Raw genomic sequence first — 242,942 nt, 5'->3', positions numbered from 1 at the left:
TAGACTGAAAACTGAGCGACACGTATTTTTTTTCATCTGTCATTGGACACTTTAAAGGGATGAAATCACAATGCAAAGTAAAGCAACATGTGAAGGAGCGATTTAGCAAGTTTCTTTTTTAAATTGAAAAAATAACATTTTTCATTTCTTGTCGTGAGAAAACTTGTTCACTTGGATTGGTTAAAAATGTCACGTTCTTGTGAGTGAAAGTGGCAAATCACCCCTAATTAGTATGCCTTAGTTTGGTTGAGGTTGGTTTCACCCCTTTAACCCTTTCAGCCACAAATTAATCGTGTGGACCGATGTTGATAAAAATTGGTGTCTGAAAGTTTTTAAGCTTGCTAATTACGAATCCAGCATTGGAATGTAACAAAGTAATGAATTTCTTACCGTTTCGAAAGTGAAAATTAATGTTTACCAGAAAACAAGCATTTTTCGGATGATTGTTTATTGATAACAAATAAATGCTTACATATTTCGAATGAAATAAAATTTTCAAGCAAAAAGGTGGAGGTATATTAAACTTGAAGACTGTAAAAAACCTTATTACAAATGGTTGGAAAGATGTTTTAACACCAAAGAACTGATAAAATCAAGATGGGTCACTGGGTGACCCACCATGACGAAAAGTGTTAAAGTGTTCAATGGAAGATGAAAAGAAATACGTGTCTCTTAGTTTTTATTCTACTATAACATATGAGAAAAGAATTCAAATCGGAAATACATACCTTCCTTGTCAGACGCCGATGCGACCAATTAATAGCGTCCTTCGCGCTGCCCCCTGAACCGTAGAAGCGATTAATAAAAGGGGGAAGCGAGTATTCGAGTGATAGGCGTCATCGAGTAGAAGGGATCGAGAAACGAGAATGAGGAAGGGGAGGTGGAGAGGGGCAGGGATTGATTAAGAGCTTCGCAGTCCTCGGCTGCGGTGGATTGAGGAAACGATACTGTCTCCATTCATACGGCAAACCCATGCCATTTCGAAAGGCTCGCACAAAGAGACCTCTTAATGCCTGTGCAGTGCACGGTTGGATCTATAAGACGTTGATCGTTCCATCCTTCCTCCTTCCTATTCAAAAGCGCAGGAGAGAAGAAGGGGGTCTGAAGTCCCCTGTGTGCGGCAGGTTACATCCTTTGCCTGACACGGAAGGAAGAGAAGCGGAGAAATAGTCGGGAGACTAAAATGATAGGGAGACGGAAAAAAGGCCCGAGTTCATAAGTTAAGCCTCTTATATAGGCGCGATGCTGCAAGGAATAGAATGATACATGCAGCTAGCTTCAGTTACGATATAAATACGATATAAATTGTGGGAACGCATTATTATATAATATTATTATATTATGCAGTGTCAATTTTCGCTTGAAATTAAGATTGATTGGAAATAATCGATTATATTTTATCGATTAACCGAGTATGATCGATTATTTTTACTCCAATGAACGACGAGGCGATGCGATATCAACTTATGTAATTAAAGTATCAATTATTATAATCGTCTAATTAACGAAATTTTGGTTTCAAATGCACGATTTAAAAATAATCGATTAATTTTTACCGATTCAATCGCGTCGTGTTCGACTATTCTTTTCAACTCTATTAATCGATGTATCGATTATTCTAAACTTCGTGGCCATCGCTGCTTAAAATTCTTTCTGCCTTCGCTCGTACCCACTGTATCTTGCGTTAAGTTTTAACCTGACGCGTTTTATCTATAAACATAAAAGATAAAAACCTAGTCAAGATACCGTAATATAAATATTGTTTTGAAAGGGTAAAAATATTTCTGGAACAACGCAGTAGCGTTGCAGCAAAGGAAGAAGAAGCAGCACCAGCAGCATTAATTCAGCTCGTTCCTTCATCGTTCGCGTTTTACATCACTTGTTACATACATATATATATATATATATATATATATATATATATATGTATATACACTGGATCAGGGGTATATTGCAGGGGTGAAGTTTTTCTTGTGTTATTGATTTGGTTATAGGTCTACCTCAGAAGCTCATTGATATTCTTCCCCGAGGCGTTTGATCTTTATAAATAATGATGATGCACCAGGTGCCGGTTGCAGGCCGGCCGAATGGACCCCGAACCGCTCGCAGCATCCCTCTATCGAAAACACAATGCGCCACAATTGCATGCATGTGCACGTTTACACTTCCACAACGATACGTCCGCGATACCGTTGTAGATCCCCATTATGAACTTGCGTGCGAGTCTTTAGGTTGTTTTCTCGCTCCCCGTAACACAATCAAGAAGGAAGACCGTCTTCCCTCTCACTTCAGAATACATACGGTAGGTATGTATAATATAAAAATCTTATATAGTTAAACTCGAGTCAAATCCGCAATATTTCCAAAATTCTACACATCGAGTTTGCAAGCAGTTTGTGCGAAGAAGAAAGCAAGAAAAGCCTTTTTGCGCGCGTGTATGAATGCCGGCATGCATCGAACACCCTTCGCTGCAAAAAAGAGCGTGCAATTTTACTCCACGACCGGCACGCGTTGTCGCGGTTTGGAATTTTTTCCTCTCCTTTTGTTACAAGGATGATGCGAGAGGCGCAGCGGCATGGAAGAGGAGCTTGTAGTAGGACCTGGAGACCGGAAGGATATTGCGTAAGCGGAAGTGCGTGAGGATCTCTTTGTATCTTAGGCCGATGCTTTGAGGGATTCACCTGTGAAAAGGAGGACAATGAAATGAACGAAGAGAGGAGGAAGAGGGTGGGAGGGAGGGGAGAATAGAAAGGATGTGGAAAATTACAAGGACCGCTGACTGACCAATCCTGGGATCAACCGAAGGTCCGGCTATTATATTATCATATCGTAATAACTACACGTGTACACCAATACATATTATTGCAGTAACGCGATATTACGAAGACGAAGACGAAGACTATTTTCAACAATTATAATCGAACATGTTGAGCCGACTTTCATGGGTAGTTTCATTCCCCTTTAACATATTGCTGACAATTAAGCGAAGTATGTACAGTATATAAATTATACGAGGTGAATTTGACGATTCGCGTGTCTGAATTTTTTTCCAAGGCCGTACGGACGATCCCGACGTTATACCTGGATAGTTTATACTTTCTTAATTATCGCGTCGATATTAATTTAGCGTTTATCGTGTTCACCCTCGTCGGTATATATACTTTATGGTATTTCGATTAGTCCGGATGGCAGGTAGACAGGTAGACAGCTACACACGCGTGTACATCCACATATGCATATTTATTATACTGAGAATATTGCGCAAAAGGTTTATTACGCCGAGGCGGCGTGGCTCGGTGTGAAAAATAAAATGTCGAAAATGTTAACACAGCGAGCGAAGAGTGGCGCGCGGTTTGACGAGCGTTGAATAGCGACGCTATAACATATATATATATATATATATATATCCGATCTGCGTGCGTACGGAAGCCAACAACGAACGAACATGTGTAATTCGGGTTCGCACCTCGTCTCACCCGAGGTGAAAATCTGCCGGAAATCCAAACATGCAATAATAATCTTTCGAGTGATGCAATTTAAGAAATGCCCGTACGTATGTGCTTATACGCATATACACACATATGTGCGTGTATATATAAATAAATATTAAATATAGGCATATACAGGTACTTGCGTACACATACGGATATTATATCGAGAGGCATAAAAATCCTCGGGCAACGCGAGTGGATACCTACTTTGATCAGCGGCGATGTGAGGCCAATTTTACTTTAATGAGTCGCCATTTGTACCAGTCAGCAACAAAGAATAATTTATTCCTATACAAGCATTGCATAACGATTAAGCTGAGTGTTTAAAGTGAGAGTAGTCACCGTTATAACGCCGCATCACCCCATGTACGCAGGTATAATATAATATAACGATATTATTTACACGCCTACATGTGTGTACGTAGGTACACACTATACATATAGGTATGTATCTGCAGCAGCACAGCAGCACAGCATCCGCGACTCGGCCGACAATGAGAGGAACTCCCCTCATGCGGGGAATAATTCGACATCGCGAACGCCGTTGCAGCAGCGCTGCAATTCCCATTTATTTTTCATTTTTTTCATTTTTTCCATTTTGCGTAGGCAGGCAGAAAGAAGGCTGCGGGCGGATTTATGTATGGAGCGTTCCACGTCAAATTAGCAATTCGTGTAGGACCTCATGCTCTTCGGTTTTAATCGATTTTAGTACGATGTTCGTAACCGACCCAAAAAGGTCTCGGAATTATTTTATTTTTTATTTTTTTAACCACCGGTGAAATTTGAGAAATAAAAAAAATAAAAAATCGAAAAATATAATAAAAATTCACACAGATTCCATGATTACAAATGTGATTTTTAAGCATCACGCGATAATGATATTTCAATATTTACTATTTTTTTTAAGCGAGTTTTTACTTTTTCCATGTCGTAATTGAGATTTTTTTTTTCTTTTCCCCGGCATTCCGCTATCTATTTAGATCAAGACATATAAAAGAAAAAAATTGACAAAAACAATTCCGCAATGAGGAAACTAAAAACTTGCGAAATAAAATAGTAAATATTGAGATACAATTATCGCGTGCTAAATCATAGAATCAGCGTGGATTTATCAAGTTTTTTAAAAACGGCGTTTTCGTAATTGATTTTGCGATTTTATATAAATTTCACCACTGGCTAAATAAAACCTAACAAAAAACCCCGAGACTCTTTTCGGTTGGTGAGAAAATCATACAAAAAAAAATGATAAAAATCGAAGAGGGTGAGATACATGAGCTGCTAATTTGACATGGAATGCCCCATGTATATATATATGTATATCGCTTAACATACACTACACACGCGATACACCCGTAGGTGTACAATATTCAAATGCGTAGTAATTCAAAATTATCACGTCGCCCGAAGACAGAAGCATCATCATCAGCATCATCATTATCGTCAAAGCAAAATCGGCAGACCAGTAATGGCGTCGAATTGTAGCCTCAGAAATGGCGATTCGAAATCCCTGACTTTTGTCATAATGAATCAAAATCCAGAAGCGCAGCTGGCGTCAACATCCGATTCGATTAGTTTTTCTTTGAATGGAGAAAGAAACCATGCCGATTCCCATCCGCATGCCGAGTCACACAATCAGGCTAAACTGAACGCAACACGACGTCGCAAGGCCGAAGAGCTATTTCCAAAAAATCTCAAAGTGTTCATCTATTGTCAAATAAAATGGTACTTAATTCGTTCGCCATTTGTCGGGAACAGAAGGTGGTCCCTTGTGCTCCGTCAAAGGGGTGCGGGTCGAAATTAATTCCGAATGGTCAAAACGTCGGATGATGAAAATTTCGAACGGTCAAAAGTGAAACGATGGAAACTATAAATGGTCAGAGACAACGGAACGTTCCCTGCACCCTTGGCGGATGCGGTAAACGCTTTCATTCGGTGTGTAGATGGTCTGTCCGAAGTTGGATCATGCGAACTCGAAGCGAATCGCTGATCCAACTGAAATAGGATCGATAGGACATAAAATGTCCGCGTAGATAAGCAGATAGCCGCACTTTGCAAGGACCACACACAGAGGGTGCCGGGATCGCGAACAAAGCTCGAATCCTCGAAGGCTAGAACGGACTGACTTCACAATACGAGAAGAGCAAGTCACGAGGCCCTCGATCAAAATCGCCTAATAAAGATATTTCACGCAAAATCGGTTCTCGCTATTCTCTCCTTTATTTCTCCCTCGTCGTCAGTTCATTTAACGATTTTTCTCCAACTTTTTTCCCTTCCGCTTCTCCTTGTTCTTATTCATCTCTCATCTTTTCACCCCCCTTTTTAAGAACCCGAGCACCGAACCCATTTATTAATAAGCTACAATGCCAAAGGATTTTCGAAAGGTTGGACGAACAACGCGGTCAGGAGCGAGCTCCAGGTTTTGTTTGGCGTCGTTTAATTGAGGTTAAAAGGATTCTAAACGGTCCTAAAGCCCGGATAATTTGCCAGGCCTGCCACCCACGTTGGAAACTCAATAACCTGGCCAACGCGGGAAAATTTCTCATGTCGAAATATAGAACATCGAATATTCCTCCAACATTTTTTACACCACATTTGTGAACACTAGATACGCGTTAAGCTCGAAAACCTGTAATTGAATAGTTTAATTGTCAGTAATTTGCTTTTCGCTGGTTGTCATGCCTTCGAAGTGACAAAAGCTGTACAATCTTGAACGTGAACGATCGTCAGGTGAAAAAACACATCGTTGAATTGACCAAATATGGCGAAAGAAACCTTCTGTAAATTCAAAAAAGAATCTTTTTGCTTGATCGGAAAAATTATTCTTCTCGGCGTTTTTTTCTCTAACGATATAAAATTCAACAAAGAAAAAAAACAACAGAAACAACAAAGACATTGCAAAAAATTGATCAGCATGGGGTTTTATGATCGCTAAAAAGTGTCAACTCCAACTGCAGTAGTTTCACTTTGCAACAAGGCGAATTCGCCAAATACTTAATCGTCGCGGCTACCCTCGGCGTTTAATTACCTCCTGCGAGTTCGGAGCTCGTTTCAGCGCACTTATCGGATTTAAGTGGATTCGCAGCTTACGCGTTTCGTTGAGTGTGGTGGTCAGTCCGAGGCTCGACCAACGAGTGGAGCCGGATGCCTGCAAGTACGTACGACGCATTGTTGTCCCACGATATTCCGACATAATCGCAGAGAAATTATGCCTCGCGTGTCATTTTTCCCTCTAAATTTTGTCGCACTATCTCTTTCCCTGTTTTTCCGAAAAATTAATTTTCGGATTTTTGTTTTCTCGAACCGATTTCATGTCAGCTGCAGTCCGAAAACATCCGTGATCAAAAGTCCGTTGAAAAGATAAAGGGAAAAGAATCTGGTTAGGTATATATATATATATATGTAGGTACGTATGTATAACGTTGCGTCAAGTATTTGAATGATATACGTCTTCGACCACGCCCTCTAATTTTCACTTATACGTATTTGAACAGCGAGCAATTAGCAGTCGACTCCTCAATTATAATTACTTTCAAGGGTTAATTGTTGCAAGGAGATTTAAGAGAGGTTGAGATCTAGATTAAGCTTTCAGGATGGTTTCGCTGCTCTGCAAATATTGCCCAGGCAGCTGTATCGAAACTCGACGATCGCAACACCGAACAACTTGACATTGAAGAAAAAAAATTTATAATTTACTTCTACCGCGTAGATCGTTTTAATTCATTTAAAAAAAGATGAAAGTAAATTTTCGAAAAATTTATAATAAAGAAGGAAATTTACTCGCGCGAGGAGAAAAACAAAAGCATTAAAAGCCAGATAAAGAAGGAACGGAAATTAAGAATGAACGTGTGACTCGCGCCCGTTTTTCAAGCGAGTGGGATTGTGCGGCAGAAGGCCTCGAAGGCTACCCGCAGTGACACAGAATAGAAACGGTACCCCAGGCCATCCACTCCTGTCTTCATTCTCCCGGGACGTTTCTTCAATCTTACGGATTTATTGTTGGCTAATGCGATTTTCCAACGCCGAGAACCCGTGGGTGGTCAAATTGAAGGAACAAGATGACGCGCGGCGCAACTTCACACAGCACACGTGACCCGGTCCGACGTGTAGCGAAAAGATAGAGAGATAGGTAATGTAGATAATGTAGAGAGACAGAGAAATAGATAAATAGATAGATAGCCAGATAGATTTATCATGTTCATACCGATGATGGACAAATTCATAGCGACAGAAAAATAATTGAAAATAGGTAAAATGAATAAAAAAAAAGAAAAAATTCAAGTACACTACGTTGGAAAATACAAAGGGAAATCAAAACTAGTGATGATATGAAAAAATGACGATGAAATATTAGAGAGAGATAAATAGAGTTCATTCGTGTGCATTACGTTGTACAAAGTAAAAAAACAAGAGAGAGAGAGAAGCACCTTCACAAATTGTAAAAAACATATAATGACCATTAACTAAAATGCCGTTATCGTTAGACTATAATAACACAATACATCGTCATCGCCACATAGAAACCTCCTGCACGGCTTCATGCACGATGGTAAAGGACGCGCATTAAATTATGAGGAGTTATTATTGGTTTACCGTAAGTACTTGCGTGGGCAGCTTCGCAATACGTTAAATAGAAAACTGGCAATGCGTCGAGACGCGGTGTATTGATTGGCTGTAAGAAAACGGCGCTTAAATTAGTCTCTAACTTATAAGACGGTGCGGTGCTACTGCGGCAAGTTGACTACCGTTTCGACTAATCACGCCGCGCCGCAGCGTCGACTGGCAATCAATTCCGTACAACAAATACTTGAAGACTCGGTGACGGTGGGAAAAATTTCTTGAATTCAAATCAATGTTAATATTTTAAAGTTCAAGAAAAGTGTAGGTATAAGAATTTTGTCTACGAGTTACTGTGCGAACGGTTTTCTCAATATCGGGATGAAGAAAAATAAAACGGAAACCCTGCACAATCATCGCGATGTTATATTATATACCTTATACATCTCGTCGAAGAATTGTCTAGAGAAAACGAATTCGAAAATTCTCGACATTCAACGCCAGGCAATGACAATGGCTGCCAACAACGGTAGCTTGAGGAGTTTATTTTTGAAATCAAAAGAATCTCGGAGTCTGTGGTATTAATTTCGACGTGGGAGGCAGCGTGCGGAGCCGGCAGTTCTAGTTTACTTCTTCTTTTTCTTCTTCTTCTTCTTCTTCTTTTTTCGTGTCGAGAAAATTATAATAAGGTTAAGGAAAACTGGGGGAAAGAAGATGAAACCACGCGCTTGCGACAATGGCACTGCGGCCTAGCCTGGGGTTCGAAATAATGGCGAGGAACTACCGAATGTCATTCAGGAGTTTCTCGTCGAACAAGCTCCGAGGGAAATGGAAGCGACGCCTCAATTATACCTTGGACAGGTCGTCTGCCATCCCCGACCAATTTCGCAACTCATCCGGAGCTTCCTTTGGAATAACTGCAACTATATTCAATATATATATATATATATATATATATGGGTGTTTCAAGAGAAATATTTTTTTTTCCCAAATGCACATCAAAACTTCAGTAGAGCATCTCAAATAAAGTATCTCAGCCAAATATAAGCTCGTTTAGAAGTGCCTATTTTATTTTTTCCATTTTCCATTTAAATAAGAGGTAAAAAAAAATCGGAAAATTTTTCAATTACTTTTTCTCGTAAATGGCTTGACCTATAAACTATCTAAATACCGATTCTTGTGAAAAATTTTATTCTCTATAAACAAAAATAACGAGATAGAATTTTCCTAACTCTAACCGATTAAGAGATATTCAAGATGCCTCGATGTTCATAGGCGAATATCTCATGATCGGTTAGAATTATCAAAATTCTATATCACTACTTTTTTTATAGAGCGTGAAATTTCTGATAAAAGTCTGTATTTGGATAGTTTATAAGTCAAGTCGTTGACGAGAAGGAATAAAAAAAATTCCAAAATTTTCCGCTTCTCTTTACGGGTTATTTAAACGAAAAAAAAAGGAAAAAATAAAATAGAACATCCAAGTATCAATATTAAGAGCTCACATTTGGCTGAAATATTCTATTTGAGATGCTATATCGAAATTTTGATTTCTTTTTTTTTTTTTTTTTTTTTTTTTTTTTTTTTTTTTTTTTTTTTTTTTTTTTTTTTTTTTTTTTTTTTTTTTTTTTTTTTTTTGGAACACCCTAATATATATAATATCTTACATTCGAATTCGAGGATAAAATCCAAGAACTGTGCAGTATGAAAAACTTCGATTTACGCTTATTTTCGTTGAACAGAAACGGAGAAAAATCAACCAGTGATTTATGTATGTATATAATATATATATATACATGATAGTGCAGAACAAGGGCCGGAAATCATCCACATATACTCTGCTATTAATGAAACGAAGATCCGAGTATAATCGTGGAAAAAGCGTTTCGTGTATACATATATCTGCGAGTGTGCGTAAGCGGAGTCGGGTGAAAGGAGGGATAAACACCCCTTTTCTACGTAATATTCAATATTCGAAAATTAATAGATCCGCCGCACCTGTTGCTCAGCAGCAACGACCGAGGACGAGGTCCTCCGATGTTCCCGGACTGACATATGGACCGCTAGAACCGCTCCGTTTCCAACATTTTTTTGCCTACGCACACACGCATATGACCGACGCTTTTTTCTCCTAACCGACTCCCCGATCGTCGTTATACGTATAATACCCAGACACCCCTTCTCCCCGTTGATCGCGCCGGTTCATTGATGGACTAGAAGTTGAAGAGAAGACGACGACGCCCCGTCGTAGTATTACTACGCGCCAGTTCCCACACCTCTTTCCTCCATTCATCAGCTATCACGGTTTCCTTCCCGGGCCTTTTATAGATCGATTATTTCGCCTCCGCGAGCCTGAGATAAATTTTTCTCAGGCCAGACGAAGCCGCGTGTTTATGATTTCCTTGTTTTCCTTTTTCTCGGATCCTTCACGGCTGCGACTCTGTCTACTAATTTTTTTTTTTTTTTTACGCATTTATCTATTTATTTATGTATTTTGTTTGATTTTTTTGCTGTTTTTCAATTTCCGTACATTCTACGCGTTAACTTTTTGTTCACCTCGTAAAGTCTCTGCGACTAATTAGGTAAGGTTGATCGACATTTCACCGCATCGGTGGAGTAATTAAGCGCATCGAGACGGTCGGTTACGAGGTGATAAAAATTTATCCGGATGTTGCGTTTGGGCAGAGATGCAATAGCGACCGTTTAACTATCGCTAAATCAACTAGGTTATAATATGCCCTAAGTTCAGTACCTACGTACCTACGGCGGTAACTCTAACAGAGGCAAATGGACGTGAAAAAAAAGGAAGAAATAAAGAACAAACACATTACATGAAATATATGACGCTGTTGCTAGGATTGAAAGTAATTACCACCCAGAAGCAGTCGGGTAGCTGGTTTTACTAGCTACTGACCATAATGTATTCCGTGGTCTGTAGAAATTGAATAAAACCACGAAACAGAAACGTATTATCTTGTTCCAAAAATTAAATACCGCTGGAGTAACTTAATTTCAGAACAAAAAAAAGAATTAGCAAAGACCGGTAGAAGTACCGAAGTTTTATATTTGGCAGAGATTTTTCAAGAATTAAACCGAATGTCGGTATGTCATAAGTGCGTATAACCCAATAGCCGAATCTATGAGTTTGGCGAAGAATCAGGATAGCGTAATATGCTTAATAATGAAAGTGAACACCTGTATCGTTCGCCTCGCCTTATTCCATTCTACTTTTCACCATGTTTTTTCGACGCTCAATGCTTATTAATATATTAAGACAAACCCACGCGTTAGAGGATGAAGAAGAAGAAGAAGAAGAGTAAGAGTAAGAAGAAGATGTCGTAAGTCAATTTCACGGTTAACGTGTTCCCGTTCGTCGTTATAGACTTTCGTTCTAACGAAACGGGAGTTCTGAGCTACTGTGAATTTATTCAAAGCATATTCGAGCTGGTCGATTTGTTATACCTATGATGGGTAGGCAGGACATCTAATGGTGCGGTGAATTGAGAAGGCGTAGATGTAAATGTCGAGAGATAGGCTGCAAAGAAGCTCGACTCGTCTCGTCTTCCTAAACAGCTTAGAATGATATTCAACCTTGACCAGCGCCACATAATTTTATTTTTTTTATTTCATTTTCTTTTTAACAATTTTAAACCATAGGCACAGGCACCACCGCCACATTCAATGGCCAATGCCCAACGCCTGAACAAACAACGAACCAAGGCGTTGTCTGCAATAAATTACACACTCTACGCTACCTGCCTAACCCCTTATGCTTCTTCTTTTGCAGAGTCCCGCGTGTCTACCTCGCATTCGCGTACCAGCACCTACATGTAGATCTATATATGTATACCTCGATACCGCAGTACCTACTCGTTGCATTCTATATGATATAGCTACTCTTCTCTGCACGGAGCGCCGCCCTGTTTGTCTGCGAGCAATTAATTACTCTGACGAGCCGAATCGTAAGTGCAGGAAAGAGGACATTGTCCTACTGCAACGGCGTACCTGATATAAATTTTACTAAAATTTATTCGTTACTGTGTATGTACGCGTATGTAGGTACATAGATACAATGTCGTTTTAAAATTGTGAATTCACAAAAAATCCCAATCATTCCAAAGTTTAAGTACTTTTTTTACTTAGAAATGCAAAACAAAAAAAAAAAAAATCAGAATTTCGCATGGAATGTAAAAAAAATAAAAGAAAACGGTGCCGGTACAGTGGCTTCTGTGACTGGAAGGGTTTAAACTGTGGTAACGAAAAGGGCTAGGAAAAAAATAATAATGAATGATGTATAGACCGTAACAATATAGTTATAGTCCCTATACATATAAACGTAGACAAATGGCTTCTAAATCGATTTCCGTATAATTATCTGGATTGAAAATTCGAGATTCACTAGCCAGCGCGAGAATTATTAATGATCTCATTAAGGGACGACACGCGTTATTAAAACTGCAGTTCAGCACCGATTTCAACTCGATATCAAACTGGATTCCAACAATTCTTTAACCGCTGATCAATTTCATCTCGGCTGCCGTACCAACTCGCATGCCTGTCCCACATACGGGCTATGACCAGAGTGCAAACGAACCGAGGATCGCAGGTACGCACCTCGACTATACACGTGGGCACGTTATACTTATATTTTTATAAATACCAGTGACATTATAGAATGTGGAAAGAGGAATGATAATTACTTGGACACTGTTATACCACATTTGTATAACAGCTATGCTATCACGGGAGGAATAATTCTCGGCAGGTATAGTTATAACAACGAGTTGTATAGATCGATAAGAGCCAAGTTTCGACGATGGATCAAGGAATTGTTTCAAGTTGATTACCGGTTTTTGGGTAAAACGATCAGCCTTCTAATTCCTTTTATACAACAGTAAGTAACTATTCGGAAGATGCGGAAAGAAGAACGTTTCCATCGTCAAAATGATTCCATTTTTTTCTACAAGTGAATTATCACGACAAATATCCACGTAAAAAATAATAACGAAAAATGAAGCTGAAGAGTCCTCGCGGAATATTTGAATATACCCTAAAAAGCTGGGAAAAATTAAGACTGAATTAAGTATATATATATATATATATATAAACAAGTGTCCGCGCCCCGGATTTTTTCTTATCTTTTTCTCTCTCTTCTTTTTTCCCCTGCAAACTTTTCTCGTATAATACATAAAGACGATCAATCCTTACTGACGGAACGAATTGCACCCGAGTCGTAGGGCGAGAGTCGCTTATAACGCAGAGCAATTGAGCGATTCTCACTTTTAAAAAAAGCTGAGCATAGCGCCGGCGCGCATGCATAGCCAGCTGAAAGAATTTAAAGGATATCCGCAGGACGCAGGCACGGAAGAAAACGCCGCGTTTCGATACGAGCGATCTCTTCCCGATAGCCGCGGCTTTCCGCGATTCGCTGCCGCAGCCGCGGCCGCAGCAAAACGCAGCAGCCACGAGGGCGTGTTCGTCGCTCGACTCGAGCAAGGCGAGGAACTCGAGTCGCGGTAACGAGTCGAGATGAGCCGGAGCACCGCGGCGAGGATGCTGCAGCCTCGGTGGACCAGGAGCCGAGATCGGGCGGCGACGGATCAAAGCGGGAATCTCGCGCAATCAGCCCCACCGAGTGAAAAACGAAGCGCCCCTGCAATCCGCGCGGAAACGGCACTGCAAACCAAGCTCCCGCGGACTTGTTGATCTTTCGCATTCCCCGGGGAATTATCACGGGCACCCGAGATTCGGGGTGAGATTCGCCCAATCGAGGGAGGAAGGGAGGGAGAAATTGCTCGGGGACATTTTCCAAACTTGCATGGCGCGACCACCGATTAAGACGATGCTGTAGTCACCCCTTAGGTATAAGGGAAGTGTAGAAGCTCAAGACTTTGAAACGTTTCGTGACTTTGATTGCTCGTAACAACGGTACAAACGAATAGATATAATCGACTCATATTTTCAGAGATATTTATTGGCATATTTATGAATAATACGGACAAGCCAACGCAATTAATCCAACGAGTTAAAATTGAATTTTACCACGATTCCGAGCGTGTGGATCCCCTCGGAAAAATTGAGGATCAGATGAAAATTAAATAAATCGCGACAGAAGAAAAAAAAACTGGGATATTTGTTATCATAAAAGTGCGACAAAATTTTCTAGGAATTACCTTATATATATGATCTGATACGATTTGTTAACTATTAACAAATTTCTATCTCACATTATTTGGCTCGACTAAAATTTGATATTAATAATAGGTTTCGAAAGGTTTGTTTCGCCATGTCCAAATATATCCGTTTGTCAACAGTAAAACGAACTCTTTTCTCAGTCTGCTATTTATTGACAGCGAATCGCGGCTTGACTTACAACCGGTGGCTCCAGCGTCGAGCGCAATTAGCCACGCGGGCACGTCGACGCGACGGAATTGTATACGCAGCAGAAGCAGAGTTTGCACCGACTGGCGAATTTCGCGCGCGGATATTACACAGGCCTGCGAAATATAACTTCCAATTTTCCCTTAAAATAATAACGCGGAGATTTATTTTCATGCAAGATATTTATATTTAAATATTTTTTAACAATTTTTATGAAAAAATGAAATATAATTATTATAAAACTGAATGTTTAGCTACCTAATGCCCACCGAAATTACTATCTATATTACTCACAATCAGTTTTGTCAGGGGAAAAGCATCGCAAGCCTGTGTTATCGTACCTACCTCTACTGTGCAAAAAAACAGTCTCTGGGTTGAACTTATACTACGACTGAAAAATTAATTGCGTACCTAAACGGGCAAGAAACGCCAAAATACGTGGCTCTCGCCGAGCGCTACGTCCAGAGATGTGGTTCGCTTTTTCCCTCCCTCGGTCCTTATATCTCGTCTCGACACACGATCGGCTTCGATTCTTCCTACGTATAATTCCGCTCCAAATTTTTTTACCATCTTTTTTCTACTCTAGTATTCGCACCAATGATTCGCGGATAAGAAATTGAAAAGTGGAAAGAACTCTTGCGTTGTACTAATTGTTAGCAATTTTTCATTCCCTTCACTCGTTGCCAACATATTCTGAACTTGTTGATTTACACGATCAACGATAATTAGACGAATTTTTAATTTTTGGGGTGTTAATTGGCGCATAATGATTATACGCTATGAAAAGTGTATTCAAAAAAAATCTTCATTTATTGCATTTAGATAATTCAAGGCAACGGCCCGGTGTCAAATAAATATTTTATCTCTCAATGAAGAAGGAATCGTGGATTTGTAACTATAATTAAATGAATAACTATCCGGTCCATTTCTGAGCAATTGTAAGAAATTTTTCTCGATTCAACTGAATAATTGGTTATATCGTATAGAGTAACGAGAAAAGATTCCATGAGGTAAAAATCTTAATCTAATTAAACGTTAAATTACTTATTATAATTTCTTTAATTCTATCAATTTCTTTTTCTCCAAAATTTCTCACATGCAGATTATATCGCTATCAAGTCTCGTTCGTGTGTATAATCAGTCCAGGAACCATTAGAGTATACATACTTCAAGTAATCTCACGAACAAGAAGAAGAAGAAGAAGAAGAAGAAGAAGAAGAGGGTAAAGGAATTCAACATGCCTACAATGTTTATCGGAGGATATGTTACACTCGAAGAGGAAAGAATCGGACAAACCACGCTGCAGGTTCGAACGAATCTTGACGAGGAGCGATGTCGCATCCGAATGAGAGGCTGCGCCTCCGCGGGCAAGAAGAAGAGGAGAAACAATGTCTCGCAGGCCGAAGGATTCGGGATTCCGAATGGCTGGTGAAGCCGCGGATCGCCTATAACGCCGCGGTCCGATCGGGAGTCCGCATCAGGCTGCAGGTTGCAGGTTGCAGGTTGCAGGTTGTCGGTCGGGTTCCTTGACTCTCCCGGATAATTATGTCCCCCGCGCCGACGACGAAGCGGTGACCAAAGCAACAACTTCGGCGGGACTCCGGGACTCCTCTTCGCCGTAAACGTCGTGCGGAGGAATCGTGGCGTTGAACGTGACACTTCGGACGCCGAGGGACCGGCCGGCACGTTCCGATTACAACTCGGCCGAGTGCCGACGCTTCCGAATTCAGCCGTCGCATTACGTAACCCGAGTATAGGTATGGCTGGAGGACAAAATGCAGCAAAAGGCAGCAAAATCAGGAACTTCAAGGGTGACGATATCGAATTTTCAAAAATGTAAACGTATAATACCGACATGGAATTTGAAGATATAAAAAATGTGACGAATAAAAAAGCTATACTGTAAAAAAGTCGAGATATAGATACCGAGTCAAAATGTAGAATCGTCAGGATGAGTAAGAATATAGCAAGTAAAAAACATAGAATCGTCAGCATTCTAACGATTCTATGCTCTGGCTTTCCATGATTTTACCTTTCGCCATTTTGGCATTCCTATAATAAGATTTTTTACATTTTGACAATCTGTGAATTATGTTTTTACGTCTTTGAAAATTCGACGATGTGACTCTTCTATTTTCCGAATTTTCTGCTGTTTTGCCACCGACCGACCCCTTCCCCCAAATTATTTCTTTCGAACTATGGCAAAAGCCGAAAGGTACCATTTTTGCCATCTCGACGAAATTTCAGGGTTAATATACGTCCGACCAAACATTATTTTCACACAACCAAAAAGTTCAATTAATTTTATAGTGCGCAACAAAGAAAAAATGGAGGATTGAATGGGGGTCAAAACTTGAAAGTGTCAATATATAGGTATTTCGAATGGCCGGTATGTTGAAAATTCAAATATGCCAAAATGAAATAACGAAGGATGAATTGTTGGAATCTTAATTTTTGAAAATGTCACTGTTTCTAATCAGTGTCATGTTCGAAGATCAAAATTTCGACCAATTTATTTTTCGTCATTTTATTCTTACATGTTTGAAATTTCGATATATTGGTCATTCGAAATATTGATCCTTCTAAATTTGGACCCCCACCCGGCGAGAAAGTGGAAAAGGTGCGATAAGTAGGAACCTCCGAGGCGTTTATCAGCGTGTAAAACATTGCCGCAGAATTCCCGAGGAGGAGTAGTAGGTAACTGCAGCTACCACAACCACGCCCCGCACACCGATAGTTCAAAGGTTAAATCCAACAAGCGCTTCTTGCATGCAATTACGTATTTTTACCGATTCACACGAGGTTCTAAGGGATAAATAAGATCGGTGCGCTACTAAGCCTCAAAAATTAGATTCCTAGATTCTGCTGCTGTGATCGTGAAGATCATCAGCGTATAATAAATGTACGAAAAGAAAAAAAAAATCTACTGCAAAAACGAGTGTCAGAGAAGCGAGAATGAACATTTAATTTAAAAAATAGTACATCGAAAATTGTGTTGAATTTTGCAGCCAGGTTTGTGCTACGTTCTGCCGTGTAAATCTCGCGTCCCAATGTAATTAAAAACTCAGAGAGCCTCAGTTTAAGAAAAACAGTTTTCTGCACTGTCATAAATTTCAGAAGCTGTCGCGCTGTGACGAAGGTAATAATTTTATTACAGTTAATCGAAGACTGGGGGGGAAAATTCATTTTTCATCCTTATCGAAAGAATTTTTTAGAGATATTATAAATTCAATTTGGATTGATCCATATCAGTTTGAAAAACCCGAAATAACCGCGCCTGAATGCAAAGTTCTAAACTTGTATTGTTTTTTGTGTTTTTTGTTTGTTTTTTAGAGAGAATTGGCGCTCCGTTTTGAAACTTCAAGACATCGGATTTACGGCACTGTTGCACGTGCTCGTATAGTATAGTAAGCAGAAACCTCGCGCAACTTCTCCAGAATCGAAGACGGTGCATATTGCGGGGATTGATTTATCGCGAAACATCGGTGTCAGCAGACCCATGAGCCACCACAGGCATCGCGAGTCGCGGAAACCCAGGAAGGACGTCGTCCAGGCTCAAGTCTCGTCAGCAAGGTTAGAACTTACGGTCGAGGGTCGCACTTTGCGTTAGTAATAGGCGGAATGCGCGCCTTTACGACTCTACGTTTATCGTGGGCTATCGCAAGGAGTAACTGTGCCCGCCTCCTACACACCCGCCTTATTTATCCGATCTTAGTGGCCGACAGCCTGCGGGTCTGACGATTAACTTCCCAAGAGCTAATTCTGCAGCATTGCAAAGATGCGCAGCACGCGTGTCGCGTGCCGCCTAGACCAGAGCCTCCTGACGGGGCCGAAGTTCCGAATTTTGGAAGTGCCGAAAACGCCTAATTCCGAATAATTTTCTGGCGAAACTTGAAGTGAAGAAATCAATCTTTCAAGAAACGGCAAAGTTTCGAAAATTAAATGTAAAATCGCACAGCGTAGTTTACTCAACGAGTGGGTGTGAAAAATCAGAATGTCCGGGATTCCGAACGTAAAAATAATCCACAAAACAGAAGAATATGAAAGTGGTGAAATTTCACCAAGCCAGAAATTTACGGAACTCATAAATTAGCGATCGATCGGAATTTCGATGTTTAAGATTTCAAAATTTTCTCATTTTCACACTTTCGGAACTTTCGACTTGTCGGGTTTTGAATCATTCGAAACTGTGATATTCCGTCAAGGTTTGATATCTTTATTTCAAGTTTCACCACAAAAAAATGCACAATTTGACGCTTTCGGACTTTTGGAATTCGGAATTTTAACCCCGTCCTCAGCCTCCCTCTCTTCCTAGTCCCCAAATTGTATATGCTTCAGAAACTCGCTATCTTCCGTCGTCGTATTCACTCAATGTTTCATCAATTAACCATCCTGCTATAAAAGAAGAAATCGTAATTCGATTCACATCGTCGAGGATCACGGGAAAAGTTCGAAGAGTGTAGTTCGGCGTCTGGAGGCTTGATCATTGAACCGGCAAGAAGGGCCGAGGCGAGAGAAAGGTAAACAAAGTGGAGAGGGAGAAGCAACAAATCAAGCGAACACCTTAAACCGGCAATTTGCTAATTCTCGATAACAACTTAATTCAGGGTTTCGTTGCCGATCAAACAAAGCGTAACTACTTAATTCCTCTAATAACTCGGGAGGGGGGCGAGTTTCTGTATGTATATAACGCGATGCGGAGGTGCGAATCGTTCGGGGGTCAAAGGTAAGACCAAACGCTTTATCCTCCCCTGATTACACGATAATTACGAGCTGCGTGCTGCAGGGCAGGAACCCCGTATCTTGTTAACGCGGATGAGAGTTTATACCTACGCAGAGAGAGAGAGCGCGGGTGTGCGAGAAGCCGATTTAAACGACGTGCTTTCCGTGTCTTTTTTTAAAGGCCAACAACGCGCGATCCCCACGTACTTTTATTACAAATATTAAATTATTCCCCCCGCAGAATGGAAGGATAAAAAAATTGAAGCAAAAATTGCAAATCGACTCTTTTTCGCACCTAATTTCATAAAGTGTATAATAATTCGCGTTTGCATTATCCCCAGATAATTTAATTCATTTCATTTTCCTTTCACGCAGGCATAATTTGCCAGACGATGAACGCATGCGTATTACCTCGTTATAATTTTTGTAATTTGGAAGGTAAAAACGAGAAGTTAACACGAAGACCGAACAACAAGCAAGCCTCTCCGGGGCTAATTCGTTCAGAAATTTGAATATAATCTTGAAATCTCAATGCTTTTATACAATTATGAGAATAAATTTGAAACGTATTTTTCTCATTCCAAAAAAGTTAGACACCTTTGGCTGCTAGCTTCAGTTTCATCGAAATCGCATGCAGGTTGTAACTTTTTCTCGAAAAAAGAAGTTGGACCCGGAGCTTAACGCGCAGCTTGCGACGAGGAAACACGGGGTGTAGGTAGGCACTATAAAGTAGGTAGGTACCTACATACGCAAGTCGCGAGGCGACTAGGCGACTGACTGACGACGAGCGTGGCACCAACAACCCGCGAGTAGGTATACCTACCAGGCTATGAAATATGGCTCTGTGAACCCGGACGTATGCCAATGCCGGCTAACTACTCCTGCCCAACGTATACCCACCATTCGCAGTTAACGAACAAAAAATATTGCTAATTATCTATACCTGACTAGGTATGATACGTAGCGCGGACCGATCGCGCGGATGATGAGGAAGAAAAAAAGATTTAGAGAGCTCTAAAGTTGCAAGAGTGTTATAGGTAATACCTATACATATATATACGTGTATGCATCCTGAACTCCGCGTTGAATCTCGCGCGCTGTTATAACAAGAAATTGAATTTCGACTTACCCATCGCCAAGCTGCCGCTGTACTCTGCCCGCCGAAATCCGCTTGACTAAAACCGGAAACACTGTAGATTCGGACATCGTGATGAAGGTGAAGCGTCTTTACGATATTTCGCGGATGCGGTAAGATTTGAGAACTGACGACGAGTCGGACCTCGTTTGAACGAGAATTATTTCACGGCAACACTGTATGTTCTTGTGATCGTTGCAGATCGCGACATTGGAGCGTTAAAACCACACAGAACACGTACACGAGGTTAAAAGTTCACTGCACTGCACTGGTATTGAAGAAAGTAATTACAGGACGATTGCCTCTAAGCCTTTGGCGTTCGTCTTCGATTGCCCTTAAGTTGACCTGCAAGAAAATTCAATTCTCGTAAGATGATTAGTATTTGCACAGAAATACTAGATATTCTTGGCAATATGTACCCTTTGATCGTCATTGCGGAACTTCGTCTGCGAATGCTGGTCCTCCTTCTCCTTCTTCTTCTTCTTTTTCTTCAACGTCTTCGCCTTGTATTCGTTTTCTTATACTCCGTGAGTGAAAGATTGGTCCGCGTTGACGCAGGAGCTGACCTGTAACAAATTCTCACCAAATGATTAGTCATTATTTCGAAAGATTAGATATTCCCGGCAAAGTAACACAAAATCGCAGCTTCGGAACTTTGTCATCTTTTGCTTCTCCGTCTTCGTCAACCCCTCCGCTTCTTATACATCTTCCTCTCCGTAAGAATTCGTCATCCCTCGTTAATGTTGAAGTTGACCTGCAACAAACTCTTGCAGTATGATTAATAGTTATCCGGACAAACTTAAACGTTCCTAACAAAATAACAGGAATCCACAGTTCCGGAACTTGATCATCTTATTTTTCCTCTTCTTCTTCTTCTTCTTCCTCGCTCTCTCCGCTTGTTCGTCGCCTTCTACCCGTCGAGCACTCGTTTTCGTTAGCGCTGACTTGTACCTGTAACAAATTCTTGTAACATGATTAATAAGTATTCAAAAAGCAAGATATCTTTGGCAAAATATCTCGAAATTGCAGTTACGCTACTTCGTCTTCTACGTCTTCTTCGTCTTCTTCTTCTTCTTCTTTTTCTTCTTTTTCTTCAACGTCTCCGGTTTTTATTCGTTTTCTTATACTCCGTGAGTGAAAGATTGGTCCGCGTTAATGCAGGAGCTGATCTGTAACAAATTCTCACCAAATGATCAGTAATTATTTCTAAAGATTAGATATTCCTAGCAAAGTAACACAAAATCGCAGCTTCGGAACTTTGTCATCTTTTACTTCTCCGTCTTCGTCAACCCCTCCGCTTCTTATACATCTTCCTCTCCGTAAGAATTCGTCATCCCTCGTTAATGTTGAAGTTGACCTGCAACAAACTCTTGCAGTATGATTAATAGTTATTCGGACAAACTTAAACGTTCCTAACAAAATAACAAGAATCCACAGTTCCGGAACTTGATCATCTTATTTTTCCTCTTCTTCTTCTTCTTCCTCGCTATCTCCGCTTGTTCGTCGCCTTCTACTCGTCGAGCACTCGTTTTCATTGGCGCTGACTTGTACCTGTAACAAATTCTTGTAACATAATTAATAAGTATTCAAAAAGCAAGATATCTTTGGCAAAGTATCCCGAAATTACAGTTACGGTACTTCGTCTTCTTCTTCTTCTTCTTCTTCTTTTTCTTCAACTTCTCCGGTTTTTATTCGTTTTCTTATACTCCGTGAGTGAAAGATTGGTCCGCGTTAATGCAGGAGCTGATCTGTAACAAATTCTCGCCAAATGATCAGTAATTATTTCTAAAGATTAGATATTCCTAGCAAAGTAACACAAAATCGCAGCTTCGGAACTTTGTCATCTTTTACTTCTCCGTCTTCGTCAACCCCTCCGCTTCTTATACATCTTCCTCTCCGTAAGAATTCGTCATCCCTCGTTAATGTTGAAGTTGACCTGCAACAAACTCTTGCAGTATGATTAATAGTTATTCGGACAAACTTAACGTTCCTAACAAAACAACAGGGATCCACAGTTGCGGAATGTGATCATCTTATTTTTCTCCTTCTCCTTCTTCTTCTTCTTCCTCTTTCTCGCTCTCTCCGCTTGTTCTTCGTCTTCTACTCGTCGAGCACTCGTTTTCGTTGGCGCTGACTTGTACCTATAACAAATTCTTGTAACATGATTAATAAGTATTCAAAAAGCAAGATATCTTTGGCAAAGCATCCCGAAATCGCAGTTACGGTACTTCGTCGTCTTCTTCTTCTTCTTCTTCTTCTTCTTCTTCTTTTTCTTCGTTTATGTTTGGTTTTAACTCAACTAAATTGTCACTCGCACAATCGTGGTTCACCGACAAATCAATTCCCTTTTTTCACTATCTAGCCAAAAGCAATGGAAATTGTCGAATTCAATGTGAAGAAAATATGTACTGAACCACGTACGCGGCGTCAGAATTACAATCCGTTGCACGAAAACGCTTGCATGATAACCGACGTTCCTCGAAGCAGCGAAAGCGCGACACGAATCCACAGACGCACACTCGAGAAGCAGCGATCTTATTTGCGACGCAATTATATAACAGAAACACAGGATACTCTTGAGGGTATAGTCTCAAACAAAATATAGGTAATATTGCCATACCTGTGATGTGAAGAAGAATCGTGAATCTTGGAGCAATGTTACGAGCTTACCGCACACACGACGACTGCTCGGTGAACACTGATTAACATGAACGATCAGCTCCAAACATCAGACTGGCTTCCGAAATCCAGATCCAGCGAACGTAAACACCACAAATTCGATCGAATCTCCGTTGTAGCGTATTTCCGAATGCGGAGCTCCCGGGACGGTGTAAGCAGCAGACGGAGGCGTTCTTCTTATTGTTCGCAACAAAGTTGAGCTGAAATTCAGAATTCTCGATGTTTATTTTGTCGTGAGAAAAACAGTAGCGTGCGAAATACCGGAATGTTTCACAACAATGAATAGGCGATGCGATTTTTTCCTCGTAAGGATTCTTCTTCTCTTCAGATTGTGTATCGATTGTACGTAACTTTTCGCGCGAGGCAAGAAAATGACTGTCTGAACTACTGAATAACTAAGCTGGCGGTAAATTGTAAAATACATCGCGACAATTCGCATCTCTAGACAACTTCGACACATTCGACAAACACGTTTGCGCCATCTTGGAATGCAACCGCTTCTCACCTCGTACATTCTTCGTTATTATCAATATCGATGAATATGTCAACGAATCGTCTAAACAACATACTTGTAAATCAAAGACTAATGCCAAGATTTTCACTTACGAATGAATCTAGAGGAATTCTGCGTCGCTACTTCTTGATCAGGTCGAGACATTTTTCGCCTTTTCCGTGCTGCGTGCAAAATACAATGACGGTGAACAATTGACGATCGGATCAACGCCATCTTAGGAGAGGGACTACTTTTTTTGTTATTCCGAGCGCGGAGGATTACCGCGGAAGAATCTACGTTAAGTTGCTAATCTCTGACGAAAAAAAACTTCGAAACTGCATAACCTTCTATTTTCAAACTTTTTTCTTCACGATTACACAAACGCGTATCGAAAACGCTGAATAACCGAGCAATCCGCCGAATCGCGGACATAATAAAACATAACCGCGACAAACGAAACTAGGCCCAGAATTCTCAGCGATTCGAGCGTTAGAAAAAAAGGGTGAAATATAATGAAAGTATATAGAGTCGTATGTACAATTGCTTATACCTGTTGCGTGACGAGGATTGACTCGGCCCGCTCATCTCTTGCGGTTCTTGGAGAAGTTCGATATTAATTTCTGCAAGATTTAGATTATTATCGAAACGCACGTGGCGTCTATACGATAGATAGTAAACACGCATATCGGTAGAACGAGAATAATATACCCATCGGTGCTTATGAACAGAGAATTCAACTTTACGCACGAACCGAAGTGCAATTTTTCACCATCCAAATGTTTAGGCATTGTCACGAAATCACGCGACGAGATCCCCTGCTGCACTGTTTTCAACCGGAAATGAGACTCGAAGTAAATTCACGAACACGAATTAAATGCGATTAATCGACGAATAGTAATAATCAATAATATCGCAACACAACACCAATCACAATTAGCGACAATATACGAGCTGCGTCGGTAAAAAAGGCCAACTGCAGGCGTTCAGATTTCTGTAATCGAACGCATAGTACTTTAATTTCACGTTTATTCAACGCGTGTCGCTATACCCGAATTGAAATTTTTCAGAAACCAATCGACGAAATCGTCGATCCCGAATCTACACCGAAATTTCTTCGGAGATCCTTGAAAGGGTGACAATATGCAGTCATTTTCTAGGTTAACCGCGGGCCTAACGTCGAACGATTTGCAACATCCAGAGACCGTCGCATCCCCCCTCCACCCCGCCTATGCCTACATGATACATCAAGTGTCAGCTTGAAAGGATCGAAGAGGTGCGGACTGCTGAACGGGGGGCGTATAGACCACGGTTCGAGTCCCGAGGGCGTCGAGGGAGGCGGGGGAAATAATACCTATGCCAAGGCATTGTTCGAATGACTTATGGAGGGCCGCATTAAACTTTACGAGAGTATCGGCTGTACGCGCTCTTCATTCTTACCCAACTGATTGTGAGAGCCCTGAACTTGACCGTCTTCAAAACGACCGCAAACTACTCGATCTTGTAGAAGCTGTACTAACCGAACCGTAAACGAGGTGTTGTGAACGCTGCAATCGGTGGACGCCCTCTCGATGAAACTCATGGCGCACTGATTGAACAAAAAAATTTATGGGGTCGAAGAAGAGAACTAAAAAGCAACGGACCACTAGTCCAGATGTTTGCTTTGAGCTTGAATTCCGAATTTGAATATAATTCGGTGAGATTGATTGTAATTTTACGATCGCTGCATTATCGAAAGTTTGAGGAACTGCGGGCTACATGTTACACTTTATAATCCATGCACACACAGTACGTATTTACGTATAACACGCGCACGATGCGGTGCAGGCGAGGAAAAACTATAGAAGAAAAAGAATAAAGAGTTAAGATGAGAAAAAATTGGTATCGAACAATAGATAATATAATATTGTGGAAACCGAGGAGCTGCAGCGTATTAGGGGCTGTATTACACTGAAAACACGAAATTCGTCCGAGATCCTATTGAATATTTTTTGTTACTGATCTTTAGCTCGTCTCGGGTGGACAATGGGGCATCGAGCGTTAATTTGGGTGTTTAGGGCAGAGATTTGTGGTTCAACTGCAGGAGAACTTTCTATTGGTTTCCTAGAGGGCTGCCGCAGCAAGCCAATCTTGCGGCTGCTCGTGCAGTCCTCCTGTATCTTGCATACCTATACAGACCTTTGATTTATACAATATGTATTATATCGCGAGCTGCACAGGTGCGGTGATTTCAATTTTAAACTACACCGATGCTCCCTGATATAGTAATTTCCCGAAATGTAATTGTTACTTTTCGTAAAGTAAAAGAGAAATAATAACAAGCAGTAATGTTAGTCGACAGAAAAACATGCGACGCTGGGCGCCAGTCTTGCAAGATCGACCTGAAATATAATCACCGATTTGCATAACTAATTATTATATTACCATACCATAAAGAAATCTTTAGAGCTTTATGAAGTATACGTTCTTGAAGCTATATCACATCATTGCTAAAAGCTTATTTTCAGAGTAGGTAAACAAAATAATTTAAACATTCTTTCCGAAATCGAAGAATCTCTACGTTTCAAAGGTCTTTAAAGCGCTTGCGAAAGAAACAAAAAAATTCTCGATGCGACCATTTACACAATTAATAAATGTTATAAATCCACCAAACATAAGGCCTTTCACCTTTTATTATTTTTTCAACTTATTTTAGTGTACCTAGATATGCGTTTTGAATACTTTTGTAAGGATTGCCACGAAGAATAATATCATATCCCCTTTTGCCACCAAATCACCAAATCCGCCTTCATTGGCGCATATATCTCTATACCCATTAGACGCGCGATATATTCCTGAATCGGTAGTTTGACTTCCGCTAATCGGTACTCACCTCGCTCATAGCAGCACCACGATGTAGGAACAGCAAACACCAGGCCTCGACAACCAGCCGCTGGATTCATCGCGGAGTTTGAACTCACGCAACCCGGTGCAGTTGGCTGCAAAGAACATAGCAAATCTTCCGTCACATGAATCATTTTACTAAGCAGTCAAGTACATACTCCGTTACAAAAGGAGCAGAATTCTTTAACTGCAATCTCCTGCACCGTTACGAGAATATCTCAACTCTCGACTGTTGTGCAGAGTCACAAGTATATTTGCGAATACGTTTATTGTACAATAATATCATGCCTACACGTCCTTCCTTTGGTGCCTTCCCTTCTAATTACCTTTGATTTGCTTATATAGTCGCATATCAACTATTATCGTTCACTTGTGTAAGTTTGTCGAATTATTTATTTCTTTTCACCCACCTTTCACCGCGTCTCAAATGCAAATGAAGCTCAATTCGATCGCGGATCTCGCGATTAATTTGCTTATGAATATTGACCCTTCAACTACTTTGATCAGTGTAATTATAATCAATAAGCACCGGGTCAAGATTAGCTGCAGCGAGATAAAAGGAAGCGTAATGAAAATTGTCTGTATACAAGACAACGTAAGATGCATAAATTATACCTAATACAGCCGAGTTAAGACTGAATCGGTCCTCGTCGTATAGGTATAGGTATATAGATATATCGGTGGAGGTAGAATCAGAAATGGTTGTCGAGTGAAAGACGCGGCCCAATAAATCTCTCAACTTTTTAACCATCAGACTTGTCGTCCGCGTATAAATATATCGTTTTCATAAATATTTATGTTGGGCGACCAATTGGAGCGGAGTCCTCGTCAAGTCCAAGTCCTGCAAGTCCAAGTCCGGGGGTACATATTTGCTGCGCGGACGTCGATTCCAGCTCGCAGACTCACCCCGCCGACGACGCTCGACGATAATAAAGATATCCATTACTCACTTACTCGGTAGAAATACGTCGTTCCTTTTGCTCTTTTCATTGCGATCGAGACGTATAACGCTCCCTGCAGCTTCCCCAAGGATCTGTATTCGGGAGTCGCGTGATGCTCGGTGCTCCGATCCGACTTCCAGGGATCCTACGTACAAGGTTCTCGATCAATTCTGAAATGGTTGTACAGATGAGTGTCGCGTCGTGTCCTTAATCCGCAGGCGATTTCTTTGCTCGAGTATATGATTTGTACGATTCGATAATAGGTGCAATTCAATGCAAGAGGTTTCAACTATCGATAATTCAGATGAATCTATACATATTTTGACGAAAACTATGCACTTGTTTATCGTTAATTGTTTTAGTTTTTAATTTATTCTTTTTCTCTCCATTTTCTGGAAACAAAAAATAATTGTGGCAAGTTTCAAACGGGTATTAATATTTTCGAAGGCAAATGCGAGCGGTGCCGTGGGTTGAATGAGGAACCAGCCAGCGATATCATTGATGGGGCGATTACGATGCAGCCGGTCATCTTCCGAAGAATGTTTTCTTATGGTCGGTTGCCGACAGGCCCTTTATTGGATTTAGTCCCCTAATGATTTTGTCAGTGGAATAAGAACCTGCCAACATTCCGCGAGGCTTGTTCTGCCCTCGTGAAATCTTTGGTAGTCCAACAGTGAGAATAAAATAACCGCCCATCGGTCGTAAATTATAAATGCCCCTGCAGCTCGAATGAATTATTGTAACGTTAAACATTGATTTCCAGCACCTACTACCACCCGAGGAATGCTGATTGACAAACGCGGATTATCCACGCCGTGTTTACTCCCCGTAACGAAGTCGATACTGATCATTCGCAGTCATTAGCCGAGGGAAAAGTTCATCTAGAAACTATGAGCAATACCACAGCGATAACCCTGATTTCTGTACTTTTATGGCACATCAATAATTCGTTACGCTGTTAAGCTACCGCCGACTGCAGCTGCAGCTTGTCTTTCGTAACGTACGACTACTTGAAAAAGATTCCTAAAACCGATCGAATCCTGCGCTCCAAGGAGCCTCGTCATTATACAGATAAGTGCTCGATTTCTCGCGGTCGTGACACCTGCTTGACACACTTAATCTTTAATCATATATACCTATAACATGTAGGTATACAATTTCGTTTCTAATCATTTATTTATCATGGGAAAGTACTAACGACTTAAAGTTTTACAAATCCTTAAAATCAACAAAAAAAAAAAAACACTGCAAGAAAATACGCGACTCTTACAATTAGCGTGATTCAAAAAAGGTTTATCAGACTCCGTATACAAGATTGAGAGATCTGTATAAACTTCGCAGGGTGTAAGACTGTGCTTTATGTGCTATGTTCGCCGCTTGCATGGCTACTGTTATATCACTACCACCTGTCGCTGGCAGTAAGTTTGAGCTGTATAACTGTAACTGCAAGACCAGTACGAGGATCGCCGTATTATGAGTTGGATATTATATTATTGCTATGACAGCATTTGCCGCGTAATTTCTCTCTCTAATTAGCTGTCAATTTCCAATCGCTTATGTTCGTTCTATGTACCAGTATAATCAGCATAGATGGTGTTATCAAAAATTGATAACAAAATTGAAAGCTGTACTGTTGCAGATATTATCACGTGAAAATGATAAATAACTTAACGGATATGGTCCCACGAGAATCAAGTTTTTCTTGAGGAACGTCTCGAGCATTCCGAGAATCGTCCCTTCGATCATGTATTGATACAGCTATATACGTATATACCATTAATTGCAAATACGATACATAATGATTAATTTTTTTTTCCGAATCGAAGAGGGTCCGAAAACGTGTAGCTGGGAAGAGAAGCTCGCTCGTCTACACGTCAGTTGACGTCAACTCTAAATGGAAATGTCTTAATTATCAGCGCACGTAGCCCCCTGCGTGGACTCTTGGACAAAAACGGGCCCTCCGGATGAAGCTCTTAAGGTACTTCTCGATCCTCCCATACTATATAGGTATACCATACACGATCCCTACACGAATATTGACGCAGAGTACCTACACGTTACGGAAGCCTGCGACCGTGTATTTCACGCCGTCTCTTACGACAGAGAATCTGAAGAATTTGAAGACTCACGTCACCCGTTTCCTCGCGACTAATTTAGACCTCATTGCGCTGTAATAAATCAAAATATCGAGAGCAATCTTGTTTCGCTGTGATAGTTAAAATCGTCATAACTATCCTAACCGATTTTACAATTTATCGTTCTTCGCGCAAGATAATGGGTTTTTCTCCTGTTTTATATGCAACCGGGCATACATGAATGTACGTACGGTCAGCGTCAGTAGGGAGCGAGTCCGATTTGTAAGCTCCGAGGGAATTTTATATTGGCCAGAAATTTGACAAAGTCCATTTTGCAGAGAAAATATTTTATTCCCGCACCAAAGTAAGTTCGTAACACAAAGAAACATTATCCGAAACTCCCAAAGACTACGATATTACGTTAGATGGATATCATATAGATTATCTACTGATAAAATTGCATAATTAAGATAACCATTTATTTATATTTAACCGGTACGTGAGTTTTTACACAGTGGCCGCATGCGCAGCTACGAAAGATGCAGTGGAACGAGTTTGGTTTGTGTAGCCGTGCGACGATTGGGGAATGAAAATGGAGTGGATGCCATCTTTAGCGATGACGCGACGTGGACGCAACGAGGCAGTTCGGTACCGTTGATTCGATTATTATTTTCGTCGAGAACCGGGACCCGGAGGGTCGTTGCTCATATCGTTGAGCATAGGCAACCGCAAAATGTGATCGACAAGAGGTGTAAACGGGTCGAAGAGACGGAGACACGCTTAGCGCGTACCAAATGCCCATAAACAAGCTCGCGATCGTCTCGGCGCCATCTTAAAATCAGCTGTCACAAGTGAAGCAGACGATACGCAGGTGGGGGATACTTTTTCCTTCTTTTTTTTTCCTCGTTCCTTCACTTTCGTGATTGACGTTTGATACATCCGTCCTTCGTATTATCTTGTTATTGATCGACGGTGTAATTCTGTGTTTTTCCGATATTCTTCCCACACTCAATCCGCCCGTTAAAAAGTTCCGAAATATCACCTTTTCATGGCCAACGCGTTTCTATTTCTAGCCGAGACACCAGCTTCGCGCAAAAGGTTTGTCGTTAGTACAAAAAATAAGAAAAGCAATAATTTCCATGCCCAAAAATTGCGTGATATTTTTCCACGCTGCCCGATGTTTGTAAAATTTTTCCCTCAATTTCTCACATCTCATTGATGTAACCTAAGTTTTCATTCTTACACTATATTACAGAGGCAGAGATGCATTTTCATTCTGTCAGCTCCATGTTCTGTCAAGCATCCGTAAATATGGTGTCATTTGTGTTGCAGGAATTGTCTGGACTAATTGCGAGGTTGCGGGGAGATGGAAATAAATCAACCCGATGTTCAACTAGACGACGCATCATTGGGCCTCATTTCCGTATGCGTTAAGGTCGAAGATCAAGAATCTGAATCGAACGATATAGATGTGATATGCGAGGCGAATAACCTGTGCGCGATTGAAATAAAAGAAGGACATTCGTTGATTCACGAACTGGAAACTAGTATTTGCAATAACACCGATGATCTAGAGACTTTGAGTTTGACTTTCAATGCTCTGGAGCATAACGTCGTGCGTACCTTGGCTAATAATTTGCCCGAAACAATAACATTAGGAGCTTTGCACCCGGACATAATTAATGAAGAAATTCAAAGACGAATGAGCCAAGCGACCGAAGTCTTTATCGACAACGACGACAGACTGCAAACGATTCCTTACGCCGTTCCTGACTTTTTGGATGGTTTGAGCCTAAATGTTAAAAAAGAGGGGAACGGTATTTATAGCTCGGACTGGTTGTGTATAGACCAGGAGGACACAAGTAGCACCGAACTAGAGTTGAGGGTTTCGAAAGGTGAGAAAAACAGGTCTGAAGAGCCGCTGAACGTCGAGGCTGAGACGGCTCCAGTCTCGAAGAGAAAAGGAAGGACGCGTGTCTTGAACGAACGTTACAGAGGCAACATTCAGGGAAAAGTCAGCAGTTCGGAAAAGGTAAAGAGGAGATTGAGAAGGAAGGGTAAGCCGCGCCAGGATTACAGAGAGAGATTGAGAAGGAAAGCGGAGTGCATGAGAGAGAAGCGGAGAAAACTTTACGAGGAAGAAACGGAGGAGGAACGATTGCAGAGGCTGGCTAAAGAGGCTGCTAAGAGAAGGGAAATGAGAATGTATTACGAGACTCCCGAACAGAGGAGAAAAAGACTGGACGCCGAGGCGGCTAGAAAACGGGAGTACAGAATGTACAACGAGACGCCTGAAGAGAGGCGAAAAAGGTTGGATCGAGAGGCGGAACGGAGAAGGATAAAAAGATTGACTTTGTATGCAAACGAAACTGCGGAACAGAGAAGGGAAAGGTTGAATAGAGAGTCTGCGAAGCGACGAGAAGCTAGATTGAATCAGTATTCGAAGGAGACTGAAGACCAGAGGAGAGAAAGATTGAGAAAGGATGCCCTAAGAGCAAGGGAAATGAGGTTCACCAGGTCTGCAATTGAAACCGAAGAGGAACGCAGACAAAGGTTAGTAAAAGATGCTCTTAGAAAACGGGAATTAAGAACGCATGGTGGGCATTCTGTGAGCAATTTCACTGAACTTCAAACCGTTCGCAGTTTTGAGGAGTTGAACAATGTGCAGATGAGGGACGACCCCGATAACCAATTGGGGAGCCATTATCTCAGCAACTGGATGATGTGGTTTCAGAACACGCTGACCCAGCCAGTTCATATCGGGGAGCAGACCATCGAGCCTCAGTCCCAAAACAATGGATGAACTCGTCGCATTCCTTAGGCCCGACGAATCTAGTATACATATGCACAGCACACGTATATAGAATCCAGAGCTTAGTATGTATCGAGTAAATTATTAACGGTTCATTTCATGTTCCATTAATCAAACGACACAAACGTGAGACGACCATTAATGTTTCCATGTTTCACAAACGAAACACTCGATCTGTAGCCAGCGGCGAACGTCTGGATGGATCTACGAATGAAAATGAAATACGTGCGATAAAACGAACTTTGAAGTTTGCTCTAGACAATTTAGAGCTTAGGGTTTATTCTGCTGGTGACTGGAACAAACTTCCATTCGCTCAACCGGTATATTTTTTATTTCCACAACGACAATTAGTCTTTAACAAATAACGACAGTGATTTATTAATTAGTTAAGCTTGAATTTAGAGCGGCTGGTACCCACATCTAAACTTCTAAGCGTCAATGATAAGACGCGATCGATGTCCACCTAGCTCAGAAGTTTTGCAATAATTTGCACTCTAGCAACGTAGTGAAATCGCGAACGAAAACTAAGCTGTAGATGGGTAGAGAGCTACTGTATACTATAGTTTTTCGATAAAATTTGTACTACCGAAGGAGAATTATAGCTGGAAACAGTTGTACAGTGTGTATAATAATTTTGTTCAAGTTGATGAACTTTGGAACTTTGATTATTATTTTTCGTTGTTACTTCAGTTATACCGTGGTCTTTGACCATTGCATTTAATATTTATATATTATACACATTATATTATATAAAGTATACATATATACATTATACATATATCAATATATACGTATAACGATGAGTTTGTCGCATACATCTGTATTGTTATAATTATACATTGTACATTAGTTGTGACAACGAGTGATTATGTACTTTCGAAAATCATATATTACAAGGAGTTTGCCGATGGTTATTGATTATTATTAGCAACATTTCGAGAGTTCAATTCTTTTTAAATAAATGAGTCAAATCATATGTTGGCGGTGCTGATCATTATTTTTTATTATTTCAATTTCCTTGTTAGGCCTACAGATGTATAAATTTCCCAACAGAAAAAAACAGTAACAACCGAACGCGAGACAGAATTTAATAACGGTATAAGTCTTTAAAATCTTACGAATATGTTCCAAATTTCGAATCTTACTGGTGAGTCAATATTTCAAACAGTTCCCACGGGTTTTTGAAGCAGAACGATTGGTTAAGGATACGCAGCCCTTAAAGAAAGAACAAATCAGAGGAAACGACGTGGCTGTATAAAAGGAGAAAAACAAGGCGGACGATCTAAAGCTGCGTTCATAGTTCTAAGTTCGTTCATGTTTCAGGCGTGGAATCGTGGAATGCAGGATATTGCTTACTTAGAAAAATTTTCGTCACCGACGCGAGATGGTCCGTAAAATTCTGTAATTAAAGGATCTCGTATCGCAGCCGGGATCGAAGATCGAATCCGCACTTTACGCTTGAGATTTAAATAATAAGCGGAGGACGTAGACGAGATTTTCTCGCCGACATATCTGCCGGCTTTTGATTGGATCGCTGGGTGACGCCAGCCGGGATCCCGAACGTTTTCCCTCCTCCCCAGTTCCATTCCAGTAACAAATTGTAGCAGCAGATTGTGGGATCGAGGCGGCTCCTCGTAATAAAAATTTGCTATTTGCTTTTCCCTGGCAATTATTCAATAAATGCCAATTTTTTGACACCCGCGAGTTCGAGAAAAACGGAAGAAAAAAATGGGAGAGGTTCGGTATACCCGCAATTTATTCCTGCGAGGTATATGCATCATTTACCTATTCGCATTTCTCAGCTTCTACATCCAAATCCCAGGTAAGAACGGCTTATTTTTATACCATTAATAGCACCGGTTGATCTCAGACCTCGTTCAAGACAATCTTACAATTATTCACTTGTCAATTGTTTCTGCTAACTCTAACTGAGCTTCCCATATTTTCGCTCCCAAGTATTAACCGCAATCGTCTTTTACCGTAATCAGATCGCGCTTAATTAAACTAGGTTTTTTCCTTACCGCAACGAAGGGTTCCAGTTGGCGGAAAAATTACGCTTTCGTTTTCTCTATTCGTTTCAAATAACCGATAAAAAAAAACACGATCAACGTAATTTATGCTTTTTCAACCAATTTTATTTCAAACCAGGCTCAATTGTTTATTCTTTTACTGAATTAAAAAATAATGTTTTATATCTCCGACTTTGAAATGTCTGTAATTATACTGACTGCGAAGGAACTGCTAGTTTTAATGTTTTAATTGTTGAAACGAAATTTATTCTCCTTATCAGGGTTATATGGCAACAACGGAGTCTTACCAGCCAGGGCGCAGCTCGACTCGAGGGGTGGTAACACTTTGTCGCAAAGAATAAAACAGAAGCCAACCTTGCTTTGGCTTGCACCATACATAAACCTGAACACAGAGTATATGCTCGATGTATTGGCAATACTTGGGATTGTTCTCTCATTTACTGGGTAAAAAAAGACTTTATTGATTTGTGTTGGTCGAAGTAGCAATTCAAGTCTCGTAAAGATTTGCAAAAGCTTAAAGTGCGTCTCTGCTACTTCATAAATGTTGTATTTTCATTTTTCAGATTTGTATCGCAAAGGTTTTGCACTGCTCCAGTTTTTGCTGGATTATGGTCTCTGTACTACTCTCTCTATCAAGTTGGACAAACTTTTATGTCGTTTCAGTGGTGAGATATTTTTCATAAATTATAGCATAAAATGAACATCCCAATCAAGCTTCTTTCACTTCGTAAGGCTTTCTGAATAAAATCCAAGGCAAGTCAGTCAGGTATACTTTCAACTGTCTATTGAAATAAAACCCAATATTGCATAAGTTTAATCGGAGGCCTGAACAGGACAGTCTACATGACATTGTAACTCGAGAACTGTATCGACACTCAACACTTGACCAGAGTATCGAATGATGTGTTTGTCAAGGTTGCTGCGCACCAATAAGCGCAATTACAAATAAAATTTGTATACTTCCGATATCATGTTTATTTTTAACGTGATGAATTTCGACTTGCCAATCCATCAAAAGACGTCATTGCTGTTTTTTTTTCTCGTCTTATACGTCACTTCATTGCCTATATCAGTATTGAAGATTTTATAGTTACTTTCAATAGTAAAAACTGAAGTAACGGAACAATCATATCTCTTCAATTTTCAAGATTATTGAAAATTTAAACATTTTTTTTTTTTTTCTGAAATAACTTTTATGCACAGGGATATTCTTCTGCTCGAAGCTGGATTCTTGTGCATTATTGTTGCACCCTTCTGGTACCCCCGTCGAGGAAAATCCAGTACTCCGTCTACGGCGTTAACATTTTGGGCAGTTCGTTGGCTACTCTTTCGATTGATGTTCTCCAGTGGTGTTGTAAAACTAACTTCTGGCTGTCCGACATGGTGGGGTTTGGAGGGTATGTGATTTTTTCACTTGAACTATCCTATGTGTCATTTTGAGCACAACAAATTAGATTTGCAGCTTTAGCTGGAGCTCATACTTTATTCTTTATTATTTAATATCGTAGCCAACGGGTAAGACCTTAAAAAGAGTCCTTGTGCTGCCAAATAAATTAAACGCAACTCATTTTCTTGTTTTCCAGCCTTGAACGTGCATTTTGAGTCACAATGCATTCCTACTCCCTTGGCTTGGTATGCTCATCATCTACCAGCATGGTTTCTTCGCTTAACTACTGTAGGGGCAAACGTTTTCGAGCTCGTAATACCGTTTCTGTTCTTTTTCCCAAATAGAAAAGTTCGCATCACTTCCTTCTACTTGCAAGTAAGCATACATGCATCAAAATTATTTTCTACTTCACCGAGTTCTATTCGGCATTTCAATTTTTTTCTGAAAATTTAAAGATTAGATATAAAAGAGTCTTTTGCACGCTAGAGTTCGAGCAAACTGATGTATAGCTTGCTCAGGACGACCACAAATGGATAAAGCAGCTTAAGCAGAGTCACTAACATGTACAAATTGTAATAATTGTATTCTAAATTCAGGTATTTCTTCAACTGAATATCATCGCTACGGGAAATTACAATTTCTTCAATCTGTTGACGATCTGCCTGTGTATATCTTTATTGGACGATCAATTCTTCTACAAAAAAAAAGCAAAAAGCAGTCAATCCGACTTCGTTGATTACTTTTCAACAGTTGTTTGTCTTTTCGTATACGCTGCTGTGATATATGGAACGTACGTGTACTACAACTTGAAAATAACCGAAGATTTTACCATCGAGTCTAAGATCGGTAAGCAATGAGATTGACAGAGAATGTAATTTTATAATTTACCACACTCTTGAAGCTCGAATAACATTAATCAACAAAAATATTGTAAAATAAAATGTTGGATTTCAGCCTTTACAAAAGAGCAATTTGATCGTGCTCTAGCCACTGTGGTTCCGATATCTATTTACATGGGTTTAGCATCTCTTGGATTTGCTGTAGCTGAAGCTGTGACGTATTCAATCTTATCTGTACAAGGATTTGGCAGCAAATTACTCAGCACTTTTACTACCATTATTTACACCCTCGCTATTGTGTTCCTGTTTAGCATTAGTGTTGTAAGTAAAACAATTCATACTACACATTATAGTTTTTCAGCTACGTCTGTGTTTGCTTTCTACCCCAAAACGATGTCTGGATTCTCTTTCAACGTTTACGATTAATCTTTTGTCATAGGTGCCGTACGCCACGCTTCATTCTTCACACAATTCTACAATTCCGAGTCAACTGAAACATATTCATTCACACGTAGATCATCTCCATCTGGCTAATAGTTACGGATTGTTCCGACGAATGACGGGAGTGGGAGGAAGACCAGAAGTTATTATAGAAGGAAGCAACAACATAGACGGACCTTGGCGAGAATATGAATTCTTATACAAGCCAGGAAACGTTAATAATTCTTTACCTTTTGTTGGTAAGCGGAAAAACGAATCTGCGGTGGCAGGCATCTCGAGTATTTATAAAGTAAAATGGTACATATTCTTGTCGCTGTGATGATTCAAAAATGTAGATATCTATTCAAGTTTTTAGTTATTTGGCAACATTTAGCGTTGAGAAGTACCGAGAATATTACCACTTTACTTTCAATGTTGAGATCAATAATTAACTGATCATGGCAATTTTTTACAGCGCCACATCAGCCTCGTCTAGATTGGCAAATGTGGTTTGCTGCACTAGGAACGTACCATCAAAACCCATGGTTAATGTCATTAGCCTACAGGCTTTTGTCAGGACAACCGGAAGTCCTGGCGCTAATTAATCAGGATCAGAATCCGTTCCGAGACAGCCCGCCTAAATACATAAAAGCGAGCCTCTATCATTATCATTACACCCTTTGGAGTCAAAGGTATGAGGACGTTATCTTTACTCACGCGTTGCTCACAGAACGTTCCTAACTTCCTAGTAATACTAATTGACGATTCTCGTATGTTAGACACGGTTCGACCTGGTGGACCCGGGAAAAGATTGGTGAATACTTCCCGATCTTCAGCAAAGATCACCCACCACTACTGGAGTATTTATCGAAAATGAAGATTATCCAAGACAAGCCTGATGAGCACAGTGTGAACCCATCTCTGAAATTAATTCTAAACAGCCTGAGAGCTGTCGTGGGAAGAGTGGAAGCTAGTCTCCTTTCATGGAGTGTATTTACCGCGGGATGTGCAATAATTATGAGCGGTTATAATCGAGCGAAACACTAAATCGTGTTGATCAATTGACCCTGTCTAAATGGAAAAGTTGTTGATGCTAATACCGTATATTGGAAAAGTCCCATATGGATTTCAGGTCTGAATACAAGTAAGGAGATTAGACACTATTGAATTGATGTTATACATGACACAACTATCATCACGAAGAAGCTGAAAAAGCTTCCGCATTTGTTAATATCGTATAAACGGATAATTTAGCGTGGTCGCTATTTACTGTACTTGGTCACATAGAATGCATACTTTTTACAAGAAAATGTGAACTACCAAATGGCGTTATGGAAGTGGTGGTTATTTAGTTGAACACCATTTGTTGAGGAGATTATATCCTTCGGTTTAACAATGTAAACTATACAATCATGTGGATGAAGTACCTATTTGTTGAAGTTTGGACGGTGTAGTTATAACGTAAACGGTCTAAAATGTAGGTGAAATATTTTTAGTAATCCCAACTGGGTATAAAGTGTCTGTATCGAGGCTCTCTGAAAAAAGATTCTTAAATTTGTACTGATTTCTACCTAATTATTCATAATTAAATTCTGATTGAAATCAATTTTGGAAAAACTCATTCCACTTATAATTATGTAGTTGAAATTATTTTTCCGGCAGTCCTGTGAATGTCGTTAGAACGTATTTCATTACTTTTAAAATACCAACAAGTAAGATATCTACTGGCGATCCATATAGTTGTGCAGACTTGTCTAGATCCACTAATCATGTTATCTGATTTCTGTATAAAATTAAGTACGAAGTAATTGGACCACAGATCCATTCGTAATTAAAATTGACAAAATTATAAATCTACATGAAAGGATTCAATTAGTTATCAGTGAAACATCCCCTGTCTATTCGGATCTGTATTTTATGAATTTTTGAAAACTCACAGTGATTATTTATAGACTTTGTGAACTAATACTTTGTTATTATTTTAGTGTTTTTGTTTTTTTTCTTTTTAAATGTATTTTTTAAATTGTATTTTACATTGTCTCTCCAATATTTTAGTATATGTACGTGTCCAGAAAAGCCTATGAACGTTTATTCTAGCTCACCCTATTTAATTTACTCTTTGCTATTATCCCATAATCTTTTAAGTAATAGATATATTTATATGGATTTTTTTTTTAAATTAAATATTACTCACGATTATTACTAATCCGTTGTTAACAAAAATAAATGTACATCCAAGGACTTTTTTGATTTTTGTACTATAAAATGATCAATTATAATCTACATTTTTCATTTCAAAATCTGTTCTACAACTTTACTTTATAAAACTGAATGAATAAATAATAAGAAAATAAAATAATCCGAAGTCTTCTATAAGCGTTATGTAAATTCGAAGAAATAAAGAATAAAGAATAAATAAATACCTGTGAAGTACACTACGTTACTTTTTCATGTATAATCATCAAAGATCAGAGATAATTATATTCTTACAAGTTGATTAAAAAACCAGCAACGCTCACCAAAGTTTTTGGAGAACCAGACTCGATACCTCCCGATTCAATTTCTTCGCCAAATCCATTTTCAAAGTGTTATAATTCCGTTCAAGCTGCAACTGAGAGTCGGCTGGGGATTAGAATAAGTTTTTTCAAACGGTTTCGAACACTGCCTACGTCGTTGTGTCACGTGCCTCACGTACAAGCCTGACTTCAAGCTGTACTCGTACCAACTAGAGTCTCGTGTTTCTATGTTGGTAACAATTCAACACGTAATGGATTGTCGAGTTCGATCCACGGATTGAGCACGCAACCCGGTCATTCATTGCAAAATTCGCATCTAATGATCAGGGAGCGGAGTTGCTCTTGTTAATTCGTTGTTAACTATAAGATAATCAAACCCAGACGAAAATGATTGACTTACGTGACATCAAGTCGCAAAATCCAGGTAAATTTGACGTAAGGTTGTGTTGCCATGTATCATGGCAAACTTTGTCATTGTTTCAAACTTCCAGTGAGTGGCATAGGTGCGTGTGTAGAAAATTCTGAAAGCGAGTGAAAATCCTTTGAATTTTCTGCTTATTCGTTATCATATCATATATTGTGCCACTGCTTCTTTAGACGCGTATAAACACTCTGACCATCGCTTACCAGCATCTTAGTATCGTCGCATAACCTCACTTTTCCTCTAACTCTATGGGTCTGAAGTCTACTCCCCACGTGAAACAATTATGCAATAACAAACGCGATATCACTGTCATTTGACTGTCTCAACGAAATCGACAAAATCTAAATTTCGTACAATTCAGCGATGACATTGACGAATATTAGTACACAATCAAAGCTTGGTATATCACCATCCGTATATGAGATTTGCACATAGACTGTAGGTGGTGTACTTTATCGCGTCGACTTGATTCTCACCATGGAAATTGTCATGACATCAATCATCAATGATTTTCATACTAAAATCTTGGGAGATGAGGAAAAGACTGCAGCTTCTGCTATAGAAAATACATTAGTTTCTCAGGGTATTTTGTTTGGTTACCTTGTTAAATTCCTCATATTGCTTACAGTTTGGGATTGTGTTTTATTAATACCAAACTTGTTGCTGTCAATATTTCAGTCACCTCGCAACCAGGATTGGCACCTCTCAGTCCGTATTTGAACTTCGACCCAAGCTACCTGCCTGCCAGCCAGCCGGAATTTATATTCCCTGAAGGAGCTGTGAAACAACGAGGTCGACTTGAATTAGCCTTCAGCCAAATTGGAGCTGCGTGCATAATTGGCGCTGGCCTGGGTGGCACTTCTGGTTTTTACAAAGGAATTAAAGCCACAACCTTAGCTGGACAAACCGGCAATCTTAGGAGAACACAGTGAGTTATTACGTAACAGGATGCTTTACAATAAATCATGTAATATTGTAATATTATCTAAACTCATTAATTAATCGTCATATCTGGTGTCAATGTGTATTGATTATTGTAAATTTTGAAAACGCAGCGACACTTGGACTTCAGTATAGTTTCATTAAGAGAATAATTTTAAACTGCACATTATACATAGGTATATTTAAATTGGATCACTTCCTCTTGTAGGTTAATAAATCATGTAATGAAGCATGGTTCGTCACTGGCAAACACATTAGGAGTCATATCGGTAATGTACAGCGGCTTTGGAGTCATACTTTCTTGGGCTAGAGGAACAGATGACTCGATAAATACTCTCGGAGCTGCAACTGCCACCGGAATGCTATTCAAATCCACATGTGCGTCTAAATTTGCAATTTCCCACAGACTTAGTTTACTGCAATTAAAAAAATTCCCCAACATATTGTGCGATTGATGCACGCTACAAATTATGTCCATTTGAGTTTGTTTAAATATTTGCTGACGATATTTTAAATTATTTATTCATAAACTTTCAATATAATAGCTTTTTATCATACAGCACTGTACATGCTATTTTAAAAATTTTCAGCTGGATTGCGAAAGTGTGCGACGGGAGGAGGAATCGGATTCGCAATAGCTGCAGCCTACTGTTTATGGAATAACCGAGAAACACTTTCACAAATTAGTCATCAACGCATCAATCCGGCGTAAGAGTGTGTGTCTCAAATTCACCTTTAGTCAACCTCGTGTGCTACGAACGATCCTTCTCTTGATTTTTATTATTATTTCAAGGGTACTTGACTAATAGCTTAATACAGAGAAAATTGTACAATTCTGATGTGAAGAAAATAGAATTTTGCAAGTATCATACATACAAACGGTTTTGAAGAATAGGAATTGAATTTTTGCATTATAGTCTGTTTTAAAACATTTTCACGTCATAGTCGCCGTACGATATCAGTTGTCTTATTGAAAATGAGTTGAGTTTTTGTTTGGTTAATAAATTTGAGCAGGAACAGTCGTAGCATGTCCCTAAGTCATTAGGAGCCAATTTTAAAAACGAAATCCCCAATCTCATTAGCTCTTAACTGATAGTAGTAAAAATATATTAGTTACTTAAATACATGTGATTTTATGACATATTGATATACCCATCACCGCATGTATTCATTTTATAATTTACCTCGACCATCAATACTAAACGTAGTTTAATTTAGAAAAATTATAATTACTGCAGTTTAGATATCGAAGCTTATCGATCTTAATGCTTCTAATGGTAATGGGTTTTCTTTCATAAATCCACCTTGGGAAACGAACAATAATCAGTCTGAGGAGTCCATTAAAATGACTACGTTGTTGATTACAGGGTTGTTGTCTAGATAATGATAAAATAATTTACAGTAAAACTCTTCGACTTCTATTGAAATTACTGCAATATCAACGTGATGTGAACATGAGAATAATAGTTGTTATTCCATATGTTAGATGCTGATTTACAATCTCTGGTAGTTCACGTAGCTTGAACTAATTTATAAATACTGTTATTGAATTTCATCGATACTTAGCACAGTAGCTCGCAAATTATATCTCATCATTTGCCACGAAATATGCTTCTCTTTGTAACGAAATGAATCCAATTGCAATGTAATATGCTGTCATAAACATGTACATCTGATTTGGTATTTAAGGAGGCAATGTGGAAGTATCGCTGAGTTAGATTGAAAAGTATTGATTTTATTCAGTTCAGAGAACCCCATGCTTTCTGTTTAATTGACATTGGTTGAAGAGTTTTTATAGTTAAAAAACTTTCCTAGCTAATTTTAACTAGGTCACTTGAATTAAATGTATTTAAGTTGAACATACAAATAAAAAACACGATTTTATATCCGAGATTGGCTTCTACTCTGTATCCCTAATGGGGTTCATCCATATTTTTCGCATTTAATGTAACATAAAAGATAGTGCTACAACTAACAATTGATATATCTGGAATTGCGGTAATTTCTAATTAGCTAAACACTTGGTTGACTTTAAATCTAATTTTCTTTTCATCAATTTTCTCAAGTTTAACATAGGCTGTTATTTTTCTTATAGACGGAAATGATCAATTGGCTACCTGCCCACCTAGAGACTAGCATCGATTTCTCCTTGCCCTGTACATAGAAATTCTTTTTTTCCATGCATTGTAAGACGACAATGTTTTGTTGTCCATTCAGATAAGCTATACCATAATAAAACAAAATAAAGAAATATGTAAATAAAATATAATTGGGGTTGTACTCAAACTGAATATATTTTATTCTGATATTGGATCGAGCCATGCGACATAATGTAACATAACTGTGACGTCGATTACCCATTAATATTGCAATAAGAAAATTTAATTTCAAATTCAAAATCCGCATGTGCATTTTACTTGTATTGTGCTCCCTTGGATCTTTGTTAGAAACAAAATTAAATCTTAAGTCATAATTTTATTATAATCATCAAGCATGGCTCTTAATCTTATCTACGTTTATCTGATCATGTGGGTTGACCTGATACCATGTACCTACAGTATAGAAACCGTATAAAACGTTTTGACATCATTTAACGTATTTAAATTTCCAAGCATTGTGCAGTGTAGAAAGCGGAATAAACAATCTGTGCCAGAATTTCAATCTTATTCATGAGAAATCAAAACTTTTGTGTTGTTTTGGTGCTCGATTATCAATCGAATAATAAATGCCATTGCGTTCCGCGCCAAATAAATTTATCACAACTTGTAGTATGAATATAGAGTATTATATGTGCCCTAAGGTACGCAGTTAATAAATATTAAATAATAATTCATACTATACCATGTACACTCGTATGTATATCACACTTGACAAATAGTTGAATATTTTCAGCTATCTTCGACGCACTAGCCAGTACTATCTCAGTCTGTGGAGTAGTATAGTTTACTCAGCTTTGAACCACACACTTGTTATTCCGAATAGTTCGAAATTTTCCTGCGCTGTGTCACCAAATTTATTATGCAGTCACTCACTCAATGGAAGCTAAGTTGCAGTGTGAAAATTGCAATACTGTCGGAATAATTTCGATTTAAAAGTGTGCATGCGATGTGTTACTGGTACAATCAATAAACTAAAACCTTCGGTAAATTTAATACACCACTTTCCAGAAGCAGAAGTGAATATTAAGTGAAGCGTTTCATGTAGACTATTATTAATTACTAAATATTATTTGAGAATAACATATCTGCAACTTAAAAACTGAAGCTGATGACCATATTTATTATATAATTCGAAAATATTCAAATTATAAGACACAACAAAATTTCCTTTTTCCTGCTCTGGAATTAATCTAAGGTGGTGAATAGTTATTTTGTATTCCATTTCTGACGTGCTGTGTATTTGTGTAGCAAAATTAATTGGTAGTTATCGTGTTCTGCATTTAGCGTCGCAGACACTGGTATGGACTCTGTTTAATATAAACTGTACCCTCAGTTTCTTGGCAACGTTTAGTACGGTTCTCTCCTTTTCAAAGAAAAACATTCAGCTCAGTTTTCGTGGAAATACACGACTTTTGAATTTTCTGAGGAAACCAAAGTTCTGAAAAATAATTACATATAGATAAATAAAAAGTACAGTGTAAAGAAAATAGTGAAAACGATGATTTTGTGATTGCATATTTAATTTCAAATTGTAGGCGATCTATGTACAATGCGAGTCTGAATTCGACTGTACCAACTAATGTTTAGAATACTTGAAACATGGCGAGTGTCGAATTATATGCAAAAAGTGAACAAGCTGAAAGGAAACTTGCAGTTTTGTATTCGGTCTCTGCAATCTTGTCAACAACAGCCATAATTTGTCTTCTCATAGTGTGGCAGCATTGGGCCTGGACTCTGAATGTTTGTATCAACGTGGATTGTGGGTGTATTTTGTATAGTGTCAACACATTTAGTACTTTTATGGGGGGTGATGTTAAACTGTGCCATTTCACATCATATGGTCTAGTTCCGGTACTGATTGTCGGACTGGTTCTTGGGATTTATCATGGTTACAGAACATGCATTAGCAGAAACTTAGGGGATCCTAAGCAGATTCAAACGACAACTTCATCTGGACATAGGTACATGACACGTTAACTCTGCAATAAACATCTGATAAATTAAATTTAGTTTGATACGTTATAAAATGCAGCAAACTCGAAATAAACAAATAATGTGATTCCTCAGGGCACAGCAAGGAAATGTCGTCGTGGTGGGACCGAAACGGAGAACCATTTGTAAGCAATGGTTTTTAGCTGCATTTTTAGGAGTGTTGATCTTTTTTCTCTCGCTATCACATGCTGTATTGTTAACTGATGGGTACTATAAAACCTGCAATCAATATCGAAGGAATATGGTTCAACTTTTGGGATCGAGTGGTCGTGAAGTTCAGGTACTGTGGCCTTCATAGTATTCTGTAAGCAATATAAATCTATTTCAATCGTCAATCAGAACGAAAGAGAAAAGCATAGTAAATGGGTGCCACCTGCACCTCAGTTTTATGAACTGCAAAAGTATTATTACTGACAGAAGCCTCAACTTTTCAGGTGATTCATAATCGCTTATCTTGTGGAGCCGTGTTTGATTATATGGATTATCTACAGCCAGATGCTAATAACTGGAGACGCGGGGATGAAATCAATACTGGTTTATCCTTGCAGTTAGCTATTACAACCAGTTGGTTTAATTTGTTCGCATGGATAGGTATTCTTATTATAAACTTTCGCATGGCTAGGGAGAGGCAGATTGATTTGAATGGGCGAAGTTGTTGTTTCTAGTGACTCAAAATTATATTTTATTACTGAAAATCAAATATTGTTTTGCTAATTGATATCCGTACTAGTCGCCGAGAGAATCAGCAAATACCAGTGATATTGAGTTATATCTATTAAATTTCGAGGAATTACTAATAACGCAAGTTGTCTTGGAACTCCGATATTGATCTTAGGTACACCATAATGCAAACAACATATGAAGACTTAACGTATACATATATCAGACATATGACACCTTATTATGAGTTAAAGTATTCTTTTTAAAGATATAGTATGAAAAAATTATTTAATTCTCTTATCACATGATAATAGACTTTATTTGTAGCTGTCTTCGGGTTTTTTTTTTTTTTTTTTTTTTTTATACATATAGGTACATTTTTATTAATTTCATTTATGTACATCATAGTTATTTTCTGTATTTCAATTGATCACTCAAATAATAAATGTAATAAATAATATTACATTAAAGCCGCCGTATTGGCCAAAATAGTTCGGCACATAAATGAATATTCAAGCCACTGAATATTCCAGTAGGCAAGTATTCAAATTTTCGAATATATTATATCTGTCCTAAGAATAGTAAGAATATGGTTGAATATTGTAGACCGGCACTATATTTGTATCTAATATGTTCGATAAGAAATGTAGACAACTGTATAATAATTTTAATAACAATATAATATAGTAAAACAACAAAACTGTATACATAAATAAATATACGGCTGTAATCTCTCAAAAAAATATTTCGAAAATATCTTTGATCTTTCGACAACATTTGATTTAGAAAACTCATGATTTCAGTTATAAAATGAAGACAAAGCAGGGTAATAGATTCATCGTAGCAACAATTCCTCGCACATTGTGAAGAAATTTCATCATTTAAGAATGTAACTATCGTGGTTCTTAAATTACTGCTAAAGACTTTACAATAACTGTTGGCATATTAACATTTCAACTAAGATGTTGATGTCGACTGAATGCTAACGTTATTTCTCTACTTCAACCTCAGGCACACATCATTAATTCCTGTAGATATATGTATACTACCTTGTACCTTTGTAATGTAAAATACAATTACAAGTTTAAACGAAATTTTTTTAAATCCTAAAAGATTTGCTTTACATGCAGTGAATAAATCAAAGTAAGAGATACAGCTTACAGAAAAAGAAAGATTCATTTATGCATCCCTACGATGAATAGAAAAACGACAAATCAAAAGCAATAAATATGCAGTTACTATAACTAATCAAGGGGCGGAATGTGATCGATGCTGTTTCAACTCACAAAAATTCATGAAAATATAAACATATATTACAACCCTTGCATTTAATAGTTGATAAATACGTAGCAATTTTATGAACAAATTTTTTTTCGAAAATATCCTACTTCCCATTCTCATATTTAATAAATCGGGTAATATGGTAATAGTAGTAATAATTGTAAGTTCATAACAATAATGATAATAATATTAATAACAATGGCGTGAAAATACCTTCAATATTTGGTCCGTATAGATTTGAACTTAAGATGGTAAAGAAAAATTTTACTTATACAAAAGTCGAAAATTGATTTCATAAAGTACGAATCCAAATCTAATTATCAGTAGCTAAGCTTGATCATTATTTTCGTGAGGAACGTTTGAGTGGAACTCGGTGATAAATCTAATTTACTCTGGGTCTCGATTCTCAAAAATACGTATTGGCTTTAAAAATAATCGGTTCTCTGTAGAAAATGACAATAGAGCCAAGCTTTGAAACTGATTTAATAAAAGGAAGGCACCTAACAATTACAGTCAAACTAGTATATCTACAAGTATTATACATAAATATATGTATATACATATATATACATATATATATGTGTGTGTGTGTGTGTCGTTCAATGTGTTTTTTTTTTTTGCTTTAAATATTGTTTATAGTATTGTCTCACTTTTATACTTAAATAAACCTTAGTGCAATGCTCAACAACTTGGTGAAAAGACGTGTGATATATGTGCAGGAAAGTATTGAACTTAGTAAATGCAACATAAAAATCCTATTTTTAATTAATCCATAGATATCAAATAACAATTACGAAATGTTTACGCTTCAGCATCATTTAAGAAAATTTCCAACAATCAAGAACTGCCAGTATCAGTCTTACGCAATGCTGTAATTGTAGTTATTTAAAAAACTACACAGCCAAATTATATAAATCAACGATATTCAACTCATAATGCAAAAAATATAACAATCAAATTCAATGTTGCTTATGTTTCTAGTACGAGCAACTTTACATTACTAAAAAAAGACTAAATCACTTCGAGTTACTAGCTGCACTCTGGAGAACTGCACACCTGCCAATATATATTGGTATATTACCAGATAATTTTTTCATTTATAAGCCTTTTTTAGTATATAATGGTTGTCAACTCGTATGTCACTAATTTTAATTTGCAGCCAGTGTTGAAGGTTAATTGTAGATTTTTCTATAAGTAACGAGAGCATATTCAATGCGAGGAGCACGATTATAACACAAAAAAAATTAGGATCTGTAATACATATGGTAAATCGATGATAAAGGCCTCTACATCGTACAAATTACATTGGTAATTGTACAAGTACAGTTCGAATATCCTTTGAATGTATAAATGTAGTGAAAACGTTTAACTGCAAAAATAGAGACATGTGCGTATTTTTATTTTATTTTTTTTAAGTTTTTTCCCTTGCATTTTTTGGTATTAAGCTGCCAAGTACAACCTGGTTTGACTTGAAAAGAATAAACTAGTTTTACAATATTAAATGGTTTTTTCTTTTCTTCTTTCTACTCGTACATTATTCTTTTCCCACTTATTTATATATATTTTTTTAATGAATTTTTCTGTTTTATTGGAAAGTATAAACGTTCTAGAAACGTTGGATATATTTACCAACTACTGAGTAAGATTTATTACTAACGCTGCCTATTTTCAGATTATTATTTGTATCAATTGATTTTTATACATATATATTTATATATACCTTGCTATGCATTCAAGTAGTTACAATGTGCTTTCTTCTCTATGCTATATCTTTAGCTACCAAATCATTTCCTGAATAATGTTTGAATGACTGTTGAAAATATAAATATTTGATTCATCTAAGCATCGTACAATTCTGCAGCTAGAGTAAAAAGTACTAGATTCAAAATATATGATAATATAGCTTAAAAATCAAATACCTAGATGTAAATACAAATTCATACTGTATATTATGGCAAATAACAAGTGCTTTTCAAGTTATTCGCAAAGTTTACTGGTCTGGATATAAACATCAGCAGTGAACACGTTACATTCATATTCAATTGATCTTTCTAATGTAGGTTTAATATCACATTTTATAGTGATAATGAAATAAGTAACAGTTTCTTTTCGTCACATTAGATGTTCAATCATCCATAAAAGAATGTAGATCAATAAAGAGAATACATTTCTCAAATCGTAATTTGCGTTGAGAAGTTTTAATACATGAAAGCGTTTTATGGAATGTATATTAATTTAGTTTTATTCAAGTCTTTAACGACTTTCCAGTTGACTCATTATGATAATCTTACATACTGGAGAAAAAAATAGGAAAGTTTTTATAACATTATAACAAAACGCCCGAATGTACTTTAGTTTTATTATTCTTTGTTACGAAAGAATAATATGCAATTTTTATCCCAGATTCAAGATTAGATTAATTGACATCGGTGATACTCCTGAGTCACATTTCAGAGGTAATTATGAGATAGATAATAAATAGGTATGTCGACAGGGAAAATATCGCAAGAATAGCGCATCTCCAGGTAAGTGTGTAAGAAACAATAAATAAAAAATGTACAAAGAGCAGGTTTTACTCTGCTCACCTTAGTGTACGTTTATGGACTTGCTGTTAGATACTTTCAACACAGACTTAGGTTTTTAGGTAAATGGATTACTCCTCCTCTTTAAAGAGCCAAATCTTTTTTCCGGCTCTCTTACTACTTCAAAAGGTGCCACTCTTGTCGCTGTTCGTCTCTCTTCGTTTTCGTCACTCGGGAAATCTTCAAAGCTCATATTACTAAAGCCAGCTGTACTTGTAGCATTCTTCTTTGTTTTTGGTGTCTTCTTGTAACTAGAACTTTTAGTTTTGTGTGTCATTTTAACTGGTAAGACGTTCGCTGTTTCAGCAAGGTTTTGATGGATGAGGTGGTATTTCGATTTGTCTTTTTTGAACTTTGAACATGTATCGGTAACTAACGGATCAGGCGACATCGGTGGCATAACTTCAGGTGGAAATTGAGGCATATGAACACTGTTCATTGGATGAACTATAATTCTCGAAGTATGATGAACCGGTTGTATGGTATAGGTCGGCTCAATAGTTTGTGGACCATGGCCAGATGAATGAGTGGGTACCACAGTATTTGATAAAATAGTACTCAAAGCGTCATCGACAAACGTTGGTGAGTGTGATAGAGGTAAAGATGTTGGCCGTTGTTGATTGCTTATGCTCAACGATGCAACTTCGTCAAATGGGACAGATCCAAATAAATCTTTGGGTGAGCTTCTGTCTACGGGTGCTGAGTGCACGGTTACAGTACCAAATTTTGAAGTTGAAACTATAGAAGCTTGAGATACTTGATACTCGTTTGGTGGATGATACGGTTGTGGAGCAAAGTTTACATAGTTAGAGTACAAAGGTTCCCTCAAAGGAGTCGTTGTAGTCATATTTGTAGAATTATCCGTAACTGTATAATTCGTCAAACTGTTGAACGGATTTGTAAAACTACCGCTACTGAATGGCGAAGACCCAAACAGATCTTTGTTCTTCAATTCTACCTCATCCACAACTGATTGTGATTCACCTGAGTTCAAGCTATGCTGTATTGGAGCGAAGTCAAAACTTTCGTAATTGCTCTGTATTTTCTCAGGAACAGCTGTGGAAGCTGGAGGGTGCTGATTGTATTCAAATGTTTCATGCGTCATTTCATCTAAGTCGACTAAAGCCCCTTCAATTATCGGTGAGCTTGATATTGGTGATACCACGTTCGAATTACGAGGAGAACTAGTAATGCTGGATTGTTCAATGATCTTTTGGGCACTTTCATAACTACTATTACTTTTCCTAAAACTATCTGCTCTAGGAAATGGCGCCAGCGCGAAAACGTCTTCTTCGGCTTTCCATACCCCGTTATTAGGTGTTCGCGATGTTTCGACATCATCCGATGAAGAGTCGTCATTAAATAATAAAGGTTTTGACCCATACTGATGCCCGACAAATGGATCCCCATGTAACTGCTCGGGTTTTGCTTCTGGATCTAATTCGTCATCTAGTAACAAGGGTTTTTCTCCATATTGATGTCCAACAACTGGGTCTGCCTGTATTGTCGGTAGTTGTTGTTCTCGATGATGTTTTTTCGGTTTTCTCATTCTGTGATCTTCTTCATGCGTCGCTACCGATTCACACTCAGCATGATACGCAGAGCTTCCACAAGTTCTAACGCTCTCAGATATTGTTTCGTCTATTTTCTCTCGTTCATCATCAAGATCTTGGAGTCCATCTTCGTCGTTCATTGCTTTCAAATCGCTGGCCGATCCAATAGAATCGTCAGATTCACACTCTACTGGAGGATTGCTTGAATCCTGATTGGCTCCTTTTTTTCTCCGCTTTAAAACACCCTTAACTCTCCTTCTCTTCTTCTTTGCTTTCTCTTCGGTTCTCTGACCATCTTCTTCATCACTATCCGAGGATACTTCATCAGCATTGAATGCCAATTTTTCATACTTTGATCGATCTTCAATGGGAGCACGAACAAATGGAGGTGAAGCGGGACTAGATTCTGCCAACAGGGACGCTTCATCGTCGATCCTAGGTAACTCGGTGTCCGGACTCCAATGAGGGACAGGCAGTTTTACTGCTGCTTCACTGCTTGTCCCTGAAAAATATCAAGTTTCAACTGTAAAAGACACATGATTTACGGAAACAAACATATTTGACCAGTTACAACCATTGGTTAGTAATTTTGACGAGTATGAATGAGCTGATAATGCATTGTGTTCGGTGCGTTATGATAATCATTTAATGGGATAACTCAAGTCGGACAGAATTTGCATATCTGATTTGAAAGCATTAGAGGATTCTGGGTAGTATTATTAAAGTGAACTGGTACTACTTACCTACAGGCATTGAATTTAGCAAAATTAATGTAAGGAACACAAAGTATACTCGATTCATGAAAAGTAACTTAGCTTTTCAATAATATTGAGAAAACAGTATTACACAACTCAATATATTTTGGATACTTTCTAATGGTATTAAAGAAATGTGCAATTGTGAAGTTAGAAACTATTATCCAAGTATCACGATTTTTTACAGGGACGGAACAGAAAATCTACGGAAAATTCGTTACAACTATAGATCAAGAACTGTGGGTACTGATAGATATGCGGGAAGCTTCCTCTAAATTTATTAGCAGCAAATAGCGAAACGATATTCACGGACAAAATATTATACTAAGGAAGGAAAATTAGAAGTAGAATGAAGAAGAGTCTGATTAGGCTTGTCGCAGACCAAATATTGTAGAAGTACTTGTGCAGCGTGCAACGTGGCTAGCTTGCTCGTTACAGCAGGTTAACGATGATTTGCAGAGAAAAAAAAAATAAACTCTGGATTTACAACAATTTTAAGATGAAGTAGTAATGTATTTACACCTAATATTAGTATTGCCACCACCTCGTCTGGAACAGTCCTAATCAGATTCTTGAGGATCGAGGGTATTTGTCAAATAGAAGTAATACTTCTGACCAATGCTTTTACAATTTTAAAGTAACAATTTATTGATTTCCTTTATAATTTGTATAACAAATAGAGAAGAAATATTTTGTCCATAAGATCGTCAAAGGTTGAGAGATCTTTAGGATAAAGAAAAAAGAAAACGTGTGAATAGTTCACTGTAACACAACAACATACAGTTTGATGATTTTCACTGTAAATCAATACTAAGATCCTGAAAACTCTGATCGTCAACATTATTGAATTACTGTATTTTAATGTAATAATTATGAAAAATGGAACACTATATACGGTAATGTACATGTTAGTTGTCACAGTATTTTATATCGCAGTACACCAACAATAACAAAAATCCAAAGTTGAGTGTCATCTACAATGACTTTAAGTTTCGTGCAAATAGTAACAAGGGTATGACGACTTCACCCTTGCCTCAACAACGGATTGGTATGCATTAAAATAAAGGTGTACAGTATATTTACAGTAAATTAAAGTCAACCTTCATCACAGACATTTTGATGGACAAGAGATGTGAAAAATGAGTTTCAAAAGTGGCTCATCGGACAGAATAATTTGGATGATTGAAATTCATCCGACTCCAGTCTCCCAAACTTATTAGGGCGTTCCAGACAGTGGGCGTATGATTAAATTTTGAATGACTTAAAAATGATCGACAGTAAGCATACATATTATAAGCTTTTATCGTTCATTAATAATCGTATCCAAGCTCGTTATAAGTTTAGTCATTGTCCATACTTAAATGTATTATTATAGTGTACTTTATTGTATACAGTGCATTTCTCCAATCAGAGACAACTTCGGAAACTAATTAATTAATTTTATGTTTAACGTAAAAATCGAAAATATCGACGTGCGAGAAATATATGATACAGAAGAATTGGCAATCACCTCAACAAAGGTTATAACTAATACTTAGATAACGAACTCTTCTGATAACTATTCAACTATAGACGTTTAACGATTTATTTTTGCAAATGAAGAATGTCTTGAATTCAGCTATACCACGTAAATGTCAAAGAATGAACTACTCGTGAGATGGTGAAGTATATCAACAAGATTGTGGAATACATCTTGCTACGATCTTCATACATTTGCATAAATACAGTGTAAATAATATTGCTAATTATTATTCGTACTAATAACTGGAGATAATTCGTCAAGTTGGCAAATATTGTTTGTCTTAGAGTAAAAAATTGAAATATATATTGAAACAAAAAAGTCTTGCTCATGATTACCTGAAACGAGCATATTTTGTCATAATTGAAAAATAAAAGCTCTGCAGAACGGAGTGATGCATTCAATTTGGTTCTCAATATTACATTTGTAGTATTGAGTAGAGATAACAGGAATATTTCACCATAATTATACTTGATAGTACTTTGAGCAGCAATAAAATTATTTTTAAATAATAAAAAAAACGCATTTACAGGTGCATTCTAGGCAGTTATAAACGACGAGTGAAAAAAAAAATTAAGTATTATCAAAAAAGTGATAATGTTGCCACCATCGCGAATTATCATGCCGTATACAGAATTATTACAACACATATGTATAGCATACGTACAAGTGTATGCAATTTCATAACATAAGTGACAATTTCTTATCTGAATAAATGTATATATGTATGTATGTATATATATTTATATATATATATATATATATATATATATATATATATATATATATATATATCTTTACAGCATATGTATACATACATATAATGTAGTATAGTAATATAAAATGTTGTAGAAAGAACGAGTTTGTACGAAATGCGTTTCTGCAGCAGAAATTCGATGCATTGAGCTAATATATCATACAATATAATTAGACATGTCAATAAGTTGAATTTAATTGTATGTCTCTTTCCTTAGAAATAGCTTTCATTCATTTAATAACTTTATTCATACCGTCTAAGGCCATGTGAACGTGATGCGTTGGTCTTAATCACAGGTAATATGACACAGTATCCAAATCTCTTCTTTCAACAACATAGCTAACTATCTACTGTACAACTTTTGCACGTTTGGAGCAAAAATATTTCGATCGAATAATTTGTGACATTATACTTCTAAGTGAATCACGTTATATTGTTCAGTATACCTAAACCTCGATTTATAGCATGTAAACTGAGCCGACTTTTAGAAGATGATTATGTGCTTCCTCAGAAAAGAATGAGAGGAAAAGATCAGAATTTGCCAAAGCAGAATAATTTTATGCAATGCAAGATTTATAACACCTCCGGTAATAGACTCGGCAGAGAATTTTTAAATTGGCAAACGAATTGATCAATTATCTTAGGTAAACCGATCAAGGACAAGCGAAAATTAGTGAACCAATTTTGAGAATGGAAGTGTAAATCTTTTTGGAACTTATAGAGGTATGATGTAAAAATTGTTAGTACAACGTAAACACCAAGAGAACTCTATGCAAAACTGTAAATTATAACTTTTTAATACGTGCTACATCCAGGTTACAAGTTGAATGTTAGAATGGTATTACTATTACTATAATTAGTATTGTTTATATATACCGGCTACCAGAATAGCGTCAATGCGTTGTTTGTCGCTATGTTAGAAATAATAGTTCGTTGATACATTCAGCCACCGACAAAGAATTATATTACAATGGCCACTTAATCATCGTGCATGTGACAGCCGAGGTAATAATATATGTCTTATTTTTAAATTGTTGATTTCGATGTATATAAAGAGTAATCACATACAAGAGAACTATAGACATATACTGGAATATTAAAAAAAAACTTATATGTATGTATATTTGTGTATGCCTTTTAAATTGAAGAATTGATCACACATTTTCAATACGGTCTTGTATATTCTAAACTAAAGGTAATAAAATTATGTCTGAATGTTAGAAGATAGAAGAAAATTGAGCGCAATTACAGCTAAGCAAGAACTGAGCTATACAGCACCTGATTAGCTACTAGTGGAAATAAATTTTGTCACAGTGAATACATCCTTGCATGTGGGAATAAAAATTTAAGAAAGAAAAATCCATGCAATATTCTCTCACATTATAAAAAATATTTGCAACTAAAGAAAATTCTAGATACAGTTTTTACTTATTTTGCATAAATTTTAATCGACACATAAGTTTAATTGTTCTCGTTTGCTAAACGCAACTATTCAGTCTGTGTAATTGCTAATATTTTATTGCTGGAAAAACCAAATCATATAAACTTTTTGTGCCCAAAATTTTAATGTAGATACGATGAGAGGTACCTGCATACATTCAGTTGCGATATGGAGTATTACAAGAGTTGGCTGACTATAATCATATGCTTCATAAATAGTAAATGAGTTATTGAATTGAAGATATTGAACTACATTTAAAAAGGTGGGTTCTCGCTCAAATATTTTTGCTAATTAAATATAGGTATTTATAATAATATGATTAGATGAGTAAAGTATATTATGTACAAATTATTCAAGCTCAATCAAAAGGCATTTCAAATTTTACATTATTTGCTTAGTGCAATTTCTGTCTTATGAAAAGCAATAAGCCACGTTGCACAATTAACACTTATTGAGAAAAGAAATTCTAGTAGGCATACCTTAAAAGAAAATAAGACAGGGAATTGTATAATTTTCTATCGAACTAGATAGAATTTGATAGGAAATAGAAGTAATTGATGGAATACAGAAGGATTCAGGTATTAGTATAGAAGCATTCATTCCAATTCTAGTCACCGTGATGCTTCTGCAAATTTTTTATATGGTTATATCACACGACTAGTATTTCAATAATTGATAATAGATTCTAGTTTGATTAATCGCTAATCTACCCTGAAGAAACTGCTTTTATTGAGAAAAAAAAAATAGTTGAAAAAACATTACTTAGCATTTCTGTAACTCAGAATAACGTGAATTGCACTTAGAAACTCCAGCGGACTAGAATATTACAATTTTGAGAGTCAAATATTAGGCATTCAAATGGTTTGCCATTTTCATTGAACATTTTTAATGGGGTTTTATGACTATAAAATAATTCTAGTTTCGTTTCTTTGGTGGGTTTCAGTGAATTTCATGAGTAGTGTGCAACTGGGATTCTGCTGTGATGAGAAAATAATAATAATAATAACCATAATATTAGTAGTATTTGTACACCTTTTTCTACTAATCACTCTTCCAGAAAACATTTAATCACTGTCAAGATGTAGAATACTTTCTTTCACAACTGTCGTACTCTCATACCCAGAAAACCAGGTATTACGAGTCATAATAAAAAACTGTACCATGTTCTAGCACCATCTTCACGTACCAAAAATTGTTATGATGGTTAAAAACCTCGATACTAGTGAATAAACTCAAACGAAAAAACAATTTCATAATATACAGCCAATGAGATCACTGGAATGAGGGTTTCATAGTCTGAAATATTTCAAATCACAAAACACAGTACCACCATAAAAATTTATAACGTCAGTTCTAGAAAAGTCATAATGATGCTGCATTGCTAACAATATGTACCTGCTTGCCTTGGACAAATACTGAATATTATCTGTCGATTTTTCCGACGGTTATTAGATAATTGAGAGCTGGTTTTTGTGATTACTATATCAAATTTAGTAATTACAGTAGAAATAAAAAATAATATTTCAAATAAAACATGCTTGCTTTGACTTTGGATAATATTTCAGAATGGGAAACATAACGTAAGTATTATTATTAATTAGTACGTTAGATTGAACGATATTCTTCGTTACCGGAACTTTATGAAAATAATAACATTTATACACGAATGTTTGGAATAATCTATTCATCATTTGATAGTCTCTGCTCTTCTACTGGTCATCTGCAAATCTGTGTAATAAAATCAAGATAGCTCATGCCTATACTGCATTCGCGATCAATGCACGCAAAGTGTTGTTGTTTGTCCTCTTAAGAGGTTTAGATAAGCGAGAAGGATAGTAATTTAAAAGATTCATGCATTACCTCCTGCAACGGCCGCTGCTTTGGCTCCATGTTTATTTTTCTTCCCTGCTGAAATAAATACTGAAGTCAAGACAACAAATTTAAACATAATAGATCTAATCTACAATTCGCTATAAATATTATCATGTATCAGAGAAATGCATAAGTTATGCGCCTACTGGATAAAATCGTGTAAAATTTTGTACAGCAAAGAAATACCATTCCATAAGTAAAATGACTGATATCAAGCTAAAAAATTTAACTACTGCACTTTCAGACAAATTTTACTGAAAAACGTTCGCACTATACTTGGGAAAATCGATACTCACTGGGTAAGCTAAATGGAGCAGATTCGAAAGGATCTTCAGGCAACTCTGAGTAGGTCATAACTAAGCTTTCACGACTCTTCACACCACTGATGCTACTGTTGCTACCTCTTCTAATTTTATCAAATTCAGCCCCAAAAAGGTGATCTTCAGTAAGTTGATTGAACGGTTGCGTATCTTCAAAGGGATTCCACGCAGCTACATCAGCACTCAAGGATCTACCATCTGTGCTGGTAGTTGTGCTTGAAAGTTCACCCTGAAAAAAATAAAACCAAAAAACAATCTGAATAAATGTAAGTCAGGAGTCTGACATTGTATTACGAATGAAAAAATCGTTAGCGTAAAAAGTCTTACTTATTGTACACATATATGTATATATCAGTAATGTATGTGCAGTGCAGAAATTGGAAATTAAAGTACTCAACCGTAAGTCGAAATAAATGTTAAATGAATTTCACAAGATCGAATGTTTTCATTTATGGAGAAATGATCATAGTGTATCAGATCAAAACGCCTATTATCATTTCAAGGTTGGAAAAGAGGTATTTTCATTTCGAGGGAGTTAGTAATTAGTTAACTGAAAAATAAAGGTGTGCGATAGGTACTTACAATACGTACATGAGAGGCACTAATGCCTATGCCTGGTTTTGTATCCATTGACACATCGGGAGGTGTAGAGCCTCCGGATCGGGGTTTAACAGAGGCTTCGTACGGTGCTAGAAACTGAGAAGTTTCATTTGCAAATACTCTGTAAACATTGAAATAGTCAGTGTAATTTATTTAACTAATTCAACTGAGGAGGTTCGAGAAACAATATCTTCCATGTCAATGATAACAATTTCCATCCGATTAGAATTTCAAACTACAAGTTTCTGTTTTGAAAAAAATATAATAAAATTTTGAAACAGACTGCAAATACGGACGTAAAACAGAATGATGGAATAACTTATGAATTATTGATCACATTTGTACAATGAATATTCATATGTAATAAAGAAGTAGGTTGCTAACAAAAGAGCTTACTTGTTGAACGCACTAGTGTCACTGACATTCCTTCTATGTCTAGATGATGTTAGCGTAGGACTATCTGGCGGAGTTCCAGCTGAGCTGATGCTTTGACTCAGACTCTCCATTTTGGGAACAGGCTTTGGCAAGACAGGCGGTGGGACTGAGGATGGTATCTTAGTAGATGTCGTTGCCGTGTGTAATTTTGATGGCAGCTGTGTCGGTGTTGTTAGTTTTGGTGGACCCATATTGGTGGGAGTCGTTAATTTTGGAGGTACCAAAGGTGCCCCAATTTTGACAGTACCTGGCTTAGGAGCAACAGGCGGTGGGATTTTTGCAGGTGCCATCATCACACAAGTGTCATCTTTAAACGGATCTGGGTAACCTGAGCCAAATTGTAGTAATGAAACAAGTTATTAGAGCGTTCAAAATTCGATAATTCAAATTTAATCAACGTATGTTTGAGTAAATGAAAATTTTCAATGGAGTTTCTCAACATTTCCCATTTATGCGGCGACATTTGATAAAAGCGAGAATTTCTAGTGGAATAAAATAATTCGTATCTAAGATATTGTTGAATTTCATATTATTCGGGGATTAACTCACCAGACGAGGGAAATAAGGCATCCAAATTTTCCTCTTTAACGGTTGGGGCGTTCGTTCTTGAATCGAAATAATATGGATTTTTTTCCTGAATAGTAACCGGGGATTGATGAGGGAGAGGAGAATGGCTAATCATCGGACTTTGGGATTGTCCAAATGGCGAGGGAGCCTGCGATTGGCCGAAGGGGATGGCTTGGTTCGGGGATGAGATGTGAGGACTGACCTGAACAAAGGATGATTGTGCAGACAGCTGTAAAGACTGTTGCGGATTTGTTTGAACGCTTTGTCCAAGATACGCCTGTGGAGTATTGATGGGAGGGATCTGTTGACTAACAGAAGTATAGGGAATTGAATTTCCAAGCGTAGGTTGGGATTGTAATTGATTACCCTGCCCCGATATCTGACCTATGATTTGACCACTTAAACTTATGGGGCCTGCCGCCGCACCCTGACCTTTCGGCCTTTGTCTTGGTGCAACCGATGTCCCTTCAACCATTGTAACTTGTGTAGGCTTTTGAATTTTTACCGAGGAACGCTTGATAGCTTCAGACTCCAGAAGAGGACAGGGTAGAGACTCGATTACCGGCAATGGGACTTTCTGCAAATATACAAAAATACACCTTCCAATAATTGTTCAAATCTGATACATTCTCACCTATCGATTACCGAGAACTCTCAGTTGAACAATGAAAAATACTTACGTGAAGATTTTGTACTGGACAATCCTTGCCTTGTAGCTGGAAAGCAACTGCCGAAACTTGGTATATATCTGGTCTCAGGTCAGGATCAGGTTCTAACATGTATCGAATTAAGCAATGAAGTGCTTTGCTATACCTGTAGAAATTGAGAAAAAAGTTAATATAACCAGTCAGGCTGTTAAAATAAAATATTCAACATAAGCCAAAAGTTTACCTCGAATTTTCTGGTATAGTAAAGTTTCCTGATTGAATAGCAAGCGTACTCTCACCAAAAGGTAACGAGAAAAAGCATAATTTATATAATAGACATCCTAGAGCCTGTAATAGAATAAAATTCCTTTAGAAAAGAGGTAACACCGAACAAAATTTGGACTTCTACACCTTCTCAACTTGTATTAACATGTAATTTACATGGTAATTAAAAAATATAACCATCAGAAATTACCCAAATATCTGCTTTTGTTGTGATGGTCTTTCCACAGTACATATCAACCATTTCTGGAGCTCTATAACTAAGAGTTGTATACTTTTTAATTTCTTCTTCTACTATAGAAGCACCTTGAATACTTGGATTCAATACTTTTCCAGTTGCAGATCCAAAATCACACAGTACGTAATGACCAGAGTCTGCAAGCAGTATATTTTCTACCTGTGACAGATAAGAACATCACCACTGAAATTCGCAATATCAACATGTGCAAGAAATAAAAATCGAAGAAAAGTTTTTTTTAGGTTGAGCTACCTTAAGATCTCTGTGCAAAATAGGCGTTTGGCAATGGTGCAAACGAGAGACAGCTTCGCAAACGTCACAAAATATCTGCAAGACTTCAATTTCGCTGAATCCAGTTTGTAGCCTGCATGATTTGAAGGATAAACGTTTTTGTTTTTAGGTTTGAGATGAACAGAGTTATGAGTGTGATTACTATAAATAGGCATTGCTAGTTTTTACAAATGAATATCTAATAAATATCTTCTGTCTACTGGGAAATTGAATTTATTAGTAAAAGTAAAACTAAAAGGTGACTAATATTAATCGTAAGCATTATCCATGTATAACTGACCTGTTATTCATCATTTGAAGAACATGAGACTTGCAATATGGCATTAAAAGGAGCAGTTCATGGACCCCACCTCCAGTGTGAGTGATGCTGCTATCCACATATCCTATAATATTTTTATGACCGCTGAGATTGCTCTGAAAATTGAATTCGTATGCTATATTGTACATCAACGATAATGTAATTGTCTTTGGCTCGGCAGCCATATTCAATATTTTCACTCTAATGTTTGTGTAACTATACAGGCTTGTGCCATGTTATCAGAAGTGTTTACACAAGCTGGAAAAGAAGCAAGCCTTTGTAGAACAAGCAATTACTCTTAATTATATTCTCATTTCCTCGGTTTCCATACACGAGAGTATCACAAGGGCATAATCTCATCATATGAAATTTTCGCTGCAAAATTGTTGCTTGCTTGTACCAGAATTATAAAATGAGTTTGCGATTTTCAAATACTTACAGCAATTTGTATCTCTCTTTTGCATACGTTGAGATCATGTTCGTTATTGACGTACATGCGTTTGAGCGCATAACGCCCACCCGATGCTTTGACCAAGAATACCACAGCAAATCCACCTGGAATTAGGGATGTAATTTGAATATATATTTAATTATTATTTCCAATAATGAGGTGAAATTTATTGCTTTTTTGCATCGTATTCAAATTATTTTTTTCCTTTTTTATTGTGCCATATCATACGTTCTATCAGTGTCATAATAACAAATATGTCAGATTAGGACATGTCAACTTGATATGACGTTAGTGCTGTGAGTATCATGTCTGTAGGCTGAAGCTGAGCTGTGTTAATTCACAAGAGTCTAGATCATATGCCTGTGCCATTTTGATACAGTTCAATAAGTACATGGCATAATTCAGTCTGCTTAATGTAAATCGCCAATTGTTTTATATTAGCGCGTTGCTAGAGTTAATACTTTTAACCTTGGCAGATGAATGTTGAAACTTTCATTTGTATATTGCGTATGATGTGAGAGGTTTTTGGTACGTAATTTTTAGCAGTCTCTTATTATCATTTCAAACTAATACTGATTGAACGTGATTGAAGAAAGAAAATTTTAATGCCGGTCATTTTTATTCCCAGTTTAGCAATAAATGAATCATAAGTATTACATACAGAGTTGTGGAAATGGTTTCTTGGATTAGTGAGAAATTCATAATGAAAGGAATATAAAGAAACTTGAGGAAAGAAGCGAACTGGTCTTATTTGAATTAGGAAAGATAAGAAGAAAAGTTTAATAACGCTCGGTAATCTATCACGGTAACGTTGCTTGTCTTGCGATAAACTTGTAGTCCCGGTAGATAAGATTAAGACATGAGATTAAAAGGCCATAGCACCAGGTAATGATCGTTAGAATGGCCAAGAATGATCGTTGCAGCTGACTGAGAGCACGATACGAGACAATCGTGCATCTTCCTCTGGTTTCTCTCGAGCTTTATGTTTTTCAAACCAGCCCCACATTATGTTTGCACAAGTGAATTGAGGAGAATAATTAGCGTTGAAAAAACAACGAAGCGAATTACGTGCGAGGTTGGAAACGGAAACGAATTAGATCCATTAAGGGAGTTGCAAATGACTGAATGGGGAGTACGTGTGAACGTTTCGAATGACTGATAATATTGAAAATGGTACAGCGTTGCGGGAGGAATCGAAAGAAAGGTGGAATTGTAACAAACACAGCGGCATAGAGCGATAGGAAAGATTTTAGGAAGCGAAACGATCGACGACGAGGGACGAGATACTTATTACACGTCGCGAGCTACGCACCTTCAGCGAGGACATCTTCGACTGTAACGGTGTAACGGCCGACGACAAAGACTTTGCCGACATAGCTGTTTGGCTCCTTGGCCGTGTTGTCAATCTTTGTTTCGATTTTTGAGAAGAGTTTCTTCATTTTGGCACGTCGTTGTCGTCTGCGCTACTTCTTCGTCTATCCACCCAATATTAGACTGGCTTGACATAAGGCCTCCTCACAGAGTGTTTTACGATTAATAGACGAGTCTCGGCCGGCGGAGTTTCTCCTTATTTTATTACAACTATACTTGCGTCGTCGGCCGGCAATCCGCGTGGAAATTGCGCGTAAACTTAACCAACGAAAATCAATTTTATCATGATAACATCCAACGTATTTCACCCAGCCGACATTTTAAGACAGCGCGAGTTGCGCATGCGCGGGAAAAAGTCACGCTGAAACAACTCAAGTGAGGCTGGTGAGGCAAATACACCGGAAACATATGTCCCTGAGTTCCGGTCTAACGTCAAGTCATGAAATACCAAACACCGCAAAACATACAAATCTTTCTTAACCCTACCAACGAATCTACATCAAATTACTGACAATATTACAACACCGTCGATTCGCTGCGACGGCTGCGACACTTGTTGTTAACCTAACAACACGAAAATGAGTGATTTAGAGGACGAAGATGTAATACTCGACGACATAAAAGCTCTTCAAGAAGTTCTTACAAAAAAACCATCCGATCGTCTGAAAACGGAGCTAATTTCCGAAGATCCATTAAGAACAGAACACAGTCAGTGCGAGCCGTCGACGTCTCAAGTGAGCAATCCTCTATCTCCGTCGAGCACGATTCAAGACTGCTGCACTGGCGACCCGCTTGTCTACGGCGAAGAAAGTGACAACGAATGTAACGAGGATATCAACAGCGATTTGGATCTGTCGGATCCTGAGGCTGCGTTGAATTTAAATAAAAAAATAATGAACCTCTTGGTCAATGCTCAAAGAAGGCTACGTCTCCTGCTCAAAGAGTGTCAGATGAAACAGGTGCTAATAGATGAAAAACTTCAAAAAATTAATTCCAACCCATTTTCTAGAACGCTATTAACCATTAGCGGGATTCCATATTTTAAAGATAAGCGACAATTTCCTGCACCCAAGAACGAGGACGCTAAGTTGAAAGCCAGTCGTGGTGAGCTGCAGATCATTGAACTGCCGTTACCTTTGCGGTGGACTCTGAAAGATCGGAACACGCTGTGGGAGGCCATTTTTTGTGAGGCCAAGATTACTGCCCAACAAGTAGCAAGGACACAGCAGCCTCTGAGCTATGCAGAGGATCCTTTGAACCTGGAATTTAAGCTAACAGCTAAGAGAATACCGGAGCAAATAGCTCAGACCTTTAAGAACTTGGTTGGTCCGATAGGTTCGAAAGAATTTGACTGGTTGAAAATAGCAGTGACCGATTTTAATGAGAGACATTCCGCAAGCGAGTGCAGAGCGATGTGGAATGTTTTCTTACACCCCGACATCAATAAGGGTAAATGGAAAAAGGCTGAGGACATGGATCTGAAAACGTTGGCCGAGAAATACAATTTTCAGAACTGGGACCTAGTGGCTGAAAAATTGGGCTCAAACCGTACGGGATATCAATGTTTTATTAGATTCAATACCAATTTCAGAAACAATATGTTGAACAGGAACAGTTCTTGGTCAAAAGAAGAAGACCAGAAACTTATCGACGCTGTAAATGCATTGAGAACTGGGAATTTTATTCCATGGGGAGAGGTGGCTAAGCTTATGGGGCAGAGACGAAAGCAGCAGATATACATGCGCTGGAATTACAGTCTCGCCCCAAATTTGAAGAAGGGCAGGTTCACCGAAGAAGAGGACAGGCTCCTACTTGAAGGTGTTAACAAATTTGGGGCTAATTTTAAAAAAATTTCGGTTTCTCTGCTGCCGCACAGAACTACGGCGCAGTTGAACGATCACTATAGAACACTTTTACATGAGAAAAAAAATGAGTGGACTTACCAAGACGATACCAAACTGATAGATCTCGTTGAAAAATTTGGCAATAATTGGTCTGCCATTAGCAAAGAATTTTCTAACAAGTCTAGAGTCCAAGTTAGACATCGGCATACGTCGTTACTCCGATATTTGAGTCGGGGTTTATCCCTCAGATCTATACCCAGGTGGGGACAAAAACCTGACGAAGCTTGCACCGAAGAATCAAAGATGACTGGTGAACAAAGGCTCCAAGAAATAAGTAGGTGTTTGAGAACTCCGTATGAAAGGGATGGAAAGAGAAGTAATCTATCTGATATTGATACAGAGCTCCAGGATTACTTCAAAGGAATCTATCGAACCACTTCGAAACCTGGAAGAAACAGTAAATTTTATACTATCGAGGAGCTGAGTTATAAAACTCCGAGACTTCACGTTATGTTGCAGCTGCTGAATGCTGATCTTGATATTCCTGGTAATTTGGACCAGGAACAACAGTTGACTGAAAAAGATAAGCAGCTGCTGACTTCCTTAGTAAAGTATTCAAAAGATGAAACCCTGGCATCTGATATGCAGCAAAAATTAGTTGGATATACCAGGCAAAAGATGTTTGGATCATTAATGCCAGTAGAGTTTCAAGATCGTTTTATACCACCGTTTCCATTTGATGGTAAAAAAATTATCTCACGAATTAAAAAGGGAACAGTTGCTGGAATAAATTATGACCCTGATAACCAGACAACCACTGTTGAACTAGATAAAAAGTTTGAAACACCTGAGCTAGTCATATCGCAAATAGGCGGTTTGGAAAGCGAACTTGCATTTGAGAAAATGGCAAAGATATTTATTGGTGAAACAGGGGATTACCCAAAAGATATTGTGTTTTCTAAGGAGACACCTCAACAATCTGGCGAAGTATTGCCGATAAAATTCATTTCTCTACCAAACAGTGTGAAGTTAAACAGTGCAAGCGAGATTATTGATACAAACGTCCCAAGTACATCACGCATAGTTTCGAATGCAGGTAGAAGTGAAACAGAGCAAGGTACGTTAGGTAGACACAAATCATCTTCGAGAATTGCCAGAAGGAAACTCACCAAGTATTGGCCAGAAATGCTGATACCTCCAAATTACACAACTTTACTAGGGTTTCGTGGAATATTATTATCAAAACATATTCTTGAGGCAGATAATTTGGCGGAAGATGAATATGAGGAACCTGAAGATTGTAGGATGACAACAGAAGGTCAACAAGCCTTGGAATTATTTGAGGAACGTTTAGCCAAGCTTTTTAAATTTCCTATAGAATTGTCCGAAGTAGCACCACCTGTATTACACGATATGAGAGAAAAAGATTTGGACTGTGTTAGGAACGATTGTCGAAAAAAAAGAAGGGGCGGCAAGGAATGTGGGGGATCAGAAGCAAAGAGAAAAGTAAGGTCTGCAAAACACAGTGTTGAAGAAATTTCTGAGACATGAATTTGACAAAAAATTAGCTATTTACGTTGTATTTGAATGTGTGAATTCGTGACCTTTGGGGTTTAATGCTTCATTTTTTCGTCGGGGATGGTCAGGGAGGGGACACCAATATTTATATTAATTATACAAATTTATAAGATGAAAAAATGAAGCTTTGTATATAATGTCTTTTCCTTTTATGATGTAAAGAATTGTTAAGTGATACTGCGCAACCTTATATCGTGGCATTTCCTCCAATTATATTAAAATCGTTTCTATGTTCAACACATATCATATCTGTGTTGGTATTCATCATATTTGTAAATTAAAAAAGTTCACAAATTTGATTTCACTTGTAGCTAAACTACATACCTAATACGCATATCCATTACGGGAATACTGTTTAATACCTTTGTTTATATTTCTACAATGTAATCATTTTGTCTCATATTTACTATCTCCATGAGAATTACAGTAATTGAACAATTCTAAGATATTACATAATTTCAAAGCCGTCGTAACAGTAAAAGTACCATGTACCATATGATGTACATACATATTACTTAGAGTGAAAGATGCTGGTCGAAAGGAGCTGCAATGTCTGCTGTTATTTATGTGTTGAATAAAAATATATTTTCTATAAAACCTAGGGAATACTCAATCTGTACGACACCCCTATGAAGCTTGGCCTTAAGTTCCTTCAAAACATAATATGACTTCTTGTTGATATTACTACTCTTAGTACCATAAATGCTTTAAATGTGTTCGCGGGTAATGATGAAAGAATTCTTGATTCGTGAAGAATTTTATTTGTGTACTACATCATAGTTACATAATATATTTAAATGGTGAAACTTCATAATATACAACTTTTATGCATCGACTTGTTTTAATTCTTCACTACTTTTCTCTGTACCATAAGCTCCTAGTTCCATCAAGAGATCGCGTTTCTTGTCAAAGTACTCTTTGAACCACATGATGTGTTCTTTTTTCTCTTTAGCAGTCATAAATGCATTTTTAGAAAGCCCAACACATACTAATTCCATGAAGTGTCTGATGGGTCCTTTCTTTGGGCACCAGCCTTCTAAATACGGTTCCAGGAAGACATGATCGGAAAAGTGTTCCTCTTGATCAATTGTCAAATCTGATAAAATATAAAAATTCAAATTTATTTCAGATACACGAACCATAATATTATTCTTTGATGGATAGATTATATAATTCTTTAATATTAGCTTATTTCAATAAAATTTCATTTCATTGACCCATTAGGAAATGAATGGGAAATGGTGGCAGCAGACTGAGTATCCTATAAAATCTAATCTAATCTAGTTCTGTTCAATTAAAAAAATTGGGAAATTACGCATAACATTTATAAATACCTTGTTCATTATTGATAGGGAATCGCCAGAGTCTTCCCTGTTCGGTCCACTGAATCATCTGGTCAATAAAATGACTGGGAGGATGAGTGACTAAGAGTTTTAACTCCCGCTTGTGTAGCCGGTCCCAAGTCTGGAGAGTGGGAGTGTTAGGATCAACCACAGCTTGAGGGTCCACTTTGAAAATATTCAATGGGTTTCCCGAATCAATATCGACTCTTGCATTACTGAAAATTAGGAAAAGTGTTGGGATTTTTTTGCTGCACTTTTTGAATTTAATTGTATTCAACAGGTATTTTATATTATGCAGTTGAATTGAACAGACACGACTTTTGTTAGCTGACTTGGTCTGCTGAATTCTGTAGGCCTTCTCATATGCTCATCGTTTGGATAATTTTGTGTATTTTTTTTTATTATAGCTTGAACCTGTTCTGCCCGGCTGGTGGATTGATGCTGATACTGTTGGGGTTTTGTGCGATCTATCTTAATTCCTTTCATCAGATCACTGCAATTAAACAATCATACAGTATTATTTTATGTGTGTAGATGTTGCATGTTTTATCAATGTGTTTGGTAAAATTAACTTAAAGGCAAACCTCAAATCGATGGGTTCTTTAGAAGTTTTACTTGGAGACAAGATTTTATTCAACAACTCTGATTCAATTTTGCTTGTATCCCCTTTAAAAGTTGCTGCTACATTTGTCGCTGCTTTGCTCAATTTCTTTTCTGTTAGGAAATTCTATATTAGGCATGATATTTTGTACATACATTTTGCCCTGTTCTCATAGTTTTTTCACTTACCAAATAGATTGATAACTGTTTGTGCATTTTCATTTGAAAGTGGAATTCTGACTTCGCTTGTTCCTTTGGGTTTTACTGCAACATTAACTTTTGATGGGGTATTCATCTTCTGCAAAGGAAACGTATAATAAATATCGTGTAAAGGATGGAAACGATCTTATTTTAATCTGGTTAGTAATTTCAAAAAATTCTGCTTGATTTACCGTTGTCATCGTTTGTAATAATGCATTTAACCTTTCATTGGGTAACTTTGTATTCCCAATGCTTTGCGATGCTGCAGTTTTTCTTTTGCTCTTCTCATCATCCGATGAATCAGAATCAGAAGAATCAGCACTAAATACTATCTTCGACGAATGCAAATGCTGCGTCGATGCTGCTATTTGGGGTGTTATATTTCTGAAAAACGGTTTCGAGTAAAAAAAAATTCTATATCAGCGATACGGGATTGAGATTGAATACAATCCCGTTTCCTGGACATTTATTTATTCAAGAGAAGCACAGCAACAGTAAGAACACTGAAAAACTTGTATTTGTAGGTTAACATTTATGGTTAGGTCAGAAAAGCTGAAACTTCAATGTCCTTATTTTTTACGATAGAATAATCAAATTATAATTTATTTACCTTGTCAAAATGCGTAAAGATAGCATTTTATTTTTGGTATCGTACTACAGACAATATCTTAGTTATGTGCCGTAATTAATTACAAACATAGGCGTGAGCCAACTTAAATTAAAATCCAAGCAATAAGCAGACCAAAGCAGACGACGCTTCTGCATTCCCGATGTGGTAGCTGCGGTAGCTGGTAGCATCTAGCGGCATTTTAACGTACGAGTAATACACTGCAACGGTGATAATGCAATTTATAGTACCGACAGAACTAGGATTTTACTCTTTGATCTTACTTTCGTTGAAAATATATTAAAAAAAGTGCATCGACAATCAAATTTTTGCTCCTTTAGCTCCAGCATTTATTCGCACAGTCGGCACAGTTATACCCAGTTCAACCTTTTTGATGATTAGCGCAAAATTACAAAGCACCTAGAAGTAAGATTCAAGTTTACAAAAAAATAGTTTGTGTCGTGTGCGCATGCGCAAGCTGTCGCGCGACTCTACATGTTAGAACACGCTACGGAATAAGATGTAGAAGCTTGCGGCTCGCGGCATCATTGTAGTTTGGTTAGCGCGTGGGGAGCAATGTGGTGAAGAATTGTGTTCGTTGAATCGCGATTCGCTGTGTGATTAACAATTTAACGGAGTAGCTAATTTTTACCATAATGATATATGCTGTGCAATTAATTAATGTAAATGGAAGCATGGAAGGTTGACCCCACAGAAGCATGATCTTGTAAGCAAAATACCCTGCAAACATTAAAGTTATGCATTAATACACGACGCGATTTCTGTGATCGCGTAATGTTAGTTCTTATATGTGTACAAATTTGTTCAGCTGCGCAACGAATCAAGTTTTCAAGGGATCTTCTGGCACGTAAATTAGTAATTGCGTTAGTTAGGTTGTTTCTGGATTTGTTGGAACCTGTACCCTTGTGCGAACGATATGTCTATCTCATTGAGATGCTTATTGTACGGGCTGTACTATCGTCGTCGATGTTTTTACGTATTGTAAACGCGATTCCTGCGATTCTGAACCGAGTATGTAGTGAAGTTGGTAGAAAGTGGTAAAATCGAAGTGTGTGATTGAAGAATTCTTTATCGAAGCGCTTGCTTCGTTATAGAAACAAAAGAGAAGTAAACAATCGACGATCGCGGGATCTGCAAATTTTTATCATGTTGAAGTTAGTGGTATTATCGTAACGATTTTATACTGAGAAAAAACCGTCATTTCGCGACTTTTGAATTGTTTGATATTCAGTAAACCGTAATAAAACAAAACACACTCACATTTCGAAACCGTAGTTCCTTTCAAAATTATTGTAAGATCACGAAAATAGTGATTTTTTCCTCAATGTTCCGTTCGATATCGTGACTAATTTCAACCTCGTAAATTTTTCACAAAATACCTATCGAATGTGATAATCGTATTATTGGTGCTTTGAAACTTGGTAAAAACAGTCTGAGCAGGTAGTTGTGATGAATGTAAAAATAAAATACGAACAATTGTGTATAATTCGTTCATTGGTCGAAATCCTTCGGATCAGACAGAAAAAAATATTACAGCTAAGGTTTAATGTCTTCTCGATCTAGCCTAAAAGTAAAATATCAAAAGAATATTGTTCTGTCTGGCATCAATACAGTCATAAATCAGTAACATCATTGTTTGTGTTTAAATAAAAGTGTCGATAAAATCTGACTTGGTTAAGTAACCTTGTTAACGATTCAGAAGCTGTAACGATCACGTCATGTAACATTAGGTATGCAAAACGAGATAATTTCTTATCATGCAGTTTTATCATCAATAACAATTGTAAACCTGTAATTGAATCATATTTTTATAACGAGAAAAGCATTATGTGAATGTAAATCTTGTTCCATTTTTCTTGCAGTGTAAGCACATGCGGCGTGGACGGACATTTTGATCATCCCTGGATACTTAACAGAAAGAATGCATTTGGATTGTACAGTCGTGATGAGGAGGTAAGAAATATATTTTTTAAATACAAGACAAGGGATCGATGCATCCATTTCTGTCTGTGTGGAACATATGTGAGGTTCATTGTAATAACGTTGATGTAACGAAACATTCTCAAATAACTCACCTCTCTTGCTATTTCATTCCGACTTTGAAGTAGTTATGTGTTTATAGCATTAATATAATATATCACTTTACCATGATTTACCAAATTCCAAACAATCCTGAAGTTGAGAATTAGCAATTTTTCTTGAACATGCTGCGTTGTAATAACGTTACTAACTTCAACCTCATGAATACATTAGAACACATATGTTAGAACGCAAACTTGTTTTTGCATAAAGCCAGTATTTTTTAACATTCCGTAATTAATTCAAAACATATTAGGTATTTACTTTATTCTAATTTGTTTGTTTGCTTTTCAGCAGCAATTCACATTCAAGTCAATCCAGGACTTGGTAGTGGTATTGGTAAGTTGTATGAAATCAAGTTATTAATTTTGATCCTATTGATATTTGTAACATGAGGCTTGGTGGTAACAATTGGTGCTAGTTATACATTCAAATCCTTTCTCTTTAATCATTTCTTTTTCATGTCAAATGTACATTGTTAGAATTTTGGCTCTTTGCAAAAAGCAATCTGAACAATCTGATATGAACATTGTGGTTGAGGAAAGATTAACGATAATGAATTGTTACATTTGTGGTTGCTGATCATGCTGTTTTAACGGTGAGTTTTCCGGAAATTTAATTCACACAAGTACATATTTTATAAGCTTTTATCAAACAATGAACTGCTGATCACCTCTTTTTAAGAAGGCAAAGCCCTGTATATTTGTGTCACTGCATGTTCAATTAATGTACCAATTCTGAGAATGAAAAGTTTATCAAGTAAATGTAATAATTTACATACTGTAGGTGCATTGTGCTGCTTAAATGTATCAGTATGTAAAAACTAGTCTACAATCATCTAATGTGCATCGGGTTTTCTTTTATCCATGCATTTCATAGGGTGCTTATGGGTAATTACGGTGATTACATCATATGATTAGCTGAGATGAGATCTAGTGCTTGAAGATGTTATATATCGATAAAGACGTTAACCACCACGACACAAAAACCGATACTTATTCCATTATGTTGGCCAGATTGATGTTCTTTCTAGATATGATAATCTGTTGTGCATTGTGTTTTAGACCATGATAATAATTTACATTTACATGTATTTTGCAACTGATAATTATCGTATATTCGCTCATACCCGTTCATTTCACTTCCACATTCACTCTTAGATCTAAAATACGAAACTATCCTAATGAACAATATTTTGACTTCAATAGATTCAATCACTGATAACGAAGCTATATCAATCTGTGCCTTCTGTGCGACTATGAGAATAATTGTGATGCGCACAATTTGAATAGCAATTTATAATCCGCAATTAATATTATAAAATTCCATTTTTAATATGCATTATTTGAAGAGTCGTACCGCACGTTATTACGCGTGGACTTCGGCTCTTTTGATTTTCAGTCCTTTTTCATTGTACGTCTTCAGGCAACCCATACTACCGTAAAGTACCGCAAGTTGCCTGTGCACAAGGCGCTGCTCCCTTTAGGAAGCTACACCTATAATCCATCGCCATTCCCAATGTCTTATCATCCTCATATTTACTCGGTAGCTTATAAATTATCACAAATGTACCATTAGCTTCACTTCTCTCTTCAAAGTCAAACAACTCAATTCGACATCTTACGCAATTTTAAATAGATAATGTCAATTCCGTAATAAGTATTCCACAGGATTCCACGCAGTGCAAGAATGATGCCAATATGAAACATATCGTTGCAGCTTTCTAGGGCTGGTAGGATTGTTGAGTGGACTATTCGCGGGCAATCGAACAGGCCTGGGGGGGGGGGGGGGTCACACGGTCCACAATCTGCCTGAGTGTTATTCTGATTAGCGAAAGTAAATAGTTGAACCACAACTATTGGTTTTCATTATTCGCATGCGCTGCGCGCGCCGGCGTTTCAGCCGTCGCGGCGAGTTGGGTGGTGGGGGGGGGGGGGGGGGGGGGGGGGGGGGGGGTCGTACCGTTTACAGTTGTGCACACAAGTCTGAAGTGATTCGCCTACGGCTCGCGATCAGCTGTTCCTTAATCCCTGCCTGGCGCTCTCGTAGATTTTCTATTTTGCTGCGTTCATTGCAGTGACATGCAGGTTCCGAGTGTTTAACTTACATATGAAGGTTTATTTTTAGTCGTTTAAGAATGCTTTACAGTCATTTAAAACCGTACCGAAGTAACGTGATCGTGTGTTGTACCGCGATTTAACGTCGCTCTAACCCGGATGTGCGGACAATATCGAACCGCCTTACATCGTATACAATATCGTGTAAATGTTTTGTGATAAAAACAATTTTGTGGCTCTTGTGTTTTGATTTTTATCAGTGGGCAAGTTTGCCATTTACTGTTGAAATATGAAGAGAGCTAAACAGAACGTGTTTCGTGACATCTACAATCAGCCTTATGACGATACTACGAGACTCAAACTTTATACAAGTAGCAAAGGTAATTATTTATCAAACCGTTTAAGAAATTATCAAGTCCTTTTTACTTATCTTTCATTTATAATACCTGTCACAACTATTGCCTATGCCTTTGATCAATACAGCTCATACATGCTTCGCGTACAACTTACAATGTTAAATTTCCATTAATTATCATTCCAATTTCGGTAACCATTTCAGCAAGTCTACAACTCATGCAGCGAATGTCGCTATTGAAGAGATTGAAGGTCCACAACGGTTGTGTCAATTCAATTTGCTGGAATAATAGTGGAGAGTTGTTATTATCCGGTAGCGACGATCAACATTTGGTTTTAACCAATGCGTACAATTATCAGGTGAATTTTTAATATTTGTTTACGCTGTTGCACATGTCATTTATTGCTACTATAAAAATTTACAACCAATTAATAAGACCTTCACATTCACGGTGGATGAATGTCAGTAAACGCATTGATTGTCTTATCTGTTTACTTATTGATCTCATATCGGCGTTATCATATTTGAAAATAATCTATTGATTGAAAAAGATCTGACATGTATATTTAACGCACGACTGATCGATTATCAATTCATGCAAACAATGCACCTGTTGGATCAAAAAAATAATCGTGAATAAGCCGACAAACAATTGTTCAAATTGAATTTAAAACTAAAATTGTAACAGATATCAAATTATAATAAGTACAAAAAGAGACCAACAAAATTTATATGTTGGGAAACAGTAATTTGGCATTCTTGTGAAGAACCTGGAAATGTAACTGCATTTATAATTTATATATATATATATATATATATATATTTAGGTTTTTTCAATAGCTTATGTTTGTTGTAATTTTGAAATAGGGTCTAATGGATCAAACATTAATCTTTATATTGAAATTTCCAGCTGAAACCGGACACTATTTTATAATTCTGATAATTCAGTTTCACTGGCATCAAATACCATGTTGTAAATAAGAAATAACTAAAGTAACCATGATTCTCAGTATACAGAAATTGAGCAAATTGTTGATTTTGCCCAGTCAAAAGTTTAGAAAAAATTTAAATAACTGTCTCATAGTAACAAGACTATAGATCAGTGCTCTAAATAATAATTAATCAGAGCATCCTATTAGACCGGGTCTGTCATGTGTTTTAATTTCTGCGTGTTTACTATTTATAAACTTGGCAAACTTCTGCCAAAACTATTCTGACACCATCCTTGAGATACAGGCACGTCGATGTTACTAGTTGTAAAAATACTTACTTGTGCTTTTGGCCTATGTTTTTATAAATCGTACAAAACAGACTTGTCATCCCATGCCGCGACATTCGAGTATCACATTATCTGCAGAGATTTTGTTTTATTTACATGCAGGCGTGCTTACATTTAATTGTTAACAAAGTATTCGTGACAATGATAATGATACTGATGATGATGATATTCATCACTGATTCAGATCTGTAGAGATGCCAGATAGCACAGAACCTTCACCTCTAGAGCGTGATTTGCTATTTTTATAACTGAACGTGAATTCAATATAGAGTAAGGTCAACAGATTGCTTGGATTGCACATGCCTGCACCGGTTATTTGAGTGGTATTTGAAATCTCATTTATTTAATAATACCACTTAAAAATGAGTATTCTTTAGTCAGCATCTGTTTTTTTAACCGAATGTACATGAATAACTCTGTATAAGCAGTTTGTTTGTAAGACTTGATAGCCTACATTCAGTGTACGATGAACTTTGTCAGATCTTTTTCTTAATTAATCATAGCCATTGCCAGCTTTAGATTTGAATTTTCATTAGTGGTTTGTATTGTTCTAACATGTAATACAATGATGGCTTTATGTTTGTCATATTTTAGGTGCTGACAGATTATAAAACAAGTCACAGGGCGAATATTTTCAGTGCAAAATTTTTACCAAACAGTGGCGATCATCGCATTATATCATGCAGTGGCGATGGTATTATTCTTTATACAGGTCAGAATAGTTTCTAATCCTTGGAATACATTCATCCGTATCGGATATAGTTTAATTTTCACATTTAGTATATGTTATAACGCCATTACAAGTAGAGCTGGTGATACTATTAATAGATCTAGATTACCAACTAAATATATGTGCTTATAATTGGCTGTTAGCCAGTCCATTGCACGTACAATCTGAAAGATATGAAACTTAATTTTAACATCAAAGAACATTGTCACCCAGGTGATAACAATATTTATTTTTGTAAATTGCGGTATCGAGTTCCTTTTGCATGTTATCTCAATATTTTCTTGATTTTCAGATCTGATGAGAAGGACGGAGACATTTAATAATCAATTTACATGCCACAGCGGAACAACTTATGAAATTGCTACCATACCCAATGAACCGCACAGTTTCCTCAGTTGCGGGGAAGACGGAACTGTCAGATGGTTCGATCTCAGAGTCAAGGACAAATGTAACGTCTCAAGATGCAAAGATGTATGTGTCACGTCTCCTGCCATATCTTTTCTTTGAAATTTGATTAGCCAACTTTTATAGCCAAGAACAAATTTGTTATCTCAGATGAGGGAACAAAAGACACGTACAGACGGGTTGCGAGCAAACATCGCACAGCTAATGAAGTCGTATAAATGTGTTTTCTTAGGATGTATTGATCTCGTGTCAAAGAGCCGTAACAGCTCTATCCGTCAATCCGCTTATGCCCCATCAACTGGCGATCGGATGTTCTGATAGCACGGTGCGAACTTTTGACAGAAGAATGCTTGGGACCCCAGCCACAGGTACAACTTCATGCATGGCTGCTTTTCTAAAAGTAGTTGATTATTGGAAAAACGTTTGACCAAGTATTTAAACTTTATTTCAGCAATCCTGTTCGCTCACATTTTTCCGTTTCAGGATGGACTGATAATGGTGGGTCAGTGAGACCACTGTGCAGCTTTACTGTCCCCGAATTTGAAGGAAATTCATACAGAATAACATCGTTGAGTTATAGTCCAGACGGACAAGATGTTCTCGTCAGCTACAGCAGCGATCACCTCTACTTATTTAGTGTAAAGGTGAAAACTGCGCTTCTTTTCTTTTCTTTAAAAAACAAATGTAGAACACTTCAGACAATTTCAAAGCCTGGAAATGTATAACTAAATGTAAAATTTCTGCCATAGGATCAAGGCAGTGTACATTTGAAAAAAGACTCTGTCGTCGGTAAGGGCAAAGGGAAAAAACATCCTCTCAGATCCCCTCAGCCAGTAAGAAGATTGAGACTCAGAGGTGATTGGTCTGACACTGGGCCTGATGCACGTCCTGAACGTGAAGGTGGTCGACGTGGTGGGACTGGTAAATAAATTTGTAAACATTGATAGTACATGAATGAATTATAGATGTTACAAATTAATTATTGATAGTTTATAATTCCACAGAAATAGCTCAAGCTCGTCCTGTGCTGCATACATCATTGATGCAAAGAATGACAGATGTTCTCAGTCGCATGTTAAATGACCCGGCTACTCGAGCTGCGCTTAGCGGCGGTGGCGAGGATAGTCTTGAAGGTGTTGGAGATCAACAAGAGGAGAGTAATCAAAATGTAAGTGATAATGTTGAGAACAACAGTGAAGTTAATAACGACATAGCGAGCGATGAAGTCGAATCACCGGAAAGAATAACGGAAACTGGTGAGCAAACACTTTATTCTTTTGAACAATTAGGAAAGTCTAATATGCAGAATCTGTAAGTGTCATGTGAGCTATTATTTCAACTAGTTTTATTGTCAGTCGTTACAGAGCCAAGAGGTAACAGTCAAGTAGAGAGTTCAAATTTGATTGACACCGAAGCTCCAACTACTGACAGCATAATGGTAGATGCAAATGCTGAAGAGTTCGAAAATAATTCAGGTGTTCCTGTTATATCACCATCCGAGTTAGCTGTTCCTCCATTGACTGAGAACAGATCAATTCTCACCAAATCTGATGATGTTCCTATGGAAACTGATTCTAGTCACGCCGATGTATCCAAGGCTTCCATCCAATCACTAAAATCACTCAGTATATCGAGATTAGATAAGGAGAATAAAACCGACGGCGCGGTTCCCAGCACAAGTATTGACGGTAATAAAGAAGATAGTATGATGGAAAATCTGCAAGACAGATTAACGACAATGCGAGACGGATTTCTTGAACGGTATATTATCTCTGCTGGACAAATAAACTTTCACTCGTTACTTTTGTCTGTCGAATCGAAATCTCTTTAATATCTCATAAATTTCAGTCATGGCAGTGAACCAGCTGTAAGTTTAACTTACTCTGACAGAAGTTCAACAGGTGCTACTATTTCTCTAGGTGTGGGAGACGAAGTCACTCGTGACGCTTTTCATCCAGGTATGTTTGTTAATCCACTAAATTAGGCTTCGTAAGGATAAAACTATCGTCTCCTACTTCATACTAGCTTCCCATTCGAATTCAAGGTCCATCCAGTAGCCAAAACGCTAACAGCGCAATAGATGATGCAGGGCCAAGCCGAAGTCGCAACAAACAACCTACTCATAATACAAATGAAGGTAATTGTTAATTACAAACCATTGCTTAGAATTTTACTTTTAAACACGTATAAAATGCTATTACATTTTATACGTGTTCGAATTATTTTCCCCAACTTCGATACTTGTCAGAGAAATACTGTGTTCATTTTATCGACTCAACGATAATTATCTGTTAAAATATTGATATTTGACATACACGTTTCAAAGATTCCGACGAAGATGTGTATAACGACAGTGATGATGAGGACATCAGTCCGAACAGGAGGTGCGTCCCGACTTGTTTCATAACTTTTCTTCCCTTACAATGAACCAAGTTTCATTTGATCTCTTCAATTTCAGAACTGTGAATCCAATTGAAACAGAGATGGATGAGGCTATAGCAAGTGCTCGTGGATCGCAGGGTCATGAAATGTTTGATGAGAGTTGTCTAACAGAATTAAGAGTCAAACAAAAATATATGGGTCATCGTAATGCGAGGTTTGTTTTTCTGTTATCACACATCTGTTGAACTCTTATTTTTTCAGTTTGTAAAAACTGATATGTTATATTGAACACTAGATTGATTTTACAGATAATAATACTTGACTGATACAGTGTGTAAATAAACAGTAACAAAACACTTTGAATAAATTATAAGTCAAGTTCTTATAGAGTTTATTTCAAGTTCTTCACGATCTCATTTTGTGTTTACTAATTGAAATATATTTCTTTCAACAAGAATTCCAGTACATATTTGATAAATTGAAAATGCTTTCGTATTGAAATATAAATGAATCCCAGTACAATTTGATGGAATCTAATTAAAATGAAAGTAACAAGGACTCAAGTTCATAATGAATTTGATTTTTGATAGTAGTGTAAAATAGGAGTACTTCACGTGTGCGAGTTACTGTCTCTAATTCATATTTTCAATTCCAGCAACCCAAATGTGATATAAACCGATAACTGTTAACATTGATCATATCAAAGGGCATAACGGTGTAAGCTAAAGTTTTCTGCACTTAGTTGCATTTGTACTTCCCGAAACAAGCTTGACATATATTAACTGATGAATATTCATATATTTGGTGTCACTGACCGTTTGAGATTATCTAGTCACTATATTGAACTCACATATGTGCCAAAAAAGCCTCCGAGCGGACAGAGCCAATTATAAAATCAACCCAGAAAAATTTCTCATCTCTTGTCCTTCCCTGCTTTGACTTTAGTTTCTTTAGGACCATGATTAAAGAAGCTAACTTTTGGGGTGACGATTACGTCATGTCTGGTAGTGACTGTGGGCATGTCTTCATTTGGGAAAGAAGTACAGCGAATCTGTGTATGCTTCTCGAAGCTGATCAGCACGTAGTTAACTGCCTACAGCCGCACCCCTACCTACCAATGTTAGCCACCTCGGGAATTGATTATGACGTCAAATTATGGGCGCCAATTAACGAGGAAACGAGTTTTGATGACAAATTTGCCGAAGATGTAAGTCTATCATCTTTCATTAAGGCCAAATTATTTTGGTTGAGAAAAACGTTTGGCATATTTTTCAGCTCAAGAAACGTAATGCCGTTATGCTGGAAGAGACCAAAGATACCATCACAGTACCTGCAGTATTTATGATCAGGATGTTGGCATGTCTCAACCAGATACGCAGAGGTAGCGAAAACTTATAATCTTTGAGCTCCGCACTTTGTGTGCGCAGCAAATTCGATACATAATTTATAGAATAGCATTATCTACCTCGTACCCGGCTTAAGAAAATGGTATGACTTATACTATTTTCGGAATGTTCAGGTAAAACTTATTTTTTAAGTGTGGAGAAAAGGATTTAGTTCAGAGTTTCGTATCCTCACACCCATCCATAGAGATTACTGCATAATCGTTGTTTCAAGATGATCGTAAACCTTTTCCCACGTTCATCTATATTAGGTGGAAAAAAAGATGGTAAATTAATTCCATTGACATATCGTGTTTGGCGAAACTCACGTTTTCGTCTTTTATGCAATTCAGTAGGAAGTTGTTTCAACTCGTAGTAAATATTTCTCAAAGCACCTGGTATGTTTGATGTAACAAACAGAAGCCAAACTGTTGATCTGATTTAAAGGTACATACATGTATCTGAGATGCTGATTACGGCTAATTGTAAAATAAAATTACAGGGTAGTAAAAAAAAAAAAAAATAGGGCACAACAGGCTCGTTGCATATCATTCGAGATTTACAAAATTCAGAAGTTCCGTTGATTGAATATCAAATTATAGTATATTGAAGAAAGTTGACTCTTTTTTTTATCTCCTTTTTTTTTTAACAGTAGTAATTTTTATTACACTATATGCGCGTGCGTGTGTGTGTATATATTGTATATTTGGATACCAAAGTGTCGCAGTGATGAATATCATCTATGGATTCTGGACAGATATCCCTATCTATTGAATTCTTAGCCTTACTAAACCTCGATTGTTGAAGATTATATTGACTTCTGGAACATAAGTAGTGGAAGGTACGAGCTACGTGTTATCTTGAAAAAATCTATATCGCGATTAGATTTACTTTGTAGATAAATTAAAACTTACAAATGGTTAGATCAAAAAACACCGTAAGTCCATTGAACGTGGTTGAATATTTCATTTCACCTTGTTGTTATGCATACACACGAATCGTTGATTAGGTAATGATTCAATTTCAATATTGCGGTTCACGATTTTATTGGATATGCACAATTGCACTAAATTGTTCGTTAAATCGATTTGGTCGTAAGCTACTGCTGATCTAGTCAGGTGATATGACAATCAAGATTAAAGTATTTTGAATTTTTTTTATATAGTTGAAAAGATTCTTCTCATTCACTTTTGTCAACAATGAAGTACGTACGACTTCTTACATCACTGCCACCCTATACAGATAGCATAATCAAATGGTATAAACCCTAAAAATGTATCAATTGCAAAGAACAAAGGAAACTGTAAAAGGATAAAATGATGGAAAATTGTATCGATGAAAAATTAATGTCTTCCAAATTTATGGGGCTATATAGTAGTATTAGTAGTATTACTGTTCTTACGAGATTGGTAAACACCGATTTGAGTATCAAAGAAAATTTTCGGAGATGAAAGAGTGAAATAAACGTTCTTACGTGTTATCGGTTTCATCGACCGATAATGCATATTGTATATTAAGTTTGTTCGCTGAAATATATTTTATTCAATCTATATATACACATATATCGAACTTTTACCTCAATTATCCCCGAATTGGTCCATCTCAAAAAATTGTTAAAACATATAACACTAACAATGTTCAATCGAGTGATTATTAATGCCAATTTACATTGTCTTGCAACGGTACGCCATGTATCAAAACGAAAAGAAAACGGAAAGAACTTTCTCAGTATGTACGACTAACACACAATTATTTTCAGTGCTAATAAGTGTTGCTTTCGGCTTAAAACACATAACATGCACAACGTCAATTGCCACATTTGAAAATGTACTTTAAGGATCCTGGGAAAGTAAGTGTGAATGTTATTTGGCTGCTAAAATGATTAATTGGGAATTATTAATCGCTAATGTTTCAGCATTGAATTACATAACAAGATTTTGGGTACAAAATTCCAACAGTTTCACCCTTGATCGCAGGAAGTATAAAAATACATTTTCAATCAATGTCTGTAAATGTCGCATGTTTTTCACCCATCATCGGCGCACACAGCACTAAATTCCCAATACATTTCTAACTCGTATAGTTTATTGTTAATATCGTGCTTTCTATGTGACTTGTTTATTCACTTGATTTTTTCAGTTTGTGATTATTAATCAATTTTTTCAAGTTCCCAACAAAGAAATTCAATAAATTAACTTTTCAATGTTTATGTCTAGTCTATCTTGCATTTAACTTGTGTTGTCTTAACAGTGCACCATCCATCGGACACATATTTCCTCAATGTTTCATACGTACTTGAAATATCCTTGTAATTCTTTTAAATTTCTATTCATCAAATTATCTGTGGGGATTCTATATGTATATGTGTATGTACAATCGGTGAATTTTTATGCGCAAGTGAGTGTTGCTTGGTCAATGATCACTGATAAATTTTCGAAAAAACATATTGTCACTTGCGTGCGTAGGAGTCGATTTAAAATAAATTTGAATACTATGTTTCAGCACAGATTTCATTCATAACAAACTATGCGTCATTAAAATGTTTTCAGACTATCCCAGCTGAATATAAGGCTAATCTTCAAACTTTAATAGACCAGTTTACATAGAAGGATTACGAATTTTTCCACGAGTTCTTTGGCGTGTCATTCACATTCTTTAAATTCTTCCGAATGTAATATATTGACAATAAACTTTCACTGTAACCAGTCGTTTAGATATCAGGATTAGATATATCATACGCGTATATGAAATTTATAATACCGTTAATAATTCTTAAAATTAGTTGATTTGTAATTTGCTCAATTCTCTTTTTTCTTTCTCTGATTTTTCCTATAGAAAATGGTGTGTAATAAAATTGTGTAATTTCTTATAGGGCGTGGACGTAACAGGAGGAGAAGTGGAGATGAAACCGACGAACTGAGAGGTGGATAGAAAACGAACAATCCGCAAAATGTTTTAACATTCAAAGCTTGTATTTTAGATAGTACGTGATCCAATGACGGTTGGTATGCAAGAGCTACGAATGATCGGATACATGTAATAGATAATTTTATCCATATCAGACTATTTTTTTAATTTCACCGTTTGGCTTGCAGACCGATGAGCATTAGTGTGTGGCGAAGGAAAAACAAATTTTCCCAAGTGATCCTTGGGAACTCGTACATGTTTACCGTAAAAGTTTTTTCGCATTGTCCCATCTTGTGTAAATCAAGTCACAGTGTTGTCACATGAAAAATGTTGACTTATTTTTCATACGTTAACTATCAATCAATGGTTCTTAATCCATAAAAAATGATTACCCATTTCAAACTTGTATCACTTCATCGGTACTTTGTATGTTGCCATCACCTCTAGTATTTATTATCTACAAAACTGAGAAAGTCAATCGGCTTTGAAGATCGGTCATGAAAAGTTGAACAATTCTGTTCTTGAGAAGTTTTGCCATAATTTTTATAATTCTTCACTGCAGCTATAAGTACATGTAATCAAACGAATTTCTAATCATTATAACTTTTTATAACATTGTACAGGATACTCACGAGTTACGAGGTGACACTATTATTCATGCTGACATTAATGATATTATTACGAATCTGAATAAATTCATTGGCATCGAGGTACGCATTGAAATTTTACGGATAATCGGAAGGGTGAAAATTCCACTCAACTATTATGCACAGAAGTCTTGAATAATATTTTATCCTGAAGCTTTTAGTATTAAATAAAAGACGTTCTGATTTTCAAGTGAATTGGAGTGATATGAAGAGTAATTAGAAGCTACTAAATAATTATTATGATGATAGCGAGAATGATATTGAATCAAAAACCATTATAGAACTGAACGTGCTTCGTTGATCTGTACTACATGGAATTGAATTTTATTTGATTTTTCTGTTTTTCAATCTTCTACTTTTCTTTTGTGAGAAATATATGTATATTGTACGTGTTTATTTCTAATAATCTAATGTAGAGACGAACCTTGCATTTCTCCTCAGTTACTGTATAATAATACACGTAGTACTATAATCTCTTCGGACTGTTTAATTTTAATTGTTATACGAAAGTGAGAGAAGGATAAAAAAAAAAAAATAATAATAATAAACAAATAAAAAATATTAAATAAGTATTGACAAATATTTTTTGAACTCGAGTGCAATACGATATACACGCCTCAAGGCGATCTTAGGGATTGATAAATATTTGCTTTGTTTACAATATAAAAGTAAGTTTGAAATGTATGTATAATACTCTAATGCAACGTATCCGTCATTAGATTTTACAAAATAATGTATTTATTATATAGCGGATGAATTTACTATATCACAATGTGAAAATTTTCGAGTAAATAAATACATGTACGCGTATTCATGCCAAGAATTGCTCTTTATTTTTTACCGGATCGTTTTTTCAAGTCCCAGTTTTAATTTACTAGCTATGTATACCTCATCCGTTGATAACGAGGGGAAATATTTTCAAAAAAATAAATTGGAACCCGACACAATAAGTAAATGCGCACTATTCTACTGCGAGTAGATTAGCACAAAACTGGCCAAAGTTTTTTACCGAAGTAATTCGTTTTGTAATTATTATAGTAACCTGAGTTATACATAATACATATATTGTGAAAATTAGACGAGAAAGACGGCGTGTAAGTGATGAAGGGTTTCGGAACGGGGAACAAAGGAAACGAAGAAGCAGAAAAACTAAAAGCAATCAACAAGAAAGGTCTAATTTAATAACACAATTTGAACTATGTACCTAATATTAGAGCATTGAATGAACATAAAATATACAAAATATAAAATCTTAAATACAAACAATAAATTCACACTAACAATAATGATTTAACGCAATTCTTGGGTCTTTCTGATCATTCAACTGGTATATTTGATTATATGTATATTGAGCAGGATCAGGAGGGTGTATGTAATGTAATACATGTATACGCATCAGTTTTATGTAAAAAAAACAAAGAAAGCGTTACCGTTTGTATCGTCTATTACAATGGCACATGACATTTTGGCAATATTCAAGTACATAAAATAGCGAAAATGATAATTCTCCGCGTACTTGGATGAAATTTTCAAAGTTTTTTGAAGCAACGTCAACTTCTCGACATTTCTTTCTTCGCTATTCTCATTCGATTGATTTATTCTTTTCTTCTTTTTTTTCTTGCATAAATAAGTAGCCGCTCGAGAAGCATGAATAAAGAGATTGAGGGTAAGAAAGAAATGAAAAAATTAAAATAAAACCACCGGGTGCGGATTACTTATGAATAAATAAGTCAGAAAGATCCATTTCGAGAGACACAAAAATAGCTGTAATGTATACTACAAGTGAAACTGCATGAGAGCTATATTTTATACAGATTTGTATATCTATAAATATTGTTGTTTTCTGTCTTCCTTTTTTTCGTATGTTTTGTTTTCGTTCCTTTTCGAACATTGAAACAAAATAGTAACAAATCGTTATAATTATGTTGTTTTTTTCCTTTCGTTTCATAATAATAACAACAGCAACAATAATAATAATAATAATAACAACAACAACAATAATAATGATAATGATAATGTTACGTTGAATACCAATAACAATTTAGTTGGCAATATCATCTCGCAGCGTGAACATACAGCTACTATTCTCAAATAATGTTGTAAACATATTGTTACACAGATTCGTTTTATCGATATTTAACGAAGAGTTAATCGTACGCACGTATCACATGTATTTATACATATCGTACATCTCTAGTAAATATTCGCACCGTTCGTATATCGATATTATACATATACATATGTGATAAACGCCGGGTTATAAAGTCATCCGGACGTAAAATGAAACTCCACTGCAATCGAAGCGTTGTTCTCTAATCTGGAGGATGGCTGATTGAGAAAAATTTTACATACAGAATGGGGGAAGAGGGGAAATCAAATATATAGAAAAACTTACGAGTTTACCTGTCTATGTGTGTAATAGATCAATGCGAATAGTGAAAAATAAATAGTCAGATTTGTCGTATCTTTAAATCAATACTCGAAACTCTGTATGTAATATACACCAAGATAATATCTTACGATTAATGCAATCGGTATTCTCTGCAGTCGTGTACAGTGGCTAAGTTACATAAACCAAACTTTAATTCTTCTTCGATGCATTTCACATGGTTAGTAATTGACGTGGATTCCTAATTAAACGATACCTGCAGGAGTGCTCGATTCACGCGATATGATTGTTAAATGTGTTATACTATGTATACACCTGTGCATAGTTGATGAAACTCATCCGGACACCTTAAATGCCGATTCATATATTATATTACGATTTATATATACAACGAGACGCGTATAATGATAGAAATAATAATGATGGAATAAATATTCGCAATTCAAGAATAAACAAGAATGAATTGACTTCTTTGGAGGCAAGAAAAAGTAGTGAAAATTAACAACAAATTTCACAATCGTATAACGTCGACAACATCTTCTGTGTTCGAAAGCGTTGTTTTTTTTTTCTTTTTGTTGGTTGGTTTGTTTGTTTGTTTTTTTTTTCACTGTGCAATTACTTCTGATTTTTTTCTTCATTTTTTCAATACAGATTCCAAAATTCAAGCATATATATATATTACATGTATAATAAACTATTAATAAAAGAAAAAAAAAAAAAAAAAAAATTATAGTAACAGCCCTTCCAGAGAGTACTTTCATAACAACAGCAATCGCGTCTTAATATATTATCTGACTAAAGTTACGTATAGCATAGACGATAAATTACACACGGTGAAGATCTGCAGCGTCGAAAAAAAAAACAAAAATAAAAAATGAATACAAAACCAAATTTTCGAGTTTCGGTTTTAACGAAGAAACGAGGTGATTTCTCTGTTATAAATATTGCAACAACAAGATAATGTCGTTATGTTACGTGACCAGTGTAGTATAGTATTATACGTCTTTACTCATAGCTTTAATTAATATACGGGGAGTAAAAAATCTTGAGTAATTTATACTAGGAATCATTGATTTTCAACGTTTAATTTAACGTCATACATTGTATATAATATGGTGAAACTAATTATTCGAAGACGATCGTCGATAATTTATACCTATTACGCGACATATTAATAATAAAAACAATTATCAGGCAATACATATTGTGTTTTCTATAAATTTTCCGATAGCTGCGATTTTTCTTTGTAGGAGGAAAACTTTGATTCATATATTATTATTATTATTATTATTATTATTATTATTTAATTATTATTACTATTATTATTTGTTTCTTTGTTTTTTTTTCCTCTTCTTTCGTTTTCATTTTTCATCAACATTGCAACAAATTGCTTGTAGGGCGGGTAGGGCAAGTTTCGTTTGGTAGAGGGATGATTAACATAGTATCTGTATATGCATAGTATTATCGTGATTAAGATAGTGAATATTTATACTATATACACATATACGCGATATAAATTAATAGATCATATATATAATATATATGTATATGCATATATAGTATAATGTTTATTATAAATATATAACATATTGAATAGACAAACGTGAATTGTAATTAGGCCAAACAATGAGTAATGGGGCGATTGGTGTATGTATAATATAATATAATATAATATAATATATATATTATCGCGTCAGGAATATATTTCAACTGAATAGTTGTTATAATATTATTATCGATCCACCATCATTGAATTCTATAGGACAGCTGCTTTATGATTATTGTAATATGCAATTGTTTTTTTTTACTCTTTCTATTATATATATATATATAGCAACGTTTGGTGGTAGTTCGTTTCTTTTGTTTAAATTTTTTTTATATCATCTATCAATTTACCATCGAACGTTGCTAAACGTACGAGGCTGAATTTTAGAGCGCTCGCCGGTAGCAGCAAATCAGTGCCTCTCTTTTTTTCTTCCTCTCTCTCTCTCTCTCTCTCTCTCTCTCTCTCTCTCTCTCTCTCTCTCTCTTCTCCCTTTATCTATCCAGCCGAAGAAGATCTCCTTGAGTATAATCGTTCGATTGTTAATAACGATGTAACGATAAGGTAAGAAATAATTTTTGAACGTATTGTTCAATAATAATAATAATAATAATCACACGTTTCACGCTTTCAATGCGAGTATAACGAGTGATGGTTTTTATTACTTTCTTCCTCCTATTTTTGACTAGATAGCGAATTTCACGCCGTAAATATCTTCGTATAATACATAGATTATCTCCGTTTTTCTACGGTTCTTTCATTTCGATTTTACGATTGCAAGTGCATTTTACGATTTCTTTTCCTTTTTCCTTTTTCAAACCGAAATTTGAATTTTTAAATCATCGTTATTCCCCTGGATCGCGGACTTCACTCGTTCATCTCGCATCAAGGTATATATCGTACAATGTTGCATCTATGCGTATAAAGAAATTCTCAAGGAATCCTGATTCAGCTGACAATGAGCGAGATGTTATTATATTATATACTCTTGTATACAAATCTTCTATATATTTATAATATACCGGATGAGAAACAACTATTACAGTTTAATTTATATTAATATTACAAGTCAATCGGTAATACTTAAATGTGTATAATATAACGTAATAAACAGCTTGCTTCGATTGCTTTAGGATTCATTAAGAGATTTGTGGGTATGCAATTATAATTATAATTATAATTATAGTTATGAATATACAGTACAAGTAAAATAAAAATCATAATTAAATATTCTCTACATCTACGTCGTCAATTGTTTTGCGATGGCGTTATAATAAGATAGTAGAATATTATTACAGTCATAAGGATGGAAAAAAGAGCAAAGAAATATATACTATACTATATATATATATATATAATATTATATAGTGGTGATATATAATTATGTAATAAATAACGTATAATAATCCCTAATATTACGCGATAATGATTATTACAATAATAACTATATATATGTATATATCATACATATATATATATATATATATATATATATATATATATATATATATATATGTATATGTGTATATGTGTATAGTACATTATAGATAGTATTCATAAAAATGATGATAATCAACCAATCAATCATTATTAATTATTTTATACAACAATCACACGTAGAAGCGATGAATTACAGTAGTAGAAATAACTATTTGTCAATTTAATCTATTTATTTATATTATATATGTGTGTATGTATGTATGCACGCATGTAGTAATTCATACGTTTGGTTGTTGTCGTTATATTATTATTATTATTGTTATTATTATTAATTATTATTAATTATTATTATTATTATTATTATTATTATTACGATGGTAAAAGTGTGCTTCTATTTAATTTCTTTACTTGTGTTTTTTTTCCTTTACTTTTTTTCCAAATTCCATCTTTAAAGTGGGAGATTGGAGACTTTCAATTTATATGTAATGTATACTTCGTATAATACTTGTAGTAATCATACAAATGTATTATATATATATATATTCTCGTGCACATACATGTGTATGCAGATCAATCTCGTACGGGGGATTTACGAACTTGTAGAAAGGGCTCATTTTGATTAAGTAAATTCGATATATTAATTTAATCGCAATTATAATAATCACCTAATACAATTAATTAATGCAATGCACTTTTTTCATCATATATATTCTATGTATATTGTTGTTGTTGTTTTTTTTTTTTTTTTTTTTTTATATTTCTTTCTTTCTTTTTTTCTTGTTCTTGGTATTATAGTTATTATTATTAACGTTAATATTATTTTTTTTTATTATTAATTATGCAAAGAGAGATGCGGCAGAGAGCGTGGAGTGTGGATCGTATATTTCAGACTAAAATATATATATATATATATATGCATAATGTATATATATATACACACATATATATATATTCACAATGATTCAAACATTTTTCCATCGCCATATTTATTTCAATCATTTCTTTACATATTTTTTTTTTTTTAAACATGTTTTACGCCATTACTTTCTAACCGATATAGGTATTTGTCTTTAGTTACCTTGTTCGTAAAAAAATGACTGTCGCAAATGAAGATATTATCGTTATGTCGATTATAGATATATTATAATATTAAAAGATGGGGCGAAAAAAATTTTCACAAAAGATTACAATATTTATCATACGCAAAGAAATCATATGTTTCAAATGAACCCTCTGCGGTAATATTTATTGAAATTATTATCGCATCGAAAGATTTCCGTTCTTGATTTTCCTATCCTCGATTCTTTTCTCTTACTTCAATCACTTCTTATTTTTCGTGATTTCGTTATTATATTTATATTTACGTAGGATTCTTAAGGGTCGAATTTGTATGATTCGAATGCGACTTGTGCAAGAGTTTGCTAATTTAATATATTTATTAGATAAATGACCATCGCGAACCATCATCGTCGTCAGAAATATATAGCGGAGAATAGTATCGCGATATACATATACGTATTAGGGTGATTCAAAATAAAAAAATTGAATTTTTTTTTCGCGGATACAGGCTTAAAAGTTTCATTTAGGTGTCAAAGTAAGCCTATAAAAATTGTACAACGCGTCAGTGGCTAGTTACACAAATCAGATGAAGCAAAAACCATTTTTCCCGTGTTATTCTAATGGAAAATAGAAAAGTACGATGCGGAGCATCTTAATATTAATATTAAGAGCTCAAATTTTTACAGGTTTTATACCAAAATGAAATTTTAAAGCCTGTTTCCGCATGAAAAAAAAATTAATTTTTTTATTTTGAATCACCCTAATACGTATATATGTATATAAATGTATATATATGTGATAATTAGCTATATAATAATAATAATAATAGTAACAACAACACCAATAAAACTAGCGTAATTAATTGTTATTAATTTTTGTTTTTTATAATTTTATTCAAACAACTAAGCAAGTTTTTAAAAGACGTTTTTTTTTCTTTCGTTTTTACTTCACGTTTTATTATTAACTATGCAGTTTCTTCTTTTTTTTTTTCTTTTTCTTTTTTTTTTCTTTTCTTTCTAGTTTTTACTATAAGTATTAGGTATAATGTATAACGCTGTGTAATTCTCGCGCGACTTTCAAATAGAACAAGATTAAAATGGTATCATGTACAGCATTGTAAAATTTTTCGGGTAGAATTTTTTTCTTTTGCTGGTTTTTCTGGTGTTATTGTTGTTATTATTTATTTATTTATTTATTTATTCATTCATTTGTTTATTATTATTATTATTATTATTATTATTATTACCATCATGATTAATATTCATTCCTTTAAGTTTACTGCACTTCATCGATTCGCTGTGCCATGCGTATATCCGTTTATAGTGCTTTTTCTTTCGTTTTATACTTTAATTCCGCTTACACCGGGCCCCTAATTACACATCTGCTGGCTATTTGTTAAACGATAGGTATAATAGAAATGACGATCACATCAAGTAATAACGTAAAAAATTGCAAATACCTAGCATAACAGTTTTCAAACTTTACATCGAATTTTTTTTTTCTTGATTTTTTTTTAATTTTTTTTTTTTGGTTTTTTTTTTCTTTATTCTTTCTCTGTTTTCGCAATTTTTCTATTCAATACGCCCAATTCGCAGATCAGCGTCTTAATTTGTATGATGTAAGTTAAGTTTGAAAAAGAGATTGGGGATGAAAAAAGTTTAATCAACGATTTATTTATTTCTTAAAATTTAAATTCTTTTTATTTTTATTCTTCCTTCCTGCGTCTTCTATCATAAGACCCTGTGATTTCTCCATCTCTTCGAAACCTATCACCTATAACTGCCTTGATCCATACGATTGGAGTAAAAAATTAATAGACAAGTAAATAACAATAAACAAATTGAATAAGATGCCAAATACAAATTTTCCGCCATCAAACTATTTACTCGGTTCTATATATATTCTAATTATCTATTCACTTTTGTGTACGTGAGTAAATTAACTATACAAACGAAATACACAAATTCATCGATCATGAGATGCGTGTAATTGTTTGTACAAATTGATGAAGAATTAAAGAAATTTTTACTCTTTCACTCCCCGCGCATGATGCATGACAATTTATTTACGTAGTTAAAAATTTAATCGTCCTTTTTAGCGCGTAAAGGCTTTCGTTTTTTCTCTCTCGCCATCCTCCCCCCCCCCCCTGCCTTCTTCTTTTGCTTTTCGTTTCACTTGCAATTTCAAATTTCCACTCGCGATGTTTAACTCGATCCTTCTAGTCTCCGGAATTTGTGTGTCGATTTTCATATTGAAAAACGACGATCATCTTAGGGCACATCGGTCGATTGTACGGCTAATTAATTCGCGCATATAATTGGGACCAAAATGTTTCCCTTCAATGAACCTAATTTAAATACAATTCAATGTAATTCAACTTCACACCCTTCCCAACAATATTCCACACCCATAATCGTTTCCTACAACGTATATCATAATATCGTTATAAATTTGAAATATTTAATCGTTTATCTTTTAAAATCGATATCCTATCGTCGATATTCTTCTCCCTTTCTTTATCTCTTTTCCCGCGTGTGATCATCATAATATTGTATAACAATAACCGTACCGCGTGTATACGTATATGTATTATATTATATAATATGTACCTGTAATGAGAAATTTGAAAAAAGTGACAGATACACACGTCATACGCCGAACGCTAGAAATTTGTTACTCTAACTAAGCAGACCTTATTTATATACTATATAATGATGCTATTATATCGAAATTACGCGACGAAAATTAATTAGATAATATTATAGATAGAATCAGTATATAACAATTTATGTTTACGTAGAATATATATGTATATATATATATATATATATATATATATATATATATAAGATAAGTTTCGTTATGCATATTCTTTTCCATCTTTCTCTTATTCTTTCCAACTCATAAAACTTTTCTCGCCTCTCTCTCTCTCTCTCTCTCTCTATATATAAGTATAATACTTCGATATTCTTCAGATTCAATTTTCCCTTTTATATTGAGATTCTTGCTGGGGGGGCCCGGCGTTTACCTTTTCCGCATTGTTTGTCGGACACACGGTGTATCGTATATTCGTAATACCGAAATACGGTTTAAGTTACAGATTATTTCACCGCCATTATCATTCACTTTCCGTTTCCCGCTTCCATTATCTTTATCTCTATTTTACCTCTCTGCCACCTCTACCTCTACCTCTCATCGGCCAACCATTTCTCTACATCCCGAATTATTATATGAAATTTAATTACACAACTCTATTGCACTGACAGATAGACAGACAGACAGACAGAAAGAACAGTCAGACAGAATAGACAGACAGATATCATAGACAGGCAATTTATAAGTTTACTTTTTCACTCAAGATTTTCTCCTCCTTCTCTTTACTTCTGTTTCTCCCTTCGTGCATTCGTTATCGGAAGTTTTTCTTATCCTTTCTCTCTTTCTCGTCAGTTTCAAGTTTTATTTGTTAATTTGATGGATGTTAATATTTTCATTTTTTCTTCTTCAATTAATGACTTTTAAAAAATGTTATTAAAATTATTATATGTATATATATATATATCATAATATTCTGTTGTTGCCTGATTTATACTCCTTCAGCTATATATATTGTATGTCGTAATAATATCGTGTTGACTAATAATTCTTCCCCCCCCCCCGCATCTCGTTGTCACCCCCCCCCCCCTCCCCCCTCCCGAATTCCATCTCACAATCAACCCAATACATACGTAGACCCCTTTCGGCTCTTTACCCGTCTTCCACTTCCCGCCTATTTTTCCCCTCATTTTCCTTCTCGCCTGATCTGTGTGTTATTCCTCGTTTAATATTTTTGTCGATTCGTTTCCTCAGGTAATTTCCTGCACCGTCGCGGATCCAGGATCCTCGGCGCTCGCAACCGTTTATTTCTGGTTGAATGAAAATTGCGGAGACCCCGTCACGGCGCTTCGGTGAAAATGCACGTTCTGCCACTTGTTGTCCCGCTTGTGCCAGACCCGGCTTTCCTCGCTTTGATGAGTGTGGGCCACTCCTTGCCTGCAAGTTATTAGGTATCGTATATTTTTTTTTACTCTCCTGCGCGAACAACGAATCGCGAATTTCGATCACCTGAAGGGACATTTATTAATTACGTAAGGACGATGCTAGCTATTTTTAACCTCCACCTACCCCCATGTAAGAACGCGTAAGATTTCTTGAACTCCCCCCCTTTCACTTCTTACGTTTAAGATTTTACCTATAGTTTTATTAAAAAATAGATCTCATAGCTTGTGGACTGTCTAGATAAAAAAAATTCTGTACTTTTTGAAAATGCCTTTTCAATTTTCCGTGCGATTTTTCTTTCCTGAGACGTTGCTGTACAGATATTTTGTCTCAATTGTCTATTATGCACATTCCGATATGTATAAAATATCACGTAAGAATGATTTTGACCCCCTCCCCCCCCCTACCTGAGGATCTTTACGTAATTAATAAATGGCCCGTAAACTCTAATTAGTCACAATTCTTTAAAATCGCATAACGGTCACACGGGGTATAAAATTTACCCGAAACGTGATATTTCGTTTTAAGTATGAGTTCTAAAAATTTGAAAAAAAATTATCTAGGTATTGTTTAAGGATCGCAGGAAAAGTTCTCTTAATTCTTCCAGCTGAAATGGATCGTTTAAATATTGTAAAAGAAAAAATCGGCAAACCTGAAGAAAGTGTCGAAAATGTCGGAAAAAGCCTTTGTTTGAAAAACGGCACCAAGAGTTTTATTTCCACGTCTTATGAACTCTGAGAGGGGTTCGAAAAATTTTTCTTGTAAATTTCACGCGGCTCGACCAATTAGGGTTAACTGCACGGATTGTTCTACTCACTTGTCCATGTACTGCGTAAGTCTGACGTAAGCGATGCAGGCCGCATCCTCGCCCAAAAGATGCACGTGGGGATTCAGTATTGTTGTATTTACCGCCTTGCAGTTCTTCGCCAAAACTGTGAAGCATGCGCAACAGAAAGAAAATATCTGCTATTAGATTATAGATTGAAAAACTGCAAATCAATCTGCGTATAATATTTGCAGTCTTCGTTTTTTTTTTGCTTTTTTGTATTTTTTTTTTTTTTTTTTTTATTCAACACGTTTTCATTTCGACGCATGCAATGACGAAAGATTTCATAAGAAGCTGCGGTAAATTAGGCAATTATATAACTTGAGATAATAAGATATAGATAGATGAGAAATTGTGCACGTATATGTGTGTGATAATAATAATAATAATAATAATAATAATAGTAATAATATGGAAGAACTATAATCGATCAATGTGATTGGTCTGCGTTCTTTTTTTAGTTTAAAGAAAAGAAAAAAAGAAAAATTCTATGTTTTTTCTTCTTATTTTGAATGTTTAAAAAAAAAAAAAAAAAGATCTTCTTTTTTCTTTTTGTTACTTTTCATTCGTGTCAAGAGATTGATGCAAACGAGGTGTAATTACCGTTGTCAAAGTAAAATTTGTGAAAGTCCATTCCCTCGACCAAATTACCTAAAGCCTCGGGTTCGAACGCCGTCAAATGCGGGTCGCAGATCTTCCTACGGGGAACGGGAGAAACGAGAACGTAGAATAATTAGATCGTTAATTCGTTGCCTCGTTCATTACAAGTATTATAATCATGTTAATTCTTATAATCCTGCAACTAAATAATCATCGGTTTCATTAATTAATTCGCAATTATATTAAGATTGGAAAAAAATTGAAGAAAAAAAAAAAAAAAAAAAAAAAAACCGTAAAAGTTCAAATCTCACTCACGTGTAGGCCTCAAAGTCGCCGGTGTTTATGCTTTCGATCAACTGTTCAGTCATCTTGATTATTTCCTGACGACGAGCTGGAATTGTCAACATATCATCGTCAGTTTTAACCTTACACTCAAATTCCACCATGTCAGAACCTTTTTTCTGACACGTCGTACAGCACAACAGCCACATGCATGAACGTTTAATTATTATGCAGTACCCTATAAAATCGTTGATTCACTAGCTGGGTAAATTATCGTCATATTTGTCTTTCTCTTTGTTTTTTTTTTGTTTTTTTTTTTTTTTTGTTTTTTTTGTCTTTCGTTTCTTATTCGTTCTTACGTCACGCCTCACCTACTTCTAACCCTTATGTCATGTTTCGTGCACTTCCAAATATTTCGTTAGTAAAATATGTATCACATATCGGTTAGTCCGGCAACATTTATGCTTGGTTAACGTACTCCTCGAATTATTTACTGTAGAGGTATAAAGAGTAAACCTTCGCGTTCGTCAGTGACAAGAAATATTCTAATTTCCGACACGATCACAAAGCAGCTTTTTCTTCTACACACGACACACGAGTATTAGGTACACGTGCTTCTATCATTTACGATTTTGAACCGCCCCGATTCCTGGCTTTTCAAACGTAATATTAAGTCACGCATTTACACTGATAATATTCCGAATGAATGCCTCCGAGTCGTTTTCATCTAAGCTTTACATCTAAGCACACCCGTATGGGCATCACGGTGTGTATAACAAGATTTTACGTAAGCTTGAACCAGGTTTTTTATTATATACTTGATAAAGGCAAAGGTGTTGCGTCTACCACCACCACAGTCACGTGTTCAGGGAAACCTCGATCCTATTGGTTATCTCTCCTTGAGAAATTCATTCTTTAATTCTATTGGCTACAGAGGGAGTCTTGATAACGATACCAAGGTCGTGGAGAAGATAGGGATACCCCTTCTCATTTCCTCTCTAGAGGTGTAACAAACCTCTTGCTCCACCTGCGGGCATTATTATTCCCGGCAAAATATCCAGAAAGATTGATAAAAAAATTCACGATCAATAAATAAATGTTCATTTTCGCATATAATTTTCATACTTTTCTATTTTTCCAATTAGGTATCAGTTTGTATTCTGTATTTTCAACTTTGGTTCTTATTTTATTCTTCTTCTTTTTTTTTTTTTTTTTTTTTTTTTTACATCTGATGTTTGTATTCCATTATGTATTCTCGATCAATGAAAATTCTTTTTTACGGTTTGACAATCTGCGAATATCGGAGATACGTGAAATTCTCAACGATACGGAAAAAATTAATATATATCCAACGTAAACGCGTCGATTTTTTTCAAGCTATAGTTTGACAAAAAAAAAAAAAAAAAATTTCTCATTGCATGTAAAGTCGAATGAAAGAAAAATTTCTACAGATATTTCAACCGTAACAAAGAGCTCATCTACAAATGGGTTATTTTTCCGTCGCGATAATAATTTCACGGCTTCGATCATACGTGTGATTCAAAGTCAGTGATATAGTATATGTATATACGCATGTATGCATTTTTTCCTCGGACTTGTTGATATTTACGATAATAAATCTATTTTTACACTACCTATACTTACAAACAGGCCTACAAGCCATTTTTTTCATTGAATTGAATTTAATTTAATTCATGGTTTTGTTCTCGATACGTATAATAATTGGATGTTTTACGATTACCTGAGCACTGCGAATTCGTAGATAGCTGACTGCAGGTCTTGATAGGACAGACGATTCTTATCTCTATAATAACATACCTTTCTTATTAAAAAAAGAAACAACGACACACAATTTGAAAAAAAAACGAATAAACAAATAAATAAATAAATGAATATGCAAAACAACAAAGTGTCGAAGTGACGCGCACAGGCATGATATCAACATAGCTATCGTGTCTATACGCAGCTAATTTATAAACGGCATTTTCATCGCGTGAAAGTAGGGAGGGAGGAAGGGGGAGAGGAGGTTTAAAAAAATTGAGACGATTTGTAATAAGAGTAGAAATAAAACGGGATCATATACTTTTAAAAGATTTCTTTTTTTCGTTTTCATATTCACGTGCAGGTCGGTAAAATTTAAACAAGAGCGATTTAATATTGCTCGTAATACACTGAACTTTTATTTTTGAATCGTCTCAATATTTCGCGATAATAAAATAAAAACGTTTAACGCTTTAAACAATAAACTGCGATGGTTTAACTATTTTTCCGCTTCTTTGTAATAGCACGAGAATTTAGTTAGAAATATTTTTATGCAGAGGTTGCTGTAATATTATACCTTAGATACGTAGATCGATCTGTGGGAAAAACTTGTTTTTTCGCTTTACGCTAATTCGAGATATGTTTTCCTTTCGTTTTCCGTTTATTGAACAAAATATTTGAAAATTTCTGTTGAGTATATTCGTCGTATGAGGTATACTCAACACACATTCTAAAACCGCATACATATTACGGGTAATTGAAATTGCGGTTCAAGTGTCAGATACACTGCAGTTTCCGACTCCACCGCGAATCGTGGGTGTCAAGTGTATAAATTTTAGAAATACACAAGCGTTATTGCGTCTCGCAGAGAATTATAATCACAACGATAATTTAAAATTAGTCATTTATTTCGTTGCTTCAATTATATTTATACTATAACCGGTAGAAATTTTCTTTAACTCGCGTCGCACCATAGCATCGATAGTTAAATTATTCACCTATTCCAAGATGCGAATCGTGCCTCTCCGTGTATCAACATGTTACATTTTCCATGAATTAGTTGTTATTCTCTCGTTTCTTTCGTCTAAACTTTTCCCCTGTATATAATTATAACCTGCACGCAGGGTTTACGAATAATAATAAAGCAGCGTCTATGAACATCGATGTTCACAACTTTACCTTTCGGAAACACCGACGTGTAGTAGTTATTCGATGTGCAAACTATATCCTCTAATTTTTAATTCCTTCCGCAAGTTTAATTCGCTTCAAAAATTTATTTATTTATGTATATATATACATATAGTGTGCATACAATCACATGTAACGTATGCTGTATTCATTTTGGCACGATTTTTTTTTTTCTCTAGATATTAAACAATTTATTAACAATAATAAATCATCCAAATGATTCATGTATGTATGTATATATATACAGACACACACACATACATTTTTAACTAAAACACTATCATACATATTTGTCGATGGTGTATAATGCTTATAACAGTATCCTTCATCTTGTTCTATATTGAAAAAAAAAATAATAACAGATAAACAACAAATCTTCTCACCATCTTTCTATATCCTACTTGATTAGCGAACGATTAATCGTTAGTCAGAATAATTATACGTATCACCCGCATAGCAGGTGATAAGGTGAAGCGATGCGAGAGTCCCGGATTAATAGGTATTAGGGTAACTTGTAACTGTTCGTATATCAGTTTGTTCGTTGAATTTGGTGATTTTATTCCTGGTTTCTCGTCACCCGAGCTCGTGAATGTTACGAAAAACATGGAAAGGAGAAATGTCGACTTCGCCGTAAGGCACGGGGTATATTTAAATATGTAGTATAAAGTTATGACTACAGCAAGCGACATCGCCTGAGCTTCGAGCAGACTTCCTCGTCTTTGTGGCTCTTACTCTTACGGGATGATATATCGTTTATCTCTGATTTGGTGGTTTTCGGCGTTGCCTTTGCGGCCTTACCGCCGTCGTTTTCTCCGCTCTCGCCTAGCTGGCAGTATCCCGCAGTCCCGGATGATGCTCCGGACATCACCTGATTGCCTCGCCCTCCGCCGATACCCTCTGATTGCGAGTCTGAACAGCCCCTCGTCATGCAATTGATGCAAGAAGCGAACACCGAACACCGAACACCAAGCCAGAGCCAATCAGCGGGCAGCAAACACCAATATAAGCATGCACAAATATGTATACATACATGCGTACATGTACACTTATAGATATATGTATATATAGGTATATATAAGGTATGTATAATGTATAATACACGCGTCGAAGTTCATTATATAATACGACACGCAACACGCTACGATTAACTAAAAGATTGGAATTACACGGGGGTGATTGTTCGTTGGTTTGTTTCTTTGTTATATGTAAGAAGGAATGGGAGGAGACGCGTTGTAACCGGCAGCTGGATATTGCAGGAGATAGAAAATGCGAATGTTGATCAGGTAGGATGGATTTGTTGCCGATAAGAGGAAAGAGAGAAAGAAAACAAGGAGCTAGCTTCAGACGGATCAATCAAAGCTACAGAAAGAGTATAAATTTTACGGAAAAGATTCACTTTTCTTCGGATCTTAATTCAAGGAGTTTGGGAGGCAAACGTCCCGTCAGGGAAGTTAAGTGTGGACTTAAGGTTGAAGGGTGGAGACGTTTTTGCAGAGAAATCGAACGTCTATAACGGGTGAAAAAGTATCGTTTCCAAGAGAGAGAGAGAGCGAGTGAGAGAGTGAGAGGATCGGGGCAAGCGGGGGAAGACGGGTCGAAAGGTGAAAAATAAAAGGAAGCTACAGACCAGTGTTCGAGTCATGACGACGAGGCGTGATCCTGCAGGCGTTGAGGTGGATCGTCGACGACGGGGATCCCCCGGTTTGGCTGTTCTGGCTGTTGCTGCTGCTACTGTGGCTGGAGCCACTGCCACTCCCACTGCCAGCTAGTCATGCAACCAACGAACCAACAAAGGTACATTGTGACTCAGCCTCGATATGATACACGCCAAATACGGAAAACGAAACGTGCAACCTCCTCATCGCTGATGCTATTAGGTAGGTACATGTCATGTTCATCGTGGGTATCGTTATTTCTTCCTCATTATTTTCATTCTCAAATACAAAGTCGGCGGACGGTGGCAAAGCGATTGATAATATGGATTGAGAAGGAAACAAGAGAGAGAGAGAGAGAGAGAGAGAGAGAGAGAGAGAGAGAGAGAGAGAGAGAGAGATAATGGGAGATAAAGTTACGGGTAAAAAAACACGAACCCACTTATACGATTTTTCGCGATATTATCATGGATCGATTTTTATTTGAACAGGCTGTAATTGACCTTTCAATCCATTACCGACTTCGCCGTATTGCGGTAATTTATAACAATAACGGTCTCTTTTACTTTGCTACTCCTTTTTTATTTTTTTTCTCTCTCTCTCTCTCTCTCTCTCCTGTTATTCGTGTAAATGGGTTCGCGTGTATAATACATACATACGGATGCAGGCAAGAACAAAGCTTTCGTCGATTCATTCTGCACTAAGAAATTTTTAAATATCAGATTGAAATGTATCTTTATCGCATTAAAGTTGATACGTAATTTCGATCGTTTATTCATTTTTATTTTCTCTATTTTTTAATGTTAATATTATAAAAGCTTTGCAGGCAGTTCTGCTAGAGAGAATTTATGAACAAATGAAACGGGTTAACTGCGGAATCGCTTTGTTCTTACGTCATCGATCGATGAGTTAATAATTTTTCTTAGATTGTTTTTGATTAGCGTTATCATTATTATTATCATTGTTTATCATTTCTCTTTTAAATATATCAAAAATTCTCTTCAAACTAATACACTATTTAACAAAACAGTATTATCCGTGTGGTTATTTATACTAGAAACATTGAAAGAATAATATTTCGATAAAAAAATTGATACGCAAATACATAATATATTCGTGAATTAGCAATTATAATACGTGTACAATAACGAGCGTAAAAAGCAACCAATAGAATGTTTAAATCGATAAAATTAACGATTTAATTTTAAGAAACATTCTTCGCTTCAGTCTAGCGTATTAATTAGTAGGTATGTAATATAATATATTGTTACGAGCGCTAGGTTATCGAAAAATATAAGAAGAAAAAAATCAGACGAACAATTCAAGTGAAGTATATAAGAAGACGAAAATCAAATCATGCTCAACCCTAAAACGTTATAATATCTCAGCAATCAACAATCTTACCAATTTGTCCGGTGATCTGGCCATTCGGTACAATTTGTCGCTATAGATACGTTAATTGTGATATAATTAGTAATCATATAAGGGACGATTTTATCACCCGTCGCTGTTCATTATTATTTAGTTCATTATACTGTAGGTATATATACCTATAAATATATCTACTATTTTCTTAGAATATTTCTTTTTACCTTCTACCCTGAAATTTCGAATATTATTAAAAAATTCCGTAGATGAAAACTTCTTCTTACCATATATTCGATCCTGCGGACCTTTGGAATGTCTATATTTTTTTTAAAATAACATCATTATGCCAACTGGATTCTCTTTTTACTGATCTAGGTACTAGACAGGCTTACGGAATGTACGATATGCACGATGTACGCATATATACTATATACAATATAGGTGTTCCTGGCGTAGGATATAAGCGAACATTACTAGTAAATGTAGCGTGAAAATATTGCAATATTTCTGCGTTTTCACATAAATTAAGCTCGTGCAGCATTCGGGTACTCGCATACTTGCACGCTACCACAATTTCTACGTATGTATAATAAGCTGCATTAAGCTATATACGCCTACTTCTTTGCGCAATCGATTCCCTTTCTTCGTATGTTGTCGCTATTTTTTACATTCACGAATCTTTCAAACTTGTCATCTCTATCAATTGTCTATACCTACGTATACCTATACATATATGTATATAAATCGAAAAGTACGAATAATTTTTTTTAAATTAGTTCAATTTCCACAGCTTGCATTCCACAGGTGCACAAGGTATATATATATATATATATATATTGTATATTTATATTATATATATATATATATATATATATATACCCATATTGGTTAATATACAAAGAAAACTCCACAACGATTAAAAGTCGATAACGGATTAGAGTGTAGAATATAGAAAAGAAAATCAGTAAAATGATATATACAGATTAAGAAAAAGAAAAAAGAAGAGCTTGGGAATTTAAAAATCAGAAATCGATTTCAGCTGAAAAACGAACGAGAAATTTTTTGCGTCATGGCAAAGTTCGATTTATTCGGTGTGTGTGTGTGTGTCTACACAATATTACATTTGTATAACGCGCACATATACCGCATGAATCCGGACAAGGTTGGCGCAAAGAGATGAAGAAAAAAGAATACGGAGAAGAAGTAGATGAGAGAGAAAAAAAGAAAAGAAAATGAAAGGAAAAACTTTTGTCACGTTGCCTTGCCTTGTCTGGCTTCTTGGCGAAGCGATAGGCAGTTAGGCGGTTTACGTTACCTATGTGTGTTGGAATTTCATACCGAGGTGCATAATTCAGCAATATTTTCAATTGTAAAAAGGGGACGACGAAAGGCGAATGAAAAGTTTAATTAATTACAGATAGCTGAACAGTATCGTTATGAAATATCGTTATTGCGCTTAATTATTATTTCCGAAGCAATTCTTGTCACATAATTCGTAAATGAAACGCGGCGAGGAAAGAGAAAGCAATAATGCATATATCGTATAACGAGGAAAAAGTTGAGGGTGCGTATAAAAATAGTGGATGAAATCACACAAAACGATAAACGGGGGAACACGAACAACAGACTTGTACATATAATAACTATAATAAATAATATGTTTATATACGTATGTACAACAAAAGCGCGTTGAAAATAAAATTCTTTGTTACATATTATTAACTGCAGAGATATCGGATGCACGATTTCGAGGTGATCCATTGATCGATTTTTTAGAAAACGGAACGTGAAGAATAGCAATAAAACGAAATCTTGCCAACTTCCGGTGTGAAAACGTTTGATCACAACAGCTCTACGGCATTTTGAAAATTTTATCTGAGGAATTAGGTGCAACAAATTTTTCTAATAAGGGATGCTGGTTGATTATTTCCTTCGTTCCGTTCCACGCTTTAAGATAAATGTATCCGTTATTAACTCTGTACCAATTATTCATCTCTTTTAGTTGCATCTGTTTAATCCTTAGTTCTAAGATCACCAAAGAATAAACTTGTCCCTTGCAACCCTCTATAGGAATCGGTTTTATGCATCGAGAAATTTACAATTCGCGTTATTAATTTATATACAGTATCTGTTTGAAAATAAAAGTGTTAATAATCGCCTCGTTTTTCCTTCGATTATGGAAAAACAAGGACCGACGTCTCGTCTCTCCTTATCTCTGCAGTGAATTCGGTCGAGTCAGTTTATCGAGGTTCGATTTTAGAAGCGGTGGCGTTTTCCTTATAACAATAACCATTTTACCTTGGGCACCCTGGAGCAGGACTGCGGCGATTCCTAGCGTGCTTCCGGCGGATTGGGGTTGCTTTTGGGACGGGGTTTGGCCCACCATCACCCTCGAGAAAACCGAGGCCGCGGCTGGGCTGCTGGGCGGCGTGCCTTGCGAGGCCAAGCCTGAGGGCCAGGGCGAACTTCATGTAGATCGGTTGGAATTCGTCGAGAAGGGGGCCGAGGGTTCGAAGAATGTTGAGGGGGTGCCCGAGGCGCCTTCGACGTGATCGTAAATATCTTCAAATATCTAAATCCACGTGGCTGAACCGCGAAAAAGGGCTTAGCAGCCCGATTTTATACGCAATTCTGACCGAAAACACTCCCGACGAATTTTCATTTGTCGCAGAAACGCAGAAGTAGCACGGATTCTACGAAATCGCAATAGTAAATCCGTAGAATTCGTGCAATTTATCTCTATTTCTGCGTAAAATCAAAATTCATTGGAGTGTTTTTGGTTAGAATTGTCTATAGAATGGGTCTGTTAAACCCTTTTCGCGTTTCAGATAAGTGGATTTCGGTATTTAAAGATGTATCAGGCAACGTCGAAATCGAAGTAGAGCATCCCCTGAAGGACTCGTCAACCGCGATGTAATCGAATTTCAAGGATCTTTGAGTCGGGTCACGAGAAGTGAAAGCTGGCCTTTTATGCACGTGAATTTTCAATTTCAGCCAAAGAATATCAGTCTCGTTATAAAAGATCTGAATCGAAATGTCGGTAAAGCAATAGTTGAAATTTTTATCGATCAACGTCAACTTATTATTCGCGAATAAATTTTTTGAAGATTCTTCGAATAATTTTTTTGATTTCTTTTTTTTTTTTTTTTTTTTTTTTTTTGTATATATTTTGTAATTTTACAATATATATTATACATTTTGACGATTAAAAAAATTTCGCGACGGCTCTAAAATTGTAAAGTAATCAACGGCGTTCGCAGTTAAAGTTTTATAATGAACGAAGAAAAATTCACACATACATGTTTAAAATTATTTTCCACGCCTGATACGCATCGTTATTCGTGTCGTTATTTTTGCGCACTTTGCGCAGCGATTGCAAAGGGTCTGCAAATTCTACAGGAATTTGTGATTTCATTGAAACAGGAATGGCCGTCGCGCTGAAATCTGTGTCACGTTGTCTCCGCGGATCCGCGAATAGCTTGGTCCATGACACAGAGTCGTGGGATTATACGGGGTATGCATTGGGCTGTACACGCAGGGCTGTATCGACGGATGGGAATCGAGGAGGGAAAGAGACGGCGAATCGATGGGAAGTCGGAAGATTGATTTTTCACTTTTGTAAAAAATTTTTTTTTCTTTTTACAACTTTTTTAGTATCGTGAATAGAATTTTTTTTATTGCTTACATCGATCATAATATGAATTTACTTTACAATGAAGACCTGCACGTGTGTAATTTCACTTTTTCATATCGGTTCAATATCGACATAAAATATTTATACTTTAATGTGAACTTTTAATTTAGGAGAATAAGATTCCCGGATGATATATCGTTGCGTTATGGATCGTGATCTTTAGGTTGAATATAAATGTCAAGAAAGAAGTAATAATTGAAGTGTTACAACGAGTTTATTCATAAATTAAAAAATATTCGAAGAGAGTGTGAAAAATCAAATGAACGTGATCTTTCACGTAAACTAGAACGCTCAGCTTTTTACAGAATCTTTCTTTTGACTCAAGCAAACTTTTTACGGGACTCCACGGTGGAAAATCGTAAATTATTGTTTTCTGAAACACCCTCGTGTATACATATACCGTCGATCAACAAAGTTCAGGAATTACTCGAGCCGCGACGTTTTAACCCCGTGATACACGTGATGTGCGAATCGTTTGCACGTTATGTAATTCAGTGATACATACCTACACTTAACGTAGCACTATACGTAGCAATAATAATGAAATTTCGCGTTTCGTATTCGTGACGGTTGGAAATCAGTATCAAAATTTTACCGGGCAAAAAATTGCGCGTCAATCGAGGCATCAAGGAAATGAGAAAAGTAACAATAGGTGGAAAAAATCGATGTAGAAACGACTCACTACTCATCGGCTGCTTTGATGAAACCGCGGAAATTATGCTCGTAACTGCCGACATCGCTTCATTTGTTAAAACTATTAAACAAAATAAAAAAAAAATAAATAAAAGATTTCCGTTCCCTAAACGGAAATGATAGAAGAGCAGATTTTACTAAAAACTGCAGGAACAGGAAGACACATCCGGTTTGTTTATTTAACAAAATATACTTGGTAAAATGCAGCATCTATTATTAAAAATTAAACACTTTGCGCAGACTAAAATCTATTTTAATTTTAGAATATAATTTAGATTTATAGTAAAAATTACAGACGACATCCGTGTTATAATTAACGAAAAACCTTTTCCTACAGTTTTTTTCAATAAAATCTGCACTTTTCTTTTCTTTTCTCCAAGCGCACTGCACAATCGTCGCGAGTTTCCTTCGCCCGCGATGAATTCAATCTCTGCGAGTCTTGAAATCGCGGAATAAAATCAAGGATCGCGTCACTGTGCGATAAACTTTTCGAAAATTTGACGTATAACGGGAACCGGTTTTTTCTTCCCCGGGCCAAGTTCAATTACGAATTCATCCAAGCACCGAATGCGTATCTACTTAGCGCAGAAACGAAGCGAAACTGTCTTCTCTCTATCCGTGTGTCTGTCCGCACGCCTGTGATCTATTCGAGGTTGCTAAGCGGCAAGTTGCAGGTATTTCCGTCCAATCTCGTCCGACTTGAACGACCCTCCGTCTCTTATTCTTCTCCGACCGCGATATTTCAACCCGGGTATCTTATCGTCCTGATTTTATCGTCTTGTTATATTAGGGATGTAATTTTGGAAATGTAATCGAGTATATAAGGGCAAATTTGGGGGCTAAAAAGAGCCTTCATTTTTTTTTTTTTTCAAAGATTCTCGAACGTACATAACAACGTAAAGTTTTCATCTTGCGATTAGTCGACTCCTGCGGGTTAATCTGTTAATTTTTCACGCAACTCTTGTTAATTTTTATATTTATTATACATGTATGTACATACTCGGCACGATTCACATCTTTTTTTTTTTTTTTGTCAAAAATCAATTTTTATCTGATGCCTGCAGTCGTTTAGTCATTCGATCGACGTAAAACGAGGCGTTTCACCGTGTGAAGTAACGTTCATCCGTCAGATAAATCATTCGTTAAGGTATACATATACTGTAGCTATTATACATATATCGTGTATTTCTACCGTTTAAGTAGAATCGTGCTTTCGTGTTGCGATATATGATACATTTCGATGTTAGAAGTCGGAAAATAGTTATTACAAAGTGAGGACGATACGTTTGTTAGAAAAAGCATAAACAAGTTCTACAACATTATATTGTTAATATCGAAAATGCTCGTTATTGAGAAGAAAATCAAATTTCTACGCTATCTCGTGAGAAATTATTGTAACCAACGTAATACGAATATGTATAATATTAACGTGCAATGGTTATTTATTCGTGTTAGAAAAAAAAAAAAATAAATAAATAAATAATAAACTTTGTTAATCAACTTTCATTTTAAATCATTCGCCAGTTAAATTAGAAATAACGAAGAAAAGAAAAAACAATGAAAACCAACAACCTCAACGATCAGATATACATAATTATTGTTGAATTTATGCGATCATACAACGTAAAAATATATTTCATCTCTAAAACGCACTGAAACATGCCCAATTGATGAAACGTTACTTCTTTGCGATTGATAATAATTCTATATGAATATTCCATTAAGTTTGTATACATTTTACAAAACATCTCTGTATAAGAAATTCAAACGCAATTAGTGTTAAATAAATTATTCATTCAACTGCACTTTCGTTATTGTGCAAAGAAAAAAAAAAAAAAAAATTATGTATCACAATTCCGACACGTTTTTGAATTTGAAAGAAAAGAAAAATCGATGCCTAGTGAAAGTATCCCAAGATTTTTGGGATGGAAAATTAACTATAAGTTTTTTCGCGGGGTTTCTCGCTGTCCTCGGTTATTTGTTTAAAGTGAAAATCATATGATTTTATAAAAGTATTCCGTTTACACAAATGACCGAGGACACTAAGAAACCTCCCTTGTATAAAGCAACGGTCGAGAACAACCCTTCAAGAAAATGAACTATACCGGATAAAAAATTGTTAAGTAGAAAATAAATACAAAAAACGAAAAAATTAGCAAAGAATCGTGAAAGATTGTATAACAACGGCAATAAAGCTTTGAGCATGTTCCACGGTTTGTCATTATTAGTGAAAATAAAGGCTACATGTAACTCAAGTGAACAGATAGACATTAATTATGCATATAATAATATGTATACACATACATATGTATACTATGTATGTATATATATATATATATATAAAAATTATAGACGACACGAATGATCGTTTTGTTTATTGTTCGGTTACCTTCGGGCTCTTTTGCTATGACCGTGATGCTCCGGTCGACGCCTCCTTTCTTATCCTCTGTACAACATACACACATACGTCACGTACATAAACATATACATAACTATGTTGATATATAATTTAGGGTATTATGATAATAAAATGCAATATGCAGGCAGGACGTCGCGTCCTTCGTTATACGCGTTTTATGGTGTGCCAGTTGACTATTTTTTTTTTTTTTTTTTTTTTTTTTTTACATACTTTACGGAAGCTTTAATTGAATTATAATTACGATCGAGGCCCGTTGATGAAAAAAATTATTCAATAGATAAATTTATAAGAATTCGGAGCAGGAAAAAAAAACATTGTGGGGAAAATATCGGTTATTTTTCCTTCGTTTTCATATTGCAAGGACCTTGACAATTTTTTTAACCTAATATCGATTGGAAAATTACTTGCTTTTGACGAAAACCGTAGGTACGAAGTGAAAAAAATCTCCGTTCATTTTTAATCAAGTAATTGCATTCGAGCCTACGCGCAACCTCATCCCAAGTGCATTATTATTATATACAGAGCAGGGTATGGAAAAATATGTAGCAAAGAGGGATAGAAATAGAAATATAAATATTGAGAGAGAGAGAGATAGAGAGAGAGAGAGAGAGAAGCGGATAGACCGATGAGGCTAATTTGCATAATAACACATATGCGGGATTGATACGATTATATACATTTATAATTCAATTCCTAGCAATTGGATATTGCGTCGATCGGCATGAAATGATTATTAATATTCCTGATAATCAATGTATATGGATGATTGATTTCTACAATGATATTACACAAAGCTGCGAACGAACGGTTTTCCATTTGCCAAAAATTGATCGACGTTGAAGCGAGGCAAAGATAAACGAATTTTTTAAGTATTCGTGTTGAATCCCGTTGCATCCGATGCTGCAGATTGAAATGCGAATTTTTCTACATCGTGCAATTTTTGGTAGTTCGGGCTAAGTGAGAGAAAAAAAAATAAATAAATAAAAAATAAATGAATAAAAAACGCAGGTGCCCTAAGGTCGATATTAACGTGCGAAAGCGGTTGGTTACAGGGACGCATGCGCCAAGCGGGGGAAATTCTAGTTGTTCAATTCATTTTTTCTTCTTTTTTTCTTCGTTTTAATTTATTTTAGTGAAAAAAATTTATAAAACAGAATGGTGTTCATAAATCCATAACACCAGACTTTGGGTGTGTGAATTGTGGATTGTGGATATCTGGTGAATCCTAATATAAATACATATATGTATATGTATATGTATATACATTATATACAGTATATACATATATATATATATTTATTTATGTATAATGTCGAATCATGTGGTATATATTGAAGAGGGTGTGTCGAAAAATTTTCGAAATTCATTCGCAAACCATTTTTCGTTTACCGTTCTCCGAATTTCTTTACCACAAAATGGTCATATATTGTGATATATTGAAATTTAGATCTTATTTTCGTTACATTTGTAGGCGATTATTTTTCATTATTACGTTAAACATTTTTCAACGGTCGAATAACGTTCGATTCTTTGACAAATGGTTTACGATTTAGTCTATAAATTGAAATTGAAAATGAAAATTACGTGCGGTGCTCAGATTTTTAATATATTATGATGCATATATAATAGTATATATGTATGTATGCATGTGTAATATAAAAAGGAGAATGTGCTTGGAATGATGCAAAAATTTCACCGTTTCATATTGTGCGTTTAATTAAACTGCATTTCTTGACTGTGTGATGTCGAGTTGTTGAATGTCACAGATTTAGATTTTCGTTTTAAACTATGTACAGGGCACACCTATACCTATAAACTACCTCTATGAGGCTAACGAATTTCGCTAAACATACGTACCTATAAATATCGTTATGATATCCTAATTAATGTGTTTATATTTAATTATGATAATGTATGAAAACATCAAAGGCAAAGCTAAAGCATATATGTATAATAATGTTTTGCGCGCGATGTAACCGGCAGGTTGAAAATTATTATTGAAAAATGACAAATTTTCTTTTTTCTCTACTAGTTTTCTGACTTTCCAATCGGTGGCGTAACGCACAGCTATTTGATCTTGTATATCTCGTATAATTAGTAACTTATTGGATTCCCGCGTATTTCGTTCTTTCTTATTATTTTTATTTCATTTTTTCTCTCTTGTATTTTTTTTTTCTTTTTCACGCTTTTCTCATTTTTATCAACACAAACATCAGCAGATTACATTAAATGTGATTAATCTAATCACGGCCGTGCTAAAATTTCTTTAATACGATTTAATAAAAATTTTTACCTAATTATACGAATATAACAATCGAACAGCTGCTATGCATTGTCAATGCATAATCAATTAATATAAAACGTAAAAGTACGATTGGACGATAAATAAACCGATAGCGATACGCATTTATTGAATATTAATAATAATACTGATATATTAATAATAATGTCAACAATAATAATGATATACGCAAACCGTGATATACATGATAACTAAACAAACAACAACAATAATAATAATGATAATAATTCAATCAAAACGAGTATAATGCATACAACAATATAAATGCGTAATCAATTAATTATTGATGATAATATAATTAGGCGTACTTGTGTCGACGACCGTGATAAGCTGCATATAGTTGAAATAGAAACGAAAGTAAGAAGAGAAAAAAAAAAGCCAAAGAAAGAAAATCAAGTCAGAATATTATGGGAATCAATAAAATATTACCTATATCTTTGTATACATATATATATATATAATATACCTATAAATATAACAATATACTACTTGCCAATTAACGAAATGGATCGCGGCGTTGTAGGATATAAAAATAAATTATGAATATGTAGGTAGATAATAATTGACCAATGTTTAAAATTGCCGCATCGCAAGTCAGTGATTCATTCATTCGCGTGTGTTGCAGCAAGTGCTTCGCTATTCGGTATTTGCGAATACCTAAATACATATGCATTTATGTATGTTCTTCGATGATGTATTTACTTTTGATTTCACTTCATCTCAATTCTATCGCATCTATAGAATACACTGTGATGCAAGATATTTAACGTCATAAGTCTCAAATTTTTGATATGGTGACTGTGGTGGTAGTGAATATAAGTGATATGTGGTGGTGGTGGTGGTGGTGTTGGTGGTGGTATGAGTGAATTTAATGCGACTATGACGATGACGATGATGATGATGATGATGATGATGATGATGATGATGATGGTGATTACGATGAAATGGCGGCGGTGGTTGCGCAGTGGATTTTCTCTTTAATCTAAAATGCATTTTTATTTGTTTACATAATTTTTTTTTGTGCTTCTTCTGCTCTCGCTAATTTATAGCGCTGATTTGTCAAGTAATAAAATTATCGTTGAACTATTTTTCACTCTCTATGTGTTATACTGCTCTGTCTAGTTGCTAGATTTCCCCTCTCGGCTCACCGCCATCATGCATGAGGTCAACTGGTGTAGGCCTATAATAAATAGTCATTGCCTGCAGCTGTGTGTTAAAATTCGGAATAATTATTCATTCTTATTTTCTCTTTTTAACGACAATCTACGCGAAGCAGTCTATTCTAACGATCTCGCTATATTTAAAATCTATACCCTATTCCGCGTAAGGAATTTACGATTTCTTTTCTATTCTCCTTCGCGTTTTTCACGGCTGCATCATTCAGACGCGTAATGCAACGTATGAAAAAACAAATTTCGTGTTATTTACGTGAAATAATTTCATACTTGACTATATATTATATGGGAAAGAGATCGATGACGCTGGCTGGATTAATGTTTCTACGTGTTATGGATTTGTGAGCATCGATATTATTGCACAAACGTATATATTCAATGTCAATTCACATAAGCCGTGAATGTACAGTCATAGGTTTTCATATCAAACAGGCAGGAGTTCAAAGGCAAGCGGACAACGGTTTTTCCGATCGATACTTGATTAATTAAAAAAAAACTCCGAAAGAAGTTTCTTTCGTACAATGAACAGCCGGAGGAATTCCCGTGGCTTGATTCGCCAAATTGAAATTGCGTAACGTACGCATGATTGCGTACTTCGAAACATTCATTCGTATCGAATAATTCGGTCTGAACTTCGGCTTCGGCGCTAATTATTATACAACTTCAGAGTCGAGGTTTCCGTAATTTACTGTCGAGTTGGGCCCCGTTGAATTCGGCTTTCAATATTCCGTGAGAAAAAGAAAATCTCGCGAAAAATAAAAGGAAAAGACAAGCCGCGTTTACTCAAAAGGAGACAAAATTAGATAGAAATGGAATTAACCCTTTCAGTCAGAGAATCGACTATAGCGGCGCCCTTATTTTTCCTCTTTTTGTCATATTTTATATATTTCATGCAAAATCTTGAATAGTTTTGCATTTTCAGTTTGAAAAATGCTCAAGCTTTGGAATGATTAGGATTCTTAGAGAGTTCATAATTGTTTATACTTGTTATAAATAAACATTATACGCAACAGGAAGGTTTTCGTGAATGTAATTCGTTAGCGGAGAAATTTCATAATAAACGTATACAAAAAACGCTTCGGATTCATTGGTTGACAAACAGAGATCTCAGAATGGCCATTAGATTTACAAAATTCAACGCATAGGGGTAGTTTTCACCCTCATTAGCCGTGCATATAGATAGTATTGGGGGTTGCGCCTATTCTCGGGCTAAAATCGTATTGTTTGAAAATAACACCTGAAGAACAGTGTCTAAAACAATGATGATAATTCACCCCGTTTTCACCCCGTTACAGGGGTAGTTTTTAGTTTTAATAAATTTTTGATATCAGAATCGCGTTCAGCGTCAAAAAATTCATAGAAACGTATAATTGCACTTAAAAAAAAAAAGAAACTTAATTGCGTGACTGAAAGGGTTAAACAATGAACAAAAGCAATTCTCGTGACCTGAAATTTCTCGCGATTTTCAAAATCTCGGAGGAGAAAAAAAAAAAAAAAAAAACGAAAGAGTTCGCTTGTCGTTGAACGATCCTAGATTTGAAAAAAGGCAGAGAAAGTCATTTATTTGTTACATCACACGATATTATGTTGATATTTGAATGTTATTAACTATATAAACAGAGGTTGTCAGTAGATATATATATATATATAATGCATCGTTCGGAGGTCGGATTATCAACAGGGTGGCGACAGCTGACAGGTAAAAACTGGTGAAATTCTCGGGCAACTTTGATTTCAGCCTGCAATCCAGGCGCGTGGCTGGAATTTGTCGCGACCCTGTCTAAACTAAATTGCAACGAATTTTATGCAACGGTATATTTATACCGTATAAAAAATGTGGCGAGTAATACGCGTGGATAGGAAAGGACATGCATGCAGTGACGCCGAATGCATTCTGTCACGTGTCGCTATCGCATTTCCTTGACAAAATGCACCCGATATTCATCATTATACAATATATATATAATATAGTCAGCAAACAAACAACTTTCTAATTTCTTTTTGCTTGTTTTTTTTTTTTTTTTCTTCAATCCAATTGCGAGCCTCTCGTACTAGTGCCAATAATAATTTTACGAGGTTGTAGTTAGTGACGTTACTTTAACGCACGCGTGTTTAAGAAAATCGTTACTTCGCAACCTAAGGATTGCCTGATATTTAGCTAGTAAATCATAATAACGAAGAAAGTCTGTTGATATTTTGAAAAGCCAACTCGTTGAAAGTCTTCGTGAAATTGTACAACGATTCATTTATTCTACAATGATGTTTCGTTACGTTAACGTTACTAACTAATCAGCCTTGTACAAATTTTCATATCGATCACTAATTTTCGAACACTTATTATTTTATCAATGGGATATAAAGCAAAGAAGTTGGAAATCGTCGATTAATATACGATATCAGAGCTACCCTACAAGTGTCGAAATAACAAGAGTTTGTTATCGATTAGTTTTTGGATCGGAAGCATTTGCTTAAGCTATAAGGATTCGATTATATACTAATCTACTCCGTGTTACAAATATCATATATATATATATATAGGGCACCATAACTAGTATTTAAACATTTTTCTGTACAATGTGAAATTTTTTTTTTTCCTCCTGTTTTTTTTACTCTCACTCTCATAATTTCGGTTCGAAACAATTTCGCAAGGGTTTTTCAATAATGGAAGAAAGAAAACTTGTAGTTAAAGAATTTCAGTAGGTATATTTATAAAATATTATAAATAATATTTTGATAGCAAAAAAAAAAATTTGTACAAAAATCGATAACCTTTCTAACAGTCGCGGGGATGTACGTAGTACTGGGTTTATATTATTATTGTAATATTTATCAAAGAAATTAAGTAAGCATCCTACCTTTGACGTCATCGTCCTCGATGGTGGTGCTGCTGTCAGTGGATTCTTTCACCTGAGAGCCATCTCCCTTTTTCGTGATGGTGTTTCGACCTGCATTGAGTAAATTATTTTAGTACAATTGACGAGTATTTAATGTATACCGTTAATGAGAAAAATTCTTAAAATCTTTTTCAGACTCGTGATTTCAATATAATACAATTCAATATTCTACAATTGAATTTCTATTATATATATATATATGTATAATTATTGTACAATAGTTGAACGAATAAGATCGGTAAAAATTTAGAATAACAACATATCCATATAGACAATATAATATGAAAACGGTATAATAATATAACGTCAAAATTTTTTGTTTACCAATGTCAAGTTATAAACGAACGAGAATAAAAAAAAAAAAGAAAAAAAAAGTAATCAACAAGAACAATTTAATTTGGAAATACATTTACGACCACAACGACATTTACGTGTATTACATTTATGTATAATAATAATACGCGAGAAAGTGATCGTATTAAATGATTCTTCTGTCATTCCGAAACCAACGCGAATTTTAGAATAATGTAAAAAACAGTTTTGTAACGATAACTGGCCGCGGAGTGTCTCATTGCATAAAAGAATTTTCTAAAACTATAACAGTACAGTAAGTACCGGTCAAAATCACGACGTCGACACTTGGATCTGGTTGATATTAATCGGTACAAGTTATGAATATTTTATATCGACCGTTATTAAATGTAAAATAATTTTTATCGAGTTGTATTTTCGTATATATATGTAACAGGGATATTATAGACACGAGGAATTCTCACTGTTATCACCGTCTCCGATCTATTCGTACCTACGATTCGCGATAACTTGAAAGCGTCTTCTTGGGTCGTATTGGCGAGAAATTTTGATTTTATTTTAAAAAATATCAGCAGACGCGATTAACAGCTGGAACTTCTCGTGCTTTTATTTTTTTTTAATTTTGAGGTGTGCAAGAAGAAGAGGTTTAATATATGTAAATACATTAGTTATCACAGAGTGTCGGAACAACATTCGGCATATAAATCTTGGGATAAGATTTCATTTGTTATATATCGTGTTGTTGTTGTTGTTAAGATACACACACAAATATATATAATATGTATATATAAATCGTAAAGAGAGACAAAAACTATAAGCGAGAGGTGTCAGTGTTCGGCATGCTAGAGTGTATACATATTATATATATATTTGTAAAACAGGTATAATAATAAACAAAATCCACTAAACACTTAGGCATCGCACTAATCGTACGTTTCGTATTCACACTAATCGTAAGTAAAGTTTATTTTCATGAATTCGATCAAAGATTTATTTCATTAACAATATTTCGTAGTTCAGAATTTAACAACTAATTATAAATATTACTTCTCATTCGAATAAAAAAAAAAAAAAAAAAAAAAAAAAAAAATGAAAGCTCCATCGAGAACCCACACTATGAGTGATTATAAATTAACCAGTTTTATGGATTCAATATTTTCACACCTCGTGGTCATTCACTCACGCATCTGCAATACGAAACGCATGACGAAGCACATGCAACAAAAATAAATATATGGTATACACAAGTTATTATTTATGTACATACAACGGCCGCAACCCAACATACCAAGCTGAACAATAATGGTTTTTTTTTTCTTCTTCTATATGTATATATTTATATGCATATACATATGCAATATGTATACGTAATTATAAAACGAATTGTAAGAATTGTCGGAGCAATTGATCTATTATGCTTTAATCCGGTACAATTATGTAATAACTATTGGTTTACTTTACTTCTTTTTTCGCTTTAAAAAGTTCAATTATGTAAAAGAAAAAAGTGTAATCAAAATCTGCAAGTCCGCTGAATAAAGTTGTAAAAAGTATATCACATTATAACAATTAGGAATGGAACTGTATATTGATTGAATAATCGTATGATTTTTTTCGGCTCTTTGGAACAGAATAGATTTAACCAATCGTTCACAAGTCTGAATCGGTACTTGAATACATATACATATAATGTATGCATATATATATATAAAATTTGTTAGTGTATTGTGTTTGTAGAGCGCACGTGTTAGATAAAAGTTTTTTGAAAATATCGAAACGATTAATTTTGTAGTTCGGCTTTTTTCGTATTTTTTGTTTTTGTTTGTTTGTTTGTTTGTTTGTTTTTTGGCTGACAATAAAACATGACATGACACTTGTCTTACCAGATTCTTCGGATCACAGCGTACGGCAAGATTTTCATTCGATACGATTCGATTCGATTGGTATGGTTGGTCGTGGTTGGTTTGGTTCATTGACGGGTTGGTTGATAGTAACGGGGGTGAACCAAAGAAAACAGACACAGACATCTCGTTAACATCGCTTGCTTGCTTGTTTGTTTGCTTGCTTGCTTGCTTGCTGCTAGATGCTAGGATTTACACGTACCAAACTAACTACCGTGTTGTGACGTGTGCTTCATTTCTTTTTTTCTCTTTTTTTTTTCCTTCTTATCAATCTTATCATCGAAGTATGAATACATGGGTGATATTGTGATGAATGCATCGGTATTATGCTACTATACTGCAGCAGGTTTGTGTTTGTGATACGTGTGATTTTTAGTGACTCGTGTGGTAAAGTAAGTCGTTTAACATGAATGGAGGAAATGTAGGTGTCGAAAGTGAAAAAAATTCAATATCAATTTCGAAGAAGTTTTCACGTCCCGTCTGTCCGAATTTGGAAAGTTTCTTTTTTTATTTATTTAGTTTTTTTTTTCTACTCGAGCATACGAAGTGCAGAATTTTATTGTGAAATTTCGTTTCGTCTTTCCGTTAGTGTTGAAAACATCCGACGTGTAAAATTGCAGTTTCGCGATGTGTAACTGATGAATTTATCCGCATCAAGTGATATTGATTGATTTGATTCGAAGTGTTGTACGTGTAGCAAAATACGGTATTACGTGTTGTTTTTTTGGTCAATATGGTGATACACTATGTTCTATGATTCTATGGTAATTATGACAGACACTAGCACGTTTACATGACAGATAATATCGTACAATTGCCTTTGCCTCGTCGAAAAATTTATCTTTTCTCTTATTTCTTTCCATCTCCTTACTGCAATCTTACGTTTTTCTTGCATCGAATTTAGACGGTAATCAAAGTTTCGTTTATAAAAGTATAATTTTACTCGACGCTGAAGGCAATTATAGTATATTTTATATTCAATCGTGTCTCGCCGTTCTAAGAAGAATAATGGCAGTTGCGTATAATTTTTTTTCTCTTTTTTTTCTTCTTACTATTGCAAATTATTGTTCTTAGAAATTATTGGCCACGATTTATCAAATGATTTCGTCAAATGCAACTGGTAAAGGAAAACAAAAAAAAAAAAAAAAAAAAGGAGGAACGTTGTTAATCATCGATAAAAATAAAGAAAGAAAGAAAAAAACTTAATTTGCGAAATCGAAAAGAAATATCTATACGATGATTAAGTCACTATATATAATTCTATCAACTTTTTATCATCTATAATCTAATGAACAAGCACTCTATCAAGTTTCAAATGCATCAAAATCACACTGTCTAGATTTATATATTCTAAATTCCGTATTAGAATCAAGCTAGCTTTCCCATTGGAGATATTTTTAGTTCACATACAATAGAGGAAGACAGAGACACAGTCAAGCGATCGTGACATGAATACAATAGCTATAGTTACTCGTTATTGACAATAAACGTGTGTAAAGAAGACGATACAGAAGAATTTGTTTTTTTTTTTCTTTTTAATTTTATATCGTTATTTTTTTTTTAACTCAATTAGAAATTTTTATTATTATCATTTCGTTTTTTTTTCTCTCTCTTTGTTTTCATTATTTAACGTTGATATTTAGGAAATTATTCATATACTATATATATATATATATATATATATTTACTAACTATCTATAAAAAATAGATGTGTAATAGGTACGTATGCAAGGAGACAATGCAATTTTAAACATTTCAACTAGTAGTGCAGTTAGTCTACGGTGAGACTTATACATATGCAATTTTCCTAAGTTTCGGAAAAACCATGTTTCCGGATTGAATATACAGCGTTACTGTACATGGTACAGGAATTAAACTGTGACTTTTCGCGCGTTTGACTTGCTAGTGATTTTTCTGAACGAAAGTCTGGAAACTTGATTAGGTGAATATTTTCAACTATAATCTTAGAAATTGCAATGATTTCAATCTGATTTAATAATTCGTGATATCCAGACAGAAAAAAATATAAAAACAAAACACAACCGCGTAAGTTAAAATACTCGCGTTGCCTCGTAAAAAAAAACAAAAAAATAGAATAAACAATCCACGCGTATTACGGAAAATTATTTAAGTCAAGTGATAAAATTAAAGTCGAATTTTATTCCACCGTCGTAATTTTGATTTGAATTTCAACTTTTGTCATAGGTATAATGCTTTGTCTTGGTACAGGTGGAAATTGTGATAATATATAGTATAAATCTATGACAGTAAAAAAATGAATGAATAGAAACATGCTTTGAGGGGATGAAATTTGTATACGTGTATATTATTATTGTAAAGATGGTTCAATGTTGTATAAATGACGTGTTTAAAAAAGCTATTCAAGACTGAATCACTGCATTGAAATGAAATCTGTTTTACGTTTCACACTATATTGTATATATATACTAGGTACTCGTTTCTCTTTTCTCATTACTTTCGCGACGTAGAAATAATTCTTCGAGCAAAGTTTTTTTTTTTTTTTTTTTTTCAGTTTCTCGTCAGTCTCGAATACGCTTGTTTTATTATAAACTCGCACAATCCGTCCGCGTATTCGTGTTTACGATGATCGTTATATAATGTGAATTTGACGAATTATTTCATATTTTCGAAAAACATAGTGTTAATCGCTTTGACTTCTTTTCACTCATATTTTCATTATCCTTTATTACTTTTGTTTCTTTTTTTTCTTCTTTTTATTTTGCGAGGGATATACCTCCGGCCCAACTTTATGTACTTTACGTATGCAATAGATATTCGTATTATAGGAGGAGAGAAAATATTGTGTACACAACGCACTTCGCATGTAAAACACGTGACACAATCCGGTTGAAATTGTCAAGCATGTAATATATACAAGGAAAATGGAATGTATAGGGAAAAAAAAGAAGATAATAATAAGAAAGAGAAAACGGAAAATCTGAACCAGTTCAGCGAGATCAATGTCATTCGTCCATTTCAGATGTCAATAAATTTTTTTGCAGAAAAATTTCGCCCCAGCGCGCTTTGATTTTTACTGGCAAAAAAATCGTCCGATAATTATCTCAAAATGGTATAAATTTTACCGGGCATAAACGACAACGAAAGAGCGAGTAGTTAATGATTTTCGCATAACACGCCGTGTTTGTTAGCTAGCTGCTTTGTAAAAAGAAGTCGCGAAATCAGGGCGGCTAGTGGGGATAAACGGAATCGCAAGAAGAAAACGCGGAACGCGGTTCTTGTGTAATAAGACGAGGAGGAGAAGAGAAGGAGAGTCAGTGCGTTGTTCATCCTATCGTAAAACTTGTTTATTGTTCTCTGCATTGCTTTAATGGAAGTTTAATTGCCCAAGTTTTGTAGCTTAACAATAAGTGGTGTAAATCTACCGGGCTAACTTCTTCCTCGTCGCAAAAACGTATTCCTGCCTGCTGCTGCTGCTGCTGCTGCTGCTGCTGCTTATCATGAGCACAGCTTCGTGAAATATACAGCCGATTACTAGAATCCTCGGTTTGCAAGTCTGATGCAATTTATAAATCCATTAGAATCGTTTAATCATCGACGCATCTGCGACCCTCTGTTTTGTCTGCTTAAATATTTCACGCTGATTTTCTTTATTTACTTTATTTTTTTTAATTTCATTTCAAGTTTCCTTCGTTTCATTCTGTATGCGCACAATTTACAGTGCGACGTGTGAAAATTTATTGTTAGCGAGATAGTTTGTAAAGGTTCGAGATTACGAGACGTTTCTTCAATAATATAGAGTATAAATTTTCATTTCGTATTGTAACTTAAACGATTCATTATTGTGCAATTATTTAATTAACATATTTAAATTTCAATTCAATAATGAATATATACTGCGTTGATTAGAGGTGCGACGTACACATACCTACAAACACACCAAGCATCCGACAATTGAATTATACATGTCAGGAGTGATACGTGCGTATGCAATACCCGTCGAGTCCGTAATTGCATCTTTCGATGCAATTCGATGAACGCAATAATCATTGACTAGCAATAAAACTGTGAAAAGTGGTCCGAGTGATAGCGTGATATGGTGACGAAAAGACTCAGGATCAAGATGCGTGAAGTATATATAAGAAAGAAAGAAAGAAGAAAAAATCAAATGAAACAATGATCACATATAAATTTCAACTCAAGAAATCACCGAAAATTACTTCAAATTAACCTACAGAGAAATGAAATCTTATAATCACTGGTTTACATGTACAGTATATTAATAACAATAAGTAAACGAGACGAAATTGGAACGTATACATTTCCTTCACAGCGTGAAATTCAAACGTCATGAATTTTCATCCCCATAACGCAGAGAAAAGAATCTAACAGAAATGAAACCCGAAGAGAGAATAGAATAGAATAATGATAGAAATAACTTGGAAAGAGAGAGAGAGAGAGAGTGAGGAGAGAGAATCATTGACTTGAAAAAGCGAATAAAAATTTGCTACACGAAAAGAATACACAATAGCAGCTGCATCACTTTAGGTCCACGTGACTCCTTTCTTTTTTGTGTCTTCACCGATCATGTGAGTAAGTATAAGAACGCGGTATCGACGAGTTTTGCATACACCCACATTCCTCGCACACACACGCACACATATCTACTCGGCTAAACATTCCAAGGGTATAGGTGTAATGGTATATATATATATATATTTATAAAATATATATATAATTTACAAGACGAACAAATCTTTCGGACGATGATGCGTAGTACTAAACATAGTCGATAATACATGTGATGCAGGAAGGAATGTCAATAATAATCTCTTATATATATATATATATATACTATACATATATATATATATATATATATATATATATATATATATATATATATATATATATATATATACTATATATAAATATAGGTAGTATGTGCCTATGATGTACGGTAAAAATGGAACAGTGGGCACAAAAGCGTATTTCGTTTCATCGATGTACATAAGAATCTTTGTTGATCACACGGTTGATGTTAGTAAGGTTATTGCAAAGCAATATTGGGGAAAAAATGGCTATTGTCTTGATTTTTAAGGAAGCAAGATTTCGAAATGTATGAGTGGTCTTCGTTTTATTACGGTTTTAGTACTGAATTTCAGACAGTTCAAAAATCGCAAAATCACGGTTTTTCCTCGGCACGAATCGTTACGATAACGTTAGTAACTTCAAGAGGGTGTCCAGTATTCATGGAAATTATGGAATCAGGAAATTCTCAGGGAGCTTCAAAAACCTGAAGATCTCAGGAAATTTCATGTCGTATCTGGAATATACTAATTTTAATTCATCCTAGGTTTATAAAAATTTAGCCATTTGGTGAGAAAAACAAATTTTTCTTTAAACTTTCAGGCAATGGTCATGGACCAAGTCCTGACTTCTTAAAAATTGTACGTAGAATGATTCTTGTCTGGAAAATCTAGAAATCTCAGGAAATTACGTTTTCACAAATAACTGGACACCCTGTTCAATATAATCTTTGGTCGGTAAAATGAAATCAAAGGCTACATTCGCCGTGAGGAGAATCCGGAAGACATTCCGCGTGTTCATCTGACAATTCGGCAGTTCTTATTAATTAAATCTCGGAATTTGTTTTCACCGCAGCCTGACTATGCAATGTTGTTCCCTGCCATGCACCTTCGACTTTGCTCACAGTTTATTACAGTGGGTACTACGCGTCAAAGCGTACTTTGTTTGCTTGTTTCTTTTATGCACACGTCAATATCTACAAGTATGAATGTGCCGAATGCTCAGTGGCTGTGCAGGTCTGTGTCTGAATCGCATGATTCGAATTCGCAGCGAGAACGTATAAATTTTACAATAAAACTCTGGGGTAATCGGTTGTTCACGATCAATAAAAATTTTTCCGCGCCTTTTTATGTATAATCTAACATTCGTTACGCGGTTGATAAGAGATGATTAGCTATAGTACTGCCGGTTATTCTTTACCGTAGAATATAGGTGTATAAGTGTGTATGCACGTACATTAGGGTGGCGCAAAAAAACCGACTATTTCTTTTTTTTTTGAGTCTTGTGTGACAAAATGTTAGTTTTTGATGTCTTAAGAGCCCACTCCAAAGGACAGCTCAGAAAAAAAAAAATTTTAAGAGGTCGCTCCAAATTTTTAAAAATGTCAAAAATCGTCAAAATATTAAATTAAAAAAATTATGTTTTCAGTATTTTGTTTGATTTTTAATTCATGTCGTGGTGTATTGTTATCGATTCTTTCTTAATAAATAAAAGAAAAAAAATTTATGAAATTTTAATATGAATATTAAAAGGTCGCTTGAAAAGATCTAAAGAAATGCATCAAAAAATTGAAAAAAAATTATGAGCGACCTTGCAAAATTCAAATTTTGAACTGAAACTTTCGGAAATTTTTTTTTTTTTGTCTTGAAAATTATATCGTAACGAGAAAAAAATGTGGAGCGACCTCTTAAAATTTTTTTTTGAACTGTCTTTTGGAGTGGGCTCTTAAAACATCAATAACTAACATTTTGTCACACGAGACTAAAAAAAAAACAACAAATAGTCGGTTTTTTTGCGCCACCCTAATGTACATACATCTGTAGTTTCGAATCTAAACCGCGTATTCAGTGCTCGTCGATTTCCGATTGGCGTATTAGGTACATATTAGATATCCGCCGTTTCCTCGAATAAAGCGGTCCGATATTTCGCGACAGTTTAAATATTCACGTGTCATACTCGTATACTTTTGCATTTTTCCGAATATCATACCTACGTTATCACAACAGTTTGACAAAAACTGGAAAACTGCACCGTTCATTTTCTCATTCAGGATCAGTAACGCGTCACTCTTGTGTAGAGGAATGCAACATCATCATCACACATCTATCAACTACTTGACTCATACCATACTTGACACTTCAACCAGAAGGTGTGGTGCACGTTATAATTCTGCAGGACGAACGTATTACGTATACAGGTTATTGGGGATAAACACATACAGTATATATATGTAACTGGTGTACAGCATCTATTTTTCTTTTTCTTTTTCTATCTGTTTTTTTTTTCTTTTTAATGTATATTACATTTATTCATATATTGTTTTTTTTTTTTATCTTTATTTTTCATCAATTCAACATGATTTTCACAAACGAAACAGGTTCGCTAATTCTTCCGACAAGTTTTTTTTGTTCATATTGTACGACTGTGAAAAAAATATGTTCGACATCGCAGGTCAACCGGTCGAAAGTCCAGCATCGTACTGTCTCGTTTGTCAATTCTGCGACGGGGATGCGACACATTAATTTCCGATTTCTACGGGACAGGGTCACTTGGGCAGGGAGGGAGGGGGGAGTGATTTTCATGTGTACGTATCGGTCGTGAAGATCAAAGGGATCGACTCTTTTTCATTTCTACATCAGCTCGGGTCGTGAAAATTTGCGAAGTTGGCCGGAGGTACTTACCCTGCGTATCATACTTACTGGAAAAGTTCCTTGTGGCCAACATCGTTGTAAGTATGGCGCCCTGTCAACACACGCGTTACGAAAAAAACCGGCATTTAGTATACATGATACGAATGTGGGTCAGTGGCTGACTGAATATTCAAATGAATCTGGCTAATACATGAAAATTAATGAAATTGCATCACGTGATTTGAAAACACGAGTATAATGTGAATGAATGAAAAAACGAATCGACGCAGGCGAAAAGAAAGCTCGAGATTGATCGTAAAAACTCGAAAGATCTTACACGCACACTGAGAAAAGTTTAGCCAAATGATGATCGATAGAATTTTTTTAATAGTTAAATCATATTTGGTTCTAACGAAGTTTAATTATAATAACGAAATATTTATTTCGCCATATCCAAATCGCAATATGCATGTACACGAATAACGCGAAAGAAAATTTTTCTCAGAGTATGATGAAGAATAAAGAAAGAAAAGAAAAATTTCTCGAGTCGTCGAAATTTTTCAATCCCCTTTCGACCCTTGACCGTTGAGCTTGAAATGTCGAATCCTTTGCACAACGAAGCGCGGGAGTTCGCAGCGATAGATCCGAGATTGCGGAATGATTAAATAATAATTAGTTTCGAAACTGAGTGCACGAAGTTATAATTAAACCGGTTAAATCGTTCGCAGCGATGAGCAGGAGTCGAGGAGTTATTAACGAGACGGGAAATCTCGATTCCGGGATTGATCACCTCGGGTATTGTTGTCGCCTGTTGCCTGCACAGCACGAATCTTGATTTCAGGGCCCGCATCCTTCCCAGTCCTTCACGAGTGCACTGATACCGCCACAACAACAACAACAACAACGGAAAAAACAACAACAACAACCAGTCATGTCACATCTGCTCAACAATCCGAACCCAACTGCCTGCCTGCCTCCGCTCCTTCTCTGTTCTCTGTTCTCGTCATCGTCGCCGTTCAGGAGAACCGGCCGCCTCCTCCGGTCGATTACTGGCTCCGACGGAGGCGATCGCCGTCGCCAATATCGCACTACACCTACCGATGCATGCCGACGTATCGCTGCTGACCAGTGAGAGCAGAGTGAGATGAGCTGCGGAGCTCGGATAAAGCGCTTTAAGGTAAGACCTTTTCGAATTACCGTTCATCTCGAGCGGTTGGAATTGAGCGGAAAATATGGACTTTCAGATTTAAATCGTCGAAATTGATTCGGGATTCTAGAATGATTCGTTGTGTAAAATTCGACGGTTTATATTCGATGCCTTTTCTAATTCCGGCGGACTTTTTGAGCCGATAAATACTTGGTCGCTGGGGGGAAACGATCGGATGAAGTTGATCAGAGTTGGGTTTCTTGGGATGAAATAACTGCCGAGTGCATCGAGTGCGGGGAAAAGGAAGCGACGAGTCGACGAGTACCTGGGTAATAAGGTGAAAGGTCGACGGTACAGCTTCGAACGAAACCCGAATGCGGTGGATAATGAGTCGGCGGTGAAGATATCAGGTTTGTCGGAGACGAGGTTTCAAGCCGGTTGGGTCAAGGGTCGATTTTACGAATCGGACTCTCGCGTGAGACCGGCATTGTTGTTAACGGCATTAAGCTCGGAGGAGGTGTCGAGGGAATTTCTCTTATTCTTACCTTCAACTTGCGCCTCGCGTTGAACTTCTTCAAGCAGTCGACGGTCTCTTGCCTGTGTACGACCGATGCTACGCGTTCTCGTTGCTGCAGGACAGAGAAAAGGTGGAAAAGATTAAAGAGATCGGCTTCCGAGGTAAAAAGCATCGCCGATAATCGCAGGTCGAGCTGCGGGAATTGATACGTACGCAGATCCATGGGTGCTTCAGAGCTTCGCTGGCTGTGATCCGTTTGCTTGGGTTAACCGTTAGCATCTGGTTGATCAAATTCTTTGCTTCGGTTGTTACGGTGTCCCATTCCGGGCTTGGGTACTGTGGAATTTAACATCGCGAGATGTGGTCATGGTGGTTTGAAGGGACTGGTTACTCTCAATTTACTTGCACCGAATCGAAGGTTATTACGCGACAAAAGATCGGACGTATCTGATGTTTTTTTAAATTTTGAAATTCGGATTAAAATTCAAACATCTTTTCAAAACCATCGCGGAACGAACGAAGCTTAAAGTTATTATCGCTGGTGCTGTTCCTCGGTCGTCGATGGGTTTTTAAAGAGGCGGTTTCTGTACTCACGCGTCATTTCGAGTTCAGTTTAATCACGACTCTGATTCGAATGCAATTTACTGCAACGAATTATACAAACTCCGGCATGCGGGGAAAATGATGGAAGAGCTGCTGCACGCGCAACGAGAAGGTCACGTGACGCGTGGAAAAGCTTTCTATACTTTACAAATGGGATCGTGCATCAATTAACGCGAGTAATTAACGGTGGCGAGTTCTCGGTGAAATGTCAAATTGATCCTGCCAACCATATATATATCTGTATATACATGCATGTATTCCCGTAAATAATATTATATTGACAAACGTAGAGGCGAAGCGGTTCCCATAATTTTCTTTCCAACATTATACATTTGTAAAAGACGCGCCGCAGACAATTCGAGAAAGTTACAAGGAGACGAGAAGACGCTAGCCAGTTATTCTCATGCAACGCGTGTTACGTAAAGGTATAATTTACCTCGATCAGCTTATAAGAGAGTCGCGATTAATTGAATCGAAAGCTTCGAGTGCGATAGCGATGGTCACTGAGTTGAGAATAATCGATGCATCGATTATTTCGTAATTATTATTTTTCATTTCTTTTCGACATGCTACATTCAAAACCCCAAAATTTTGTAAATTTCAGTATGTAGTCTTAACAGCGGAAAAGTTTTTTGATAATTTGGAGTTTGATTGAAAATATTTTTTCCTAGTCGTTCGTGGGAGTAAAAACAAAAACCGATTGTGAGGAAAAATAATCCAGTTTAACTAAATATTCGATTATTTTTCGTCATCCTTATCCTACATCGCATCGTTTGTTGCAATACACTTAAATAATGAGTTAACTTACGTCGTATGCGCCCGCTTTGATCTGTGCGTATAACCGATGCTGGTCCTCGTCCCAGAAGGGAGGATAACCGACCAGGAGGATGTACAATATCACTCCACACGCCCATATGTCTACCGGTTTCCCGTAGGGCTCCTTTTTCAGCACTTCCGGGCTGAGATATCCAGGCGTTCCGGCGAATCCTTTAATTATTTTTTCACATGTTTTTTTTCTCTCCTTATTCTCATTCCCTTTTCTGTATTTTTTTCTCCCCTCAGACTGGCGAAATTCGACTAAATTGAGGAAGAACGAATTCCTTCCGCAATTTGATATACTAGACACTGGACCGATACAATTCATGAATTGAATTTTATCGCAAACTGTATACCCGTCGCTATGCCTGTTATATTCACCGTCATCGTATCATGCAGAACGCGTTTAACTCTTAACACCGTAACTTTTTGCCATTATTTCGCGGATCCGAAAATTAGCAATTAATGACTTTTGAATATTCAAGTGGCCGTCGGGAGTTTGTAACGGAAAAGACGATTAGAGCCAATATTGCTGATGTAACTTGACTCGCATTGCACACTCACCGAACCATGCCTGTTGTTCTCCCTGCACTTCTATGGCGAGACCGAAATCCGCGAGCTTTACTGCAGCTCCTTTTGCTTTACTGGCTAGTAATAAATTTTCTGGCTGAAAAATTGTAAATACAAAGTTACACATTTCATATGTTTATTATTAGATCTTATACTCTCCGTTGTTTCTCTACATATTCTTCAACTGTTACACGTTGACTGTTTCAACAATTTTCTACTTCCTTTCGAAAGCATTTTTGTCTTGACGGAAAGACGGGAAAAAGAACTTCTGTAGACTCTTATGGCGCACGTCATTTGAGGTGGAATTGTTTAAAATATTCGTTTAACTACCTTGAGATCTCTGTGAACAACGCCGTTGTGATGACAGTGATGAACGCTTTCCAAAATCTGTTGAATACAGTGCGACGCGTCAGCTTCGCTGTAGAACTCTCGTGCAACTATATCTTCGAAGAGTTCGCCGCCGGTTACTCTGCAATGTCATCCAGTGCATGTATGCATCTCACGTTATGCCGGGAAAATTACAAAACACAAGTGAAAAAGCTTGATTCCAGGCGTCGAAATTAATTCAAATGCAGCAGAGGTTGATCGAAAAAATTCCTTGAAAATTTTTGCAAGCCGTGATGAGAAATTATGGTGAATTATCGGACAAGTTCGGACTTTTTTTTCCTCTGGAGAAATTCTTTCCGAGTGGATAATTGTCCACTTTTAGTCCCGATTATTATTTTGAAATGGCGAGATTATCAGCTGACAATTAGAAGCGAGATCACGTAGATTATTTATAGTGAAAAGCTGAATGCCGCTGCATCGTTGAAACTGTAATTATATCGGATCGTCATTCAGTAGCTGTACTTTGTACTTCGCATAAAGGCCCGAGCGATGAAGTTCGATATTGCAGTGAGCGTGAGTTACTATAGAGAGATGTCTTATGCTTCAATCACTTCCTTTCGAACCATTGGATCGTGATAATTATTATATTATTATTTAAAAAAAAAATTTTCTCATTCTTTTCCGTCCCTTTCTTTTCTTTTTCCACGGTGGGCAGTCGTCGGTTGATTGACCACGGATTGAGAAATCTTTTGAGAACAGAATTGGCCCGGTGATCAATTGAACGACGTGTGAACGCGAACAAAGAAAACTCATCGCTGGGCAATAATGAAATTATAATGAAAGACGTCGATCGCGATACGCGCGGCGGGATACGAAACGAACATTCGCCGGGTGTCGAAAGTCCTGCGGGGAGGATCAAATATTGGTATAACTTTTATAACGACAGTTGCATTAGGTATAGTATAGACGGACAATGAAAACTCTACAAATTTAATTATGCGAGTGAAGGGAGAAAAAATAAGACAAATAATGACTCGACTTAGGACCTACTTTCACTTTGGACAATTTTTCATTCCTTGCTCCTCGGCAGCATTTTATACATGTCATGCCTGAGAAATGCTGCGACCATTCGTTTCGGGATACAGTTAGACACTGCAGCAGCAGCAGCTCTTGTAACGTAAAGGACGCAATTTTTAAACTCGATCAAAGACTCGCAGACTCACATCTAACTATCGGTGTAAAGAATAAAAACACATACTTCTGAATGCGGTATAATTGGCGACAATTTTTCGCACCATCTGACGTTGTCCGCAGATATTTTCCTCCTACCGAGTTTTCCAATTAATTTACTCTACGCAAAGAATTTGCATCTCTGTTGAGAGAAAACGAGGTTTCGCACAAACAATATTTACTCATGTGGCATCTCTTTCCTCGAGTACTTATTATTTTTATTTATTTATTTATTTTCGTCAATTCTATCGACGTCGTCAATCAAAAACTCTATACTCTCGAATTCACCGGCAATTTTTTTCCCCCCTCATAGCAGATCAATCTTCCATCCCGGTCGTCTTTTTTCTCTATCATCCTTGTGGGAAAAGTCCGCAGAGTAACCGAACTTGTCAAACGAATTTTTTTTCCTTGATATGCGCTGTTTGGCATGTGTTTTTTTTTTTTTTTTTTTTACTTCTACACTCTCCCTGTGATGGATCTTTTTATTTCAACTACACCGGGTCTATAAGTCGTAACACACGGCTTGCAGAAAATTTCAAAAATGGCGATAGGCAATAACGACAACGACAATGACAATTATAGTCCGAGAAGCCGATAATCAGGCTTCCCACGAATGTAGTAGGTAGGTGTGTGTCCTCTTCATACTCACAAGTCAAAGACCAAGTAGTGAAAGTTTTCTTCTTGTATACTGTCGTGTAATCTTACTGTAACAGAAAATAAAATACAAATTAGGAATCAATTAGTCACAGACGTTACTCATCGATCTCGATCTCGATCTCGATCTCTTGTATTCTTGGAGGTATGTACATGCGATACGTCGGTAATTAGCATGGATCGATACGGTTCGATCGCACGATTGCATCACCCGGTTTACAGGCTAACGACACGTGCTCGCCTTACCGCGGGTGTAACAATCGTGCAATATCGCACAATACATACGTGCGACATGCGTGTTACGCCCGCCTAATTCCACCTGTGTAACTATTTCTTATTTGGACGTTGGTGTGTGTGTACAATGCGAGACGGCCATGAATCCTCCGCTACCGGTTATCGAACAGCATTATTTATCAGGGTGTACATAAATGTTCAATAAATATATACGGAAAGAAGAATATTGCAGATTTTACATCTAATGTGGGGAATGTGAATGAGGACAGCTTGACTTTGGAGTTAAATCTACACCAATTGTGGCAAGAATTAAAAATCCGATAATCAAAGTTGCAGTAGGTTAGGTTAGAAAGATCTACCGTAATTGACGTTGGTAGATCTGACTTCAAAAAAGATGTAAAATCTACGTTACTTATTTCCTGCGTACGTATTGCACAGGTACAGGTATGTGAAATATACGCACGAATTGAAATTCTATTCGCGAATGTGCGCGTTGCTTTGACGTAATGGGATCTCGACGGGAATCTTATCGGGGAAATAAATGTCCCTCAGAAATCCTTTACCCTCGACTGACAGTATCGGCTCAGAGTCTTCGTCCGGAGATAAATAAGACGTAAGAGTGATTCGATTACATCGTCATATTTCCCCTAAGTCTCGGTGTGTTATTGATGCTGTACAAACAGGACTTATAGGTTACACGTGGAGCGGAATAAGAGTGAGAAAAGCGAAACCCTTTCCGCGAAATCTTTCGACGAGATTGCCTATAACGGTCTTTGAAAAATGTAAAATTTGTTTTGCGTAATGCGATCACGTTATTAGGTATATACGATAAAAACGGCGGACTTTTGCGGTCCGAATTATCCATAACACACTTGCGGATGTGGATGGGAAGCCGAGCCGGTACGTTTGGCTGAACTTCTCTGATTGCATAGAACTGCATAGAACTGCATAGAACGGATACATCTGTTTTGTACCAATGGCCGTCACTCAACCGCTGGATAGGAATAGTTGGACGAAGTTGGAGCGTTTCTACGTCAAGTCGTTTACAGTATCAGAGTGTGAAAGTGTAGCTCCGTCGACGGTTTCGACTCCCAATAAGCCCAACAGCCTCCGAGACATTCCGGATGGCAGCTGACGAGGAGCATTTTTATTTCATTACCCGGTATGATGTACCTGCACGTGTTATAGACGAGCCGACGGTGATATGTGTGGTTAATAAGGCGCAGAGGGTGGATGGCGCAGATGGCGTGTGAGATATTGAATATTGAAACGATATTTGGAATAAGAAGAAGAAGAAGAAGAAGAAGAAGAAGAAGAAGGCATCGCTGCGTGACCTCCGCGCCGTTACCTGTGCGAAATTGAATTCTGATCAGACGAACTGACGTACGAGATCCTGCAAATAGACGCTAACGCCGTATCCTAGATTCCGCTGTGAAATTCTTAGAACGCGATTCCCTCCCCCGTAGATTTCCCCAAGGATCAGTATCATATCGTATCTGTCTCGGATGACGCTTAACGTTCACGTTACTCCTTTTCCACAGGGCTCGGTAATTCGCTTCGGGGTGAGAATCGGGGTAATGGCATTTCGTGCAATTATTCTCCCAGCGCCACCTTCGACGATTCACGGTTACATACGCCTCGGAAGGTTTTTACTCGCTGTCAGAATCAGTTATTACAAGTGAGAAAGACTGGAAACTAAATTTTTCTGCATGGTTACACCGATGCTGTTACACATGCTTAGTTGAAAAATCTATCCAGCTTCATTTGATTTTCTGATCCGCCAGTTTGTGTTCCGACTTTATTTATCCCGGATGAACAATCTACATCCGGTAGATCGAACCTCCTTTTTCCGTTAATCTAGGCGAACGTATGACTGATTAACGATGAGACGAAGTTTGAACTTTATCGTCTATGATGGAGCCGCGCTTTAATCGAGCATCGAGGTGATTACTTTTTTAATCCTTTTTTTTTCTTCATTTTTAATCGGCTCGCGTTGATACACGTGAATTTCTGGTAACGAAGTCGTCGTCGCATCATGGTTCAATGTTCCCCTCCCCAACCCACGTCATATTATTAAGTACACGAAGGGATTCGTTTTAATCCCACATTTGATTCTGAATTTAACGAACTAGAAACGCAGGCGTCAAAGGATATTCGATATTCTCGTTGCTGCTGCTGTTAGAGACAGACTCCCTATGGCTTCGTTCCGCTAATTATCGACGAGAATCCCGCACAGGGATATCATCCACGTGACGTCAGGGTGCAGCGTAATCACGGTCCAAAGCGATCCTCTCTAAGAACCACTTTCAACTTGTATAAATCGTAAAAAGCACGTCAGCATCGAAAGTATGCAGACTAGGGTCGTCGTTTAATGGAAGATGAGGTTGGATGGTGATAAACCGGCAACCAAATGTAGAAAGAATTGCTCTCTAATTTTTTGCAGATTTTTATTCTCAGCCCTTAGTCTGCCTGTAGATCGTATATTCCATACGAGTCGTTGGTGTTTTAATTTAACATATTATTTTTCAATCATTGTTCAAGCTATAAAACGTCGTATGTTATACTTTTTTTAATCTACGTTGAATTTCAAATCGTCGTTATTTTCTATTGTATAGGAAAAAGATGTGATGTATGGACAATTCCATTCTAATGCTCAAGAATTAAGTTTATTTATCAAACCAAACAAAAAAGGTCAGCAGGGAGATTCACGGCTCGAAATGAAAATCTGAAAATTTAGAATTGTTTTTTCTCATATTTAAAGCCCATCTACGACCATCCAAGATTGAAATTCCAAAAACAAAAAAACTATCTAACGACCACCTTAACGCAAAAGTTCGAGCAGTGAGTAAAAGTGATCTTTACCACATTATCTTTCACGGTTTACCTCGATGAAGAAACGATTTATCGTACGATTATCTCCGAGCACGCAATAGTTTCATCAGCTTTACGCGATGAACGATATTCGAAAGTTCCTACCCTCACACCCCTCCACCCTGGATTAAAAATTTTCCCGAAAGTTCAAAACCGGGGGTTTAATTTCTGTCCCCGAGTCTCCGGGAGCAGATTACGGACCCCCAACAATGCCAGGACATCTCGTTAGCGAGGTTTTGTCTCGCGATCTTTGATGCGGTTGATTCGCGAAAGCGATCGATGCGATTTCCTTGGAAGTAGGATTAAAAAATGAATAATAACGAGAGGGAGAGAGAGAGAGGATGAGGAAAAAGGGATGTTTCCAATGGCTCTCCTCCGATCCGTCGAAGCTGTTTTGCACATCCCAAGTAACTTCTTCACCCTTTGCGACGGAGCGCAATTTGAGACCGGCCGGTTTCGACGCGTGACGAGCCGTGTAATTTGGATATATTTCTTGCCTCCGTCAGAGCGGCGAGGTACAGAATATTTGACAGTATATATTCGTCGCCGAGCACCGTGCGCGGGTTAATTTATCGTGAAATTGAGCAGGCTTGACGAGTGTCGCGGGGCGCCGCAGCTCTCTGCCATTCACAATCAGATTCGTCTTGCAATTTTTTGTGTTCACTCTATATACGCACGTCAAAACCATTCCACGTCAGTCGCGCGGCGTGTTTCAGACGTTGAACTTGTCGTCCCGCCTGTAACAGGTACACCCAGATCGATTTCATAATTTCGTCAATTTCACCGACGGGACGAGGAAGAGAAAGATGGCGAATGAAAACCTGCGTCCATTATAATTTCCATAAAATTCTAACCGACTTAAATCGGAAATATTTTCACATATTATGGTGTAAAAAATTTACTTCAAACTTTCATACTTCCAAAACTATGTCACCACTTTGCGCGCAGGATATAAAATCCTGTACGTTGCTCAACGCGCGATGTCCTCGCGGCTTGAATTATTTCACATTATATCTATTTCATAAACCCGTTGGCACGTGCGAATTTGTTCGATGATATTTTACGATCGTAAATGTATACCTCTGTGTACTGCTACTAAAAAAAAAAAACGGGTGATAAAAACCTGGTCGCCATACTCGAGTATGTATTTAATTCAGCTATATACGCGTGTTGTACGAGTTGTAAAATAATTACTCAATACATACGACGGACGGCTGTAATAACTTGTATACAAGTAATTTTTACCCCATCGGTATATACACGTAACGTATTTATTTATGGGCCGAGTAAATTATGCAAATTTAATGCTTCTCGACTTCGAGTGTACACCGGATATATATATATCATATATACATATTTATATATATAAACACACGTATTTAAGTGCTCATATTATATACATATATCGTGTATTCTGCAGAGACGGGGAAAAAAGATCTTTCAAATTATTCGTTACAAGGTGGTAGGACTAAATCAATACCCATATAATATACTGGGTACGAGCTATACATGCGCATCGTTTTTTTTCTCTCCTTTTTTTTCAGATATCAGTTTTTCCACTCCACTGTTAGAACGTTTGCCTTACGCTTCACATGAAACTCCAATTAACTGACACTAACTTTTGATCTGCGATTTCTTCTTGTGAGAATAACGAATATCTCAAATCGCGCACATGGAAATACTTTTCGCTAATAAAAATAGGGATATGAAATTTTATTGTCGGTTTTGCCCGTATCGGATTTCTAAAACGGCCAGTCTAGTCCAGAAGTGGATAAATTGTTTCAGCCGTTATATGATATACGGTCGGCAAAAGACTCGATCTAAATTACTAATTGCAATATTGTAAAAGGAGAGATTACATCGTCAAACGCAAGATCTTGTTTATCTCTCGCACCGGATCGGATACGGATTTACAGTATGTGAGAGGGAGAGAGAGAGAGACGGAGAAAATAATACCAATCGAACAGCAGGGCGTGGACCTAATTTGGAAAATGATCATTTGAACGCGCTTTTGTAATGCTTTGGAACGATGATTGAAAGGCCAGACTAGACACTGTGTGGTGATAATATAAGGCGAGTGCTTTAGAGTTTAGAAGTACACAAGGAATCTCGAGTGACACGTGTCTGTCTAACGATAAGTCGTCTCGCTCTTATATGCAGGTCATTTGAATATTCAGATTTGAGCAGATATGCAGATTTGGAGCGGCGAATTCAACCGGCGGATCTAATTAAGCGACGTTCGCGGCAGACCTCGGATACAACATTCTTCAACGCTCCTTCCCACAATCCTTCGTCAGGATCTTACGTAAACACGCCTTGGATCGTCCGTTTAACACATCAGCGCAGAAATGGATTCAATCCGGATTTGAATCGACGGAAGTTTCTCGCAATTTCTGTACCATTTCCGCTACTCGACCCTCGCATTACCGGAGTTTAAAGTGGACACTTGGATGACTCGAGAGCTCTCGATCGCCTAACGATTCCCTTCCAGTTCTCTAAGATCGGTCGCGATCACTCGAGCACGAGTCTTAAAGCAAGGAGAATCGTTTGACACGAATCCCTTCGCGGCTAACTTCGTAAATGGGTTTTAAACTTACTATGGTGGATTAATTCGTTTGAAGTAGTGATTGATGCCACCTGTGTGCGAAAAGAAGATACGAGACTGAAAATAAATTGACCCGAATCGATTCTCTCGACAAGGAGAAAACCCCGGTGAAAAGGGAAGAACGATGGTAAAATCGTTCCGAAGCACCGTCATTTGTCCAAGTCTCACCTTGCGAGGTGAGGTGTCTGCCTTTTTGACACGTCGTCAAAACGATCGATTGTCTCATCGGCGAAAGGAACGAATTATTTACGACCTCGTCGGCGGGGACGAAACGCCCTTCATCCCAACAACTCCCTAAGGCGTCCATTAGCCAGTCAATCTCATCATCATCGGTGTGTTTATGCAATGTATATGCAATTTCATACCGTCCTCTTAGCCCCGGGGTCGAAGATGGATTAAAAATTTAAGCATACCGCCTTGGACTACCTAAGCAATCAGACACGCGATTTTGTCGTAAATAGTATCTTTCAAATTTCGATTTTCGTTTCTCATCGTTTTGCAGAAAATGTTGGAATCCCTGCAAAATTGAACACTGAAAAAAATCTTCAACGCTTTGTATTAGTACTATGTCAATGACAGATGGACGGACAGACGACGAGAAAAATGGATACACAGGAATCTGAGTGATAAAAGTCTCGCTACGTATAAGCGAGAAAGAGAGTGAGAGGGGGAGGGAGAGGAGGAGAAGTTGAACGAGAGAAAGGCCGGGGAGAGAGAGAGGGAGGAGAGAGGGAGGAGAGAATGTACGGGCGAGTATTGATCTGCATTCCGAGCGCTGGGAACCTTTGTCTACCGTTGCTTTAAGATGCTGCTTGCTGCTGCTGCTGCTGCTGCCTGCTTTAAGGGCTTCGGCTACAAGGCGTTGTTCGGCAAACCGAGCCCTCTTAATTCATGATTTCCCTCGGGATTCGGGTAAATATTACACGTTGGAAAACGGACGGGATCTGGGATCCACGATTGTTGTTTTGCCCGTTCGTGGAAAATATATCCAGCTGTGTGGATAAAATGAATGAATTAATTAATCAATCTCCGTCTCAAGGAAACGAACGAACAAAGTGAAATTCTCATAACGTACTTCATCATTCGGATGTAATTAAAAAAGAAAACCCCCGAAATCATTAAAGCGCGTTAATTATTCGTTTCTGGAATGGAAACGAAGCAAGAGGCTGAAAATCTCGCGAGAGGTGTGAAAAGTTCTTGGGGTGGTTGCCGGGTTTGGATGGGAGTCAAGAATATAGTCGTGACTTATGGCCATTCCTTCTTGTTTTCGTAAACCCCGAAAAATGGGACGGTCGATAGCCGTTCTCTCGTTGCCGAGATTGCGAATCTTCCTTTGAATCTCGAGTCTCGTTTGTTATCAGAAATCGTGCGACCTTTTCCGAATGCTTGAACTTTATTGAACGTGCAAAAAGACGAGTAGAGAAATCCTTCCCACTGTGATACATGATGTGTATTGACGAGTAGCCACAAATACACGAAATGCCCCTTTAAGCAGCCGTCGTGATGAACTGGTCCTGATTGGTTGTCGTCTGTCTCCGTGTCTCGTTACGGTTAACAACCGGTCACCGACTAAAAACTAACTAGGCCTTAGAACGAGAATGCAAGGCGCCTGGTGCGAGCTGATTTATTCTCCACCGCACAATATCGCCGATGTCAATTCGCCTTGCTGATCTCTGTAACAAGCGTAGAAACTTGTGCAAGCTCCTTCCGATAACCAATTGGTCCGAAGCTTCTAGCTTGTTTCAATCGGTACTTTTCACCCAGTTAATTGAGTGATAATTATCGCGAAGTACCAACGGAATAGATTCGTCTTTGAGTTCTACTTCCTTGACGTCGAGCAGCGCATGCATCGCCACTACCAAAGACTCTCTACCAGTTGGACTTGGAAGTACATAGTCGACACAGTCCTGAGTAAATACTTCTGTCGCATAGTCGAAGTCGATTAGCTATTCCGTTCAACCGCAATGCGACTAACTTAGCATGATAGTTATAACACCTGCATCCTCCTCCTCGAAAGTGTGCATCCGTGCGCAGTTTACTGAGTTTAACCTTATGAATGCGGACTGATGAAATAGGCGACAGATATTTCCTGGTCCCTTTTTGCAGTGATACTTGAATGAATTTCGTCAAGCTGTTGGAAGTTGAGGGTTAGATGGGCTCTTTAACGTGGCAATTTTCAATTTTCAATTTCAATTTCTCCTGGGACCACCGAAGGGTCAAGTTCCGCTCGAAGAATTTCTCCGGGGGGAATATTCATTTCAATCTACATGCAAGTACCTCGACACTGGGTAACTGGGTATTCAGCCTAGCCTGCAAACAAGACTCTGAAGAGCTAGGACGTAGGGGTGCCTTCTAGGGCTGCCAGCCACGCGGTACCTACGTAATCTCTCTACCATGCCACGCTCTCGCCTGACCGCTTCACTCGATTCTACACATCGTCGCTTTTCCACACGCCTTGCAGGTGTAACCCTGATTTATTTATATAATAATAGGTGTACATCCCACTGCAGCTGTAGTATGAATTGACCTTGTTACACGCAGTGGAAAATGTTCGAAAGAGCCGCAGCACTCGACGCGGACCAACGCTTCTATATCGCCTTTTACAATCTCTCTGTGAGCTTGTTTCATCTCACTCGATCAAGTCTTCCTCCGCCCTTCATAATTTTCGATTAACATTCACAATGAAAATACATGTTCTCCGGTACTGCACAAATATATTTAGTGCATCCTTTTTGCGATTAGATAATTTCACCTAGTTTTTTGTTTATACAGTTCAAGTATTCAATTATATGTATTATGTTCAACCGGAGTAAAGTTCGAAGTGTCAAGTATCGCAGAGACTAAATATTAGTGTAACGAAGAAGGAGAAGAACCATATTGAAGCCTCATGAATTTGCCCTTTGAACGCTCTATCCATAAATGTGTATTGAATTGATACATGAAGAGGAAAGTCTCGGCAGGAAAACTTGTAAATACTCATCTCAACGACGAGTGATGTACGACTAGGTTATTATGCCTTCAGTTGAGTGCCATTCGCGATTCGATCGTGAATAAGAGAGACCCTCTCTGTACGCGCACAGTCCGAAGGCGGAGTAGTAATGGTCGTTGTCTATGCTGCAATTTAGACCAAAGACGTGTAACGACGTTGTCTGGTATATATATACAAGCGCATTTACGTAATATACTATAGACAGACGAGAAGTTACCCCGTAGGTTAAACCGACCGTGCAAAACCATCGCCGTGTGTGCCAGGCTACGTTTACCTTCGTACACAGAAACGTGATGCTTGTATGTATGTATGTATGTATGTATGTATGTATAATATGTATGTATATCTATTTGTCCGAGGTATACGCTGTTTCCACTACCGTGTCGCCCGACAACTTCTTGTGTAGAATAACCTGCAACCGACCCTCCTGTCTTCCTACGCGAGTATATAACCCGAGATGAATATTTCAATTACAAACTACAGAGTCACGCACCCTGCAAGCACGTGATAGCGGATAAACTTTTTGGAAAAGCAACCGTCGCCTAGAGCTGTTTGTTAAACAGTTCTAGCCGTTACCATTAAGCAAGCAAACATAGACGGTCACGTTTAAACGCCTTGAGTTCTTGTCCAGATTAATTATCACTTTTTGATTATTTGTCGATTTCACGGCTACTAGGTATGGTGGTAGTAATTAGTCGAGGGAACTCTTATTAGTAAAATGACTCGAGGGAACAATAGAAGGTAAAACAAAAAAAAAAAAAAAAAAAAAAATACAGTCCATGGTGGAGAAAATTGTTTAAACAGTTTGAGCTGACGTTCGAATTCCTGACGCCGAGAACTCGTTCTCAGTTCTTATACACTTGTTTGGGTCTAATTAACTGCCTCCTCTTATGGCGATGGTATTGGAAAAGAAAGGAGATGAAAAAAGACGTTTTTTCTAGCAATTGAATGCGGTGATTAGTTTAACCGTCGGTCCGATATTGCGTGCCTAGATAATATTCTCTCTTCTTCTCGATAGGCAAGAATTATATCAAAACTCTTTCAAGTATCCAATCAACTACGTGTAACGAGTAAAATCAGTTCCATTTAACCTCATTTATTTCGAAGCACCGTAGTCGAAGAATCGTCCGAGTAATTATGGGCCGTGCGCGGTTTCCGTTATGCCAAACTAGACGCGCAGCTACTGTAATTCGACAAATTGGGGTCAGGATAAGTGCATGCAGGCGTAATAAATCGAGCATAAGTACATAGTAACTTGAAGCAGATAATCGACTCGCAATTGAGGCCGTAACTACTACAATCCCCCCTGCGACTCCGACTTCTTATCTATCCGCCACACTGTGCAGGGAAATCAACGATACCCGAGTCTTCGCGTGGTGAAGGATTCGCCATTATCAAACTGATGGATTTTAGGATGGGGAGGGTAAGAAAGGGGAAGCAGAGAAGGGGAAAAAATTGCGCAAAAAAGCATTTCTTACGTGACGATAATCGCGTGGAAAACCCGGCCTGTAAAAATATCTATACCTATATGTTTACTAATACAGGTGAAAACGATTGATGATGATCGGTGGCTGTATACATACACAATATTGACAAAGATGTAGCGTTAAAATTGATTAAGCCCGGAACTCTTTGCCGGGCTGATAATCTCGTTCACCTTACACAACAGCGTCGAGACGTCTTGTCGTCGTCGTCGTCGTCGTCGTTGTCGTCGTCGTCGTCGTCGTCGTCATAGCCTTGGCATTTTCCTTTTGTATCGAGGATATAGCTCCCATGTAAGAGACGGCTATGTATAATACATGGTCCCGAACTTGTATACATGCTGCACCGACTTGCGGCGTCGTTTACTCACGGTTACGAGAGGCGGGTTCGTATACCCAGTCGAACTTTGGTCCCGTTATGAAATTGACCAACGGAATCGTCTGAATAGTATAGAATTCTCCGAGGGAATAGGGAATAGGTTTAGGAATTGCTGGGATAGGGATGAGGTATGGCGAAGAGGTTCCCCAGGATTTCAGGAGAATCCACTTTCGGCACGGATGAATTCCGCGGGATCACTTTTCCACCTACATCCTCCTCGCACTTCACACCCTTCCTTCGCCGTCTTCCACTACCTTCGTCTCTTTTCGCGGATTTTGTTGATTTGCCGCGGAGCTTATATCCGACGAATTTCAAAAGGCGGTGCGGGAAGACCCTTCCAACATTCTCGCTTATCCTATTATCGTTTCTCATTGTGTCGGATTCACCTGCTGTGCGAACCATCTTCGACGAATATTATACCTCAGGTCCCGTGAAAATCACGCTATATCTGTGACCTTGAAGCTTCTCCAAAGGGTGGAGTATTCCGCCACCTGAAATCCTGCTTATCTTTCGATTTTAACCTCGCGACGACATGTTCAAGATCAAAACTGGTACTTGATGCAAGTCGACGATCAAACATGGCCGAAACCAGCACGTGCAAACGGATAATAAAAAATCAGTAACCAAGTTCTTATCTCCGTGGTGATGGTGATACAAACTTTATTCCTCACATTTGAGCCGCACTTTCGAGAGAAGTTCGACGATGCAATATAACCGTAAACGGGGCAGATTAACGGCTCCAACGTGACATTTCTGGTTCCTTTATCACGCTCCTCAGAGTTGTCAGCTTACGTCCCTCGTCCACATGCAGCGGCATAGTCCTGATGGTTCAGCTCTTCGTGGGATAGGATTCGTGTTTGTGTCAAGGATCGAGAGATCCCGAGAATAAGACGGAAGGAGGGGGAAACTACGTTATACCTGTTGACTGAAAGTCTCTTGATTTATTTCACGCCTCGAGTCATCCGTGAAGAGACGGCCGTGGATCGCGGGTGACGTGGAGCGATTATTACGATGGAAAAAAGAGACATATTCGAAGGGACTTGGCCTCGATTCAATATACACAGCTCTTATTAATCCAACCTTCCGAAAATCCAAAAGAAATTTGTTGACGCAGAAAATACGTTAACGGACGAATTTACAAGAAGGAAGAATAAATCATCATCTACTGGTTATATAAAGTAGGAATTGTAAATCGCACATTTCCAACGAAGCGAAGTTAACCAAATCCGGTGTTACTCGATGCGAGACTGAAATTCTCAGGGATGTTGCGTCATTGCATGGAGAAAACTCGAGCGGGTAAAACTACCCTGAAAAACACGTGACGATTCTCATGCGGATGAACGGACGAGACGCGTGCTGCTGGTAGCTGGGAGAAAATGTGGGCTTATAACAATGGCCCAGATTCCTGGAAACTCCGAGCTCTTTAGCTTACACCGAGGCACTCATGGGGAGAGAATCGAGGTATCTGTATCCTACAGAAATACCACGAAACACGCGAACCTTCTGCGAAATCCGCATCGAGAGAGGAAAAAGGTAAGACAAAAAGTAACCCTCTGTATCCGGAGATGCCTACGCATTCCTTGGACCTTAGACGAGCTCCTGCATATTTCCATTCTAGGTATCCTAGAGGGGTAAAAGTGAAAAGGTCCTAACCTTCGACACGTGCCAAATTATATCCGTGGCTTCGAAGCTCGATATTTTTCGTCACATTACGATAATTCGATAATTCTTCGAGAATTATACGATATGGTGGTCCTGGATGTCTTTGAGGTCCTGGAAATGTCCTTGCAGACCAATATGAAGAGAGAACATTGCGGGACAGTATAGCTGAAGAAGGGTGCGGTGGTTTCCTTCCTAAATTCAGATGTATAACTCCGAGTCGGAAATCATGGGAATCACATGAAAGGGAAGCAGTCGCTTTTCACAAACTTCTCACATCTTGTTTAGTTAAGAAAGCCTGATGGGAAGAATTTTTCTCGTTATCGTCTGATATTTGACGTTGGTATTATCTATGCTATACCTGTAAAGAAAAAATTCCGAGTAAACAGTTCCGACGTAACTTACTATATATCAATTTTCCGTGACGTAAGAAATTCCGTATTTTCGTGAAAGGCGCACGAGCAAACAGAGGTCAAAGTGAACTTGAAAAGTTTCTCTATTGCTCTTGAAACACGTTCGTTTGAACAAAAAGAAGGCAGGAGAGACGATTGCGTGCGCGAATATATTTCATCGAATTCCTATTCATCGATGCAATATTCGTTTTCAGTGGCGAAGAGTTTGGGCAAGCGATACACGTTTTACGCCACAGGTGCTAAGTGAAGAAAGTTGGATAATGGCGTTTTTCACAAAACGCAGCGGCATTGAGCCCTGCGGAAGGGGTGGCAGAAACACGCTGCAACAGATGCTCTCGAGTGCTTTGTTATTCGGTTCGTCTTCTTGTTTTCCCTTTTCTCCGCCTTTTCTATTTTACTACAAAATCCCGTCACGTGTCCACAGTCGCGGTTCAAAGCACGTAAGTATACACATGCAATACAATACGTATTTTCTCGCGGATCTTCTTCGTCTCTGCCTCGTGCTTTGTACCTTATGATTTGCCTCCCGCCTTTTGTCCATCGTTCATATACGAGCCACTTCATTTTGAATCCGTTGCTTCTGTTATTCTGAAGCTTAAAAGAAAAAAAGTCTTTCCAACAAGTTATACTCGTGATTACATTTGAACGTGGCATTACCGTTTACATTTACATTACGTTTACACATTACCAAGTGATTATTAAATCAAACTTTTTTCAATGAGACTTTGGTATGGCGCGACGTACAATTTAATCCAGAGTGAAAAGTGAAGCGAACAATTCAGTTCGTGGACCAAAAAACTTTTCAACGAAAATATTTGCTTTCGTTTATCCCGTGCGATACGAAGATGATAATTACGCTTGTTCTTGTATTTTTTGATGAAAAAAATTTCGTCCGTAGGTTTCCATCGAATGCGAATAGATCCGATCGGGCCTCCAGCCAAACCTGAAGCCAGCCGGCTTAGTCGAAGCCAACTTTGCCCTCTAACTAAGCGAAAGTAATATCAAGTTTCGCATTGCTTCAAGCGATCTTCTTCGTCAACTCTTTGTATTCCTGTTTCTCTCGTATTAGTCGCAGACCGTGTTAATCCCAACAACTTTGCGCACGGTCATCATGTTCCATTACATCCTTTGGAAACTGAGCAGTTCCGTTTCCTCGCTAAATATAAGTAAATATCTCAAATCAAAAAAATATCTCAAGAGCATGCCAACAACTTGTAAAACCTCCAGCGTTACTCGTAAAAGTAAAAAACAAAAAACAAACGATTATTCGTAAGTTCGTTACAAGTGTGAATATCAAGTGTCGATTGCACGTGAGTTACATGTGAGAGTCGTGTTCGAAGCGTGGCGAATTTGTTCTTCCCTCTCTTCGTCTTTTTGGTTCTCCTTTGGCATCTCTCTTCTTCGTCAGGACAGTGAATGGAGGTGAAAATATAGTAGGATGCTCATTGATTCCCTCGGCAAATCCTGGCTAACCGTGACTCTGTCCAATTTGGCGATGTCGGTTGTCAGTCTGGATATATAAGGCTAACAAGCCGCGGATAGAAGACGCGTGTTATAGCAAGTAACACAACGCTGCACGCTGACAAGATCACAATAAAGTGGCGACCGACAAGTTTCGACATTTTTATTGATCAAGACCAGCCCCCTATCTGATTTACCGCTGATCGACGACGCCGCTCTCTGACCGTCAATGTATTCCGATTCGTAAACCGCCATACATATATATATATATATATATATGTATATATGCATGTGTTTGTACATTACAGTCGACGCGCTCAATCGGCCTGGATCGATCGATAGTCCTCGTTTCTTTCAGAATCAGGTTCAGCAATAGAATAATCATTTCTCTAATCGTTTCCCGTCCTCGAACGAAGACCCAAAGTCTCGTCCAATGGATTATAACATATATACATATAGAATAAGGTATACAGGAATAACACATTTCCATAATTGCTCGATTCTTGTCGCTACCTTTCGCGGCAAACATTTTATTATACCGTCTATAAGTTGTGGACCTATATCCGTAAGAAATATCCATAAAACGTCTTTGATTCCGGCTCGAATAAGAAAGAGAAACAGGTGGAGTTAGGATTCTATAGAATTATAACACTAGTATAGGTGATAGTCAGACTTACCGATATTTGGATGCTGTAGTTTTCTGCATATCCGGGCTTCTCGTTCAAGTTTTTGAAAATCTGAAACATACAATTTGTATTTTTAGACCATTTCTTTCCCTCTTCGAAACGGCTCTTCTCAACAGTAGAAGGAAACAATTTTGACGAACGAGAGAGGGTTGAATGTGATGATTACTTTTCACTCTTCACAGGTAAAACGGCAAAAATTAATTCCGCAGAGCAAATAAGTCGCGTTGTAATTCAACTTGTGCAAATTGACAATCAGGACGTCTTTGTCGAGGTCTCGTCTTGCTCCGAAGGTAGCAAGAAGAAGATGGGAGTCGAAGGCATCGGGTTTGCAGCTGTATAACTAACGAGGTTCGATAGAAGCGCTTTTTGCACCCGCAGTCCCGGTACTGAGCTTTCTCGTGTTTCTCCCTTAGACAATTTACGCTTCCACCTCAATCTCCACTTCATTTACCATCTCAATTTCCGTTCATCCATTTCACCAGTCCCATACACAGGATCAAAGCAATCTCTGGCTTCTCAGAAATCGATCCATCAATCGATTCTGCCGAGACGTTAAGCTCAACCAGCTCTAATAAAAACTTTCGAATCTCGTAAGACGACGTTCCGTTGTAATCATATTTTCACGGGCTATATTCTGCGCCCAATTTTTTTACCCGGTTATGAAAATTATCATCGAAACGATCTAACGATCTGCTCCACCAGGGGGGGAAGCTGGTGCGAAGGACGTTTGATCCCAAAGCTGTGCGCATTTTTCCGCAACATTAATTCTCAAAGTAGGCGGTGTTCTTTTTTTCTTCTTTCTCCTTCCTTTTTTCCATTCCGTGGCTTAGCGGGGAGAGAACCATTTGCCGGGTCAGTACCCAGCGACAACCTGCAGGATCATCCAAGGCACCGAGTGGCGAACCCAGCGTTTCTTCGTCGGTTTTAGCTCCGTGAAATTTATCCCGTAGATACCTAGATTCTCTTCTTCTTTTTTCTCTTCTCGTTCCATTTTATATACAAATACCTTATGCCGCAGTTCCTCCCCGAGGTGTACTCCCTTTTTTGTCGCAAATTCTCGTCTCTCTCTCTCTCTCTCTCTCTCTCTCTCCTTCTCTGTCTCATATTCGAGGTAAAGTATATCATTATTATCATTCCGTTTCTCTTCTTATTTTACCTCTCCGTCATTTTCATATACTGTAGCTATATTGTGTCTGTACGTCCCGCCGTTTTCTATTACCTACAGATATATATATGAGTGTAATTTAACTTGCGTATACAGCAGGTGCACACGGTAAATATTATACTTCTCGTGCTCGAGACGCGACGATCGCAATATGTCTGCGTATATTTTCATCGAAACATCCTTCTCCAAAGCTGAAACGTACACACTCGAGAGTTCACCCTTTTCTATTCTGCGTAGACGCCCGACTTCCAGAAACGTGATATTTTGTATTTACTCAGCGACGTCTCGAGAGTCTTTTTCAAGAGAATTTTCCGATTGGCATACCTCATACTTTTGCAAATGCCAGATTTTGTGTAATGTAGTTCATCTCGTGTACGTACTCTACGCACAGCATGTACCTCCCTGAAGAAAAAAAAAATATCGCTTTCCTGCTTTTTACTCTCAATAATTGACGTAACATACCTGTAGAGATCGAGACTTTCGCTAAAACGGCATATTTTATACAGGATTCCTAAATTCTTGGCATCTCGCCCTTCATCTTCTTGGTAAGTTATCAAGGTGTTACGCGAAAATTTCTACAAGTTATTCCGTGTGGGCGACCTTTACTTTCACAAATTGGTCGTTTTCCAAGATCTCGCTCTCCTCTCTCTCTTTCTCTCTCTCTCTTTCGAGTGGCGGATCAACCACGCAATTAGCGGTTCGTTTGAAAGCTTCGCTTACGCCGACAGCAGCAGCATAGATTAATCAACGTGTATTCAATAATGGATTCTGGTCGGTTTTCGCCCCCGCGCGCTCTCGTCGCAGAAAGAATATAAAAACAACGTCCTACAAGTGTACAATAAGGTATGAGGTATGAGGTATAAGGTGAACCCGACGCGTATCGCGTCGACTATCGATGCTGGGTGGCGATTGGACGTTTCCTAAACGGACTTTATTCCCCTTCTAATTGAACTGCGGATAAACGTGCGGCAGGATCTACCACCACTGCAGGCAACGCTCCAGATCGTTATTCGGGCCTTTTAGAGACTGCTCCCTTATGCATGTATGCATGCGCATACTCCACGGAGTTTGCATGGACACCTATGTGTCAAACCCACTACATAGGTAGTTAGAATACTATAGTGGTGGTTGGGTGGTTAGGGTGGCAGCCGCGTCGCGGCGTCAGGTCGAGAGGGCACTGGGGCAAGGCCGACGCCGACGCCGACGCCGACGCCGACGCCGACGTCGGTTTTTGCCACCTTCGGCCACCCCTGCACCCTGCAGCTTTGAAACTCTCCCCGAACGAACGAATTTCCAATTCGAGTATTAATTTGTGTGAAATATGTTCGGCCAATGCCGTTTTTTTTTTATATCTAGTCTCCGTAGCGTGACTTTTTTTTTTGTCAGTTTAAGTTTTTTTTTCCCATTTTTCTTCTTCTTCTTTTTTTTTTTTTTTATTATCATTCGTTTTGAATCCTTTTTTTAATTTTGTTTAACTGAAATGAAATATATTTATACCTTTCATAAAATCGTATATTATTATTATTATTATGAGGTTTTCTACGTCAGATCTACAAATCGAAAATCGTCACCGCTGTCTCTTTTGCAATTGAAGATATTTTTTTTTTAACGCTAGCACCTACTCCCGTTAGAACATTCTTGTGATTTGCGAGTCGTCATCAAAGACAAACATTTACCATCGAAAGTAAAAGTGGTATGAGAATTTTGTCTATTTGAAAAAAAAATGTTTTTTGCCTTTTTTTGGTATTGCATTAACGAGAATAATACACAATATAAAAGATTACTGCGTATAACAAAAGAACACTTGTAACAAATAAATGTAACATACAAGTAACGTTAGAAAACCAAAAAACAATACCAATTAATTAAAAACATTTCAATCGTTATTATTTATTCTTTTCAATAAAAAATGTATATCAGGGGAATTTTTCAGAAAGAGAGCGAGAGAGAGAGAGAGAGAGAGATTACTATAAATAATTATTAATTAAACAGAGATGATAAGGGTTTTTGTTCTGTCGATTTTATATGAAAAATCCCATTAAATACATTGATGATAAAATTGATGTATATAAGGACAGCGTGAGATTAAAATCGTGAGAGAAATTATTCCGCATACGAAAAAATCTGTACAACACGTGTGTATTATGTTTGTATATTTATAATGTGTACAATATTATATACCAGAGCTGTTCCAGGTGGCCGGTGTTATACACATAAACATGTATACATATATGTGTACGACGGACACGTAACGTCACCTTTGACCTTTTCCCTCTCAGCCAGAGCTAATAATTTCCTCTGAAAGCATACTCAGCCGGAGTTTGCGAGGAGTTGGGTTACGAATGAACGCTTTTCGGTGTAGGGTCGTTAACGTAATAACGCGATCCCGAAACGAAGCCGGATGTTTTTGCCGCTATGGCTACCCGAAAGTTCTTCGATAATACACGTGGTGGAAAAATTATCGCAGAACATGGCTCGGGAAGCCCCCTCGGGTTCACCATGCTCGCGATAATTAAACCACCGTTTGTAGTACGAGGTTCCTGGTTGAGTGGTGATCAAGTTATCTCGTGAATTTAAACTGCAGCATCAGTACCGATCGAAAAGAAGACTTTAGAAGAAGCTCGTACGTCGAAGAATAATCTAGTCGTTTCAATAAATGGTAGGATAAATCCTGCATCATCATCATCATCTTCATCGCCGACGCATAAAACTCGTTTTTCCACGTCTTTCAGTCACTGTATAACTCAACTTCCAGGCTAGGTACGCACGTACGTGACCCGGAGGCTAAATTCGTCGACACGCGGTGACTGACGAGAGACGACACGCAACGCGCTCGCATGACAGACCGGAATTTCTTTTACCGGAACGAGAGCAGAAAGAGCCTCGACTCGCTTGGATTCTCCTCTGCCGACAGCTCGAGTTGGCTAAGGTTAGGATCGGCATGCGCCGGGTGAAATGACAAAGTCACCGCATCCATTTGCCATTCTCTCCGTATTCTTCGCACTTTTATTCGTTTTCTTTATCATTTTACTCCGCACATTCGCCGAACGACGCATGTAATCAAGAAATATTCATATTTTTTCAAACACTTGTCTCGGCATCTTGTCTAACGGCTGCCGCTCAGGCTTTACGTAATTTCTAATCACAAGTTGAAGATGAAACCACGCGAATCGGAATTCAATTTTTTCTCTGCAATTTCCGGATGATCCCTCCACCTCTACGCGGGCCTGAGCTGGTTCAAATTCCTGAAATTCGACAGGTTTGATCAACCGTTTTTTCCCAACCCCGTGAATTCCGAAATTGCGTTCGAAACAGGCAACAGCATATACAACCAAGTATATTCCGGATATCGTTCGGGTGGACGAGGAACTCGGTTAATTTTTATGGCGTGTGCTCCGCGAGCACGGCGACCTCGTTTAATATTTCAGGATTGCCAGTATAATTCTTGTGATCGTTGGCAGCATCGATCCAGCGAAAAGACTCAGGGGGGGATGAGGGGTGAAGGTATAAGGGGGCTATTAAAGCAAAACGACATCGCATCGGCTCGTGCTTGGCTAGGTTGCTACATTTACTAATCAATCCTCCAGCGTTACGAGGCGAGCGCGAGTTTTTTCTCTTCGATCTTTATTTTCCCTTCTCCTTTTTTCACCATGCACATCCCCCATTGGCGAACACGTATGGATCCGCATACACAGTCCGGAAACCAACCGTCTCGGGGAGAAATAATCTTAATGGACTCGACGGTTGAACCGTCTGCAAACCCAGGGTTGAAATTTAGCGAATTGGAGCAAAGCCGAGTCGAGTCGAGGCGAGTCAAGAAATATCACTGCCGAGTGGTTATAACTTGGAAGGACGATCGGGGTGGTCGAGATCCGTATCGACCAACCATCTGAGAAAGGCTTCTCTGTCGCTTTGGCACAATGCACTCTCCCTCTCTCCCCATCTTACTACTTTCACCCGGTAAATTTTACTGGGGGGGGGGGGGGGGGGGGGGGGGGGGGGTATAATTTATAACGAGAAAGTCGAACGGCGCGTGGAGTAAAGGACCAACCAACTCCAAAGCTGTGAATATCAAAGTGTCGTATGATAATGTAAAGTTGTGACGCGCAGCTGAGAGAGAGAGAATTTGACAAACTCTTGGTTTACAGGTCGGCGAAGTTGCATGACTCTAGTAATTATGTTACGATTCGAGGGAGTGTGTAAACTGAAGTTTGGCAAGTTTTGCGGCAAACTCATGCGATGGGAAGGGTAATAATAATAATAATAAATCTGAGCAAGTGGTAAAGTAAACCTTTCGAATATAATACATCATATCGATGTATGCGCGAGATAATGTACATGTATATATATATATGCATTATACATATATGTATTATACTACGGGAAGCAGGGGTAGAAGGTCTGCGCACATATAACTTAACTTTGAGGGAAAAACTGCTTTTCCACGAAATTTGATACCAGTTGCCGCGGCGTGGAAAGTTGGACGATTCTTGCCTCGTCAAAGTTTCTTCTCGCGTTTCTGACTTATACTTACCTGGAATTTGACTTTTGGAAATTTTATTTCGGCAAAATTTTGACGAAAGGAAAATAAAAAAAGTGTTATAATTTCTTCTCCGTATATGTATGTATAAGGGTGTATTATATGTACATACACATAACCGACTGTGACGAAGACATCGTGCGGAACCCAACTGCGTCCTAACTTAATTAATTGTAACGTAATATCGTTTATCGGATGAGTTTACACACCGTATTTCTATTCATTGGATTAGCCTTCATTTGGCTTCGTTTACAATCACTTTGGTCGGTGGAAATTTTATATAGCCAAGCGGCATTCGTGCCAATCAACGATAAATGCGTCTCTTCATTCATTTCCGTAAAAATTATTCTAGCTACACGAGGTAAAATGTTTAAAAGGTTACCTTGAATCATTTAAGAATTTATGCTACGACGAATGCTTACTCCGGAAGGCCTGTCGTTGAAATTTCACCATATTCCATCGGTCGAATGAATAATTCAAACAGTCGAAATTACCTGCACCGCGACTCGTTACATAGCGATAAAGAAATTCCAGTGGAAGGTAAACAAAAAGAAGAAAATGAAGAAGAAGAAAGAAATAACCGATAACGAATAAAAATGAACCGCTGATGTATGAATGAGTAAATGGACCGTCGACGGGTATTACTTACAACCCGGTTCAAACGCGGCTGTGAATATCAGAATAGGAATATTTACAGTCACGTGACAGAGGTCCGTTAATTTCCAGCTATCAAAGTAACATCTACGCAGAGTCGCAACACCGGCGAAACGGCGTACAAAGGAAAATCTGGCCATTAGTCAAATTGTATTCTACTTCCGCTCCTCGCGCTAGTTGTACAAGGCTGGTATTCATTTATTTATTTTATTTTTTTTTTTCTTCCTTTTTTCATATCTTCTTTTAAATATCATTAATCGAGGAAATTAACTTTGTAGGTCTTCGAGGTTCTTCGTTTTCTTATTCTTCTTCTTTGTCTTGACGTTGCTCGAGTTGTCGCGAATACATTTTTAATATAGATCCCCGCACACCGCGTGAACGCAAGGATTGATTGGTAAGGGTTCTTTTTCTTCTTTTTCTTCTTTTTCTTCGTATACCTATATATACCTAGAGGGTGACAGCGGGAAAGAATTGGTAGAAATTTATGGCCTGACTTTGGACGCGATATACTTCCCTTGTGTAATACACTTCCGACGGTGTATTATCAAAGGTCTCCGGATGCCCCGACAACCTGTAGATTTTACGAAACTGACAAATCGTCGAATTCCTGGCTATAGACAATCCCTTACAGCCTGCAATCGATTACCGTCTCGCTCGAGTCAATTTCCACCGCAGGTTGTTTTATGTATGTATATATATGTAACACATGTATTCGAAAAGGATCGAGAGTGAGGAACATGACTCGTTCGAATTACATCTTACCTCTGGCCGAAAGCTTTTTGGTGTTGATGATCTTCGCCGCGAATTCGAGACCTGAACTTTTCTGGACGCATCGTCGGACCACGGAAAAAGCTCCCCTGAAACAAAGAGAATTAAAAATTGTAATCAGTCGGCAATATAACGGTAGTGAAGTAAAAAATTAAGACTTGTGCTGATACTTATAACAGGTATAGAATGTATTCATGCGGGGTAAAAACAGATTTTCCAAAGGTCGGACCGTAAGACCGTATTCTACTGCATAAATTTATCACAGTTTTTGCAGCTCGACGAACGACAGTTTAAATTCATTCCGAAACGATTGAATTGATCAGTGGGACTTGCGTTTAGCCTGAACTAGATACCGAGACGTGGATTTGTAATTTATAATCTACGTTAGATTAATGTTAATTTATTCGACGTATTCCTTGACAGCTGACTGCTATAACGGTCGCATGGCACCTGGACCGTATCGAAGCTGAAGGAACGATCGTCGATCGGTCGACTCAAGTCAGCTTGGAAGGTAACGTAACGCAAGAAATCTGTTCACATGGTTCAATGGTGTATAATTAAATTCATTCACAATCGGTAACGAATGCATCGCCGCTACGTCGCGTCGTAGAGAAATAAAGAATACTCGTAATTCGTTCTCACGGATGAAGAAACCTTCTCCTTCGCACGCAACGAATCGTTTAAAAACCTATAGATCCCGGCTTCACTTCCGCACCCTTTACTCCTTCGGCATCCAATTACACCCGTCGGCGACCTCCGGCAAAAAGTTCAGATCTTTCTTACACATCACTCGGTTCGAGATGAGACGATCACGCGTGTTCGGATTACGAGCTGCGACGATAACGAGTTCGCAAGAGATCCTGGAATCGCCTCATTAGATCTTCGTTTACTGCAGCTCGATGCTGGAATCGCAGTGATGGAATGCTTAGTGTCCCACCTCAAAAATTTACATTCCTCACCCTTGTCACAGTTTATTTACAACTATTAAAATATGAAAATGCCTCATTTTCGGCTAGGATCGTCCAATTTTTATAGTTTTTTTTTTTTTTTTTTTTTTTTTGTTTAGTAGATTTTACACCCGCCACATTGGATTTAGAAATCGTCAAATTCTGGATACAGATTCGTGATCAGCGAGCCAAAAAACCTCCCATTAGTAACGAATTTCAGGACAAAATATTGAGTGAAAAAATTTGCGACCGAATGGGTTAAGGCGATCATCTTTTATTATGAATGAACGTAACGAAACCACGTGCTAAAAAAATCGTTTGTACTGGTCTTGGTGATACCTGAAGATTTCTAAGAATTAGCGATTTTTCTCAAACATGGAACGTTACAGTAACGTTACCAACTTAATCTTCATGAAATCGACGACGACTTAGGCGATCGTGATTCGACGTATACCGAAATCGGCGAGAATGTAACGAGGGTGGGGCTGATTGTACCCAATTGTACATCTATCGCGAGGTAATTAGGTTATAACAGGCGAATGCAGCCGGCTCTGCTACACCCGGTGCTAAGCGTTTAAACCTTGGAAGGCTAAGCTAAGCTGGAGGCGATGCAAAGCCCTCGATGGAGCTGCTTAAGCGTCTCTACCTCCTGCAGACCCGCGTCGCAGCTGTAATACCCGCTACCTGTAGGTTGGTAGGTGGGTAGGTGGTAGGTGGGTTGGTATATTCGCACAGAGAGCCGGCATTGAGCCGCTTTTCCGCAAATCCTACAAATTGCTTATAATACGCTGCGCGGCCGAATCGGCGGGACATTTCACCGCGGACCGAGGCCGGATGCCCATTCGCGATCATCCAGGCAAATGGCGCGGGTTTAATACACTTGCCCGTCCACCGTGGAGTGGAGCGAGGTGCGGATACGCGTGAATGTGAGAGGAATCCAAACGGCGAAACGCTTGCCGACTGGTCGACGGGGGACAAACCGAGAGGAGATACGCGGCAGGGCGTTACCATGACGACCAATCATTGATGCATTGATGCTGCGACTCGATTTCACCTTTTTTCCTTATTTATCTTTATATTTGTTTACTTATTTATTTATTTTTATTTATTTGTTTTTTTTTTTTTTACCCCCTTCTTTCTGACTTTTTATTATTCCTTATTTTCCTTCGACGAGTCGAAGCTACTCTCGTTTGAATTCGTCGAGAAATTTGTCAATGTAAAAATAAACGTTGGTTGTATAGGTACGATCTCGAAAAGTAATAAACGACAGAGAAATGTGAGAAATTTGTACGACAGACGAGAGTAGAATTTCTCCCTTCAATTAGGTACCTACAGAAAGTCGAGAACGGAGAATGAGTGTGAACTCGGATTTCGAAGGTTTCTGGGGGATGAAATAGAGGGAAATTCTATTTTCGACTCTTCCGCAGAGTTTTCATTTCTTGGTGCTTCATTAATTTCTCGACTGTAAAATGGTAATCTGAATAAATAAATCTGGACACTTCCTCGGAATCGTGCAAGTACATACACGAGGGTTGAAAATTTTCAAAGTGAAGTCCGTCCGGTGTAGGTTTTCTCTCGAATTTCGCAAAAACTTTTCCGCGTTCTGTTGTATGTTCGAATTTTTGCAAGATAAAGATATCGCCGGTGCGAAGAGGGGCGAGCTTTCAAGTCGATTGTTCCCCGGCTGAATCCCGTTTCTTAGGGAGGGCTTCTCGTCGATCGTCGGATCAACGCATCGGAGTGGGGTTAAACGGCCTTAAATCAGCTTCAGCAGACAACCCGTTTTTCACATCCCAAGCATCATCCGAATGTTAATTGAATTCGACAAGCTTGAGAAATTTGCGCGAGGAATTTTTTCACTCACTTGTCAGCCAGAGAAACGAAAAATAATTACGACATAAGTAAGAAACTATAGGCCCTGATGACGTCATGTTTTCTTGCTTCGCTATACCCTTAAACCAAAAATTCATGTTTTTCCCTTCCTTTTTTTTTTCTATAGTGACGCAAAAACTGTATCGAAATCCTAATTCAGTACTGAGTGAAATTTCCGAATGCAAGTGGAGAAAATCAACCGCTACTTCGAAAAGTGGAGGACACGTGCGACGAACTGTCGACACGGCTTAACTTGGTCCTGGTTTTCTTCCTCGTGTAGGTACAGGACTAAGTCGTGGTCCCGGTTACTACCGGAGGGTGAGATTCGCCCTGGTAACCACCAAAGCTGCGTCTCACAACTTTTATCACGAACCCAAGAGGCCTGCGAGGCGAAGCGAGGCGTATTTCTATGTCAGACAGCTCGGTGTAAATTCTGTTGAATATTTTCCTCCGAGCTCCGGGCGAAAAGTTAATGGAAATTTGTTCTCTTATCCGAACCCTTCACCAAAAATTACCTCTCGCCCGCACCATCGAAGGGGAAGAAAATCAAGTAAAAGAAGTAAAACAGCCCGCTATAGCCGATGAAAATTATACTATTCTAGATCACGTTCTCCGCGCTGTTGATCGATATAAAATTTTCAACCCCGCAGCAAATGTCTCGAGGCGATCATTTCGCAGAGCCGAGGGATAATTTTATATTTAGAGGGGAACATTGGAACGAGGGGTAAAGTTCAGGTTGACCTGATACGCGTATCACGTATAGATACCGAAATGTCGGGTCGCGTTAGTCCGAAGGTTCAAACCGTACGGGTGTAGTTTCAGTCATCGAAAATTTATCGTAACAAGTTTACAATCATTAAATTCGGGATTCGGATCCTTCGGCGTGTCGACACTTCGAATTAACGAATGCAAATTTCGACTCGCTAAAAATTTTATTTCCACGAGCTAGAAAACAAGGATTCGTAAAAATCCTCAAACATAATGGCAGAAATGTTTTATTTTCATTCCGGTTACCGAATGAAGTCTGCAGACTACGTTTGATATAAATTTGGTAAAAGATTACGAAACTTTTTTTTGCGTCTTTATTCGCACGCGTGTATGTGTATATGTAGCAGGTATTCATCGAGCATCTAACCAAATCCCTCGAGCCTGCGATACGTCGGCCCAAAGTTGCTTTTGCGAATTCATGAGACTCGCAGGAGCGAGCGCGGCGGAAGAGGAGCTTTTCCCTGATCGTATCTTATCCCCGGTTTGCTGCATGCAGCGGGCCTTCCTATTAAGAATTGACGTCTTTCTTATCTCGGTGAAATCCGCACGTAGGCCAGGCAAGTGCCGGGGAGCCCTCGCACCCTCGTTTTCCTCGATGAGGGGACGCGAAAACGCGGTACGCGCTTCGAGCGAGGAGGCGAGACACACGACGGCAATCGTAAATATATTTTCCCGAATAACACCGCGAGACCCCAGCAAGCAAGCTGTAAGTCTATTTTCTCTCCGCCTCCTTGCCCGGGTTTTCGCGTTTTTCGCATTGTCCCAATATCGCGCCAAGTGGGGCGGCGAAGTGACCCGAAGAATAAGACGGCAGGGAAATAGAACCGAGATGAATCTGCCTCGTCTTGACCCTCCTCGACACCCTTGACTTCGGAAACGGGTTATACCAATTTTTACCTCCGAGTGACGAGGGAGGAGTTTCCTTGCCAGACACTACTTGACTTGTATTCCCATTCCTTGCCGTAACCATAAAATATGTCCTTTTAATTGATCACTGCAGACGAAAACTACTTTTTTTCATTATCGTCACAATTTGATTAATCGGTGCGACGATAGATTGATTTTACCGCTTTATTCGACGGAAAAAATTTAATCAATTTGATAAACAGCATCAAATTTACACTAAACAACGATTCGGATCACTTTTTCTTGCAATTCGTATGACAAGAAATAAATTCGATCCCTTTTTTTCCTAGCCTAATTCGAAGCAGGGTTTTTTATTGTAACGAGCATATGTCGTGCGATTATAACCGAGTTAGGTGATTACAGTTTATCTACGGTAATTGCGTAAACGTCGAGGAGTAAGTAAGAAGGGAGAGAAGAGCAGCGAGAAACAAAAATAACGCGAACTTATCGACCAAACTTTTACGACTGGATCTTTCCCTATTTTTAACGCCCGGCTATCTATTATTCTACGATACCTATAGGCGGGCTAATACGGATCTGATCGTGAGACGCGAAAAGTAATAGCATATTTAATTCGCGCCGGCCACGTTTCAAGAAATTCCACATCGAATATCGAGTAACCTATAATATGTAAATGTTTACTTTCCGGTTGAATGAAATTCAACTGTCGAACTAGGCTGCCTCGAAAGCGGCGAAGTAATCTAGAGGAAATGTTTTTCCTTTACGAGAATTATAAGAGAAGGAAATAAGAGCGAGTCAGTCGTTTCGCGGAGTCCCTCGACGAACTTTGAGCTAATATTCGATGGCGGGTACTTTGCCTTCGTGAAAATGTAAGTAATATAAAAATAAAATGAGAAAACAGTCCGACCTGCCTGCAAGTTACGTGGTTGGCTTTTTTTTCCTTCTTTCTTTTATTGTTTCTTTCTCATTATTCTTTCATCGACGGTCATCCCTGCGGGCTAAAAATAATGCTCGACATACGACGCTCGCGTATTATTCCAAAATAGAACTTAATTTTCTACGCACGATCAAATGAAGCGATTTCCGAAGCGCGTATCTACATTATAGCCGTGCGTAAGTAATAATTTGGGGTGAAATAACGCGGATAGAATATATGTGCATATTTAACGTTCCCATTTTTCTTTCGCCTTACGCGCCCCGTTTTTTTACTCTGCGGAGGATAAAATCGAGCCGAACTCACTCTCGTTACTTGAATGATTTATGTCTTGTTTCGTCGGCCGCTCGGGAAGCTTGATTAGATGAAAATACTCCGAAATTATCCTTAGCTATAAGACTCTATACGCACGAGTAATTTGAAGAGTTATATCTATCCTTCAGAGTTTTCTTTATTTATAGAGCTCGATCACGAGGTGATTGTTAAACCGTTAAATCAAATACAACTTGGGAGTAATTTAGAAAATTTTTATCCAAAATCTGACAGGTTTCCTTCTTTTTGTTCAGTGAAAGATCAATTCAGGGAAAATGTTACATATATTATATACAGTATAAAAAATTGCGATAAATATTGAATTCCGGAAGTAACCTAGACTTTCATGTGTTCTGCTTTTCAAGGAGTATCCAGGTTTTGTATATGAACTCAAACCGAGAATGAAGCTATAATTTCCCCCGGAACAAAATGTTGACGTAGAGGGTATAAACCCGCAGCGGAAGACAATAAAGAGGGAAAATAATCTCTCGAGAATTGAGGATTATGCGAAAATTTTCTACCATATGCGTATACAAAGAAGTTGTAGTCACATGATAAGCCATGAATTTCGATTTTTCCTCCTCTCCCGTCGAGAAACAACGTTTGATCAACAAGCGGGAAGCTTGCCCTCGTTCCCATAAACTGTACAGCCACCCTTCTCTCTCTCTTTCTCTCTCTTTCTCTCTCCTCTCCGAGTCCGTAAACGACCCCCTCTTTCGACTTACAATTTTTGCTGACCCGGTGATAAAAAGGAAGATACACTGCCTACTCTCAAAGCTTTAGGAGGTCCCCCTCCTCCTTTCTTTCATTCCCCCCCCCCCCCCCCATCCTCCTCGCCCCTCGCCGCGTCTTCACACTCGCGGAAGTCGTGACTTCGACACGATTCGCTAACGCGTGTCGGCTGCAGGAGGCGATGGATCAGTCGCGATTGATCATGGAAGTCGGTTGGTTCCAAATCTCCGTATCCGACTGATAATCTTCGATTTCTTAATCATCTACCTTCCCTTTCTTTCTGCAGTTTAGACCGGTGAATAACTTTGATCATTCACACTTTCGTACGATTCGTTTATTCGTTTTGCGAACCGCAGGGTAGCGAGAGAACCCCGGGAGATGAGAGAATTTTCAGGGGGTTTACCGGGCTTTAAAAAGCTCAGGGAAATCTCAACGGATTTATTCAACTCCTCATAAAATGCGGAAAAATATTGAAAAAATATTTCTGTACAACTGTTGTGTAGAAATGATTTCAATTTTATTAACAATAATTAACAAGTTAAATACTGATTTGTTTCCAATAGTGGAACGAATAATTTTTACATTTTTACATTGATACGACATATCGGCTAGATTCTATTACACCATTCTCTACAAGTTTTCTCGATTATTAGGATTTACATGATCATCTCTGGGGCGTGATACTAATTGTATTGTATTAATGATAAAAAATAGGAGAGTATTTTGGAAAAACGGAATATTTTACTCCGATTTCCGTTGCCACCCTGGAACCGAGATTGTTACGGTGGAATAGCTGAAGAATAAAATGATTTGCTAAAGTAAACAGACACTACAGGTTACGGTATCCATCTTGCAAATAGGTAAGACGAGCATCGACGCGCAAAGAAATTTAAAACCATGGTTTCGATGTCGGTGTAACAGGAATAGATTGGGTGCTTCCACCCTTCGAGTGTTCCCTCTTTCCCCTCCCTCCCCTCGGCACCCCGGTTAAATTTCTTTCATTTCCTTTTTTTTCGCCAATCTTTCTCCTCATCTTCTTCAGAGGTATAACGAGACGGGTGCGGAAGCGTATAAACGAGTCTAAACAAACAACCAAACAAGCGAAGAACGAACCCCGGGTAAGTAGGGAGAAGAAATTGTAGAAAAAGGTATAAAAAAGAAAGAAAGTTTCAGTGAAGAGAAAAGGAAAAAAACAAAATAAAAATAAAAACAAACCGAGCAACGAGAAGAAAAAGGATCGAGAAAAATACGAGGGAGTAAAGAGGGAGCTTGGCTTAAAATTAATTGTGACTGACAAATGGTCGCAGCCTTCGTACACCTCGGCTATCTTCTTAGTTCTTACCCCCCTCCCCCAGATCAGCTATCCCGTAAGCGGCGTGTAACGCGTCGTTTTTTCTTCTCCGCTGTCTCTGTTCAGTTTTTGTTTTTTCTTTTTCGTTTTTGTTTTTGTTTTCTCTTCACCCCCCTCATCATCACCCTCCTCCTTTTCGTTTTTACAACTTTCCTCGGAGTCCGCGGCCCGCGAAAGAGCGAGCATTCTTTGTCTCGGAGCTCAAAGCTGCGGCGAAATCTGGGGTAGAGAAGCGGCATAGCGAGGCGATCGATGCGCTCGGCCTAGTCGTCTAGGGTTGTAGATATGTATCTTTGCACGTACGTATCTCCCTCTCCCACCCCCTTTGCGGGCGTGTGACACGTGGGAAACCTACACACACACACACACACACACACACACACAAAGTTCCCGGAGTCCCGGGCTGCTGTTATGCGCAAGAGACCAAAACCCTGACTTTGTCTTTGAGGGAAGTTAGCGCAGAGTTACTATACTGCAAAAGCTACTGCAGACGTAAAGGGCGGAGATCAATTTTTGCAACTTTCGGACTTATCTTATACGTGATGTCTTAATCATCCCCGCGGTAGAGGGGTTTAAATGTAGTTGGCCACGCATGCGGTGCGCGCTAATTTTGAACAATGTATGTCAAATACGCGGATGACTTGCACCAATGAACCTGCCATTGGGAGCGAAAATTCGACCGGGATTAATAAGAAAGTGGTATAATTATTCGATAGAATTAGGGTGAAAATTGAAAATTTTTAATTCTCAATAAGCTAAAAATGTCTAATTCGTTACGATGTGGGAAAGTCAAAGTATATGATAGGAAGCCAAAATACATGAAATCAAGTAAATGAATAAGAATAAAGCAAGCCAAACCGTAGACTCGTTAAAATCTTACTTTGAACACTTAGAATATTCTTTTATACGTATACCTCCATACTTTCTTTTTCCTTTGATGGCTAAACCCCCTAAGAGACCTCCATACTTTCGCAACTTTAAAAATTTATTCACTTTACAGGTAAAATCCCTTCCTATACAGTAAATCACTTTTTTCAATCATCAAACCAGAGTTTCTCGAAACGGATTCTTCTTCTTTTTCGTTCTTCTTAAAATACGGATTTAAAATTTGTTTAAATGCATTGGACGTAACGCTTTTAGCCACTCATCTCTGCTGATCTGTACTTCAGTTGAACGTAACCAGTTGATTTTTGGTTAATTATGTAGCTTAGTAACTTTTTTTTATCAATCTGCAATAATAATTATCGTCCAACTCTGTTCTTTCCATTTTCCTGTTCATGAGGTCCAGAAGTTTCTTATCTCTTTCACATCAGAAACTCGAAAAAACACATTAAACAAGTTTTATTTTTTTAAAACTTCATTCATCGCACCGACTTGAGACAGTTTTGAATTAACAACACGGCACATCCCGTTCTCGTTATGTTCGATATTCCATTTTAATCGAGGCAGCATGAAACAGACCGAAACGATAATTTCTTTAATTGCAATAAATAAAAATTCGTATTGCAATTTTTGATACGGAATGATCTTACGTTTCTAGGTCTCACGATTTCGCAATCATAACAAAATCCTTCGTATCCTGGTAGTTAGACAAAATTTTTCCCTAAAAATAACGTAAATATTTTTGTCTTACAGACGGAGAGGAGTAATTCAAGTTATTCTTACGGTTGCATCAAGACAACGTCCGTTGTGGGGGTGAGTTGCACATTAAAACATATGAAATTTACTCGAACGCGACATAATTATTGCTGTATAAAAACTACACATTTATCGAATCGAATCGATGAAAAATTTCGAGCTGTTTCCGAAAGTTTAACAAAAATTGTACACCTACTTTAAGGGTTGTATTTTGATATACCAAAATTCCAAAAATGCGAAAGATCAATTTGTCCAAATTTTGATTTTCGAACATTTGATTTTTGCATATTCGGAATTTCGACGTAGGTATATCAGCCAGTCGAAATATAGACCCTTCCAAGTCACCCCCACCTTTTTCCATAAAATAATTCCGGAAGGATATTATCATCTGCCCCGTGCGTAATAAGGTGGGGCGTGCAAATGTCGCGGATGCGGAGGCACAACGAATGCGCCGCTCATAGGTGACTCTGGGTGTGTGTAGAACGCGGTACGTCGCGGGGGAGGGGGGCGGTTTTCGTCCGGGGGCGGCGCCGCGACGGGTCGATACTCCTCGTCGCTGACGATGAGCACCCTTGCGACGAGCGTCGTACGCACCGTTTTTGCCGGGGGCCGCGGTGAGCTGCGTACGGCCCTGAACACCCTCGGAAACTTGATGGCGAAATCGCCTTGGGGTGGGTGGTGGATGGGGGTGGAAGTGTGGAAGGTTTGACCCTTTGAGTCACTGCAGTGGTAACAGGTATTCTCATCTATTCGCCTATTTTATATCCATTTTTTTGTATATTTAGACAACTTTGAAAACATATTGACACGTGCGTTTTTTGCTGTTTTTGAAAGTGTACGTAATAGCTTTGCGATACTCGAGATTGATTATTGCGATGCAATGTAACTATTTAAATTACTATATTGTTAGAAAGAAATTGATTGAAAAAAATCGTGAAAATTGAAGGAATAATTCATTTAGGAAAAAGTTACCCCTCTACACACGTATATATACGTGTTTTACATAAATTACAAGCTTTTGGGGTTGCGGATTTCGAATCTGAAATCGGATTTAGAAAATTCAAGATGGTGGATTCAATATGGTGGACGAAAATTTCGAATTCATTCCAATCCAGAGAAAAAACCTTTCAAAGAAATTCTGACCATACACAAAAGTAGATTTTCTACATTCAGTCTGATGATTCTGTGTTTTGGATTTTCGTACTCGTACCTTTCTATATTATAACATTTTAGTTTACGCAAATAAATTTTTGATCTTTAAAAATTCGACGTTGTTACCCTCCTGTTTTCTGATCTTTTACATTTCTACCTCGGCCCATGCCTCGCCTGCCGCTACTGGCGTGTGTCAACAGAGGGTATTTCTGACCGAGATGAGGGTGGCATTCAGGGTCGTGTATCGTACGTGTATTTGCAAAGCGATCGACCGCATCCAGAGATTAAAAATCAACCCCGCATTTTTGGATTAAAAAGGGAGAAGATTGGGAAGCATCTCGTCATTGCCGGTGTTTGAGAAAAGATTTTTTTTCTTTTTCTTCTTTATGGAGAGGGGGGATTCTACGCGGATCGACTATTGGGGGTTGGATGGCGCGGCGTAGCGACGCCACATTACTTCGACATATCTCTGCCACACGGAGATGCGACGCTCTTTATACGCCCCGTGAAACAGTATTGTGCCTATAATATGAACGTATAATCCTAGACACGTGTGTGGTGATGTAGCCTTGCCGGTGGCTCGTTAATTCTCATCCACAATCCTGAAAATTTACTCATTTTAAGCTACAGGGTGGCCACACACCAGAAAAACCTGGAAAACCTGGAATTGTCAGGGGATTTTTAATTTGGTCGTGGAAAAAATTGAAAAAAGTTTAATGATCCATAAAAATTCACTTTCCAAACCCTCAAGTTACATGTCACATATACTCGTATACATAATCAAAGAGTAATATAATTATACATATATATATATATATATATATAAAAATTTGTCGCATATCTAATTTTCGTCTTTTATATTTTCTACTTTTTTCCAAGTGAAGTTTGGAAAGCAGGCAAGACTAGGTTGTAATACGCAGAAATTGACGACCGTCGGCAGCGACCGATCGTTAACCGAGGAGTTGCCCGGGCGGCCGGGCGACCGCTAACGTTTACTAAAAGGAAACGAAACGAAATGCAGGCAGCCGAGGAGGAAAAAGAGAATTAGAGAAGAGTAGAGTAGAGTAGAGTAGAGGGTCCGGTTATAGACACGAAGACAATTTCGCCCCGGTTACTCGGGGATCCCGAGGGACTCGTAGCTACTGTTCAGGGAATATTTTCAGGTATTTTCATTACGCGAGCCACGCGATGCGATGCGACGGTTGAAAGGACTGCAACGTAACGACGCAGGCCGAAAAAGCACGGGGATGAAAATGGAGCGAATACGAAAAACCGTAAAAAAAGAAACAAAGGAGGGGAAAAAACGAGAAACAAAATTTAAAAAAAAACCGAGTAGCACTTGCCCGCCATTCGTTTTCATGTCAAGCTGCGAGTGCTGCAGGTTCGCTGAGCGAATGCACCATAAATTCCGTCGGCTATTACAGCCCATTGAATGCACTAATAAATACCAATTATCTTTACAACCCTTTTATCCAGGATTTATTCATCCAGCAGGAGATATCGCTGCGATGCAAATCACCCCACATTCCACGGCTCACAGCGATACTGTATAATAAACATATTTTTCCAACAAGAAAACCGGCCCGATAAAGAAGGCAGAAAAACTGATATTGATAATAGCTTGAACGAATTGCATCAGACACGCCTGACCTTTCTTCGCATCGTTGCTGACCGCCGTTTTATTCACCTTTTTGGCAATCAGTCGTGGAACTTTGAAATAATATCAATCGATGGTCCAGTTCCAATGGAATCTGGTTCTCGTTGTATTAATTGGAACCAACTTCTTACTTATCTCGGCATTCAGAGTTTCGGACAAGATGGAGAAAGTAATTGGGTGGATACTTTTGACTCGTGAACCCCGGGCCAGTACCGTATCATCATCATCATCATCATCATCATCATCATCATTACCATCGTTATTATTCAACCCCGTCACTGTCTATCGCACAAAGAATTTTCGCGACGAATTGTAACGATAGCAGTAATCATCACTCTCAAGTAACGTCTGACTCTGCATTATATGTACGATAATTAGATCAATCTAGTCCTGAATCTCGGTCATTTTTTGATGAACCGTATAACGTATAAGGTACTAGATCCAGTTCTTGTTGACTGTAGGACAAACTCGCGTGGCTTCGTGACGTTTTTTTTCATACTCTTATTTTTTTTTTTTTAATTCTTATCGTCTCTGATATTTTAAGCCCCTGTGATTTTTTTACTTATCGCCGGAAACTGAGCCGCGACTTGCGCCCATAATCTGTAGTGTATAATACTATATCAACGACGCGTTTATCCGTGCAATGATAACGGATCGAAGCGCGTTAAACGTTGATTGAGCTTTTTCTTTCATGCATGCGGTTGTCGAGTTCCGAGTTTATGTCACGTAGTGCGGATCGATTCGGAAGCAAAGTATCCTCGTTCTACACTTTTTCTGACCCCATATTTTTCTGCCGCGGATTCTCGGCCGTTCGACCGCGCAAAGCCTAATGAGTCCTTCCGGGAACACCACATATGTTCGGTTTTCAACCTTTTGCGACCTCCTCCGACCTTCCGCTTAACCCAATCTTCGCCGAACCAGCTTTCCGTCCCAACCTCAATTTGGAGGTCCGTTTGTACTTCGAAACAAATTCGCGAAATATTCGTTCGAGTAGTCACAGTCAACGAGAAGTTGGGCCCGGAGAACAGAACAGATTCTTGGTAAATTTATCTGGGGGGGGGGGGGGGGGGGGGGGAGCTTTTTGTAAGTCGGTAAAAATGACTGGAATTTAGGATTTCAGGTATTCATTAGACTGACGAATATTCCACGCGGCTTATAAAAATGCAATCGTGGCTGAAACGCACGTGTAACAACTAGAGTACCTGTGCGCAGGGCAAGGCCCAAAGGTAAGGAAAAATTCAACGTTCCGATCCCCGCAGGCTCCAAATGTATAACCGAGTTTCATCAAATATGTCGGAGGCATTTGGCGGGCGTTGCGTTTCAGGCCTTCGAAAGTACCCGGGTGTGAGCGAAAAATCCCCGCACCTGCATCCGTGGAAAAACAGTTCGAGCGATTTCGCGTTTGCATAAAAAATTCATGGAATGAATGAATTCGTTCCTCCTTGTCCGGAATGTCCGAACGATTCCTCGACGCACCGCGGTCGTCATGAATTTTTGCAGAGTTTGAAAAGCCGCGCGGGGCGAGTGATAAAAAATGGAAAAGCGAAGAAAGGGAAGAAAAGAGAAACGAACCAGGATTACAACGTTTTGCAAAATCTAAAGCACGATAGAGACCTGGCGAAGAAATGTTTAATTTCAAGGATATAACATCGGCTCGCCCTCGCCGCAGCAGCTTCTCCGACGTAACGGGTCGCTTGATTAAAACCGGTAGAAAAGATGGAACAAAGGCGCGGGGGGCGGGTGGATAACCAAGATTTTTTCCCCCCAAGGCTCGTTCCTTTCTCATCCCCGATTCCACCCTCGGAGCACACTTGCACACTCGTAGTTTCCCCGCTAAGTTTTATAACCCGTGAGGAAGACTTGAATGCATTGTTATTCACCGCGAATGGATATTTTTGGAATCTAGGCCGTCAAACTTTCCCTTCTGCGCCGACTAGCTGCTGCATCCCTCGAACTGCATTCCAGCCAGGATTGCCAACCGCAGGTTTAATATACCTGAGAGTGAAAAAATAGCCAAGAGGAAAAAGCGCTCGCTGTTCTCGTTTCTAGTTTCTACTTCTGTATTCCAGGATGAAGCCAAGGACTGTTCCTCGAAACTTTTGTTATGCAAATACGTTTCACTCAAGATCTGCATTTGACTCGGCGCATGCGCTGCAAAAATTTGCGAAGACCCTCCGGCTGTCCTTGCGGAAGTTCAGGGTGCACACCTGCGGGTTGAAACAGGCCTAAATATTCTTGCGATTAATCTCTGCTGGCAATCGAAGATCCGCAAGCAATCGAGCCAAAGAAGCACGCATCTAATTCGAGTGGCAATTAAGACGAGGTGGAATAATTATGAGAATGGGGTAATTTAGTTGTTAATAACTTGCACTCCGCGAGTCCAACGCGAATCTCGTGCAAACGGTTCCCACGAGTCTGAGATGAACTGCAGCGAAGCTTGCGAGCTTTACCAGAAGACTTTACATGCCAAGGAGCAAACCACCTTCAAAGGTTTTACAGCAAAGTGATGACCAGGTTGAAGTTTGTAACGTTATCGTAACGATGCATCTTTGGAAAAAGTCGTTATTTTGCAACTTTAGGATTAGTTGAAATTAAGTCAACTGTTAGTACAGCATCAACAAATTTAAATTTTGTAAATAAAAATTTTTCAGATATGCTAAAGCTGGAATACAGTAACTTTTGTTCCAATATTTCGACACGTTAACGTCACTAACTTCAGCTTCGTGAAAATCGTTATTTTCCAATTCGAGGAGTGTTCAAAGCAAAAAAGAAGATGATGGAAATCTTACATTCTAAAAACTTGACATTATATCCAGAGTAATTCCTGAGGTGCAAATTAGTGATTTTTTCAACAATGCTAATTTAGATCATAGGATTTAATAAAGTCTCGCGGTCAATTGCAGTATCGGACGATTTCGTTCTCACGCAACTCGTACCGTTCTCGAATTGGGATGATTAGAGTCTTGAGAGATAATTGCTGAAGTCTCGGTACTCTTGCCGAATGGCGGTACGGTGACGGGAAAAAAGGTAGATCTAAGTTAACCGGGCTAAGAAGAGGACGTGAAGAAATGAAGTCGGTGTGGGGGGATGAGGGGGAGGATTCGCACAAGCCGCCGATCCCAGCTCAAGGGTAAGAAAACTCAATCGACTGACTTTTTCCTCCAGGTTCCCGCTCTCCGCAAACTTCTAAATTGAGTTTCGAAAGCTGCGTCTCCATTTGCGAGCCAAGCTTTGACGAAGCCTTTCTCTTCTTCGTCTTTTACTTCTTCTTCCTCTTATGCAGACAAATAATATTTACCTTCATCGACGATCCTGTGAACTTTGGTATATAAAAAAAAAACAGATTTCGCCGCGACTAGTTCACCGTAAATCGGTGGATGATTTTACGCTTCGATTCGCGTGCGATCTGTTATTCGCAAAACACTTGAGTTTACCACAATGGTTAAGAGTAAGAAAAGGAATTATACCTGGATGTGAGAAACAAAGACGAGGATGAAGCAGCGGGAGTAAATTGAATCGTCTGAAATGTACGATTTTCTCGTTCCGGGAGGCGAGGATGAGGACGAGGAAATGGAGGGTCAAAGGGTGTGCGATACCGCTTCGCTATCCGTCGGAGCACCGACGTCAAACGCTTAAAAGATACGTCGTACAACTAGACTTGAATACACTGAAAGGTTGTCCAAAGCGTATTATACTTAACGAGATATAGATTCTCCCGACACGCAATAAGAGCTCGGTTAACCCCAGTGCAGGTCCTTGTGCCTGGTAAGGATCTCTCAATTATTAAACGTACAGACCGCCGTCGCCGCCGTTGCTGGCCGTGGACAAAATATCATCCTCCGACGGGATCGATATGTAATTATAATCGTATAAGACGTCAGTGTTCTTCTGTAATTAAATCCTGATTGAGCACTATTCAATGCTCTTTTAAAGCTCCTCAATACATCCGCACAGTGTATTAATATACCGGCTTGGTCTACATTGATTTCTGTCCAATGATCCGGTCGAAAGATCTATACCAAATTGCATTTCAATAGCTTTGTTAGCTACGCCCGCGTGCCCGCGTCTCTTCAATTCTTCGCTCCAGAGACCGTAAATTGGTTTTACTCACAGTGGGATCAATGACGTGTTTCACAGCTCACGTGTTCATTTTTATTTATCGTTACTACGTGCAGCACACTTGCATCCACGTCCCCGCTACACGCCATACGCCTTTAAATCCATCCGTGATGGCGGATTTTATTACGAAGAGCCTGCACCAATTTTGCGACCGTATCATATTTCCCCCGTTCATTCGTTGGACAGTTTCCAAATCTCTGCATCTCTCGGTCTATGCCTTGTATTTCTACAGCATTATACAAAACTAAGATCCTAGATGATTCTTTTTTCTTTCTTCCTTTTTTTTTTCTTTTTTTTCTTGTTTTCACAACATCCGTGAAATTGATCGGTTGACCAATCGGCGATCGACAGGACAAAATAGGAACCGAAATCATAAGAAAAATTAAAACAGCGGATGAGAGGGGACGACAGAAATTATTCTCGCCTCCGGATGATCCAACTAGACTCCGAGAGATCATTCATCCATTCGAAATCGACGTGTGGACGCTATCGACGCTGACTTTCTGCGATTGATCGACGAAGAGAGACGAGTCGTTTCCACTATCGACGCCGTCAACGGAAAGAAACGAGTCGAAACTAGAAAATGACCGTGTGTTGTACGAAACGTTGCGCAAGTAACCACATAATATTATAATATACGTACGTACGTACGTATGTATATATATATATATCGTTTATGAATGCAGCAGACTGCTCGCATCAGATGTCCCCGTTATCTTCGATCTTGAAGCGAAATGAAACAGACGCTTTGTACCAGCACACGTCATCGAGATTGAAGAATTAGCAAATTCAATCGGATAAGAGTCTCACTTAACGGAACGTCCTGCATCTCCGTAGTCCGGTATATCATCGAAATGGATGGGGGGTGGGAGAAGGGGGGGGGGGGCAGATAAGTCGAAGTCAAAGTACCCGAGTCTTACGAAATATCATTCGAAAGAACGGAGATAGTCGGTTTAGAAAGTTCTCCTTGCCGGGAGGAGATGGGGAACCATGGTCAATTCCATTCGGGGACGACAATGGACCTGATAATATATACCCTAACCCTCTCTTTGTTCATCTTCTTTTTCATTTTGTCATACCGTGAAACTATGAACGATAAGACGAGATCCGTGGTCATTCATAGAGCTCAGCGATACGTTTGCGGGGCCACACAAAACATAAATGACGGGAGTGTTATTTTTTTTATGCCCACCTGTCGCCGGTAGATCGATAACGATTGAAACCTTCACCGAGCAAATTAACGACGTGTCATGCGCTAATTCTGGACAAAAACGGGTTACGAGAACCGAATTGTAACCTTGTAAGGAATTGACATCGAGCGTTTTTTTTACGCATCGTCGAAACGTTTGCGTGATTTTATCGCACCGTGTAGGGTGGTCGCGATTGATACACGCCTGTAGGTATACTTTCGTGGGTTTCGCAATTCGACATCGCCGGTCTTCGTGTGTAACGCACCTTGAGAGACAATGACCCGCGAGTTTGGAGAAACGTTGGTATCATTGAAAGGAATCTAAATTAAAAGATGTCATGTTGTAAAGAGACAAGAGCTGGCGCTAGAACAACAGGCTTGTAATTAATTGATGTCATGCGGTGCAGGCCTGGCGTGGGAATTATTTATTTGATTTTTTCTTCCAACGTACGCAAGTATTAAACAATCGCGTTAACGTGCGCGATTTCACTTTTTGTCGCTGTTGATGGTCTCGTCGAGAAGATTCTAATTCTTTCGATGAATTCGATTCGATTTCGATTAAGGTGTGCGCGTACCATGTACCTTCGTACCTACGTGTTGAAATGAAGGATATAAAAATAAATTTAATACGCAATAACAATGAAGAGTGGATCCGTGAAATATATTCGCACAAGTGTAACATTACCTAAATATTCTTTCTCCATTTCCAATATTTTATCCACGACCGCAGATTCCACCACGTCTTGGCTCAGAGCCACGATTATATACCCAGAGCGACTTGTGAGAGGATAGTCCGAAATAAACAAACATGCGTCTACTTTTTAGAACCAGCAGCACGAATAGGCGCAATAATAATACCAGTCAGTTGAAAATATGAAATATTATTTTACCCAAGTTTTCGATGTTCAAGCGTGTGGCTTGTTGCATCTGGAACGCAAATGATTGATCGCGAAGCTACGGGACGGTGAGACGAAGAATTACGACTTCTCAATTCCGATCCCGTATTATCAAACGGTAGCCATACGCGCGGTACGTTACGAAACCGTAATTGATTAATGGGGGTCCTTCAACGTCGTACTTTCCTCTTATTATGTCACAACGGGACGCGTGCGACATTATACAGCCGAGATTCGATCTCCGAGTTTAGTGGCACATTTGTCTTTTCCATTCCTGGACCATGCGTGCCACACACTGTCAGGATTCTTAAAAATGATCTACAGTCTTATGCCTGTGCCGGCGCTGCGCTGGCTGTAGGTGCCGCGATCAAATCGTCATCATCGTCTCAACTTTCGAATCTGAATGCTCGGATGGTTTCTGGTTTTTTTACCTTTATTGTTTCTCTTTTTTAAACTCCCTTTTTTCCCCTCTTACTCAAGAGGTTGACGGGGCACGCTTGTCTCGAGTCAAAACAAATCGCTATCGTTCAGGCCGAAGTTGAATCTTAATTTTTCAGATCAGATCGTAAGTCAGTCTCGAAATCTGAGTGGTCTTTTGTATGGATAGAAGGAAAGGATAAAAAATATCGAAAAAAAGAGAAGAGAAAGGGAAACGAATGTGGAAAAATTCGTGGAATCGAGTTCGAAAAAGTTTTATCGATTCACTCAGCTGAAATAAAAAGCAAATGAAAGGAAAACACGACCGCAAACCTTTCCTATTCGCAAAAAAAAGAAAGCATGTCAGCATTGTTTTATCGCGTTTCGCACTAATATCTCCACCTTTATACCTACGACGGTGATCCATCTCCGCTTATCTTTTCTTCAATTTATTTTTATCTCCCACTTGGACCTGCCCCTTATTCAATCTAAACAATTCCATACTCGAATCCCCTCCCAGTAGAAGTCCCTGATCGTATTTGATAGGATGTGCCTCTAACAGGCAATTACCCGTAATTCTCTCGGACGGGATTTTGACCCGCCCGCGAACATCTTCTTTCAGGATCGCTTTTTCTATACGAACAACGAACTATGTCATATTATACGTCGGTATAAGAAATTATCTCGGCATACATCCTCCGAGGAATCATGAAACGATGGTATGTAAATGATGGAAGTAATTTCTGAGTAAATAGGAAACAATGATGATTGAAGAACGAAGAAACGCAGTAGAGGAAAATTCCACCGCAGGTTTCCGGGATCGAGGTTAAGGCTCGTGTACTTTGCTTGGGAAGCGACGTCGTTGAAAAGACACCATTGTCGGTATCGTGCATTCTCGTCTCTGGCAGGTCGTCCTCCGCGAGACCTGACCAACAAAACAATGACCCACGACTGGGTACTGAAATAGCGATACTCGTATCCTCTCCTCGGTCTTTGTGGACGCGTCGCCGTTGTCGCGATCGTTAGATCTCGCCTTGCTCCAGAGCCGCGTGCATTAAACCTCTGCGCTCTTCGAAAATAGAACTACCAGTAATCACCTTGCGCCGAGGGACGAGGCTCAGCTTATCATTATTCTCGATGAATTCCGCGCTGCGGTTTTCAAAGGAAAGTAGTAGTCGAGCGCCTTCTCCCTCCATATCACTCTCTGCACGCTCAGTTTCCCGCCAGCTCTATTATTCCTCGTTTCCATGCACCGAGGAACGTGTCAACTAAATCAAGCTTATTCCTGGGATTCCTACTCGTGACGAGCAAAAAGGAAATTAAAGTACGATACGAATCGCCGGAATGATAGTGGAAACATGTGCCAACGATGCATGGACTGCACTTGCTGGTACCAGACCACGAAAGTGATGCAATTACTGCCCTAAAGAGGATAAAAAATATGGCCGGAATGAAAGTGTGTAAACCGCTGAACTCGGGGCATTAACATTGATTAGCGATATTTAGGACGCCCATTATTTCCCTCTCTCTCTCTCTCTTTCTTTCTTTCTTTCCTCTCGGTGAAACTGTCAATCGAAACGGAGGCGAGATGTACTATCATGGATAATCCTTGTGGGGAATGGGTCGATTGATCAGGGGCCATTCGTTCCCGATTGGATGACTGGTCGTCGAAGCGATCAGATCGACGTGGCGTACCTTCGGCATTGTGCTAAACGTTTATTGACGTACTTGTCCTCGACGATAAAAATCGGCTGCGGAAATGACGGCACGTCGTCTATATTCTGCACGTCACGTCACCGTGAAGAGTGCGTCTCTGCTCTGATCGCATAACAAAGCTGAAAAGCGTGCGAGTTGAGATAATCGCGACTAATCGCTATAGATTAGCGGGATTCTAAACCCTCGATTCCATCCCAATCACGCCGTTTTTACAAACTCGATAAACCATCGATTATATACATTATCATCTTCTATTGCCGAACGTCATCCTCCTCGAACATAACGAGACAAGGTCTCGTCCTTCCAGTGTTTACCAAATATCCGTCAGTTGCTGAAGTCCATTTCGACTCGTTTAGATGCCGTGCTTGTGACTCGTGCACAGCACGTTCACACATGGTCGACGTCGTTGTGACGTGTTTCCGTAGGAAACTGACGTGGCACAACTCGTTATCCTTGTCACCAAAGTTGCGTTCAGCGCCGTTTGTTTGTTCCCGTCTGTATGGCTTGCACATCCAACTTACCCAGACGTGTCATTCACCTTCCTCGGCAGTTACGATGCGCCGCGACGCGCTCTTCGTACCGAAATAATATGTATGATTCAAGTACCTATCGCTGTTCGTTACACTGAATCAGATATCGATTAGAAATGACGCCCGTGCTCGAATGCTTTTGTCAATGAATACAGCATGTGTCTAAGAAAATTGCTTATAGAGAATCACCCTTTTTCTTCATATACTATGTATACTAACTGTAGACAGCACACGTAAGTCGTCAATTCGTCATTGATTGTCTTAATCGAATTGCAAATGTGATTTATAACCTGCAGCTCTGTCGCTGTGAGATTCTAAAATAACTTGAGCAATAATTTTTTCTCACATAATGAGGTAGCAACCGGCGTTAACTGTGGGAAGAAATAATGGAAAGGGATGAAAAGAATTGTCATCTCGCACCCATGTACCCGACAGTATCGACATATTGTGACGGCGGTTGACCTTGCTCTGGACTTTGAGTGTGTTTACGAAATTTTCCGTTGCCCGTAAAGCCCGTGTTATTGAATTAAGCTCGTCAGTACCGAGCCGGTATCCATCGGGAATAGGTAGGCAGTCAATACCTCCTGTAATACGGAAGGAATCTGTGCTGCCTTCGGCGAAATTATAACGTGATCGGGTCAAAGAGGTGTAAGCTTCGCTTCTCGTCGCTTCTAGCCGGGTGTAATTCGAGGAAGATGACAGACGCGTGAAATTCTCCTTCCACCACCCTGCAGGTGGTTAAGATCAGCCCTTTAATTCCCGTGGTGATGTGATCAAATGTATCTGATGCAGTGTGTGATGTGTGACGTCGTGTTTCCTGAGAGTCCTGTTCGACATTCGTCGAGATCCAGCCTGGGGAGAAAAGTTTCGGAAGCATCTGCAGCTGCGCGTTGATACCGATGTGGAAACGATGCGGTTTCATCAGGTATGTGATTTACAGTATAATACATATTTATATAAATAAATAAATACGCGGGTAATGTTTATAGTTCGGTAAAAGATATATTCTAGAGAAGATGGTAATTTTTTGTCGCATATATGAAATAGCCTCGAGAAGACGAGAAAAAATAAACTTTAATCGATTACATCAACCGGTGAACAGGATTCCGTGGCGTAGATGACCCTGCGGATATCTTGATTGCAGATTGACGGTGGCGGGCGTAAATTTAGGCCAGTTATGATCGGCCAGAACGGTTGACATTTCTACCGCAAAAATATCTCATCCACCATCTGTTTATTCTCGTTAGTGTTCTGTGCGTGTGGGCATAACTATTAAGGGGATATAATATCAGAAACTACTAAGGGTGTATTCTCGATTGGAAAAAAAGAAAGGAAGGAAAAGTAAAGGGGGAGGAGGAGAATCAGCGTCGCCTCAAAGAAGTACAACAAAACCTGCATCGAAGAATCGATAATTTTGTATTGTACACGCATTTGTATGGTAAGTTCGGCCGTCAATCGGACTCGTATAAGAGAAACTAACGAATGATTGTGTACCCCGTCTCGCTAAATTAAAAGGCTTTGATCGATTGGTTTTCTCTACCGAGTCATTGGCAAGAACGTCAAACACGACAATCCATTCGATTCGATTCCATTTCACCGCGGTCGGCCTGAATCGGAGTTCCCGTTCTCTAGGTCGCGTAGTAGTGACCCCCCTCGACTATTTTCCTGCTAGAAATCCACTATTTTTAGATATGCCGAAGAATAAATAGCCGACCATCGCTTCGAGCCGGCGTGTATCAGCCACCTTCCTTCTGAATACGCGTATTTACAAATTATCCACCCGCGTTCATCGATGCATAAAAGAAGAGAAAAACTCCGAGCCTGTTATTGTGATGCATTATGTCCGCGACGGTCGTTCCGCTGGTGTTTTGCAAATGCATGTTTTTCATCACCGCGCGCAATTAATACGCACATATGCGGCACGAAGAGTTTAATATTCGAAATTTTAGACCCAGCGACTCGCAAAAACACAGCAAAGAAAGAAAAAAAACGTTCAACCACTAACCGGTTGCCTCTGCAGCGGTGAAAATTACTGCGCAGTTTTTACAGCCAAAATTGTTGCAATTTACTTTTGCCCCGTTTCTTTTCTTTCTTTCTTTTTTTCTTTTATCTTTTTTGACTTCTCTTGAATTCGCCGTCGGCTAAATTACGGCCTATTATGTTTACTGCATGGCGTAAATTATTTAGTCAGACCCATTCATCAGTGTGTGATCTGGAAGTAGGTATAGGTATCTACATTCGCGAACGTTGCCGGCATTTGCTGCCGATATCATCGATCTTTTAAATTGCCTCACGACGTGCCGAATTTACTTTTAACGACGTCTTGATTTCGTATCGACTCTGATTGAAATTAATTGTAAGCGCAGTTACTTGCCAAATTAAATACATGTGTGTGTGTGTGTGTGCACGCACGCGTGTCTATGTGAAAAGAAACAGCCGCGGAATTCAACGTGCAATTATTGCGTTTCGTTATTTTAGCACATACATAAGACACACACATGTACGTACATATATATATACGTAAGCGCGAGTAATACATGTATAATTGCGATTGTACATTATATGCCGTATGTAATACCGTGTCTCGTTTTCCAATTGCAAAACCTTGTAATATTGCTCTGAAAGACCGTCACCGCAGCCGATTCATTTTACAAGCGTGGTAGGTGTTCAATTGTTGCTTACGGAATAAACGATCGAAATTCATTGAAAGTCACATATGTGATAATAATGTACAATTTGAATGAAATCCAACAGCGAAGACTCACGGTGTTCAATATTATGGAATACCTTGTACGTGGATGTGTGGTTACCCGGTTGACAAATGGCGATAAGCACAGAGATATGAATCAAGTCAAACCGAGTAGACTAACAGGAAATTACTGATTCTGATAAAATCAAGGACGCGCATATTCTTACTTATTGTTACTCTGTGCAGCATTGTTTGACAATGAGTAGTTCGTACCTACATCGATCCGAAGCCGGCTTTCCATTCCATTTATACCCCATTCGTCCGAGTTTCTACATGACGGCATGACAGATAAGGAAACGACATTGGTTTATCGGAATTATTATTGTATACTACGTTGCTTTTTTGTATGGAGAAGAAAAAACAAGAACGGGGTAGGCGGTATATAAAAAATTAATTCACGGTCGATGGCTAGTTTTCTTATTTACGATAAAGTGCGCGCGAGATTTTCAACACCCCGGTGATTTCTATTCGGATTAGCTCCGTAAAACCATTCGTTACGTATATATTCACTACAATAATATATGTTTTTATTATACAGTGTACAAATCCGCCTATAATTCAATGTAAACTGTTACAATAAAAAGAAAACTGGCATCGCCGCGGCGGCTGGACGACGGCCAGAAAATTCCGCCAGAACGATCGCTCTCTGGCTCTCTTATAATCGCGATCCTTATTCTTCCCCGCTATACTCGTTATCGCAACCTTATAATACCTTACAATATAATGGGATTTATTTTAACCCATTTTTAAAATGCGAAAAAAGATCGCTCGGCCTTCGTTCCTTTGCGATAGAATAAACGTTATAATATTATATTCAAATATAGCAGGAAGGTCTGTTAGGATCGATTTCAATGCGTCTTCCCTTCCCTTCCCCTCTCTTCCCTTTCCAGCTGACGTTGCTTCGCATTTGAAAAACAATGAAAAAGCTGATGTAAATCTAATATGTAGATATAGGTACGTGCAGCTTGTTGTATAACGTTGAGTGTATTGCGTACGACCGTAAAAAAGACAAGAAAGAAAAAAAAAAAGATATTGAACGAAAAAATCTCCTCTATCGAACAAACGGTAGGATAATCATTGACACCTGTCGCACCCAGTTCTAATACAGAGTTTATACACCGCGTTTCGTGTATTTTATTTTCTTTTTTTCTTCTTTGTCACGGGATCTAGATTTACATAAGTCTCAGGCTCTGAATAATATTGCGAATAAAATAAAAGCGGTAGAAAAAATTCCGGCGCCACTCTTACGCCTGCGATTGTACCATTTGTGTTTGTTTTTCCCTCTTTTTTTCTCGGTTGATTTTCTTTTTTTTTTTTTTTTCTATACTCATCGTCGCAGGTTAAACGTGTAATTGACCATGATATGGCACCCGCAGGGTTGCAGATCTTGAGTAAATTGTTTCCATCGATATTTTTCTTTCTTTGTGTTATTGTTTTGTTTTTTTATTTTATTTTTTTTTTTAGAACAAGAGTAATTGGTATACATATAGCTACGCTTTTAATTCGCCTAACGAAATTGACCTTCCGATCTAACCTCGCGTGGCGAACCTCGTGATATGCAGATGCGAGAGATATTGCTCAATTTGCGAAGAGAACAAATCTATTTTCAACCGCAATTGTTACGCGCGTATTATGTTACCCATATACGCGCAATTCTGTTATAGGTACCCAACGTGTAATGTAACGTATGTATGAGTAACGTTTATACTCGTATGTAGCAATGTCTGACGGATTGACAAATGGCGTTGTCTGAAGAACGATCATCGCTTTCCATCTGTCGTTACGCGCAACGTTAACGGCTGTGTTTCGAATTGGTCTATACCGCAGATCTATAATGCTTCGCGGTTCGAGTGCAGAAGAAAATATTCAATTTATGCGCATATTTAGCAGCTGCATCCGCTTCTAGATCGCAAGAAGATTTATCTGTCCGTGGAAATCTGCAGCGAAGTCGATCGCGTTCTCAATTTTTACGATTTTCAAAGTAGGGAATGCCTCCCGGTTCGCCGATCAGGTGCGTAATCGTGTAACATCGACGAGAAACCTCTGTGTAAGTTTTTCCGGGTAGTGAAACAGGAGGGATGAAAAATCGGTTCAGAATTGCCGGAAAATCGTCGTCTCTTCGTGAAATAACAAAGCAGGGCTTCGTCCGGAAACTTAACGGAGGTGCGGATGATACTGCGTTTAATTTTTCATCAACTCTAATGAGAAACGAGGTGCTAGAGGAAGAGACGAGAGTCAGCGAGAGAGGGAGGGAGGGTCGTGTGTAATTAAAATTGCAATCAGGAATCAACTCCGCGTTAAACCTTACAGCGTGGAATACTGAAAACTGTACAAGAAGTAGACTGAAACAGGCTACCAAAATTACCGCCAATGCCATATTTCCAACGCGAATACAAACGCGGAAAGAGGCCAAGCTAGGCATGACCAGCAAGGACAATCACTCGGATGTTCCAGGATAGCTATCCGAGTTTCGCGAGATTCGACAGCTGTCGACCGGCTTTGCCAGTCATCCCTGTTTCCTTTTCCTTCTTCTTCTTCTTCTTATTTTTCTTCTTCTGCGCAAGCATCAAATTTTTGGCCGTATTGCTGGAGCTATTGACCCACCGGGAAAAGTGCCTGGTTCCTGCACCGTGTGTGGATATAGATGCTGTTTCCGTGTTACAAGGTGTCACACACACACACACATACACACATACACACAGGCCCATACTCCCTTTCGGTTAGGAGGGTACCTTGACTTTTCCCCCCTTCACCCTCTTTCCTCCGTCGGTCTTCTTCCGGTACGAAAGCGGGTCGGGAAATTCATCAGATCCCGGATATCCGATCGCCGAATCATATACCTCGCGACGCGTCCCGAAGGGTCCTAAACTCGAGACCCGAACGATCGAATACTTTCCTTATTACACAGGGATCATCCTTGTGATCACTTTTCTTATTTCGGCTAATTTGACCGGATGTGGAGGAAAATTAGGGACGAGCATAAACATGTGAGAGGATTTAATGTCCAGATGAAAATTGAACCTCTTCTAGACCATGAAAACTCCTTCAATTTTTCCGTATCCTGATTAACTGGTACCCTGACGGTCCTTTACTGGTTTCCAACTTTTCTCCGATGGTACAGTATTTTAGGAAAAAAATCACATTTATCGCGAGATTATTTGACGTTTTGGAATGAGTGGTGCAAGCGATGTTACGTGGCGGAGTATAAGAGGGGAGAATAACGGTGGTTGTTCGAGGCTTTTTGCAGCACCGCCTTCGTCATAACTGCCGTCATAGCTTCGAGAGTATAACTTTTTCTTCTCTACGATATAAATGTCATCCTGCGACCGTACGGTGGGAAACGGTTGACATGTTGGGGCGAAGAGGGAAGGGGAAGGAAAATTCATCTCGAAAAGATATCTGATCGTAAAATTCTCCTTCTTATGTTAGCTGAACATTTCCCGAAGGAAACTTTCCGCAGTCCTAGTCCTGCGATACTATAGACGCGAACAGACTGCTCGCCCCGATACATACTCCAGTTATATTTCTACTTCTAGTCGGCTATACGTATGATGATATGGATTCGTCGAATGATATAAGTATATTAAATGGCACCCGCGTGACATTAAGGAAATTCTTACGACTTAATCATTATTGGGTATGTGCCGATCCTTTATAGCCTGATTCGAAATTTTGAATATTTTTACAACCTACGAAAGTACGGATGAAAACATTTATTCTTTATTCCATCGAAAGGTATAATCTGAGAAGTGGAATGAAATAACGGTGAATGCCATAGAAATCTCTCCTTAGGTTCGTCAAACGTATTCTTACCGTTATCATCCACTCTTTTATCCCCCCCATATTTTTCCCTCGCTCTCTGTCATTACTCTGTTATTTCAACAGAATGGTACGTATTTTGCTTCCTCGCACGTCTGACTTGTCGGAAAATATTGTCAAGAATGGTTCAAAGTATATATCGAGAAGTTAGGATTGGGCGCAAAACGCTTATACTCATATGTGAAGTTATATGTTACGATTTGTTTGTTCCGCGGTATGAATTTTTTCACGTGACTCGTCAATTGCACGGAATTGAATGAAAAAATTTTAATTCTAGCGGCAGACTAATACCTTTGATAACTTATTTTAGACAATCAATCGTACTCACACAGAAGGAAACGCATACATATTACATGATTTCCTTTCAAAGATTCTTTGAAGAAGTAACAATAACTAAATAAATAAATAAATAAATAAATAAAAAACGGATATCGCGTAGATTCGTATAATGCAAACCGGTATCAATTCCGTCTAATGCTGTTTGCAATGCCAACAATTTTCAGTCCCACAATCGCATTCCTGAAAACCGTCTCTTCTCTTCTTCTCTTCCTCTCTTCCTCTCTTTTTCTCTGCTTTTGCGTGTGTGCGCACCGGGCTTTAAAGGCAAAGGGCAAACATTGATCGAGACGACAAGTTCTCGCGGAAAAATCTCTCGGGATGTTGTAATGCCGGAGCGTGTGACACGTGCGAGATGAAAGGGGAGGGGCGAAAACGAGGATCCGGAGGGTTCCAGTTCCCGTGGGAACAGAGCCGAGTTGAGGCCTCCGCAGGATGGCAGGTCACCGAGGCAATGACAGCACGTGTAATATCTATCTATACGCCGGGGGCGATACTCGAATCCTGGCAAGACACTAGTATGCATAATTCTCGATATGTACAAGGGGAAGAAAGGATGCCGGAGCTAGTTTTTTTCCTAGTATGTGAAAAATATTGTAGCGGAGTATATATATATGAGAAACCTACCTAAATGTGCGTCTTTTTTTGCCAATTGTTTTAATGAACGTGACAATTAATTCCACTTTAAACGCACCTGTTTTTTAGGAAAAATAATAAATTTTCTCAATTCGAAATTTGATTGAATTATTTGACTTGATGGCGGTTGAAATTCTAAAGAAAACAAAAAAAAACCATAATATTTTGCGACAAGTCTAGTATTTTTGCTGTTAATCTTGGAAAAATGAATTACATTAATTCAACTTTAACCTTGAATAGCGTTTGAAAGAATTTAGTTTTCAAAAAATTATAAGAGATCTTTTTTGTAGAACATTAAATTCTGTACAAAAATGTGCATCGGAAATTTATGTGCATTGCCTCGTTACTGAGCTACAAAATTCAGAAGTAACTAAAATTATTTTCTCATGTTGATCAAATGGAAAATGGAAAATTGCGTTCAGGAACCACTAAATATTAATATTTAGGGCGTGGATCACAACAGGTGTCTTATTTATTCTTTTTACAACCTTTAAACACGTGACATCGAGGGAAAAAACAGATGATTTTTTTGAACCAATCTAATACATATTATAACTTTTACGATTTTCTTGCTAATTTCACCCGCAAATAGATTTACGAGTTTTTCGGTTCGGTTTTTTCACTTGATAGTCGCGTGTCTTCTAGGCTCGCGGACTTACAAAGAGGACTCGTCGACTTTACATGTTGAATATCGTTTTTCGCGCGTATTTAACTACCGCATAAAAGAGAAGCTTTTCGGCGTCGTAAATTTCAATGATCTCTCGGTTGTTTTGGCTTTTCAAAATCGCACTGCAATGGCTCGTTAAAAATCACAGGCGTATAGTAGGGGTCCCTATCTATGATCGTATAAACGTTCTGTAATGCACGCAATTAATCGGTTGCTCTTCGAGTCGCACAGACTTCGCCATTCATTCATTTATCTATGGAAGACGCGAATCCGTCGGAAGATAGAAAACGATTGCGGTTTCTCTCTCTCATTCCCACTCTGGACCTCTCACACGTCAGTACTCTACTGTGTTTATTTTATTTGCCCGGATCCCCTCCGCTTACATGTTCAGATATCATTTCCTTTGGTAAAATCGTGACGCAAACCCCAATGGCCGTTGACTGCTTGCAGTCAACCTTGCCTAATAATTGTACGCACGTCGCGTAAAATTTCCATTTTTAGCTACCACGAAGAGTCCTTGTCTATTTTCATTTTATTTAGTATAAACGAAAAATACATCTTCGAGCACAAAACGTTAATGAGTTTCATGGAGAATTAACTAGAAAATTTTATAATATGTGTTTCTGCTGTTTTTGATTATGACCAGTCGTAGTATATTTTTTTATAACCGTTGCAATAACTCGATGTTGGTGAAACGATAAAATGTTGACGTTAAGGCCTTATATGACCGAAAAAATTTCAGTTAATCACTCGAAACAGTAACTTGCATTACATTTTCTTGTCACTCCAACAATGTGTGAACCTTTATTGTAACGATACCGATTCTACCAGAATTTTCTCTCAAACAATATAACAAACAAATTTTTTCCCATTGTCGTATTATACAGCCATGCGAAATGTGGTTAAGAAAAATAAGAAAGAAAAATGTAAATTGCGTTTCAACGTTTAATCAACTGGCAAACTGTAAAAGACAAAGAAAAAACAAATTATAATTCTCGATTAATTTGAAATTATTACACGTTAGCTCCGAGGTGCAAAAAATGCAGGAACAGTAGAAGCAGATCGCATACGTGCATGCAGGGTAGGTATATAAACTGCGTCGATGACCTTTGCTCTGTGATTCTCTAAGCAGGATTGACACGCGGCTGCCTCTTTCATTATCGAAACGTAACCCCCCCCCCCCCCCCCCCCCGCCCTTCCGCCGCTTTTTCCACCAACCTCCGCACAACCCCCGGATCTATTCTTGACTACGAGAAATTGGGACGCCTAGTGCCTTTGCTATTAATAGTAAATTCTCTGCCGCCTTTTATATAGGCTACAGATTCTTTGATCAAAATATTGACCCGCGTCGCTTGTACATATGTAGGTATACATATATCGAAGACGATATCACGCGCTGTTATCACCGTTGTTCGAATCTATGTATGTATATATGTAGATATACGAGATCCAGAGTGTTTAATCTGTAGAGACAAAGGCAATGAAATAAAAGCAGAATCAACATTGCATTTACATATAGAAGAATTTATTTCGAGTGAAAAACGAATCTGGGAGTTGATACAAAAATTATTTATATTTATATACTTGTACTTAGAATTAGCGAACATTAAATAAATTTTTTTACGTCAAGCGAATTAATAGACAGCTAGGTATAATGATGTAGACGAATACATGCGTGTTCGTTTGTGTCAAATTAGTCTGCAGAAGCTGCAGACTTGTGATTTACGATTTGAATAAATTTGTAACATTCTTCCCTCCTTCTACTATTCCGACAGACATGTCGACGATTTGCACAAGTTTTTCCCAGCAGCTAATTGGATATAAGAGTAGAGGACACCCTCTCTGCTCTACTTTCCTCCTCTTGTGTATTCATGATCGCGAAAACTCTCTATTTCTCTCTCTCTTTCTCCCTCTCTCTGCTATCCGAGCCTCTTCTGCACTTGTCGCATCTGTCCAGAGGGTTAGAGGAGGGTGAACCTTGAGTAACAATTTGAAAACTTTATGCAGATGACGTAAGCGCGAAGCTGCTGAAGCCTAGAACTAGAAGTCGAGTGTCTTCTTCTTATCGCGTAACTTCAAGTATGCGAATTGCGTCATGTTCTAGATCCGAGTGTGTATAACGTCACGATCGTTCCAATTTCAACTTCATTTCGATATGTACATACGTTTCAGAAATTACATATAATTTATACTCCTTTAAAGAAAATCAATCTGTCATCTTTATTTGGCTGGTGGTGCGCGATGCTGTTTCATCATTCGGTTCAACTATAATATGCGGCACAAAATGCTGACCAGCTGATGAAATGATATATCACACATCGTATATTTTTCGGTTCGTTAACGCGTTATAATGCGTTTTTCTATGCCTGCCTGGAGCCACCTTTGTGTTCATCATGCAAAGTATCAGCTAATTAAGAGTGAAAGGTAGAAAGACGTCGTTAGATGGAAATTTCTTTGGAACCAATTCGTCAAATTTTTTTTCTCTCCTTCAAAAAAACCTGGGAACGTCAACTTATTGCTTTCGAACTGGTTGCATTGGAATTACGTTATAAATGACGAAACGCCGCGTCGTCTTCTTCGGCGTCATGTCTCGACAACGAATGCAGGCGTAAACTTCTCAAGAGTAATATCGGAGGCAATATTTATTATGGTAAAAGCTATAAATCGCAATTATGGGCTTGTTTTTTTTTTCCTTCTCCCTTACATTATTAACGGAATTTTTTCTTTCCTTTTCTCCTTATTTTACCTGCATTATTCAACATTGCACATTTCATTGTTCCGCTTTTTTCTTACCCCCTCCCCCCCCCCCTCACTTCACCATATCATATAAATTCCGCGTAATACTTTTGTTGCTGGTCCGTAAGCCGCAGGATGATGTTTTCTTTTATGTTGCACAAATGACGGTCGTAAACCTCATTTCGAGCAAATACCTTCGATAATTATTATCCGTAACGTAACTCGTAAACAACAGGCCTTTGCCGCAGCTACAAACTACCTTTTGAATGTTAGTACTTACGCGAATTATACGCAAAAAAACTAGAACGATGAAAAAAATACAGCAGCAACAACATCAACAATGAAAAGAATCGCGAAGCAATTTGGAAGTTAATTGATTGCCCCATGTAGGGATAACGCATCTATAATTATAGTGACGTCATTTTAAATCCCATTAAAATGAATTTAAGAATGAAAAACATAATGTATATATGGGGCATTCCAAGTGTGAAATCGAAAGTCATTTGCCTCATGTCATCAGATCCTTGCTTAACTTTTTTTTTTTGCATTGATTCCACTTCAAAAGAATCCTAATTTTTTTAAAGAATTTTCTCGATACTCCTGCAGGTGGCGTGACGATCGTTTTTGTGTAAAAAAGTGATAATTAGAAAATACACCATTTTTAAAATTTTGCAGTTTTTCAAATAGATCTTGGGTCAAAAATAAGTAATATTTATCGTATTCAGAAAGTGGGCTGTGGATGCCTGATATTTAGAAAATTTTTCTTTTTTAATTTCCAAAATAAAAAAAAAAATAAACAAATCAAATCCTAATAGTCCTTACAGAAGCGGGAAAAAGATAAAAAAAATAAAACATGTCCTGGAAAATTTTGATGTTTTGCATATTTTTCAAAATAAATGAGAAAAACCTTTTTGTCCTTTGATCTTTTTTATTGAGAAAAAATTTTGGAAATTGAAAAAAAGTTTTTAAATATGAAGCAGCTGCAGCCCACTTTCTAATTACGATAGATATTACTTATTTTTGAACCAGAATCTGTGGGAAAAAGTACAGAATTTAAAAAATAATGTTTTTTTAGTTATCCCTTTTCTACGCAAAAACGATCGTCGCATCACTTGAAGGAGTAGCGAGAAAATTCTTTAAAAAATCCGGCTTCTTTTGAAGTGGAATGAAGGCAAAAAAAAAAAATTATGCAAGGATCTGATGACACGAGGCAAATGACTCCTTGATTTCACTTGGAATGTCCCATATCTGGGTGTATAATGAATCTGCAATAAAAGAAAAAAACTCAACTTCTGTAATTGAGTTCACAGAAGCTCGCAAAACGAACGTCGATTCGTTAACTCGACTAATCACCTTTATGGTACCCCACACCTACTTGTGCCCAATTGTTACAAAGGTTGAAGGGGGTCAGAGAATTTCAAAGAGATAATTAATTACATGTTCTGGTGTATGTATATATTATATATTGGGAAAAATTTCGTGATCCGTCGTGAAATTTGGAAAAAAGGGTCCGGTAAATAAATAAAAAAAAAAAAACTCTGCGAAAGTGTTCGACAAGACTGTATCAGTCGGTCCTTCGCCGATAATGAGAACGACATTAACAATAGAGATAATAATGATGATGATAATAATAATAATAATGATGATGATGATGATGATGATGATGATGATTATGATGATGATAATTTCATGGCAGCATGAATCTCTTTGCGAAGAGTGAATCAACGGGCGCGTCCACGACTTTACAATAAGTTTTAATTAACGCTAAGCAATTAAAATTGCGATTTCTCGCACGATGCCTCAAGCGTCGACCTGCAAGTGCTTTAGATATTATAAACGCCTCTTTCTCTCTCTCTCTCCCTCTCTCTGCTTTTCTGCGTTATATTATTATCCGTACCTATGTATATATACACATATATTCTATATATTTATATATACATGAGTGATTAAATTAATGTTGTAAACCAAAGAACAGGGGAAAAAAATATATACACCGTGACTTGAATTGCCGTTGGTAGGGGTATGTGTAATACATACGTATAATTATTGATATATATAATACTTGTCAGCGTGTATTTACCGTTGAATAGTGTCTCATAATACCGCCAATAATTTTATTCATAACTATGCAGCATCGGTCGATTGAATATTTTATCATCACCGGAAACATCGAGGGAAATGATAATAATTATTCCTTTCAACTTTCATCGGCAATCGTACGAGTTCAGTAGCGGAATCTAAGTTTCGTTATAATATATCTATAGTTTACTTATCTACGTATATTATTATTGTTGTTGTTATTGTTATTATCATTATCATTATGCACGCTAAACGCTTCCGTGTAGGCCACATTGATATGGAATGTGAAATGTTTTTCTGACCCTGAAAACAGTAGCGAAAAAAGAAAAGAATTGTCAAGGGGATGAATTACGCGGAACGGAAAATAAGGCGAGAAAAAGGTGTAAAAAAAAAGAAGTATTATTCAAATTTCTTCTCGTCACTTCTTTAAGAAGAATAACGCGGACTCTTTCTAATTGGCACGCGCATATCTGCGACCTCGAGTGACTTTGTGTCCAATGTATTTTTGAAACCGAAGCCGAAATATATAAGAGCTGCGGTGCCGCTCCTCTAACGAACCCTAGAAATAATTATGAAGCATGCTTTTTTCACGCCCACCCCTTCTATTATTTTCATCACAGAAAAGACACACTTGGAACTGGGTAATGAAATTATTTCGTTACGCGCGATGTATAACGTACGTGTTAAACATTATACTTTATACATGCATACATGACACCTATGTCATTTAATAATAACGGGGCTGTTGGGGAACGAATTATGTAGTACAGAGTAAAAAGTTTAAAGAGAATTTGTTTGAAATTTCATGTTTCTTCTCCCCCTCGCTTCCCGTTTCTTTTTTTTCTTTTTTGGTATTTTATCGGGAATTTTTTTTATCGTTACATGAAATATACGTCGGAAAGTTTTTATTTGTTGTTTTAGTTATAACGCCGAACAGTGCGGCGCGAAATTTGTTATTGATTATCGAGTGCGATGTGCGGGCTGTGCTTTTTCTTTTCTTTTTTTTTTTTTTTTGTTTTATTACTAATTACTTTAAACTTTCTGCTTTTTTTCGTTCTCTCTTATTTTAATCACACATTTCAAATACGATAATCGAGATAAAAAAAATAGGTATTCATTCTTTGGCCTGTAATACGTTTCACAGCGCATTTATACAGTCAATTTCATTTCACAGGCTGAATGAACGGTGCGGTAATTTGTCAGTGTCGCGGCCAGTCCACTGTGGCTTATATTCCCCCTCTGTGCGCACTTTTTTTTTTCTTTTCCTTCTTATTTTTCTTCGAAAATTATCTTCCAATTCACGCCACTCGTTTGAAATATAATACTCTTTGTGATTTTTGAATCGCGCAATTCAAGATTTAACTGTTGTAAATAGCTAACTTACAATTAGTCGAGCTTATTACAGAGATGAGGTTTAAATTTTTTTTTCTCTCGCTTGTTCGTCACCGAAGCAATATTTCGGATCAATGTTTCTGCCTCCGGACTTTCCTTTAGTTATCATTGTTTTTAAGCGTAACTCAACGTTTTTCCAGTTACCAAAGTTCAGGGGGTGGGGGGTGAGTTTGCTGCTGAAAGAAAATCTGCTCATTAAACTCCAAGTCTCAAACCCCAGCAGACTTGATCTTACAATGAAAAGCGTGCGGAAGAAAGGCTTTTCTGTGTTCGTCGTTGAGAAAGTCGTTGATGAATTCACTTTCCCTTTGAATTTGCGAAATTCAATACACGTACTTGGCAATTTTAAGCACGAGGTGAAAAATGTGAACATAAATGTAAAATACGTCGCGAATGTAATCACGTTTGAATTTGATCTTTAAGCGTGGAAGACCTGCTCGTTATGAAGTAATTGGGAATAAATCACACAGGTCGATTGAAATTGGTCACCCTAAATACATAGGGCATGTTTTAACGGCTTTCCTATACACCCACGCATACACATTACACTGTATAATTTTACGACGCGCGTGATGTGCACATTTGCTCTAGGCTCCGCTAATTACAGGTTAATAAAAAACGATCGAACCAATGAATTGGAAATTGCACTCTGGATAATAATAATTATATATAATGCACGATTATATATGGTCGCGACGAATTGGACGATTGTTTTGGTTCGCCTTCTGTTTCAAATTATTATTATTTTTTTTTTTCTTCATACCCAGGTTAATATTCCTTCTAATAAAAAAAATGAAACAAAAAAAAACAACAACGAGCTAACAATTTACCGTCACAAATCTTGATTAGAAACGCCTCACACACGTTTTGACATTCGTTACGCGGGCAGCTCGCGTGCCGCGAAGCTTTGACTCCCGTATCGAATACCAAAACGAAAAATTATAATAACAAGGATATCAAGTCTATTTTTGTGTGTATATATGTTTTTATTGTACGTGTGTTACATTCTCAAGTTTTATAACTTTGACTAAATTTCCTCGTGCAATCTACAATTCTCAGGCATAAATGAATTTCTCAGTTTTTCCAGATCTATAATGATAATGACGTATTGAAATAATCCAATCGAACTTTTCGATATTCACGAAATATCAACGAAACTTTTATATTCAAAGAGATTCAAGCTTCGCGACTTTCAGTATAACCGAAAACGAACAATCTTCTATCCAATTATTAATTCGATAATTTTCGCTTTCGTAAATCAATCGTGAATCACGTATTTACATGAAACTGAAGCTAGCAGCCAGAGTTAACAGTCAAACCTGTTGAACTTTTTGGAAATAGAAAAATGCGGTTTAACTTTATCCTCTTAATTCTATAAAAAAAAAAGTATTGAGGGTTCAAGGTATTTTACAAAATTTTGATTTTCCGACTTCACTAACTTCTTAAAACGAACGTTAGAACGTTTAGCTGCTGATTCTAGCTGCTAACATCAGCCACGTCGTTTTTACTGTCATTTCTACGTCCGGCCTGCAGTCAATCAGTAGGTAATACACCTTCAACCCTACGTATACGACAGTAGGACCAGGCAAGACGGAGACTCGAGAAGTAGTTGCGTCCAGTAAGGGTAAGGCGTCGAGTAACGATCGTATTTTCACTCTTTTTCCTCCCCCCATGGCATACAGCCGGCGGTGCAGATCGAACAGTACCTGCGTAAAAATATCCTGACCCTTTATCCGAGTGTGAAAAATCTTTACAGTACCAAGCGGGTAAATTGGTTTATAAAAAACAGGCTAGACTGGCCTCTCTGTGGTGGAATATTTTCAAAAATAAAACCCCGAGCTGCAAAGCCATGCGATTTATCATCGAAGAATAAAAAGCACACTTCGGTAACGCGTCTCCTGCCTGCAGTGCAGGGGTGGTTTTGCGAAAGAGGGTGTGGTCCCAGGGTGTTATTTCCCTTTTCTCATTCTACAATTCCGCCCGCGATATACGTATATCATATCGCGTTACGTTGCAGATATGGTACCAGGGTGGAGTGGAGGTCGTTTTGAATCGCGGTTGTCTGTCCGAGCCGAGGGTGTAAGGGTGAATCGGTGAAGATTAGATTTTAGAAATTTCTGAGAAAGTTCGTAAGTGGGTATATTCATCGTCGATAACGTGCATATTTCGCGCATGATATGCAGGCATGTTTTCATTGCGATAATTTTGACACAAGTAAAAGACTAGACGAGGATTCGCGACGTGGCCGGAAGGCTCGAACCACCTGCACGACGAGTACGAACGTGGCTGCAGGTCGCGGGTATCGATTCGACGACAGATCGCGCCGAGCATTTCTCCTATATGTATATAATATCTACAGATTTTTCCAACTTCCAAATTTCTCCAAACGCTTGACCCGCGATCGTTACAAGTTACGTAGCACTCTGAGGAACAGTGCAACGGTAATATTATCAGTGACGAAGTACACCGCGGTCGGACATAGAAATGAAGAGGAAAAGAGACAGAGAGAGGAATACGCGCTACTCGATCGACTTCGACTTCGGACGTTGCTTTGGCCTGTTATTATATATAGCCTCCGGGCCGCCGAAACAGAGATAGGTAGATAGAGAGATAAAGAGAGGGAGAGATGTAGATCGAGAGAGAGAGAAAGTGCGAGTTTTAAATATAGACGAAATGCAATAGTCGTTCGCCCGGACCCGTGGTGCGTCAGTTTGGTCATCGTCGTCTGCTAGAGCGATATCCATGCGCGTGTGCATGCCTGGGTGTCTGCATGTCGCGAAACGTACGGCGGCGGCCGGCTGTCCCCGCTCTTCTAGCTTGCTAACTAAACTGCGATCACTTCTCTCGACGCCGGGTTAAGGAGACACGGGAGAGGTCAGTCTGCGGCTAGCGGAGGTATTGCAGCCTCGGCGAGGGATTCCGATGCATTGATAGATGAGGCGATGACGATGACGATGATGACAACGACGACGATCAGGAGATGATTTTAATTTTGGGAAATTGTGGGAAGTTGTTTTTTTTTCTTTTTTTTTTCCTTTTATTTTGGTTTTTTTTTCAACCGGCAAGGAACGGCGGCCGGAGGCGAAGACGGAGGACGGACGCGAGGCACGGCGTAATTTGAAAAATAAGTAATGAAAATAGAATGAAAATAATGAAATTTAAGGAAAAAATAATAATTGAATAGAAACGATTTCATTTCATTTGACGTTTCTACTTACTTTCCCAGTTCCTCCTTAAGGTCATAGTTATCACTGAAACGCGTACAAGCTGCTGGAGCAGCCATACCGAAAACTACAATATTTACCTCACTACTGAGAAAGCGGCCCCCGACACTACGCTAGGAAACTGGCCGGTCAAATTCGATCAATAAAAACTATGGTAATAAACACAGCGATTGTTTCGACAATTTTTATCAATCTCTATTGTTATTGGTTATTCACATTACTCTAAGGAATTATTTTATCACGGAGCGTATTTCGACCTGCGTCCGTTTCACTCGGCGTCGGTGGGTCAACTGACTTGCGTCGTAGACGCCGTATTACCCACCACCTCCAATGAAATATAACCGAGGAAAGGATGCTCTTCTTTTTATCCCCGTTTTAAAATTAGACGATTTAAAAAAATTCAACCGTAACGATTACTTCGTCGACAATTTCAAACAACGATTTTATGTAATTTACTAATATCGCTTATCCACACTCGCTGGTAACCGTACGGTGCTTACACGTCGAGCTTCGTTCAACTATTCCCTCTTCTCCTTATGCCTTCACTGCTATACCTATACTGCGAATTGAAAATCAATAACGTTGCGGGGCAAAATATTTTAAATCACAATTCCCCTTACACCGAACCGCGTTTGACCGATTTTCCATTGCCTAGGCCCGGGAAAAGCATTTTGAAAATTCGTTCCTTGCTCTTATTTTTTTATTTCTATTGATATTTTCTCGGTAAGTTGATTTTCTGCTTTTTTTTTATGTACCTATGCACTGTTTAAACGTTTAATCAATGCACGAAGCCAGCGCGCAGTTACACACATCTATTTCAAAGCCCTAGACGCTCGTTCGTTTTAACCAGCGTTTTTAGTTTCAAAAATCGAAATAATACATCACTGAGAATTTCCAAACTTTTTACTTTTCTTTACAAATTTTTATTCGGTATAAATGTTGCTCGAATTTAAGGAAACTTTTACTAAAATTACATTAGTTTCGATTCGTCAAAGTCTTTCCTAAATTCAACTAGTCTTTGACAATATTTGATGACAATTTATAACATTAGTCAACGTTGATAGGATGTTAATTGTGAAAAATATATTGTAACATGCGTGTGAAGGAAAATACACGTTTTGTTTTTTAATTTTTTATTTCGACGGTGCGTAAATTGTATATTATATTAACAATATTACAAAGATTACATTCTGGTCCGATACAGTATTAGCTATAACCGTGATAAACCCAGCGTGACGACGAATGTGTATAATAATCAAAGTAACTCAATATCAATCATAAAATTCTAGAAAAATTCTTACACGATTCTATTAGGTATCTTTAGAAGCTAGCTGCAACAAAGAGTTGCACAAGGTAACCAATGTCGTGATAGATAGTAAAAGAAAAATAGAAAATAGAGAATGAATTTGCAAAGTGGTACGTGCCATTTGTTGAATACTTACTACAATTGGTTTAAAGACTTTCGTATTTCGAACTAAACTGTTTACAATACACAGTGCATGCACACGCTACGTACATAAATTTTTTTTCTTTTTCTATAAATAAACTATATCAGATTCAACAAATGAACCGCAATCACAGAATACCTACAAGCGTTGTCTAAGCTATGCTAAAAGCTCGTCAGAGGTTTTCTGAAATAGTTTACAAAATATAACAACTTTCCCCAACAATACTGTGTATGTATATATATATATATATATTTCAATATATATATATTAAAATTCTTAAACGTTAATTATTGAATTATTGTGGAATACAAGTGTCGCATCATATGATAATTATTTTGTATTTCATTAATATCTATACATTTATATGAATAGATTTTAACGTAGGGTAAACGATGGTAATCATACACACTAATGTATCTGGTTACAGATATAACCATTCGAGAAACTTGTGATGTGAAATGCATGAAATGATATAATGTGTGAAAAATTCCACCCGCATCTACATATCACGTACACACACCCACGCATAAACATCTAACGCCTCACTCCGTAATATTTTTTACTTCACGTATTGGAATAGTTATATTTCGATACTTGACACGTACATGTTAATCAGTGCCAAGTATTTACTTTGAGTCGACGATGGGCTGTACTTATGCAAATCGAAACCGATTTTCGTGAAATTTTACCGAATCGTCTTAGCGGTGATGGAGAAATCGTTTTTTAAAATATTTCCCGTATATTGTTCCCCCACACCAGCCGCTCTCGCGTTTATGGAACAAAGTTTGCTTAGTATATCCTTAGACTCCTTAAAGTCCCGCCGATTCAAATCTTTTCGTTAATAAATACACGCCTGCCAATCACTATCCGCTGATATAAACAAGCCAGCCTCTCAGGATTCAGCCCCTCGTTATTCATCATTGGCCACGATCCACCGACTCTCCTGATCGCCAATTGCAAATCCTCATCCTGCGTACGAGTCCTACACTACTCTAATCTACTCGACTGTAACCGACTTTGCCAAATTTCTCGGACAGTCGACGTTGCAGCCACGCAACACCGCGATGTGGAATGACAAAAGTTGCATCGGAATGACAGTGAGGACGCCTTGCAGGCAGTCCACGGTCTTCGGCACTTCCAATACTCTATCGGCCAAAGCAATCGTCTCCTTGTCACCCTCCTCGCATATCACTATCGGTCTTCCTTCTCGGGCTGTCACTTGCTGGAGGGCGTTCATGCATTTCTGCAAAAATTTATCATTATTTTTCGGTTTCTCGGGCAATTGTGAACGTCGGAAGAAATTACCTACCCAGTCGAGAAAAGTGGAAAAAAAACTTCCTGATAAATATTGGATTAACACTTACCACGTAAACGGGATCCCTCATGACGATCATGATAACGGGCATGGAATCATCGACGAGAGCCAGAGGACCGTGCTTCAATTCACCAGCCATTATTCCCTCGCTGTGCATGTAAGTTAGTTCCTTGACTTTCTGTTGAACAGATTAGAGAATTATAGTGTGACAACCGATATCGTTGCGTCGAACGGTAGGTCAATGTCGTCGATATAAACTTACGAGGGCGCCCTCCATGCACGTCGCAAAATTGTAACCTCGACCCATAATCAAAAGGGACTTGTGCTGGAACAGCGATTTCGCCAGTTCCTTGACCTTGTCGTCCAGCTTGAGAACCTCGCGAATGAGATTGTCGAGGTTCTTGAGTCCTTCGATGATCTGGAATGAGAGTGTAGTCGGATTTATCAAAGCCACTTTGCGTCGACGTGTCGTATAAAAAATCGTATAAAAAAATCTTTCCGTCACCAACCTCGAGTCGTCTGTTTCCAAGAGAGATTCTGTCCTCGCTCATAACCAGAGCAAACATCACCAGAGATATGAACTGGGACGTGTAAGCCTTCGTACTTGCGACACCGATTTCGGGTCCGGCGTTTATGTGAACACCGCAGTGAGACTCGCGACAAATGCTGCTGCCCACCGTGTTCGTCACGCCAACAATTAGCGCCCCTCTACCCTTGCAGTAACGAAGTGCCATCAAGGTGTCCGCCGTCTCGCCTGTCGAACAGAAACGTCGCGTCTAGTCTCGGTATGTTCGAGATAAATTAACGTTGGAACATGAAAGAGGCAGCCCTCCTTACCTGACTGCGATATGAAGAAGCAAACGTCGTCCCTGAAAACCGGTGTATTTCTGTCCAAAAAGTCGGAAGCGAGTTCAACCATCACCGGCAGCTCCGTGAGTTCCTCGAGCAGTTGTCTGGTCGCCACTGCCGAATGATAGCTCGTTCCGCACCCGATAAGCATCAGTCTTCTGCACCTTTTTATCTCAGGTATGTAATCCTGAGGGAGAGGTTGGTTATTCGCTCGTTTCCCAAGTTTGCGCTAATTGCTAAAGTGTCCATTGTCGTGTTTTATGTACGCGTAACGTAATGTAACCCACCTTGATACCGCCAAGAGTGACGGAATTGTCCTGGAAATTGAGGCGTCCTCTCATGGTGTTCACCACCGATTCGGGCTGCTCGAAGATTTCCTTCTGCATGAAGTAGGAGTAGTTACCCTTCATTATTTGCTGAATTTCCATCTTCAACGTGCATATCTCACGAGCGTGAGGGTCGTCCATCAGGCGACGGAGACGGTGGATGCAGAGGGCTCCGTCTTTCACAGCGGCGACATCGTCGTCCTGCGAATTCGGGGGATCGGTTATCCAAGGCACGTTTTATACGGTCAATCGAATGCTCAAGTCGAGGTAATGGCGAACTGATACCGCCGGAAGACAAATAGAAAACAGATATTTACCTCAAGGAAAATTACTCTGTTCGTGTGTTCGATCACGGCGCTCGCGTCGGAGGCAAAAAAGTATTCAACCTCCTTGTCTTCGAGGGGTTGAAACTCGGACGTGCTGTCGCTGCGTGGAATAATTGGCAAATCCGAGCCTCGTCCGTGGGGGCGATGATCTGTTTCACCACCTTTCGTTAGTTCGAGTCACTCAATTATGGGAAAAAGAATTTTCCTGCATTGGACGGTTTCATTTAATCGGCATTGCAATCGTTTTAAAATGGAATTTTTTGGTATACATTCCATTCGTGTTTACAAATTAAAATTTAGGAAGACTTTCGCTCCAAGAACCGACACCCCTTCAAAATACCTCGTTGGACGTATTGCAATTGTCATGCCTGTGAAAATTCGTACCTGCAGGAATATTCTTTCGACAACTTTTCGTGAGGAAACTTAGTCCCAAAGAAACAATGAAATATCTATTATATGTATATATGTGACAAAATGACACAACACGATTTTACGTAATGTGTACAATAGATTTGTAACAGTATAGTGGGAACGAAAGTTTTTCGATAGATTCCTTGGTCTAATTTATTGAAATTTTGTGTTGTGTCATTCCAATATGCAGCATCATGCTTTTTGACGCGACTACCCCATACCAGAAAGTAAGCAATTGTTTGAAATTGATCATCTGCTTAAAGACCACTTAGAATAGCCCAAAAAAGTAGGTGTATCAACTGTGAGCTTAAAAAAAAAAAATGCAATGTACAAATTTGAAAACAAAAACGACAAAAAATTTTTTTTTCAACACTGCAGATTTATCATTGCACGGATTTGTAGGTAATTTAATAATTAAACCAAATGATCTCGTTGTGTGTAAAAATATCGGATGTAAATAATTTATGAATACGATAATGTTGTCACAACCATTTCATACTGCGTTTTTTTCTGTTTTTTTAAATTTTTTTTCCTTTGACATTTATAAGTCACCGAATATTGATTATTTAGTCTTGAATTCAATTTATAATATAGGTATACGTACGTATACAATGTATATGTTTCGAACGTAGCGAAGGGATTGGACAAGTAATTTGGGAGCAAAATGAGATCATTTTGGAAAGAATTATGCAATACAAGCTCGCCATACAACGCAGCTATTGCGGATGAAGTGTAACAGTAAGCGTTAAACGATTTTTATATGAATGAAAGTTTTGAAGCACAATTTGTTTAGGCTGATGAAAAAAAAAAAAAATTTCAAATAAATTCAAAACAACACAAAGAAAAAAAATGAATACGTAAAACAAGAAGACAACAGAAAAAGAAGCAAAAACGTACGTTGCACGTAAAAGGAATAATAGCAAAGGAAAGTAGCATAAAACTGAGTATAAAGTAGTACCTTGGGGAGTTGTGTCACCTTCTGCAAATTCAGGGAGAGAGGGGAAAAAATAAAAAAAAAACATTAGTCAACAAACCATGCTAAAAGATATAAACATAACATAATACGGTACAAAACAGGAATAAAGTTGAAAAAAAAAAAACACGTGCAAAAATTCTATTTTTTAACTATAACTGAGATTCAGAATAGGACGAAGAATATCGTTTTACCACATGTAGATCATAATAATAAATTATTAATAAGTCTAATGCTCGGTTAATCGAAGGCAAACCTAAATGAGCAATTTTTAAATAATAGCTCAAAAATATTTTTCAATCACCTCGTCCTTCTCTGAATATTTTCACTTTGTCGTTATACGTATAGAGAAAGATTCAGTGATGAACGAGCGAATGAGAATGCCACTGCGTTAAATATGCAGTGATTTTAAGAATATTCCTTTAACGGGAATTCTTTCATCAAATGTTCGCTCAGCACTGAGTGCAGCTGAATTACTTTCTACGCGTCTAAAATTGAGAAATTTTTAACATACAGATGAAGCAAAATAATAAAGAATAAATAATAAAAAACAAACAAAAACGAATCGACAAATTTCTAAATGAACAAAGTCATTTTACTACGAGACGAATCATTGTACACAAATACAATTACGCTTCCGGCATCTCTTTTTCGTCGCTACTCTTTTTCAATAATCTTACGTGAAGTTTCAGCGAGCATAATCTCATCACGAATCTGGTCCATTATATCTATACTCCGTTTCTATCAGTTGTTCGTTATTGACTATTGTTCTCGATTATACACTCGCACTTAATCGCGTGATTTTTCGCATAAAACAAACAAACAAACAAGTTAATGGAAAGAAAGAATTTGTGAATAAACCGTGTTAAATAACAGTTCAAGTAAAAACAAAGATGTGAGTATAATTATACATAGAACAATAATAGATTATTATTATTATTATTGTTGTTGTTGTTGTTGTTGTTGTTGTTATATTTTCGTGCAGTATCACTCGCCGTTCGATGTTGACTCCAAAGATGACCGTATAGAAAAGTCGGAAATGAAAGATGCCCGAAAACCGAGAAAATAACCAAGAAGGCAGACAAACGAGACTCGATAGGTAAAAATTTGTAGTGAAGCGTATAATTGAGAGATAGATAATAAAATATTAAGATAAGAAATGACAAATGACGCAACCTTTTTACGCCATTCAACAATTTGCCACTTTATAAGATTAAAGTACTCAAATAGTGTGTATACCTTTGGCTTTGAGTGGGAAGTCATCTGTTGAGGCAGAAAGTTGGGGTGCAAATCGGGGACGATTCATGCAAAATAAACATTCTCATGTAGTATCCATATCAAAGTTAGATAATTCTTTAAATTCTACGTATAAAACACTGGCAATTAATATAATAATACTAATAATTCTAATCAACGCACTAAACACATAAACTAAACGTAATAAATCGAATAACTACAATTGGCAACCTGCGGTCAATCGTAAGTCTGTGAATTTGTTATTTATGCCAATATTGAAAAGGACTCTGGACATTTTCCATAAAAATTTTCACCCGTATTCAGAAATCTCGATGCAATGAACTTTGCAACAATTCTATTTTGAGTCTAGTAACGTTAAGTTCGGCGGTGAATACTAAGTAACGATAAATTTAAGGTAAAAAAAACTTAAAAAAAAAAAAAAGAAAATCAAAATACCTATGTACGATTACTGAGTGAAATATTGATAGGAATTTCATTTTACAATTAATTCCGGCTTTCTGCGATGCTTTGAAAGAAAAAAAAAACATGTATAAGAATGATATCTATGTACAATGAATGCAGCAATTTTATGCACAGGATAATTCGTAAAAAAAAGTTATTTTCTAATCATATGACATGGATACTCGGTGGCGCGTGCATTACAAAATACCTGTGACGCAAATAGTGCAAAACATTAGCTTAGACACACGTGCAATTGGCAACTGTACAATTTGTTAGTATCGCGCGATCCGTTAGTTCTCTTTATATTTTTGCGTATTTTGTTTAGTTCACGCAATCAATATAGCGTTAATAAGTGCAATACAAATATTAAGATCATACAAGGGTTGCGTTGAGTTAATGCAACATGCGATATATAAGTTAAAAACAAATGTAATTATACGCTTATGTTAAATATGCAATTGTGTACGGTGTGTAATATTATACATTTGGAACAGGGGAAAAGGAAATAAGATTCGGGATATCAACCGATTAATCTACTACCTATTTCAACTATTAATTTACAACTATCACCGTGTATACATATAAGCTTGTACGTATTTACAGCTTTGATGTATGCCAATATAGTTCGTATAGAAGTATACCAAATAATTAATATTCTGTTAATTACAATGTCATTATTATCCCTTCACCGGGTGTTTCTTTTTTTCTTTTTCTTTTTCTCTCCTTTTACTTTTCGCTTTTCGCTTTTCGCTTTTCATTTCTCTACGTTCTCGCTCTTTTACAGCTCTTTGCTGTAACGGTCCGTCAGTGATGGTCTCACTACTATTCCGCCGTTCTTAAACATACTCGGGGAATAAACTTTAATAAGTATGTAGTCATTTAGATAACGTTTCTTTTATCTCATTCAGTTTTCTCCACTGATTCGACATCTGGATTGGTACCTGAATTTAACTTTGTTAATCTCCTCCTGATTCCACCCGTCAAACCAATCTATCGCTGTTTGCAAGTACTACATATTCGGTTTTTGTTTATTAAGTGACACCTAACGCTGAAACCAAGTACCATCAACGACTTGAAGTTGTTCTTTGCTTTTTCTTTCTTTACTCCAATTTTTCTCTCCTGCACTAACCGATACGCGGAACCGCGAGATACTCACCCTTGCCATAAAGAATCGGTACGTGATCGGTGGCGAGTCTAGTTTTGGTCTTGATACCAACGAGGAGAGGTGATCCACGCCTAGTAGCGACACACTCGCCCGGGAAATGTTTGCTCTTGAAGCAAAGAGCGAAAGCTCCCTCCTGATTGAACACAGAAAGACATGGAATTACAAGCCACGTCCACTCACTAACGGGACTAAAATTCAAACTTCCAAAACGAACCAATTGCTGGATCACTTGCTCGACCAATTCGCGAAACGAGTAGTTCGGATGCTGGGTCCAGAGGTGATGAACCAGCTTCGCGATCACTTCAGTGTCCGTTTCACTCTCGAAGCAGTAACCTCTGTGCTGAAGCAGAGTCTTCACTTCCTTGTAGTTCGTCACGATACCTGCAGTGTTAAAAAATTGTCTCAGTTTACGGATGTGTGACGTCGATGCATTCTCACACACAGACTGTCATGATGACTGAGCAATTTTCTGATAAAATTCTGTCCGAATCTCACCGTTGTGGACAACTACGAACGAGTGATCGATGTCGGAACGCTGCGGGTGAGAATTCACTTCAGATGGAACTCCGTGAGTCGCCCAACGAGTGTGAGCTATTCCGACGTGGCTTAGCGTCGTTTCATCGAAGTCGAGCTTCTCGTCTGAGGGTGAAAGAAAATCCAGAAATTGTTAAAAGGGTTCTATATTAAATTGTATGTCTATTTTTATCGTTACTAAGGCCTGCGGCGTACTTTTCAAGATCTCGTCCTCCAACGCTTGAACCTTTCCTTGCTTCTTGATGACGGCGATGTCCTTTCCATCGCAAGAATCGAGTGCGACGCCTGCGGAATGAAAGGATCGTAAATAAGATTTATAGTAGAGATTAATAAATCTACATAAATCCCGTGTGTAAAGGAATGCAAATAATACATTCAAAGTTTCGACCTTAAAACTTGGTCGCTCGGATGAGAAAGGCGAAACCGATTCCGCGATTGAGAAAGCAAGAGAAAAAAAGAAAACTAATTCGAATGTCGTGAAGGCTGCGGTAGGTTTTGGTTTTTCTTTACCCTCTTTCTTTTTTCTTATTAAACAAAGAAATGTCTTCGCGATATACGATAGAGGTATAAACATGTTTTTCATGTCGATATTCTCTATAGCATATTCGCACATAATATTATGTTTCGTCAAGACGAGAGTGTCAGTCAAGACCGAAAATTATCAGTAATTCAAATATTCGTGTAATTTACCGGCTGAATCGTATCCACGGTATTCGAGTCTCTTCAGTCCGCCAACAAGCAGCTCAAGAATTTCTTTTCTGCTCTTCGGCGTGAGATAGTTGAGGTATGCAAATATTCCTGCGGACAAGTACAATATAATAATCATAAAGAATTGAAACAACGTTAGATCGAAACTTGTGTACAATCACCTTGATCACGCTGTCAAATTTGATCACTTCTCTCATGAATTATAATTTATTATTCAGGCTCGCAATCAAGGCTCTTCCTTTTGCGCCCCTTGTGTTCAATTTCGCAATGCTCATTGTCAAAGAGAGAAACCATTTGTCAATGAAAAATAAAACTTGATACGATCGTGCAGTGAAATGTTCTGCGGTTATATCGTTTCTTCATATTTCGTAGAATTTTAACATCACAGACGCCGGAATTCCTTCAGTATACCTAATACTCGACAAAACGTGAAACGGTAATCTCGTGAGGTTGCCAGTCATCTTAGAATGCCCGTGTCCTTGATATTACTCTCAAATGGTGGCCTTTCGATTTCGGGACAAACCTTACCTTCTACATGTTCCAAGGCGAGTGCCGTGTGCCGTGTGCCGCATTCTCTCTCATCTATAGACGTTCGATTAGACACGATCATAACGAACCAACAACGCCAAGAGAGCAACAAGGTCAGAGAGAATGGTTCGCCAGGTGGTGGAACCCGGTATAATATTCGAACTATGAAATAACGAGAGTGAAAATAACCTTCAGGCGTTCTTCGGACAGTGAAACGGGATTCTCGGGGCTCAAATTCTATCGAATGCACGACGAACTTACGAAAGAAACGTGAGGTGAGAGCTGATATAACACGATGCACTCGAGCTTTCTATACGTGGAGATCCTGCTCGTAACGATCGCTGCTGTAGGAAATATTGGTGTACAAAATCGATTTTCCGGTATAGCGATAAGAACGCGAGAAGATGATGATCGTCGTTCACCTTCATTAAGGCAATGAAGAAATTTGGAAATAATAAGCTTGATATCAGGTGCTTTGACGGTTCTATTCAGGAGCTTTGAAGCCCGCCAAAAGTGGCACGTTAATAATCCAAGATAATCTTGTGCTCGATCGGACAGACACTCATTTCTCTAACCTCCCATCGATCATACCTGTACAATATACATATGCAACAGGAGGTAAAGATCACGAGTGACAAAAAAAGGAAAGAAAAGAAAAGAAAGAAAAAAATGGTCGTCGTCGGACTTTTCCTATCGCTGGCTGGCCTTCGTCGCGTTGCTAATAATTCTGTTGAAAAAGCATTGGGAATAGTACATCGTGATTGTTTATCGCACGTACCGACTGTCCCATGTCAATGGTGAGCAACGGTATGTGCACTTACAGCCTATATCGTATCGATTGTCCTTGTACTTCCAGCGGTTCCGGTTCCCGGTTTTCACCCACCACGGGGATCTGGAATCTTCATGGACGGTGAAGAGTGCCGCGTTCATTGGGTGCTGGTCCCGAGCCTTTCTTTCATCGACGTCACTCTTCGCTGTCCATGATCCTCTTAAAATTCCTCGCGAGGCTTGTTTTTCGTCGTTTACAAACCGCCCGCAGGTGAAGGTATAAATTTATGGATAACGCGACTCTCTTTCTCTCGATGTTGCTGCAAAGGTGAGCCTGAACCCGGGTAACTTTGAACCAAAGAATGTACGCTGCGAACTGGCGAAAGGACGACGGGTATTAAGATTCAAGACTGTTGGTAGCGAACGACACTGCAGCCAGCTATTATTCGACTTGGACTGCCAATGAGTTATCTGCTTATCGCTTTGCACTTCGCGACAGGATAAAGGAGGATTGTCAACCAGGCCTCTGATATCCTCTGACCTTTGTTCCTTGCAATCTTTGTTGGAAAGTATTCGTTGGTACGGGATTCACGAATTGATAAACAATATGTCGAGCCATCTAGCGTTTTATTAATTATTGTAAACGATTTTCGTGCGAGTAGGTAACTCCTGGTGGATGAATCGAAGACTTTGAAGCAGCTGCATAAAATCACTGCTGTCTCAAAATTGGTATTTAATTACCACAGTCACTAATTATCACCGTCATCGAGTGTTTTCCACTGTTTCATGTACTTACAAACTGTGTATGATATCTATCGACAACGAAAGTGATATCGATCTCGTATCAGGTTTTGATGATCGCGGTACGACGATGGGACATAATAAATCGATTAGTGTTTAATGGCGCATATTGCACAGCGGCGTGAACCCATCAATGCTATTTATTTTTATCGACTAATCCAGGTAGGCTGATATGATTTTATTGTACCTGTAATAGGCTGCAGAGCAGGTATTTCGATTCCGACTTTTACTTTCTTGAAAAAGCGATAAGCTGCTAGACTTTTAATTATTAAATGTTCGCGGTCCGATTCTATTTCGCTATAACATTATGTTACGCCGGAAGTGTAATTACGACAGCGATATCCCAGCAGATTTTCCGTCTCCTTTTCGCAATTCAAATTAGCTTAGGCTAAGAGAATCCCCTCTGTAAATTTCGCCACTGACGGAGACGAACTGTAATAACGATATTTGAAACTTGTAGTTTAATAAGTGAAAGGGAAACTTGCCACTGCACTTACCGCCAGTCCAAGACTCCCGTTATATCACCTTGCATAAAAAATATACCGCTATTATAGCTATAGGGTATAAGCGCAAAACAGCGTCGATATGCTAAAATCTCGCTAATACGTAATAATTGCGGTACGAGTCGCCGGTGGAAATTTGTTTCGTGTGCGCTGATACGCTCGACGTATTGCCCAAACTTTCGCTTATACTCATATACAATCAAGCAACTTATTATTACTTATAAATAAAAGTTAAAAACCACCCGAACTCGAGCTTGCAGGCAGAATCGTATACGTATAGCTCAAACCTACATGCAAATACTTGAATCTTTCTCTCGTCAAGGAATCGAAGAAAAAAAATCCATCGAACGGTATCCGTTTTTCTCTATTATCGAACAATTCCATTTCTCTTTGTGTGACCAAATAAAATAAAATAATATCGACCTTTTTGGTCGAAAGTTCAAAGGGTAAATAATTTTTACAGAGTCGGTAATTCGTTCCCCTGCTTAGCTTTCGGCGAGATTTTATCATCGGATCTCGTTTTCACTCTTAATTCAGTGACTGTCCTGATTTAGTCCAATGATTAAACGACATGTGAGGTAGCGAATTATCGAAAGATCGATCTTAACGCGAACGCGTACGTACCCATGTACGTTATTTTAGCACTTCCGACAATATGTGTATATTAGGTATTCGCGACAAAGAGAGATGCTTCTCAAAGATAAAATCATGCGGCCAGATAAATTTTATCCAAAATTAGGTACGACGTAATGGATGTATAGGACGTTTTACAATGTCCCATATTGTCAGTTTCTACGACTTGAGATCCATGAGATACGATAAAACCTATCATGCACATCCACTTGAAACGCACATATCAAATATTTTTCACAAGTAGATTTTTCAGGCATCTATTTTTCCCCGGCACCGCTCATATTGTTGTATTCGTTGTTGTTTTTGTTGTTGTTATTATTGTTTGATTTTTCACCAATTGCGCCGTCGGTGGACCGCCATGCCATGGCACTGCACGTTCCGATTTCGTGTTCTTTGTCGCGATGAATGATGATTAGGATATCAATGTCAATTAATGATAAATCAAAAGTTGATACAAAATTATAATATATGTGGTATAAACGTGCGAAAGGGGAAAATGTATCTACATAAATATAGATTGTGTTGTTTTTTTTTTCTCTTTCTTTTAATAATAACTTTTCTTCCCTTGCATTTTTACTTATCCGTCAAAATTGACGCGCTATAAACTTTGTTCTCTAACTTGGGTAGGTGAAATATGATACACAAATAGAAATATCTTCGCCTTTCTTAAAATGTTTACAGCCTCCGGTAGATATGTAATTGACGAAACTTTCTAAATTATCAATATACGAGCATATATATGTGTATATATATATATATATTCATTCGCACCTTAATAGTGTAGCCAGTGAAACTTCAATGCCCCCGATTATACAACATTATACAATATACACACGCCTATAAAATATCATGCATGCAACATTGGAATTATTCAATTGAAAAAATCAAGCATGACGATTGCGGGCCATTTTTCTTATTTTGGTGAAACAATACTTGTTGCAAACTACGTTACTAACGAATTGAGCGATTATGTGAGGCGGTTTTTCGCTTCCTATACATCGCCGTTATCCACATACTTTGCTTCGCCTTGCAACTCGAATATTTATACTCTCGTCGTAAAATATGAGTTGATAAGACACCGTAATTCACTCTCATATTTCATTTTTCCAGGAAAACTCGTACGTGTTGTACACACTGCACGACGAGACGGAGGAGAACGTGATGAAATAAAATTGCAATGGTTGCACACCTGCATGTGGTTTGGCTGGCGACTACATGCGGTGTAGGAGGAAGATAATTTTCTACTTCGAGACCTTTCATCCCGGTTCTACAAACTCTCGCAGAACACGTGAGTAAAACGACATGAGAATCTGTCATAATTATACTGTTGTCGTTAAGATTGTTATCAATTTTTACTTCTTCGTTTTTTAATTCATTTATTTCTTCTTAATCCATTGTCATCGTTTATTGTCCGTCAGTTTTGTCCATCAAACGATATTGTATCGTGTCTCGACAGGGACTGGAATCATTTAATTCGCTGTTATTGCACTGCAGCTTTGTGATAACCGGGATTATTCCTAATGCAAAATTCGTATACACAGATAAAGGATCATTGATCGTAAAGATAATAATAATGCGCGTCGATCGATATAATCCTTTTTTTTTTTTTTTTTTTTTTTTTTTTGTCACAATTATCGATCAACACGCGCAGTTGATCGCATCTAAAAAAAAAAAAATTCCACCCCGACTGAATAACGTTCATAAAACCATTTTAATTTCGGTTCAAATTGCGTCTCGTTTAATTGAAATAATTCATACACCACTTGAAGCAGCCAGACATTGATTGATCTGATTAAAATGTTGATAAAACAGACAAAAAGTAAATAAATTCTCTTTTGGTCTATGCGGCCGTATGAAAATTAATCGAATCACAGCACGATTGCGTGTACATTTGCGATTATTAAAACGAATACGTCACGCACTTTTGATTCTTTCGGAATTCTGCTTGTCAGCGACGCCCCCTAACTAATTTCAGGCCCACCGATTATCACTTGATCGTATACCAATCACACACCTGGCGCCTGGCTCTGCAGGCCTTTCGTTCAATTAATATTTCAATTGAGCCACGTCGACTCTGGCTCTGAAGCGTGAAGGGAAGGTAACGAGAGGTTTTCAAAAAATAGACCCAATTAAGCTCGCGATACTTGCCACGCTGCTCAGTCCCAGACTAGAGGCCCAGGGACTCCCTGATTCTAGAACGTAATCATTGATCCGTCGTTTTACAATTAGTATAATTTCGGTCGATTTTCTCTGAGTATATTTCGAATCTGGAGGTTTCTTATTTTTTACTTGCGAGGAATTTTTCGCGTTTTGTTTTAGCCAATTTACGAACGAGTTACGCTGAGGATCTAATTTGTATAGAAAACAAACTAGCAGCTTAAAATGTATTTTCACTTTCGTAAATGCAAATTGCCTACATTTTAAAGAGAGAATGATAACCGACGTAACCAGCCGTGCAAAGTTGGCCCTCCAAATTTCTTCTCACAATTAAACGTTTTTTTCAACGACCTCAATTCCTTTAAAGAAATTCTTTCATTCGTCTCGGTCCAAGTCGATATTCATATTATCAACCCGTACGTATACGGCGGTAAGTATTACGCCATTTTATCCATACCCACGTGCGTTCCGAACCAGCGTTCTAAAAATAATTCAACCCAAACTCAGGCATAACGAAGATACGTGGAATTTCACTTTCATCTATTACGATATGCACGAATCTACTCGGACTTGATTCTTTTACCGCTTTTTCGTTAATGTATAATCGTTATACGGACTCACGTATCGAACGATAGCCCCGCAGGCGTAAAACTTGTCGGATTTTTTTTTTTTTTTTTTTTTTTTTTCTTATCGCTCATTCCATCTCCGATATCTCAAACGTTACGACCGCGAGCACAGTCTTTCGTCTACAACTTCTTTCCACTAGTAGATTTTTCACATTCTGAGACCGGTTATTACGTTAAGTTCATCGTGTATATTCATCCCTCTCTCCAAATCATTCACACCGGTGATTATCGTCAAGACTAATATATTATACCCATACGAAATGCTACTTTATTCAATGATGAAAAATTTCCACACGTTCTTTTATTATACAATCATCGAATGCATCGTAGGTATTATATGTAATACCTAATCGAATCAAATGCGAGAATTCGTCCATTCTTTTCACCATTTCCAGATCTGCTTTACCTTGTTGTTTTTTTTTTTTTTTTTTTTTAATTTTTTTATATGCTTGACGAGTTGATTAGGATATGGATATTTATACACACTGTTCGAAAAAGGGATAAAATTGTGATAGTAAAATTCGTTGTATTGGAACTATACGCTGTATGAATATTGTTTGTGAAATTTTAGAAGTTTTCCAAACATATCGACCGTATTAAATGTACTCAGATTACTCAGATTTCAGGAAAGAGTGACATTAAAGTGTTAATTGGGGTGCCGGTATAACGTCAAAGAGACCATGCATGTCATACATAAATATATGTCAATTTATACTCAATTAAGATGTATAAATCCGACTTAAAAACTAAGGTAATGCTTATCGAGCAGAAGTCATTCGATAGTAATCTAGCATTGAAAATACGACAAAGAGCTCAATGTCAGACATTATCTATAATAATATTATACAGATTGATTCCGAAAATCTGAGCTGCTTTACACGTATGGTTATCAAACCTCCCGACAATCTCTATTTCGATTCTCCCTCCTCTTATTGTGTTCGGTACATGAATTTTTTTCACACAGGATAACAGTAAAAAATAACCTTCACATTTTTCTTCCCAAACTTTGTTTAATGTCAAAGGAACTGTATAAATTATACGTAAAATGTTCAAATCCACGCGGCTCTCCTTTCGAGAAATTTTCGATGCATCCGATACCGAATAAATGTCATTTATATATATATATATATATATATATATATATATATATTTGCCGAAGTGACTACACCGAGTTCAAGTAAGTAGTCGCTGGCATACCGGTTTTTAACCGGTTTTAGAGTGTAATTTCAACAATTTTATGTACGGAGGCATGTAAATACTTGCATGCAGTTATACCTACGTATTGAGATATACATATAAATATAATGGACATGCCTCGGGGTGGACGTCACACCCCATCCATCGCAATACTTTTTCATCCTCGAGTGTGTCCGATCTCCGGTCTCTTGGTGTATTAAGCCAAGGCTTTAAATGTCAGCCGCACTCATTCCTTAGACGTGCAAGGCTCTCTCGCTCTCCTCTCGCCCCTGACATATGAATGTATTTTCTACACCTACGAGTATATCCGTGTACCCATACCTGCCTTGGTTGCTCCGAAACTTTCACTCTCGCGTTATAACTGGCGCTGCTGATAGAAATGCCACATTGCCCATTACCGAACGATTCGGATTTTGCAATATGTTGGCGACAAAATCGAGAACTTTCCGACGTGCAGATTCATTGTCTCTTTGTTTTCGACACGGAGAGAATAAGAGAGTAGATTTCACACAAAACTACAGCGAAAGAGAGACACATGAGGTTTTTTTCGTAAAATATACTTCGTAAGATGCTAAATTTTTTCACAAAAAACCTTCATGTGTCCCTATTTCGCTGCAGTCTTGAGTGAAATTTGCTTTTTTTCTTATCTCCTTTTATCCACGCTTTATTATTACGTACTTTCGTCTGCAATTATGATTCGTCGCTATTTCTCGTGAGCTCGATGCGGAAATTATTAACATCCGTTTTCTGTAACACGGTCACGATCCTGGTCGGTCGAAACCTCGGAGTCGTTAGTTTGATAATAATGATTTATATGCAGGAACTCTGACAATATCTCAAGTCAGGCTGACTGACGGTTAGTGAGCTGCTCAATCGTGTGGCAAACGCCAACTTCGGGACTCTAATGAAAGAAAACAAATTTTTATACAACCGATTTCGTACAAGCTGCGTACTTTCCACTCTGCGAACTCGAACGTTGGCGATATTGTTTTCTTTCCAACATACCACACACTGCGCGGTTCAATTTTTACTTTATAACAAATTCCTTCTTCAAATGTTCCATAGTTGTACAGCTGATCTGCAGGTGGATTTTAAATCTGTGTTGACATTTCCATTACGGTACAATTATCAGCCAGCTGCCAATTAGTTAAATATCCTCGTGGATTCACGAAACTCTCTTCAACTATTCGATAAATCCATGGAATTCGTTGCGAAGAATTCGTTGAATTTTATATTACATTATACATTATATTGTATAAAAATTTCATACCTGTTTGCCAGAAAGCAAGGAAATGAAAGGTTCGAAAGTTGCCAAATGTAAATAGCCGCAGTATGATTCACTGTCAGTTTGATCGAATGCACTGTACGTATACAAGTAACGAAATTCTTAATCCTTATCTATGTTGACTTCATTATAATGACGTAGTGTAAAGTAATTCTGTTTTTTCTCTCTATTTTCTGGCAAGAGTATAGCTGACACGAGCGTGTGATTCGCTCTTCGTATATAATTTTCCACTGCGTGTCAAAGTTGAAACTCCGATACGTGCGGTCTATTCCTATCGATATAAGACTTGCGGCATAAATATTTAGAGCTTTACATGCATGTATATGAAAATGAAGTATACGCGTTGCAAAGACGAGGAATTCCGTCAGTGAAAAAATCCCACCCACTGCAAGTGAAGACGGTTCTATAAATTATAAACTGCGGTCATGATATTGTCATGGCATATGAATATAATTATATCGTTGTTATACATTCGGTAGCTCTGCACGGATGCGGATGTTGCCGAAAGATGGAAAAATCTGTCATTCGTCACTTCCTTCCGTTCTGTCGAAACTCAGCAGAATTCGTGCTTGGCTCATGGCGATAAAAGTAACGTAAAGAAAGAAGCGATAGCGTTTATATACCACAAAGAGAGATTCGTTCCACTTTTCTGAATCGTGAAAAAGGGCGACGGATAATGCGTACGTTTTCATATACTGCAAGGATTCGAACATTTTGGCGAAAAGACATCTCAATTGATATTTTATTTTCGCGATTCTTTATAAATAAAGGATTTTTCTCACATGGTAAGTGCATGAAATTCTTCAGTCACTCAATCAGATAACAGAGCGAGTAAAATTTTTCTGTCAACGGTATCCAAATTATATACACATGCATTACGTACATACACATTGTGGGGAATAATTATCAAACAAACACATGTTTGTTTGATAGTTCCGTCGACCGACACGTGTTCGTTCGCGTTCGTTATCAAGTAATTTCAATGTAGAGGGTAAAAGGCTGATGTATTGAGGAACAGAATATTGTTTGGCACTGATTACATTTTTCGAAATTAAATCAGAATATAAAAATGACGACGTTTCGAGTGACGCATTCATGAATTCCCAAGTAAAGAATGGCCCGACGATTAATATCAGTGATAACGTCTACACGTCGTGCTAAAGATAATGAAAATTATCAATAAACGTGATTTTAGTTATTGCTAAAAATTGTGAGTCATGTTTTTTTTAAATTTTCTTCTTTTTTTTTTATTTAGCTTTATACCCATGCTACAAACGATTTGTGTTCTAATTAATCACCCCAGCTGAACGATTATGCGGATTAACGATGATTGTACGTCTGTATATAATAATTGAATCGAAATAATTTAGTTTTGATAGAAATTTAACGAACGTCAATTACGAACAGCTCCATTATTCACGTTACTATAAATTCGGTATCGTTTACTCGTACTGATCGATTCCTGACAAAAACGCACATATAATTACAAATCGTTTAAGAAGAAAAAAGAAGAAAAAAAAACAGTACGATCGATCCATCGTATACGCGTAATTGTAGTTTAAGGAAAAAATTAACAACACAGCGTGTTGCCCAGAAGGAAATGACGTTTGACGTTCATTCTTATTCTCGATAGTAAATATCAACGATAACGTTTCCCGTTCTGTAAATGTTTGTCCGATTTCTCTAAATGTCGAAAAACTATCCTTAAACATCTGTTGCAAAAAGCGTGCGGTAATACTGAAACGCGTGGTATTTGTACTGCGCGGGTTTTTCAATTGACAGTACGTGCAATGCAACGTATCGTACACGACATGTATAGGTCATGGCACATGGATGTTAAAGAAACGACGAGCGCAGGCACTTGATCAACGTTTCGTGTATTACGTCAATTTCGACTTACCGCACATGCTGTCGATTTGTTGTCACTCTTTCAGGCGCCACGTAGGTACAGGGCAGCTCGATAAAGCGAGACGGTATTAACTCCTTGCAGCCTTGCAGGCATCTGAGCCGATACGCGGCTCGTTGCACACTTTTTATGCCAGGCCTTCCTCCGTCCTCGCGTATCTGCGAGCACGATGCTTCATTGACAGCACAGCCCTGCCGCACCTGCTGTTCTCTATGAATACGTCGTAGGCGTGTAAAACCCGCCGCTGCCGCCGCACGAAATTGTCGCGGCAATCGCACGCGATTCCTTCCATTCGTTCATTCTATTCTACCGACGACTCGTAACTTTTTCCCTATTATTTTTCCAACGACCTTTATAAGCGCCTCCTGTACTTTTATATTCACCGTTTATACATGGGTGTGGTGTGGCTTTTTTGCCAGCGTCGGACCCTTAGCTTATTACCCTGAATTGCCGGATTTTTTTACTATTTTTCATTGCCGTATTGGGTGTTTGAAATTTTGGAATCGTTTCGACTCACACGGTACCTTTTCGAGCACCGAGGCGGCCATTACGGATGCTGATAATCGACTCGTTTTAGGTACTCATTCATATGTACTATTGTTACATCTCTGTATTGTCGAGAGACGATTTTTTCAGCGTTTTTAATACCGTTTTTAATTTAATGGATCGGTGATTGATCGTTTTTTAATGTTCACTCGAGTCTGGAAATAATAATTTTTTCTTTTATGCATTAACTTTTAGCCGCTGACTGCGCGTCGTGTGATGGAAAATTTTCACTATTTTTATCAGCACGATTTGTAACCTTAGAATCATAGTAATCAGGAATTGGAATATTCATCTCATATACAAGCTGTGGGAAAATATATTGATTTATGGTTTAACCAACCTTTCGAAATTATTATTTTAAGTTTAATGTCACGTAGAATCTGATCATTCGATTTATTGCTTTCGAAAACATACAGATCTATTGTATAGTTATTATATAGGTATGCATATGGTTTAGCGAGTTTAACGCTGTCGAAGGAAGTGCGAATAGGTTCAGTAAAAATTTGAAATAATAAAGAATATATAATATATTAATACCGAAATGATAAATAATTTACACTTGGAAAGATAGAACACCACATTCACTATACCAAAAACATAACATATTTTTCCTCAATCCTACTCGTGGACTAATTATTTCGATTACTCTTAAACTATATATTCTTACGTGTTACGTGTAACTAGAAATAATAATCGATGAGTGCACAAAAAGTGAAATTTGTGTAGCAAATATATCTAATAGTATGCATAATCTATACGCTTCTTTTTAACTTTGATTCAATAGATTGGATTTAATTTAGTTACTTTTTTTTATATATATCCAGTTACTTATATCAAGATTGAGCTAAGCATTAATCATCATGTGTATTTAACTTAGATTGTATAATTTTATCTTCATCATTATCATCTTTGTTATTATTATTATTATCATTATTATTATGATTAGTTCTTTCATTAGTTTTGACATATTTTAATATAAATATATGCATTACCCCGGTAATAAGATAGTTAATATTTATTAATATACGTGTGACAGGAAATCCTCTCTCTCCCCTCTCTCTGAATGCGTCTAACATACCTATAAATAATACTTTGTATACTGATAACAAATCCTAAGCTTTGTGGTAATTATTTATTAGTTCGTCAATACAAACGATAGTCATTCGTCTACTTTATACAATTAAATGTAATCTTATTTCTACATTCTTATTATTACTTTTTCGAAAATATTCTACCGCTGATTCAATGTACCATTCGATATTTTATACAGGTGTAAACTATACGTGAATTTCACACATGTGTGTTCGCACAGTCTCACGCGCAAATATCACTTAAAGTTATCCGAATATCAACAGAATCGTGCCTCAGTTACGAGGATAGAAAAATAAATTTATACCAGTGCTGTATTACTTGCACCAAGTAAATTTGATAAGTAGATATTTTTTTTTTTTTTTTTTTTTCGTACAATTTTTTAAGCGGATATACTTTTCATGACAGGAATAATTGAAATCCTTTCATACATGAGCTGGGATTTTCTTAAATATCATTCCGGATGAAGCAGTTTGATGATTATTACTTCCAACAACTTTGTTCGTCAATGGATATAAATTCCAGAGCAATTGCGATATTAGGCGGGATTCATTATCCTTTCCGTGGCACGAGGAATCGCCTGAATAATTTCTTCACATACCAAATACTCGTAGGAATTTCCAAATCGTGGTACCCAGGTTTCACGATTCATTTCTAATCATAATCGTTTGCTCTTGCTGCGCCAATATGTAGAACTGAAATTTACGAAAAAAAACCATTGCAACTGTACGCTGTAAAGCAATGTACCTCATACTGCTGTGCCAATTGTGAGATGTTGAGATGTTGTATGTGGCCGTTGTTTTTTTAATAATTTTTCTGGCGACGCTTTTCCTTAATTGTTCTTTACAAACTCAAATTATTCTGCCTCATTGTATTTCGAAGTCCAACGGAGAATATATATTGGATCTCTTTCACAAATATCGTTAACGTACCTACACATTCGTACATACAGACGTACATTTGTTCGTAAAAAGGTGCCAGAATAAAGAAACGCTATTTAATTATGATAGAAAAATGTTTAATTTACGAGGTAAAGCTTATGCGTTAGTAATACCAAAATAAACGAAAAATTCTTACAACATTTATATAATAATGAAGAGAACATTTTTTTTTTTTAATAACATTCTTTATATTAAATAACAAATTATATATAAAAAAGAAAGAAGAGAAAAAAAAGAATCAGAACTTCCTTAATGTACTGTTTTTTTGCGAGGATTGCTGAAATATGAAAACTTTTCCTAGACTAAAGAGAGAAAAAAAAAATCATCTGAAGAATCATATCAAAACACACTGCTGATGAGCTTTCAAATTACAGCCAACCTTACAAAAGATTCCACGATCTATTAAATATTAGAAATAATAAATATTTACATATGTGATACATGGTATACGTAGATCTATACAAAAAAAAAATCAGTGCTGTCGAGGAGAGAGAAGAGATAGAGAGAGAGACAGAGAGTGAAAGAAAGAGATAAAGATAAATGAATGAAAAAAAAAAAAAAAATAAGAAAAGAAGGCGACAAAGCAGGCCAATCGTTAAACTGGATTATTTTACATTTTTCACTTTAAAACTTGAACAAGTAGTTGAGAAAAAAAGACACACAACAGTTGCCAATTTTGGTACAAATTTTGAGCAATACGCAATTATTCAGATAATAGGAATCTTACTAAGAAACGAAACTACAGAGGCAGAAAGAATGTGAAATTACAAGAACATTTTTACTTCCAACTATATCATTATTTACAAACGTTATTAATCAAATAAATTATATTTAAAAAAATAGAAACATATAGAAACAAAGAAAGAAAAAAAAAGTATCTTCAACCAGGTTATAATACCTAATTCTTCAATCTCTCCTTTTATCAAGTCAAACGGCGTATAACAAAATTATAAATAAAGCTATATTTGTATAATATAAAGCGGTATGTAACTTTTCGTCTTATTGTATAAAATATTATTTCTCTTAATACCGAGGAAACAGAGTTGCTCGAAACTCACCAAATTGCTCGATCGTTTCCATCAATCTTAGAGTTACTAATTTTCCCTCCCTGTTTTTTCTATTTCTTTAACATCCAAAAATCGAACAAATGACAATCACATCTGCCATTAAAAATAAAGAGCACCTCGCGTACCCTTTGCAGAGGAAAGTGGAAGTTGAAGCTCAATACATAAACCTAGTAATCTCGCGTGTTTAGTTATTTTTTCGTATCTTTCTCAGCCCATGAAAATTTCATTCCCACATTTACATTCAAGATATTATTGTGATTACTATTATTATTAATTTATCGTATTTTTTTAACATTATTGATTAATGAATATGTATTACGTACTATATTCATATCTTACATTATATCATTAATTCATTAAGAATAATATACTTGCACACAACCTCATTGTTCCTTACATATTATATAAACAAAAACTAAGATTGCAACAATAATGACAAAATCATTATACTGTTTCATGTAAAATCTTCGAAATAGTAAACAACCTTAGTATCTCAATAGATTTTATAAAGGACGTGAAAACAGTTACTCTGTAAACCTAAAAGAGCTTTACAGTCGTATAATTTTGTCATAATTGCCACAGATGTCCCTAGTTGCAAATGCTAAAAGCTAATCGTTCACCCTTATAAAAATAACACGCAATGATAGGATTATCTAACATTGCTTTGTACATTCGCCCGTGCTCCAATTAAACTGAAAACCATAATTAGTGAGCTGAAGTAATTGCCAAACCATTACAGCATGCTGTAATCGATATTTTTAAATGTATTTATCATTTCGCTACTCATGGGGTGTAGTTTCAGGAAGTAGCAGCTATTGAAATGGCCGGTCATTAGAATCTAGTCACATTTTATGGTTTGGGGTGGGGGGGATTGTGTTCGATAACAACATTAAGTTTCAAATTTTCATATCAACACACATCTAGAGCTCAAAAAAAGTTTTTCAATTATATTAATCCTTATGCCAATACATGTATGAATGTGGGCCTTTCTCATCATGCTTAAATGAAAATTAGTTCAGAAGTTTTCACTTCAAACTTGAGAAATTTAATCAGAATCATTCAGTTGACACGAGTCAAATTAAATTTCGCGCAATATTCTTCTCACTACGATACAACGATCCCCTTCAGATTTTCGTGACAAAAGTGTTTCAACAACTATTCAACTAATCTATTTCGAAGCTTCAAGTTCACATTCTTTCTAACCTCGCGCGCATATCTATTATTATTATGTATTTTTTTTTATTCCTAACTAAGAATTACCTATAGAAACGAGTGTTACATCCCTAAATATATCGTATGTATGTAATAACTGCATTTATTTGCCAATAGTAAAATAGAATATTATTTTATAATGACAGAATATGTGAGGATCGAAATGTTGAACTGATTAAGTGGATTATTCGCGTAATTTGCATTCAAACGATATTTACAGTGATTAAGAGTGAATTGTGCGTCACATTGTGTCGACAAAATACAAGTACATTGCTTTGGGTAAATTCTGGGAAATGAATGGTTATTCTTTAAACCAAGGGTGAAAAAATTATTCTTGAGATCCAAATTTTCGCCGAGACTTTAAGAAAAAAATATTAAAACAACATTCGACCAGTAAATCGGAGTAAGAATATTTTTATTGTGTTTCAACTTGGGCATCATAAGTTCTCAGAATTCATTCCCTGAAGTGTACTCGTAAATTAGTCCACCGTTGTATATTTTTCACCGTTCACTCTTAATTATTTAACGGAAAAAAAAGAATTGAATAGGTATATCTTTCGTATCATTACTATATGATAACAAATAAAATATAGTTGTGTTAGCAAAACGAACGATATTTACATATATTCACAGATAAATTAACAACATTCAACTAACATTAAATTCCATCAAAGTTCGTAATCACGCAAGAATTAATTACAAACGTGTTTTTCGTAAAATTGATTAATAACCGGCGTAAATTTAAACCCACGTTTGTCTACAGACCTCCAGCAACGTTACAGAATTTTAGTTTCCGTTGAATGTCACGGCTTGCATAGGAAAAAATTCTACCAAATTTCGTCGGCTGAGGTTAATATATCATCAGTATAAATGCGATGTTAAAATAAACATTTCTTTCAACAGTAAATTGTAAATACTCGATCCAATGTTGGAGTTGAAATGATTTTTCAAAAACCCGCCCGTGGGACTAGATCTGCGTATACGTAACTTAATCTTCGGAACGCGCAATACTCGAAAACGCGAAATATTATTTATTTTGAAAAAAATCAAATGGAAACGTTCCCATTGTTATCATGTCTTATCGCCGCTTGACAAAATAGGCGCTACCATTATTAACTGGGTAATAATTTAATACACTTAGCCATTGTTATTCTATTACCTACCTAAAATAACGAACATTAATAATTTAGATTTACCGGTAAACTAAAATTACTCTATCAATATACGTACTCCAATTTGGCAAATCTTCAGACATACTATTTTTCTTCTTTTCTCTTTATATTCTGGTAACTGATTTAACAAAATCAGCCACTACGAATAAGAACTTAGGTATGTTCCTTCTCGTAATGTTTAATAATATCGAAAGAAATTTTTTTTAAATCGCTGAAAACGTAGAATGCAAGTTCAATTTTATGTATTCGTATATCTGCTCGTTGATTTTGACAGTTAAATTTAACTTTGATCAAATCCTCCAAGGTGGTTGCAATAAGAATTGACTACCATTTCCAGCATTTCCTGGAGACTAGCGTTGAAGTTCTTTTGAAGGAATACTTGCCCAGTCAACCTCCTCCCCTTCACCTTCTCCGTCAATATCCGCACCTTCAGAGAATTCCTCATCTGCACCTGGAAAAAAGAGAAAAAAAATTACAGCTCATTGAGACCTGCATTGTCTTGAGATGAATTGAAAAATCTCTACTGTATAGATGAACAATGTCGTTAATTATTTTCAAACTGTAGGAAACTTACAAGTCTCTTCTTCATCGTCAGAAGTTGAGTCGCTATCACTTTCTGAACTGTCAGAATTTGCCGAAAGGGAACAATGATCATAGTCCTCTGGATCAGAATAGACCTCAGCACCAGGGAAAATGTACCTACCAGCTGTAGCTTGGTAGTAGGAGTTATCTGTAATAGGAAAAAATAAGAACAAATTTATATTTATTAATAACTAACTACAAGTAATGGGCAAAAATAAGTGTATGCATAGTTAATTTACCTGGTAACCGTGCCGCGAGACTCTCTCTAACTTTGGCTTGCCAACAACGCCTCTCGAAATCATTCCTTTTCGTATTTTCTTCTTCGTTAGAATCAATTACCACTTTTTCTTCGGAACTGTCCACACTATTACAACTGTCTCCCATCCCAGAATCCATCGCTGAGTCAATAGAAACATGTCTTGCCTTCGAATTTATTCTCTCTGTATCTACAATGTCACAATCAGTCGAAACAGACAAATTGTTTATTGTCGATGGAGTGGAAGTAACCGTTGTGACAGGTGATTCGGTAGTGGACTCATTTGTACTCGATGAGCTTGAGTTGAGAAGTCTTGGGACAACATGACACTCTTCTAAGTTGAGAATCTGTCCATTATTTTCTGACGTCGATTCTACCGATATTAATCGATCATTACGCGAGGCCAACTCACGGCTTGAATCGATACTGTCCAACAACTGTAGAGACGAATCAATTAACTCTGAGCTTGAGTTATTCCCAAAGTTCATTCGTTTCGGGCTACTTTCAACGCTGGAGTCTCCCAATCGTCGTTTCGGACTTTCGCCAAGCAAAGTGAATCCCTCAGCGTTTTCCATATGACCGGCATGAAATGGGGAAATACAGATATCTGTGTTTTCGGAGTGCTTAGGTGTTGTATTTGCATTGATCATGAGACTGTCTTGACTTTCCGTTGACACCTGATGCGATTTCAGATTGAGCTCAACACTGTCTTGAGAAAATTCGTGATTAGTAGTAGTGTCCTGACTTTGTTCCCACGAATCGTCAGCAGTATACCGAGATGGTAAAAGTTGCGTAGCTTCTTTCAGAAGATTGTTTTGCCAACAAACTTCACTATAGTTGTCCCCCATTCTGTGGAAATTCAATCACCGACTATTAATTGACGTTTCTATCGTCCATCTTACTTTTGATGCATTGCCAGCTGTATTATACTTACAAATGACATAACTGATTGATTATGACATCTCCATCGCCTAGTAGCTCTACGTCAAACTTCAAATGTGGAAGAGGTTCTCGATTTATGAGAATCTGTGGTACGTGAGACGGAATGGAAGATGGAATCAATGCTACTGGTCTTACTTTTAAAGACGATCCGATAACAATTAATAAATCGCAGTCATCTTTGTCCTTAGCCATAGCGTCGTGAAATACGTCGGGAAGTCCTTCTCCAAAGAATACAATATCTGGTTTCATTATCCCCTGGTTGACTAGATCTTGAAAAATACCACAGATGTTAGTTTCGTTGGCTTCACCAGCCAAAGTAGATGTGTTTGAGAACTATTTGCTCACCTCTGTAATTATCATTCGGATCCATTTCTGTGATGGAGGGTAAAGTATTGGCTTTGCATTTTGGACACATTGGAATTTTTTGGGCAAATATTTCTTCCCTTATGTCATCTGCTCTAACTTGATATTTACATCTTGTACAGGATGCTGTGGCAAAAGATCCTGTGAACAAAAATACGTCCGAAATATATCAACTAAATTGAAAGTAAAACCTATGTCAGCATTTTTCTTACGCCTAAACCATGCATTCATTGCTGTACAAAATAATCATCGTCACTCACCGTGACATTCTATAACATTCTCAATTCCTGCCACCTGCTCTAGGGTATCTATATTTTGCGAGTAGTTTCTAAGCAACTTCTTGTACTTATCCAACATCTTGATAAACCTATGGCAGGGGCTGGGCTTAAATTGACCAGGATAAATTTCGCGAGCGAATTTGAAAAACGGTCGTGGATCCTGTGCGAAGTAATTTATATCGAACATTGCCTGCAAATAAAATGAATGTGTTAGAATTTTTAAATTATCGACACATGATTGTGTTTCGGATTGAAATAATATTAATGGATAAAAGTAAAACGGTTCAAAGTCGGCACTATATTCGAGTACTCACTTGTGGGTCGGGTAAATTAGGAAAATCTTGTGCTAGCCTAGAGTAAACTCCATCTCTACTTCTGAAGTCGGGAATGCCACAGCTCACGCTCACACCTGCTCCGGTCAATACGATTATCTTTCGGCTTGATTTTATCAGCCTTACAACATCATTGAGTGTATTAATATGTCGAAGTTTTTGTCTTCTAGGAGGCTCTGACATCATGTTCAAAATAATCTGAAACAACAATGTTTAAACAATTTTTTGAATTAATACATTCACTTTTTTCTTTGTTTTTCTTTGCTGGCATTGCCCATTACCGACCACACTTGTTTTTTAAAGTAACATCAATAAATACTTACCTTCCACAGAGTGAGGTCATCAACCTGTTCGGGTATCTGTGTGGAATCCATGAGAAGATGATGAAGGAGATCCCTAGGATCTGCTCCTGTCAGCATTTGTTTCTGGACCCAAGAAGAAACGGGTCTCCACTGTGGTCCGTCTTCCGCCTCTCCAGAGAGCTCGGAAAGCCCTGACAATTCGGACAAGTTCGATACTGTTGACGATATGTCGTCCTTTTCATTTGCTGTGTCTGGTCTAAAGAAGCGAAATGAATCAGCCATTGTAATATAACCAGGTATGTCATTACAAGAGAATTTAATGACAGTTTGAACTACTTACGGATAACCGGTATCTTCACTTATGGAATCTGTGCGAGAGGGTGTTGGTACAAGATTGGTGTCTGGTGTAGTTGGTGCAGATTTAGTTCCGTTGCTTAGTTCTGTAAATCCACTGTCACCACCCAAAGTTTCTGGAATGAAAAGAAATTATTTTATTTTCTCCCAGTTTATGATGACTAAATGAAATTGAAAATATATTTTATTCAGGTGCAATATAAGAAAGTAAGTTGGTGAAAATAATCTTTAAACATTTCCAACGTTATTACAATTCTGTTGATAATACTCAATTTCGGCATGAAATTTTTTTTTCATACTTACATTTCATGATCAGCTAATTCATCCATATTAGGATCAGTTTATTTATGCATTCAATTCGTTCCATTGATGAAATATAAAAATCAGTGACTCTCCAAACGGATCAATATCTCCCTGAGCTTCACTAATTGGTGATCATGCCGAAAAAAAAAACCAAAAAAATATACTCCGCTACGTGAATATACTGTAGACTTGAGGTACATTTTGTGTTGCGAAAAGAAATATCAAAGGAATACCATTATTAGTGGTAGAAATAATAATTGCTTCTCTCATAATCACAATCAAATAATAATTCACAAACTAGGATTCAGTAGTTTCGCAAAGAAATTGTCCCACATTAACTGAGGATGAGAAATGTTGGGTAGGGATTACCAGTCAAATTTTTTAGACATATCTGATGTTGATTAATTATTTCATACAAATATTATAGGGGTACATTCAGAGCTAAAAACAAATGGCAGATATATCAATTTTCAAATTTTCCTTTTGAAAATTAGACTGTAACATTTATTTTGCCTAGAGTATTGAAATATTTTTTTGAATAGTTTGAGTAAATTTAGATATATTTCTTGGTTTTTTATGAAATTTATTGAAATATAGTCCATATTATAACAGCTATAATTCTCAATTCTTGCAATTCGCCCAACTTAATCTTTCTTTTAGATACCCATGACACAATCGATAGTAAAATTTGAATGGTTCGCTTATTATATTATATTCAGTAAAGTTGTTTCTCTACAATTTAACTCAAGATATGATTATTATACCATTACAAAATTTATTAATTTTCCATAGAACATCCATTATACAAGGCATTACTTTTCTTTTATTACGAGTAACTATACCGACTCTAAGAAAAGGAATTTTGAAAAAGCTACTAAGAATGCATTCTAATGCATTATTTACATGTTAATAAAGAAAACTTTTGTGGAATCGTGTGCAGAGGCCCATTTGATGAATTAAATTTTATAAATTGTTTTTCTTTCGCAACCTGGTGGAATGAAATGAAAACTTAGATAGAGAAATATAATACGATTAAAAAAAAATAAGTATATATGCATTAGGTAATATAATAATAGTAAAAAAAAAAAAAAGTAACAACCAATCCAATGTGCTGTGGCATATTTGACAGATAATTTCGCGGGCTCTGGTAAACGTCAAGTTCGTATTATCTTTTGCGTTTGTGAAACTTGTGCCATCTGTGAACGCCACTAGACTACTTCGTACCGAGCGAGATCTCTCTGTCAGTGACCCCAGTTCGCGCGGAATAACGAGAATCTAATATAAATGTTATCTAGCGAAAAATTATGAATAAATATTAAACAGGATCCGATTCATTGCGATGAGAATATGAAAGGGTCAAAATGTATGCCGGGATAAGAGCGACGTTATTTGCTAAAATTGACAAAGAATGAAAAATAAAAATTTCGCCGCACTCAGGGAACTGTCATGGCGGGCCGCCCCCTACGATGGACAAGAACAAACGGCATCGATGAAAATGGGCGGCCGTCCGTCGGGCCGCCATCTTTAATAAAGAAAAATTTTCACTATTAATTTAACATATTGTCTCAAAAATACCTTCCAGATCGTTGTCGACGGTCCCGTGCGACGCTTTGCAATCACCGAAATCGCGTTCCGACCCTTGAGAAGTTCCGTGACCGTTGCAGTCAATCTTCCGACGTTTAGCTGGAGACGAATATTCTAGCAGCTCCGAATGAGACGCCATTTTCAACAGCTATGCAATCCGTAGTTCCCTTCGTAGCCGCTCAAGGAAGCAGATGGCAAGACCGTCGTGCCCGTCCCTGGCGCTGCTCTTTTCCGGTCAAATCTTTTCCGTGTCGTACGACAAACTGCCAAGATGGTACGTATTTTTCATCCGTCGAATTGAGAGGAATCTTTCGTAAGAAGTGAAAATCGTTCGACTCAAATGCGCTAAATAAGTCTGAACTAATAGTTCTCCGAAATATATATTCTGTCTTCCGCCCAAGGCGGTCATGGAATATTCATTTTACAAGTCTTCAACTATCCGAAAAGTCAGCATGGAGAAAAGGCTAACGCTTTTCTACCAGATTTATACGATGTTGTTGACCACGCTATGCGATACTCCGATCGAGCCGAAACTCGAGAACATATTTTTTTTTACCAATTTTCACCTTAAGCGATACTCATTAGCTTCAGTGTTCCGTAATGACCGACATAACCTCAAAGTGATATGTGTGTTTTGATTCTTTATTGCAGAGTGAAGGCACTGCGACGATCAGGACCCGAAAGTTTATGACCAATCGGCTACTATGCCGAAAACAAATGGTAAGTTTTTCGCATCTTTTATTGAACGATTTAATCTTCTAAGACAACCTTTTACTCTTTAACCTGTTCTTCTAATAAATCCAAATAGCAAATAATTACATTCATCACTCGTTAGTTAAACTTGACCTAATAGTCAAAGTTAAAATAAGGGACAAACTCATTAATTAACAGATCTCATGTCATAAACGGACACGGTTTCACGTTTTAGGATGCCAACGTAACCTATCACAATACTGCTAATTGCTTTTTCTTACCTTTTAGAAACTAGTGTAATTTAAAAAAATAGTCAAACTATTCAAAGATTCTCACAATGAATTGGAAATTTTATGTCGGCAGATCATTGAAGTTGTCGTAATATAAATGCCAGTTGTCATATATTCATGTAGTTTGCATGCTTCTGTATATTCATATCAGGTTGTGGATGTGCTGCATCCTGGACAACCATCAGTGCGCAAAACAGAGGTCCGTGAGAAACTGGCCAAGATGTACAAAGTGACTCCAGATGTAGTCTTTGTTTTTGGATTCCAAACTAATTTTGGAGGTGGTAAGACCACAGGTTTTGGTCTTATCTACGATACTTTGGACTTTGCCAAAAAGTTTGAGCCTAAACACAGGTTGGCCAGGCATGGACTTTATGAAAAGCATAAGCAGACGAGAAAGCAGCGCAAGGAACGCAAGAACAGAATGAAGAAGGTACGAGGTACCAAGAAGACCAAGGTTGGAGCCGCAGCCAAGAAGGTAAATTGATTATTTCCAATTCCTATAAATACTCTATTATCTACCTATAGTTTTTCTACACTGTACTAAGAAAAAATTTTAGCTATCAATTTTTATCGTTTAGTATATTTCGTCATTCTCTATAGTATGGGTTTGTACAATGAATAAGATTCTCTGAAATAGTTGAGTAATACTTCTTCCAAAGACTTTTGAAAATTTCAGGCAACAATTATATTAGCTACATAAAATCATTTGTCAGATTAAAGTCTAAATAAGTGACACTGAGGACTTTGGTTTTGTACAAGCTATACTAAAATATAAAGTATGCACTATTAGGCTGCAAAAGGCATGGGATTTAAATGGTTATCTGGTGCAGGTGCTTTGTAAAAGTTTCAACTATAGCATGTACCGTATTGTTCTGAATACAAATTGATGCTGATTGTAGATAAATTTTGTGTTTACGACTTCATATGAGGAATTCAATTGTTTTCTTTTTCTTTGTGTTTTTTTTTCACATCATATACATCCCTGATATACATATACCGGAAATGTCATCCATAAGTCAAGTGTGAGTTTTTAATCACAATTTATATTCAGAACAATATGATATTGTAAAATTGGATATTTATTTTTTGGTGATGGGTTATTTTTTTACATCATTTTCTTTCAAAAACAAAAATCTTGGCTTATCAAATTGTACCATTTAAAATGTTAGTCACACAAACATTGTCTTCATGTAATCCAATCTTTGTTTGAATTTAATAATTTCCCTTCAGACCGATAGAGTTAGGAAATAGCTTGGCTTCTGCTCCGATGAAGCATTTTTTAAGGCACCAGAACGTTTTTCAAATCGGATCTACGAAATTTCGAATTTATTCGGCCATGAATTTTGATGCAAGATTGCAAATCCGACATACAGTCAGAATAATCTGCTATTATTCTTCACCATTATTCTTCATTTTACTGTGTCTACGAAATTGCGAACCTATTGGGTTATAAATTTTCATGCACCATTACAAATTTTACACCTAATCGGAATAAGCTGCTATTACTTTTTACCTTTATTCTTTATTTTGTTATGTCTACGAAATTTTGAAGCTATTCGGCCATAAATTTTGATGCATCATTATAAGTACGAGAATCAGTCGGAATAATCTGCGATTACTTTTTACTATTATTCTTAATTTTATCACAATTCTGCATGCATTGGTGGTATACGCTTTTCTGTTCACTTTCTAGGCAAAGAAGTAGACAAATGCACATCATTCACATTACAATTCTGTTTCTCAAGAGAGAGAAATGGCAAGAGGATGTCTCATATTTATGATGTTTATTCATGGTCCGCATGTCTTCGCAACAGCTGCTATCGATGGGACACTGTTTTATTGTTATTTTCAATATTCTATAGCTTGCTCAATAACTTACCACACATTTACAAAGCTCGACTATCTCAAAAGTGAATTTCGTATGAATCCTTCGGATTATTTCTGTCTAATGTTTAGTACACGAATTCAGCAAGCTCTTAGGATCATTGAATTCTGTAAGCTTATTCATTCGCTACCTGTTCATTCATTTTAAGATTGACATATTCTATGTGCTGCATCATAGAAAATGTACAAACACGCAGTTCATGATTTACAATTTACTTGCTGGGTACTTCTCATTATCCATTGGCCATATGTTTTTATTTTTCGACCTCTTTTGTATTCTGATTCAATCAAATGCATGATAATATCGTACTCTTGCTGAACACCTGGTAATTTTTTTGTATTATCACCAAAATGTATGTTGTCACAGGATTCAACCTCCCATCATATAATTTATTTACTCATTATCTTGTAAATCATAATACTGCATGCATCTGGTGAAGGGTTAAGTTTATTATATCCACATTCAGTTTATTACCTTATCATTATCTCTGTCGCAATCTGGTATGAGGGAAAAACTGAAATCTTACCAAACTATCTTTCTGGTTGTGTTAATTTATTCTTAAATTGTAATGGATTTATTGATGTAGTTACTTCACCATCACAGATATTCATTGTGATGCAAATAGCGTGTTGCAAATTTAACACAGGACATAAATCCATTACGGTTTGTTAATGAAAGATACTACATACAATTTTATTATTGCACTTGGTAATCATTTTGGGTAGCTTGATTTCAACACCATTTGTCCTTTGTAAAAATAAATTCATGGTAAAATTCGTGCTACATATAATTTCAAGCTTACGCAGAATAGAGTCTACTACGAACAATGAGAATTATTCCATTAATTTGCTTTCATCAAGTTATAAAAAAAATATACATTATACTGACAATTTTTAGTTAGTTAAAAGTTGATTCACTTAGTGCAAGTTATAGGAGTTATTCTCTTGTCCAAAATTAATTCGTCTATGCGAATTCACTGTGCTTTGAAAAATAGCAAAAAATTTATCTTTCATCATTCAAATGATCTATCAAGATTATTCACTGATTTTGGCAAAACAATGTTTTTTTTCCTTCTCTTATTGCAGTAAATCCATCGACGTCTGCACCTTGACATGAGGCAACCACATGTAAACATTATTATAATATTAAATAATAAAAGCCCATCTTTGTGATGTCAACTTTTAATTTTTTCTATAAGATTTTTCAACTCGTCTCATCCACGTGATTTATAAAATAACACATATACGTTATATGTACGTAATCTACATACCTAGACCTCTGGTCCGTTGGGTTGTCATCATATTCCAAAGATAAATTCAACTTGGAAACCGGTACGTACATTTACTTTGGTATTTATGCAAACTACGTAACTTTTGCGAGTAATCGAGGGTAACCGTGGGTCGCAAGGCGCATAAATTAAGATTCACGACTTACTCATAAACACACGTTCGAAATTCTTTAAATATGCACTTAAGAATGTATAGACGTGTGAGTCGAAACCAGGTCTATGAAAATCGTACAAATTGTTCTCACTTTTATTTGAAACACCTGTGTACAATAAGTTTAATTTTTTGTGATATTACATTGATTCTAATGGGCAACTGTCAGGCTCAATGTAAGATTGCGAAACATTAAAACGTAAATAATTCCGGTATGGTACAGACGTAAGTTTTGAAATTTCACACAGGTGTTTTAAATAAATTTCATGTTTTTCATTGATTTAGCACGATTTCGACTTACCCATCTCTACATCCTTATGTACTCACACTGTATTTTCTCAGCTTAAAATCTGGAAAATTATGGTTTGCAAATCAATGAGTTCAAGTTTAATAGAAAAATAACGCGTATATTAATGTGTATGGCTTTCAGTATACTGACGTGATCGCAATAGCTTCGTTTGTAAATGACAGCAGATCTGTTACGTCTCGTTATTGACGAACTGGAACACCTGCGATGTTGATGCAGTCAATTGTAGAGTGCTTTCGGTCGTTTAAATAAACATGTTTTTTAATGATAAACCGAGAGTCGGCGCTGTGGATATGGTTGCATAAATTTAAATTCATAATCGATTCGAACTTAAATGACGCTAACTAGTATATTTCAATACTTGAATAAGAATGTAGGAAATTGGAAGATGCTGGATTGCTTATCTTCCTCAAAGCGCACATTCAAAATCGTCCAGGTTTCATACTGGATGACGGGGTGACAATTGACATACTACAGGTAACTAAAGAATTGCATAAGTTAATTACAGATTAGCTTCCAGGCGTATTCGGTAATTATTAAACACGAAATACGCATAGTTTTCAATGCAGGCAAGTGCGTGAGCAGCAAAGCTCACATGAGTAGGACAGGATATAAGGAGGTGGTAAACTGTGTTTTAGCCGACTCATTGTTGGTGAAATGCGATCATCCAAATATGCAACTGATGATAAAAAAAAACGATTGCTGAACTACTACTGTAATAAGGCAGATGCCTTAATGCTCTGAGTAAAAAGGAAAAAGGTAATTGGCTTGTTGTGTATTCGACAAAGCCAAATTTTGGTAACTGATGTGTAGCTGCGATAAACGCCGTTTGACTAAAAAGTATATTATCATCAGCTTTAATCATGACAGAACGTTGTGAAAATAACATAACATTTCGTGTATTTCTTCGTAACTGATGTTTCACCGAAATAGGAACTTTTTGCAAACATGTTACCTCGATAAATGAACGCGACTAGAACGTTGGAGGATTAAAAGTGAGTAGATATATGGTCGTAGCTGATATTATAATGTGCATAACGTTAAATGAGGTCGAATGAAGTATCGTCTCTGGTTTGCAAAGATCAGATTCGTGAACTCGTTGAAGATTTATAGTCCAACTGTACGCAATGAACGCCCATCCTATTTTTGTAACAATTGTATTTGATTTATTGATTGTCCGCGGGAAAATCCATAAAACTCCGTAGTGGTTGTAGTAGAAGAAAAGAAGCAGATAAGGCTTGCTCTACTTTTGGTATAATCAGTATTCAGTCTACTCGCTAGCATTATGTGTGAAATTATATGCAAACCTGTTTTTGGCTTTCGGAGTGTGAAAGTTTCATTTCCGGAGGAATACTCAATGTGCGCATACTGCACTACTGGCACACGGTAATGCTTACTCTATGCCCTGATATTTAACTATAAATTCATCTTATCCTAGTGCCAGTTTAACAAAACTGGTCCTTCAAACACCATAAAGCTCTATTAAACATCTGATGCAGCTGCATCAAGCAAACTTCACAAAGATCTAATACTCTAAAAGGGACTGCTTCAACTGGTAACAATCTCTGCAATGTGTCAGATGAAATGTTTTCCGAAAAGCAACTGCGCATCTGAAGTTCCAATTCAATAAAAGTCTCGATCATTTATTTAGACCTTTGTAGCAACAATGTGAATTTATGTCATGGCGATGAGTACTCTTAAGGGTTTTTCCTTAGAAAATGTTCACTTGTATTAAGAATGAAGTTTTGCCGGCGTAGTATTTGCCATTTAATATGTTATCGAAATCTCGTAATCCCCTATATTGAATTATTTATACCTATGTAACATATTGATGGGTGTATACAGCTTCTCAAACCATCCAATCGACAATTTTTCCTTGACTGTTCGGTATTTAGAAAAATCATTGAAAAGTTACTGTACTTTAGCAAGACGTTGTACGTTGAGAAGTTAGCATGCGAATGGCAAAGTCTGCCTGAAGAAACATGTGAGGTGACTTAAAGTTGTCCTTAAAAAATCAAGTGTCGAATGATCAAGTTTTCGTCTTATATCGGTAGTTCTGAGCCGCAAGGATTGGATGGTTATTACAGTATATACGCTCTCGAATACGCTTTCTAGTGCTGTACCTTTAACGTCAGATTTGATGATCCAGTAAAACAGTGAAAATGGAAAAACTGTGTGGTATCTGAGTCCCTTAATAAGCTTATGGTATTCTTCACAGTTTCAAATAAGTTGATGGAATGGGTATAACTTGTACGCGATACCTTAGACCTCACCTCAGACAGTGTAACTAGTGAAGGGATGCGTATTGATTTTGGCATCCTTGCGCCGTAATATTTGCGTGAGATTACTATTTGATTGTAAACTCTACAATCCAGTCATTTTCCCGAAATCATAATCTTGTAAAGAAACTCTTTCGTACATCTTTTAAACTGGGATGCTGATATAAAATATCGGAAGACCTATCATCTGGGAAGTGCTTAAAACTCAGACCACTTCAGATGAAAGAGCATAAATACGCGGAATGAAATTTGGCAATTTCGGAAAGAATTCTAGACAACATTAATCGAAACCCTTATTTGGTAATGAGGTAAAAATTTTTTGAAAATGGTGCTAACATCCAAATCAAACTACTACTGCACCCCATTCCATTGTAACGTTCGACGCCGTCTGTATAATAATGGACTCGCCCATGACTCGGAACTCAGCCACGTCATTCCGATCTTCGTCGAGTAGCCGTCTGCCCGCTGCTGGTAGTGAAAACAAGATGTCGATGTTGGTTTCGCACGCAGTATAGTAGGATACGTCGCAAGACGTCAGTTCTGTGCGTTCTCACTACAACTTGCGGTGAATTTTACATTGGAACGCACCTTCTTCAAATTTATAAAAAGCAACAACAATCATCCGGCAATGGGTTTCCGTTGTTCAGACTGGATATTCGTCGCATATTCCCCCTGAAGTTAACGGGAGAACGAGTACAGGGAATCCCCGACTTTTTAAAACGTTTCAAACCAGACAAGACGTCCGTTCCAATGAGTGCAAGGAATTTGGTGGTACGATTGAGGAGCAATACTATATAGCATTTTCTTTTTTTGGTGTTTTGATGTTAGTTGAGAGTATAACAATCATTCAGAACTGAGGGCTATGTATCTAACAACAACCTGCAGGATATATTATTACATAGTATCTTGAAGAACAGCTATTTTCAAACGATAAGTATATGTATGAATTACGCGTTGTTGGCTGATGAATAGCATTCAGATTATGAGATGATGGGCTGTCTTTGGCGGTCCGCTTTAAATGTGCACAAACTCTTATGTCTGTTCAAGTATTTCAAAACTAATTAGTATCGAATCCGTTTATATCTATGAACATTAAATATATAGAAAGAAAACTTTTCAAATTCCCTGACTTTTCCATTTGTCAGTTTTAACTCAATGCAAAGCGTATACTCGTATATCTTGATCGTAAATATAAAACTAGCCTCGCGGCTTTTTTTTTAATTGCCGATTATTATCGGTAACCCCAATTTCCAGAATTTGTCCGTGGATTTAAGTCCTTGCGATTCCAGGATCCCATACGCACATTCATTGTTGCATGATTAACGCTCGATCAGCTGTGATCTGTGTCGTGCCTCTCATACATGCATGGCATACGTATAAGATGAACTGTGAAGATAACACGAATCGCCGCGCACTCTGACGGTTTTGTAACAAAGTATTTCGGACAGCAGTGACGCGTATTGAAAATTCATGATGGAAGGTAACCATTACTGGGTAACCTACGGAGCGAAAGCGTTGGTAGTAAATCTAGATGATGCGGGGGATATAGGTTATAAAATGACGGCTTGAGTTCACTGCTTGACGCATGATAATGGGTTCATCGTTAGTAAAAATTCGACAAAGAACTTGCTTCATGAAGTACGCGGAACGACTAGTTGACAACATAGTGTCGATCAATTGTGTACTGATAATGCTACGTCTTCAGTGATCAGTGGCGTCAAACTTCGTTGCGCCCGCGTTTCGAAATACAAATCACGTCGCAACAAGGAATTTAAGAACCAATGGCTGACACTGAAGTACTTTGATTTCAAATTTATAAGATTATTATAAAGTAAGGACTTAGTAAATATGATAATTACTTGTCTGAAATTATTGGATGAGTTTTGAGATTAATTGAGGTTATATCAACACCGTCATATAGAGTCAAATTCGTGGTATCAATTTCACAGTGTACAATGCTGTTGTATGCAGGTCAGATTCAACACTGTTACTTACACTTTTCTTATGCAGTTCGTGCTCACTGATAACGTATCGCTTATTTGTGAAATAAAGAAACTCTGACAAGAGCCTTTGATTGAATGTCGAGAATTTGTTTCCGATGGTAATCATATAACGAACATGTTTCTAGCCAGCTGCTAATCAGTTTTCTCTCACCGTATCTACATCAATGGCAGAAAATCACTACAGATATTTTCCAGTAGTTGGCAATTTTGCTTTTCATATGAATACATAACATTTGCCTTATGCTGTTTTCTTAAGTTTCTTTGTTTCCGGCTTGCTGTCTCAACAATCTCAGAATAGTAGCCTAGTTCGTTTTTCAATTGAAGTGTATAGGTAGAACTAATGGAATAGTTGATTTACCATGTCTAATTTAAGTCTTTATCATTTTAGGACAAAATTATGGATTTAAACCCAAACCTGCTAATTCTCCACGGATTGAAAGCTCCTGTAGTTAAACTGGAGAGATGCGACAAGATATGGAAGACGTTACAGCTGATACGAAGCATGCAAGATAAACACCTTGAAGACATTCAAGATTGGATAAAGAGAGAACCTGTAACCTCAGATGAGATACTATGCAACAAAACACCCATGACATTCATACCTGATAAAACCCTGCCATTAAACCTTATTGGTGAACCAAATTTATCAAAACCTTACATTGAGTACCATCCAATTCTCAATAATGGTAATAATTCTTTGCCACAATTTCAATTAGCTGAAAAAAGTCGTGTTAATTTATACCACTGCGAAGTTTGCAGCAAAGAATTCTGCAATTACAAAAATTTTTCTGATCACCAAGAAAAGGTACATGACATTATGTTACCTAAGAAAGCCACAACAAAAAAAGATAAATTATCGAATAAAACTGTTGCTTTAAAACAGAGATCTGATTCTGAGGATAGTAGTAACGACCAATTAAACAAGAAACTTATATCTGATGAAAACGGTGATCTCCAAACTGTAGTCAAGACTTTACCACCAACAACTGGTGGTATTAAGTGTAAATTGTGTAATAGATCTTACAAAAATATTAGAAAACATACAATACAATACCATAAAGTTAAATCTGTTGATATGTTGGATACCGTCTCTGACCACAATTCGAATGAGCCGGTTCCATCCATTTTAGAACTTGAAAGATTGAACTCTGTTATACCGGAGAGTGGATGGAAAACAGTGGATGAAGCAATACCTATATCACGACAGAATAGATATTGTACTAATCAAAATAATAGAATTACATCTAAACGTAAATTAAATATGTCAAGCAACGAAGTACACAAAAAAATGCGTAGCACGAGCCCGCGTGAAGAAGAACAACTAAATTCGGCAAATACAAAAAATCGGTTATCATGTGAAATTTGCGGTAGGAAGTACCTAAATAACATGGGTCTCTGTAAACACAAAGATAAGCACAAAATTAGTAATGAAAATACGAGAATACACGAGTCATTTGATTCCGAGCCAAGATGCAAACTAAATTCACAAAATTCAGCAACTGCGGTAACAGTACTGGAAGACGATAAAAACACTAAGCAAAATATTCCAAGGACTAGATCAAGTTTCACCAAAGAACGTGCTTTTATTGAAATGATGCAGAATCAACTTGTTGAAACACTGGCAAATGATGCTGAATCAAATTCAGGAAAAAAATGTTTGTGCGGTAGATCTTTCCGCAGCGCATATATTCTTTTCACTCACAAATCTACTTGTAAGTTCTTAAACAGTCCTGATAGTCTTAGACCTTTGGAAACACGATCAGGCAGCGACAGGGATTCAGGTATCAGCATAACAATTAAGAAAAAGAATAACTCTTATGAAATAGTTAGTAAAGAAGGTAGCGATGAAGAGTCATCCAGACATAATCATGATGGGGCAGAATTTGAAGTATGTGATGAGACCTCAGATTCATCATCGAACAGTTCGGACAGCAGTGAATTTGATGATCCAATTGAAAGCCTTGTTTCAGAAAAGTCGAAGTATAGTGAAAACCATTGTATCATCAAGTTGAAATTGGTTGAAGAAGATGTGGATGTTGAAATTGAGGATTTTTGTGACACAGATTGTAATAATACGGTAATAGAAAACGGTACGAGTAAGATTTTTGATCATAATAAACGTCAAGTTCTGTCATTGAGAGATTTGTGCAAGGAGTTCTTGATTCAAAAAGGTGTAATGTTAAACGGAGCGACAACTCACAAGTGTCAAAATTGCAAGATATTCCTTGGCAGTAGAGAAAAGTTGTCAAAGCACATAGAGAAGCATAAAAAAATGGTGAAGAGATCCTGTACGTGTGGTATTAAATTTTCTGGCATAAGAGCATTGGACGCTCACATAGCATCAGTGCATCCTAAGTGTATTGAGTGTCCATATTGTAGGGAAAAGTTTAAAAGTATTGCTGCTGTAGGTGATCATCTTTGCATAATTGACCAAGGAGAACCGTACACAGAAGATTTTAACGAAAATCATCCTTGCCCTAACTGTAATATTGTTTTCAATAATGTGACATGGTTGGAGAGTCATATGAGATCCAAACACTTGGACCCAAATTTTCCATTCCAGTGCTATCAATGCCTAGAGAAATTTCCTGACGAAATGGCCAGGAGTAAACACTCGCACGAGAAACATAATCATAGTATTGCGTGCTCAATTTGCAACGAAAAGATTCAGAGTCATAAAACTAAACAAAAGCACGAAGCCTATCATCGTGGAGTTGGGTTTCCATGTCATACATGTAAGAAGACATATCGTTCAAGAGCGAATCAATTGAATCATATTCAAACTGTTCACAGTGACTTTAGTAACAATAAACTGCAGTGCTCTATTTGTCAAAAAAGCATTAAAACAAAATCGTTTAGAAAGCATATGCTCAGGCACAGTAGTGTATTACAATGTGAGTTGTGTGATAAGGTTTTCTACGACTATAGAAACTTACAAAGACACATTATGGACCGCCATAGTAACGAAAATTATCCACATAAAAAGTGTAATGTATGCGATGCCTCATTTCCAACGCAAGAACAGTTAGAGGCACATGTTGCAGTTGAAAAATCTGTGAAAATTGATCATGGCAAAAACATGTAACGGAAACTTATCTGTAAGATATTCTGGCTGGAAAGTATTTCCAAAATACTCGTATGTTAACGGGCAATGTATGTTGCTGATCAAAGTAGTATAACTTCCTATGACCCGGTGTATTAGGCATTCAGAGAGACTGAGATGTTATAAACATGATTTAAGTACAATGTTGAATTCTTTTCGATTCTTCCAATGAACAAAATTAATTTTACTTGCTGAAATAAATTATTGAGTTTCAACATGTTTTTTTTCTCGCTTTTCCGGATGACCATTATTATCAGATTCAAATATTTCACCTACATTTGCACACATCTGATAAGTATTCATAAAGTTTCATCAGAGTTTGGAAAGAAATGATGAATAAAATAAATACCAAATTTTGACTGGATGTTAAAATTAATAATTTTTTACACACTTATCAAACTATACATATTATTCACTGTAGGATTCATAGTTTGATATGTGATAACATTTATAGTAACCCTATGTATATATTTGGAAATATCGGAGTTGTTACTTGTCTCGAAAATGGCTTTACTCGAATTACTTACATGTTAAAGAAAAACGTATTTTTCCTTAGATGAATTTTTTAGTGTAGAAATTATTTTACCGTGTTTATGGAATTTGTTTATTTAAGAATAAACCTTAGAATCATATGTTTGTCTATTAGCGTGTATACATGTTGCGTAATACACAGTGCACTTGAATATCTTGCAGGCAATAAAGCCTTTGTTTTTTGTTGTATATTCAGTGGTGATATGCATTGAAATTATATCGCTGAAAACGTATTAATTGAACAAAATAGGTTACAAGTAATTGTATCTCTTGAGTATATAAGAATATATATTTATACATTGTGTACATATACGTATGGTATATGTATGTTGTATATTGTTTTGACGAAATGGAGGTATAGTCACAAATTGGAATTTCGTGATTGCTATGAGTTTCATATAGGAGCTGACTTTCCGGATATTTTAGTTAATTGATGTTACATGACTGTGAAATCCTATAATAATTAACAATAAATAATTTTACCGAACAGTTTGACTCATATGATCAAAAGAACCTTGCAACAGTAGGAAAAAATTATGCTACTACTTGTAGATGTATTAGAATTTGTTGGTTGGAAAATGTATCAACTATTATCTTGGAACAGAATTTTAGGGAAATAAAAATCATCGCTTTCTGCCATAACTTGGCAGGTATTTTAGGAATTGAAGTACTTTTCATGGAACTGGTTCTTTTAGAATCTGCAGATCATTTGCAAACTTGGATAATTTATTTTTAACTAGTTTGATACGATGTAGCGGCAATATAAACGCCCATCGAGCATTGTAAGCACAGCCAAGTGCCAACGAAGTCGTTGAATAAAAAGCAGAAACGTGCGCTAAGTGAAGTATTACTCGGTCTATTTTACAGATATGGAAGCCGCGAGAATTTTTGCAGTCTTATGATTATGAAGCACTAATGGGTATGTATACACATTATGTATGATTTGTTTCAGACTGAATGCAAAAATACAGTGTTGATTAAGGCATCGTTCGTAATTTGATGTGTACAAAAGATTTACGATATACAATGAGTGTTTATCTTCCAACTGTGAAAGTCCCGATTCGTTGGGTTTTTGTCATTCAGGGAAAACTAAAAAAAAAACCTAGCAGAGCGTGGTTTCGATCCACGGACCTCTGGGTTATGGGCCCAGCACGCTTCCACTGCGCCACTCTGCTGTCTTGGTGGAATTTTCCGATGATATATTTTTCAACAGAAAGCATATGTGATTTAATCTGAACCTCTGGTCCGACCTTCGGATGGATGAAGGCTCCTAAAAAGCAATTCTGGATACAAAAATGGGCACCTGGGGAATGGCAGGACAGCTGTCCTTTGGCATAGATAATCGACTGTAATGAAGACTAAGAACCTCGACTAAGCTGCAACTACTTATATGATGTTATAAGATATTATCCGATTTACTTTGAGCAAGAAAGAGTAAATATATAGGCGGTAATTATTGTTGCTGTATTATTCGAGGCCAGTCGAAAATCACCTCTGGTGAAAGACACTTCGCCACGGACATTGATGAACAAGAATAGTGAAATGCTAGAATATGCCTTAAGGTGTTTATGAAGACACGTTGTACACCTCGAAAACGCAGGGACGCAAAACTCCTAAACCGCTCAAGCGATCAGAGTGAAACTTGGGCAATTAATGCCTTATTTTGGCAAATGTGGGGCGACGTTTTACTTTTTGAAAATTTGGAAAAAAAATTTACAGATTGATTACCACCCACAGAAATTGGCCAAATTTTCACAGTTGTACTGAATGGATCGAACTATCCGGTATGATGCCACTCGGCGGTGATAAAACACAAATTTTGAGCTCATTCCCATGAGATTTGATAGTATAGTGACGAAATGGCAGCTGATCTGGTTTTCGATTACGAAGAACACCGAAATCTCATTTTGGTGACATTTGTCGGTAATTTTTTACCGACACTACACGCATACATTATCGGCATGCGCATAATGTCGGTGAAAAATGTCGCCAAAATGAGATTTCGGTGTACTTCGTTATCCAGAATCAGATCAGCTCCCATTTCGTCATTTTACCATCAAATCGAATGAAACTGGGCTCAAAATGTGTGTTTCATCACCGCCGAGTGGAATCATACCGGATAGTTCGATCCATTCCGTGATACTGTGTAAATTTGGCCACTTTCTGCGGGTGGTAACCAATCTATAAAAATGTTTTCCAAATTTTGAAAAAGTAAAAAAACGCTCTACTTTTTGCCAAAATTGGCATAACTGCCGAAGTTTCACTCCGATTGCTTAAGCGGTATAGGGGTTTTGCATCCCCGCGTTTTCGAGGTGTACGACGTGTCTTTATAAGCACCTTAATTCATCTATCAGAAATCCGAGCAGTCATTCGCTTGACTCAGATCAATTGTTTCACGAAAACAATATACATGCATGTATGTCTGGAATTTGAACCGAAAATCATCGTCATTTATTTGCTTTCGTCCCACGCTCTTTTTCGCGTGTTTTCTGAATTCCTGCGAGTCCACTTACTCTGGGGAGGGTCATACAAATCGATTCCAATGAAAAAAATATACGGCTCCGGAAATCACAGAATAGTAAGGCTAACCCCTTTGGATTTTTGCCAAAGATAACGATGACTTTGAAAAGTGTTGGAATTCTTTTTGTAGGAAACTCGTCCGACGTAATTTAAGGAGAGAAATCGATAAAGCGCGGTCCGAATACACTGCGAGCGACAAATCAAAAGTTACAGCGAAGAAACGAAAGACCAATTTTCTAAATTTTTCTGCTGCTGGTCTTTGCTTCGTAATTACTCTGTTGTTAGTCCTACGCTTTTTTTGTTGTGTTTTCCGAAATCCTGGGCGTCCGATTGATCTGAAAAGGGTTATCCAAATCCATTCCGAGACGAGAAACTTTCGGCTCCGAAAATGACCGAAAAAGTAAGGCTTACCCCTTTGGATGTTTGGCGGAAATTTCGACGACTTTAAAAAGTGCTGCAATTAATTCTTTCGAACACTATTCCGACGTAATTTTGCGAGAAAAATCGATTAAGCGCAGTCTCAATACACTGCGAGCAACGGATCGAAAGTTACAGCCGAAAAACTGCAGATTTCCATCGTCATTTCTCTGCTGTTGGTCCTACGCATTTTTTAATGTGTTTATTGAGTTCCTCGGGTTCCAATTAGTCAAGGAACAGTCATACGAATCAATTCGGAGACCAGAAATTTTTGGCTCCAAAAATCGTGAAAACAGTAAGGCTAACCCCTTTGGATTTTGGGCGAAAATTTCGACGACTTTGAAAAGTGCTGCAATTAATTCTTGAGGGCACTATTCCGACGTGATTTTGCGAGAGGAATCGATCAATCGCAGTCCCGATACGCTGCGAGCAACACCTGCAAAGTTACAGCCGAAAAACTGCAGATTTTCATCGTCATTTCTCTGCTGCTGGTCCTAGGCTATTTTTCATGTGTTTTCTGAGTTCCTGGGCGTCGAATTAGTCTAAAAAGCGTCATACGGATCGATTCCCAGACAAAAAATTTTTCGGCCAAAAAAAATCCAAGGCTAACCCCTTTGCATTTTTGGCGAAAATTTCGACGACTTTGAAAAGTGCTGCAATTAATTCTTTAGGGCACTATTCCGACGTAATTTTGTATGAGAAATCGATTGAGCGCAGTCCCAATACGCTGCGAGCAACGGATCAAAAGTTACTGCCAAAAAACTGAAGATTTTCATCGTCATTTCTCTGCTGTTGATCCTACGCATTTTTTAATGTGTTTTTTGAGTTCCTGGGGTCCCAATTAGTCAAGAATCGGTCATACGAATCAATTCGGAGACTAGAAATTTTCGGCTCCAAAAATCGCAAAAATAGTAAGGCTAACCCCTTTGGATTTTTGGCGAAAATTTCGACGACTTTGAAAAGTGCTGCGATTCATTCTTCAGGACACTATTCCGACGTAATTTTGCAAGAGAAATCGATTGAGCGCAGTCCCAATACGCTGCGAGCAACGGATCAAAAGTTACAGCCAAAAAACTGAAGATTTTCATCGTCATTTCTCTGCTGTTGGTCCTACGCATTTTTTAATGTGTTTTTTGAGTTCCTGGGGTCCCAATTAGTCGAGAAACGGTCATACGAATCAATTCGGAGACTAGAAATTTTCGGCTGCAACAATCGCAAAAAAAGTAAGGCTAACCCCTTTGGATTTTTGGTGAAAATTTTGACGACTTTGAAAAGTGCTGCAATTAATTCTTTAGGGCACTATTCCGACGTAATTTTGCAAGAGAAATCGATTGAGCGCAGTCCCAATACGCTGCGAGCAACGGATCAAAAGTTACAGCCAAAAAACTGAAGATTTTTATCGTCATTTCTCTGCTGTTGGTCCTACGCATTTTTTAATGTGTTTTTTGAGTTCCTGGGGTCCCAATTAGTCGAGAAACGGTCATACGAATCAATTCGGAGACTAGAAATTTTCAACTCCAAAAATCGCAAAAAAAGTAAAGCTAACCCCTTTGGATTTTTGGCGAAAATTTCGACGACTTTGAAAAGTGCTGCGATTCATTCTTTAGGGCAGTATTCCGACGTAATTTTGCAAGAGAAATCGATTGAGCGCAGTCCCAATACGCTGCGAGCAACGGATCAAAAGTTACAGCCAAAAAACTGCAGATTTCCATCGTCATTTCTCTGCTGTTGGTCCTACGCATTTTTAAATGTGTTTTTTGAGTTCCTGGGGTCCTAATTAGTCGAGAAACGGTCATACGAATCAATTCGGAGACTAGAAATTTTCAACTCCAAAAATCGCAAAAAAAGTAAGGCTAACCCCTTTGGATTTTTGGCGAAAATTTCGACGACTTTGAAAAGTGCTGCGATTCATTCTTTAGGGCACTATTCCGACGTAATTTTGCAAGAGAAATCGATTGAGCGCAGTCCCAATACGCTGCGAGCAACGGATCAAAAGTTACAGCCAAAAAACTGCAGATTTCCATCGTCATTTCTCTGCTGTTGGTCCTACGCATTTTTTAATGTGTTCTTTGAGTTCCTGGGGTCCCAATTAGTCGAGAAACGGTCATACGAATCAATTCGGAGACTAGAAATTTTCGGCTCCAAAAATCGCAAAAAAAGTAAGGCTAACCCCTTTGGATTTTTGGTGAAAATTTCGACGACTTTGAAAAGTGCTGCAATTAATTCTTTAGGGCACTATTCCGACGTAATTTTGCAAGAGAAATCGATTGAGCGCAGTCCCAATACGCTGCGAGCAACGGATCAAAAGTTACAGCCAAAAAACTGCAGATTTTTATCGGCATTTCTCTGCTGTTCGTCCTACGCATTTTTTAATGTGTTTTTAGAGTTCCTGGGGTCCCAATTAGTCAAGAAACGGTCATACGAATCAATTCGGAGACTAGAAATTTTCGGCCCCAAAAATCGCAAAAAAAGTAAGGCTAACCCCTTTGGATTTTTGGTGGAAATTTCGACGACTTTGAAAAGTGCTGCAATTATTTCTTTAGGGCACTATTCCGACGTAATTTTGCAAGAGAAATCGATTGAGCGCAGTCCCAATACGCTGCGAGCAACGGATCAAAAGTTACAGCCAAAAAACTGAAGATTTTCATCGTCATTTCTCTGCTGTTGGTCCTACGCATTTTTTAATGTGTTTTTTGAGTTCCTGGGGTCCCAATTAGTCGAGAAACGGTCATACGAATCAATTCGGAGACTAGAAATTTTCGGCTGCAACAATCGCAAAAAAAGTAAGGCTAACATCTTTGGATTTTTGGTGAAAATTTTGACGACTTTGAAAAGTGCTGCAATTAATTCTTTAGGGCACTATTCCGACGTAATTTTGCAAGAGAAATCGATTGAGCGCAGTCCCAATACGCTGCGAGCAACGGATCAAAAGTTACAGCCAAAAAACTGAAGATTTTTATCGTCATTTCTCTGCTGTTGGTCCTACGCATTTTTTAATGTGTTTTTTGAGTTCCTGGGGTCCCAATTAGTCGAGAAACGGTCATACGAATCAATTCGGAGACTAGAAATTTTCAACTCCAAAAATCGCAAAAAAAGTAAGGCTAACCCCTTTGGATTTTTGGCGAAAATTTCGACGACTTTGAAAAGTGCTGCGATTCATTCTTTAGGGCACTATTCCGACGTAATTTTGCAAGAGAAATCGATTGAGCGCAGTCCCAATACGCTGCGAGCAACGGATCAAAAGTTACAGCCAAAAAACTGCAGATTTCCATCGTCATTTCTCTGCTGTTGGTCCTACGCATTTTTTAATGTGTTTTTTGAGTTCCTGGGGTCCTAATTAGTCGAGAAACGGTCATACGAATCAATTCGGAGACTAGAAATTTTCGGCTCCAAAAATCGCAAAAAAAGTAAGGCTAACCCCTTTGGATTTTTGGTGAAAATTTTGACGACTTTGAAAAGTGCTGCGATTCATTCTTGAGGGCACTATTCCGACGTAATTTTGCAAGAGAAATCGATTGAGCGCAGTCCCAATACGCTGCGAGCAACGGATCAAAAGTTACAGCCAAAAAACTGCAGATTTCCATCGTCATTTCTCTGCTGTTGGTCCTACGCATTTTTTAATGTGTTTTTTGAGTTCCTGGGGTCCCAATTAGTCGAGAAACGGTCATACGAATCAATTCGGAGACTAGAAATTTTCGGCTGCAAAAATCGCAAAAAAAGGAAGGCTAACCCCTTTGGATTTTTGGTGAAAATTTCGACGACTTTGAAAAGTGCTGCAATTAATTCTTTAGGGCACTATTCCGACGTAATTTTGCAAGAGAAATCGATTGAGCGCAGTCCCAATACGCTGCGAGCAACGGATCAAAAGTTACAGCCAAAAAACTGCAGATTTTCATCGGCATTTCTCTGCTGTTCGTCCTACGCATTTTTTAATGTGTTTTTTGAGCTCCTGGGGTCCCAATTAGTCAAGAAACGGTCATACGAATCAATTCGGAGACTAGAAATTTTCGGCTCCCAAAATCGCAAAAAAAGGAAGGCTAACCCCTTTGGATTTTTGGTGAAAATTTCGACGACTTTGAAAAGTGCTGCAATTCATTCTTTAGGGCACTATTCCGACGTAATTTTGCAAGAGAAATCGATTGAGCGCAGTCCCAATACGCTGCGAGCAACGGATCAAAAGTTACAGCCAAAAAACTGCAGATTTTTATCGGCATTTCTCTGCTGTTCGTCCTACGCATTTTTTAATGTGTTTTTTGAGTTCCTGGGGTCCCAATTAGTCAAGAAACGGTCATACGAATCAATTCGGAGACTAGAAATTTTCGGCCCCAAAAATCGCAAAAAAAGTAAGGCTAACCCCTTTGGATTTTTGGCGGAAATTTCGACGACTTTGAAAAATGCTGCGATTCATTCTTTAGGGCACTATTCCGACGTAATTTTGCAAGAGAAATCGATTGAGCGCAGTCCCAATACGCTGCGAGCAACGGATCAAAAGTTACAGCCAAAAAACTGCAGATTTCCATCGTCATTTCTCTGCTGTTGGTCCTACGCATTTTTTAATGTGTTCTTTGAGTTCCTGGGGTCCCAATTAGTCGAGAAACGGTCATACGAATCAATTCGGAGACTAGAAATTTTCGGCTCCAAAAATCGCAAAAAAAGTAAGGCTAACCCCTTTGGATTTTTGGTGAAAATTTCGACGACTTTGAAAGGTGCTGCAATTAATTCTTTAGGGCACTATTCCGACGTAATTTTGCAAGAGAAATCGATTGAGCGCAGTCCCAATACGCTGCGAGCAACGGATCAAAAGTTACAGCCAAAAAACTGCAGATTTTTATCGGCATTTCTCTGCTGTTCGTCCTACGCATTTTTTAATGTGTTTTTAGAGTTCCTGGGGTCCCAATTAGTCAAGAAACGGTCATACGAATCAATTCGGAGACTAGAAATTTTCGGCCCCAAAAATCGCAAAAAAAGTAAGGCTAACCCCTTTGGATTTTTGGTGGAAATTTCGACGACTTTGAAAAGTGCTGCAATTATTTCTTTAGGGCACTATTCCGACGTAATTTTGCAAGAGAAATCGATTAAGCGCAGTCCCAATACGCTGCGAGCAACGGATCAAAAGTTACAGCCAAAAAACTGAAGATTTTCATCGTCATTTCTCTGCGGTTGGTCCTACGCATTTTTTAATGTGTTTTTTGAGTTCCTGGGGTCCCAATTAGTCGAGAAACGGTCATACGAATCAATTCGGAGACTAGAAATTTTCGGCTGCAACAATCGCAAAAAAAGTAAGGCTAACATCTTTGGATTTTTGGTGAAAATTTTGACGACTTTGAAAAGTGC

General features: G+C 37.7%; 13 protein-coding genes, 1 long non-coding RNA gene and 1 other non-coding gene across 55 annotated transcripts; 8 read left to right on the top strand and 7 right to left on the bottom strand.

Moving 5' to 3' along the window:
* Positions 1–29,930: 29,930 nt before the first annotated feature.
* Positions 29,931–32,643, top strand: LOC124416818 (trichohyalin-like). Of its 6 annotated transcripts, none has more exons than XM_046877776.1 (3): positions 29,931–30,222; positions 30,684–31,904; positions 32,086–32,643. In XM_046877776.1, exons 2-3 carry the CDS (start codon positions 30,718–30,720, stop codon positions 32,093–32,095), a joined length of 1,197 nt encoding a protein of 398 aa, XP_046733732.1. In that variant the 5' UTR covers positions 29,931–30,222; positions 30,684–30,717; the 3' UTR covers positions 32,096–32,643. The 6 variants fall into 6 exon arrangements, with proteins under 6 accessions (XP_046733732.1, XP_046754129.1, XP_046733722.1 ...); XM_046877766.1 differs by having other exon boundaries at positions 29,934–30,222; positions 31,995–32,643; XM_046898173.1 differs by having other exon boundaries at positions 30,684–32,643.
* Positions 32,644–33,656: 1,013 nt separating this feature from the next.
* LOC124404003 (lipase maturation factor 2-like) lies at positions 33,657–39,080 on the top strand. Its single transcript, XM_046877800.1, has 10 exons — positions 33,657–33,985; positions 34,454–34,637; positions 34,757–34,858; positions 35,397–35,590; positions 35,777–35,955; positions 36,177–36,426; positions 36,535–36,740; positions 36,859–37,099; positions 37,315–37,531; positions 37,619–39,080. The coding sequence occupies exons 1-10, from the start codon at positions 33,892–33,894 to the stop codon at positions 37,884–37,886; spliced, it is 1,935 nt and encodes a 644-aa protein (XP_046733756.1). The 5' UTR covers positions 33,657–33,891; the 3' UTR covers positions 37,887–39,080.
* Positions 35,311–36,902, bottom strand: LOC124404010. Its single transcript, XR_006928971.1, has 2 exons — positions 36,766–36,902; positions 35,311–35,945 (listed from the first exon to the last, which is right to left on the bottom strand). It is a non-coding gene; the product is annotated as an uncharacterized LOC124404010 (long non-coding RNA).
* Positions 39,081–39,597: 517 nt separating the features above from the next.
* Positions 39,598–42,998, top strand: LOC124405481 (mitochondrial import inner membrane translocase subunit Tim23). 4 transcript variants are annotated; one of them, XM_046880430.1, is made up of 5 exons: positions 39,598–39,779; positions 40,458–40,707; positions 40,930–41,099; positions 41,312–41,429; positions 42,817–42,998. In XM_046880430.1, exons 1-5 carry the CDS (start codon positions 39,743–39,745, stop codon positions 42,824–42,826), a joined length of 585 nt encoding a protein of 194 aa, XP_046736386.1. In that variant the 5' UTR covers positions 39,598–39,742; the 3' UTR covers positions 42,827–42,998. The 4 variants fall into 4 exon arrangements, with proteins under 4 accessions (XP_046736386.1, XP_046736377.1, XP_046736358.1 ...); XM_046880421.1 differs by lacking the exon at positions 39,598–39,779 and adding an exon at positions 40,192–40,362 and having other exon boundaries at positions 41,312–41,437; XM_046880402.1 differs by lacking the exon at positions 39,598–39,779 and adding an exon at positions 40,193–40,362.
* A 1,338-nt stretch (positions 42,999–44,336) lies between these two features.
* LOC124410480 lies at positions 44,337–47,229 on the top strand. Its single transcript, XM_046888891.1, has 4 exons — positions 44,337–44,841; positions 44,948–45,152; positions 45,307–45,601; positions 45,652–47,229. Exons 1-3 carry the CDS (start codon positions 44,480–44,482, stop codon positions 45,535–45,537), a joined length of 798 nt encoding a protein of 265 aa, XP_046744847.1. The 5' UTR covers positions 44,337–44,479; the 3' UTR covers positions 45,538–45,601; positions 45,652–47,229.
* A 998-nt stretch (positions 47,230–48,227) lies between these two features.
* Positions 48,228–63,117, bottom strand: LOC124410466 (AP2-associated protein kinase 1). Its single transcript, XM_046888865.1, has 13 exons — positions 62,734–63,117; positions 61,410–61,525; positions 60,953–61,086; positions 60,634–60,745; positions 60,337–60,540; positions 60,106–60,209; positions 59,895–60,027; positions 59,197–59,791; positions 58,609–58,975; positions 58,195–58,333; positions 57,589–57,841; positions 57,281–57,328; positions 48,228–51,450 (listed from the first exon to the last, which is right to left on the bottom strand). Exons 1-13 carry the CDS (start codon positions 62,858–62,860, stop codon positions 49,454–49,456), a joined length of 4,329 nt encoding a protein of 1,442 aa, XP_046744821.1. The 5' UTR covers positions 62,861–63,117; the 3' UTR covers positions 48,228–49,453.
* Positions 63,118–63,228: 111 nt separating this feature from the next.
* Positions 63,229–66,323, top strand: LOC124410472 (snRNA-activating protein complex subunit 4). Its single transcript, XM_046888878.1, has one exon. The coding sequence runs from the start codon at positions 63,371–63,373 to the stop codon at positions 66,185–66,187; it is 2,817 nt and encodes a 938-aa protein (XP_046744834.1). The 5' UTR covers positions 63,229–63,370; the 3' UTR covers positions 66,188–66,323.
* A 636-nt stretch (positions 66,324–66,959) lies between these two features.
* Positions 66,960–69,098, bottom strand: LOC124416424 (28S ribosomal protein S31, mitochondrial). Its single transcript, XM_046897474.1, has 7 exons — positions 68,969–69,098; positions 68,550–68,742; positions 68,347–68,455; positions 68,142–68,271; positions 67,871–68,050; positions 67,549–67,772; positions 66,960–67,310 (listed from the first exon to the last, which is right to left on the bottom strand). The coding sequence occupies exons 1-7, from the start codon at positions 68,992–68,994 to the stop codon at positions 67,039–67,041; spliced, it is 1,134 nt and encodes a 377-aa protein (XP_046753430.1). The 5' UTR covers positions 68,995–69,098; the 3' UTR covers positions 66,960–67,038.
* Positions 69,099–73,043: 3,945 nt separating this feature from the next.
* LOC124416249 (DDB1- and CUL4-associated factor 6-like) lies at positions 73,044–83,785 on the top strand. Of its 3 annotated transcripts, none has more exons than XM_046897188.1 (16): positions 73,044–73,502; positions 73,682–73,836; positions 75,351–75,468; positions 75,779–75,957; positions 76,124–76,259; positions 76,375–76,535; positions 76,641–76,812; positions 76,896–77,147; positions 77,247–77,652; positions 77,740–77,849; positions 77,936–78,028; positions 78,218–78,275; positions 78,350–78,487; positions 79,228–79,480; positions 79,549–79,654; positions 82,528–83,785. In XM_046897188.1, exons 1-16 carry the CDS (start codon positions 73,412–73,414, stop codon positions 82,584–82,586), a joined length of 2,487 nt encoding a protein of 828 aa, XP_046753144.1. In that variant the 5' UTR covers positions 73,044–73,411; the 3' UTR covers positions 82,587–83,785. The 3 variants fall into 3 exon arrangements, with proteins under 3 accessions (XP_046753144.1, XP_046753136.1, XP_046753151.1); XM_046897180.1 differs by having other exon boundaries at positions 79,219–79,480; XM_046897195.1 differs by lacking the exons at positions 73,044–73,502; positions 75,351–75,468 and having other exon boundaries at positions 73,699–73,836; positions 79,219–79,480.
* Positions 83,786–93,396: 9,611 nt separating this feature from the next.
* On the bottom strand, positions 93,397–191,180 carry LOC124416314 (calcium/calmodulin-dependent protein kinase type II alpha chain). 25 transcript variants are annotated; one of them, XM_046897257.1, is made up of 20 exons: positions 190,656–191,165; positions 151,921–152,015; positions 144,791–144,850; positions 130,017–130,071; positions 128,141–128,279; positions 127,805–127,907; positions 127,233–127,411; positions 126,035–126,157; positions 125,850–125,933; positions 124,227–124,269; positions 116,722–116,727; positions 114,491–114,580; positions 108,129–108,185; positions 103,651–103,800; positions 99,960–100,097; positions 97,125–97,187; positions 95,417–95,492; positions 95,105–95,199; positions 94,493–94,607; positions 93,397–93,669 (listed from the first exon to the last, which is right to left on the bottom strand). In XM_046897257.1, exons 1-20 carry the CDS (start codon positions 190,718–190,720, stop codon positions 93,537–93,539), a joined length of 1,869 nt encoding a protein of 622 aa, XP_046753213.1. In that variant the 5' UTR covers positions 190,721–191,165; the 3' UTR covers positions 93,397–93,536. The 25 variants fall into 25 exon arrangements, with proteins under 25 accessions (XP_046753213.1, XP_046753231.1, XP_046753205.1 ...); XM_046897275.1 differs by lacking the exon at positions 116,722–116,727 and having other exon boundaries at positions 95,153–95,199; positions 124,209–124,269; positions 190,656–191,171; XM_046897249.1 differs by lacking the exon at positions 116,722–116,727 and having other exon boundaries at positions 124,209–124,269; positions 190,656–191,166.
* Positions 191,181–192,671: 1,491 nt separating this feature from the next.
* LOC124416283 (glutamine--fructose-6-phosphate aminotransferase [isomerizing] 2-like) lies at positions 192,672–210,968 on the bottom strand. Of its 4 annotated transcripts, XM_046897216.1 has the most exons (15): positions 210,813–210,968; positions 200,397–200,504; positions 199,902–199,991; positions 199,668–199,811; positions 199,387–199,553; positions 199,164–199,305; positions 197,549–197,572; positions 196,295–196,315; positions 194,917–195,074; positions 194,561–194,800; positions 194,262–194,460; positions 193,934–194,178; positions 193,687–193,842; positions 193,474–193,602; positions 192,672–193,352 (listed from the first exon to the last, which is right to left on the bottom strand). In XM_046897216.1, the coding sequence occupies exons 1-15, from the start codon at positions 210,817–210,819 to the stop codon at positions 193,107–193,109; spliced, it is 2,076 nt and encodes a 691-aa protein (XP_046753172.1). In that variant the 5' UTR covers positions 210,820–210,968; the 3' UTR covers positions 192,672–193,106. The 4 variants fall into 4 exon arrangements, with proteins under 4 accessions (XP_046753172.1, XP_046753181.1, XP_046753189.1 ...); XM_046897225.1 differs by lacking the exon at positions 196,295–196,315; XM_046897233.1 differs by lacking the exon at positions 197,549–197,572.
* Positions 210,969–215,689: 4,721 nt separating this feature from the next.
* On the bottom strand, positions 215,690–222,280 carry LOC124416273 (NAD-dependent protein deacetylase sirtuin-1). Its single transcript, XM_046897205.1, has 10 exons — positions 222,133–222,280; positions 220,241–220,370; positions 219,922–220,156; positions 219,581–219,796; positions 219,249–219,456; positions 218,971–219,129; positions 218,618–218,894; positions 217,667–218,532; positions 217,420–217,575; positions 215,690–217,296 (listed from the first exon to the last, which is right to left on the bottom strand). Exons 1-10 carry the CDS (start codon positions 222,278–222,280, stop codon positions 217,196–217,198), a joined length of 2,496 nt encoding a protein of 831 aa, XP_046753161.1. The 3' UTR covers positions 215,690–217,195.
* On the top strand, positions 222,276–226,194 carry LOC124416426 (40S ribosomal protein S24). Of its 2 annotated transcripts, none has more exons than XM_046897500.1 (4): positions 222,276–222,415; positions 222,793–222,861; positions 223,276–223,599; positions 226,095–226,194. In XM_046897500.1, the coding sequence occupies exons 1-4, from the start codon at positions 222,413–222,415 to the stop codon at positions 226,095–226,097; spliced, it is 399 nt and encodes a 132-aa protein (XP_046753456.1). In that variant the 5' UTR covers positions 222,276–222,412; the 3' UTR covers positions 226,098–226,194. The 2 variants fall into 2 exon arrangements, with proteins under 2 accessions (XP_046753456.1, XP_046753445.1); XM_046897489.1 differs by having other exon boundaries at positions 224,818–226,194.
* Positions 226,195–229,376: 3,182 nt separating this feature from the next.
* LOC124416225 (zinc finger and BTB domain-containing protein 41-like) lies at positions 229,377–234,355 on the top strand. 3 transcript variants are annotated; one of them, XM_046897155.1, is made up of 2 exons: positions 229,377–229,805; positions 231,426–234,355. In XM_046897155.1, exons 1-2 carry the CDS (start codon positions 229,785–229,787, stop codon positions 234,120–234,122), a joined length of 2,718 nt encoding a protein of 905 aa, XP_046753111.1. In that variant the 5' UTR covers positions 229,377–229,784; the 3' UTR covers positions 234,123–234,355. The 3 variants fall into 3 exon arrangements, with proteins under 3 accessions (XP_046753111.1, XP_046753126.1, XP_046753118.1); XM_046897170.1 differs by lacking the exon at positions 229,377–229,805 and adding an exon at positions 230,550–230,865; XM_046897162.1 differs by lacking the exon at positions 229,377–229,805 and adding an exon at positions 230,550–230,872.
* A 1,419-nt stretch (positions 234,356–235,774) lies between these two features.
* On the bottom strand, positions 235,775–235,846 carry Trnam-cau. The gene has a single exon. It is a non-coding gene; the product is annotated as a tRNA-Met (tRNA).
* Positions 235,847–242,942: the final 7,096 nt, after the last annotated feature.

Source organism: Diprion similis, chromosome 1 (genome assembly GCF_021155765.1).
Source record: "Diprion similis isolate iyDipSimi1 chromosome 1, iyDipSimi1.1, whole genome shotgun sequence".
Classification (NCBI taxonomy): domain Eukaryota; kingdom Metazoa; phylum Arthropoda; class Insecta; order Hymenoptera; family Diprionidae; genus Diprion; species Diprion similis.
Note: the sequence above shows the minus strand (reverse complement) of the source record. Positions and strands in the feature narration are given on the sequence as shown.

Coding starts and splice junctions, on each gene's coding strand:
- LOC124416818 (XM_046898173.1), top strand. CDS start 30,718: ATGGAAATAAATCAACCCGATGTTCAACTAGACGACGCATCATTGGGC.
- LOC124404003 (XM_046877800.1), top strand. CDS start 33,892: ATGGGAGAGGTTCGGTATACCCGCAATTTATTCCTGCGAGGTATATGC. Junction 33,986..34,453: donor CTTCTACATCCAAATCCCAG/GTAAGAACGGCT, acceptor TCTCCTTATCAG/GGTTATATGGCAACAACGGA. Junction 35,956..36,176: donor TCACTTCCTTCTACTTGCAA/GTAAGCATACAT, acceptor TTCTAAATTCAG/GTATTTCTTCAACTGAATAT.
- LOC124405481 (XM_046880402.1), top strand. CDS start 40,257: ATGGAAATTGTCATGACATCAATCATCAATGATTTTCATACTAAAATC. Junction 40,363..40,457: donor AAATACATTAGTTTCTCAGG/GTATTTTGTTTG, acceptor TCAATATTTCAG/TCACCTCGCAACCAGGATTG. Junction 41,100..41,311: donor AATGCTATTCAAATCCACAT/GTGCGTCTAAAT, acceptor AAAAATTTTCAG/CTGGATTGCGAAAGTGTGCG.
- LOC124410480 (XM_046888891.1), top strand. CDS start 44,480: ATGGCGAGTGTCGAATTATATGCAAAAAGTGAACAAGCTGAAAGGAAA. Junction 44,842..44,947: donor ACAACTTCATCTGGACATAG/GTACATGACACG, acceptor GTGATTCCTCAG/GGCACAGCAAGGAAATGTCG. Junction 45,153..45,306: donor CGAGTGGTCGTGAAGTTCAG/GTACTGTGGCCT, acceptor TCAACTTTTCAG/GTGATTCATAATCGCTTATC.
- LOC124410466 (XM_046888865.1), bottom strand. CDS start 62,860: ATGAAGAAACTCTTCTCAAAAATCGAAACAAAGATTGACAACACGGCC. Junction 61,087..61,409: donor AAAGAGAGATACAAATTGCT/GTAAGTATTTGA, acceptor TTCAATTTTCAG/AGCAATCTCAGCGGTCATAA. Junction 60,746..60,952: donor CTTCAAATGATGAATAACAG/GTCAGTTATACA, acceptor CAAATCATGCAG/GCTACAAACTGGATTCAGCG.
- LOC124410472 (XM_046888878.1), top strand. CDS start 63,371: ATGAGTGATTTAGAGGACGAAGATGTAATACTCGACGACATAAAAGCT.
- LOC124416424 (XM_046897474.1), bottom strand. CDS start 68,994: ATGCTATCTTTACGCATTTTGACAAG. Junction 68,456..68,549: donor TATTACAAACGATGACAACG/GTAAATCAAGCA, acceptor TTTCCTTTGCAG/AAGATGAATACCCCATCAAA. Junction 67,773..67,870: donor AGTCAGCTAACAAAAGTCGT/GTCTGTTCAATT, acceptor CCTAATTTTCAG/TAATGCAAGAGTCGATATTG.
- LOC124416249 (XM_046897180.1), top strand. CDS start 73,412: ATGAAGAGAGCTAAACAGAACGTGTTTCGTGACATCTACAATCAGCCT. Junction 75,469..75,778: donor TGGTATTATTCTTTATACAG/GTCAGAATAGTT, acceptor CTTGATTTTCAG/ATCTGATGAGAAGGACGGAG. Junction 77,148..77,246: donor GGAAAGAATAACGGAAACTG/GTGAGCAAACAC, acceptor TTTTATTGTCAG/TCGTTACAGAGCCAAGAGGT.
- LOC124416314 (XM_046897249.1), bottom strand. CDS start 190,720: ATGGCTGCTCCAGCAGCTTGTACGCGTTTCAGTGATAACTATGACCTT. Junction 144,851..151,920: donor CAAAAAGCTTTCGGCCAGAG/GTAAGATGTAAT, acceptor TGTATGTTTCAG/ATTTTCAAAAACTTGAACGA. Junction 103,801..108,128: donor CATAGCAAAAGAGCCCGAAG/GTAACCGAACAA, acceptor CCTGGCCCTCAG/GCTTGGCCTCGCAAGGCACG.
- LOC124416283 (XM_046897216.1), bottom strand. Junction 196,316..197,548: donor CTTCCCACTCAAAGCCAAAG/GTATACACACTA, acceptor CTGAATTTGCAG/AAGGTGACACAACTCCCCAA. Junction 193,843..193,933: donor TTGGAAACAGACGACTCGAG/GTTGGTGACGGA, acceptor CTCTCATTCCAG/ATCATCGAAGGACTCAAGAA.
- LOC124416273 (XM_046897205.1), bottom strand. CDS start 222,280: ATGGCGTCTCATTCGGAGCTGCTAGAATATTCGTCTCCAGCTAAACGT. Junction 219,457..219,580: donor CTAATTTACCCGACCCACAA/GTGAGTACTCGA, acceptor TTTTATTTGCAG/GCAATGTTCGATATAAATTA. Junction 218,895..218,970: donor TCCGAATGATAATTACAGAG/GTGAGCAAATAG, acceptor GTATTTTTCAAG/ATCTAGTCAACCAGGGGATA.
- LOC124416426 (XM_046897489.1), top strand. Junction 222,862..223,275: donor TACTATGCCGAAAACAAATG/GTAAGTTTTTCG, acceptor TATTCATATCAG/GTTGTGGATGTGCTGCATCC.
- LOC124416225 (XM_046897155.1), top strand. CDS start 229,785: ATGAGTGCAAGGAATTTGGTG. Junction 229,806..231,425: donor TGAGTGCAAGGAATTTGGTG/GTACGATTGAGG, acceptor TTATCATTTTAG/GACAAAATTATGGATTTAAA.